The 227981-nt window shown below is 29.2% G+C and overlaps 7 protein-coding genes across 9 annotated transcripts; 5 read left to right on the top strand and 2 right to left on the bottom strand.

Moving 5' to 3' along the window:
- Positions 1-2736: 2736 nt before the first annotated feature.
- On the top strand, positions 2737-93982 carry LOC136975295 (tetratricopeptide repeat protein 28-like). Its single transcript, XM_067270337.1, has 22 exons — positions 2737-3139; positions 34907-35164; positions 37306-37453; positions 38980-39252; positions 46885-47043; positions 50687-51129; positions 53758-54306; positions 56183-56362; positions 57715-57918; positions 58369-58629; positions 66785-66997; positions 67928-68366; positions 71465-71742; positions 74869-75109; positions 75200-75438; positions 77192-78223; positions 82089-82298; positions 83186-83417; positions 84353-84429; positions 84799-84916; positions 89381-89488; positions 91699-93982. Exons 1-22 carry the CDS (start codon positions 3107-3109, stop codon positions 93705-93707), a joined length of 7704 nt encoding a protein of 2567 aa, XP_067126438.1. The 5' UTR covers positions 2737-3106; the 3' UTR covers positions 93708-93982.
- LOC136975297 (lysophospholipase D GDPD1-like) lies at positions 93844-106178 on the bottom strand. 2 transcript variants are annotated; one of them, XM_067270340.1, is made up of 11 exons: positions 106053-106178; positions 104824-104972; positions 104107-104149; positions 102691-102826; positions 102564-102609; positions 102322-102443; positions 99804-99893; positions 96258-96391; positions 96092-96160; positions 94697-94748; positions 93844-94168 (listed from the first exon to the last, which is right to left on the bottom strand). In XM_067270340.1, exons 2-11 carry the CDS (start codon positions 104948-104950, stop codon positions 94037-94039), a joined length of 951 nt encoding a protein of 316 aa, XP_067126441.1. In that variant the 5' UTR covers positions 104951-104972; positions 106053-106178; the 3' UTR covers positions 93844-94036. The 2 variants fall into 2 exon arrangements, with proteins under 2 accessions (XP_067126441.1, XP_067126440.1); XM_067270339.1 differs by lacking the exon at positions 106053-106178 and adding an exon at positions 105209-105311.
- A 2515-nt stretch (positions 106179-108693) lies between these two features.
- LOC136975296 (52 kDa repressor of the inhibitor of the protein kinase-like) lies at positions 108694-129286 on the top strand. Its single transcript, XM_067270338.1, has 7 exons — positions 108694-108995; positions 117414-117521; positions 118090-118349; positions 121958-122065; positions 122834-122954; positions 124578-124816; positions 129133-129286. The coding sequence occupies exons 1-6, from the start codon at positions 108811-108813 to the stop codon at positions 124768-124770; spliced, it is 975 nt and encodes a 324-aa protein (XP_067126439.1). The 5' UTR covers positions 108694-108810; the 3' UTR covers positions 124771-124816; positions 129133-129286.
- Positions 111686-113400, top strand: LOC136975324 (uncharacterized). The gene is made up of 4 exons (XM_067270377.1): positions 111686-111876; positions 112030-112425; positions 112591-112830; positions 112961-113400. Exons 1-4 carry the CDS (start codon positions 111686-111688, stop codon positions 113019-113021), a joined length of 888 nt encoding a protein of 295 aa, XP_067126478.1. The 3' UTR covers positions 113022-113400.
- A 3869-nt stretch (positions 129287-133155) lies between the features above and the next one.
- Positions 133156-141592, bottom strand: LOC136975330 (eukaryotic translation initiation factor 4E-1A-like). Its single transcript, XM_067270385.1, has 7 exons — positions 141455-141592; positions 139424-139569; positions 139051-139114; positions 138868-138981; positions 138281-138420; positions 134136-134187; positions 133156-133373 (listed from the first exon to the last, which is right to left on the bottom strand). Exons 1-7 carry the CDS (start codon positions 141590-141592, stop codon positions 133314-133316), a joined length of 714 nt encoding a protein of 237 aa, XP_067126486.1. The 3' UTR covers positions 133156-133313.
- An 11816-nt stretch (positions 141593-153408) lies between these two features.
- Positions 153409-197421, top strand: LOC136975294 (DENN domain-containing protein 1B-like). Of its 2 annotated transcripts, none has more exons than XM_067270336.1 (21): positions 153409-153618; positions 159395-159459; positions 162402-162445; positions 164821-164870; positions 168603-168710; positions 172634-172703; positions 174854-174949; positions 175020-175073; positions 175237-175298; positions 177294-177392; positions 177668-177718; positions 178865-178910; positions 180263-180364; positions 184721-184948; positions 186991-187131; positions 187612-187650; positions 190692-190760; positions 191680-191772; positions 192826-192890; positions 194845-195055; positions 196347-197421. In XM_067270336.1, exons 1-21 carry the CDS (start codon positions 153602-153604, stop codon positions 197139-197141), a joined length of 2505 nt encoding a protein of 834 aa, XP_067126437.1. In that variant the 5' UTR covers positions 153409-153601; the 3' UTR covers positions 197142-197421. The 2 variants fall into 2 exon arrangements, with proteins under 2 accessions (XP_067126437.1, XP_067126436.1); XM_067270335.1 differs by having other exon boundaries at positions 162399-162445.
- Positions 197422-201326: 3905 nt separating this feature from the next.
- On the top strand, positions 201327-215765 carry LOC136975349 (nose resistant to fluoxetine protein 6-like). The gene is made up of 15 exons (XM_067270406.1): positions 201327-201804; positions 208308-208534; positions 208621-208735; positions 208813-208906; positions 208982-209085; positions 209182-209346; positions 212096-212192; positions 213884-213973; positions 214054-214219; positions 214292-214371; positions 214448-214570; positions 214654-214774; positions 214853-215039; positions 215108-215250; positions 215323-215765. The coding sequence occupies exons 1-15, from the start codon at positions 201420-201422 to the stop codon at positions 215599-215601; spliced, it is 2376 nt and encodes a 791-aa protein (XP_067126507.1). The 5' UTR covers positions 201327-201419; the 3' UTR covers positions 215602-215765.
- The last annotated feature ends 12216 nt before the right edge of the window (positions 215766-227981 follow it).

Genomic DNA, 227981 nt, shown 5'->3' with positions numbered 1-227981 from the left:
CTTTGAGATGCTGTATGTTAATAATAAATAATATATCAAATAAAAAAGAAAAAAAAAGATTTTGATACAAAACGCCAATATTTGTGCATCTTAAATATCAATTTATTCATTTTTAAAATCGTGAAATAATACCTATTGATTTTCAGAACTATTTAATACCGGAAACTGAGGTTGTTATCATTAGTTTCTTCGGTTGCATTCGCATTGTTCTCTTCTTGAAAATTACCAAAATACGTACTATTTGATATTTTATATAGAGTATATAAATAGTAACTCAAATTAGAATAATATATACATACATACATATTTTACTCTAATTTGAGTTATTTACTTCCTGTTTCTTTGATGTCAGTTGGCATCAATTTCTCAATCATATTTACGATATAACATAACGTGAACATACGTTGACTTGTGACAATTATGGTATCGCGACAAAAGTTCTATTTTAAGAATACTTGTGATTATTAAATTTAATTTTCTTTCCTTTTTCTTTATAAATTATCGTTCTTCTCATCTGCTACTAGCTATGCACTACATCACGCAAACATAAGACCAAATAGCTAACCGATTTTCCGTCTGATAATGCATGTTTTTTAAAAGTTTGTTAATAAATTTTAAGCAAAATATACTATTGAATATATTTTTTATTGTGAGTGACCTATTAATACTTTTTATATCGAAAACTGTTGCGAGAAATTAAAATATATGTAGTCTATTGAATTAAATCGGAATTAATTCCAAGTATATAAATTAATTAATTTCAGCATATAAATATATATTTGTTTATTTTTTATTTTTTTAGAATTTATTATATTATAAAGTAATAGTAACGTATCTTACGCCATAAATTCGAAACCAGTTTTAAACTTTTTTTACGGAAGATCTCAATTATTTTATTTTTTCGTGTTCTATTTTATGTTTTTCTTCAGACAAATATTATAAGACCTATTTGCATTCTTTGTACTAGATAATAGTTCAGTTAATAATACACAGTTTTTGTATAAGTTACATTACAATCGTAAATTAATTTTATTAATTTATTTGACACTCATTAAAAAATTTCACATAGAAGCATAGTAGATTTCTTTAACCATTTATATATACATGTGTATAAACTATATCTAATGACAAGTTAATTAATACTCATGTTACATAACTTTCAATTTATATATTGCATATATATACACACAATACGTAAATTCTTTAAATTGAGATCCTAATAGGCGATTCCATTTATACATTTTTTGACTGTAAGAACTCTCTCTAAAGAATTTTTCTGAGATATGAAATATTAGTTATTCTAATTGTATTTTTTAAAATTGAAATTGAATTGAAGTTTAATAATATTTACAAAACACATTATACTGTACATTATAAAAATTAAATAGAACATATATACATTATTATTGCAGTATTTTATTTTTCTTGTAGGCACCTATTAAGAAATTATCAATTCGTACAATATAAGTATAAAGGATATAATTATTTCTTTATTTATATATTAGAATATAAACTTTTTAATTCTTATATTGTAAAGATTGAAAATTTATTAATATAGATAGATAGGAGTTACTAGTCATTTATATTTGAGTTTGGTTTTTAACCAATGTTTTCCAAACCTTCCTCAATGTTCCACTAAAAATTTTTTTAGTTTTTATTGCAGATTTATTTCAATACTCTACAATATATTTGTAGACAATTCCATGTTTTTACTTTATTCAATACATTACAGTTTTATTACTTCAGTGTTTCATGAGAATAGTAAAAATGGAACTGCTTATAAAATTTTCAATATATTGATGCTATTGATATGCGATTGAATATATTGATGCATAAACATTATGCATATACATATACACACCATTCATACACATAAAAAGTATTCCACAGGTTCAGAAAGGGTTGAGAACCACTGGCATGTACAGATAACTGGTTTAAAAGTAAGTTTTACCCTTATTCTTTAATGAAGATATATAGGCTATATATATAGGCCTATATATATTTTCCTCCTCATACATATTCATATACACATTTATATAAATAAGAAGAGGAAAATATGTATATGTAAGATATATATTTGCCATTCTCTTAAAATAAATCAGGGAAATTATTTGAAAATAGAATTATGAGATGAGTTATAATTAGTAAATGGCATCGTAATACTTAAATACATTATTAATTGGAAATTTTATATAAAAGTATGCTTATTATACATTTAAAATGTATTATAATATTAAAAAATTACCTTTATATTTTGTTTGAAAGTCATGTGACTTTTTTGAATAGCATTGAATGATCTATATAACATTTAGGCTTAGATAAAATTTGTAAAAATTCAGCTATTTTTCCATTTCTTAATTAAATAAAAAATAAAATTTATAGAAAGAAAAAAAAGTCTATAAAAAATACTTAATTTTACATTAAAATGATTTCAATTTTTACATATTAAAATAGGTAAAAATAATTAGTTAACTAGTTTACGATCCAGACGAACTGAGCTTATGAAAACTACTGACCCCTACATACATTATATATACACATATATAATTTTTTTTTTTTAAATTGTATTTTAATATTACGCCGGAAAAAATTCTTTATTTCTTCTAAAATTTTTACAAAAAAAATATTTATTTACATATAAAAATAAAATTCTATTGTTTCTGGTAAAAAAAAGAAGCATTTTTCCCATACTTTCTACCTGTTGATTCTTCCACTTTACTTACCTGTCCGCTAGGGTACGCCACATACCGCGAATTCCAATGAAAGTTTGTTGCTATTCTATTTACTTATTACTCCGCCCGTATATTTAATTAAAATAATTTCGATTTTTTACAAAATCCGTCGAATTTTCATTATGATTCGTAATTATATCGATTCAATCTATTTATTGTATAGTTATTTACGATTAGTAAAAGTTAATAAGAAGAGTTTTTGTTAGAATAAACAGCCTATCGTCTGCTCGTTCTCCATTTCCAAAATGGCGGAAGACTAATTTCTGATTTGTTTTTTTTTTTCATTCCCCGTTGACGGGTTACCCGTAGAACAGTTTATTGGATTTAAAAACGAAGAATGAAACGAAAGATAACTTCAAGGAAGAGTTCGGGAAATGGACAAGACAAAACAGAGAGATTCGGATGAGGTAAGAAACTATGGAATGTTGATGAGCAAGTTTGGGAATTTATTGAAATGGAGAAGCTTCGTTTGACTTTAAACTTCTCTTGATATTGCCTTTAAGAATGTAATTAAGTATCTACATATATATCGAGTTAGATACTTTCGTACATAAAGATTCTAAAACATGATCTAGGAATGTTTTCGTATACAAGCTGATATCTGATAGATAAATACAGATCAAAAAATATTTTATTACTTATTACGGCCATTTAAAAAGTTAATTATTATTATTTTTTTAATATACAACTGAATCAAGTATATAATTTATGATTATTTTATGTTTGATTGCATATTTTAATCATAGTTAAGTTTTCCCTTTTTTTTTTAATAATGGAAACTATAAATATAATACATGTTTATAAATTTAATTAATTATTCATTTAACTTGATGTTTAATATGTTTCAAATGGAATGAAAGTAAATTCCTTTATTTATAAATATGTTTTAATTATCAAGTATTTTAATATAATCACTCTTACTGAGTAAAAAATTGTTGGATATACATTCAATATTATATAATATAATATATATATTTTTATAGTGTTGAATATGTATATTAGTGTTCTTTCTTTTTGTATCATTATTATTATTCTTTTATGATTTTTAGTATATATTAAACAGTAAAGCAGTTTTTGCAAGATAAAATTAATGTTTATATTAAATTATTGAATATTTATATAAAGATATACACATAAATAGATGCTTTGTTATTTGGCCTTTAACTTAGTGTGAAACTATAATTAATATGTCAGTATAACAATCTATTATTAATACTTTCAATATTCCAATATATTGGAATGAAATTCAATAAAATAAATATTGAGTAAATTATTGTCATATAAAATATATGTATATTTTATGACAAAAATGCTGTCATCTGCATTACTTAACTAGAATTCTGGTTTCTATAATTTGAATCAATCTTTCTAAAGTCAAAATGCTTTATAAGATTTTATGAATTTTTTAGAAATTTCTATTTTTTTACTATTTGCTTCTTTGGGAATGATTCTGCCATTTTTTCGTGAAAGTTTTTATATTAAAAATAATGTTAAGATACATATGTCAAATAACTGGAAAATTTAAATATTAATCAAGTGATTTGTTTGTTGTTATATATAATTTATTTTTTAAGTTAATAAATTGATTTTGAAAGAAACATATATACTCAATTTCATCTCTAATTATGTTAATGTAGTATATACAGTATATAGACTATAATATTTTTTGGATAATAAAAAATGTAAAATAAATGTTTATTTTTGCATTAAAATATTTTTAATGTACTTCTGTACAGCATGAAATATTTTGACAGCTATTTTAAAACTATATTAAAAATATTCAACAAGTTTTAACATTGATTATATAGAAATGAAATATTGATGTGGATAATTGTATTTGAATGCAATTTTTTAAATTATTACATTTCATTTTTGAATAAATTAGAATAAGTACAAAAACTGAAAAACCTTTGTTTTTTTTTTTTTTTGATATTATTAGAAATTAATTAAGTAAAAAATTTCTTTATATTTATATATTTCTGACTAATTTTCAAGATCAATTTTGTTGCATATCAAAACATTGTAATTTTAAAACAACTTTTAATAATCTAATTATTATTAACCAATAATCAAATGTAATAAATTTCTAATTAGTTATTGGCTCCCTACTATTTATTTGATTGATTATCAAAGCTTTTTATAACTAAACTCGTAATAAATTTAATGGGCTGGAGATAAAAAAATTTTATTTAAAATTACAATAGAATCTTTTCAATAAATTTTTAATATTGAAATTGTCAGTCCCATATTGTTCGAGACAATATTAAATATGTAAAAAGAACTTATTTTGTTGTATCAATTATAAAAAGTTTATTACAACATAAAATAAAACTTATTTATTCAAATACTGTATAATCACATTTACAATTTCATGCTCCAATTTAAAACACTAGTTACCTCAATATTTATTTTACTTTTTGTTATAGACATGAATATAATAATAGAAAATATTCAGATAAAATAAGTATTTTCTGGTGTTAAAAATCAAATGCTAACGATATTATACAATTTTTATTAAATAGTGGAGTTGAGAGAGAGAGTTTAGTTTTACTTTGTAATTTCAAAATTCTAATATAAAAAGTTACTATATTCTTTAATGAAATTAGGTTAATGTAACTTATTATTTTTGGGTATGTTGGAGAAACAACTACACTTCCATCTAGAGTGAAATAAATGCAAAATATTTATATTTGTTATGTAAATAGTACATATTAATTATTTATCAAATTTATTATTCTGGTGAAATAATTTGAATTATTAGCTATATATTTAAAATGAATTTAGAACTTACATTTCATCTGGATTGATTATTTATAAAAAGTATTCTTTAATATTGCAATTGCATAATTATTCTAATTTGTTAGTAATTATAAGTCAATTTAATTTAGGTGCTAGTGTTTTGTGTTTTGTTGACATTTTCTATCTTCAATAATTACTGTATTTAATCTAATAAACAGTGCAGTTGCAAGATGAAAAAAGTTAGAGACAGCACTCTCCAATAGTAAGCACACTGTCTATTGAAGGAAGATAAGACTTCTGTAAACTGAAAAATTTCAGTCCATTTAAAGTTATCACTCTTACTGCATATTGAAATAGTGTGTGAGGGCATTAGCTGTTGTGTTATTGCTCAAATAATAATTAAGTGAAGAAAGTTACTTGGGAGCAATTATTAATGGAATAAATCCAGTAAGTTGTTCTTAATTCCCAAAGAATAGAAATAATATTCACTCTAATAGTAAGCACTCTGTAATAAATAGTATTGTTGAAAGCTGAAAAAAAAAATTATAGCCAACACACTGTTTATTAGAATAAACACAGTATTTCTTGTATAAAAATTTATTCATAATTAATTTGTTTCATGTCTATTTGAGATATTAAAAATATTGATATTAACAACTAAGCTCAAACTTCTATACTAATGAAATCATTTAATGTCAGATTATAGCTAAGAATAATTCAATGTTAAATGATTTATTAGCCAACAGTAATCTGTCCAGCATAAATATATTTAAGCACTTGTTTTTGTTTTACCTAATCAGAATATAGTAGAACCTTGCCAATCCAAACTAATTGTGATTCAAAACTGTTCAGATTAGCAAGTGTTTTAGATAATTAAAAAAAAAATTTTTTTTTTGATGTACTGGGTGATTTTAAATAAAGTATTCCTATTGAATGCTGTCTAGATTAGGAATTGCATTACTGGTAAACTGTTTACCAGTAATCAGTTAAAAAATGCACCAGTAAATATATCAGTAATTTTATAGTTTTTACCAGTAAATTTGGTAAAAATAGGTAGCTATATAATAAGTTTTTGAAGTCAATATTTATTTGTGTACACTTTCATTTATATTATTATTATATTATTTTTTATATTAAAGAGAAAAGTGTCAACTTTATTTAAATTGTAAAGGTAATTTACATCATTTATCTTAAAAATTATTATTTCACAGTCCTTTACAGTTTTTAGTGTCATATTACAGCACTGTTACCTGAACAATTTGGCAATTTATTTCTTAATCTATAATGTCTAGAATTCAGTACAGATTTTAGTTGACAAAAACGAATAATTTATTTGAATGTGAGTTCTCACACTGACTACTTTTTAATCACAGCAACTAAAAAAGTACAGCCTGCTCTATTTTTCAGGCAATGAAACATTTGCATTTTAAAATAGGGAAAATATAGTTCAGGACCGAACACTACACCAACAGATACTAGAAGTGGCCCATCTTATATGTTACAATTCTATTTTTACATTTGACGGTACTGTTTACTGGCAGAAGAGAGGAGTACTGATGGGTAGCCCAGTGTCCGGAGACCTTTGTGAAACGGTCATCAGGCAGCTCGAATGCAAGGTCCTCCCACCTTTCCTCCCTAACATCCTGGTCTATAAAAAATACATCAATGTCATTTTCATCATGTGGAGGGAAGTTGACATGGTGTCTTTCGTGCAAGCCATCAACAACAACCCTTTTGGTTTGATGGTAGGAATGGAGCAGACTAGCACAAAGGAGGTCAATTTTCTTGATGTTGGCATTAGAATAGAAGGATCCAACATCCACACATCAGTATACCATAAACTGTCTGCTACTTCTACGTACATACCAGTTGATTTGTGCAACCCATTCTCATACAAGGCAGCAGCTTTTAACGCTCTAGTCAGAAGGGTGTTTTCACATTCATCAACCAAGCAAGCCCTAACAACTGAGTTAGCAACCAAACACAGGTACCCAACTCTGACGCACCGTTTAGTCGAGCGATACCAATGCTTGAAGCACGCCTCCACCGTGAATGATAATGCCGACTTAGAGCCTGGCAGTTTGACACGTGTTCCCATCACATTTAACCCATATCTTAAAGCGGCTCATACACAGATAGCCAACAAGCATTGGATACGGGTATTATACAGGAGATGTCCCATGATTTTCGATATCCTACGAAATGAAAAAGACCCTCTGGATTGCACCAGACTCCCTGGTATCTATTCTATCCTGATTAGAGACGACAGGTGGGCAAGGACTTATTATACATTGGTTCTACCAAGCGTTTCTTAAATACCTGTATCAGGGAACACCGAGCGGATATCTAGCATGGGCGGCTTACTACTGCCCTTGCTATGTATGCATCCGATCCCGACGTCGAGGCCCAGTTTGATAAAGCTGCAGTCATCGTCAACACACTCCACCAAGACCATCTTAAGTGGCTAGAAACCATAGCCGTCTATAAAGCCGGCCAGGTAGCCACGTGTGTCAACTGAAAGGAGGAGCTGAGTCTGTCGCTGGCCTGGCAGTCTCTATTAGATGCCGACCTGTAGCTACCTCCATCAGCACACGACCGCGCATGTAAGGCAAGACTAGAGGTTTTGATCCCGGGATCAAAACCTCTCGACCACTTTTTAGTTCCGAAATTTTCGGGATTAAGTTTTCCTGATTCCGAGATTTTCAGAATTGACATCATTTCAAAAAAGTTGCAAAATAGACTGCATGAAGCAAAATGTTCAGTGCCAGTGCTCTTAAAATGATAGGCAAGCAATTCTGTTAATATAAAACTTCTTGTATTTTGAACTAAAATGATATGCAAGCAGTTTTCTCTGGGTTACCTGGTAATATAGGCCTACTTCATTTTTGTATTTTTGAATTTTCGCAGGTGCCAATCGATTTTCTGGCACAGTCGAAAGCACTTTTGGTTTGCTATAGAGTTCTAATATAACCCTTCAAAAATTCTAATAAGTCATTCAATGGAGGCATATTATCACCCTTAAGTGAGTGCTTCCACCAGCCTCTGGTTGTTGCAGCATATATGTGCAACAAATTGAGAAGCAGACTTGGTGATGAGACACTGGATGCGTTGTTATTTCTCAGATCATATTTTCACAATTCAAATTAGAATATTCCTATTAGATTAGTTTTTTTTACATTTAAGAAAAATGTGACTGATTAATATTATTTTGAAATACTTTTTGCTAAGAAACTTTACTACCTACTTACTAGGTTGTTACATGAAAGTCATCTATTTAGTTGATGTTAAGAGAGATTTTTGTGAATTTTCAACGTTTATTTGCATAATTTGTTACATAAAGGTTTTTTTCAATTTATGTAAGTTTAAAGAGATCTCACTGATGCTTGAAAAAGAATAACTTTAACATGAAGACAGAGTCAGACTAACCAGACTTAAAATCACTCAAAGTCTGATTAGTTAGAGTTATTACATTAGCTTGGTGTATACCGTAAAATACATTGATTTTAGTCTAAATTTCGATTTGTTGATTAAAGAGCTGATTTCTGTAAGATTTTCTTACTTTTGTATTTATATTCACTACTAGGTGTATTAAGAGATACAAGGCTTTTTTACATCTTTATTTCTGGTTCTTCCATATGCCGATATGCATTTCGGGCTTAGGCCCTTCTTCTGTCGACTGTACAATAAAACACATTATAAGTTTCTTATATTAAAATTTTTTTATCATAACGAGGTATGACATACCATGACATGTGAGATTTCTTCCAGGTGGTATTGATACATGGACACTTCATTTAAAGTTGCGTATTTACAGTTAAAATATCATTACAGTTTAAAATATAAAATCACTATTGTTGTGAGCTTCATGTTTAATATCGTACATCTTCCGGTAAATATAAGAAACTTATATTTACTGGAATATAAGAAACTTATAATGTGTTTTATTGTACAGCCGACAGAAAAGGGGCCTAAGTCCGAAACGCGTATCGGCATATGGAAGAACCAGAAATAAAGATGTAAAAAAGCCTTGTATCTCTTAATACACCTAGTAGTGAATATAAATACAAATAAAGAGAATACACAGTCTCGGAATACAAATTTTCTTATTTTTATTAACCCTCAATACCGAAATAATCCCGGGATCAGAAATAAGGGCCAGGATCGAATTCCCTAGGTGAGACTGACTTCATCGAAATGACATTCGATCCCATTGAATTCCATATGCTCCGTTCAGAAGCATTCCTAAGCTATACAAATAAACAACGATGAAACCCGATAATATAAGTAACAACACACCCAACAGCTGTAAGTGAACAGTTTAAATTTAGTAACGCATCTCTTGCACAAACTACTAATTAGAATAATTTAATTTAGAATAAACTGGAAGAAAAGAGTCGGCCCAAAGCGGGACTCGAACCCGCAACTCCCGCATACCGTGCGGATGCGTTGCCAGTTACGCTACCTAGACCTTCGTTCCGATCTCTTCCAGCATATATGAGCCACAACTGGGGACACATCCGCGCCCACGGCCTGCAACCTCCACACAGGCAACTCAGTCGGCCAACACAGGCCATGACCAGGCAAAGATATACAAATAAACAACAACGAAATCCAATAATATAAGTAACAACACATCCAACAGCCATAAGTGAACGGGTTAAATGGGTTGTTGTTTATTTGTATATCTTTGCCTGGTCGGGGCTTGTGTTGGCCGACTGAGTTGCCTGTGTGCAGGTTGCAGGCCGTGGGTGCGGATGCGTCTCCAGTCGTGGCTCATATATGCTGGAAGAGATCGGAACGAAGGTCCGGGTAGCGTAACTGGCAACGCATCCGCACGGTATGCGGGAGTTGCGGGTTCGAGTCCCGCTTCGGGCCGACTCTTTTCTTCCAGTTTATTCTAAATTAAATTATTCTAATTAGTAGTTTGTGCAAGAGATGGCGCTACTAAATTTAACCCGTTCACTTACGGCTGTTGGGTGTGTTGTTATTCCTAAGCTAGTTGACCTGAGGAAGAACTGTGAGATAGTTCGAAAACGTTTGTCACCTGCTGTATATCTTATACACGTTATGTGCCGGTAACGAGTTTAAGGAAGTGTAGATTTTACTCTGGTGCTGAAGTTGGAGTCAGTTCTGTATTTGACTTTAGTTTTGTTCATCTATGAGTTGTCAACCACACAATCCTTAGTATGCTAAATTTTGGAGTCAAAATTTAAAAATTACTAGTAGTATACAAGTAACATTTTGAAAATTTATCATTTTATTGGTAAGTCTATAAATTTTCTGTCCCTTGATCTTGATTTAGCAATCTAAATGCAATTAAATTTGCATTGGTAACATTTCAGTACATGCAAAAAGAATTCCATAGAAAAAAATTAGTACCAAAACTCACCACACTCTGGCACTGCAAGCAGTGAACATTTTTATTTTTATAAGACTCATGCTGTACAGCAATGCAGAAGATATAGCTTAATATGGTCTCCCATTCTGAAGGCAATAAACTGTGTTAAATGGCTGACATAATTGATGCTTTGATTTACTGTGATATGTTGCAAATTTAGCAGTCTTGAAAAAGTATCCTCAATAAACCAAACTTTTTGTCTCCCCCAACCAAAAATCACAAGCTGGATCTTAATCCAGCTCATTTTTCATTGTTTGCAGTGCCAAAAGTGCTAGCGTTGTGTTTTGGTATTTTTTTTAAATGGAAACATCACCATCCTAAATTTTGTTGCATTTAGTATGTTAAATATCTCTTGATAGTATTGAATAGAGGTACTGTACTTAAAAAATGCCAAGTGATGTTTATAGTATGTTGAAAAACTCTCCATTATCAGGATGACTGACACCAGTCAGTTTTTTGAAAACCAAAACACTTCACATATTCAGGCATTTTCAATCTCTTTCCAAGAGTAAGTGTATGACCATATAAGAAGGAAGAGATAGAAAATAAAGGCCAGTTTCCTATTTCCATAACAAATTTGCTAGGTCCAAAATGTCAGATGATTCTTGCCCCAGAATTTGTAAAATATCAAAACACTTTATAAAGCTATAAATGTCAGTACTGGACTGACTAAAAATATCTGGTTACAAAAGATAAAATATTAAATAATATGCTAACCATTTTTAATCTCTGCACACAAAGCTAGAACTAATTTAAAATCGTAGGCACAAAAAACCTTTCACACTCTGTTTCTAGCAAACAAATTAATGAGCACAAACGTTTTAGGCCGTTTTAAAAGGCCTTCTTCAGGTGCACTGAGGATGGTTGGAAAGTCGGATAGCCAATGTTTACGTGACGTCATTGTTTATGAGGGGTTTCCTCTTACAAGTGACGTCTTAGCAGAGAAGGTTTAAACGAAATTGACCTTGGAAAATATTTTAAGATTAGCCAAGATGCGTGAACTATTGTCGAAGATATGCGAATCGTGAGAGGCGGAAAAAAGGAAATAGAAAGAAAAAGGAAAAAGAAACCTGATAAATTTAGAAACTGCACGAGAGAACGAAACGGACAAGGAGAGGGTGGACCGGCCTATTTAATTAAGGGGGTTATCGAGGAGTGACCGCCAGGCAGGGGAAAGCGAATCTGCATCCCTGCTGTTAATGCAGTTTCCTTTGAGGGATTCAGTAAAGATTTCTATAGCTTCGATTGTTCTAAGTTTGCTAGAGTCAAGAATAGGAACGGTAATCCTAGCATCTTCCCATTCGGCCGTTATACTGGGTTCGCTTGCGTACTGGGCTAGGGTGGAATTAAATTTTTTGTTGCGCGCGTCGTACCTATGCTCAGCTATCCTTTTGGTAAGCGATCTGTTGGTTGAGCCTATGTAGGTTAATTTATTGCTTGGCTTAACTCTATTGTCCACCAGCGGAACAGAGTAGACCCCTGGAATCCTGGCTTCGCTGCATTTATCCTTGTTATTTGTTAGAAGCTTATAAATCGAAGGGCTGCGCTTGTACGTAAGACCAACTTTGGCTTTTTTGGATAAGATTTTATACGCTTGGCTCAACCTAGGGTCGAAATCAACAACAACTTGCTTACTTCGCAGGTTACGAGGACTGGAACTAACGGCTTTGTTAACAACGCGATCATGTATTCTCTGGGCCAGCACATCTATAAATTTACCGTTGTAACCGTGGGCTACGGCGATGCGTTTGATGTGCTGGATTTCACGAAACGCGTCATTAGTGTTAGAGCAATGGGTATAGGCCCTATGGATCAGGGCCCGGTAGGCGGAAATTTTATAGGTAAAGGGGTTGTTCGAGGCTGAGGGGATGAAGAAAGGTAGAAGATTAGGCTTATGGAATACACTAGTGGTTATACAATCGCGGTCTAGGAAAATACTGAGGTCAAGGAAATGGGCCAACCTATCATCCTGCTGATCAAGCTTTAACTTAAGCCCAAACGGATTGTTATTAACAGTCTGCAGCAGCTTACCAACGTCCGGTTTGGATCTCCAGATAATAAGAATATCATCAACATACCACGTGTAGAGTACAATGTCTGCATTGAAGGTTTGTAGGACTTCGCTATCTAATTTTCTAACCACTAACTCACAGAGGTCTCCAGACAGGGGGCTACCCATTGGAACCCCTCTTCTTTGAAGGTAGATTCGCTGGTTGAAGGTGAAAAAGGAGTTGTAGCATACTAGGTGGGCCAGCTCCAAAATCTGCTTGTGGTGCTTAGGTCCGGGCGGAACGGCTTGGAAGAGGAAGTCTCTAAGGGCACAGAAGCACGGCTCCAATTTAATGGACGGATACATAGCTTCATAGTCTAACACTGTGATAAATTCTTGCTCGGTTAAAGCAATGCCTTGTAATTTAGAGACGAGTTCACCCGTGTTTGAAACGGTGTAGCTTAGGATTGTATACACCATGCATTTTGGGCATCATGAGATAAGTATAGTGATACCTCGGTTTTTGTCGATAATCCATCCGAAACCAATGAAAACTAAGGTAATTATTTCCATATGAATCAATGTAAATCCAATTAATTTCTTCTGGACACTCCAAAATACATACTAAAAACACATTTTATAGAGAATAAATATTGTGTTTAATACTAAAAACAATAAGAAATTAATATAAAAGGAATATAAGAAAACTAATTTAAAAAATAAATGAACATTTAACATAGCATTTAACATGGCATTTGAAGGGCCACCAGCTCTAGAAACTTTCTTTGGTCCCAAGATGGAACTAAAAGGAAAGGAAAGATGCATGCATAGATGCACGGGGTTAATGCACACACAACATGAAACAACGCCACACTGAGCAGGAAAACACATAGGTTGCCCTATGTTTTCGCAAAATTAGCAGGTCATACTGACGAAATTCGAGGCAACCAACAAAAACCGAGACAAATTTTTCACAAAAAAAAAAATAATAAAATAAATCAATGAAAACCAAGGTATTACTGTAGTTATAAAAGCCACATTTTGTTCAGGAAGAGAGGGAAAGAAAATCAAAATTATTTTGGGGCATTGTTTGGATTAACTGGAAGTTTGGATTACCATGGTACAAATCATCACCCCCCTACTATATTTGAACATTCTGATAATTTGAACAAAAATAAGTTACTAAATTTAGAAGAAAATAATAGTATACTAATACAGTGGAATCTGGTTAAGTCTAAATCAGTTGGGGGGAAAAAAAACCCAACTGATTAGAGTTCAAAGTTAAAATTCAGAGTTCCAAGTTAAAAAGTTGAGGAATTTGAGTTAACCAGTTTGAATTAACATGTTATGCTAGATGGCTTGGGAAAGAAAATGACTGAGTAAATGTGACTTGAGTTATCCAGGTTCAAGTTAACTAGGTTTCATTGTACTAATAAAAAACATTAATAAAGCTGTTATTATTAAAAATAGTTTTTAATCCAGATTTCTGAGTGCTCTCTAATTCCTGTATGCCATTAAAATATGTATTTTATGCAAATGAGTAATCTAAGTCAAGTCACCATAACATTACAAACCACTTTTAGCATTCACCTAACATTTTCAATATCAAAAGCTACCAAATAAAAATAGTAAATTCTAAAAAGCTAAGTTAAATCTAAAGCTTAGCTGCTATTTGGAATTTTAGTTTCCACAACCTATTGTTTAAATTTTTTGAAAACTAAAAAATATTTAAAAAATCTAAACAGTGTATGAAGTTTTTTTAAAGAGAGGAACTTTTTTGGGAGCTTTAAAACTTCATTTTTTGTTATTTAGAAATACTGAATTTATCATCAATAATTGGTTAGGACATTGCCATTTACAAAATTAGTTATTGTTTAGTTACCAAAATGTTATATTCTAGAAATACTCTTAAGACTTGCTTTTTCTCTATTTCTCTTTCCCCCCCTTCCATCTTTGTCTAGACAATGAATTATCTTCTAAAAACTATTAGCTAAAGTAATTCCAAGCATTCACTTAACATAAATCTACTGAAAAATAAAAAAGTTCTAAAAAGGCACCTTAAATAAATATTTAAAATCTCAAGAGAACCTAGTTCATTAAATGTTTTAATAAAAAACAAAGCTTTGCAAGGTCGTAGGGAGGAGGAAATCTTAACTACTTGTCAATAATGAACTTTCGAAAGTTAGTAATAAAAAATTTAGTCATTTAAAAAAATATAAAGTTTGACAACTATAATCAGATCAGGAGGAAAACTAAAGAAAAACCTTTAATATTCCAATTATATATAATAATTTCAAGAACTCATTCATAGCTAACTGAATATGTCCTTTAGCTTTTATACATGTTAGTGACACCATTCTAATTTACATAAAGTGTTACAAATTCATAAAATTTTAGAATATTAATTTTTTATTCGCAAATAATTTTTAACTATAAATACTCATTTACTTATCAACTATAAATAATAGTTTTAATAAATAGTTTGTGGAATGCAAAATGAAATATTATAACATTGTTATTTTGTAAATAAATAAGCTAGAAGTGTTGATATTTAACAAAAATTTAAAACTTAAGATATCAGAAATAAGGCAAATAACATGAGAAATTAATATATATATTACAATTTTAGAATTAATACAGAATTTAAAAATAACTAAGCTTAGATGAAGAGATTCTCTTAATAAAGTATAATTTTAAATAGTTTATTCATAAATATACTTTATATTAAGCCTGTACACACACACACACACACACACACACACATATATATATATATTAGCCTTATATTATTACATTGATTAGAAAATTTCTATGAGAGAATGAAAATTTGTATTTAATTTATTTTATTTAAAATTATTATATCTAATTACATATAGATTTTATTCTCAATTTTCATTAGTAAGCAAGCATTTATTTATATATGAGAGAAATTCTTATTGGTATTATTTGCAAAATATTCTTTAGTAAGGAATTTAACTACATTTGTTGAAATGTTACAGAACTGTATACAAAAGTATTCAGATTATATATATATATATATATATATGTATAAATGCATTGATAATCTTATTGTGATTTATAAACTAGAAAAAAAAATTGTTTATTACCATGCTTTCAAAGAAGTTTTAAGAATTAAAGCAAAAGGAACAAAGTAGTACAGAATATGTTTTGTTAAATAAATTATTTCAAAATGATTTTTTTCTGTTATAGATATGTTTTTCTTTTAGCATGTTTTAATTGATAAATAAAGAATTTTAGTTTTGTGAGAAACAGAGTTTAATTCTCTGTGCATTCCTTCAAAGATTATGATTTGTTACAAGAGAAGGGACAGATAGACTAAGAGACAATAGTCTAACTTAGATAATAAATGTATATGTAATGTTTTATTTTTTAAACTATTTTCAAAACTGAATATACGATTTTAAAATATAATTTAGTGTTACACATTTTATAGAAGATTTATCAATATTTAAAAAAGTAATATGCTATGAATAATTATTATTGTTTCTAAATTTTATTATTACAATTTCATTTGAATTCAATTTCAAATACAGTAAAACTTCTTTAACTCAAAGCTCCAACGGGCAGAAAAAACTTTGAGTTACAGACAGTTCGAGTTAGAGAACAGTAGAGTAAAAATTGCCAATTCCGAATAGATTTGTATTTTTACCTTTCTTGCATTATATAAAGAAACTTTGATGTTTTTTTGTTTTGTTTTAAACAGCCTGTGTAATACTTTTCAGCAAAGTGTTCATTGTAACTAATGGAATCGAACAATTTTGCTGGTACATTTTGTTGAGATAAAGCGAGAGGACCTGTTGCTTTGGACTAGAACATTGTCTCTAAATGAGTGTTGGACAGTAGATACAACTAATTGTCTGAAAGTATCATGGAAATCCAATAATTGGGATCACTTTAAATAGAATAAATATTAAAATTTGAGTCAGGGAAGTTGAAAGTGACATAAATTAGTGTCAGGGAACCATGAGAAACTTTGACTTGAAGAAAATTTGAGTTAAGGAAATTCAAGTTGGAGACATTAAATCCCTATACTATTCTATTAAGACTATTGAGTGCTTCATTTTCTTTGAGTTAAAGAAATATTCAAGATACAGACATGAATATCTCCAAAATATTAAGAAATATTATTAAAGAATGAATTTAGAAGGACACCAGTAACATTAGTTATTTTTACTATTTTTTCTAAACTTTATAAATAATAATTAAAATAATAAAGCATTTTGAAAGTGTGATTAAATAATATGAATGTTTACTTTAAGATATAATATTAATAGTTAAAAATTGTTGTATGTAATATTAAAATTAATGCCACATGTACAGTACTGTACAATATAGGTAACCTTTATTATCTGTGACTTTCTCATTGTGATTTTTAGCTAATGCAATTTTTTTAATTGAGTTTATAAAATATATTGGGAAAAAACTTTATATTATTATTTAATATTTTAACTACTAATCACTTATATTGTATTTTAAAACAATAAAAACAAAACCAAAAAAATAATGCTCTTTATACAGTTTATATATATATATATATATATATATATATATATAATATAAAATAAAATAAAAAATTATTTGTAATTAAATGCTATGAAAGACAAAAATGAAATCCTTTGGCCAGCATTGAAGTTCAATATATTGTGATGGTTGCTAGGAGTTTAGAGGATGAGATTCTTCAAAATGCAGCCTGAAAAAATTGAAGAACTGCTTCAACAAAATGATGAATACAGATTTTTTTGTTTTCTTGAAATGTTCTTAGTGACTGTAGACAAAGAAAAATTTGAAGAATTTGTAATTGTGAGTTAAAATCAGAAAATATCCTTGTTTTATCCACACCAAATTACATTAGTTTTAGAAAAGCTAAAAACTAAGAATCAAAGATATTGTGATGCACCATAAACAATTTTAAACAGTTTTAGAATTTTTTCATTTCTTATGGTTTAACAAAACTTTTTATTATACTGTTGTATTTTGATGTAAAATTAAATTTTTTATATTATATTATAAAAAATATAATTTTTTATATTCAGTGTCATGGCTATCATTCTTCCAAACTCCTTAATGCCCATAAAATCTGTTTGGCAATCATGATTTTACCAACATGAACAAATTTTATTTTTAGCATAATCCCGCAGTTGGTGATGGATGACCATATATATAACAACTAAACATATATTAAAAATACATTTTTCTTGTAATGTTTAGAATAAAAGAAGATAATTTTACTTTAATTCCTATATCTTTAAGAATATTTAAATATGAAAATTAAATTTATCATATTTATCTATAATTGCTAAATATTTATCATCATAAGAGATGTTTATCAGATTCATAATCTAGTAACTTCTAATACATAATTTAAAAATGAACTTTTCTTTAATATAAGAGAGAATTTATTTTAAGGTGAAGACATATTTTATGTTTGTCTTTGATGATGATGTATTAGGACAAGACTTTGTTGAAAGATCTTAAATATGCTCATTTGGTTCAGCTTTTAGTTGTTTTTACTTGAATTTTTATCAGATTTTAGTCTTTGGATAATTTGAAATTTTTAAAGTCAAACATTAATTAAATACTTATTCAAATAAATTAATGCTTGCTTCTGGAAATATAGTAAGACCCCACTGAACGTGGGGATGTATTTCTAGACGACAAAGCCCTAAGCGAACCAGTGTTAAACGAGGCCATTTTAACAGAGTAAATAGAGAAAGGGGAACACATGACCACAAATAAACAAATTTTATTATAATTTTAAGTTATTTTTATATTAATTTGCATAATAATATATGTTAAATAACATAAACATATGCACACAGAAATGTAAAGTTCATATTTTGTGATGAAGGTCCTGACTTTTCTGAAATTCTTGTTTTTTGCGATAAAGTCGTGTAGTTTCATTTGTTGCTTTTTTCTTTCCTTAAGAAAATGTCGGTAGCGGAAGATTGCATCCAAAACGTCTCATTTCACTTTTGCATTCCTTTCAAAATCTGGATTTGCAACAATTTGATCAATGATTTTGGATATTGTTACCAAACTTTTACTAAGGAAATCTGTAGAGAAATTCTTTGGGTTCTTCATTTTCAGAGTCACAATTTTTCAGCTCTACATGAATTTCTTGTTCTGCCAGTTCTTGAAGGTTGTCCTTGGTAAGGTTCTCACCAGGAACCTGCAGTAACTCCTCAATATCCTGCTCGTCCACATCTCCTAGTCCTGCTGTATCGATTAGGCTCACAATTTGATCAACCTAAGAATACAGTGATAGGCTCTTCTCATTGAGAATTCTTGGATAGTTCCAGCCATAACTTCTTCCACACTTTGTTCATGCCAGTTAATTCTTGCCAAGCAAAGTTGATATTTCCTATGGCATCAATGATTTATATTTTTTCCAAAATTGCACAAAACAAACAGATTTAAGGATAGTCTGGTGCTACAGCAAATTGCCACCTATTGCTGATTGGTTCATGTTTGGGAATAATCATATTATATACGAATCAATGAAATGCTGCATTAATTTGAATCAGCATAAATTTTGAGCGTTTTTTAGGCTTCGAGCAGACTGTGTTATATTGAACCAATGTTAATCAAGGCAGTGTTAAGTGGGGTCTTACTGTATATCAATTATATAATTTATGAATGCACAGTAAAACCTCAACTTAACAGATTAATTTGGGTGAGGGGAATGTTCGTTAAAGCCAAAAGTCTGTTATATAATAAAGTAGGTTTATCGAATGTGTGTTAAAAATTGACAAATTACTTAATTTATCTGTTTTTACTTGTGTAGATAATGTACATTTGTATAATTATGATTAAGTATGTATGAGAAGTTTAATTTCACAGAAAAGTTTTCTATATATACTAGAAATTCCCACATCAAGCATGACAGAATACTTTTTATGAGAAAGTAGAGATTTCAAGAAATTCAAGAAGAGTTACTAATATTGCTACAAATTAAGTAGTTTTTACTATCTTTTGTAAAGAGCAAAAAAGCAAATTTCACCTGGAGTGGACAAAAATAGCAGTTATAGAGAATTCACATATGTGCACACAAACAAATTTAGGCCTTTATATTAAAATAATATCAAAATCTTTATAAAATTTTTTTAGTGTTTACTCAGAATGTAGTGTATATTGTCTTAAAAGGTTTTCTTGCTGTCTGCCTTTAGTAATAGACATCTTAATATTGTTTCAGTATGTAATTAAAATAATATGTTAATTTAATTACATGTAAAATGCATTTTAAAATTAACAGGATGTTAATTTTCATGTATGACATATGGACCAGAAATTTTTTTCTGTTAAATCAAGGTTTTACTGTACTGTCTTCTGTAAAATTGCCCCTTAAGCAAACTTATAATCAAAATTCTGTTTCTGTTAGTTAAAATGATAAAAATTATAATTCATTCCTGAATTCTTCTGTTTATCTAAAAATGTTCAAAAGTCAAAAAAATATCTAAATGACAATGATAAAATGTTGTTACCATTTAATATTTAATATTATCATTAATATAATATAAACCATTTAAAAGAGCTGTTTGGCAATTGTTAAATACCATAAATGAAATATAAAATATATCAAAATAGGCATAATAAAGATGCAAATAAATTTAGATACTATGAATATGCTTATTTGTTTTTGAGTACATGAAAGCAAATTAACTAAACAGAACATGAATAAGAGTTAACTTTCAATTTGTTAACCAGCAAATTGCAATAAAATATTGTAATTTAACATTTCATCAATAGTTATTATTGTTTTTACTGATAATAATCACTTCTTTGAAATATATTTGCATACAGCATACAAAAACAAAAGAAAATGGAAACTTTTCTTCTTGTAAGAAAATAGTGAACTTATCATTGTGTTGTCATAAAACAAAAAAGTACCTGTTGCTCAATAATGCTTGAGTACAAATATTTCCCTATACTTTTGAGAATTTTTTAGCTGATAAAATTTCTTTTGACACAAACAGTGAAAGTTATTTTTCATGATAATTTTATGTTAAAAGTTATTATTATGGATAAGTAAATAACAAATACTTGACTTGTTTGTTTTTTTTTCTTTGCATGAAAAAAGTTTCTGATCTTTGAGTCTTATTCTTCTGAGTGTTAATATTAGACAGATGGTGATATTGAATTGAAATTACAATAAAATATTGTAATTTGTGCATAACAAGTTGAGAAAATCTTCTTATAAGTGAATAACTAACTAACTTGATAGTTGTTGCTTCATTAAGATAACACAGTATTAATAAATAATATCTATTTTAGTTTATAAATAGTTCATGAATAAATTATAGATAGAAATTGTATAAAATAAATTTAATGCATAATGATTTGTATTAAAATGAAAATCCATAAACTATAAAATGAATATATAGGAATAAAAAAACGAACAACCACACATCGGAGTTTACTAAAGAAAACGTACCTCAGAAACCTTTAACCGATGCAAATCAAAATTTAACATTACAGTTTAATTTAAAAATCATTCCAAAGAACTATTTTTTTTGTCTAAAAAATCATTTCTAACGGTTTTTACCTGTGGAAGGGCCCAGGAGGGGTCTGAAAATGTTTGTAATGTTAAATTTTGATTTGCGTCGGTTAAAGGTTTCTGAGGTACGTTTTCTTGAATGTATAGGATCACACAAAGTTGTGAACTCTTGGAATATTGAGAAAATGAATAGGAACATTGAAAATAATTTAAAATTAGTATAATTATTTTTATTTTCAGCTTAAAATTTTTTTATAAAAATGATTGGGTTTTGAGTTCAAAACTTCTTGATTATTTTTACATTGATTTTGTTTTATTGCTTTATTCTTAAGTATAATATATAAAACTAAACATCAATTAATAGAAAAAGTTGTTATAACCAGTTTTGAATCAAGAATTTTCTGTAGGTGAATTACATGGTTATATTTTAATTAAAAACTTTGTTTAGAAATTAATTATATATATTTAAAATTGTATAAATTATTATAATACTATAAAGAATTATCTATTTTCTCTGAGGTCATTCCTTGGCAAGAAAATTATTCCTTTTATATTCTATATTATTTGGATTTAACATTAAGATATGACAGACATCCGAATATTGAAGTTTAAATAGAATATTAGTTTAAAATAATTAAAAATTACTTAAATTTTTAATTAAGAAATTTGAATAAGTACAGATTATAAGATAATGGATAAAAGGAAACTAGAAAAGATCATCATCATGATGTAAAATATTTAAATAATGAGTCTGTATCTTGTTATTAAAGTTAAAATAACAATTCTCTAATGGGAATTTCTTTTGGTTCTCATTAATTCAGCTATTTACAAGAAGAAAATTTAAAGTAATAACAAAAAAATAATTTAAAAATTATAGATTAGTAAGTGCTGATCTAAAAATTATCCTATTTAATTCTTAATGCATTTTTAATATATTGAGAAAATGAATCTTGCAAAATTAAAACAAGTTTACAAGTCTACATAGTTTTGATATGCCAATATATAATTAAATGTAAAAATGAAAATGAAATTTTTTAATGAACAATGCAAAGTTTATAAATATTATTGTATTGTAAGAAATATTGTTGATAAATTTAGAAAAAGTTGGTGTAAGTTCAAACAGATAAAGATGCAATATTGATCACTAGTTTGGATAAGATTGACAATTAGAAAACTGCATCTATAAAATGTTGTGAATTTAGCATTTAATATTTATTTTTAACCATTTTAACTAAAATAAATATATCAAAACAGTCTACTTTATTGGAGAATATAAATGTACAATTTTCTGTCCTGAAGTACTTTTGAGTCATAAAACCCATCATCAGAACAACATGTTTGAAACTTTGGAAATGTTTACAATAAATCTATATATATAAAATTACTTGTCCTTACTGACTGATTCATCATTGCCCAGAGCAAAGCACTGAACCTAAAGTGGTGAAATTTGGTACACAGTTAGGGTATGTCATGAAAATGCACACTAAGAAGGGATTTTTCAAAATTCCCCTGCAGGGGTTGAGAGAGAGCATTAAGGCTTAACCTGCAGAATGGCTTCTACTCTACTATTTTAGATACAATTTTTTGTTTTCAACTACATTTAGTCTTCATTGAATACTTAGGTGTATTAAATTGATAACCTTTCAGACATTGTTATAAATATTTTTATATATTTTGATTTTTTAACGAAGTGTTTGAACCGTTTCAAATTCGAATTTGTTATTGCATATTGGTTCGATTATAGAACGATTGTAAACGTTCCAGAAAATTGATGAAATTGAAAACAGTTTGTTTGATTTTCAGCAATTCTCATCATTCTCAGCAGTAGGTGTTATATAACAATTACTATCGTTGTTGAAATACTGAATATAAATGTTGTTTGCTTGCAAAATCTGCACGGCAAAGTTGTGGGTAATTGCTAGTAGAATATAAAACACCAGTTACATTCACTTTCTGCTGACCTACAAATCACCAAACAAAAATTGAATAAATTCACAATATAAACTTTAAATTCCTCTATTTGAGGTAATATCACCAGTACCAGGTAATAACTACACTACATGTGGCTCTTCTACTTGTAGCATACTGTCTGCTACTGGTAATGACTATACTTGATAGAGGCCTGTACCAAGTCCAGAAAACAATCAAGGAGATTGCTACTGTTGCATGTATTGGACAGAGAACTATCCAACTTATTATTACAATCTGGAGAGAGTGGTGAAATCTCCTGAAGATACAGTATATGTGATTGGAAGATCATCCTCAATGGCCACAACAAGAAAGCACTGAATTGCTTGATGAAGTTCAATTTTACATGATTAACAATGGAATTCACGAATATACTCAATATGGGCAGTATGAGCATTTCTATGCAAACAATATGACAGGAACTCAAAGGTCAGCTGTGTTACTATAAGGAAGCCACTCATGAACAATATGAATCAGCTCCATTTTGTGAAGGAACATAAGACTTGCACTGTGGAGCAACAGAAGAAAGCCATTTATTGGTAGTCTTATGAATTGCATTTTTTTCTCTTACAGAAAGATGGATACAGATATGCATAGAACCAAATAGATATGCAGATAAAGTATTACACCTGTTATGCAACCTTTCCACAATCCAAGCCTCTGAAGATCTGGGGGTTTTTCATGTGGTCTAGCCTAGGTCCTGCAGTATTGTATTGCAACAGGATAACATTCATGAACTCTCTTAAGCTGCTGGATGACCAGTTTTCTCAGGAGTGAACTTCTTTTTCCCAACAGCACAGAATTCTTTCAGGACACCAATACCAGACTATATCAAGCTTGCAACATGCCGGAATAGTTCCAGGAGCATGATAGCTCCTTTACACACAGAATTGCTATCACAAAACATTGACACGAACCTCATCAAATGCCATTAAGATGTTGAATTTCAGAACTGATCACCCCTCTCATCTTCACTGCATGATCTATGTAACTAATTACTGGACCTACTGTGTGATACCCATGTGGATACCTTCCATAAACTCGTAGATTCCATGCCATGACAAATGTGCACTCATTCATGGCAGTGCAATGAACTATTAAGCTGCATAATTTTTTTGGCTACTATGTATATATAATATAAATTATTAAAAATAAATATACAGTTTCATTTAAGAACAGGTCTCCACAATGGTTAATATCAACTTCAGAGATCAATAAGACAATTTTGGAGATTGAAAACTAGTTAGGGATTGATTGAAAATGGTTCACTACAAATTATTAGTCCAGTGAGTTATGCATATGTCAGTTCAGGATTATGTAAATGGTATGTTAATTAACACTGGCTTGCTAGATTTATTTATTATTATTAACTATATTAACAAAAAAGAGGGAAATTGATAAAAGGTTGAGGAAGTCTAGGTTGACAGTCAAAAAAATTTGGGGATTCCTGGTTTCAGAGCTCTAAAATAATAATTAATAAATAATAACTTCTGTTAAATAATTCCTTTTGATTTTGATCTATTAAAGTATTTGATCAAAATGTTAACTCCATATGAAATATAATCTCCATCAACCTCAAGATTAGTCCAGCAGGAAGCTAATATATCACTCTTCTAGCATTTTCTAATATGTTGGTCCTATATGTTAATCCTGACATTGGTGGAGATTAAATTTTATATTACATTCATCCAGTGTAAACTTTGAGAAATTCTTATTGCTAACTCAATGTTTTGAAATGCTATAGAAAAATTCTGTTAGGAGGTTATGAATTGTTTCAGATTAGACTTCTGCACTTTTTTTAATAAGAATTTCTCAAAAATATTTAGTTTTGAAGTTTTTTCAATTGTAAAAAATAGTACAATTGAAAAAAAACAATATAACATTTCAGGAACACTAAAAAACACAATATTAAATCAACCTAGTATTTTGATTTTATAAGTCATTCAATCTTTAGACCCATAAAAAAGCTCATTTGATTTTAATGTAGCTGTTTTGCTCTGTGTTATATACCTGAAGTCTGTTATAAATGGATGAAAACAAGTAAAAATATGTTAATTTCTAATGTGCTTATATAGGTATGTTGTGTGTGTTTATTATATCCTAGTATTAGAAAGTTATTGACATTCAATCTTTTCTATTTTTAATCTAATAAGAAGGAAATACGTTTAAAGGAATATGTTAAGTTTAAATAAGAAGGAAATATGTTAAGTTTAAAAAAATATTCTTAATTCAGATTTGTCAAGATAACATTAGATTAGGTTATATTAATTGACATGATATCAAATTTATTCTGTATCTACTTTAGTATTTTAAAATAATTAGAATAAAGTATTCCCATTATAATTAATTTAATTATATTGATTATAAGATTATTTAAAAATAACGTCTGTATTTTACTGAATTTGAAGTTTTAAAGTTATTTAACCAATGATCATATCGATATTTACAATTTCTTTTACATTTCTTAAATACGTAGTACGATCCAAAAGTTCAGGGACTGCAGTAATTTATGACAACAAAAGCATGTATTTGAAGTTACAGCATATGAAATGGATTCTACCAAACCACCTCTACGTGTTCAGGTTAATTTCACCCATGTCATGTGATTAAACCGCAAGTACTGCTGTTTTCTTCTGGAGATAGTTACCTTTGTTCTGCGATGTAATAAAAGTGGAGTTTCAAGAACAACCTCTAACATTAAATTTTGTCAGCGTTTAGGTAAAACACCTACAAAGACTTTAAAATTGCTAAGAAAGGTGTACGGTGATTCTACCATGGCGAAGTTGAAATGTTGGAGGTTGTTCTTGAAACTCTACTTTTATTATGTCGCAGAACAAAGGTAACTATCTCCGGAAAAAAACAGCAGCACTCGCAGTTTAATCACATGACATGGGTGAAATTAACATGAACATGTAGAGGTGGTTTGGTAAAATCCATTTCATATGCTGTAATTTCAAATACATGCTTTTGTTGTCATAGATTACTGCAGTCCCCGAACTTTTGGATCGTACCACTTAGTATGAAGAAGGAAATGTATTTTTTGGAATCTGTTATAACAGATGGTGACATAAGAATTTGCAAATAGAATGAATTAGGAAATATGAATTTATTTCTTTATTCCTGAAAGGAAACAATCAGAACTGGAGTAAAAACATTGCTTCTTCAAGAAAGAAATCTACAGTAACTCTGAAAAGACCAATTCAATTATGATGATTGTTTTGAAATTGAAAAGAAATAAAAAGAATTGTTCATTTTGAATTGATGCCATGCAGAACAAAAATGAATGCTGCAGCATGTTACAAAATATATCTCTTTGGATAGATTGGGATTTTATTAAGGAAATAATTTTCGTAACACTTTGCAATAAATGCAAAAGCTGTTGTAGTGATTTCACTTGGAGATGCTTTGCACATTTACTTAATGAGGTCTATTCACCTTCCTGCTTCCTGGGTTCAATTATATAATAGAAAATATGGTGCTTAACAACATAGACCTTATGCTTGTCAGTAGTTTCTAACGTATCAAATATGCATTTTATTTTTGACGACTTTAATTGATTTTAACCATTCTAATATAATGGAATATCACATTGTTAGGTATTGAACAAATTTACAGAGAACAGCACTGAACTTTTAGAAGTAAATTCATTTATGCTTGGATAATTAGACTTTTCCTCTGTTAAGTATATCATAACAATTTTCTTGCACTATTTTGGAATTCCAATAATAAATAAATGAATGACATACATAACATCTTAAGTCTAATTATCACTTTATGGCAGCTGTAGTAGAACATTTAATATCACCATACCTTTCTACACTTTCAAGTCTCTTAATGAATTATTTTTGAATTTCTTAATTAATAAAGCTTTCAACTAGAAATTTTATTATTTTAAATAATAAACTGTCTTTTATTGTATTCAATTTCAGTTAAATTTCATGAGATCTAAAATTTTATAATTAATAATTCTGTTTGTAATATTTCATCTAGTTCTAGATTAATAATTTGTACTGAACAAAATATCAAAATTATTACAAAAGTTGCTTCTAGCCCTTGGTATAATTTAATTAATATAATGAACAAAATATGTTAAAACATTGGTAATGGCACTATATGATTTGGTATCTCAATTGATATTTTATATAATTATATTTAATAAAAAAATATATAATTCTAATTAAAAATTACATTTTAAATTATAAAAATATTTCATAATTGACTAATCTCACATTTTCTTTGTCATTTTTTTATAAATTCTTTTAAGGTATATAAATTTGCTTACATTTGCATTTATTGTGATATTCCTCAAACATAAATTTTGTCAATAACTTGGTATAGCATTTGGTTTTAATTGACTTCTATTAGTAAATGGCTGACAAACAAAGCAGTCTTCATTGAAATACACAGAACAAGTTTATGTTCTAGTTTTAGGTTTAAAATTTTAAATTTTTACTAACCATTCTCTCATTAAAGTAGGTTTTTTGTTAGGGAAATTATAGAATGATATCTATATATTCCTTGTTTAAATTATTATTTTTACATCCAAATGTACAACATGACATTTATTCAAAACAAGATGAATAACAGTGGATAACAACCGTTATGTTGACCACTTGCCACTTTATTTACACACTATGACTTGACTATGTTGCATAATAGACGCTGCAAATGTCTCTCAGAATGTAATTCTTTTTGGAATTTTTTAAACATGTTTTAAATGATGACAATGAAATGAAAAATATAGAGAGAGTATAATAATAATAAATTTCCAAACAATTCGACCTTAGAGGGAGGCATTAAGTGCTATCTCCAATTTACTCTAAAATTATTTACCGTATATTTCTGCAGATAAAACGATAGTTGAATCATAAAAAATGGCCCCCAAAATCCAGGATCATCTTATAGGACAGATACAAAAAAATTAGATTGAAATTTATATAAATTAAAACCATTGTAAAAAAACAGACAAACCGTAATTATTTACTAGTAGAGAGTAGGGCACGTCTACAAAATAGAATAACCCATACAACATTTTTGTGAATAGTCAAGGTCATTACCCGAATGCCTGAAACAGTGCGAACGTTTGCAACAATAGCAAGGCAGAAAATAAAATTTGTTCATTCGAAAAATTATGAATAGGACATAATTCCGTATACGCTATACAGTATATTATCCAGATGATGATCGCCGATCTAAACTAAATTCATAGGCCATTGATAGTTTGGGGGTCATCTTATAGGAAAGATATATGCTAAAACTATAAAACTTTGATGAAAATTTATACCTCATCATATCTGAAGGTTGTCTTATCTGTGGAAATATATGGTAATTAAACTTATAATTATTAAATTTATTATGAGATGGTGCCTAATGACTCCCTCTAAGGTCAAATTGTTTGGTAATTTATTATTATCATAGCCATTATATAGCCTGATGGCATACGGCAGTGGTTGGCTTTATTATTATAGAGTATGCAAATAGCTAAGTTAATATCCCAGACATGCAGTATTACAAATTTTACCAAGAGATAATTTTTAAACTAGTGTAAGATTGATAAACTACTAGTATAACTTCTACAAAGGAAGTTATACTAATAGTAAGTGGAATTTTTGTTATGAACAACTACAACAATATTCTTAGAAAATTGTATCTAAAATACAGTAATTGTAATGAATCCAATCACAGTATTATATTTTTGATTTTTTAATTTGTAAGGATTTTTATAGAATAGGAAACTATGATGTTTGAACATGCTTAATACATTTAGTAATTCATTTTACCATTTCTATAGACATGTTTTATTATATATATTTCTGAAAATAAGATTCTGAATTGGATATTAAAATTTTTTTAGAATTATAGCAGGAAAATTCTCTCTTATGTATAGAACTATACACTGATCTCCTATGTTCATGAATAATTGAGACTGAGTAATCCTTCATAGACATCAAATTCTTGAACTTTGAGTTCCATTTTCAAAATTAATTTGTAATTCATTCCAAGACTTTATGTATTACTTCTGTTTTAAAAAATTTTCAGAAAAATGAATGATTTTACTAAATAAATATACTGTGCAATGGTTTATAGCACTGCAAAAGTCATTTTATTTAAGCCAAAAGGAAAAAATAAATAAAAGTAGCAAATACGAATATGGAAATTCAGACATTCATAAAAACCTTTAAAAACATCAAAAACAATTTAATTACAAATTAATTTGCTCATTTTTAAAGACTGTACAGGTATAATATAAATTTCTACTGATATTTTTGCTAAGTTTGAATTTATATTCTACCTGAGGAAGATCTTTAAAAATGACTGAAAATGTTCACAATACAGTTCAGAGGTACTCAGCAGAGATAAAGTACAAATTTTCAACCAGGTATGGTTGAAAATTTATTACTTGAAATATTTCAATTTTGAATAAATGAAAAACAGAAGTCTTATTTTCTTACATTTTTTAATTTAAGTATTTCCATATTTGGAATTGATTGAATCTATTTTCACTTTTTCTTAATGTCAGATTTTGTTTATAAAAATCATTCACATAAAAAAAAATTTGTAAATATTTCTTTAAGTTCCTTTCAGAAAATTTAAAATTCTTCAAGAAGTATTTTTGTGACTAAACATTCCTATTATTTCTGTTGTTTATATTTGTTCGATTTATCTGGATAAATATTAGCAAAATGTTTGAGAGAAATGTTTTGGTTTCAGAATTTGGGTTCAGAATCCATTCTATGTTAATTAGAAACTTTTTAAGAATTTGAAAAAATTGATTTTATTTTATTAAATTTAAATTACAGTTGTTAGTTTATTTTTTTACTAGTAACATGCTAATATATTATGTATGTATATCCATACATCTCATTAATCTCTGCAGTTTGTGTATATGATTTTATATTAAAAATCATATTACTAAAATAAAAAAAAACCAGCAAAACTGCTATATTTGTTAGAAGTAATCATAACTATTAAGTTTATGTAACAAACCATAAGCTTTTCTTCTAATACCATAACTATTAATTATAATATCTAGGAAACTACACTATTTTGATAAACAATTTCAAAATATTGTATATCTATCCAATATAATATAATATAATCTATTCAACATCCAAAATATAAAATTTTACATTTTTCTTAATATAAACATAACAACATCAGTTGATGATGATGATGATGATGCTGATGAAGATGAATGATATAATCTTCTACTGACTCAGATATTATAATTAATAATTATGATTAAAAACTAATTCTTTCAAATCTAGTAGTTTGGCTTACATCTTATCTCATTTTTTATATAAAATCCCATATGTAATTTTCAGAGAAACCAATTAATGAAATACATTAATTGGTTTCTGAGAAATTGTTGGTCAGCAAATCATCATAAAGTGAAAAATTTTATATCTCATAAGTTTGGTATCATTAATTGAGATTTTGTTTCAGGGAATACAATTTTTACTATATTATATGCCACATTAAGATGGCCAACAAAAATATAATACAGTATTTAAATAATAGCATCTCTTACAGTTGTAATAAAAGATTTTCACAATACTAAAAGTGAGGAATTGTAAATGGGCAATCATAAAGTAGAAATCTACTATATTGATTAACACGTGAAATATAGATAGGCCTAGTAGATTTATTATTTTATTCTTATTTTATATTTTATTACTATAAATATTTGAATTTATATGATTCTATTTGACTGTACTTTAAATTTAGTAACACAAACTACTACTTGTGTTTCTAAGTTTAAAAGTTTTCTTTTATTAAAAAAATACTAGATGCATTTTAAAGCATTATTATAAATTGGTATTGTTTTAAAATTTCTATTTTATTTTATTTTTATTATTAAAACATGAAACAGGAACAGATTACTCCATGAGTATACATTAGAAAGAGAAGCTCAAATGTTAAAAGAATCAAAATAGTTAATTTTATTAAGCATTTTTTAGAATTTTCACTCCATCATCAGATCAACTACATTCTAATAATTTGAATCAAACAACTGTATGTGCTTATAAACTTTTGAATCAGACCAATCAACAGTTTAAATTCAAAAGTTTTTTAAGATAGTCTATAATCTAATGGTTGTAGACTGTATATGTGTTAAAAAATTATTATTATTTGAGAAGTACAATAAAATTATAATAAATATGAAATAATAGCAGATGTGGACTAAGCAAATGGTTAGAGAATAAAAAGTAATAAAAAAAAATTCAAATAAAAGTATATTGGATAAGGTAAAACAATAATAATAATGAAAATAAAAATAAACATTTCTTAAAAATAGTATGCATGAATTTTTAAAAAAACAATGCAAAATGCAGTTACTATGCTTTAATTTAGCTTGAAAGATATTCACCTAGTTTGGTGTAAAACTGAAGGAGAGGGTGGTAGTTGTCAAGAAATCTTTCAAATTTCCTGTTTTGAATGAGTGTATAGTTGAATGTGATGGAAGTAGTACTTGTTTGAAAGGAGAAAACACAATTCATGACATATCTTAAAAATGTCACTTTATAAAAGTACTGGCAATTATGGCAGTATGTGCAGTGGTATTACAAAAATGTGTAATACTAAAAGCAGCAAGCAATAGGTTTGTAGTGATATGGCTCTTGAAAAATGAAACCATTTAGGAATGAGAAATAGAATCTCTCGCTTGCGGTACAGACAGTCTCACCCTCACAGATATCTGGTATTTACTTTCATTGTGATTTGATGTTCTCACTTTAAACTTCATTTATGCATTAGCTCGTTGGCTCATTTTTGGTGCGAGTACAATGTATATATACTGCATATACAGTAGAGAGTCGAAAATCAGAATCAGTTGGGGACTGAGGTTGTTCAGATTAGTGATTTGTTCTGATTACCGATTATGTACGAAAAATATATTAACCTGTCCTATGTTCAAATTTTTCTCCGTTGCGTGTCGCTTCGTGTTGAATTTTCGTCGATTTTAAGCCTAACGAAAATTTTTATAATAATAATCGAGGCTATCGTATCGTTAAAAATTATTTCTTCATTTTGTACAAACAAAATAAATATATTGAAGAATATAAAAACATAAAAATTATACTTTAGAAGTAAATCTAGTATCAAAAACGTTTGATTCAGCACGACACAGTCCGACTGAAAATCGTTCGGATTACCGGCGATTCCGATTACTGGGGTTCGATTAACGACTCTTTACTGTATATATATATTAAAAAATATGCTTTCTTCAGCATATATGGACAAGAAGACAATGATCAAAGTTTCCATACAGAGAAATTAATTACACTTGGCAATTAAAACAATTATTGAAATAGAAATAAAAACTTTATCATTGCTCAATTTTCTTTCTATTATTTCAAACAAAAGGGAACATTTCACGTCACTAAATGATAATGCTAGCAACAGTGAAAAAGTGAGAAATGTCATAATCTGAAGTCATCACACTTGCTCTCTTGTTAAGATATTTCACTGGAAATTTCACTTGTTTGCATCTATGTGATGACAAAACATTTTTAAGCTCAGTGCAGACTATACTTTTCCCTTTAGTATGCCATGCCATGTGTTTTACTTGTACCACCATATTTCATTTACTAAATAATTATAACAGTCAAACAATTTGTAAATTTTAAACAATTTCTTTGTAAAATAGCAGGTTCTGTCCACAAAGTTATCATAAAAATTGAGCTGTTTTGTTGTATCACTGCTAAAGAGATTGTGTAATTCAAAGTAAGAGATCAGGTCATTCCAAGTCAAATTGCTTAAGCTTTCCTTTATATCTAGCTGTCGTCTTATCATCCAAAGTAAAACTATAATTATTAATTTTTTTTTATAACTGTTTTGGTTTTTAAAATATTAAGATGATTTCAATGTGTGAAATGAGCAAGGTACAAACTAGAATTTCTCAAATGGGATTTGGGATTTCAGATGTTTTTTTAACCCGGGAAATCCCGCAAATTGCTTAAAAGTTCACTTTTTTTTAATTTTATGTTAAGGTTGTGGAAATTTTGCCAATAGAAAGCATAATTAACTCATAAACTGGCATTTGTATTTATTAATTTTAAACCTACTTATTAGTTTTTTAATTTTTCCTCGTTATGGCATGTCACAAATGGTCAATAATCAATATGTGGCTTATTTGTGGCAAGACTCTGAAAATTCTTTAATTGTCTGAACCTGTAATATCTGGAATAATTGTGCTTATGCTGTCTTAATTTTTAACCATGCCCAGTAGCTTCAATAACTGCATAGCTGTAACACAGTTGTGCAAATTGGGCAAGGATACAAACAAGTATGAAGTCTGCAAGTATGAAGTTTTTCTTCATAAACCTAATTATTAAAGCCAAATGAATTGCCAAATTATCAGGCTATAATCTTGACGCCACTATTAATTAAAGCAGCTGAGGCAGACAAATCAAGAATACTAGAGAGTAAAAAAAGTACTACAATCTCGAAAATGAATTAGAAATCTTCCAGGGTACAGGTGAAAAACACATAACATCTGTCTTCTCTTAAATGCATTAAACACTGTTCCACTCATATCAATTGAATCGGAAAGAACATTTTCGGTAGCAGGACTTTTCATTACTAAAAGAAGAATCAGATTGAGTGATGGGAGTATTGACCATCTTTGCTTTTTAAAATCTTATTATAAAAATTTACAATAATAATTTGTATTGTTTTATTTAAATCACAAAAATTACTTTTAAGTTCATTTTTTTAAATTTTCAACTCAATTCAAAGCATTTTTATAGTTGTTGTTGTTGTTGTATGTAGTTTCCAGCAAACTTTAATAAATTTTTTTTATTTGAAAATTTCTACATAATTCAAAGGTAATTTTTAATATATATCTTGCACAGCATTATTAATATGATTTTGGAGGTTGCAAATGTATTAAATTACTTAAAAAAATGAAAAATAATTATATCATTTGATTTTAAGATATTTTGTATATCTTAAAAATAATTAATTCTATCCCGGGAAATAGTTCACTTTTATCCCGGAATCCTGGGACAAGCAAAAGACTGGGAAATGAGAAACCCTAGTACAAACATAGGTGAGTAAATATCTGAGTCTTGGGGAGAAGTTTGACTAGGGCTTTTTCAAAGATAGGAAACATCTAATATTATTTCACATTTATTATAATTTTATTGTATTTCTCAAATAGTTAAGAGTAACCATTAGTTTATACACTTTGACAGCTTATGTATGAAAATTTTTAATCAGTTTGATTCAAAAGCATATATAATCAGTTAGATTTATCAAAATGTAGCTGCTCTGAAGATCAGAGTGAAAATCCTGTAAAGAGCTTAATCAAATTAAATATTTTGACTCCTTTAATGTTTTTAAGTATTTCTTTCTAATGTAATTTTTTGTTATTGATGAATAGTATAGTTCTGATATATATAGAATATTTACACATTTTATAGAAACTTATAAAATATGGTTTTATTTGACTTATTTTATTAAACTTCCTACTGTTTAATTATTATTTAAGTATATTTAGTCTTAAAATAGTAGTATATTGTTAGTAAACTAAAAAAAGATTTTCATTCTTATTTCTGTAGTTAGAAGTAGACATTGAAACAGAACCTTGTACATCTAATAAAGTTCTGTTCCTGGAGAAAGTTCGTCAATCAAATGCTGCTTGCCAAAATGGAGATTTTTCTTCAGCCATCAAACTTTATACTGAAGCAATTGCATTGGATCCAACTAATCATATATTGTATAGTAATCGTTCTGCAGCATACATTAAACTTGCAAAACATGGCCGTGCTTTACAAGATGCCATTAAAGCTAGAGAACTCAATCCAAAATGGCCAAAGGTATTATATAATTTTAATAAATTTTATTATTTATGCTAGTTTTTAGTTTTAGATTATATAAATATGATTAATAAAATGCAAATACAGTAAAAACTGCTTAGGCGACCAACCTGCATTTGACGGGCACCTGTCAAAACGGCAAAAATTTCTGGCATGGAATAGTTTATACATAGAGTCTTTGTATTAGTTACCCGTATTAAACAACCACCTGTGTAATGCGACTGCGGGCATCGATTTTTGGTTCGAAACAACATACAACAACTGTAATAAGCAACCACTTCTGCAAATATATATATCTGGTCTAAACTATTGTTCGAACCCATCTCAACAACATTTCCCCCTCCTAATATACTAAATTAGTCTAAACTCTTGTTTGAACCCATCTCAGACACTTCTCCCACCCTTGAAATTAGGTGCAGGTGTTAATGAATTAGTCTAGCAACATAGGAAATTCGTTTCAGTTTGTTCAAAATTGTCCGAAAAACGAAAGAAATGCAAAGTGCTGTCGTTAGAAGATAGTGTTAAAGTTAACAGAGAAGGTGAAAAGGCCGTGTTTCTTTATGCAGCGAGAGTGTAATGACATCACAAGCAGCTATCGCTACACCTCGCTGCATCATAGTTTAGAAACGCTTTCCGCTCGAGCGAAACATGGATGCCATAATCTATCCTCTAATTCCAGTTACAGCCAAAAGTAGTGCTTTAGTTAAAGAACTATAATATTTAAATAAAGAGACATAAAGAATTGAGCATTTCTCTTTCCGAAAATGTGAACGAATTTAAGAGATAGGAGATGTATAATTATATTTAAAATATAGTATTTTCTTATTCTTTATATAACTTTTAGAGTCATTTTATAAAATTTAATTCTTCTTAATCTTTACATAATATTTTTATCAAAATATTTTTATAAAAAAGTTACTTAGACTTTTTTATTTTTACAGCATAATATCATATTATACACACAAGCGTCCATTTTGCTTTACACGTGTAGTGGATGTAAAAGCTGCTTTGCTGCTTTATCTTTGCTGCAGCGAACTCTTGCAGCAAACATTTAGAAACAGTTTGCTACATTACAGCACTGCATTTAGAAACGGGTTTCAGAATGTTCGCTGTAAAGCACTTCTCGAATGCTGCATAAAATAACACAACCAAATGGCAATTTAGCTGCAAAGTTTAACTGTGGGAAAATGAAATTTATTTTACTGTAGACCTATAGTATTTTCCTTAGGGTATAAAATATTGTACACGATACACTTAATCAGCTGGTCTCATCATTTGATAAAATTTATTTTATTTATTATTATTTATTTATCTTTTTTTTGACGCTCATACACGTTACATGTGCGATAAATAGTTTCTGTATCAACCTACCTTATTTTCATGGTATTTTTAGAAAAATTATATCCAAGTAATTTTCACATGCAAAGTATTTAAAAAACAATAAACACATTAACACAAAAATCAGTTTTACAGGCAACCTTCCTTTTTCGATTCTGCCATTGTCATTGGACAATCGCAGAATGTAATGAAATCATTTTACGAGAAAAAATAATAAAATAGTTTTATTATTAATTAATAATTTTTTTTATTATACTTAAGAAAGTATTAAATATTAAAAAAATACAGTATTTTTAAAGTTAAAAAAGATTAACAAAAACCAAAACCAAAGTGATGGAGAGATACGACACACTTGTATATCGATGACTTAATACATGTAACTGAGGAGCAAACGAAAAGAACCAAGTTGAATTAATTAAGTCAGAAAAAAGAAAGTGTGCATTATAATTGAGAAAATGCAAGTATTGTAATAATCTTTAAAATATTGGTATTAAATCTATCTTATAAAATCATGACAACTCCTGTAAATCAAGTTATCCGATAAGAATATAATACAATACTAATATAGCTCTATCGTTGAAAAAATTCGCTTATTTTTGTTCACCTCAAGTTTTGCTTAGTAGAAATGGCTAAAAACTGCGCAAAATACATAAGGAAATACAATATTACAGCACCACCTGTCTAAAAGACCACTTTTTGAAGGAACCGTGAGTGGTTGCCATAGACAGGTTTTACTGTAATAATAAATTAAAAGAAATGATTAATTAATTAAATTAATTGTGATTAATATATTAAATTAATAGGCCTATTATCGACAAGGTGTTGCACTTCAATGTCTTGGTAGACATGCTGATGCTTTGGCTGCGTTTGCCTCGGGACTTGCACAAGATTCAAAATCTCTCCAATTACTTGCTGGATTAGTAGAAGCTGCTATGAAATCACCATTACGTGGTATGTATATTTTAAATTAAAGATAACTTAAATTTACATAATTTTAATTTAAAATAATTTTTTAGTTGTATTATATTGTATTTGTAAAGTGTACATTATTTAGGTTTTTATAAAGTTTGCATAAAAACACAAACTGTAGATATTTATTATAAATGAATACTTCCAATATAAATCAATGTTATTTGCATATACAGTAGACCTCCCCTATAACATGGGTTCATATAAGATGGATTCGTATAACATGGCGGAAAAATTGTGATTGTGTTCATATAACACACTATTGTTGTCATGTAGTGCCTTAAGCCTGATTACTAAAGAAAGTTATTTTAAATATAACAAGTAAGTTAATTGCTTTGGGCTGTGAATGGCTCATGTATTTATAAAATCTAGTACTTGTACAACACGGATTCATATAACATGGAACATATCTACCATGTTATAGGAGGGGTCTACTGTAATGTTCTTACTCTTATATATGTCATAATATTATACAAATTTTTGACAAATAACAAAATAGTATTTTTGAAAAAAATATTACAGATATACTTTGCAATTTGAGAATGTGTTCAGATTCAAACTCTGAAACTCTTCATTCCAAAATTGATAGCTAAGAAATTTGAATGTACAGTGGCAAAGATGAGTCTGTTACAAGAGATACAGATTTAAGAGAAAATTGAATGTGCTTTTTAAATTATTTTGTTTTAATTCAAAATTAATCAAAAATAATTTCTTTAAGTATTTTAAAATAATGTTTATACATTTAAAAAAAATTGCTATGCATTTTGTTAAAAAAATTTTCAGACGAACATATTTTTAATTCCTATTTGGATAACATGCATAATTTAGCCATAAGCTTTGAATTGACTGCATAAATTATAAATAATATTAATTTTAATAAGCATAAATAAAAACAATTTACAGTAGAGTTCCATACAATGCGCAAATAAAGCAAGCAACAACCCTCAAATTTTGTCGATCAGAGGTATACATTTTTTTTTCAACTTATAGGCCAAGGTTTAAACTTTCATAAATCGGGTGATAATGCAGGTTTCAATAACACAAATTCCCTGTGTTGTACAGGACTCTACTGTAGTTTTAGGCTTGTTTCATAAAAAAGTATTTATAATATAACACAACTGATATACTATAAAAACATTTTAAAACTTTAGATCATTTTTAATATTGATTTATTTAATGTTATTTGTTTTATTACTTTTTCTATACTTTATAAACTTAAATTATTTATTTTTTCTTTATATATTAATTATTATGAACTTAATTTGTATAATTAGATATCATTGTTTTGTTTTTTTTAGTTATACTGTCATTTTATTTTTTCAAATTTTAATAAAAAATGAAAAGGCATTTTTTATACTAATAAGATGTTATTTTTAACATTTTAGTATGAAATTTAGATAACTTATTTTAAAGTATTTATTAATTTAAAAAAAGTTAAATTTCTTAACTAAAAATGAGTACTTTTATGTATATATTAAGTTATTCATAAAATTGGAATTTTTTTCTAGCTACACTTGAACCAACTTATTGTCAGTTACAAACAATGCGTCTTGACAAATCTCCTTTTGTAATTACATCTGTAATTGGACAAGAATTACTAGCATCTGGCCATCATGCTGCTGCTGTAGTTGTACTTGAATCAGCATTACGTATTGGAACATGCAGCTTAAAATTACGTGGTTCTGTTTTTTCAGCCTTAAGTTCAGCATATTGGGCTTTAAGCAGTTTAGAAAGAGCAATTGCTTATATGCAACAAGATCTTGCAGTGGCAAAATCACTAGGTAACAATATTTTACTTTTCAAATTTAATAATTTAAAATAAGAATAATTAGTTTTGTATTTCAATTCAGTTATTTATTATCAATCTTTAGTTATAACAATTGGAAGTGTCTGATTATAATAGATATTAATAAGGATATTATTCAGAAAGTATATTAAATTTTAAAACTTATAATGAACAATAGTTTGAATAAATTGTTAAGTAATATCTAAGTATTATGTTCTAAAATTTGGATTATTAATTATTATCATATATACAAATGATTAGTTTTTTAAAAATTTAGTTTTTATAATAGATGTTCATTTTGAATTTGAAATTTAAAACTTAGTTAATGTAAAATTTCCATATAATTATAAAATTACTATCATGAATAGATTAGATGTAGAATTTGATATTATAAAAGTTTCATTACTGTAATAATAACAAATTATTTTATATAAACTTTTCCTTTATTTTTAATCATAAGTTTGTTTAATTTATTATTGTAGTTTATTATTTAATTATTAATTTTAGATTATTAGGTTTAATTAATTAAAATTGTGTATTATATTCACATATTACATATATATTTATTTATTTATTACAAAGCATCACAATGGGAGAAAAAGGTGAGAGTTTAAAAATATGTATCTGGTAAAATATAATCATTTATTTAAAATTCAATTATTTTATAATATGAGAGAAAAGCGATTTAGTAAGTAAATAATATATCATATTTCTCTGATACAAACAAGGAAAGACAACCTAATGACTACCTGACTTTTAGATATTTTATGTTAAAATAAGTTCATGTGATCAAAGATTTTTGACTATTACATATAAGTTTAACATAAACCTATATGTAATAGTCAAAAATCCTTGATTCTAAGCAGTTTTGAGAAAAACGAATCAATTTTAAATTATTGGATTTATGTGCTATAGTGTAAATACATTCATAAGACTGGATAATGGTTACATTCCAGCCTTAAAGGTGCATATCCTAAGGCTATTCTGGATTCAAGTCTCAATTTTTTTCAGCATTTTTTTAAAATTCTTAAAAATATTGAGACTTGCATCCAGGGGTTGCATTTTTCTATTACTGAATCCTTTATTTTCATTTTTTTACTGAATCCTACCAAACACTGGGTTGCAATATGTCATTCCAGATGCATTTACTGTATTTCCATTTCAATTTTTTTCCTGCCTGAGCTGTTTCTGATGAACATGGAGAAAGGTTCCATCAGATTCTTTCTCAAATGGAAAAGTGGTATAGCAGAAGGTAGAAAGAGAACATGTTAGTGGATTATTTCTGGACTCTGCAGTGAGACTTCAAAAGAAGATTATAAAAGGAAGAAACATGTCATTAAATGTTCCAGTTTGAAATGTATAGAATTATGAAAAAGGAGTACTTAACATAAATTTATTTGTATTTCATTAGCCAATTAGCAATGTGTGCAGCCAATAAATATGGTATTTTGAACATGTTTGCCTTTAAAAACCTCATTTTTCTCAAAAGTGGTGGGTGTTAAGCCAGTTCTGTTGCCAGATTTGGATTCAGCACAATTGAAATTATAAAAATCATTGAAAATATTTGACAAGAGCAGAAATAAATTTTTTATTGCAGAACAATGTTATTTTGGATTGTGAACATACAATGTAATTGTAAGATGCATCTCTATTTTGAAAAAGTAAAAATAGATAAAAATGCATTCTCGAATTGAGGAAATATAGTATAAATAAAATTTATAAGAAAAAGAAGAAAGCAATACATTGAATTCACTAATATGCTGATTGAATTTAGATTTAACTTTCACCATGTTGACTGACTATAGTCAATCAATATGGTAAAAGTTAAATCAACATTAAGTTAAAAATAAACAAGGCAGAAATTTCATTATTATAAGTAAATACAGTTGAATCTCAGCATGGTAGACTTCTATATTGGAATCTTTTTAATAAAATGAATTTTCAACATCATATGATTAAAAGTGTGCAAATGTTGATAACAATCGTTAAAATTTGTTTATTATAGGCTATACAATATAAAGGAAAATCTATATATGAAGGCTCTCATCGAAAATAGTTGCAACTTTAATGAAAGTACAATCAATCAATATTTAATCAGCATTATCACTTTCATTATCAGACTTTAAAGATTTGTAAAGTCTGTATTTTCTGGACTCAGAAACTTGCACATGGACAGTAGATCCTTCTTGAAACTTTTTATTGAGAGCAGCCTACTACGTATGCACATGGCAGATGGATGTTCTGGAGGCAATTCAGAACTTCATTGTGTGCATGACTTCTCATTGGCAGTAAGAGAAATGCATCTCATGGTTGTAAATCATCATGAGAGAGTCTTATTCTAAAGACAGTATTGTCGTCGGACGTATTATGAACTCATATCATCAAGATAATTTTCAAATCCTTTGGATTCAAAAAATTTTTTATAAAATTCTGAGGTCCTTTATGTCATCCTTTTTTGCTTGCTCTATGCTACAAGACTTGCAGCATTCAATGTTTTTTCCATTTACCTTGCTCCAGGGCTTTACAGCTGGTTTAATTTATTTACTGCATGAGAAATATTCATTTCCTGACTCCCTTTGCATTTTTGATTTCTTATTATTTTAATTTGAGGATTGATGATGCCTTCTCTTTCCTAAATTTTGCATTTGCAGTTCTGAGACGTGAGAGTGAACACCTGCTCATCTGCCATTCTCTATATTTTCCATTCAGTTGATAAGTCAGAAGCATTTTTCATGGTAATCAGTTGGATTTTTTAATAGGAAATATACTATTTGCTGCATTGTTTTGCAGTGCACAGTTTATTATAAAAGTCTCAATTTGGCTATTTTGGCACTTGCAATGATATTTGATGAAAGCCTACATATATAAAAGTCAAAATATGCATGTATGTTTGTTAGGCAAAGGGGTTCTATACCATTCAACACATTCACATCAAATTTGGCAAGAATCTTCTTCACAACCCTAGACAAAATACTGTGGGGTCTCAACTTTATCCCAAGCACTATTTTGTCTTTTGCAATTTCACTATTTACACTCAGGTCAATAACTGTACATTTTATATTTTATTTAATAAGATCATTGTTTTTATCATTCTCTTCCAACCCAACCTTACCAATTCCCATCCCCTCAAATGCCCAAGCAACACTGAGCACAGGTTTTGCGTGTGTATATTTTTCTACATAATACTGTATAAATTTATTCCATAATAAAATTTTCAGATAGTGAAATTTTTCATATAATATTATTACTGTTACCCAGACGTTTGTTTAATACAATAAAAATTTAGTTTCTTAAATTATAAGAATTTTATGAAAAATGATAAAATATGAAGATGTAGTCCTAAGTAATTGACAGATGATAATGAAATTAGATTTTCAAAATTTTTATCACAAAATAGAATCAGAGGATACAATTTGTACTACAGTAGAGAGTCGTAAATCCGAATCAATTGGGGACTGGGGTTGTTTGGATTAGTGATTTGTTTGAATAACCGATTATGTATGAAAAAATATATTAACCTGTCTGATGTTCAAATTTTTCTCCGTTGCGTGTTGCTTCGTGCTGAATTTTCATCGATTTTAAACCTAACGAAAATTTTTATTATAATAATCGAGGCTATTGTATCATTAAAAATTATTTCTTTATTTTGTACAAACAAAATAAATATATTGAAGAATATAAAAACGTGAAAATTATACTTTAGAAGTAAATCTAGTATCAAAAACGTTCGATTCAGCACGACACAATCCAACTGAAAATCGTTCGGATAACCGGCGATTTAGATTACCGGGGTTCGGATTAACGACTCTCTACTGTATTTAGATAACACGATTACTAACAAATGCAAGAAAAAGGCTACAAAAATCAATCTAATCAAAAGACTAATTTTGAAATTTTATGTTTTAAAATTATCATTGTATGTATTAAAATTATTGTGCATATTGCAGAAGTTTCTGGATTATTTTTATAAAAATTAACGATAAAATTAATTTTTTATAAAATTTAAACATATTTTAGAAAAAAACAACTAATTTAGTTTTATAACAAATAATTTGTTAAACATTTCATTTTCTTATTTTCAATGCAAATTTTTGATGACAAAATATTATCAAAAATCTGATTGGTTAAAAATAAGATTTATTTATTTTATTGCTACTTCAATTTATTATAATTTTCAAAACACAGGTAGTTGTTTAATGGAGACAAAAGTATCTGAAATCATGTTTACAACATATATCGTGTTTTCTTTGAGTTGAGCTTAAAAACTTTATTTTAAATGTTATTAATAAAATTTACTAATTATGATAAATTTTTATTGATGGTTGGTATACAAAGTTTGAAATTCTTCAGATATATATATATATGAATGTAATTTATATATAGATATATATCTGAAGAATTTTAAAACTTTTTATCAGATAAGATCATATTAAATATTATTCTAAGCTCTATTTTAATAATTTTTATAATGTAACACCAACCACCAAAAAAAAGTTATCATAATTAGTAAATTTTATTAATAGCATTTAACGTTTTTAAAATGAGTTTATATACAGGGTGTTTTTTTTATCTTGAGACAATGAAATAACTTACGTTTTTCTCAAAATAATGAGATCCAAGTATCTAAAAAAGTTGTAGGGTTTCGTAGGCCCAATTAATTGGTGACCTTGGATTTGACCTTGACCTTCAAGGTCATTTGGTGGTCAAGTCTGTTTTTTTTTTTCAATGGGAACACACATTTTTGATCCCGGCAATGGAAAGAGCGGGAAATTTCACAACCAGATATATCTTTGACCTTATGGTCTAGGTCAAAGGTCACGATTATTTTAAGGTTTAAATTATAAGCTTTTTCTAATGGTAAACCATAGTTTTTATTACTGGAATGGGCAGGGAGGTAAAAGTTACATTTTTTCATGACCTTATTACTTTGACCTTTAAAAGCATTCACTACTTTTAGCACTATCCAGGAGTAACAATGTGGAAGTAATAGTTTTCTGCTCTCTTTGAGGTGCTTATTTTCAGTGAATACCCCTGCCACTATTGTGGTGCTTGTTTTTTGTGAGTCACCTTACTTCTTGCCATTGCTTGAGATGTTGGTTTCGGGAAAAATTTTGTAACAAATGTTTGAAATAATGCCCTTCCACTTCAATGCATTTGTTGAGCCACACTTAAAATTATCACGCTTGAGATGACCTTCAGAGGTCAAATTTGGGGTACTCAAGGTCATGGGTGATTGTGAAATTTCCCACTCTTTCCATATAAATGTAACTTTTACCTCCCTGCCCATTCCAGTAATAAAAAGTATGGTTTTCCATTAGAACAAGCTTACAATTTAAACCTTAAAATAATCATGACCTTTGACCTAGACCAGCGGTTCCCAACCTTTTTTTGACCAGGGACCACTTTGATTTCATTGTTGTTAGCAGGGACCACAAGGTTTAAGAAAAATAAACTGTGTCAATCTAAAAATAAACTTTAATGAAAACTTTTAACATAAGTAATCGTTAAATTCGAGTAACATGCTTTAACAGTACTATTATAATAGAAAACATAACATTTTTAGTAAAAATTAAATTCAGTTTGTATCAATGTGGGAATAATAATTTAAAATGAATAAAAGTTTTAAATCTTTCGCAGACCATATTTTAGCTCTTGCAGACCACTGATTGGGAACCGCTGACCTAGACCATAAGGTCAAAGGTATATTAGGTTGTGAAATTTCCCACTCTTTCCATTGCCAGGGTCAAAACTATGTGTTTCCATTGAAAAAAACAGACTTGGCCCTCAAATGATCTTGAAGGTCACATCAAAGGTCACCAATTGATTGGGCCTTTGAAACCCTACAACTTTTCTAGAAACCTTTTTCTTAAAATAATGAGATCCAAGTAAGTTATTTCATTGTCTCAAGATAAAAAAAAACACCCTGTGTGTATATATGTAATACTTCTGATCACTTATCCAGATCTCACATTTTTGATAGTAATGAACACAAAATCATACATAAAAAGTATATTTGCTAAAATATGTATGAATAATCAAAACTTTAACAAAAACTTTTAATCTACCTAAAAGAATGGGAATCTTATGTATATTATTTTTGGATTTTTTTTGTATTGGATATAATTACTTCTACTTTCCTGGCTGTTATGTATACATAACAAGGGAAAGTGTTGGAATTTTGTCAAATTTGACCCTTCAATTTTTTCCAAATTTCCAAATTTTGAGACTTCTGAACTCAAAACAGTAAAAAAAAAAAAAAAAAAAACAAATTCCATTGATGTGTGTGTGTGTTGGCATGTATTTCATTTAATGTCTCGGGATGGGTTAATGATGAAGAAATAAAATTTGGTGTGGTAGTTTGTGTGTAAGGGACATTGATGCTATTAAACTTTGGTGATTAAAGGTCAAGGGAGTAAGGGTACGTGCTACGTGGCAGTGTCCCACGATCACAAGCAGAAATAATCTTTGTATGCATGTCCACCTTGCGAGTGACTTCTGTCCATAGTGGACGTGTGTTGTTTGCAAAATAGCGGCGAGATGACTTCATCAAATGCTTGCTATGGAAAATATGACAAGCCTTAAAACGGTAAATTTGACAGGTAACTGTTATCACTAACTAGATACAAACAAATGTAAAGAATCTTCATAGAATAATAAGTTAAAAAAAGTTTTATTTTTAAAATGTTACATTTATAAAATCAGAAATTATTAAATTATGTTAAAGATTATTAATTAAAGTACATACAACATATATATATGCAATTTATTTGTCATTCTGTTTAACTCATCTACAAAATCAGCCATTTTCTTCTTTGGAAGCATGAACAGTGGAAACGGCAATCAAACTTACTTGGTAGCTGCTTCCTGCATGTGTGTGTAGAAGCATCATCTGGTGGTCGCTGCATGCTAAATACGGTTACTCCGGACACTCACAGTTGCTTGAACCAGTTTGTACACTTCTGCTTGGAAGCGTGTTCATGCTCACAGTCGCTGGATGCTGCCACATAGGACATACCCTAAGGAGATAAAGAGGTGTCACGTGTCATATTTCAAGATGGGTTGGGACTTAATGAAGGTGTTATTCATTTGCATTTGCAATTTTTTATAAAACTAATCATTACCCTCAAAATTAAGCCTTTTGCCATTTTATAATAATTAAAAATATAAACATTTTTTATAACAAAATCTCATAACAGATGGCACCATACACAATTTTATTTATTATAATTAAAAATATACTGTAAAAGTTATTTTTTAACAGCTGGGAAAGTTACACAACTTCTTGCTGGATTTTTTTATTATTTCGATTTTATCTTCAATACTTTGAAAGAGATAAGATCTAGTTGAATATGTAGAATTACCTTCTACAAAAATTTTCTTTGCATATTTTATAAGTAAATTAGCTTTAAAATTTCTAATTACTGTTGTTATAATTATTATTATTATATTTAATTGTTAATATACATAATATCTTAGTTTTAAAAATGATAATTAAAATTTCTATAAAATGTATAATAATTTTTTCGAATTTCATTGCCACATGTTTATACAGTATAGAAAAGATCTTTTTTATTTAAAACTAACATTTTTTAAAATTTCTTAAAAAATTCTTATATTTTAATTGTAGGAGATCAAGCGGGTGAGTGTAGAGCTCATGGAAATTTAGGATCTGCATATTTTTCTAAAGGTAATTATAAAGAGGCACTTACAAGTCACAGATATCAATTAGTTTTGGCAATGAAATGCAAGGATACGCAAGCTGCTGCTTGTGCTCTTACAAGTTTAGGCAAGTATTTGTTATTTATTACATCTCTCTCTAAATCAGTGCAGTGGTTCTTAACCTTTTAGTGATGAGGGACCATTTATCAAAATTTTTCTCTTGCCATGGACCACGAGCTGTTTGGCAGTAATATAAGTTCTTATAAAGACGACCTATAAATTAAACATGTATAAAATTATTCGAAACCAAGAGTATTATATTATTTGCGAAAATGTTACATTAATTATATTATTTTAGTGCAATTTTTGTAACTGCATAGTGTTTACCAACTGCTGGATTCTTTGTTCAGTGCTACTAAAAGCCAAACGCATGTCAGCACTGGCATCCAACCGATTTCGATGTTAATTTTTAATTAATTATCAAAAGCACTGAGAATCCTTGCTCGCATAAATATGTGGTTGAAAATAAAGTTAGGTACCGTAAAGCAATTTCTCGAATTTTAGAGAAAGCAATAGCTTTATGGCTCCAAAAATCTTCAAGATTAATTCCTGTCTTGAAAGTATTCTTGCAGTTACTATCGTGTTACATTTCAATTAACTCTTTTTGTATTTTATCCGGCACCTCAGAAATGTTGACTATGAAAGGATTGTGGATCAGTTTCTGAATAACACCTTTCAGGAGGTCTTTTAAAGGAAACTGGCCCCTATTTAGGTGTTACAAACGCGGAGAAAACCCAGAGAACTCCACGTGGCCAGCCCGTCCGAACGCAGTGGGAACCCGCAATCAAACTCTCAGTGTTTAGCGACAGAACCGCTCAGCCACTGGTGGGCATCTCAGCACACTGTCAATAATTGGGTTCAATGTATCAAATGCAGAAAAATTCTCTCTTTCAAATTTGCTGATCAATAGGTCAATTTTAGCGATAAACGTACTGATTTTATCTTCAAATGCAAATATATTGCTAGTGCCTTCCAATTTCATATTTCCTGACTGTTGTAGATGAAGGTTCAATTTATTTAGTCTGTGCAAAAGAATCCACTAAATAAGCAAAATGTATTTGAAATTTGAACTGACAAAACTTGTCGTCATTTATTTAATAATTTTAGGATGACTTCATGGACCACTTTGGGTGCTTTCAGGGACCACCAGTGGTCCATGGACCACTGGTTAAGAACCACTGCTCTAAATAAAAATAAATCTTTATATATTTTTCTTATATTCTTAAAAAAATATTCACACCAATTCCACCATTAATTAAAAAATAATACATAATTTGCAACTAAACATCTCATATTTCATACAGCAACGTCTACAATTAAATGTTTGCTAATAATTTTCTGATAACTATCTGTTTCACGTATCTAAATGCCTTTTACCAGTGCGCGTATCATCCACAACAAAGTAATTACAAACGTTTTCGAACCTAATGGTTCTTCATCAGGTAACGATCCCCTAATGGAATACGCTTTGATTCAAAGTTGTGAAAAAATATGATCCGGAATGTTGTCCCAACCTGATGATGTCAATACGGACCTGCGCGCTAAGCATGTTGAGTTCTAACTTATAGTTTTATCTGGTAGGGCCTGCCATGCTGTCGATAGAGCTATTTCGTCCTTGTAGTTAATGCAATTTCCTTCATTAATAGCATTAAGGCATATGTAGATCGCCTCCAGCCATCTGAGGTGGTTAGCGCGGTGGGTGGTGTGAATGACCTTTGCCTGGGCAAAAATAGGTTCTTTTGGATAACTTTCTGAATGAACCCTGATTATTCATCAGTCTTATTATTGTATTTAATTGTAATGAAGATAAGATAAATTATTGCTTTGTGACATGTTGATATAATTGTTCAGTCACTGTTGCTAGTGTTTTTGTCACTAAATGTCACTCCATAAATTATTCCATATGTATGTGTATTCACAGTTTACATCTTTTGTACAACTTTTATGACTCAGCTCTTCTAAAATCAAAAAATTCTACATCACAAATACCCATTTTTTTAAAGCTAACCTTTTTTCATACATAGTCAAGAATTCTTTGACACTTTGGCTTTCATCAAATCTGCCAAGGTCAAGATGTCTTGACAGGTTTTTTAAGGTAGTTTGACTCTGCTTTATGTTCACTTTGTTTTTACTCAATTCTGCAATATTCCAATATTTTCCTGCAATGAGTAAAAAATTTTCTATTCTGATTTCTTCCTATCATATTTAATGGTTCCACTTATCAGATTGAATTTTTCCAAATTACAGGGCTCTGGAGTTGGAGTCATGGAGTTTTGGTGTTTGAGTCAGAGTTGTCAAAAATCAACAGACACCAATTCCTTTTTACTTTCCCAACTTGTTGTGTATATAAAGTGGAAAAGTATTGGAATCATGCCAAATTTGACCTTCAACTTTTTTTTACAAATCTTCATGTTTGGAGACCTCCTGAACTCAAAAAATGTCAATTAAAGGGATATAGTTCATGTATGTGTTGGCATCTAATTTGTTTAATTTCTTTATTCTCTGTTCTGAGATATTAAACAATATCTTGAAATGGATAAAGTTTAAGAAAAGAAATTTGGCACAGTAGCTATTATGCTGTATAAATGCTATTAAACTTTGGTTGTTAATTAAAGGTCGACAGGGTGCAGACATAGAAGGGGTCATGTATCATATCTCCAGTGTGATCGAACTTAATGAATATTTTACTCGTTATTGGTGTTCAAAATTTTTTTTATAAAATTTATCTCTACCCTCAAAATTAAGCTTGAGTTCTAATATGAGCACAGACAGGAAAGGAAATCTTACAAAATTTGATGATTTTTACAATGTACTGGAAAAAGTAAATCAAATTGACAGTTCTTCAAATTTGGATGTTAAAACATCAATACTGCACTATCCAGACATTATCCAAGGTATAACATTGACCTTTGCAGTATTGCCTCCAACCCAAGTTTCAGTAATGTGTTTATTTTCCACTCTTAAAATTATTAAATCTTATTTAAGAGTTTCCATGAATGCTGACTTAATAGAAGCGATTCATTTTAAAAAGTAATTCAGTTTATAACAGAGATGAAAAATAATAAATTAATCAACATGGCAAAATAAACAACCTTTTTCTTTACCAGTCTAAATGTTATATTTCTTATTCTTGACTTGAGATGCAGACTTGCTCTCCACCGCATGGCAATCACTCCTCGATAACCCCTTAAATTAAATAGGCCAATCCACCCTCATCCAGCCCATTGCAATCTTTTGAGCATTTTCTAAATTTATCTCTTTTTTTATTTTCCAATTTTAACAATTATCTTATCATCAATAGTCATTCGCACATCTTGGTTAAACTCAAAAGATAATTAACAATGTCGATATTGTTTAAACTTTATTAGCAATGACATCACCAGTAAGAAGAAACCTTTGTAAACAGTGATGTCATTTAAATATCTGCTAACAGACATTCCAACCAACCTTATTGTATCTGAAGAAGGCCATTAAAAATGACTGAAAACGTTTGTACTTAGTGATTAAACTGTTAGAAAGAAAGCGTGAAAGGTTTTGTCTTATTTATTTAAGGTTATATATTAAATTCCATTATGTACACTTTTAGTATTTTAGTATTATGTAGTAGTAGTTTTTATGTAAATGCTAATTATATATATATACATATATATATATATATATGTAATTTATAATATTAAATATTAATTTTAATTTTATATTAATGTTTCCAGGTCATGTATACACTGCAATTGGAGATTATCCCAATGCTCTTGCAAGTCATAAACAATGTGTACAGTTAGTCAGACAAATGGGAGATAGATTACAAGAAGCTCGTGAAATAGGCAATGTGGGCGCAGTTTATTTAGCAATGGGAGATTTTGGAAAGGCCGTAGATTGTCATTTAGAACATCTTTGTTTAGCTAAACAACTTGGAAATAAAGTTGAAGAAGCTAGAGCTTACAGTAATCTTGGATCCTCTCATCATTATCGACGAAACTTTGAACAAGCAATCACATTTCATAGCCATGTTTTAAGAATTGCTCAAGAACTTGGAGACAAAACTATAGAAGCCAGAGCTTATGCAGGTCTTGGACATGCAGCTAGATGCATGGGTGATTATCAACAAGCAAAAAAATGGCATGAGAAACAATTGGATATGGCATTGAGCACAAAGGTATGTTATTTCTTGTCATTGCTACAAATATATTTTATGATAGTAAATGCAAAGCAAATTAATTATCAACAGTTTTGTAATTAAAACTGAATTTATTAATAATATATTATTTTTAAAGTTGCTTGGAATATATTTTGATTTTGAAATAATATACATGTAACATTAAAATTTAAATGTGGTATTTTATTTCTTCATAGAATGATTCTTCATATTTTTCATTAAATCAGTTTTTTCTTTTATTAGTAATAATGATATACTGTAATAACAAAACTATTTTTTTTTTGCCCTTTGTGCATCAGCTATGATTTTTTTTGTAATAAAGAATGAAAAAGTTATTTGGGTTTTACTCATGCAAGTGTAAACTGTTCATATAAATCATAAAAGATATAAAAATATTTTTTCAGAGATGGGCTGTGGATTTTATTTAAATTACCAAAATGTTAAACTTTCAGACATTTATTAAACTAAATTAATACATTATCTTTTAAATTTAGAGAGAGATTTTTTTAATTCATTAAGAAATATTTTAAAAATTTGATGCGGAGTAGTTATCTAACAAATGATAATACATCAAAATATCATTAAAGTCACATACAAAGCAAATCCTATGGAAATAATGAAGACGAGTCCCTCAACCAGAAACCTATTGTAGTATGAGAAATGTTTTCATAAAATGTCAATTATTCAGTTCAAAGCATCTTATTTTTATAATAATGTACACTCAAACCTGTTTTTGTGCGATTTTTTATATGTGCAATGTGTTTTGTGCAATTATTTTTGTGCAGTACACCAATTTGATTGAAATTCATATACCGCACACAAAAAATCACACAAAACAAATCGCACAAATAAAAAATCGCACAAAAAAAAGACCGCACAAAAACAGGTTTGAGTGTATTTGCTAATTAGAATAAAGAAGTCATTGTTCTAATAAAAAATGAAATTTATGTTTTTTATGACTTTCTGATCATTATTTCTGTATTATTGAAAAACAAAATATTGATTACAACAAGTTTTTCTGTAGGATAACAGAATACATTTGAAAATATTTAAAATATGTGTATATATATATATATATACATAATTTTACACATATCTTTCAAACATAGTGAATAGAGAATGACCCTGTTGCTGCTTAGCAGATCTTTGTGAGTTAAATTTTTTTTTGATTGAAGCCTAGGTTTATAGTGGATTCTCTTATCAAGGTATCATTTTGTTAATTCATTAGTTTTTTCATTCACTTAGTTGTATAAATTTTTCATATTCTGTCTACATTTTGTTCTTACATTGTTTGAAATTTTGATTTAATGCTATATTTCCACTAATTTTTGTCTATCTCTTGTTTCTTAAGAGTTAAAGTTTTGTTGGTAATTCATGGAATCATTGCCTTGGAGACAGTGTTGTTGATTGTCTTCTTGACAGCAGATAAAATTGTCTCTGAATTTTTTTAGCTATTATTTATATCAGCTATAGTTGAAATACTTGTCAGATTTTTCTCAATTGCATGCACATATCTGTCTCTAATATATGTATATCAGAACAACATTTGGGTTAATCAGATATACAATATTCTGCTTTTGTGAAGTTTTCTTTAATGGCAATTTCTTGAATTTAATTAACTGTACAAATTACTGGTTTGTGATTTGATTCATAATCTCCATCAGGTCTTGCCTTACACTTGGTAATTTCTATATGGGAGTTAATGCATTTATATTAAAATGAAGTCAGTTTGTACATTTTATTGGATAAAACCCCTTGTGTGTGCCTTATAATAGCAAGACTCTTGAAGCAGATATTGCTGATGCCAAGCAGATATATGTTATATAATTTTACTAGTTTTTGTCCATTTTCATTTCTTACTTCCAGACCAAAAGAACCAACCTCATTTTCTTATCTTCCCAAGTCACACTTGGCATTGAAGTCAACTATTATAATTAAAATTTCTTGATATCTTAATTTCTTTATAGTTTTTTTTTTAAAGGTCATAGAGCTTAGTTGTCTCTGCTTCATCATGTCCTAGCATTTGAATCACAAAATAGATTTTGGTCATACCTTGTAGGTGCATACCAACCAATAATTTTGTCAGAAATGTGAAAAGTTTTTGTAATATTTTGGCATTTTTGTTAGCCATGAGGCTTACTCTCTTTTGTAAAATTTCTAACTGGTGTTATAGACCTTAAATTAAATGCCTCTTGGCATAGCCACTATGTAACTTAGCTTTGGTCATTCTTCCTGGAGGCTTCTGCTGTACTTATAAGGTCAATATTTATAGAGAAATTGAATTTTAATAATGAAATAAGTACCTCATTTTACAAATTAAGATTTACTTTTATATTCACAGGAATAAGTCATAACATAACATTAACAGTTCTTATAAGAACTGTTAATTTTATGCTATGACTTACAATAATTCATATTTATACATGATCCATAGTAACATATTTATAAATGATAAATATGGACATTAAAATTATTAAAAGATTCATCATTTTCAATCTTTTTGCATTATGTAACTATTTGTGAAGATTTGAATACAGTATCTTTTTGTTAAAATATTTTATTTATTTATTATTTTAGTAAGAATGATACATTCTAAATATCTAAAGTGTACATTTTTTTAATATACAGGATAAAGTTGCAGAAGGTAGAGCCTGTTCAAATTTAGGTATTGTCTATCAACTTCTTGGAGATTTTGATGCAGCAGATAAATTACATCAAGCTCATCTGAACATTGCTAGAACTTTAGGAGATAGAGCAGGAATGGGAAGAGCTTATGGCAATATTGGAAATGCATATAGTGCTATGGGTCGCTATGAACAAGCAATTAAGTTTCATAAACAAGAATTAACAATTTCTAAAGAAGTTAATGATAGAAGTGCAGAAGCATCCACTCATGGAAATCTTGCAGTAGCATATCAAGCCTTAGGAATGCATGAAATGGCTCTCTTACATTATCATAGTCATTTAAATATTGCACAGGAACTTAAAGATACAGCAGGTGAAGCTTGTGCCTTATGCAATCTTGGAAATTGCCATAGCTCAAGAGGAGAATTTGCTCAAGCAGTACCTTATTATGAAAGTTTTTTAAGACTTTCTCAAGAAATATTAGATGTGGAAGGAGAAGCAAAAGCTTGTCACTTTTTGGGTTATGTTCATTATTGCTTAGGAAATTATAAGGTATGTTAATTACTTGTTAAGTGAAATAGTATTAGATCTAAAAGCAGAAATAAGTTGATAGTGATATTAATTTCTTTATATAATAGATTTAAAAGGATTTTAGGAAGATGATGATATTTTTAGTGTTATTTTTAATATATATATATTTTTTAACATTTTTTATAAATAAATTTTTTATATATGTTTAATAATATGTTTTGTTGAAATTAAAATCATACGGCTCAGTAGAGGCAAGCTGTCAAGTAAGTGAGCAAATGAACGAACAAATGGCTTAACAACATTTTCTGTCTATCCCAATTCACATTTTATTAAAAAACTAAAGATATATGTGCCATCCAGACAAAATATGAGTATTGTCATCACTTGCTAATTTTTACCCCTGTATCAAATTAATCAAGTTCAATCCATTCATTCTTGAGATATCAATTTTTATAGATATTTTTCATTTCACTTAAAAACTTTTCTTCGTTTCTTCTTGAGTCGAAAAAGTTGCGTTTTATGAAATGTCCACTAGTGAGGTGCACTCATCATGTTCATCATTTTAATTCTAATTCTTTTTGACAAAATTTAAATTTTTAAATAACACAATGTTGAAATTATTTTTATTTTAAAAATATTTAAAAAATTAAAGAATTATATTAGTCTATATTAATATCTTCAAAAATATACTTGTAAACCTTATAGGCACAGAAACTGCCATCAAGCATGCGTTGATCAATAGTTTTCAAATTAATACCGTTTATTCTTAGATGTACACAAAACACAATACAGTATGACATTTTCCTTCAGTGACTATGTTTTACATTCATAATTATTTCACTATGGAAAGTCATGATATTGGGGTCGTTAAGAAATTGTTCCAACATCAAAAGCTGTAATATTGGTGTCAAGAATTTTTATTATATACAGTTTTTATATCGGTGCCAATGTCATTTTTAATAAAACAATATTTTGGTTTGCAAACTTATGCTTGGCAGTGCATTACAGATTTATTTCATTACTAATTATTCCAAAGTTTATTCTAATATAAACAGTTTGAAGGAATTATTATCACATTATATATACTTTAAAGTAACAGTGAAAGGCATTGTGATCTGTAATGAACGCACTGCCAAGTGTGAGTTTGCAAACCAAAATATTGTTTTATTAACAATAACATTGGCACTGATATAAAAACTGCATATATGAAAATTCTTGACATCACTATTACAGCTTTTGACAGCAGAACAATTACTTGACATCCCTGGTATTATGACTTTCCACAGCAAAATAATTATGAATGTAAAACAGTCATTTAAGGAAAATTTTATATTGTATTGTGTTTTTTGTACATCTAAGAAGAAATGGTATTAATTTGAAAACTATTCATCAGTGCATGCTTGATGGCAGTTTCTGTACCTGTAAGGTTGTCAAGTGTGTTTTGGAGATTTTCTTCACTGAGGCCAGTATATTCTTTATAAAAAAAATCATGGTTTATCATTTTTGATAAAGGTAAATGATGTATTGTACATAATATCAAATTAGCAAATACACTTTGTACAAAAATGACAGCAAAAAATTATTAATCATATACATTTCTATTTAACTAAAATATTTGTAGAAACTTAATTCATTTTTAATGTTATTTATTGTACAATAGATCATGCTTATTAATAAAGAATTTTATGGCTATGTTGGCATTTAATGGATTTGAAATATTTTCATGAGACAGAACTTTTTGGAACATTCTATATTTAAATAATTGTATTTCAGTTATGTTACTATGATATATAAAGTGTTTATGTGGTAATATTTTTTTCTAATAAAAGTCTAAGTTTGATATTGAATTCTGATATCAATGGTATAATAAATTTTAATAGTCTAATTTGTTTATTAGGAAGCAGTTCATTACTATGAAAGAGATTTAGCATTGGCAAAAGATTTACAAGACCGTATGAGTATGGGAAGAGCCTATTGCAATTTAGGATTATCGCATTTGGCTTTGGGAAATTATGAAGAAGCTTTAGAATGTCAAAAATATTTTCTAGCTCTTGCCCAAATGATGAAACATGTTCAGGTAATTTTATAATTTTATTAATTTAATCAATTTAAAAATAGTGTAGATTTTTTAAACAATTGAATTATAATAATCATTTTTATAAATAGTATTTAAATATAGAAAATATAATTGAAATTTTTTGTAATATAATTACAAACAATTTTTCCATATTATAATTTTTTAAGATTTTAAATTAAGAATATTTCTAAGTTAATCATTGTTTACATACTATGTGTCTTCTTAATAAACCGCTTTCATTTCTGTCATGTCTTGGTATTTATATATATCTTTTTGCAATGAAAATCATTGCAAAAAGATATATGTTTTACTTGTTCCAAATATATAAGATCACATTAATTTTAGTTAATATCAAAATATTACTGGCTATTTCTGTAAATAATCCTGGGATTAATTATAAAATACTATGTGGCTTGAGTGTAAAATATTCACAACAAAAATAAGGCCAGGTTTACTGTTGGAAACTTATTTATTAATGAAAATTATACTTTCATTTATCAAAAGAATCACGATTTATCAGTTTCTAAATTGTTGTATTCCAATATTTTGATACTATTCTTATTCACTTCTTCTTTGGCATTATTATTATTATTTTATATTAGGCTTTTCTACATTCTTCAGATTTTCCAAGTCCAACTGCTGTGCAACCACATAAACTTTGTGTTTTTGAAACTGAGAAACAGATATTGTAGTTGAAACAATTACTTTGTTAGTATTGATGGTAGTTACATGCAGTTCAATGGAAACAAAAAATAATCAGCAGTTTGTGACATATGGAAATAATCAGTCAGTAGAATAGAGTAGGAAAATGAAAAACACAACAGCACAATAAAAAATTCAGCGTAACAAATGAGAACTCTCAATAGAATTGCAAGAAGGTTAGCTTTATAAGAGATTGGTCAAGAAAAATATGTGGATGAATTAATTTGCAGATAAATAATAGATTGTTGGAAAAAATATATATTTTTTTCTGTTACTGGTGTCTAAAATTGATATAGCATTGCTCAAGAGAATTATTTATTTTTGATGCAACATTTATTGTGAATGTTGCTGTCTGATAAAAAATAATGTTACCTTATTATCTAATTTTTTAATAATTTCTAAAATTAAAAATATTAATATGGTAATCTGTCAATTAATCAATGTTTAATAACATACGGATTAAATGGTAATAAATTATTATATTAAAATTATCACTAGTCTCGTACTTTTTATTAGTTTATTATCACTCAAAAATTTAAATAATTCAATTAATTTAGACAATATTTTAATGTTTTTATTATCTTATTTTGAATCATTGGAATTAACTTGTTAATGAATTATAATTGCATATTGAAATTTTATTTTTTCAGGGAAAATTTAGAGCTTTAGGAAATTTAGGTGATGTATTAATGAAAATGAAAAATACAACTGAAGCTGTTAAAGTTTACCAAAAACAATTAGTAATATCAAAACAAAGTAGAGATAAAGCATTGGAAGCTGCTGCCTATGGTGCTCTTGGTTTATGTCATCGTCAAATTCAGTGTTATGATAAAGCATTAGGCTATCATACCCAGGTATGTTAAAGGTTTTTGCTTTTGTAGGTAACATAAAAATAGTTTGATTATTAAATTGCATATACAGTAGACACTCTATAACTTGAATGGGAAAGGACAGAAAAAAATATCAAGTTAACAAAATTTTGAGTTATAGAAACTACCATTATATTAATGAGATAAATGTAAATGTCACAATACAAACAATACAGTTAGACTTAAATACATTATAGTTTATAAAAAGAAATATTTATTATAATGAAGAATAGTATTGATAATTTTTAATACAAGTTAGATGATAATTCTTTCATTTTAAAATAATGAATCAATTGAATTGTCATTTGCATATTAAAGTTTTTTTATATTAAACATTAACATAAAATTTAAATCAGTTTATAAATATCTGGAAATAATTATTGTGTGTATATAAATTACAATAACCATTAAATAATTTATAACATTTATTTTTAGGAATTAACTATCAGGCAAGAAATGGGTGATGTGAGAGGTGAATGCAAAGCACTTGGTCATTTAGGAGCTGTTCATGTATCATTAGGAAATTATACTCATGCAATTAAATGTTATGAAGAACAATTGGAAAGGGCAAAAGAATTAAGAGATTGTAATCTTGAAACTCAGTCTTTAGGAAACTTGGGCATTTCACATCTAAATATGGGTCATTTTGAAGATGCCATTGGTTATTTTGAGCAACAACTAGCGCTATTAGAACAGGTAATTTAATTTACAAATGATGTAAAAATATTATTAATTTTAAAAATAAATTTAATTGTAATAATTCCATTTTTGAAAGTTTTTAAACATATATTAATAATGTATTAATTTAAGAAAAACTGATGTTTCATGGAAGGCTTAAAATGACTTTATCGATCTGAAAAGTAGTATAGTTTTTAAGATAAAGTTAAAACATTCATAAAAATAAAACAAGGATATTTTACTCTGAAAAATAAGCATCCTCACAATTAATAACATTTTCCCAATGAGAAACAGGTTTATAAATTTCCTTCTTATAAAATTCTTTGTCTTTAGAAGCAAAAAAACTTGATCAATTCCTTTTCTAATCTCTTCAGTTTTGAAATTATAAATTGTTGGTTAAATGTGTGATTGCCAAGTGATAAGAAAAGATGAAAATGGGATAATCAGAGGTCTGGTGAATTTGGGGTGGGGTAGAATTTCTGAAGAAAGGCTATGAAGCTTTTTATAGTCATTCTTGAAGTGTGCAGTTTTACATTATCTTGAATAAAGATATTTGCTATTAATCAACAATAGTCATTTTTGGAGACACTTTTCATTTATACATTGCAGCTGAGAAAACGTCTTCTATGATTGACCTGAAGATAAGAGTTTGTAATGAACAGTATCTGTTATTTTCCACTAAACACACAACAAAAACTTTTGTTGATGAAGCGCCAGTTTTGATGTGGAAGGAGCATATTCCTCAGAAGATAGCCAATGATAAGGTCATTTAATATTGCAATACTTTCTGGGGCAGATCAAAAATGTCCAGGACAGAATTTATTTTAGAAAAACAAAAGCAGTTACCAGTCACTGAAGTTATCTCTTTCAAATTGTATGCAACAGTTATAGTGATCCTTCAACTTTTCCATAAATGTCTGATAGGCCTGTTTGGGAATGACACCTTTTTTGTGTCACATTCAATTGTATCTCTGTGATATCTGATGTCTTCAGGATGCTTTTGAGCCTTGGAAAGAGGAAGAAGTCACAGGGAAGCAAATTGGTGAGTAAGGTGGGTGGGGGAAAATAGGGATGTTCTGCTTGGCCAAAAATTCTGTTACACTTGGCACAGAACTCTATTGCATAGCACATTGTCATAATCAGAAGACAATTTGTAAAGGAATTTTTAATGATCTGCATCTCTAAGGCACTACAGAACAGTCTGTAGAAATTGTTCATCAACAGTCTCATTGATTCATGCTATTGATCATCCTGTTTGTGGGTCATCATCAGTTGAAGTGTGGTCATTTTTGATAAGTGAATACTACTGAAATGTTTTGGACTGACTGAGTTCTGTTTCCAAATGCTTGTTGAAACATTTTGTACATTTTGGTGACCATCTTACCAAGTTTCTAGCAAAACTTGATGTTAACATATTGTTTGTTCATCTCATCCATTTCACAACATGACAGTAGGAAATATGCCTGCACCCACTGACAATTGAGAAGTGTTGCCACCCACCATTCTGGCACATGGTGTCAAGATGTAATGTCTTATCTATTGATCAAATTAAAAGCCCAGATAGTATTTTAATAGTGTGGGGTTTGAAAGTGCCAGGCCTGGACTTTGCACAGGCAAAAGAATAAAGGTTAATGTGAGCCTAAGTATACAAAATGGCAGCGCTTCCGGTAACCTCGATGGCAAGTGTTTTTAGAAAAGAAATGTAGATGGCACTGATAGTAATGATGCCTTCGTATGCAAATATCCATCAAAAAATTCCGTTCAGGAAACACGAGGAATAATGTGAATTTCGAATTTTGGTTATGATGTAGACGGATTACGCACGTTGTTAATTTTTTTAAAAGTGTCTGTGTTTTTTTAAAGTTTGTACAATTTACTCGAAGTCTAAAGTTATCGAGGAGGAAAGTTTGTCAATGGTAATTAACATGTTAAACGTGTCCTTAATGTGTTTAATGCATGTTAAATGTCATAAAAGCGTATTAAAGGTGTGTTAACATTGCGTAAGTGAGGTAAAAATTTTGTAAAGGGTTTATATGTGGTTCAAATGTGCGTTTAAAGTGTATAATTGTGTTAAATGTGTTTAAAAGTGTGTAAATGTGTGTTAAACGTGTTAAATTTGTCATAACCAAGGATATGTAATAGCGATTTCCGACCTGAAAGACAACGTGAACGACACATGGAAGGCTAGGTGGCCGTGGATTGCAGGTGCCACCCTCTGTGGAGACGCTTCCTATCCTAGATGAAAAGGCGAGAGATGTGAATCGTAAGACTGTAGTTCTTAAGAGGAGTAAAAGTTTATGTACAATACAGGAAAATTTTGTTCGAACCACTGATGTATAGAATTTCGTAATTCACTTCATCCATGCATCGATTGAATTTATAAGTAGTATGATGACTTTTTTATTTTTTGTTTCTGGTCCAAGAGTAGGAAAAGTAACCAAAAGCAGGGGAAAAAGTAAGTAGCAAATGTACGTTTTAAAAAATGCTTTAGTTTTAAAAAAGTTTAAATATAGGCGCGTTTAGGTTATTGTCAAAGGTTGCCATCTTGTTTGCACATTTGCGTGTGCAAACAAGATGGCGACTGGAAGCGCCACCATTTTGTATACCTAGGCTTACATTAACCAAAATAAATTGTTATTAAATGTCAAAACCTGAAATAATTACTATATGTAATGCAAAAATCTATTTATTAGTAAAAGTATGAATAGATACAATTCAAGAAATAATGTTAGAGAATAACTTGCCATTAAAGATAATTTCTCAGCAAAACAAACCAATTACAGTGATGCCTCGTATAACGTACTTAATCCGTTTCAGGTGCACATCCGTTAAGTGAAACGTCCGTTATACGAAATGCATTTTCCCATAGAAATACATGTTAAAACATGTAATTCGTTCCGCAGCATAAAATAACCGTACTGTATCATAAAAAAATTAACATAGGGTGCGTTCTTTTATTCCTCCGTGTAACTCTGCGTGAGCGACATTCATTTAAAAATTTCTGCGGAAAGCGTTCCTAAATTCCGGTGGGAGTGCATGCCGTCAAACAGCAAAAATGGCCACTTGTAGCAGTAGTTTACGGTGGAAAGCAACATGGCATCCTCCATTACTCAGATAGTTTCGTTTCCGGGTCCAATATGTTGTTTTATGAATGAGAATTTAGAAATTGTTAAAGCGCGAGTTAGCGCACGTGGTGATGTAAGTGTCTTTACGAATTTCTTTTTGAGGCTATTTTGAATGCTCTTTCAACAAATAATCGATTTTATGGTTAAATTTTACAATTGGGACCCTTCTTTTACCTTTTAAAGCTCATATTTTAGAACTATAGTTTCCTCCATCATGATACTATCGATAGCACGGGTGCCGCTATCTTTCTTTCTTTCACCGTCGTTCCTAAATGCCTACAAACAGCAGCGCACTCCCATAGTAGTGGAGACACAACGCGACCACTATTAAAGAACGCACCCATGGAGCAGTCACCAATTATGCCGGAAAGTCCATTGCTCGCAGCCAGTCTGTTGCTCGAGTCACGTAACAGCCAAACAGAAAGTCCGTTGTTCGCAGCGTCCGTTATTTGAGATGTACGTTATACGAGGCACCACTGTATATATAAAACTTTCTCGACAATAGGGGACTAACAGATAAAGCTTGAACTATCTTAGAACTATCTCCACTAAAACAAACTAGCAAAATATGAAAAATTATCAGAAAATCACAATGAATCTTACTAAGTTGTCTATCACCAAGAAACTCTGTCACTTGAACTGGAAAGCCTTTTGTCAATCACTCAATCCTTAGCATCACTTTGTTTGATTTTTTACTTTGTCTCCTTCTTATAGTGCAGTTGGATTGATGTTATAATTATATGCCCACTCAACCCTATTTACATACTTACTTGTTAACACTTCATTCATTCTAGTAATTGGTTCTTAATTTACGTGATTTTCCTTACAAGTAATTTTCTAATAGTTTTATTGGTGTTTTCCAATAACAATTTGGGGATGGGCGATCATTCTTTTTACTTCCTGTGTAAATCTCCCCTGATATGTCATTTCTGGGTTGATGACATCATAAGTTGCTGCCAGCAGTCATCATAGGATGAGTTAATTTTTGAATTTTTGCCTGGGTGAAGTGTGATAGTCTATTCTTAATGAAATAAAATGCCCAAAAAATAAATAGAATAACGAACTAAAATAATTCTCAAACAAAATAGAACAGGTTGGAATCGACTCCTTACAAAGTGATATAGTTAAATACCTTCTATGGTTGCCATATCACTAATATTAGTAGCTTTTTTTTTTATAAGAAATTCTGTTTTAGATATTTTTGATCAGTTTTTGTAATTCATTTTTCATTTAACATCAGTAATTTGTCTAAAAGGAGAGATAAACAAATTGAAAATTTTTAGAATTTGTGAGTTTATGTGGAATCCATTTGCTTAATTTACTTTTCCCAGTCAATGCAAGCGCAGATGAATGGTTTCATTGCTCACATCAAATATTTTTGCAAGCTGTCTACATGTTTGACTTGAATCTGACTCAGTAGCATTCTTTAATTTGTTGTCATCAATGACTTGGTCATCCTTCACAAGGTCCATCTTCAGAAGATTCATCTCCTGACATAAATTTTTAATACTATTTTTAGGTCTTGCATTCACTAACTGTCCCTTCTCTAAATGCTGTGTAAATTCATAAGTAAACATGCTCAAATAACTGTATTTGAAGCTAACATTTTGATACCTGTTCATATTTATTGTAAAACTACATAGTTAAAATTTTTTTAAACAAATTGCTGTGAAAATTTAAACTTAGAATGGATATAACAATAACATGCCATTTACAATAAATGCTACATAATTAACATTTAAACTTGTAACTTTATAAAACTACACAATTTGTTTTGGTTACCTGATACTTAATTTCCAATACAGGTAGCCCTTGGTTTACGTCGCAGTTCTGTTCCTACAAAAGCCGGTGCAAATCAAATCGGCATAAAATGAACCCATATTTGCAGTGAGGTATAGGGTTAGGTTATACATAAGTGAAAAATAAGCAAATAATTTTGTTTATTAATACAATACAAAAATACATATATTATAAATTTAATTTTTAAAATGTATTTTATGATAAAAGAAAGTGAAATGTTTTTATTAAAAAATCTTAAGAAAAACAAATGATATTTCAAAGTTTCGGATCTCTTATATTTTTTGGAAAAAGTTAGATTTTTGTTTTCTTTCATTAAGAATTTCAGAATATGGTCGAATGGATGTGATGATGCTCCTTTTTATATTTGCTCTTCACTCCCAATCATGTCTACTCACAAAGTTCATTTGTCAAACTTTCTATACTTGAAAGGATATGCTTTAGATGGGCCATTTTCATAACTTTTGGAGTTTCTTCTTTGTTTTCATACTTCTCTGACTGTTTACGATCTAATTCTTTGTATAATTATTTATACAAAGAATAATATAATTATAATTTTTCTAAGTCTTCATTTGAGCGTGGCTGATCATGGGCTTCTAAAAGTTCTGTCACATCTTCCAATCCCACATCATGTGCAAGTCTGGTAATGTCTTCAATTAAATTCTCCTGATGTGCTGCTTCTTCAGAATCGTGCATGAATGCTGGCAAAAGTTTACACCAAACTCCATTTAAGGATTTTGCTGAAACTTCATCCCAAGCCGACTGGATGTTTCTAATGCCTTTCAAAATATCAAAAGACTGGCAATAGTCTTTAACTGTTTTATTTGAAGTGTCTAAAACTCTCATTGTTTCCATGAATGTATTACTGAGATATTAAGCTTTGAAGGTTGCAATAACCCCCCTGATCTGATTCATTGGTTGTAAAAGAGATGTAGTATTGAGAAGCATGTAAACAACCTTGACATCTAATGGTGTTTTTATTTCATCAAGGTTTTAAGGATGTCCTGGAGCATTGTTCAAGAGAAGTCCCTTGGGTGATAATTTATTTTCTTCACAAAAGCGAAGCACAGTAGAGCAAAAATAACTTGTGTACCAATCTGTGAAAACATCTTGTGTGACCCATGCTTTCTTGTTCCATTTCCAATAAACTGGCAACATGTCTTTATTTAGAGCCTTTAATTAAAGCACATGGTGTCTGTGAATGATACACTAACATCAGTTTAAGTTTCAAAGTTCCTGAAACATTGACTCCCAACAAAAGAATTAATGTATCTTTCACAACTTTAAAACCTGGAGCGGAACATTCTTATGAGAAATAAAGTTCGTGCTGGTAACTTTTTCCAATATAGCCCAGTCTCATCAATGTTAAAGATTAGGTCTAGAGAATAGTTGCCTTGTTCTACATAACCCTGAAATTCCTTAGGAAAAGCAACCGCCGCTGCAAAATCTGCACGTGCTGCTTCATCACATAATTTTACACTACGACCAAGATTTAAATCTGATAAACCAACCCTTGCTTCCCAAAAAGTTTCTTCGCCTCCATCTGTCTCCTTAAGATTATCAAAAATTGATTTTGCTTCTTCAGTTATAGCAGCTTGAGTCAATGGAATGTTGTTTTGATTTGCATCATCCGCCCATAACGATAACAATTTTTCCATTTTTTCAAAAATTTTACCTCTACTGTAACTCGCATGTTTTACGTTTACTGCCGTAGACTTTTGATCAGAGTGTTTAATTTTATCTGCATTTTTCATAATGATAGTAACAGTGGATGGAAGTAAGTTCAAAGATCTACAGACATTGGGGTGTGTTTGTCCATTTTCCATTCAATGAATAACTTCCATTTTTGTTTCTAGGGAGATAGATTGCTGTGCCTTATTAACATGTTTAGATAACTCTGGTGCACTTCTTTTATCTGACATTATAACCCTCCATTATTCTTGTATACATGGGTACCTAAACATTTAGTATTTTAATATTTTTATTTATTTTAATATTAATTTTTAATATAAATGTATACATACCCAACAATATTAAACAGAAAAACTAAATATATTCAATAAAAATCTTTGTTTTAATGAATATACGACATCGCAGCTCAGTAAATACGTCAACACTGAAATGAAAATCAGTCTAGCACAGGGAGAACAAGGGAATTACATGGCAAAACGGCAAATTGCTCAGAGGTGTTATTGTGAATCGGCGTAAATTGAACTGGCGTAAACCGAGGACTACCTGTAATTAGTTCTAATACATTTTTTGGTTAACTTTTAAAATCAAAATAATTTTATTTGGAAATTATTTTGCAATTTAAATACATTTTTGGTAACTTATTCATCTTTTTTTAAAAACTTCTGATGCTAAGTTGGGAAAACATTTAAATTATAAATGAACTTGCCTTCTCTATGCAGTTAAATTTACTTTGCAGTTTGCATTCTTATTTGTATTAGATTTTTAATTTATAGTTATTTTTAAAAAAATGAATAGTTGATATACATTGTGAATATTTTATCTGCAAAATTTTTTATGATTCTAATGAGTTGATATTTTTGAAAAATTTTACATTGAGTTTTATTCAACTTCTGTTTTAATTTAATAAAATATAAATTTTTTAATAAAAAGTTTACTGTCATTTAATACAAAACAGTTATAAAATCTTGTTATTTATTTTTACTGTATAATATTTCAAAATATTGGACAAACATATTTATTGTTTTGTTTTAAATATATGGAATTATATCTTAAGTATTTTTTTAGATAAATATGGTCATAATTTAAAAAAATATTGTTCCAAACTAATTACTCTGCAGTTGAGTTTTTTTAAGAATGAATAGCATTATCATCTGTTGTTACTTTTAAGCTGTACTTATCAATAAATAAAATAATAGTAAATTATCTAAATTAATCTAAATTAATGATAAATTTTCATACTGAATACATCATTTAATTTATACACTCCCTTTCAAGGTAAAAACAAATAATAAATTTGATTCATGTAAAGTTTGAAATTTCTGTTAATAGATAATTAATATTACAGGTATTTTACTTTTTTACATTATCTTCTAGTCTTTTCTGTAAGAACAAAGAAGAATATCATTTTTTTTAATAATCTTTGAGACTTTGTTGATAAATATATGTTTATTTAAATTCTTAGATATTTTCTATGAAATAATTAAACAATTTTATATTTGAATTGTAAAATCTATTTTAGATAACTGTTCTAATAATACACTTTTCTTAAATTTTTACAGTTGGGTAGTAGCACAGCTTTAGTTGACAAAGGAAGAGCATATGGAAATCTTGGTAATTGTTATGATGCTCTTGGAGATTTTGAAGAAGCTGTTAAATGTCATGATCAGTATTTGGCAGTTGCATTAAAAGCCCAATCTTTCCGTGATCAAGAAAGAGCTTATCGAGGATTGGGTAATTCACATAGATACTTAGGCAACCTTCAGCAATCATTGGCAAGTATATTTTCTTATTTTATAAATTAATACTTAAAAAACAATGAAATATTATTTAATTTTATTCACTTAAATAGCAATAAAAGGAATAAGTTTTAAATACTGCAAAAGCATGGATTTTTCAAATTAGAAGTTTTAATTGTCTTTATTCAAAAATCTAATGCATACAAATTTTAATAATTGTATATTGTAATAATTTTTACTTAGAAAGTCTCAAAAATTCTTATATATGTTATTGTGCTGCAATTTGGAAAAATTGTAGATCTATAAATTCCCACTGTCTGTCATTCCTTAATCTCGAGAATGTAGTTGGATAGATGAAAGCCGAGACCAGATATGGAAAGATTAGGGGCAGGAAGCCGTGATTAACTATATATGAACTTCTGATGCAAACTGAAAGTCACATTATTTCAATTCAAAAAAAAATTTCTTTTGAAAGAAGTTAGATAGATGATTGACACGACTGTTGCTAACAGGAAAAATATGATGCACAGGGGCAAGATACTACTCATTTGAGGTGGAGAGCATTATGTATTGTGCGTTAAAAATTGGACCCCAGCACTGTGACAATGTCACAATAAATAATTGTTTGTTTATATTATGAAAATATTCAAATTCGTTTTATGAAAATTAGATGAATTATTTGGCAATACATGTTGTGTATGTTAGTGTAAAAATTAGATTCCAATGTCTTTTATGCCAGTAAAGTTTTCATGAAGATTAAAATTGATAATTTCAATTTTCATAAAAAGCCAAATCTTGAATAATTATTGGAATGTAATTTTAAACAAATGTTTTAAATAATATTTTATTCAATTATAAGTTCATAGTATTTTGTAAACACATTTTATTTTATTTTTTCGTGTTGTTATATTCTGTATGAATTTTTCTTTCTTATAAATAATAATGATGTAATTTATAATTAAATAGGTATGTTTTGAAAAAAGACTAGTTGTAGCCCATGAATTAGGTAGCACTAGTGCTAAAGCTGCAGGTTATGGAGAATTGGGTGGAATTCACAGTCAGCTTGGCAATTATGAACAAGCAATTTCCTGTTTAGAACATCAAATGACATTAGCCAGAGATTTAGATGATAGAACAGCAGAAGCAGATGCTGCCTGTGGTCTTGGATGTGTTTATCAGCAAATGGGAGAACACCAAAGAGCATTGCATTATCATCAGCTTGATTTAGCCATTGCTGAAGAAACACAAAACATGGCTGCTCAAGGTCGAGCATATGGAAATTTAGGAATAGCACATGAATCATTAAGCAATTTTGATCAAGCCATTTTATATCAAGAACAACATTTAAGTATTGCTGCCCAAGTCAATGATAAAGTTGCAAAAATTTTAGCATACAGCAGTCTAGGTAAGTATTATTTTAACAGGTTGCCTTATATATATAACAGACCCTTGATTTAATGGACTGACTGGGGAAAGGATATCACCTATTGCTAAAAGTTCATTAAATTGAATATATTTTAAAAACTTTTATGAATAGCAATAACAATGCCAGTTTAAAATTTTGTTATAATGTACTGTACATTAGTAATTTATACTCATTGATTCCATTTTTTTTAGTGTGCTTTATTTGTGAATAAAAGGGTCTACATTTTTCTTTTTGGGTGGAAATTTTTGTCCATTAAATCCAGGACCTAATGTATACATACAGGTTCTAAGATACCATTTTTAGATTATGTTTGTTATTTAAGTCCTAATTGAAAATAGTATTTCAGAACTATTAAATTTTTTCTCTTCAATATCAATAAAAGTATAAATGATAAACTGAGAAAGACGCATTTATTTGGCTGCACTTTGAGAAAATTGTGGACCTATAAATTTCCAATGTCATCCGTCTATCTGTTCTTTCTTAATCTTAAGAACAGTATCAGATAGATGAATATCGAGACCAGATATGGATAGCTTAGAGCTGGAGGCCTCAATTTACTATATACAAACTTCTGTCTAGACCAGAAGAGATGTGATTTCAATTAAAAAATTTTTTCCTGAATGGAGTTACATTGATGACCGGCATGACTCTGTTGTTATCAAGAAAAGTATGATGTACAGGGTCAAGACCTCCCTAATTTGAGATTGAGAATGTATATTTTAAATAAAATAAATTAAGAATATTATTAAAAATTGCAGCCTGGGCATTGTGACAATGTCACAATAATTTTTGTTCTTTATTATTTTGTTTAACAAAAAATTTAAATATTATAAATTATAATATTTATCCATAAAGTAATTATATAATATGTCATATAATATTATTCATAGGTAGCATTTAAATTTCAATTTTCCTATTATTTTTGTGTTATTAAATTCATATATATATAAATATAGTACATATATAAATATACAGGTGTATCTTGCCTTACGTCGGTAATTGGTTCCAGGAGAGGTGACGTAAGTCGAATTTACTTGTGTAGTTACGACGTAAGTCAAAACTATGGTGAAAAATGCCAATAATGAGCGCTTAAAGACTGCTAAATAAGAAGACAACACAGAAACACAGATGTTTTCATGTTTCGTTCTGTAGGATTTATGATGATTATATTAACATTTACTGTAAATGTACATATTTTAATATGATTTTATGTGCTTTTAACACTTTTATAGTGATATTACGACTTCAATATTTGTGGCGGATGGATGTAAAGTCGAATAAAATGACTTAAACTTGATTTTTATTTTTCCATATACTTTTTTGACAAGCGACGTATAATTGAGAACGACTTAACTTGAAACGACATAACTCGAGGTATACCTGTATAGTATATATAAATATTTGATCCCCTCACTTTCTACAAAGAAATATGTTTAAAGCATATTATTTGTTTATTATTAAAAATGTATCATATTATGAAAATAGTAAAATAAAAGTATATCTTCAAAAACTGACATAATAGAAATTTCCACAAATAGTTTGGAATTTGATTATATGATAAGATAATGCTGCTAGATTTAGGTATCAGTATACAGGTATACCTCGACTTATGTTCTCTCGAGTTACGTCGTTCCCGATTTCACGTCGTTTGTCAAAAAAGTATATGGAAAAATAAAAATCAAGTTTAAGTCAGTTTATTTGACTTTAAATCCGTCCGCCATAAACATTGAAGTCGTAATATCACTAGAAAAGCATTGAAAGCACATAAAATCATATTAAAATATGTACATTTACAGTAAATGTTAATACAATCATCATAAATCCTAGGGAACGAACCATGAAAACATCTGTGTTTCTGTGTTGTCGTCTTATTTAGTGGTCTTTAAGTGCTCATTATTGGCGTTTAGTTACGACGTAAGTCGAAACTACGACTTACGTCGTAACTACACAAGTAAATTCAACTTACGTCGCCTCTCCTGGAACCAATTACCGATGTAAGTCGAGGTATACCTGTAGATTGAATCCAAATCTAAACTCGTGATTTTCAACTATAGTATAATTTGAGTTGTCATGTCTCTCTCATCTCTTTTCTTATTTATACTGGCCTATCAGTGACTTGATGGTGATGAACAAAATTGACTATTGTCAACATCCCTTGATATTACGCACTAGAAAATTGAATCAAATTAAATCAAATTCTTTAATAATTCAGTGTAAGTTTTTATTTGATTTGTGAATAGTTGTTTCTTTAAAATGTACTTTTTTTCTTTCTCTCTCAAAACAGATATTAACACAAACATGTAACCCATTTAGATACACAAATTAAATCAATTAGTTTGTAGTTTTATTAATTTGATATGTTTATTTTTAAACTAATAAGCATCATTATACTTATTCAATTTGCCAATAATGGCAATGAATAACATATCATATCACATTAAACAATTGTATGCATATAAATTAATTTGTTTCAATTTTAAACTGAAGATTTTTATTGAACACTAAAAATTTATTGTATGATCTCAAATAAATAATTTTAAAATGCTTTTATTTATTGATCAACAAATATTTTTCTTTAAAATTGAAATAGAATTGGTAAATTTCAAGTATTAGCAAGTAATGTAAAGAATGTATTACAAGTTAAAGAATATAAATGTATTAAAATAAAAACTAATAATTAATTTTTGATGAATGTTTCATGCAGAGTAGCTTCAATAGTAAAATAATAATAAATAATCTATTAATAAATTCAAGAAGAACACCATACATTATTATCTTATATGTACAGTACCTTATACATTATATGCAACATTAGATGTAATTATAAAATGAGAGAAACAGGACAAAGAGAGAACCTCCTAAACTTTGTGTGTGTGCTGAAAATACAAATATTTATCAAATGACAAAAAAGAAATTTTTAGCCATATTGCTTTATAATTTAGTCATATTAAAATAAATATAAATAGAGAAATTTGAATAACAGTAATAATTTAATAATAAATAATAATTTGATTCATTTTTAAACATATTTTATTAAAATGAAGCCTCACAAATAATTTTAAAACTTTTTATTTTAGGACGTGTGCATCATGCATTAGGCAATACACCTCAAGCTGTAACGTATTTGCAACAAGGTTTGCAGATTGCTGAACAGCTTGGAAGAAGAGAAGATGAAGCAAAAATCAGACATCAGTTGGGACTTGCATTATGGAGAAATGGTGATCTTGAAGGTGCCCAGCAACAGCTTTATCGTGCTGCTGATTTATTTGAAAGTATACGTTATGAAGCTAGAGGAACAAGTGATTACCAGTTGTCATTATTTGATTTACAAATGGCATCATATCAAGCTTTACAGGTAAATTTTAAAAAATATTTTAATTTATTACTCCTATATTTTCTAAAGAATTATTTATTTTTCACTCAAATAAAAATTTTTTTTTACTGAATTGTGTCAGTTTATATTAAAATTGAAGTCTGCCAGGAAAATAGTTACCATTTGTTCACTTTCACTGTTCTGGAATACTGCTTTTGACAACTGACCTTTCTTTATAGGCTACTTTAGCTGCCAAATTTTTTAAAATTTTCTTTGAAAATAATGAAAATATAAACACTTAAAATGAGAGCTGGTAACCATGAAGATGTTTTTTTTTTTTTTTTTTTTTAAATCTGTGCCATTTCCGGACTATAGAATGTTTTATCTACTGAGGTAAGTGCTGGCAAATGTAGATTTTTAGCTGCCCCAGGTGATTAATCTTTGTAGAATATTTTTAATTTTTAAAATTTTTTTCTCTACATGGTAATTAAGTATGAAATGTAAGAAAAAAATTATCACAAGTAAAGTAAACAAAAATTATTTTAGTATGAAATGATATTGAATTTAAAGGATCTATTTGCCATAGAGATGGTAGAAGTTGTAATTGAGTGCTTCCATTCTATACTAGAAAATAAATTGTTGATACAATTGATAAAATTTTGAATTTGTGTGAGTTCTAAATTTGTCTTTATGTTGTTTTATTAAAATAAAATAAAAGCACATAGAGAAATGATTAAATAATTAAAACAAAACATTCACATTTTACACAAATACATATCGTATGTTCTGTAATTTTGTGTTAATAACCCGATCCAGTGTATGACCTGCAGAAAATTGCTAGAACATAAATAAAACCTTTGCATAAACTGCCCCATTGTATATTCTGTGCCACTGGAGCAGCCATTAAAAGTGTGATACTAAACGACAGTGGCGTGCTGAGACATTTGATGATAGGGAAGCTGTGTTTCTGTAAGAAGCCGACTTCCAGGGGAAATCAGTTAATTGTACATCAGTGATGGTCTAGGGTCCATTCGTATTCATTTGTTCAATAAACCAGTGAAAACTGTAGACTTCTCTAAATGTATTTTAGATTATCTGATGTACTTAATAAATAAACAAGTTCAATATAATTACCTCTGTTATTAGATTCAATAGATTCCCTGCCCTCTAAATGCCAATTCTTGCTTTGATAAAAAACATATAACATCTATTAATTTGGATATAATATATCTATTAGCTGTAACTATCTTGTTATAATTTTCAATATTTATTTTATATTATTTACTAATGTTAAATTCTATTCTGCTTTGATTTCCAAATTACTTTAATTTTATGAAAGAATCGATGTATCTTTTGCAAGCTTTACTCAAATCATTTAAATCGTCAAAGTCATTTTTATTCCACACACTAATTTCATTTCAAAATAGTAGACAAGGCCAACAAAACAATTTTTGCATTTTTATGCATCCACAAAGCCATTTTATGTCTTCATAAATTCTATCGTAAAAATGTCAAACAAATGTTTTTGTTGAAGTATTTATAATAAATCATACATGTTGGATGATTTATTATTTAAGGAGCTGAGTAAGATATTTGGTTAGAAGTATTTATATTTAGTTTAGGCTCTCTCTTGTAATGTTTTCTTTTTCATTATATGGTCTTGAGCCAAAACTTTTTTAAAATAAATTTTCAATATTACAATTACATTCTGAATCACTAGCTATGATATAAGGGCTAAAATTAAAAATAAAATTATAAAAACTTACTTGGTGAAATAAAATATGCAGTGGATATACATACTTGGTACAAAATATTCTTCAATTGTATGAATATACTTTTAAAGAAAATTATAATTAAATATAGCTTTGTACATAAACGTACATTAAAATAACATAAAATCTTCTTTACGTTTTAAACCTTAAAACAATCCACTTAGTCAAATATCTCCCTATGAGTGAAATCAGAGACAGTCTTTGTAGGTGTTCAGTGCGTGCAAGCCAAATCCTGAGGATGCGGATGCTGGTCAATGTCAAAAGCATCTTTTGTCGTATCACTAGTATACCTCAAAGGATGTGACAGGGTTGTTGTAAATTTTAAACATTTCTCACCATAGCTGTAAAAATCTAAATATGTTAAACTTAATAGATTGTCTGTCATTTGTTTTCTAACTAATTCATTTTAAGACCAGGTGTCCACAGAAATTTCCAAAATTTACAACTTTTCAGTCACTCTCATTGAACTGGAAAAATTTCTGTCTTTATTACATCTAATATTATGAAGAAATAAATCCCTACTGTACTCGGCTAGAGATTGGTTCAGTTAAGTTTTTGTTTAAGTAAAATTTCAGCTATTTCAGTAGGGTTTTATTTATGTCCTTAATTCCCTAATCTCTTAATTATTTAACTACTTCTTAACTAGAAATAAGTTGAAACCAGTTACTTTGTACCTGAATATTTGTAGTCTTGGGAATGAAGTGGAAAGACAAATTTTTATGACAATGGATACGTAAATCATAAATTTAAGGAAATAAATTCTAGAGCGTTTTTGTACTGTGTGCATCTCATTCTTTAAATTTAGTTGTAAATAATGCTGCCAAAGTAACAGTTAATTTTTTAACATTGTACAAGAATTGTACTGTTTTTTTCCTGCATTCTCTTATAGATGGGACATACTAAATTGTAATATCATTAGTTTAACAATGAAATCCAAGTAATAAAAGATGGGAGAGCAGAATAAAAGCAGAATAAATGTATCAAACATTTTAATGGATTTTTTTAAAACTCCTGTCAACTATACAGAACTATCATAAAAACATACCAGTAAACTCCTATTGGTTGGGTTAAGTTATAAATCTACTTGCGATTCCCATAATGCGGCGAGGGCAGTGTGATGTTTCATACTGACCAATGATGACAAAGAAAGAAACAACAAAATAATTAAAGCATTTCATTAAAATAAAAGGTGTAGTTAATTAATAATAATAAATTTATAAGATTGAAAATGCGTAGGAAGTTTTCATACTATTTTAATTTGATAATTTGTCATATAACTAATGACAGTTTAGAATTGAAGAAGTACAGCGTATGAAAAAAGAATTCAGATTTTATTTTTATTTATCATTAAATTTCCTTCATGTTAAGCATTTCTAAGCAATTTTAATTTTTTCAGCGAGTTCTTGTATCTCTTGATCGTCAACAAGAAGCATTGGTTATTGCAGAAAGAGGAAGAACAAGAGCATTTGCTGATTTATTATTGGAAAGACAAACTACTAACAATAATCATGCTCTTGCATACTCTTCTATAACAGTTGAACAGATTTTTGAAACTGTGGATAGACAAAAAGCTACTGTTTTGTATTACAGTATAGCAGGAGGTTATTTATATATTTGGTTGATTGCACCTAACAAAGGTAATTACCTGAAAATAACTTTTATTTTATATATTTTTTTAAAGTTGTTATATTTAATTAAATGACATACTGCCTATTTAAATGTTTTAGGAATTGTTAAATTTCATGAAAGCAATATTAGTGATCTGGAATCAGAAAATAATACAAATCAACCAGGTTCTTTACCACCATCAAGTTCCTTAATAGATCAGTATGTAAATTCTGTTCGAGAAGCACTTGGTGTAGAAATGCCTACTTGTCAAAGTGGTGGAATAATAAGTGAAACAGAAAGTGAAGCAGGAGATTTTTGGAATCATCATATGGATGATTTAGGAGAAAGAATGAATCAGGTGAATTTAATTGAATTTTGTAATTAACTAGTTAATGAAACATGTTAATATTTATATATTAAGTATAATTTAAATTTCAATGATCCATTTATCATAATAATTTCCTTTTTGTCAAAAAATAAAAGATGATGTCCATAAAACTGCTACAGTTACCATAGAGATGAGTCAAATAATCTATTTTAAAACTATGGTGTCATATCAGAAATGAAAATGTTAATAATTTTAAAAAGTTGTTGTTAATTAACAAGAGATAGAATATACTAATAATGATTATAAATTGTAAGTTCCTACCTTTTACTAAGAGAAATTTTACAAATTACTGTTTTAATGAAATAATTTTCTGAAAATTTATTTGTAAAATTTTTATCCAAAAAGCTGTATGTTTTAAAGCCAGATATTAAATATAAAAATTAACAATTACAGTGGGTGATTGGTTAACGAACACAATCCGTTCCAAGACTTTGTTCACTATCCGAATTGTTTGTTAACTGATTATCAATTTACCATAGGTTTTTGTGGGAATTTGATTAATTCATTCTGGAGACCCCCAAAAATAAAAAACATATACTTTCTTACTACATTTATTATATGTAATAATAAAAATACATATATACACAGTCTTGCATTTTTATTAGTCATGTTTTTTCCATTTGTGGGGGTTAAAGAATCTGTCTAATGTCGATTGCTTTTCTCTCTTCTTCAGGATTTTTCAGAAGTAATTAATAGCATTGTAATTGTAGAGATTGTCAAGCCTGTTAATCTCACCTTGGTTTGGATGCCATTCTAAGACCATTGACTGTTGTTCTGATATCCTTCCACTTCTTCAAAAGATCTTTAATAGCAGATATCGACATTAATCCTTTTTTCAGAAGAAAAGATATCTTGCCGAGTTTCTTGGTGTTCTTCATTCAAGAGTTCTTGGCATTCTTCTGTCGTCAGATCCGTTTCAGGTTTCATTATGAGCTCTTTAATGTTCTTTATTTCTCAGATGTGATTTTTGTTACTCCTTAAGCTACTTGAGTCTTCTTGATTATACAGTATCTTTTTTTAGATAAGATTGAACTGTGGCCTACTGTAGACCTGTTCAAGCCATACTGCCCAGCAACATCAGACATCTTCTGCTCACTCTCTATCTTTGCTATTATACTCTCACCTTTCGAAAATAAAAACCCACTCTCGTGAATACTATAAAAGACTTGTTTCTGTCAGAAAAATAAAGAGCTGGAACTACAAGGGAGAGTTTCAAAGTTCGGATGAATACTATCCAATCAGAATATACCAGGTTGAGCGTTGATGTCGACGTCTCCTGCACTCTGAAAAGTTTCGAATTGTTGCCTGAAGACAAGGGAAGACCAATCAGTGTCACTTCTTGTGTTTGTTCTGTGAGGTGTTCGTTGTCTAAACATAAAAATCTTTCGTGAAAGTGTTTGTTATCCGATTTGTTCATTAACTGATCACCCACTGTATTATTAAATCAAGAAATAAGGATAAGTCCATTATAATTATAATTTCTTATATTTTATTATTATACATTGTAATTTTTTAAAGCATAATATCAAAACTACTGATTTTGTCTATCATCAATTTTAAATGTTATTAATTAATAAATTTATTTTTTCTTCCTTTATTAAAGTAATCAAAGAAATTTTAAATTCTATCATATATTTAATTTTTTTCTGGATATTATTATTATTATTATTATTATTTTGCTACTGTTATTGATAATTTATGGTATTTAATTTTTATTTTTCAGGAGTCAGATAAAACAGATTTCTTAAGAATGGTAAATAGAAACCATTTATTTAATAGCAGCAATTATAGTCTTAGTAGTCTTTTTAGCATTGGAAGTGTTAGCTGTAGTGTAGCAAGTGGATTAACAAGTAGAGCAGGAAGTATTCGTTCAAGACATCATGTATGGCAAGGCCCAGCACCGCTTCATGCACTTTATGATTTATTGATTGCACCTATGGAAGACCATCTTCCTCGAGATTCAGATCCATTAGAGCTTTTATTAGTCCTTGATGGTGATCTTTATTTGGTGCCATTTTCAATGCTGAAAAGTAATGGTTGTGATGAATACATGTGTGAAAGGTTTAGTTTGACTGTGCTACCATCCATAACTGCTCTCAAAACAAGTCAAAAATCTAAACTAACACGTCATCAAAATAATAGAGATCACATTACTTCATTAGTTGTTGGTAACCCAAAATTGCCTATGGCTGTTTCTGATGAATGGGGATGGACTGATATACCTTCTGCTGAACAAGAAGCAAATCTTGTAGCAGAAATGTTGAATTGCAAAGCAATTAATGGAAATCAAGCTACAAAAGAGACAGTGCTTAGTCAGTTATCTCAAGCAGAATGCATTCATTTTGCAACTCATGTTTCTTGGAAATTATCAGCTATTGTATTATCACCTGGAGAATTTGTTGAATCATCATCTCAAAGAATGTCACATGGTTCTCAGTCAGAAAGTGCTCATGATAGTTTAGAATGTTGTGAAGAGCCTGCTTCTGAATTGGCTTCTGCTACTGATTTACCACCTTTATCTGAATTTTTGTTGACTGCAGCTGATATTTTAAATCTTCGTTTATCTGCTCGACTTGTAGTAGTTAGTTCTTGTCATTCTCGGAATCATCATGGCAGAATAAATTCTGATGGGATTATTGGCCTTACAAGAGCACTTTTAGCAGCTGGAGCTCAATCTGTGGTAATTTCTCTTTGGCCTGTTCCAGATACAGCTGTAAAAATATTTTTAAGGACATTTTATTCATCCCTTTTGCAGGTAAATTTTTTCTTTTATTTTAATTTAATGAATTTAGTTAGATAAGGAATTTTTAAATAGATTTAAATTTTGTTCTTTCTGACTATACAATTTTAATGTATGAGGGCCATTTTAAAAGAAAAGAATGTTTTGATCTGACAAGCCATGCAGTTCTCCCACCACCCCCCACCACCCCCACCACCCCCACCACTGTGTCATGGACCTTCCCATTTTTTTGCACCAGTCTGACACTAACAGCAAGCCACAACAATCATTTACTGTTTATAGTGTGGCTTTGAAATCTGTGACAAAATTAAATCAAATCCTGCCAAGTGTGAGATTCATAGTGAAACACACTTTTTGAATGCGAAAAAAAGTCCTCCCTATCTAAATTTACAGACAGATAACCGAGGTTTATGATAATGTGATGAATGAAGCTTCAGTTCGAAAATGGTGCATCATGCTTAATGGTGGGTGAATGAATATTCATGATGATGAACACTCTGGCCAACTTTCAGTTGTGACTGATGAACTCAAATCAAGAATTGAGAAAAAAATTCAACAAGATAGATGTTTTACTATAGATGGACTCAGTTCATTCTTTCCTGAAATTTCAAGAACAGTTCTTTATGGCTTAGTATGTAAAATGTCCACAAGGACTTATTTTATTAACAGGACATATTATACTGGTGACCTGGTTCAGCAAAATTTAAGAAAAACTAATCAGAAAAAACAGTCTTTATTTTTCACCTGAACACCTTTTACATGATATTTTTGTGTTTCGGACCTGTTTGTCCCTCATCAGCAGGTTTACATCCAAAAATTACTACAATTTTATAAACATTTTTACCATAAAAACCGACATAAATAAAACGAAATAAAATAACTTACAGTATTTTGTAACTTACAGTATCTTTATTAAAAAGGTGTTGAATCTTTTTAATAAAATGACATATATATTGTTATTGAATACAAGAATATTGGAAATATGCTTGGATTTATCCTGTTAATAATTTTTAATTTCGGTGTAATTAATAAACAAGATACTGTAAGTCATTTTATTTTGTTTTAATGTTGGTTTTTATGGTGAAAAATTTTATAAAATTGTAGTAAATTTTGGATGTAAACCTGCTGATGAGGGACAAACAGGTCCGAAACACAAAAATATCATGTAAAAGGTGTTCAGGTGAAAAATAAAGACTGTTTTTTCTGATTAGTTTTTCTTAAATTTTGCTGAACCAGGTCACTAGTATAATATGTCCTGTTAATAAAATAAATCCTTGTGGACATTTTACATACTAATCTATACAATAAGGTCACAGAGGTATATGAATTAGTTTTTTTATGGTATTGTTAGTGGTGATTTGGGCTACAGTAAAGTGTATGCCAGGTGGGTTCCTCGTCTTTTGACAAATGAACACAAACAAAATCAGATGGGAGCTGCACTTAGTCGGTACAACAAGGATGGCAAGGAGTTTTTGAACCACATTGTTACTGGTGATGAGATCTGGATTTCACATAAAACTCCAGAATCAAAGAGAATTCTGGAAACAGTCTTTATTTTGCAGTCTTTACTCTAACAAAATTGTCATCAATCATTTGTTTTGATTATTAAGATTTAATGAAAAATTAATTGTAGATCTTTGTCCGATGGCAATAATTTAATTATTTGAAGACAGTCTTTCCCAAAAAAAAAAGAACCACCCTTTATTAGCTCTGTGTTCCAGATAATACATGCTTGGCGACTGACCTTTCTTTTTAGGCTACTAGCTGCCAAAAAGTCCTTTAAAAACACAAGAATACATCCAGTTAAAAGTACAAACATTTTTAAAACAGGAACTGATGATATACGGACGTCTTCTGTTCTCCATCATACCTTCTTGGGGTTGTTTCAGTTTTTATCTACAACAAAATAAGCACTGGTAAAATGTAGATTGGAAAAGCTACTATGTCTTCAAATAATTAAGAAAAATTAAGTACCTATTTGTTTGAATCTAATGCAAATACATATATATATCAACATCAATTCTTCACCATAAGCATGTTACACTGCAAAAATTAATTTTAGTTTCTCAAACAAGACTTGAGTTTTACTTAGGGTACGTTCGTTAAGTCAAATGAGTTAAATGAGAATGACGTCATCGTTATTCTTGTTTCGTTAGACTTTTCGAACGATTCGTTATAACTAAATGGCTGTTTCTAAAATCAAAGATATGAATGTTGCTAGTGCAGCCTTATCCAAAATATTTTTCTTGGGTTGCTTCGGATGGACAGTTATTTCAATCATTTCACTTTTTAATTCACAATTTAAACACTCGAGTAGATCTAGAAACATCGATATTGTCGGGTGCCATTTTCTTAACGAAGTAAACTAACTCTTTCCTTCGTGAGCTTCGTTAGGGTTTCGTTCGTTACGTCATCACCGCGGAGCATGCGCACTGAGTGAGACTACTACTTTTTGAACAATTCGTTACTAACACGTTTAACTCGTTCGACTTAACGAATGTACCCTTAATACGCTTCTCCATAAAATCACACGATAATTTATATTGTAATTACTTTTTATCAACAACTGAAAGTGTGCAAAATGTTTAATTTGTCATTAAATTTACTGGTGTATATTATTATTATGAATTATAAACTATAATATTTTAATAAAAGAAAGCTTTGTTCATTTTTTCTTGATTTTAAAGTATCGAGAAATATTGAATAATTGAACTAAGGGAATTTGCACGACATTGCTTGATATAATATATTGTAGTTGATTTAGACAGTTGCTAAACAAATATTTGTTTATAAGAAAGTAAAGTTTGAGTTTTGTTATTCAATTTGGAATAGAATAAAATAAAATTAATGCTTAAGTAATTTAGAATAAATATTATTTATAATTTACTGTAACAAAAAGAAAACAAATAGTGTACAATTAGTTTATATTGACAGATTATGATTATGATTTATAACAAAAATGAAAAAAAATCACTGATTTTTATATAAAGAAAATAATAATGATGATGATAATAATAATATCATTTTTCAAATATATCTATTCAAAATTTAGTTTATACATATTTACATAAATGAAAAAATATCTTCTATTATCTAAATAACTCCAAATTTTACCATCAGTTTCTTCGTATACTACTACTTTGATATTTGGATGTAGTTCTAGAATAATTAGCTTGAAACCGATTTCTGTCCTTTGTATCAGATGACAAATTTTCCCTATAAATCCATGTTAACAAGCATAATTCATGCTTGACAAAAGATTGTCATCTAAAAGGATAGTTTTAACACTAACAACAACTTTGATAGCTAAGATTTTTAAAATTTAATGATTACATTGAATTTATAAAGAACGAAAGTGTTCATTTGCATTTGTATTTTTTCTTTTTGAATAAAAATTTTGACTGGCTAACATTTAAATTTAGAAATTACAATAGACTGAATCAAATGTAGCCAAATAACATTGTACCAGCTTTGAGCATTTATGAATGTGACAATCCTTTAGTGTTTAAATTTCAAAAAACTGTTCTAGTATCTTTCATTATACAAGTTACAGTTTGGATTTTTATACCGTGCTTTTATATTTTTTTAGTTCTTGTTTTTCTTATTGTTAAAACATAGGGATTATTTAATTTAAATATTAGTTTTGTAAAATAAATAAAATTAAATATGATATTTATAACTTTCATTAATTTAGCATTTCAGTTTCATTTGACTTAAAGAAAATAAATTGAAATTAGTGAAAAAAGGAAAGCTTAAAACTAGCCTTTGTTATTGAAGATTTTTAGTTGTATATAAATTATAAACTTAGTTTATTTTTCTTTTTAAACATAATTTAATGGACTTGTAATAAAATTCTATTATTAACTTTTTTCAATATTAGGGTTCATGGGTAAGCGTAGCATTAGCTGATGCAATGCGCACTATCCAGACTACCAAACATTTTGCTCATCCAGCCAATTGGGCAAGTTTCTTATTAATTGGTTGTGATACAAGACTAAGCAGTCAAGTTGCTCTAATGGGTCAAGCTTTGGCTATATTATTAAAATCTCCAGAAAAATGTCGAGATGCATTACGAGTCATCTTACATTTGGTAAGTTTAATTTTTATACATGTATTTTAAAAAATGACAGAGAATCATAAATGAAATTTTTCTGAATTTCCTTTGTCCTGAGGGCACTAAGATGGTGGATTTTTTTAGTCATATCCATTATGAGTTCAGACAGACCCTGACATTTCCAGGACACACCCTGAAAAATTTGAGTCCAATCAGCAATTATTAATAACAGCATTATTTCCTAAAGCAGTTTGTCCTAAAGTAACGAATTAACTGTAATTAATTCATTCCAGCAGGAACTGAAGAACTTATATATAAATGTATACCATGAATTTTGAAAAAACACAACATTTATTTCTAAACACATGCACATTAAAAATGTGTCATATTTAAAAATAAAAAGCAAAATTTGTTAAAATTTTTGCCAATCTACTTATAGTAACACTTAAGTAATGCTGATGGTGTCAAAATATCTCAACCACATAACTATGAATCTGCATACTTAGATCCATGTAAATTGAAGATTTAATATATAATGACAAAACTAAATTTAAAATTATTAACGCAGTTGATAATAAACATTGTTGCCAACCTTTTACAATGTTTTTAAGCTAAATACTGTATATAAAATTCTTTACAATAATAAAAGTATTTAAAAATTACTTTTCTAAAATAATATAAAAATCAGTTAGGTAAATAAAAATTTTAAACATGTTTCTCAGTATTTTGTTTAAAACACAGAACTTGTTTATAGATTATATTTGAAAATTTTTGGCATTTTCTTCAAAATTGAAAAAAGATATTAAATACATTAATGATTCATATTGTTTGTATAGAGAAGGAAATGGTAAATTAATTTATTATTATATGAAATAAAATATATTTAAATCTTTAGTTTTGATTATATTTTAAAAATTTTCCAGGTGGAAAAGTCTCTTCAAAGAATACATCGTGGTCATAAAAATGCCATGTACACTACACAAAAAAGCATAGAAAATAAAGTAGGATCTGTTAATGGTTGGAAAGAATTACTTGTTTCAGTAGGATTTCGTTTTGAACCTACATCAAATGGACTTCCTGCTTCAGTGTTTTTTCCACAATCTGATCCTGGCGAAAGATTAACTCAGTGCAGTGCAAGTTTACAAGCTTTACTTGGTAATAAATTTAAATTTGACAATTAACTAACTGTCTTTAATTTTTAGTTATTAATTTCAAAAAATACAAAATTAAACTTGGTTAATGTTTTGGTGAGTTTTTAAGCATTTAATATTAGCATATACAATACAGTCAAACCTGTTTTTATGCGGTCTTTTTTTGTGCGATGTTTTTATTTGTGCGGTATAGTTGGCGACTAGTCTCTTGCGTTTTGTCATGTCTCACGTTGACTTATTATAGCTAAATAAACTTATTATAGTAATATTATTGCATGAATATGCGAAAAATGAAATAATTTATTTTTTAAGTCAACAAAACACCACCTGGACAAAAATATGTAAAACAAACAATAGACAAGACGATGCAGTCAAGTGCTGACATCTGTTGTCAATAAATTCTACATCTGTTTTAATTACGTTAATTAAACTTTCAAAGTGCTTTCTCATTCCTGGACCATTAAGAGAAGATTCATTTCATGTAAATGTACTGTATTATTTTTTCTATTTAGATATAAAATTTTAGGATTTTTATTTTATGTTTAGACATAATCTCTGAAAATGAATAAGGGCAAAAACAAAGCGAAGAGGAAGGTAATTTTATTAGAGACTAAGACTACGATTTTAAAACAAGTTATTTTCTATGTGAGACTTTTTTATGCGGTCCCTATTCACCGCATAAAAAAATATTTTTTTAATTGTGTTGCGAAAAGTATTTTTTATAGCCACTCGTAAAGTTTCATGCATTTTTTTTTTATGCGGTCCCTATCCACCACATAAAAACAGGTTTGACTGTATATAATTGTACATAATTTGACAAAAACTTTTGTAAAGAACATTATTTTTGCTTATTATTTTAATAAAGAAATTTCTTAAATATTTTATTAAACTAATTTAAATAAAATATTTACTTATAGTTAACATGATATTTTATGCTAGGTTTATCAAGTGTATCATTAAGTGCTATATCAAAATTGTTATCTAGTCCAGAATATGCTGAAGATATTATTCAATTGGTAAGTTTTCATGTATTTGAATAATTAATATTATCAATTAAAGTGTATTTAAAAAATATATATATATATTTTAAGAAATTCATTTATTTATTTGTAGGAAAATAAAGAAATCATTTAAAATGCAAAATATTGAAAATTATTGTTTTGATGTACACTTACACTTAAATTTTTTGTTTTCAAATCAGTGGAATATTTTTAGAAAATGAACAATTAAATGAATGATTTTCAATAAATTTATTGATGTATGTAATCTCCATATAAAAATTGTTTTATTGTAATTTTATCTACTTTATAAGTAATTGTTTTTAAATATGTTATAGAAATTTCCAATTATTTATCCTAATTTATTGATACATTTAATTATTCTAGATGAAGCAAGTTATGTTACAGTTTCCAAAGAAAGACCAGGAAGCTGATAGTATTGAATGTCCTGTTAGTGTAAAATTATGGAGTATTCCTGGATGCCATGAACTTCTTGCTTCCTTGGGTAATTTTGTTTTTATTTATTACATACTTTACGTGTATTTAATGGCATAAAATAATCTTGATTTAAATTACTTGGTCAGTTCAATTATTCATTTATGTACACTATGATAAGCATGTTTTTGATTTGGTTAATGTGGTAAGCCTAGTTACAAGGAGGTATTACAATAACATTTATTTATCAAAGTATTTTTAAATACAATCAAACTTTTAAATTTAATAAGAGATTTGTGATGTATTCAACATTTTCTAAATATGTAAGAATGTCATATGTAGTTAGTCATACGATTTTAAAATAAAAATAGAACTTGCTTGGAAAATTGATATCCTTTCTCAAAAACTGACACAAAAGAAGGATTATAAGTCACTATCCTTTCTAATGAACTAAAGTACTTTGTGAATGCAATCGGATTTTAGAACAATCTCTACACTTGTCATTTGTGATCTTGAAAAGATTTGAATCAATTATCATATAAAAATTGTTTAGTCTTGAAAGGTATTTTTGAATAAATATAGCAGTTTGGTTTTCAAACTTTTCTGCCTTCAACGTTTCATAGCCGTTATTCAAGTAATCTGACCAAATTTCCAATCAACTAAATGTCTAATACATAATCTATTTTAATCTTATTCAAAACCATTAAACAGAGCATAGGAAATCCTATAGTTGGCTAGCATGTGACTAAATTTAACATACCAATTATTTGTATATGAACTTTTATGGTTGGTAGTCAGTTAATATTGTATAAGGTTAAATTATTTATTTTCATTATTTCTCTTGAAAAATTTCAAAAATGGTATCAGCTGTAATTGATTTACATCATGAAGTATAGCATAATCTGAAACTGATATATTCATGTAGGTTTCTTGACAAATATCTTTTATGAAAGTCAGAATGTTTAAGAAACTCCAGTATGCTTAGAAAAAATATCAAAATTTTGCTTCAATATATATTCATTAATATTAGCTGACAAGTGAGTTATAATGCTGGTTCTTCAAAGTACTACTATACTTTAAAACAAAATTTTCACTAATAGATGCAACATTTTTGAAAAATAGATTATTCACTTTTATGTGATTGACAATATATTTGCTAATTTCTGTGAAGTTGAGTTATTTGAAAGATTATTATGAATTTAGAAAAGGTAATATTGCAGTAGCAGATAATTGTAGTGTATACAGTAGTGAAGCTGTGAATGTCAGAAAATGTCAATGCACGTTCAAGAAATTTAAGGATGAAAATTTTAACCTCAAGAAATTGTATTAGCTGTATAATATATAACAACAACAATTTTTAAATTACATTTAAACCTCTTTTATACCTTAGTGAATTTAAAGTGATACCAAATCTTGTATTTTTAATCTGAAATGGTTGTGGCCATCAGCCCATATTAACTTGGAGAATTGGAGTTCTGTAATTTTAATAAATGTGAAGAATGGAAAATGTTTAGCTTTTTCTGAACTACCAAATACAATAAAACCTGAATAAAATGGAAAACTGTCTAAACAGAAAAAAATTCATTGGAACAGTGATTTTCTATATATGAAATTTACCTAAAGAATTAAAGTGAAAATAAATGTAAATTAAATAGTAATCTGAAATTTTATATGCCCATCTGAGTCTAGCTCTAGCTCTATGTCAAAATTATAGTTGTGATTTAATTGTCTGCTAGGTAATGCAACCAGAGTGTTTTAGAATTTGTAGGATAGTGGGGTAGTTAAAAAAAACTGAAAACTTTGAACACATTGAGTCTCAATGTACCTGCCGTTTAGAAGTTTTTGACTGCATTTCACGGTTATACTGGCTGAATTTGAGACTGAATTTGGACTGAGGGAAGCAGGATGGCTGTTTTGCTGAATTATTTTCCATCTGGGTGATGCTGGTGTACACATATGACAGTCTGTATGGATCATGCCTATCAGGAAAGATGATCATGAGAAGCAAAATCAGCTGCAGCAGCATTTTTTGCCTTCTATCCAGAGACAGATAGAAAGAACCTTGCTAAACAATCTTGTCTTTTCATTTACTATTGGTGTATGAGACTAGTAGAGAGCAACCCACTATGCATCCTGCCATTAGCATCTTAGTATTTGTTAGCTTCATTTGATGCCATAACAAAAGCAGCATGGGCTGCTACAGATTGGCAGCAATAGCCACTGAAGCACTGTCAAACATAACTGAGGTTAGTTTGGTGACCACCAATGATTGTTTTAATTCTGCCTTTACTATTGAGTGGCCAGCTGGTCTGGGGAGCCATCTTCTATAACAGTTATTCATGTCCTTTATAAATGTAACTGACACATCAGTAATAAGAATGCAGAATTTTTCTTAATGCTCAAAAGACAACACAGTAGTGCATTATCTTATAGCAGGGTTGCAAACAGCCAATGTTCATTGTACACAGCTAGGGTTTCCTAAGAATGTCTTTGCCATGTTGCCACATTCCTTGGTTTAATGGGTGATAAATCTGGAGATCAGATGGGATGCCAGCTTTGGCCATCTGTGAGTTGCTGAACGTGCTATAACCGAGTGTGCAGTATAGTGAGCAGGGCTATAACGAGGGTCCACTGTACTTCAAATGTTTCTTGTTTGTTGCTTGAAAAATGAATCTAAAAGCAAAGCCCTATCAGTTCTGGAATTTACTTTTCACAAGATAAAAATATTAAAGTGCTGAATAGTTAAGTGTCAGACAAAGGTGTTTGACACTACAACTGCTTTATAATTTTTGTTACAAATCAATGTAATGTACAGTAATTTGGAACTGCAAAACATTCTCTACTTTATCATCAAGAGCATCAAGCAGCCTTCAAAGTCTGAAACCTTTCCTCCCTTTCTGACAAAGCAGCTGCCTTATGTTGACATGAGAGGTCAGAAAAGTCCAAATGTTTGAAAGGTTGACACTCCTTCTGACAAATCCTGTCCTTTTATACATATATTTCTAGTTTCCAGAAAGTTCCCTTACCTAGAATAAAAAAGCAAGTTTACCACAATGTGAAATTTCCTATCCCAGTCATGTGAAATTACTTCTGACCCATTGTTTAGGTATCACTGAGTCTACCCTTTTATAACCTGTTGTATCTTCCCTCACCACTACCCAAATAAGTAAAACATTAAAGGCATGACTTTCACATTTATATACTATCATTATATAGAAAAAGGCTGAAAATATGGAAAAATCTGTTTATGGGTAAAAGATTTTGTTAAAAGAGCATTTTTATTTACTTGCTATCTTAACTATTGCTTGATAATTTATATAGGTTCTTATTGATTAAGCATGTATGTTAAAATAAAATGTACATTGAGTGTTGAGTATTTCATTTACCTATCAATGATTTCAAATATGTTATTTGGTTCCTATCATGCTGAAATGGAATAAAAATTTTGTAAAGCCAAACAATTACCCAATTACATGTAATCCGGTAATTGTTTTGATTTAAACAAACCTTTATTATGTATAAAATGAAATCTTGTAATCAAAACAGCTTATGTAAGGTTTTACAAGCATATTATTTCTGAAATCTTAACCATAAAGTGAAAAAAAGATACATCCACTTTAAGGTGATAGTGTAACCTAGCACTTACTTAATATTGCAAATTTTTTACTTGATCCAGGGGCAAATTTGCTCCTCCAGATCATGTAAAAAATTCCACAAATTATAATTGTGAAAGTGATTATGAGTTATGCAACTTTACATCCTCAATCATAATATGCTTTGCAATGCTTTATTCTAATAAAAATTGATGTAATTACTTGTGGGGAAAAAAATAATTTGTTTTGAAGCTTTGTCCACCTCCTGGAGAATTTTCTGCAGATGCTCATGAATGATCCTAATTAGAGAAAAATATTATCTAAAAATATTTTAAGTGATACAATTTAATACATTTATTACTTTTTCTTTCTATGATCTCATCTCCAAATTCTAAACCATATTTTCATTTTATATAACAACTGAAGATAATATTTTTTTAGGATTCTGAACTGCACTAAGGAGTCTATTCAGACTGGGAATTTTAAAATTAGTTGGACAGTTAAAATACAAACAATAATCTCCCAAAAAGTATAATAGAAAAAGAAAATACAAAAACATTTCACTTATATCAATACTCATTAAATTCCCCCTGGTAATTAACCTTTAGCAATTGAATAACTGAAGATGTAATTAGGAAATTGGTGTTATAAATTGTATGAATAAAGGATTTATTGTGATTAGAAAATTGGTACTACTAAGATTATTTATTCCTGAATAGGGAATATGTAGGTAATTTAGGCTCTCATCTATAGACAGGAATACTAATTTACTGTGGTCTAATGTTTTATTATTGCTATTAATTGACTGACAAACAAACAAAGTTTGTGATCTTTAACATTTGTTCACGTCATAAAAATGTTTACAAGGACTGAAAAGTCACAATGCAAATCAATTGCATCACTTGGATTCATTAATTTATGTGAAATATTTTTTAAAATAGGTTTTGACTTAATGGAAGTTGGAAAAGATGAAGTAACTCTAAGAATGGGAAAACAGGCTAATCGTCGCACAATTCAGTTCTCACTTCAAGCTTTACTGGCTGTTTTTGGTAAGATGAAACTCTTAATTTTTATTTGAATTAAAACATAATAACTGACTAACATTGTAACATTTAATTATTTTTGCTGTTTGTTCTATGTGGTATAGAATTATACGCCAGTGTAATTTTTAAAAATTTTAACATTGCATAATAATCTACTCTAAATAAAATTTTGTCAGATTATTATGCAAAATTATACGTCACCTATTTATTCACCAAATCGCAAATGAAAAATATACACGATTTTCTCTGTTTGGAAATAATTACAAATATATATTTTTTGGCATTGAAATAATTAAATTTTGCAGTCCTCTAACAGTGATTTCTGCCATACTTATGATGGCTAATTTCAACTCTCCAAAATGGAAGATAAGAACGGTCTTCCATTTTCATGTCCCATAGATTTTTTTGTGGGGTTTGGATCAGTAGAGTGCACTGTTAGTCTAAATAATAAATTATAGTGGTTTGCATCAATCATCACTAGAGCAGTATATGAGCACATTATCATGTCATTGGAAGAGCAAAATGGAAATTATATATTTTGCCAATAGAAAGGATATGCGCTGTTACATTCATCCACTGATTATTTTCCAAGCTTCCCAGATCTTGGATATACTGAGCAGCAAGATTATTTTGTGGCAATAGTGTCGATACTCATCAGGGCCATCCAAGTTGAATGATTTCTCGTCATTCAGCTGTCCAACTCATCTTTGCTCATTCTACTCTTGCTATTTTATGGTGATCTTTCAGACAGGATGGGGCATCTTTTTTGATGAATGAAGATAAACTAAGCACTCTTCCAATGGTCCATTTCAAAGCAGAATTTGGTCTGCAGTAATATTTCCTATTACTAGCAGTTCGTCAAATCTTTTCTTCTGTAAAGGCTTGAAGGTGAAGATGAACTTCCACTTCATTTCTTACTGAAATAATTGTCTGGATTATTATTGTATTTTGTAATGACATCTACCATCACTCGATGCTCCAGAGATATTTCATTTAAGTGTAAACCATCAATTTGATCTTTTTCAAACTCAGTTAGCACCTTTTTAACATGCTTCAAAGTGTAACTTGCAGCTGAAACTTTGCATTTTTCTTTACTTAAAAAGCAGTATCCACTTACCTTCTGCATTATTATAGTAAGAATATACAAATTTTTAATGCATAATCTATTTGTAAATATCTGGCATATAATTTTGCACCACTGAATTGATCATGACGATATTTGGTGTGTGTCGTTAGATGATAAAAAATTACACTGGCATATAAATATATATGGTGTGGAGCAGAATTGTGTGTTCAATGTTGAAAATTTCTAAAAATTACTTTTTCTTTTCATTAAAAAATTCAATTTAAACAGATAAATTTCTTGTGAGAAGCAGGACTAACTTACACATGTTAGTCCTGCTTCTCACAAAACTGCAGTTCATTTAATTTTAAAGAATTATATGTCTAACAATATAACAGTGAATATAAAGTGAAAGATCAGAGAATCATTATTGTTAATTTCATACACTCTTAGCTAAAAAACTATACAATGTTAGCTATCTTACTGCACTACAACTACTTCATTTGAACAAATTTTTCAAAAATGTAAAGATAATAATTTGGTATATGGTTTTGCTATATAAAATGTTTGGATAAATCTCAGGAAAGAGGAAAATAAAGGCTGGCAAGGGCTCTTGCTCAACTTTGCCTTCATTTGAACAAGAGATTATAAGCATACCTTATACTACAAAAAGAAAAATTTGATAATTTTCAGTTATTGGTTAAGAGTAGTAATTTTGTGAATTATGAGAAAATTTATTTAAAAACACATAATAGTGAGATTTATTTTTTAATAAAATGGAAATCTTGAGGATATAGATTGTCATTTACAATTTGTGGTATTGTGACTTCCAGTTATCAAAATTTAATGGCAGTATCAATGCCCTTTGAACTTTGTTAATCAATCCTATATAAAATTTTTGGTTCATCCAGTCCTAAGATGCAAAATAGACACAAAATTTTATAATATAAAAGAATTTGTTTTTACATTTTTGGACCAAGTGTCCAAAAAACCAAGAGGGACAAAATTTGACTATATTACCATACTTTTCCTCTTATATTCTATAACAGATGGAAGTTTAACAATGCCAGAAAGTCACACTATAAAAAAATTTAAATGATAAATTAAAATAATTGGCCTATTTAATTGCTATATTACTTTTTATATTTTTTAGATACACAAGAAGCTCCTAAAACACTAAGTTTTGAAGATTCCAGTTCACTAGAAAGCTTGGACAGCGATTCCAGAGCTACTTCACCACCTCCACCGACACCTACTCTTGCATATCCGCTTAGACGGAGACCTGTTCTTGGAAGTCTGGCAATTGGTAGAGGAACAGGAGCCTTTACTACTTATGCTCGAACACGCGGAGAACCGGACGGCAGAACAGCCACAATGGGAAGTGACCAGAAAGGACGTGACAGTGACACATTTACTCCAAGTCCCGTAGATCCAATATCAAAACCTTACCTTGCACAAAATCAGAAGACATCTCCTCAGCCAAGTCCAAGATTAGCTCTTGCCCTATCTCATCAAAATAAAATAAGGTCCATGTACAGTAGTGACAGTCCAACTAGTGACAACAACACAAAGCGTCCTGGCAGCTCATCATCTGCCAGTTCGACAACAGATTGGGACAGCGGACAGTGCACGGTACGTCGACAGAATGCAAATCGCGATTGCGATTCCAATGCATCTATTGAAAATTCAAACATGAAATGTTTTCCTGGAAAGAAAATATGTAGTATTTTATCTACAGAGAGAGATTTACAAGTAATGCCTGAACACATTTGTGGAGTGTTAGGAAATAATTCTAGAATAAAAAATAATTTATCTCAACCAAGTTCTGGATTTGAATCTCAAAGTAGTGACAGTTCGGATCGTAACGATTTCATGTCTCTCAATTCAAAATACGGTTCATCTATTGCATCATTAAAAAATGTTTTTGCTTCAAGACAGTCCCAATCAAAATTTTCTTTATGCACCGAGGAAATAGTTAACTGTATGGAAAGACTTGGTTACAAAAGTGAATCTGGAAAATTTCAGAATCAGAAAGGAAATAAATATTGTAAAAATGATAATTTCAATAATATTACAGAAACAAGAGTACAGATTCATAATGTAGAAACTAACAAGTGCTTAAAACCATCAGACCCACAATCAGTTGCAATTGATAGTTCGTTACCATGTTTATCAAGTGACAATTTCACTTCGAGTGATATTCGCATTCCTCCTCCAGCAACGAATCTACAAGATAACATGTATACAATTCATACAATAAATGATACTTTAAATACACACAATGATCAAATGGGAAACTGCAGTATATTAAATACTCAGCTAAGACACCTTAGCCAAGAGCCACCCATATCAGATTTTTATCACGACCGAAATTTGGGGCTTGGTTTGGCTCCATCTCTTTCTAAAATTCTTTCATCCGATGGATCTCAGGGTATTGATCATCAGGAAAGAGAATACCACCATGCAGATATTCACTTAGCTTCTATGCCAAAAATTAAATCTACTATTCCTCCAAAACATTCAAGACATCATTCCAGGATACACAACATTTTAATTCCATGTACTAATGACAATACTTTCCATCACTATTTGGAACAAAAAGATAATTTAGAAAATCCAGATTGCCCTTTAGCATCGTGCAGCGTCAGAGACGACGGAGACGGGGGATCTTTTACTGAAATCTCGTGTTCGAGCCAGACAGATTCTGCCACCAGAGACTTATTTGCAACATTTTTCAACAGCGTTGCAAACGAACAAAAGGAATCATTTCGTGTCGAACAACTAAGTAATTTAAGTAAAGAATTTCTACTAGAAGAAAATATTCTTAACAGCAAAGACGAAACCATCAAATCTAGAGAAATTGGATCTTTAGAAACTTCAAATTTTTCTAGTTATTCTTCATACAATCCTGCCTATCAGCATAAATTAAATTCGGGCGACCACACGCAAAAAGACGACGAAGCGGATTCCATCTTGGGAAGTTCAAATGCAGACTTTCCTCCCGATCTGATCGTGTCAGACTTAGAAGGTAGCGACACAGAACAGATGGAAAATATTTCCACCGTCAAACGAAATCTAAAGCATTTAAATTTAAATAATGCCAGAGGAAAAATCGAGAAGTCAATAAGTATGAAACCTCCAATGCAGTCGTCGACGTGTTAAATTTTCCCGCATAACTAGAAATGCAATTTTAACATGCCAAAACGAGTTCGATTGCTTGATTTTAGCATTTAGAAATGTAAAAATATTTTGTACAGACTACTCTCGTTATTGTATAAAATTATTTTTGTACAATATGTATTTAAAAAATGTATTTTATTGAATCTCGACATTAAGCATGCCTCTCGATTTTAATACAGAATATTTTTGATATTTTTATTTACATTAATACTGTACAGTATTTGAAAAATAAATTAATTAATCCTTTATAAAAACAACGTGATAGAATTTTTACAAACAAACCAAAGTACATATGTTAGTATTTGTATATCTTAACTATTGCCGCTCTGCGTTTTTTGCAAGTATTCCTTTAAACGAGTTGGATAGTCTGTCATGACGCCCGTTACTCCTAGATTGAAAGCATTTTGGAAATCCTCATCTTCATTGATAACCCACAGATAAGTCTGTAAAGACAATAAATTTACACATTATTAATAGCTCCAAAATGCTAAAAAAAACTTTCGCTACTTTGATTTAATTTCTTATAAAATTTGTACTAAAAGCAGAAAAATTTCTTGATATGTTAGTTAACAAATTTTTTTGAATCACGACCGACCATTTGAGAATTAAAGAATTCGGAAACTAATTATTGCAAATACGAGTAATGCGCGCACACAACCCTACCCATTAAATGAGTTCTCTCTAATTGTGTAGATCTTGAATTTTCAGGAATTACTCACATACAAGATCAAACTGTTAATAAAACAAACATAGGTTTACATAGATACATTTTGTTAATTTGTTTTTGACGTATCGAGATTTAAAATAAAACAAAATATCTTTTTGGTTTAAACTTTGTAAAGCCACCAAGCTTTAGAGTTAGAACTTTTTTAATACGGTAATTATTAATTTTCAAAAAATTGTGTCAAATGTCTATATTACTTTGGAGTTTCATATAATTATATAGTAGTAGTAAATTAAAAAAAACTTACTTGTATTCCTCTCTTTTCGAGATGTTCAAATAGTTCTTTTCTCATCAATAATCTGCAATAAAAAAGTTAAATTGATTAATATTAGTGTTTAATAGAAAAAAAATGCATCTGAAATTTTAAAGTAATTCACGAAAAATCAGCAGTGCACAATTAAAGAAATTTAACTGTAAACAAAAACAATAAGCTTTATGCAAAATCAGTTAAATGTTTTCTTGTTACTTCTGCATAAAAAAGCCTGCAGTGTTTACATAAATAATCATATTATAGAATTTAAATTTTAAAAACTGCCAATAAATTTAACAAAAGCAAAATCCATTAACAGTAGATAAAATGTGGTATAACAATATGCAATACACAGAAGACAGCTATTTGTAACACTAAATTTTATGCAAAATAAAAAAATGCATATAAAGTTTTGTTAAAATTATGAAAAAACAACAACAACGGGTATTCTATCGATAGTTTATGTAGTTCATTCTTACTTTAAAACATTTCAATTGGCAGTGTTATAAAGGAATTTAAAAAGTAGTAATCCAGAAACACTTCCAATATACGGGATTGGACAAAATTGAATGCTCGCATAAAAGTAGCCACACATTGTTGGCATTTGCCGAGACCTGTTATGATTTTTTTCCTTTGAGTGTCGCAACACATTACGTTGAACTTTTCCTTAATCAACTCCATCCCGTGGCGAAAGTTTTGTTTCCAACCGGAGAGGTAGTGTCCAAGACAATGTGCCAATCCACACTACTGAATATCCTAATGTTAACAAACCACAACAACTGGACACAAAGTTGATCATCATCTTTGCCCTCCACGATCACCGGATCTCAATCATCAAACTATTATGAATCTTGGAGGTCAAAGTGCACAGCGGGAACTCGAGTCCATTTTTCACGAAGAAAAGAAATTTCTCCAGACATAATCCGTAACGTATGTTTTACGTCGGATAAACACAAGCGAAAGTACGGTCCGACCTCTTTAGCGACGTCGAGCCGAACATTTTGATCGTTCGCATTATTTTGGTCGACCTCGTAGTAGTATCAATTTCCAGAAAAAGAAGTAAATTCATTATTAGCAAGGTTGGGCACGTGTCCACCCTAAAATGTCTCCCATTCCGAAATAATTTATTCGAGTCTACTTTGATAAATCAATTTGTAATTAAAGAAATCTTTCGAGTAAATTGCAATTCTTACTAAACTTTTTCCATTTATGACAATGTTTTGCCCTACCTCTTCTCTCAAATGAAAATCCTAGTGCCGTTACTGTACCCGAGTTCTCTGTTGTGTCATCCTTCATTCGGTACCACAAAAACACGGTACCGCCGTATAAAGTATATTCTTAAAATATTTTTACCCGTTGCCTCGAAATTGGCTTAGTAAAATAAAAACTTACTTGTCCATTAACCATAGAAACCAATCTAATTTCTGTCGACTCTTAAAAGAGGATACGAGATTTGGATTTCTGTAATGAAAACAAAATGAAAAAAAACAATTTATTGCTAATTAATGCAGTTAAAATTTATTAAATTGTAAATATTAGTTGTTTAAAGTTAATTTACCTGTAAACGACTCTAGGCAGCAATATTTCTAAACACGATTCTTTCAGCGGAACGAACGGCAAAAGTCCGACATAGGTTAAAAAGAGAAGATAGATGACACGTTTCGCAGAAAACAACAATGGAATATTTGGATTCTGTATGAAAATTTAAGATTATAAAAATATATTTAGTTGTTTTAAATTACTTGTAGAATATAACAATAAAAAATGCTATACTAAATTTAGAAATTAAAAAACAATTTTTTAAAAAATACTCCAATAAAATCAAATGCTCAGTAATAACAGAAGCTCCATTTCATGTATCTATGATTTTGTGTTTGTTGTTTCATAATTACTGGAGTAATTATCCACGGGTGCACTTTTAGCAAGTGCAGATGATAAACTGTTTCTTATATTGAGGTGAATTCTGAACGCAAGAATTATATTTTTGAAGCAGCTTTATAGTTATTTTTCTTTTATTCTTAAAGATAATCAATCATCCTTACTTAGACACCAATGGCAAAAATATCAAAAAGGGCAAAGAAAGCAGACAATGTCCCTCAAAGATAGAATTAAAGTACTCTATTGTTTGCAGACAGAAGACTAGCAACTATAATTACTTCATAAAATGGGGGAAAAACCAACCATATACGGTCGACTCCGCATTAAGTCGACACCCGGATAACTCGTCACTCACGTAGTCAATTTTCTGTGGTCCCGGCCGACTTACGTAGGCAATATTATTAATGTTAAAAATCTCTGTTTACTCGACATTGTTTAACTCGTCACCACTGGATAAATCAACACACTTTTCTGTTTCACGCTTTTTAGAATTCAGATAAGTCGACTCCCCCGAAAAATGAGTTCACACCACACGGCTTATTGTACGGTGCGAACTCATTTTTTCAGGAGGGGAGTCGACTTATCAGACGTATATTTTGACAATACTTAATAAATGAGGCATTAAAATTAGACCTAGGGATCGAAGAATCTTGCGAGTCGATATAGAGGCCGCAGGAAATTCTTGACGATCACATTTGAGAATCTCCGCTCCATAGATTAGTTTGGTAAATGAACTTAAATAGATCAGTGCACTTATCATTTAGTAAAAGAATTGGTTTCATATGCAACATTCAGTTAATATAAAAAGTTGCTTCCTGTGCCAGCACTTTACACACACACAGTCTTTATACTGTTTTCCATCAGTGCAACAAAACATTATTATTCCATGATCAATTTCGTTATGAAGAAGAGCACAAATCATCTTTATTTTGGTTAAAGAATTATCTGACAAATTATTGAAAATTTGACACAAACGTTACAAATATAATGTATAATAATCTTTTATTAGAGTAGCTGCTTAGAAAGCAGAAAGTAATTGTTCAGTAATTATTTGCTATATCCTATCATTTCCTGGGAATTAAAAAAACTGTACAAAAAGTACTTTTAATATTCTGTTACATATTCATAATATACAAAGCCAAAGATAATCTTACCAAATATCTGAAGCTGGATTACTTATGGGTTATACATAAGTAATCCAAGTTTATATATACAGTAAGACCCCGCTTAACGCCGATTCGATATAACACGGTCTGCTCGAAGCCTAGAAAAAGCACAGATTTAAATTATTGTGGCATTTCGTCGATTCATGTATAATACGATTATTTGCGAACACAAACTGATCGGCAAAAGGCGGCAAAAAGGCGTACTTTCTTTAAATCTATGTTTGTCTGGTGCAATTTTGGAAAAAACATAACATCGTGGATGCCGTAGGCAATATCGACTTTGCTCGGCAAGAATTGACCGATAAACGCACGAACGCAGCGTGGAAGAAGTTACGGCCGAATACATTCAAGAATTCTCAACGAGAACAGCCTATTGCCGGATCGTTAGGTCGACCATTCTCAACCTAATCAACATAGCAGGACTAGGAGATGTAGAGAAGTAGGATATTGAGGAGTTACTGCAGGTTCCTGGTGAGAACCTTACCAACAACAACAACCTTCGAGCACTGGCAGAACAAGAAATTCGTGTAGAACTGGAAAATAGAGATTCTGAAAACGAAGAACCCAAAAGATTTCTCTACAGATTTCCTTAGTAAAAGTTTGGTAAGATAACCAAAATCATTGATCAAATTATAGCAAAATGATCCAGATTTCGAAAGGAGTGCAAAAGCAAAACGAGGCGTTTTGGATGCAACCTTCCGCTACCAACATTTGCTTAAGGAAAGAAAAAAGCGACAGATGAAACTTTACGGTTTTATCGCAAAAGAACCAGAATTTCAGAAAAGCTAGGACAGTCATCACAAAAAAAATGAACTTTACATTTCTGTGTGCATGTTTGTGTTATTTTTATATGTATAATAATATATGTTAAATAACTTAAAATTAAAGTAAAACTTGTTTATTTTTGATCGCGCATTCCCCTATCCCTATTTACTCTATGTTAAAATGACCCGGTTTAACACTGTTTCGCTTAGCGCTTTCTCGTCTAGGAATGCATCCCCCGCGTTAAGCGGAGTCTTACCGTATTTAGTAGTACCAGGAAAAAAAAAAAATCTCCAAAAGCAATATACATTTTGTACCAGATTTAAAGTTATTTTTAATTACATTTCCTTAATTTACTATATGAAAACAATATAATGCAAAAGAAATCAAATTTTCTTATTTTTTTGTTTATTAAAATATAAAATTTTAGAATATTAAAAGAACAAAACATTACAACGATTACATATTTTTAGCATTTACAAATAGAATTTGAAAAAATAATATTTTCTGAACAAAATTAGTATTTGTTCAATGTTAATCTGCAATTTTTAATGAAAATTTAGATAAAATTGTTATTTGAGTTACTAAACAGTTTTACCTAAACAGATACAATTACTATCTGTAGTTTAATTAGTGTAGTTTTGGTCTATAAGCAGAAAAATACAAAAAACATTCTTATGTACGAACAAGTAATTATTTATTTTGATTGTCACAATGCTGGGCTGAAATTTTTGCTCTCTGCCTCAAATTAGTCACATCTTGTCCCTGTATATCATACTTTTCCTTTAACGATAGTTGTGCGCGTCATCTATCTAACACCTTTCGGGGGAAGTTTTGAATTGAAATGCGACTTCCAGTTTGCATTGGAAGTTCCTATATAGTTAATCGGGACCTCCCGCCCCAAGGTTTTTATATCCGGTTTCGTCTATCATCTAATTCCGTTCGAGATTAAGCAAGGACAAATGGGACAGTGGAAATTTATGTCTACAAATTTTTTCAAATTGCAGCCCGACGAAATGATTATAAATGTAGTCAACTTAAAAATCATTCCCGAAATTCTGATTAATTACTTATTATTGGAACAATAAGCATATATATGCACTTAGTGTTCCAGTAATAAGTAATATATATCTTGTTTTAATTTTTTAAAAATGTGAAAGGACACAAAAAATTGTATAACAGATTGTGCTGGAGTTCATTTTTTTATTTTTGAGCCAAATGTTTAGCATATTTGAAATTAATTAAGATTAAATGCATATCAAAATGCATAAAAAACATTACAATAAACTTGTACTTACCTCTTCATAACATTTTTTTGTAATCTCATTACTGAAATTTCCCCAAACAGTGATATTTTCCCTGTTGTACTGTTTAATCAATTGATTTACCTATATAAAATAATTAAATTTTAAACCATTTTAATTAATTATTCCCAGTTTTTAAAACAAACTTCAAATATTAATTTTTAATAAAAATTATTACAATTCTAAGAGGCGAGCTGCGAGTAATTTTCAAAATACCACATTAACTAAAAAGGTTTAAAAATTAAAGTAGAAGTATTTAATGACAATTAAAGTTAATATTAAGTAAAAACTGTTTAAAAACCAAAAGTCACATACACAAAGTGATTCAATAAAGAACTTCTTCAAAATTCTACGCGCTTTCAAAGTTGTAATCAGAAGACATAGAATCAGTGGCGTAGCGAGGGGGCGCAAGGGCGTCTATCGTGCACCGGGCGCCACTCGCAGAGGGGCGCCCAAATGGTCTCCAAGACAAACTGTGTTTCTGGAGAGGGGAAGGGGCGCCGATAAAGTGTTGTGCCCCGGGCGCCAGTTATGATCGCCACGCCACTGCATAGAAAATCAGCTATAACTTCAGTCTTATGATTAAAATTCTATATTTTTAAGGTCTATTTTTGATTCATCTTATAGTTTAGGGATTGTTTTGTATATTATTTTAAATATTTGATTTCAGTAGTTGAAATAAAAACTTATTTGATTTCAACTATTGAAGAAGGTTCTGAGAAAACAAAAATCTCTCTAAACGTACTGTATTATCTCTTCTGAATAGATGGATATTTATCAAATACAAGAATAAATACGAATAATGTCTACAAAAATAGACGATACTCGACACGATTTAACAAAACTGGAGAAGTAATCAAACGATAGTAGTAGTACATAGTACACTTTGCGTAACTCCAGCAATTCATTTAATCAATGAAAAAAGTTTTTGATCTATTTCTATAGGCTTGTATTTTTGTTTTTAAGTTTTGATTATAATAATATATGTATTTATTTTTATATTCCTTGTATTTGAATTGTACAAATATTCTATTGATTTAGAATGTTCTTTCAATTCTTTTTAATTTAAATTATTTCCATTGCATTTATGTTTTTTGAATATTCTTATTGTTCTTTTTTCATTTAAGCTTGATGGTCCAACTGAAGAAGATGGCCCACGAAAGTAGGTCAAAAACACTTTTTGTCGATTAAATATATTACTGAAGTTATACAAGGTGTACCGCTTCTTTCATTTGATGATACTCAACCTTAATCAAATATGATAAATAGATTTATTAATGGAAAAAAAAACATAAAACAATGTTTTGAGTAGGTTTTAGTTATATAATCTGGCCAAAAGTATCCAGAAACTCCTACAAAAGATTCGGTCAGGTATAAAAGGGAGTCAATGGGTAAATACATTGTGTACGTTCAAAGTACTAGCCAAATGAGTCATACTAAAGAACTTAGCGAGTTTACACGAGGCACCATTAACCTGCAGCAAAAATGGAAGCTTACAAAACAACTGTAGCAAAGTAATTTTAGACTTGCTACAGTTTACTATATCAATGACAGCTGAGTAAGACATGGTCTTTCATATTCCTACTTCAACAGAAACTAAACTGAACAGGAAAAAATTACAGACTAGACCACTGAGTTTACAGCAAGTGGTGCACCAAAATCAGACAACAGTAAAAATTAAAAATGCTTCCATGTTCTGAATGGCTTCTGAAAGTGATGCTAGTACAAGAAGGTAAGAAGCTGACATGGTAAAAAAAGAGAATAAATTGAATATTGGAGCACTGGAAATGAAAGCTCTGGAGCAGTGCTGTCCAAATTATGGCCTCTACACCAAATCCAGCCACTGGAACACATTAATCTGGTCTGCAGGCATACAAGTATCTGACATACATGTGGTCCACCTACCTACAATTTACAATTTGATCCACCAATCAAAAAGTTGTGAGCAATCACAGTTCACTAATTGTGTGTAGCAAGTGTCCAGAGAACACCACCATTTAAGAACGTGTTGTTCCAACAGTATCATTTAATAATGGTAGCACAATAGTATAGGAAATTCTCAGGATTTACATTAGATTTCCTGGCTACATTGAAAGGAAACTCAAAACAAAGACACATGAAAACATTTTGGATAATTCTGTACTTCCAACTTTGTCATGCTGGAAGAAACAGTCTTTGCTCCTCGTCCACAAAAGCACACTACAGAAACGGTTTAGAAACAGACATTGAAGAAATTGCAGGATATGCTTAAAGTCCTCATCTTAATCCAATGGAGTATCTTTTATTATGAATTGGAATGCCATATAAAAGCAAGATCAAATCAGCCAAATTTGATTGCCGAACTCATTGCTGTTCTTCGGAAGTGACAGCACATTCTACCACCTACTTACCAGAACCTGATGGAAAGTGAAGAGATCAACAAAGTACTTACACACTTCATACTAGCACAAGTTTGCAGGAATGTATACTTTTGGCCAGATATAGTTGATTTATTATCTGAACTTATGCTTACCTTTTTAATCAACAATTCATTATTATTTTTTATATCTATATTAATTGGAACATTTTGAAATTTCTGAAAGACATCTTTGAGTAGTGGTATTTTTCTATCTTCGTTGCCTCTGCACACATTACCTGTTAAAAAATATTTAAAAAATTGTTGTTCGACATCTTCGGATATAATGCTTAATGTATTAAAAATTTAACAATACAACATTCAAAAAAGCTATTTAAAATTATCTTAATTTCACTAACCTCCAGCAAAGTCCACTGGTAGAACAGGTTTTAACAACGGGAGTTCCTACATTCAAAAATATTAAATAAAAGTATTTGAAATAAAAAAGACGCTTCTAAGAAAATAATTTCGCTATCGTCGTCTCACCTCGTAGTTCACATCGGATATATTTACATCCTTTCCTGTACTTCTTAATAAATTGTTATCGTGAGAAACAACTACTTGTCCATCTTTAGTAAGCTGTAAATCTATTTCCAACATATCGCTGTTTTGCATTACGGCACTATTAGAAAAAAGAAATATATATATATATATATATATATATATATATATATATTAATTCTTGTATCGATACGTTTAGAAGAATATAAAAAGTTGCTCGTAAATAAATGTTAATTGTAATACTAGACATTATATGCCGACTTAAAACCTCTGGAGAAAATTACAAAGTGCTAAATGAACATTTGGTATTTCAAGACGAAGGGCAAATCAAACCTCGAAATACATTTATACAAATAAAAAAAGAAAAATTTTGACCAATAAAATCTCACATAAAGTTCATAAACTAGGTTAATACAAAACCAACATTGATAAATTGAAAAAATACTGGAATAGTTTATAAAATTAATTGTAACAGTCAAAATCCAAGAGAATACATAGGAGAAACAGGTCGGACTTTAAAATTATGCATTAAAGAGCGCAAAACCACCATAAGATTAAAACATAATAATTCCCCTTGGTTTAACCACATCAAAAATAGTAACTGTCGAATAGACAGAAATAATATTAAAATCCTACACTATGAGAAAAGTATGTATAAACGAAAATTCAAAGAACATATAGAGATAATAAAATATAATGGTAATAATTTAATAAATATGTCAAATGGCGTGCAAACTGACCAGTAATGGTACAAGACGATAGAGGGTGCATGAACAAATTAAAAAAATTGTATCGTAAGAATTATACGTAGTCACGTACGTCATTTTGTACGAAGGGCCATTCAAAGATTATACAACATACACCGATATTTTTTAAAATGGCATACTTTTAACTGAAAAGGAAATCTGTATGTATATTTATATTTTTTGACAAAATCTTTTTTTAAAAAATGTTTTTAAATAATATTGTAAAACGTTACTAAGTTACAATTACTTGTGTACGTTAATGTAATACGATATACGCCCTTAAAGTAATTTTTAAGATTGTGAAAATATTGTAAAATGGAAACCAGAAGAAGTACCGTATAGGTGTGAAAAATAAGCAGGTGAAACCTGTGGAGATCCTTAGGGTATTGTGAAATGTTTTTATTGTTTTGTAAACATTATCTACTAGCATGTTTTTGTCAATTCAATAATTGAATTTTATTTTGTAGCACCGAAGAGAAGCTGGAAAATTAAACTAGCTCAAAATGCATCTGTATAAAAACAATAAAGGAGTTTTATAACCCGAATAGCTGCGAGGCAGTCTACCGAAGGATTTTTTCGGATAAAAGAGACATTTACTTACTTAATACAGCTACCGTTAGAAAATTCGGCAAAAAAAACATTACAAAATACTTACTGTTCGAATGCAGTAATCGTATTCTCCAAGTTTTCTCCCGCACCTTAAAATTGTCGGTTAAAGAAATTTATTATTAAAAAAAAAGAAAAAAAATTAGATTAAATTTACTTTTAAAATAATAATAATAATAATATTTTACATTAAATGTATTAGAAATCAGAAAAACAATTTAAAACTGTGCGTGCGCGCATGCAAATTTTTAAATGATTTTTGCGTTTAAAAATAAAAAAAGATTAATGTATTATATTATATAAAATAAAATTTAAAAAAATTTTAAATTTTATATACATAAAAAAAAAAATCAGATCAGCTGTTAAATGTAAAAGGTTAAAAATTTATTAAAATTTGCTTCTAGAAAAATAAGAATTATTTGATTAATTGGCTTAAAACTACACACGCGCTTGCATGCAAAAAAGTAATAATAATATGCAAAGAATGCAATAAAAAGCAATAAATTGTGTTGACTCATGCAAGAAGCACCGAATTAACTCATTGACAATTACCATTAATTTATAAAAAATTAAATTAAATAAATGAAAATATCCTAATTATTCTGTGTACTTCACATAGTAAAATGTCACATTCAGAAGAACATTACACAAGCATACATTTAATATAAGTATGAATGTATTTGCTTGTGGTAATTATGAATGATGTTTATGTAATTAAACGTATTTACACATTAAAATTTAATGCGTAAATATATATAAAAATTACCTCCTCTATGGCTGATGTGACGACATCGGAATTTTAAAGATTTTTTTCTATGGACCAATTGAGGGAATTTAAATAATAATAACGAAGATATAACGTAACCTCCTATGAGAATTAACAATACAGCCATGATTTTATTAAATTAAACCAATCTGTAAAAAGAAAAAAACATAAAGGTTTTTTTTTCTTTAAAAGATAAAAAATCCGCGCTTAATTTAGTTGTAGTTACTTTTAGTTAAATTGCTCGTAGATAAACCTATGAGGTATTTATCTAAAGGTAACATCCACTGTATTTATATTTAAATGACATCTTTATTTTTATTTATAATTAATTTAGGATAAAATTATAAATGTTATTTAAATTATAATTAATTAAAAATAACCTTACCTTTATTCTTTTTGTTATATCTATCCTAAAGTCTTCCAAAAATGTGAGAATTTAATGATAATTTGCTTATAAAGGCGCGATAACGACGAATCACTCGCACATCGATTTGACATGCGAGTTTCATAATTTTTTTTTTTTTTATGTATACTAATTTTTTTTATGTATACTAAATTAACGATATTTCATTAATTATATTTATATTATTATATTATTTTCGTATTTAAATATTTCGGTAATAAAATATATTATAGAAGTGATTGATTTTAAAAATATATTATAAAATTATTATTATTTTCAATTAAGAGTGGTGGCGTCGTAATCGCTACAAACAATATGCAAATTAGTTTTTCCCGTTTAGGAATTGAAAATTCCTCGTCTAAATTGGGGAATTGAATAAAAATAAACACAATTAACACTTTTCTCAATTTATCTGACATCTATTTTTCCATATACTACATTTTCCCCCTATTTTGCGCCCTGTGGACATTTAAGAGGGCCATTTAATCAAGCCCATGTTCGGTTCGGCATTGCCGACAATGGGCGATCCTGATGAGGAGCAGCACAGTTGCTTTAAATGCTTTATTAAAAGCGTGTTACTCCTCAATCGTGCTTTTCTATTTGTACTGTAATAAATAAAGCCAAACACTAGTATTAACAACGAGATACCTCGAACAGCAGGCCGACAATTGTTATACTAGAATCGGCGCTTTATTATACACAAGATCTTACAGTGGAATACTACTGGCATTAGAAAAAATTAAGCGAGTAAAGTCTGCAAATGGCAAGATGGCTCTCAATCAAATAATTGTTATATTTACAGAGCTTTAATATTTTTCAAACTCACCAGCTCCTAGGCTCTTGTAACGATGTCTTTAATTCAAATATTTTGTTCTGGCGCTTCCAAATTATTAATACTTTACTCCTGCCTCTTGTTGATTATTTTCTTTTTATCAAGTCTCTATGAAATTCTATTGTCGAGAACCTATATGCTCATTATATACTGTGAGATAACTCACAAAACAATTCCCGAGATAGAACAATAGGTAATAATTCTGACAATTTTTCAACTTTGCCATCATAAATCAAGGTGAAGCACTAATTTCTATAGACTTCATTGACTTTTCTGAATGAATTTCTCGGTATAATTAACTATAAATCAAAACCCTTCGCAGAATTTTTTCAAAATATATATTCTTTATAAGATAATTTATTAATTTTTACAATGTAGGTACTGTACAACGAGTAGCACAATATAGTAGACTAAGAAGGAACTGAACGGAAATCAATTTTTTAATTCTTTCCAAATAGAAGGGCTAAACATCGAAACTAAGCTATGTACTGTACTACATGGCCTCACTCTAAATCTATCATTGATAATGATGTCAAGAGATCGGATAATCTAAAGTAACATATCCATTGAGAGCGATTGTTTTACAGTCGCTCTCAATGGTCTTGAAAACCATAAATAAATAACCATTTTTTAAACAATTAGATATGTAACACTGCTGGACCATATTTCAACTTCTGTTCATGAGTAGATACTGCTGAAAACTGGAAGTTAATCGAGGATTCGCTTCACATCAACGGCTGGTGACATTGATTTTTCGGATTTTTTTCATAAATAAGGGCTAGTTTCCCATGGAAAGTCCTCCCGGAAGGCGATCCCCATTGGCAGATCACCTGTGTTGCGTTGTCTTAATACATCCATTTAATTTATATTTCAATTTGTCACAAAAACCGATAAACTGAATTTGGGCATATCATTCTTAGCAAATTCTACTTGTAGTAGAGTTTTAGTCAAGAAACATCAAGCCAAAAAAAGTAAGAATCAAAGAATAGCCTATAAAGAAAATCATCTGCAAAGAAAAGTACAACGATGCTACTAAAATTCGTTACGCTGTGCAGTATCTTTCTGCTCTGAGGCACTAAGAGAGCCTCTTTTAACAAGCCCATCGTGGTTCGGCCAGGCCCAAAAAGGAGAAACCGGATGTTGAGGGACGGGACCAGACATATCCAGACGGACTGCCGCCGACAAATTCCTGGGATTTTTCGACCCGTCCGGATTCGATCCCGGATCCCCTAGAGCGATAGTTACCTTGATCGCTCGTCTATCCGGCCGCTTATTAGTCCCATTCTTGGAGGGTTCGCTGCTGCAGATCGCTTTCTTCCACCTCACTCTGTCCTCTGCCAAGTTCCTATCAATTCCAAGAGCCACCATATCGTCAAACACGCTGTCAAACCATCGTTTTCTCGATCCACCTCTTCTCTTTCTTCCGGCTAGATCCATTTCTATCACAGTTTTCTGACATAATCCAAAGGACTTCGTTCCACATGCCCGAAAACACCGCAATTTTGCTAATTAGATACTTTCTCAACTCCCAGAGTCCCTCTCATCATGCTATTTTTAGTCTTGTCCCTTCTTGTCGCTTCACACGAAGGAAAGACCTGGCAAGAAGGATTTTGCAGTTATCTGAATTAATTTAAGAGGCTCGTTTAGAACCCACAGAGCATAAATTCTGGCAAAAATATAAAATATATTTATAAATATTAATTATTATTATATTATCATATGTTTTCCCACCTTTATCTAGTTTTATCTTTATTAAATTCAAAAAATAACAACAACATTTCCACGAAAACATTATTTCATTAAATTCCGATTTGTAGGGATAATTGTTTTTACATTTTCTTTTTGTATGTATTTTATAAAATTACTTTCTTGTGATTTCATAAGGACAGTTTGTAATATGGCCTCCGGGATAGATTCAAGGCCGAAAACACGTTGCAGTAGGCCTGTATTATAACCATACCAAGGTCGAAACGTTACGATGTGTCATTTCTATCTATGACGGACAGAAACGATATATTACAGAGTTTTTTTAAGAAAAGAAATAATAATAATAAAAAAATCCACAGATAGAAATGATATATTTATTCATTGTGATCAGTAGGTAGAAATGATATATTGTGACGCTTTTAATTGTCAATTCAGACAGCCAAAAGCTAATGGTGTTTTATTTCATAACTTTTCAATATATAGTAAGACTTAAAAAAAAGTCTAACAATATCTCAAGAAAACGAGAAGGTAGAATATATCTTCTATAGAATGCCTTATCGGATATCTCATCTGTTTTACCTTGACGATTCAAGGTTTTAGTATGGTTAGGATTATTGTGTCATCAATATACGTTAATTACTGACACCGAGTACAAGTGTATTGTTGCTTAAAAGTAAAGGTAACGGATTGCGCGTCGCTAAAGACGAATGAATATTCTCAAAAGATTCCAATATGGCGGAGAGACGCCGATAGATCAAATGTAAAAAGTTTGTTTATTCAAACCAATTATGTAAACGAGAAAAAAAGAAATAAATAAAAATAATAATAATAAAGAAACAGACAAAAATTTTAAGCGAAAAAAAATTGATAAATTAATTGAAAAAATTAATAGGGAAAGAGTTGACGCTAGAGGTCGATGTGTTTTTAAGATGGTGGTTGACATTGCACGTGTATTGTAAGATAGTTTCGTACGCTGATTACTTTTTTTTTTGTCCGTTCGTTAGTTTTTCATTAAGGCTTCAAGCTGTCTGGAAACGAAGAAAAAATGGTTTCTAAAATACGTAAAAAACGAGAACAAAATAGACAGTACGCATTAAAGCTTAAAGAGAAGAGAAGATTGTACAATAGTATGTACTATGAAGAACATAAACAAGAAATTAAAGAGCGTGTGCAGGCCAGATACAGATTAAACAAACTTAAAGAACTCGCTAAAAGAAATGATCGTAAGCGGTAAGTTTGGTTAAAGTGTACCTAGGTAACCCCAATGGCGGCGCTTCTGTTAGGTTAGGTTAGATTAGATTAACTATATTTTTAGTAGACGTTTCCTTTTTTTTTTTTCTTTTGTTCAATAACTACCGTGAATCAATAACTAGTGACGTTTAGCACACGCGGCCTGCCGGCGGATCCCCTCCGGGAGGTCAGTCGGGAGCACGAACAGTTGGAAGCGCCACCATTGGGGTTACCTAGGTATACTTTGACCGAAAATTCAATAGATGTAGAGAAATTTACTTATAAAACTACTCTCAGATTTTTGTCAATTACAAGAAAAAGTTGGTACAGATGTAGCTATGAATGAGATGGTTGGGACCTTAACACAGCTGTAGACCATGCCCTTAGGAGTAAAAAAAAAGTCAAAGGAAGTCATGACTCTCGTGTTTGAAATGTAGTCTTTGTAATCAGTCTATCTGGAATTTCGAAACCCTCGAAAATGGGGTAAAATTTAAAAGTGAAAAATTCAGAACAATGCTAAAAATCAATTGTTTTCCACTTTACTATAGATGGCTAAAAGTTCATAAAACACAAGAAATGCCATTGTGCTGACTATTTCCGGGGTGTGATGGAGGCATGTTGTGTATTCCATTAAGCCTGTTGTGTGTTTAACAAGCAGCCCGGTCAGATACTCTGTTTATTGTAAAGGGTCGTGTGTGGACTATTTATTCCTTTGACTTTTTTTTACTTCTGTGGATATGATCTTCGGCTCTGGTAAGTTTGACGACCTCATTCAAAGTTGCGTATGTAGCAAATAGTCCAGTTATGCAGTAGTAGCTCTTTCAATGGACAAGATCGAAAATGAAGAAAGTCTCTCTTGACACATTGTTGATCTGAGATGGTTCTTGATTAATTTTAATTTTGAAAATGATCATTCTATAGATGCAACAGATACTAGTACAATTATATTTTCGATAATCACCAGTTTGGTGATTTAAATACTAAAATATACTACAAATTTTCAAGGCCCTAGACATTACCCCCCCTTTTTTTTTGTCTTGCTTTTTGTAAGGCCACCTCTGTATATAATATGTATTTAATATATTTTTCTATTTAAATTCCGTTAAATTTATCAAGTTATTTTGATTTGTTTACTCAAATCATAATAATTGATGATATTTGACCAATAAATAAGTAAAATTAACACTTTAGATGTGAAAATTAAAAATACCCGAATCCAAAAACATCAAAAAAGGAAAAAAATTCCATATATGTATGTGTTGGCACCTATTTTGTTTAATTTCTCATGATGGGGTAATGACTAAGCAACAAAATTTGACATGATAAGGGGCACTGATACTATTAAATTTTCAAGATGAGAATAAATGTGAAGAAACCAAAATCCTGAAGTGATAATATGAAGCAAGTTTTAGCAAAACTGGCATTTTTTTTTTTTAATCAAACATATTGATTCGGGATTCGTTTAAATATTTAAATGTGATATTTCTTAAATTCTTCTTTGTGTGGCTTATCACCTTTTGCACCCAAAGCCATTCAGTTATGAACTTCTCTTTTGGAGATTTATCATTAGAATGACAAATAAAAAAAGATTAAGGATAACGGAAATATTAGTAAAAATGAATTATAATAAAAAAATGTACATTATATTAAAATATAGTTAATAAAATATGCTTTTAACAATACATCATATTTTAAATGTATATTACAGGCATGGGCAAATGCGGCTCTTGCCGAAAGTGTTAATTTCTGTTTTTTATTATTATTTTTACAATTTTATTTTTATATTTTTGTGAAAATATGTTTATTAAAAAATTCAATATTTGTTTTATATTATATAATAAAATCGCGCGCCTTACCATACTATCCGCCAGTACAGTACAGAACTGCAGCTCCCATGCATTTTGCAAAACCTATATTTCGGCTCCCACTGAACTCTTGCTTGCCCGCCCCTGGTATATTAGAATTGAATGCATAAAAGTTGTTATTTTATTTTTAAGTTTATTTTTGCAAATTTTCTATAAATATTAGGACAGTACAGTTACCATGTATCAGAAAGGGGGACATTTCCTCCAAAATGAGGATGTGTCCACTTTTTAGAGCCACCGCAAACTACAGGAAGCAAGAGCTAGCGTATGCTCGGTCGCGCTCCCAAGCCCCGCCTTTTTCTCATGATGCTATGGGCCATTTTTGCTAGGTAAGCTACTCAGGCATGAAGCAGCCGCAAACTACACAATGTTTGCTCACGTAAAAATGCTGCATCATGGGAGATTAGCGACTAGTGTTGCCACCATGCCGGTTTTAAATTCAAGGTCTGGATTAATTATTAATTTGTCTTGTTTTCATAGAAATTGTGAAATTATACAAAATAAATTTATAAAAATATTTGCGAGTATTTTATTTTAATAGTTAAAGACTACCTTCACACCCCCACTCAAACTAATTGCCAAAAAAGGCCCTCTCAATCCAGACAGGGTGGAAAGAGTTAAAAAAAAAAAATAATAAACCCCAAACTTATCCCATTTACAATGCCTCGGTATAATATCCTAATTTTAAAATGTTCGGGTCAGCAATTTTGAAAAGGTGGCAACTTAGCGATCTATGTGAAGACGTGTTACCATGCTTTTTCCTTTGAGCTAGGTGTGCTGGCAGATCGTTAATTGTATCGTGTAGTTAGTTGTTCGACAAAAAGTATGGGCGATTGTGAAGATAAAATAGATTATTCAATGTGCGCCATCATAGTGGCATTGCTGGAAAAACAAAACGAAAACAAATGGTGTAGAAAGCAGAGGCCTGCCAGAACATGGATTAAAAGACAAACAGATAAAGGGGCCTTTCTGAATTTGAATCTAGAGTTGAGAGGCGAGGATCCCACTTTGTACAGGTATGTTGGCTAACATGGCAATTAACAGGATGTAGGGAGTTTGATGCCCTTTAAAGCACAAATCTAATTAACAAATTGCATGTTTATTTCCAGGAGGTGGCTGCGGCTAACAGAAAGCTAGTTTGAGCATCTTTTGCATAAAATTTCCCTCAGAATTCAGAAGCAAAAGACAAAGTTTGTGGAGCCAATATCTCCTGCTGGGAGACTCACCGTTATGCTTCGGTTTCTAGCCACAGGAATTACATTTAGAGATTTATCGTGGGAATTCAGAATTGGTGAAAGAACAATATCCTACATAGTCATGGAAAAATGTACGGCTTTGTACGAGACCTTAAAATATACATTTCAAGTGCCAACATCAAAGGAACATTGGATGGCTATTTCCGAGCACTTTCAAGACTGCTGGAATGTGCCCCATTGTTTGGGAGCCATTGATGGAAAGCACATTGTGATAGGGAAGCCCATCAACAGTGGTTCTCATTACCATAATTACAAAGGAACAGAATCCATTGTTCTTTTAGCAGTTGTGGATGCAAATTACACATTTCGGTAAGTTGATATGCAGAAGGTAAGAAAGTCTATTCTGGACTTCCAATGCATTGTTAACAATAATGTGTATATCAAAATAGAAAACAAGTGATAATAATTAGTAGATTTTAAATTAATTTAATTATACCAAGGACTAAATGAATTTTCTTTATTTTGATTTTCTAGATATGTTGACGTTGGCACACAAGGTAGGATCAGCGATGGAGGTGTGTGGAACAAATGCAACTTGAAGGAGCTTATAGATGTAAATGCTCTTGACATACCTCCAGCTCATCCACTTCCAGGTCAAGACATATGCACTTCATATGTCTTCTTAGCTGACGATGCTTTTGGCTTGAAACCATATATCTTCAAACCTTATGGTAGAAATGACTTGACTCTGGAAGAACGGATATGCAATTACAGGTAAGCATTCAGTGGCTAATGCATGTATTATACCAGTAGGAAAAGGGTTGATGGTATAAAAAAAAACCTGTGATCTTGGAAAATTGATAGAGCAATAGTTGGATTAAATGTATCTTTTAATTGTTTTTAGAATTTCACGTGGCCGCCAAGTAGTGGAGACAGCTTTTGGAATTTTTGCAAACAGACTATGAGTGTTTCTAAATCCCATACTGTTGCAGCCAGACAAAGTTCACACATTAGTACTTGCTGGTTGTGCGCTTCACAACTTTTTAAGGAGCCATGAAAGCACGGTATCATGGCCAGTCAATTATGTGGACAGAGAAGATGTGGAAACAGGTATCACTGTGTCTGGTGCATGGAGGAGTGAGATTCCTGTACAGCCTGGGACAGATATACATCTTCCACAAGTGGCCACCACCTACTCCAACTTTTACAGCTCAGAGGCAAAAGCTGTGAGAAACAACTTCAAAGAATTTTTCATGTCTGATGTTGGTGCAGTTTACTGGCAACATTGTTTTGTGTAGATATTATGTACAATTGATAGAATTAAAAATAATATAATAAAACAAACATTTATTGCTTTAACAATTGGTCCTTGATTGTTTGTAATATTTGAACAAAATGCCCTGTATTTCATATTTTGCTTCTTCCCGCAAGTTTCCTCTAATTTTCATTAAGCTGAGGGCGACGTGGTTACCGAAATTTGTTCTACACATGCTGGGAGGTTGCTGGGCTTGTTTGCCAGGTAGTCTACAGCCCTTTTATACAACTCGGAATTAAGAGAGGATGACACAAGCGATGTCTTCTGTCGCTTGTTATTCTCTTGCCTACCAATTGTAACTTCATCGTTCGTCGGATGGGGACTAGACTGCTGGCTGTTTGATGTCGATGGTGCTACTGAATGACTTCCTGAGTTCGTGGCTACTTGCTGGTGTATTTGGCTCCATGCATTGATTTATGGTGAAAGATAGCTCTTGGAACTCATTTGCTTCAGTGCACATCAAGTCTTCTCTTTCTTCTGTAACTATGGGTTGACTACACTTGTTCTGAAATCAAAACTAGCACCGCATTAAGGCATGTGCACTACATGTTGTAGTGTATATGTCTAATGACCATGTTAGAATGTGATATTCATACATCAAATCATCCATAACTGGTACAAGGCAACAATCAGTGTTCTAGGTAAGCAACTATACTATTGCCACCATCATATCACATATTTATGTAGCCTACATTATGTTCGCACTTACACTTTCAAGGGAGGTGCTGAGGCTGATGGTATCCTCATTTTTTTCTGCCTGCAAGGAGTCCCTCAGGTAATCCATCTGGTTGAAGTGCAGAAATCTGATTTTGTGCACATTATTGATGCCCACTCCAGATGACTTTGATTTTTGCTGCTTTGACAGTTCCCTCTCGTATGCATCCTTCATATTTTTGAATTTTTGGCTAAGGAAGATATCTTGTTTGCTGCAAATTATAATGGAAATGTTAAAGTTGTTATTTTCACTTTGCTAGACAATCAGTTTGTTAATTGGGATATGACTGAATTGATTAAAGCCTATTACATCATGCATGCATATTGGCTATTGTATCATACATTTATGTAAGCATGTAATTTGGAAATGCTGCTATCACTGTGACAAACATGCCTTATGTATGCAAGATACTATATAGGCTGTAATTTATTTCTGACATCTAAACATAATTGCAGTAATTTTAAATTACAGTCTGTTACAAAAGTATAGGAACATCATAAATTTTGTGTTTTCTCAAAATTTATTTTGAAATTATTACTGGAAATATTATTAGTTATTTTTTTTAATCATTATTTTAATTATTTTATCAGGTTTTTTACATTTCGTAAAGCAGCATACAATTTTTTCCACAAATATTCATTTTTTGATGTGTTACAAAAGTATAGATACACCACTTAAAAGTCTCTTAAAAAATTAATTTATCATAATAATAATTAAAATTATCACAACTAAGGCGAGATGTCATCATTTTTAACTGTCATGGTAACTTTTTTGAATGTTTCATTGAATATTATAAACATTTTCCTCATAGAATTGTACTTCAGAAGCATGAAATACATCAAATTTATTATTTGAGTAGTTCAGGCAAGTCTCTGAGGCAAATTCCTGCAGCTGTAAATAGATCTACGAATGCTATTGAAATGTTTTCTAACAAGGTAAAAATTATGGGCAGAAATGTTTAGCATTTAGGAGATGAGAGCCAAGTTTTGAAGCTTATAACTAATAAATACATGTCAACAAGGCAAGCTGCTGCTGAATTATCAGTAGATGTATCTCCTGCAACTGTCTGGAGAACTTTAAAAAACAATGACAACGTAAAATATTTAAAAATGAAGTTGAAACCATCTTTAACTGCCAAACACAAATCGATGCATTTAAACTGGGCTAAAGACGAGATGGAATGGACTGAATGGCAAGAAATAATGTTTAGTGATGAGAAGATGGCTCTGATGGGTTTTCATATTGTTGGCATGATTTAAGAAGAGAAAGCAGAGTTAAAATAAGCCGGCAACAAGGGGGTGTCTGTAATGATTTTGAGTGGTTTTGGATGGGGAGGTAAAACTGATTTAATATTTGTTGACAAAAATATGAACTCAGAAAAGTATCAAGATAATAATATGATTATATTTGGTGCATTAATTGCAGATCATAAATGGAAGTTTCAACAAGCTAACGCTCCCATTCATGCCTCAATGTAAACAAAATATTCATTTAAAAAAGAAAATATTGATGTAATTGAGTGGCCTTCAAGTAGTCCAGATTTAAATCACATTGAAAATTTATGGGGGATTTTAGCAGATATTGTTTATCGAAAAGGGAAACAATGTGAATGTGTAAATCAATCGACGATTGCAATGATAGATGCGTGGGATGAAAATAAGGATGAATAATTAAAAAAAATTAATAAACTCCATGCCTAACAGAATTTTTCAAGTAATTGTAGCCAAAGGAGGTGAAACCAAATATTCAAAGTGTTAAAAATATATTTAAAAATTAATTTTATGAGATTTTAGAAAGTGTACCTGTACTTTTGTAGCAAGTAAAAAGTGAAAAACTGAAATAACTTCTATTATATTACTGTTAAAAAATAAAAAGCTTTAAAAATGATATTTTTGTGTTTTTTTAAAACTTATAAAACAGTTTTCTATTAAAAAAATTTAAATAAGTTTTAAAAAAACACAAAATTTGTGGTGTTCCTATACTTTTGTAATAGACTGTATTGTATTACTAATTGAGCAAATTAGACTAAATATACTAGCCCATAACAAATAAAACAGTCTACTTACAAGTGATGTTGATTCCATGTTCAGAAGCTAAAAGCTCTCTTAATTGTGTCAGTGTGGAATCCCTCTTGTTTTTTTGTAATAATCCTCATGACGTGGATTCCATAGATGTATATTGGCTATAGAACAAAGATATTATTATAACCTATATTTGTAATCGGTCAGTTTTCGTTCCGAACTTTGAAACGGCATGAGAAAAACATGCCTACTTGTTAAGCCTAACTAGGCTTAACTAGCCGAAAACTATTTATATACAAAGTTTATACTATTTTCTTTTCAATACTGAATGTATTAATCATGTAGTTTACTTACATCAATAAAATTCTATAATTTCTTTTTCGACGTGTGGCATGTTTATATAGTCATCCATTTTCCCCTGCTCTCTCTTGCTAGCGTAATGCTCTCGTTGTTGAATTCTGTGAACAGCGAGAGTACTCTTGTATCGCTGCTCTAGCAAAGGAAAAATCACGTGAGCAAGAAGAGAAGGACGGAGCCTTTGGCGTCATCGGTTGTGCTAGGGCACGTTTGCGGCGGCTCTTACATTGACTTTTAAAAAGGCTCATCTATTCTAAACTTCTCCTTTTCAGAACAATTTGTCTTTCATAATTTTTATCTGGCAAGTCTAGACTGAAAACCCAATTTAGCGGTGTGGCTAAAATCCGTCGGCGTGTTTCGGTAGAATTGGTTCGAGTTTGGCCCTACCTTGGATGATGATCGCTTCGATCTTCGCCGCTTGTCCCGCATCTTTTGTTCGTCTGTGAAGATTAACGGAGACACTGATCCTGGCGAAATATTTTACTTTATTTGTCACGTTTGTTAGATATATACAGTGGTATTATTCACTATTAAGAGGTTGGCATGGAACACAAAGAAAAACGTCTCTCCTTGACAGTGTCTGAGAGCAAAGTCAGGTCAGCGCGCCAAAATTGTGGTGGCGCCCTCTGCCAAGATGATCTAAAGTACAGTAGACCCCCCCTATAACACAGAACAATCTACTGTGTTATAAGGGGGGTCTACTGTATTGATGCAATAAATGTATTAAATCTTTCACTGAAAAGTTTTATTTTTTCTAATTAATATTCATCTAGAATAGTTTTCAAAATTAATTTTTTTTAAAAACTTTGAATAATAATCTCATGTTTATTTAATATTTAAAAGTATGAAGTCATTATTACATGAAAATCGAATTTATAATTTTATAAATTACGTTCTTCACTTTACATTTTTAATTCTTTCTAACTGAATTACTATGTATTAATTTCAGGTATTCAAAATATACTGGAAATGAAACTTGTTCTGCTTTCAGCTGCAACAACAGTCGCAAGACTTTTCCAAAAAAATCATTTTTTAGATTTCCAAGAGATAAAATCAGGTAAATGTGATAAAAATTAGTAAGAAATGACCTATTTTTTACATTAATATTCTCGTAATAAATAAATATTCCAATGAAAATGCTTATGAACGCTTACTGTTATAACTTTTTAAGGTTTCTGTTCAACTAACAGAAACCTTAAAATCCAGCAATCATAAACTATTTACTGACACTAACGTTTTTCAATCTTATCGGAAGACCTACTTTAGGGGCTCATTACAAGCTATAAAAGAGAAATCGTATCGTGTATCTATCGACCCATTTCACATAAAGGTATTGGCTTTTGCAACATTAGTCAAACGAGCTTGTACGCATTAAGAGAATTAGTTTATATCGAGGAAATATGTTCTTTTATAATTTATCTTGAGCACCCGAAGAAGGTCTTTCGGTAAGATTGAAAACATTAGCGTCAGTAAATGGTTTGCGATTGCTAGATTTTAAGGTTTCTGTTATTTGTTTACTGTTGTTTCAATTTGTAATACTATTGACTTATTTTTGTGTCTCGTTAATTAGATATTTTACTTTTTTAGCTTTATTGTCCTTATAATTTGCGTATATATTTTTTAAGATGTAGAATGTGGTTAAAAAATTGTAAGAGAAAAGATTTGTTGAAAGTGAAGAGAAAATACCTGTACACTGTGCATAGAGTCTGTGAAGATCATTTTGAAGAGCGTATGTTCTTAAACAGTTTAAGAAATAGACTTCATCACAATGCTATTCCAACTCTTTTCGAAATTACTACCATAGAGAACATGGTTGATGATAAAGATGGAATACCCGAAATTAATTCTGAAATAAATCAACTTTCAAATGAAAATTTTTTTTCAAGTAAGTTTAGTAATTATTGTTAATTTGAATGATGTACAGAGTGATTAGAAGTCTGCATACTATTTTAAAATTTAATAAATTTGGATGTACTGTACATATGATAGACAGGTTGCTGCAAATGGTATTTAAAAGAATTAATTCTTAAAATTTTGCGAGATGTGCTCCGGAGATTAAAATTTATTACTTGCAAGTTTTATTTCTACGTGAGATTAAAACGGAATCTCCGTTGTCAGAAATTAAAATGGAACAAAAATATGGAGTCACCATGTTATTTGGATTTATACTTTTCTTTAAATATTGTGATAAATTAGTTGATGTTAGTAACAAGGGCTTCTCACTTGTTGTTTACAAAAAAAGGAAACATTAATTATTTTTCTGACAAAAAGGGAAGTTGAATTTCCTTTCCCATACCCCTTATCTCCAAATTCAGGCGTCCATCTAGATGTTCACCCCACTTTAAACATCCCCTACATCCTGTTGACGTGTAGAAAATCCATCCTTTTGATTGGATGGGTTCTTCTGAATACGGTGAACCACATCCTGTAATCGAGGAGTTTGACACAGACCTCCAAAGGGAGAATTTGGTATTCTATACAATGCAAGAGGAGTTCGATGTTACTAAGGAGACAAGACCGATTTCCACCGATGTGTTCCCGAGAGTCAACCTCCGAATTCAAATCCCTTCTCACAGAAGAGTTGCCGCACTACTCTCGAGCCTAAGCGATCCGCCGTCCACCGTTAAAGGAGAATTTGAGTCGCCATTCTTGATCTACCAGTATCCATTACGTCATTAAGAAGACACACATCTATAACAGTAAAGGACGAGGTAGTATATAACGATTGGTCTAATTGTAAACTCTCTCTCTTTGCGAGATAGGTTTTGCATAGATTATTCTGTAATTTGCTTTAATTTTGTTTTATTAAATTCATGTTATTTTTTAAAATGTGGTCTCCTTCTTGTCTTACATCCGAGCCTACATCCTATCCACTTACTTGCGACCCTCCCACTCGAGATTCCTCTCATAAGGTTACGAGCGTGCCTAACACCATAACTAGGCTGGTGTCAGGAAAAACAAACTTGCAGGGGTTCTTACGAATTTCTGCTCTTTCGTCAACATCTTAGGAAGCCATCCTACGACTCTGCGGGCCAGTCCTACCGACTGCATTGCCAATTAAGTGATAGAGAGTTTAATCCGGACTCTACCCACGGCTAGCTTCTCGCAATCTTTAATTCTATTTTAATCTTCAGCATAACTGCCATTTTGTGACACATTCTGCAGTTATTGCTTAGTGATTTCCTGAGTTACATTTGTGGTTCTGTTCTGAAGTTACATAAATTATGTAACTTGTATAACTACAAGTATAATTATTCCATGTAATACGTATTATTTTCATAAAATGTGTGATTACTTTATTTGTGAAATATCCATTTTTTTTAAACTCTTCTCTTATGCCGATTATAAGTGTGCATTAATTGAGACTAAAAAAGTAAACGAAAATGTAAATTTATATTTACACATCGAATCTTTTAGTTTATTTGGTAAATTTTAAGTGTTGTAAAAAGTAAAACACGTGATTGCTTGTGGGAAAAATTTTCACATGTTTCCCAAAAGGATAACAACGTTGTAACGATGTTACTTTTTATTCATCTGCAGAAAAAAGTTCCTTGTTATTTATGAAATCATCAATAACACATTATTTTACCTATACTATTTGAAATCTGATTATTTCAGATTTATTAATTTATTTTGAAATCAATATTTACATGTCTCGAAGTATTAAAAAAATACAGTTTCTAATCATGGTAGATGTCCTAGTGTAGCCAAATTAGTGATTGCCACGAGAGAGGGTCAATGCTGATGTCGAATGGGGATTTTCAATTTCGTGCCAGGCACTTCCTCCTGATAGAGCATCGATGTCGGAAAGAGTGCTTAAACCAAAGAAAGTGAAATACATGCAACAGGCCAAGTTTTGCTAAAAGCAGTGAACAAAAAAACTAGGCCATTTACTGCAAGAACATAAAAGTACAGGCAGAACATGTAATGCTTGTTAGTGTTAAAAGTGTTCAAAAGCAAGAGGAATTAAAAAAGAAGGAAGCTAAAAACATCAAGAATAATCAGAATGAAAGAACAACATTTTTCATTACTGATTATTTACAGATTCCAAAGACTTTTTAAGTATTCATGGTTTACTGGAAATACAGTAGCTCCTTGTTATATGGCGCTTGTCAGGAGACAAAGGAAAAGTGCAATGTAATCGAATTCTGGGCTTAACAAATATACTAAACAGATTATACATGCTATGCAATCTCTATCCGCTATTCTTTCATCAGCGAGTGTTTTTGATATAAAATAAGCTTAGTTTTTCAATACTGAACTTTATTCTTGGTTATCTCGTATTAATTGACGTTTACGTAAACATCGATACCACTAACGCCCATTTAGCATCGTTTCTTTAACAATGACATTTAAAGACAAATACTGTCGATATAAAAACAAAATATCAGTTACGATTTTATTATACGTTACTATATTTTACAATAAATTGCTTATTAAAAAGTCACGTAATTTATGTTTTTCAATAAAAATTATAAAATGCTGTAATTGAATATTTTAAAAAATAAATATGGAACATAAAATAGAACCATCCAAACTTATAAAATTACAAAGTGCAAAAATTCTCTAAAAAGCAAAATAAAGCGAATTCACAGAAACTTGTAAACGAGATGGTACTTAAAACTAATAAAAAAACAATATTTAACATAAAAAGGAAACAAATGACAATTGATATGTCTACCTGTTTTGCATATTTTGCACATCTTGACAAATTTATTGTTTCACCTTCAGTGGTAGTTTCAAGGACAATGGTAGAAATAAGATACTGTATTTCATTGCAAATAGAAATTCAATGGCAATTGGTAATTTAAAATTTATTGATGCGAGTGCTTTTAAAATTTGGAGGACCAAAAGAGCGCAATATATCCGAATCCGCAATAAAACGAGTTGCTACCGTATTACAGTATATACAGAAATTTTTATAATATATTTAATCATAATAGAATTAAAAAAAAAAAAACAACTTTTACTGCAATTTTGCTGAGTTTTCCTTCCATGTTTTCACTTTGTTTTGTCACTATTGCACTCACTTCTTTTTACTCACTGTTTCTGTATTTCAACTCACTTTTCTCACTTTTTCGGAGGGAAAATGGCACTCTCGGGCCTGCGTAATTTGAACGAGTCTAATGGGATCAGAACGAACGATGTGACTAAGCAGCTCTACTGATATATTTTTCTGGGAAGATGTCATTCAAAGTCATTGGATATTCAAAACATAGTGGCAAATGCACTATCTAGCTGAAAGATAATGCTATCTAAGAGATTTAAACATTACATTTCAAGGATGATGATGATTTTTTAACATTGCAAGGTAGCATTTGCTATTTGACAGTTGCTTCTTCAAAAAAAAATAAAAATAAAAAGCTTTCTAGCATAAACATCTAAAATTGCCCATGGACTTTAATCACTCTTTATATTATATTTCATAAAAAAATATTTGTATATATTAAATGATTCTAACATTATTTTACAATAATATATTTTTGTTATTAGCTAGTGAAGATGAGAAACCAAGTATTCTTCTTGATTCAGAAATTATAAAAAGTACTGTGAAAAATAATAAATTTGAATACGACGAAGATAAATTTATTTTTGTAGAAGGTATAAATAATTTTATATATAAAAAAAATATACTTTAAAGTTATGCATAAGTTGTTATATATTTATAAAAATACTTATAGTTATTTCAAGTTTTTACAGCTACAGTAGAGCGTCGTTAATCCAAGAGCCGGTCAACCGAAAGCTTTCCGGTCGGACTGTGTCGTGCCGAATCGAACGTTTTTGATACTAGATTAACTTCTAAAGTATAATTTTTTGTTTTTATATTTTTCAATGTATTTATTTTGTTTTTACAAAATAAAGAAATAAATTTTAACGCTACAGTAGCCTCGATTATTATTATAAAAATTTTCGTTAGGCTTAAAATCGACGAAAATTCGACACGAAGCGACGCGCGACAGAGAAAAATTTCAACATCGGATAGGTTAATATATTTTTTCGTACATAATCGGTTATCCAAACAACCCCAGTCCCCAATTGATTCGGATAAACGATGCTCTACTGTATTTAAATCTATTGATTTTATTCATGTAGAATAAACTGGTCAGCATTTACTGCAGTTTCTGTATATTGCTAAATAATAAGATCTTATATTTCAATTCTTCTGTCAATTTTTATTGAATCAAATAATTTTTCTTTTTGGAAATTTTTAAAAGAAATTTGATCTCTATAAAGATGTCTGCCTCTTCTAATCTAATCTAATATTTCGTAAATAATAAATATAAATGTTTAAATATTTGTCAGTTGTATTTATTACATAATTCCAAATTTTCTAAGTTATGTATCATAATTTTTTTTTTCTTTTTATAGATAATGAAGATACAGAAGGATTTGTAGAGAAAAAATGGTGTGCCGCAGTCAATTGTGAACATGAAGTCACAGCACAACCAGAAGGAATATATTTTTTTGAATTTCCAAATAATTTTGAATTGTAAGTTCTTAGAAAGTAGAAAAAGTGTGTAATTTATTCATTTTTATTAGTAAATAATCAGATGTTAATAAAAATGATCATTTCAACTTCTAAGGGGGAAGTGAAATAATAGTGTTAAGTAGATGGCACTTGTAGGAAATGTCTCATAATGTGTGAAACTATACAACACATCATAATGCATTGCTAGCTTTTAACACAAATTACTTACAAGAACATGACCAAATAGCAAATCTAATATGCCAAAAGCTTCCACACAAACTACTACACAACTTATGAATCATACTACAAATACGTACTGTACTTCAGATAGTCGTAGAAAACAACACATATATTATATAGTGGCCAAACTATAATTGCACAGAAGATATTATAATCATTGACAAACACAGTTACATACATTGTAGACATAGCTGTATCAAATACCCACAACATACAAAATACATAAAGTGAAAAAATTAGTAAATACTCAGAACTTTGGGCAAGTTTGGAGAATGGATAAGGTACTAATTGTGCCTGTAGTCCTTTCTTGCACAGGTTTCATATCACATACACTACAAGAAAATTTGTAAACATTAGGCCTTAACAACAGCACAAATACATTACAAAAAGCTGTAATACTAAATCTATCATGTGTTTCCACATGTTATATAGTCTGAAACTCAAACACGGATACATAGATGAAAACACATAATTACAGTAACAGTTTTTCTGTAATTATATCTTGATTTTGATTCGGCGTGGTACTAGCTTACTTGACACTTATGTGGTATTAACCAAATCAGATATAATTCACACACAATTTTATTATTGATGATCCTGTTGTTTTTGTTGTCATACTTACAAAATTCACTCCTAATCGTATATTAATGTTGAAATATGCTATTTGTATTAAAAAATATATATGTCTTGGGATATTCTAATTCTGATAATATTAAATGACTGATTACAATAGAATCCACTTATTATAACTGTGATATTGTTTTTAGTAAAATTATGTTTAAAGCTAAACTATAATTAATGTCTTGTTCTGAAAATTCAGAATGAAATATGAATACTTATACAGTATAATATTACATTTATATACTGTAATACAGTAGAGCATCGTTTATCAGAAAGCTGGTCAACCGAAAGCTTTCCAGTCGGACTGTGTCGTGCCGAATCAAACGTTTTTGATACTAGATTAACTTCTAAAGTATAATTTTTTTGTTTTTATATTTTTCAATGTATTTATTTTGTTTGTACAAAATAAAGAAATAATTTTTAACGCTACAGTAGCCTCGATTATTATTATAAAAATTTTCGTTAGGCTTAAAATCGACGAAAATTCGACACGAAGCGACGCACGACGGAGAAAAATTTCAACATCGGATAGGTTAATATATTTTTTCGTACATAATCAGTTATCCAAACAATCCCAGTCCCCAATTGATTCGGATAAATGATGCTCTACTGTATATATTATAATACTGTAGTAAATATTGAATAATTATTATAGCATACGATTTCTTCCTTTTAGTTAAAATATACAAGCTTTTTATTTAGAAAGTTTAAAAATATATAATATATGTTTTTCTTCTATTTTATAGCTAATGTAAAGAATACGTTACAAAAATTTGTTTGCAGGTGTAAAAAGTGGGCAATGCATTGCCGTCGAACAGATCTGATGAACATAAATCCCGAATACCTACATAACAACTTTGTTTTGTGTTCGAGCCATTTTGATTCTACCGAATTCATTAATGACGATGGAAAAGTTCTAAAAACTGATGCTGTACCTAAAGTTGAAAGTTTAGTACCATTATTTAGTCAGTCATAACATAGCTTCTGTGAAAAAAAAGAAAAAAAATTTTTTAATTTTCAAGGTAACAAATATTTTGATCTTTCGGAAATGAATTTAATTAATATTAATTATAAATGATTTGTATTAATTAATTAATACTTCTTACTTAAATTACATATAACAAGTTGCTGAAAAAAATTTTTCTTTATGCATTAAAACATATTACTTAAATTAATTCTAGTTATGCTTTAAAGTAAGGGTTCTATACCTTTTATAATTGCTGTGCCAAAATAAAGCGATACAGTAGCTTGATATCAGCTTTACTTTGCAAAAAGACCTATGCTGAATTTCCTGATATTCAAGAAGAAATTCTGTATTTGGATTAGACTAATATAATTAACAATTTTTGAAACTATGGAAATAAATTAATAAAATAAAATCATAAAATGAATCTATTAACATTATTCAAATTAATAATAATTTTGAAAAAATACACATTGCTTATGATTAAATGATAAAGATGTGCAAACTTGATATGAAATAACAACCATTTTTCACAATTCTTTAGTTAATACAGGTATACCTCGAGTTACGTTGTTCTCGATTACACGTCGTTTGTCAAAAAAGTATGCGGGAAAATAAAAATCAAGTTTAAGTCATTTTATTCGACTTTACATTCGTCCGCCACAAATGTTGAAGTCGTAATATCACTAGAAAAGCGTTAAAAGCATATAAAATCATATTAAAACATGTACATTTACAGTAAATGTTAATATAATAATCATAAATCCTAGAGAACAAACATGAAAACATCTGTGTTTCTGTGTTGTCGTTTTATTTAGCGGTCTTTAAGTGCTGATTATTGGCGTTTTCCACGGTAGTTCCAATATCTACCATTTGGCGTCATTGTCAGTGCCACTCAATACTGGTAAATTTAACATAAATTTAACATTCACAAATAAAGAGTCTGCGACATACTGTAAACATCACCAAATTGTAAACATGTACATTTACGAGTATGTACTGTACAGTACATACATGTATTCGTAAATTTAGATTACTTTTTTCTGTACTATATTAAAAACTAAAATTTATTTGTTTGTAAACTTAAAATAGATTCTTATTAACCATATATTATTAAAAATGCATTTATAAATAAAATACAGAACTGGGAATGGTAATTTGTGGTTTAGCCTAGTGACAAGTAAGTTCGACTTAAGTCACCTCTCCTGGAACCAATTACTGACGTAAGGCGAGGTATACCCGTAATTGTCATTGATAGTAAACAAGCTTAAAGAAGTAATGAATTGATCTTGGAAGATGTTCTTATAAATTACTTTTCTGTTTACCTATCACGAATGTATGAATTTTATAAAGATTTGAAGCTTCATCTGAGGACATATTGAACACATTTCTAATGAATCCAAACATAATAATTGAAATTTTGAGTGTTTTCAGTGGATAAGATAGACAGATAATAGTAACAATGATAATAGGTGGAAGTTTGATGGAACTGTCGGAAAATTAATTAAGAATAAAATAATTAAGTTTTCATTTTTCATTTCTGTTTTTCTTTTTCCTGTGTCGTGGCCCTAGAATCTGCTGTGTGCTATTAAAAATAGCTTCGTACGTCACATTTTGCATGCATGCCAACTCTTGCTTTAAAGACATAAAGTCAATTTAAAAAGGTATTCAATTTTAGGACATTACATGTATAAACATCTCAATCTAATGCTATTAATCAATACCAAATGATTGCTGTAATAAATTGGGTTATTTTTCCACTACATAGCCTGATTCATTACAACAGTCATTTAGCTTTGATTTAGAGAAACAGCTTGGAAATTGCTTAGAGCTTGAAAGTTTATTTACATTGAGTGAAAACATCTTCAGGAAGATCGTATGATTAATCAGAAATGCATATGCATCTTGTTTGTCAACTTATTTATAATTTCGATTTACTTAAAGAAAGAAATAGAATAAAAATTGGTTTATTGATAAAACTAATTTAAAACCAGACATTTATTATAACTGTAACTTAAATTTTTGAACATTTTGACACTTATTTTTAAATTAACTAGAAATTTTTTTTAGACTCCTCTTTAATTTATGATGATGAAATGATTATTCTTCTTTGTACAAACCAGTTACTCTCAATTGTTTACCCATTTTCTGCACTGTAAACAAATATGGCAAACTATACTAAAAGAACAGAAATTAATAATCACATTCGAATGCTTGTTAGATCAATATATAAATGACAAACAGCAAAGTCCTCCTGGTTCAATTCTGTCACGTATTGCGTGATTTCTGTATAATTTCGAGTTGAATAATGAAAATTGCATAGTGTAAATCTAGCTTCAGTCTCTATCAAAATCACTTTAGTTTTTTAAAATGAAAGATTTCTTTGGTCATAGAAATATAACTTTATTCCGGAACTTCTGGAACTGGAACTAACACAATCATAAGATTATTCATTCTTTTAAAATTCCTAGCATGATATTCACACGTTCAAATCTTCAACTGTGCTTCCTAGGCAAAAATAGAATATAATAAACTCCATTTTTATTTTATTAAAAGGTTCTTTATTTTTTTAAAGAGTAGAAAATGATAGTGTCATGTTTTGATGATACCTTTCTTAAAGATGAGAGCAAACTTACAAATTTTATTAGAACAATTTAGGTCTGTTATTCTTATCTTGTTTCTGTTCTAAGTTAAAAAAATTCATTAATCACAAAAGTTTAATCTATTTTTGATTGAAAATTTTTTAAAATAAAAACTAAGAAAACTGCATTTCCGAAAATATTTTTATGTTGTCGTGTTTATTTACTTGATCAAAGACAGTACAATACTTAAATGGAGAAAGTATTGTCATAAAATAAGTTTTTTTCTATATTTAAACATTTTATTAAAAAAGATCGAAATCAGAAAATTTAACTTAACATAAAAAATGGCATAAAATTTTGTTTTGGCTTTCCACCATTTTTGGACTGGTCTGTGTTTATTGTTAAGTGGTATTAATATTTATAATAGCTGTAAAGCATAACTAAAACAACTTTTTATTGATGAATTTTTAAACTATGTAAATTTAACAATGACATCATAATATTGTGTTTCCTCAATTTTTCTGTTTCTACTTTTGACAAGCAAAAACAAGTGATATGTTTCAGAATTGGCAGTCCAAAACAAAAATTAGAAATCGTTGCAAGATCACGTGATGCATTATAAACCAATTATAATTATTTTTGGTTATTCTATTTATGATCACATCAATACAAATGAATTTTGCTGGTAATGAGCATTTATATTAAATTTTTTTATTGTTTAAAATGTGCGTTTCGATGATTATGATGCAGCATTAAAACAAATGTTAATCTAATCACAGAATAGCATGGAAGTAGAGCTGCTGGATATGTTAGAAAAGCCACAGAACTAGTTACGTAACAAAACTTAATAAATTGATTTATTTAAAATTTTTCCTCCATAAAAAAAAAATTCTTGAAATTTGATTACAAGCTCGTAGTGAATCTTAGTCAATGGCATCTTAAAATTGAGAAAATAACATATATAGTAATACAGGATATCCTTGTTGGTTTGAAATTCAAGAAACAAAATAATCACGACTTTGAAATATCGAGTTTTGAATTATCCAAGATTTGCATATTTCTGTACAATATGCCGAATGCCATATAACTGATGTAATTTATTAAGCAAACAGAATAGTTATGTATACAGAACACTTTCCATTAATTTATAATAATAATATAAATAAACTGCGGGTGCATGGCACGTGTTTGGCGAGGACCTAGCGGGTCGCTAGATAAGTTTATAAAAAGTAAAGCAGAATTCCTCAAAATGTAGCCCAAAAAAGTAGTAGCTTAGAGTCCTACAAATATCTCAGTCTGCAACTTATAGCCCAATCTTGCAGTCTCAAAAACCAGCCTTATTTTTTAAGAGAAAAAAAGGGTCCTTGTGTAAGATGACACTCAAAAATGTGTTACTGTAAAAGCAGAGCCATATTGACCAGATTAGAGTTCTTGGTCTGTTGTTCTCATATAGCATGGAGGCACTTTGATCTAAATGAATGAGTTAACATACGCGTATCACAGCTCAGACAGAATTTTAACTTCGAATTTTGAAGTAGCCTTAATATGCAAATCTCAATATCCCCGACTGGGACAGAAGTGCGGTTATGAACTAACAGGATTTCAAATTATCAGAGTTTGAATTAATAAGAATTTCCTCTATTACTTAAAATTTAATATAAAAATCATACATTTTTATTGCAGAAAATACCAGTAATTGAAATTATTGACTTTTAAATTAAGCATTAATATTAAATATAAAAACTTTTAAATTGACTATTATATTATTAAAATGTTAAAAATTATTTTCCAGGAAATGAGGAACATGCATTATCAGAAAGTGGCTGCATAAATCAAGATTAAGAATCATGTTTATAATTTACAAACAAAAATAGTCAGAAAATTTGTGAAGAAAATTTAATAAAATACGTGAATACAAGATAATTTTCTTATTTCAACTATTGTTTAAATTAAAACGTCTCTTCTACTGTTATTTTATTTTTTACATTTGATTGTTAAAATGTTTTCATAGGTATATCAAAATTTTATTGGTTTTGTCATAGCAATACCGTATGAATTTGTTCAGTAGATGTAACATGTAGTTACTACAATTAATTTAATCAATTCTATTTAAACTAGAGTCTGTAGCAAATTCCATAAAGATGGTTTGAATGTAGATGTATAAACATAACTCTGAACAGTTGAGTGTAACAGTTTTGTTACTACTACTGTATTCTTCCGTTCCAATTAATCTCCTCATACTTATCCACAAATCCTTTTGTGCCATATCATCTGATTCCAGTGGCGTAGCGTAGTGGGGGCGGCAGGGGCGGCCCGCCCCGGGCGGCACTTTTAGGGGACGGCAAAATTTCACAATAAATAATTATATCATCTTGTAAAAATTTGAACCTGTACAATACACAATAATGATGATTGTTCTTGCTGAAAAGTTCTTTAGAATTACTGTATATTTTAGTCTTTTAAATTGAGATACCTAAATAAGGGGGCGGCGAAATTTTCTTCCGCCCCGGGCAGCTGACACCCAGGCTACGCAACTGTCTGATTCACATAGACCATGTACCGATATATATGATATTGTGGCTATCTTGGCCATTTGCTAATATATATTAATTTAATGGTAAATTTGGTTTATAGTGTAAGAAATCTGTAAGTGTTTTTACATAATTTATGTAAAGTCTAGAAAAGTAGTGTTATTTTCCATTGAACCTGACATATCAGAATAAACATTGCACTAAATATCAAAAAGTCGCTTTTACTTTCCTGGCGATCAGTCAAATTTTGACCCCCCTTTTTTGCATTTCTTGGCATTTTGGCACTCCACCAGCCCAAAAATGTAAACAAATTCTGTTTGTTTTGCATTATATATTAGGATGAACAAAAATGTTGTAACTTGGCAGGGTTATTTCTAGCTTATATATAGGGAGATAGATGATATTAAATTTTGATGATTAAAGGCCAAGAGAGAGATCAGATGTAATGCAACAACAAATAAAATTTTCATTTTACAAGTTTTTAAAAATCTCACTTCTGCTCCCAAAATAAGGCTTTTTTGCCTTTAATAATTAATATTACAAGATTTTTGTAAAAAAAATTTATAACAGACGACACACAATTTTTTAAACTTAAATACACTTTCTTGAAAAATAGAGAAATTTATCATATTTGAACAAAATTGCACCTTTTATTATTAGGTAAGTTTTATATCATAGTATAATTGAAAATTATCGACTCCTTCCTTGTCTCCTGTTTGAGTGTAATTGGTAGGACTCTTGCATGACTTTACTGAGTTGAATGTTTTACTTTCACCAAAGTTTCTCGGCGATGTAATTTTCGTCATGTATATCCGAGTCTGTAAAAACAAATCAATAGTATTTTGCAAATTATGCCTGGTGGTATTCGGCTCAATGTGGCATTTTCTATGCTTCGAAAGTTCAGCTGCTTCGTACTCTCCGATAGCATTAATGGCCCGAGCTGGTTGTTGGTTTTTATAGCCCAAAATTGGGCACCATATAACCCGATGCATATGCAAACCTTTACCAGCCCTGCAATTTGCATGTGGCTACACACATTCGTTCGTGGTGTTGCAATTTTACTTTTGAGGAGTTACGTACAATAATTTATACATACAGTATATTGAACACTATGCCTAGCATAATTTATAAAACGTTACTGCTTTTTTGTTCTTACAGACTTAATGGCCCTAAAATAAAATTATGCAACATCTGAATCTTTATATTACATCATCTTTCTCATTAATATTACTGTAATATAGGAAATTTCTTTCTATTTATCTTGGAAAGACGTCAAACTGCAAAATAAATTTTTAAGCCAATCACTGTCAATTAACTTTACATTTTCATATTTCATATATCATGTAAGTATCTTCATAGAGTAATTTGAAAATATATTTTACGACACTTCAAGATATATATTGTTTTATGTACTGTATATACTGTTTATATTTTCCATAAATTTCAGTAGAAAGGTAACTTTTTTTGTTTATTATAATTAATTGAAAAGTAATTAGAATAATAATTTTTGTATAAGTAGGGGACTGTCCATAAATTATGTAACACAGATACGAGTGGCTCTGCAGGTAATCGTTACAAGAGTGGGGTGTTTACAATAACTTTACGTAATGCTAGGGTCTCAATTTTTATGAAATTTTAAATGCAGTAAATATTTATGTAAACTTTTGTTTCTGTAGTGTTTCATAGCAAACCGTACTGTTTGTAACTGCTTGTACGTTATAAGATATTGTAACGTTCTGTATTCGTTCCGTGTATTCCTTAGTAGTACAATTAAGGGGGTCGATCGAAGATATGCCAGGTTGAGTAATTTTGTAAGTGGATGTGTGACAACGTTATGGAACGTTCATGGGAGTGAGGTAGAATGGTATTGAAAAGTATCAAAATAGTGTTAGGTAATTTATGGACGATCCCTAGGATTTAATTTTCAAAAATTTGAGATCTTATATAATGTTTCAGTTGTACTCGTATTTATATTAAATAATTTTATTAAGACCGTAATGTGTGTGTGTGTGTGTATGTGTGATTTCCGAAAAAAAATTACAGAGAAATATTAAAATTCGTTTTCGTTGAAAGATATTTACACAAAAAATTCGTTAAGGTAAAAGTTTTAAAAATAGTACATCAGTCAAACTTTGATATAGCAGCTCCTAATTCGTGTCGTTATCGTAAATCACCAGAAAATACTTGATCTTCCCTATGTGTACAGTAGTGTTACCACCCATCCGGTTTTCACCCGGACAGTCCGGGTGAACTATTAATTTTGTCCGGGAATTTCGTAGAAATTGTGAAATCACGATGAAACAAAGTTCTTGCAAATATTGTTATAAATTTACACCATTTGAACAACGAAAGACCTCACACTCACTGAAACTCATCTGCCATTCTGCCATGTTACTCTGTTTATGCTGACGTGTGAGCGCAACCTGCCTCTCGACCTTTTTTTTTTTTTTTTTGCTTGTATGTTACTACGCAAGTCCCTAGTCCCTAACTGTTACTGATTTAGAACCAGCATGCACGTTATTCGCATTGTAAATGACATTGCATATGCGTCAGGAACTTCTGTTTGAACAAACCTGACCTCCCGTCCGGGTCAGTGATTTTGTAAAGGTGGCAACACTAGTGTACAGGTATATACTTATGACCTTAATTACATAGAGAATAGTCGCATTCAATTGGCCGGTGGTCGAGTTTAAATTTAAATTAAGCCGATATTCTTGGGAGCATTCCATTTAAATTATGTACCAGAAATTTCATTCTAGAAGTTTAAATCCGAGGAAGATCATGGAAGGTTTTTTGACCTATGATCTTTCTCGAAGTGAAGTGAAATATACAACGTTCTGCTGGATATTCATTATAGGTTTGAAGGTGTTATATTTGTTCATATTCTCTAAATAACCGGACTATAATTTTATATTCTTGACTACAACGCTACGAATGGAAAAGTCTCGATACACTGGATCACGTTATTGGACCATATACATGCAAGCGGAAAACTAATCATTGGCCAATCATTAGTTTCTACTCGACACTAGTGCTAACAACGATTCCGTACTATGAACAATAATATTTTATATGGAAAAAGGATATATTTAGAAGAACTGGGCAAGTCTTTGCTAATTCCATCTGTCGAATCTAGAAAAATCTTACCACGGAATGAACAAGCAAATCACTATTGTAAAAAAATATTCAAGATGAAGATACGCACATTCCTGGTACATCCTCAAAGCCGGTAAACTTGCAAAATGAAAATTTTGTTCACACAAACATGACAATCCGACTGCTATGATTTATGCAAATTGCAATAAATATTTATGTAAACTTTATATTTCTTATATAGTTATTACATTCCTTAAAATATATTTTATTTGTCGTAAAATTAGAAAGAACAAATTAAAAATAACTTAAATAAATATATTTTTTCTTGAAACATTTCACACTAATATTAAACTTCATAGCGGTATTTTGCCATAGATCCTTTCTTGGTCCAAGTATCAACATGAGCCTGTAATTGTAGTATAATTAGTTATTTTGTCTTTTAGACGTATTTATATTATTCACTAAAATAGTTTTGCGGCACTACATCAAACAGAATATTGTTAGAATTGTAATGTGCATTGTAGTTATACTGCCAATAAAATCAATTGGAAAAAATAACTTAATTAGTATTAAGAATAAAATACTAATAACGGGTGGCCCCTTGCTACGATAAGAACCATATATCACCTATCAGAAATATGTGTCCTCTATCGAAACGGTATTTTATGTTATGTATTCAGTAGAAACTTGATTATCTGAAATGGTTTTTATGAAATTTTAAATGTCAGTGTTTTGTGTTTTGAGTACATCAAACGAATTTCAGGATTATCCACAGCTTCGTTTATAGTAAAGACACTTGATTCTATCAAGTCGGATAATCGACTTTCTATTGTAGTTATCACTGTTCCATACCGGATATTACTGTTACTTTACAACCGGCTAGGTTCGTTTAAACAAACTGGATATAATTATTTCGACTTTTGGAATCAAAGTGAACCAGTAAAAGTTTTCATAATGAACGATCTGCGATTGTGTAGTCGGATGACGACGATCGAGTTATGGGAAATAAGATTAATTCTTTTGCTTTCTGAATTTATCCAGAAGCAAAAGAATATTCTGTTTTACAATTTTTTTTTTTGATGAATAAAAATACAGTAATGTTACATGAATTGTTATTCTTCGAATATCCCGTTATAACCAATGAAATTCTGTTTTATATCGAACTTACCTCATATCCTATAATACTTCGACGATTGTACAACGTTTCTTTCAGCTTCCTTCTGAAAAAAACATAATAAACTTATGACGATTGGATTCAAATAAAATGATAATAATTCATGATGAAGTTTACATATTGTATTTAGAAAAATGAAAGAAATATATACAAAGCGCTATAAATGAAATAAAATCAATAACAAAATTAAAGAAGAGCTCTTATTTCTTTTATTAAGGCTTGTTCAGTTACAATAAATTTAAATTTTTAAAATATTCTGTTAGATTCAGTTAAAGTTTATTGAATTAGTTTTTTAAATGGTCACCATTAGAAAATTGAGAATATCGTTAAGAAATATCTTTTAAGAACTAAATATTTCAAATACTAATTCAGCCTTATCTGCTAGATTCTATCAAAAGTGCAAACAACAAAATGTTTTCTCTGTAAATATCTTTTAGAATAACTAGATACTGTAAAGAAACATTAAGAATCATGTTTACCATGAGATTTTTTAAGAACTTTTCTCGGCCACTAAGAAGATCTTTTACCAAACCAATCGTGGATTCTATGAAGTTCACAACGGAGGAGGCCGAGTGATGAAAGACTGGGCCCAACATAACCCGATTAGGTCGCCCATGAAAAATATCTGATATTTCTGACCCTAACCCGAATGCGGATCCTTCGTACAGTGACAAACTTATGGTAGTGACTATAAGCGGTAAAGGCGTAGGTTATTCTAAAAAATTGGAGAATGAAAAAATAAACAGTTTGCCGTATTAAAATTTTTCATGTAAGATTATATCTATACATTGGTTAAATGCAATGCAACAGTGGCGTGCCGTGACATTTGATGATAGGGAAGCTGTGTTTCTGTAAGAAGCCGACTTACAGGGGCAATCAATTAATTGCGCGTCAGGACCAGTTCGTATTGTTTGTTCGATAAGCCAGTAAAACCCGTATACTTCTTTAAATGTATTTTTAATAGATTATCTGACGTACTTAATAAATATGAAAGTTCAATATAATTACTTCCGTTATTAGATTCAATAAATTCCCTACGCCCTCTAAATGCCAATTCTTGCTTTGAGAAAAAACATATCTATTAGTTTAGATATATCTATTAATCGTAATTATCTTGTTATAATTTTCGATATTTATATTGTCTACCAATGTTAAATTCTATTCCGCTTTGATTTCCAAATTGCTTCAATTTTACGAAAGAATCGTCATTCGTCATAAATTTTATCGTCAAAATATCGAAATTGTTTTGTTGACGTATTTATATTTAATTTAGGCATTGGTCTTTCTCTTTTAATGATGTTTTCTTTTTCATTATATGGTCTCGAGCCAAAACTTTTTTAAAATAAATTTTTGAATCACTAGCCACGATATAAGGGCTAAAATTAAAATTATCAGAAAAAACTTACTTGGTAAAACAAAATGTGTGATGAATATACATACCTAGTACAAAAAATTCTTCAATTGTATGAATATACTTTTAAAGAAACTTATAATTAAATATAACTTTGTGAAGAAACGTATATAAAAATAACAAAATATTCTTTACCTTTAAATCTTAAAACAATCCACTTAGTGAAATAGCTCCCTACGAGTGGCTAATGAATGGAATCAGAGACAGTCCAGGTAGGTGTGTGCATGCCAAATCCCGAGGGTGCCGATACCGGTCAATGTCAAATGCCTCTTTTGTCGCATCACTAGTATATATGAAAGGACGCGACAGGGCTGTCGTAGATTTTAAACGTTTCTCACCATAGCTGTAAAAATCTAAATATGTTAAACTTAACAGATTGTCCCTCATTCGTTTTCTAACTAATTCGTTTTAGGACCAAGTGTTCACGGAAATTTCCAAAATTTACAACTTTTCGGTCACTCTCATTGAACTGGAAAAATTTCTGTCTCTATTACATCTAATATTATGAAGAGTTCAGACCCCACTGTACTCGGCAAGAGATTGGTTCCGTTAAGCTTCTGTTTAAGTAAAATTTCGGCTCTTTCATCGGAGTTTTATATATGTTTCTAATTCCCTAATCGCTTAATTATTTAACTACTTCTTAAGTAGAAATAGGTTGAAACCGGTTACTTTGTATTTGAATATCTGTAGTCTTGGGAAAGAAGTGGAAAGAAATTTCTATGACAACTGATACATAAATCGTAAATTTAAGGAAAATAAATTCTAGAACTTTTTCTGTACCATTGTACGTCTCATTCATTAAATTTGGTTGTAAATGATGCTGCCAACGTAATAGTTAATTTTTTAACACTGTACTAGAATTGTACACGTTTTTTCTCCATCCCCTTACAGATGGGACATACTAAATCGTAATATCACCGGTTTAACATTGAAATCCGTAAGTAATATAAGATGGGAGAGCGGAATAAACGCAGAATAAATATATCAAATATTTTAATGGATTTTTTTTAAAACTCCTGTCAACTATACAGAACTATCATAAAAACATGCCAGTAAACTCCTATCGGTTGGGTTAAGTTATAAATCTAGTCTACGGTGGGCAACCTTTCTTATAACATGGGCCAGAATAAATTTTACGTTTTTTCCTCGGGCCGTAGTAGTTAATTGACGCCTTCTTGTGACTCGTAATTTTTTTAGTCTGCAAATATGAAATAAATAAATAAAAAGTTAATTACTACATTTATTTCTCTTATCGTTTTCGAAAATTACAAAGAATTGGAAAAATAACTTAGTTATTTTTCCAATTTAATAATTTATTAAAGATCTCGCGGGCCGGATAGAAACTTTTCGCGAGCCGTAGCTGGCCCGCGGGCCGAGGGTTTCCCGCCGTTGATTTAGTCTACTCATGATTCACATAACAGGCGAGGGCGGCCGAATATCTAGCAGGCAGGCGGCTAACAGCCAACAACCGGTCCGGGATATAATATTAGAAGCTTTATGTGTGAAGCATCCACCAGCTACACCGGGTGACGTTGGTGCTCTGAAACCGCATGTGCCAATGCCTATATAATCTGGCTGATTGGAAACTGACCCGGTTTCGACACTCCTTCCGCCACCGAATTATTCGAATATACAATAGCAATCTTATCGTTTTTTTCACATGTAGTGTAGAAATGTGTAAAAGATACATAATGCAGTTATAATAAAATATTAATTTTAATTAATGCAAAGTACGTACGTTAAAATATGAAAATTTATATTTATAAAATACAAGGGAAGGTCATTGGAAGGTGGAATCGGCGCTTCCATCGCTTCCAATGACGGCACGCCACTGCAATGCAACACACTGTAAAAGGAAAAAAAAGGGCAGCTCGGAAGGACTTTTATGGAAAATTGGCCCCTCTTAAAGTGTCAGACACGTAAAGAAGGACTGAGAAAACTCCACTTGGAGAATTTCAAAGAATTGAGGAAGTGGCACAACTTGAGCCATGTCGAGCCCGTGGATGTCGCCTCGTCTTGGCCTGGTGTAATACGGGTGCTTCCGAAAGATGTGGAGGGAGGAATGGCATACACCCGACGTCAAACGAGTGGTCGTGGTAACTCAGGACGGCAGCGCCTCGTCTCTCGTCCAATATCTGGAGCGGCAATATCCCGAAGTTCCGGAATGGACGGTGGAGACAGGACTGGACAGAAAGGAGTCCGAAAGTGATGGAAGAATCCGGCAAACGTAAAAGGCACAAATCTCGCACTCGCGTCTGTTTGTAGAAACAGTCTCAGCAGCATTTCGTATTTTCTTTTGACCCGGTTCTCGATTCCGACTACCTGCAAGTATGGTTTATTTTATGTGCGCATGATTCGGACACCAAATACTCTGTGCCAAATTGCAACTCATGACACGTACTCCTTCATACCTCTAAGGTGTGCACGATTTTATAGCCGAGACATAGTCTCGTCAATAAGTGTTAATAAGTAATTTTTATAAAAAATAATTTATAAATAAATTACAGATATTACTCATCAAGAATGATATTTAGATTAAAAACTAAACTATACCTATCTGTGAGTAAAATCTGAAAATTCATATGAAAATTATGTAAAAATAGAATTTCATTATATAGGAAATTTTTGATATTTTATTAATTAATGTTCGACGTTATAGTCAAATAAAAGAGTGAAACGTGTAATCGGAATTTTAAGAAAGTTATTGAAAACACTTAAGATCACTTACCCAATCCTGATAATTTTTTCCTTATTTTCGACGTTGGAAGTCCATAATCCAATTCTATCCACTCTTGCTCTAATCTGTACAACTACTCCACATATTTCATCATTGTAATCACCAAACATTTCTCCAATCATACACAATAACTGGAAAACAATTTTTATATTAACATTTAGAATTTCTGGTTTTACTGTGATGAGTTGAATAAAAGAAGAGATTTCAAAAGGCCTTTTTATAAAACAGAGATAATTAAATGGATAAATATTTTAGTTTATACAAAATTCTAGATTTTTGAATCAAAACAATACAATTAGCCTACATTAAGGATTTAGGTTTTTTAACTCTTTCCGCCCTGTTTGCACTAAGAGGGCCTCTTTTTGCAAGCTTATTATGGATTCGGCCAGGCCCACATTAGGGCGGCCGGGTGGTGAGGAACAGGGCCCGACATATACGGAGACGGACCACTCCGAAAAATTCGTGTGGATAAGGGTTTAGGGTGTCTTTAACTTCCTCTGATCGTCATCTGGCCAAGTTGATCCTCCTAATCTATTAACTATAGTAGTATTGTAGTAGTTAAGATATAAATTACTTACAGTTTCTAACCAATAATTATCTAAATCGGTAGTCCTCAAATGTTTCGCCATGTTAACGACCCATCTTCCTCCTGCTTGATTTTTTTCGTCCTCCCACATTGGCTTAATTCCTTCCTAAGATAATAATCGACATAAAACACTTGCATCGTCACTTACAAATATTTTTTTTACCACTTTACTTACTTTAAAAACAGCATAGTCGCATCCCGTTAATAATTTACTGGGTCGTTCGATATGATTATAAAGACTGAAAAAAATCCCATTTAATGTTATTTATTTAGTTATTTTATATTATTAACTTTAATAACATTTCAATTTTTTAAAATAGATATATATATACATATATTTTTTTTTTGATTGAAATAAATTATATATATATATATAGGTTATATATAATTTATTTCAATCAAAAAAGATATTTTATTTCATTCATTGTTTTTTGAGTTTAGTAAAATGACTCTCTTGAGATTAATGCACGACTAATTATCCGATATAATACTGTCATTTCTTTTAATTTGTTTAAATTGACGTATTGTCAAAAGAACAAAATACTTACGCCCAAAAGTCTTCCACGGTATCGAACGAAGCTATTTTTATCAGATTTTCTTCCCAAAGTTTAAATTTATCGTGTTTATAATACCAAAAACACCATTTATATTCCAAGGGATGTTTGATCACTATTTTAGATCTCTCTCTTTCTTCCTGTAAAAGTATATCCAACAGAATTAATTCGAACGAAATTTTTAAAATTTGATTATAAAAAAATAAATAAATCTCATTTAGTTAGACTACAAATGTAACGTTAAATTCCATCGTTGCGAATATGTTAAAATTCAAAATTATGATGGCTTACACCAGTTAAGAAACTCTGTTTCGGGGGATTTTCTGTGTGTGCATGTGTGATTTTATTCACCTACTTTGAAGCTTAATTAAGAAGTTGCAGGAGTTATTAAGGGCTAATTACTTTTGTCGAAAATTTCTGAAATTTTAAAGGGCGGTTTATGTATTAGAGGCATTAATACTATTAAAATTTTGGTAGTTAACGGTCCAGCGGTGGGGAAATAGAGGAAGTTGAATGTCGAATTTCGAGTGGGGATGGACTTAGATTTTACTCGTATTAGTATTTAATTTTTTTTTTTTTTTTTTTTTTTTATAAAACTCATCTCTACTCTGAAAATTAATCGTTTTGCCATTTTTATAAAAATTAGTAATATAAAAAGTTTTAAAAATAAGTCTCATAACAGATGGCGTCACACAATTTTAACGTTTCGCCGGAAAATTACGCAACTCGTTGCTGAATTCTTTTACAACATTTTCGAGTTTGAATTATGCATTTTATTAAATAATTTAAATTTTAAAGTTTAGAACAAATAACTGAAAATATTAGTTTATTTTAAACTTTAATTACTTGTTCTAAACTTGATTTTTTCAATGAAAGATGACAATAAAATATTGAAAATATAAAACAATTAAATTTCTAATTTAATAAGAATAAAGCACATTGTCTATCGGCGTTAAAGTTGTTTATTTTCATATTATTTAATTAAAAAACGAGTGCTTTCGACATTTTGAAATGTCGAAAGCATTCGTTTTTAATACGGAAACTGTACTTAAATTTAATTATTTTAAAAATGAAATAGAAGAAAAAACAGACCTGTGATTTTTCAGTAAACATTTTAATGAATCAATCTTTCAGCTGCTCCCTTTTTATTTTTAAATAAGAAATCAAATTCTTTCGATGTCGTTCGAATTGGACAAATTCTAATTGAATAATTTCGTACGTTTTCAAATTTAAATACAAAACGTCATTCGAATGATTGCATAAATGATGATAAAATTCGAAATTTTCGCACGGAAAATAAAGGAATAAACTCCTTATTTTTCAGTTTAAAATTCATTATTTAAAATATATATATATAATATAATTTACGGTTAATGTTACCCTAGGATCCAAAATGGCGGCGGGGGAAATTTTTCCCTACGTTGGAGACTGCGACGGGGAAAAAAATTTTCCCTCGATTCAAGATGGCTGCGTTTCCGGCCGCCATCTTGAATTTCTCTGCACACTCCGCGGATATTAACCGAAATAAACAATAAAAAAAAGAATTTTTTTACTCACTTTTCGATGGTGGTTGCCTGCTTCTTCCTATCTTTTTTTCCTTTCCGAACGTATTTTTAAATATACGCCCTTTCTTGTACTTTCTTTTACATATTACGGTCTCGTCGATTTCCACCGTTTTATTCGGCACTCCTTTTTTTTAAACGATGTCAAATTACTCAAAGCTATAAGCAATACCAACCGAATGTGATTGGACCAATCGACTCCCGTTTTTCTGGATTTGCCCGCCGCAATCGCCGAGGTCGTCGCCGTACATTCCAGACATAGTTAGTGCCATATAAACGACAGAATGCAACTCCAAGAAATGTGGCCAAATTTACTTTTAAATGTTCCATCAAAGGCAGAGGTCTTCGTTCCGCACTTACTACATCGCAAGAAACAGCTTTCTCTATTACTCCGATAGTATAATTTGCATAAAGAATCGCAATGAATGCAAACGGACTCGGTCGGCTGTATGCCTAATTTTACAGCAAATTTCAATGCGTTATCGATACTGGGAGGCAAACCTGGTTCCAAAAAGTCGTCTTCAATTAACATGGAGAAATCACGGGTGGTGCATTTCGACCAAAATTCGTCGTTGCAACTCAAATCTGCAAAACTACTCATTATCGAACAATTGCAAATAAACTATACGTTTACCGATAATAAATTGTGCGAGAATGAAATATCGTAACGAAAAAAAAACAGCAATTATTCCAATACGCAATTCGTCGCAACACTACAGCAAACGATTCCAACTGGAAACTAGTCGATTTGCATAAAATTGCCCGGAAAGGAACAGAATTACGTCGTAGATCATGCATTTGCATATTCGTTCGTAACACCCCTACGTATTTCCCGCCGATTTTACTCTCGCACGACGCTACGAAAAAGCTCCCTCTACCGTCGCAAATACACACTACCGTCCGTTTCGAGGTTACAGGAAACTCGGCCACGTCGAACGCAGGGTCGAAACCGAACGGGGAAAAATTCTCAACGGCGTCGACGTCACGACTCTAGGGAAAATTTTTTTCCCCGTAGTAGTCTCCGAAGTAGGGAAAAATCCCACTGCCGCCATTTTGGATCCTAAGGTAACATTAACCTAATTTACTTATACACTTTTATTTTATCGGTAATTTTTAACTTGAATTTTTATTTGCGGAATTTCAATAAATTCAGCATCCCTATTTACTTTGACAGCAATTTCCTATCAAAACTTGAAAAGATAAGAGTGACAATCATGAAGACCTAAAATAACAATTTGAATTTGAGCATAATACTCGTTTCTTTGTAAGACAACATTAACGGTAATTAACAAATTTTATTACATAGGATTAGTTATACACGAATTCTTTATAATTCATGCTAGTAAAGATATTTAACAGTTAAATAGATACCTTTTATTTTTGGAGATTTGAAGAGCTGGTTAAGATTAAGTAAATACCTACTTAATCTTTAATAAATCAAGCAAGTAGGTAGGTACCTAAGTAGCAAACCAAGCCTTTAGATTAATAAGAGACCACAAATGAAAATTGATAACTATTTATGACAGTTTCATTCCCAGAACAGATAAAAAGTAAAAATTGTTATATCCATTTGCGACCAATTATCTAAGCGATCAAATGTTAAATGCCTTAATGCTCTCCCTCTCTCTCCACGGGAAATTTCGAAAAATCTCTTCTTAGTGTGCATTCTCATGGCGTACCCTACTAAAACGCAGTTAAAAACAAAAAAATCGCATCTAAAATAGTACAGTAGAAGCCGTTCTCCAGTTAGCCTTAAGTGTGCGTTTTCATGACTACCCTAACTGTGTACCAAATTTCACCTCTTTAGGTTCAGCGGTTTGCTCTGGGCGATTTTGAATCAATCAGTGATTCAGTCAGTCAGTCATGACAAGTAATTTTATATTCTTAGATTACGGTAGAATATTCAAAATGTACAGAAACATTTTAAAATTATAATTTTAAAAACTTACATTTTTTACAATTCATAATCAAAAACTTTACTAATTTGATATTTTTAATGCTTTGAAAAATAAATTAGATCCTGTCAGGTCTTTATAATTTCTAATTTGTCTTCCATTCTTCATAAGGAAGATAAACAAAAATAAAAAAATAAAAAATCCAGCAACGAGTTGCGTGCCTAACTTTCCCGGCTGTTATGAAATTTCATTTAAAAAATAACCTTTATATTATTAATCTTAAAAAATAAAATTGCGTGGCGCCATCTGTTGAGATTTTGTTATAAAAAATTTTATATTATTAATTATTACAAAATGGCAGTTTAATTTTAAGGGTAGTGACGCGTTTTATAAAAGAAATTTAAATGATAATAACGAGTAAAATCTTAAGTCCGACCCCGTCGAGATACGATACGTGACTCTCTATCTCCTCAGGGAGATTTGTGTATTAGGGGAATTGATCCCATTAAATTTTGCTGGTTAAATGTCAAGGGGGTAGGGAGATAGAGAGGTGCATGTATGGTATCTCGAGTAGTTTTTTTTTAACTCTTTCCGCCCCGTGGGCATTAAGAGGGCCTCTTTTAGAAGGCCCATTATGGGTTCGGTCAGGCCCACATCTCGAGTGGGGTCGGACTTGACTTGTTATTAGTATTTACAATTTTTTATAAACTCATTTCTACCCTCAAAATTAAAATTTTTATCATTTTATAATAACTAATAATATAAAAAGTTGTTTAAAAAAAATATATCATAATAGATGGCGCCACACACAATTAAAATTTTGTTACCGGGAAAGTTACGCAACTCGTTGTTAGATTATTTTAATTAGGAGACGTTTACAACTACCTTAATTTTAAAGATTAAAAAAAGAGTCATCGTACAAAGTTACGAGTATAAATACAATTAGCGATTAGTTTATGAATTCGTTAATAAGCTACTATCCAAAACAGAAATTATTTACAATTAATTCATTTAGAACATGATTCTATATTAAGTAATTAACTATATCTGCTTAATAAGTACGTCATAATTCTGTAAATTATATTTAATTACAATAATAGAGATAATTCTTTTGTTGTTCCGATAAGGAAAAGAAAGTTAATTACATAAAGATTCAAGATAAAAAAATAAAAATTTAATTGGAGTGAGTGAGATTAATTATAGTTAACTTCTTTTATTTTCATTTTACTAATTTATTATTATTTTTTAAATTATCATCTTTGTTAAGATTAAACCTTTTAATAATGATTTAGAAAGAAGCCAACAGGATCTTGTAAAATTGTCAACATCCCAGTCAGACTGAAAAATTAATAGAAACATGTGCGATCCATGTGCAGTTTTTATTTGTTTTATAGTCATCTTATTCATCATAGGAATCATGTGGTCATACAATTAAAAATGAAGATGAATATTCAAAATTAGGCCATCGACATTGTTATGAAATTAATTAATATTTAGATAAATCTAACAAGTTTATATTAATTAAAATTTTAATAAAGTTCTATTTTCTAAATTCGAAATTAGCATATATGTTTTTTCTAATTGTAATTTATAAATGCCTTGATTATAATTGATAAAATTGCGAACAGAAAATGAATGTCATTGTATATAATGATCAGTTTGTTCTGATAGTGAATTGCTGCTTGTCTTTAGATGTAATAAATTAGTATCCTGTATGTATTAATAGCTTATCAACTACTTGAATAAATCAAGCATCATCTATTTATATCAAAATCGACGTGGTTGAAATTAGCATAAACTATCTTCAAATAACCTTGAATAGTGATTGCCAACGCGTCGAGTGAATGTCACTTTTCTTGTATTCTAAGCACGTAAAAACAATAATAAATAAAAATGAACTCAGATCGGTCATATCTTAACACACTGAAGACAGGATTTAAAAAACAGAATGAGAAACCATGCCTAAATTTTGGCTTATATTTATGTTTTCGAAGACTGTTCTGGAATTACATACATTGCCAGTACTGGTACTGCATCCTACGCTTCCTATTTAGAAAATCAAATTTCATTTTGACCATAAAGCTGTCCTATTATATCGCGAATTTAACAGAGGAATTTTCCAATGCAAAATACTATATAAGAATTAGTTATTTATATGGTTAATCTATTAAAGACGTAGCCTATTTTATTCAGAAAAATGAAATAGAACAAATGTGGTAATCATAATATTGTAATTTAAAAAATTCAATTAATAATAATAATCTCTCAGAAATAGGAACGATAGAAAAGAAACATATCAATTTTATCTCCAGGTAACCTATATTTGAGATTACATACAATAGAAAATTAAGAAGCCATTTTTTTTTTATTCATATAATTACAGATAATGTTACATAGTTCAGAAATCTGAGTGATCTATTATAATAAACTTTTTCATGAGTGCAAATGGAAGATTAAAAAATGAATTCTAGAGTTTAGCAGTTTAACATTAAATCGATATATGGAATCAATATTTAAGCTCAATTGAAAAAGAGACTGTAATTAAAAATGTTTAGCAAGTTGATGATCAGAACAATATGAGAGTTTCCAATAATACTTAAGGAAGTGCCCTCCAAGACTATTAATTTTTATATTAATTGTAATTATAGCCAGAATATCAACATTTTATCATCATTATTCATGAGAGTTTACATAAGTTTCAGACCTAAGATTTCTATCATTTTTAAATTCTGTACACCAATCTTTTGGAAATCCCATATCAAACATCATATATACTGTATATATGATGTTTGATATATATATAGCCTAAATACAGACAGTAGGGTCCGTAACGTTCATTGAATTAAATAAACTACCGTACAGATCTTTACAATTTATACTTTTCCACGAAGCATATGATTTATTATTCCGACCTTGACCCTTACTTTTTATTAATTTGTTCTAAAAAAAAAACGATAAAGTTCACTTCTCTTGCTCTCCGTTAGAAGCAACACCGTTAACTTCAATTATCTTGTGTTTCTTCACAATAATATATTCTTAGAAACTTTACAATTTATTCTTAATGCATGTAGAAAGTGTGTTCTTCAACGTAAAATTATTCACATTTTTTTTTTTTTTTAAATCAAACAACAAAAATTATTGAGCATTTTTATATTAAATATTAATTCCATACGACAACAATGTTTGGGAAGCGATCGTTAATTATTGACTCGGAACGAAAAAAAAAAAAAAAAAAGCTAATGGACAAAACCATTGAAGTCTGGAGTTGTTCGTGAGTTCGTACTTGACCAACGGGTTGGTTACGTTAACTTCACGTGATTAACATTAACATCTAAACCTTTAGAGATCACTCCGGGAGGCACCCCCTTGGCAGATTGCCCATGTGTTGCGTTGTCTTCTTCCATCGTCCAATTCAAAAACAAGGGAATACAAATATAAAACCATAAAAACAGTTTATATTTGCAACTAATCAGGTAGTAAAGACTTCGTCTACATAATTCCTATTTCTATTTCCAATCTCAATAATTTCCCAAATAACTTATTTTTTTAAAATTCAGTCTGTTGTTTTACATATGTTCACGGGCATAACTATTCAAAAATGTAAAAAATTTCGAAATCAAACACTTTTTAAAGAACTATAAGTTACAAGAAACGTAAAGTTCATAAAATATTTTCCAGAAATGCACTAAAGAAACATAGAATGGATTTTTCAAAATAGAGTGGAGATGTGTAGTAATCGTTACAATGGGAATTGTTTACAAAGGGGTGGGATGTTTACAAAACATTACGTAATGCTTGGGTATGAACTTTGATAACAGAATAATTCATTTTGTTTCTAAAGTGTTGCGTAGTGAACCGTCTTTGACATCATACATGTAATTAATAAAATATCACTTTCAGTACCCCGTTCTGTGTATTATTCTTTAGTACAATTAAGGGGATCATTCGAGGATTTACGTTACGTAATTTTGGGGGTGGATATGTGCAACAGCGTTACGGTGTGTTATGGGGAATGAGATGAAAGTTGAAAAGTATAAAAGTAGCATTACGTAATTTATGGACGTTCCTTTAATTACTTACAATAAAATGAAGCTAAATGCTTCAATTAAAATTATCATTATCTTAAATTCTACGAACGGCAACTAATAACCACATGAATATTTGAAAAGGAATCCATGATTCGTTTTCAAATGTCCTTCGTGTGCGTCACTCAACTCTACTACGAAGATAAGACAAGTGGGACACTTAAGGACATAGTATTAAGGACTCTAAACACAAAATTTTTAAGGATAAAATAGATATCATAATCAGAAATCGATATTTTCATTTTACTGGTGTTATTGACAATTTTGCGATATGAAAACAAAAAATAATTTTACAAAATGAAATAAAATTTTAACTAACAAAAAATAGTCTAAATACTATTTATTTTTGGACGTACGATAATAAGTATTAATGCGCATAAAACAGTTACAGCAATAGTTATATAATATTGACATTATTACATAACCATTGTTAAAATAAACACTGCAAAACCCAAAAGACTTGTTTATATGTTAGAAAAATATCGAGTAAAATAATTTATAAATACTTTATACAGTAAAATAGTTTTTTAAAATTTTATAAAGATACTTTAATTTAAAAATAATAATAAGTTTCTTTGAACTATGAATGTTCAAAGAAACTTATTATTGTTTTTTAAAATTTAATTTGTTTGATTTTGACTTTGACTTTTGTTCATAAAAAGTCAAAGTCAAAACCAAACAATAGAAATAAAAATTTCTATTAATACCAGTACTGGTATTATACGACATCACATAAAAATTAATTAAAAGAAACAGTCTTAAGCTATAAAGAATGAAGACACTTCAATGGGAAATTAATGACGTTTGTAATCATCTAATTCTAAACAGTAACATGTGGAAGCATTTCATCTAATCTTTATTTAATTAACATTTAAGCTTTTTAATAAAATTTTAGGATTTGTTAATTCTTTCATAGAAAATTTTACAGAATAAACAAATTAAAAAAACTACATTCATGTACTCTTTAAACTTCATATTAAATAAATCAAAAATTATAATAACAAATATTGAACTAAAATTAAAAATAGAAACAAGAAAAGATAAAATACAGATTCAACTAACAAGTAAGAAGATAACATTTGAAGCGAGACATTACCGTAAAGCTGTTTTAACTTCCTTAACTGTAAAAAGAAAACAATAAAGAAATACATATAGATTGATTTTAATTTTATAATCTTAAAAATATTCAAATATTTTAAGCATCTATTTTAATCAAATTACAGTTTATAATGTTGTTTTGAAGTATATATAAATTTCACACACAGTTGTAAAGTCTACTTTCGCCTAGAGGAAAGTGGGACAAGATAACGAACTAGTCATTTTCATAAAAATAGTGCCGTCAATCACCTAAGGTCAATCACGTTGTTAAGGTATGATTAGTCATAGTATTTTCATAGAAATGTACAGAATGAGTAAACAGGAAGATGACTTTTAACCAAGTTTTTAATTTGTGTAGACTGAATAAAAAAATACATTAAGATAAAAGAATAAAATGTTACTAACAACTACATGTTGTTGTAATGTAAATTTTTTCCTATTAATTGCTTTCATCATAATGATTTTCTTTACATAATTCTGTTGGAAAAGCATAAAATATATTGAATTAAAGAATTTAAAAAATTATGAAAAATTATGAAAAACATATTAGGTAATTTAAGAATTCGTGTTTCTTCCTTATTTCAGAGAATGAAACATTCGAATAGAGAACCATTCAATGATCATCCTTAATATGTTTACACAGTATATAATGTATGGAAAAATAAATTTTTGCCCACATTTCCATTTTAAATTTAGTTCAATTAATAATAAACTTAATCAAAATAAATATATATTGTTTATTATTTATCTTGTTTTTTTTTCAATTATAGTTAAACATAACTCTTCCGAAGCTTTCATTACATTACTTTTTGATGATAATTATACATTAATTTGTATAATATTTCGAAAATTAGGTACGAATTATTTTTTATTTTATATAACTATCCAATACAAACTATGAAACAATTCAACTTTGATAAATTTATAAAGTACAGAATGCAACAAAGGTTGTACAAAACTACCAAGTCAAGAAGAATATGAAAACTTATTATGCAATTATGCAATTATTATTTCAATTATATAAATTGTTATTGAAATGATTAAAATTTAAGTAGTGTTAAGTAATTAATTTAATTAATTAAGTCCGCATTTAATTATTTAGTTAACGATGAACGTCTTAATAAGCCCAAGCTCTCTCACGCAGGTAGATGTTTGTGTTTGTCAGTTTTTAATGAGTTGTTCTTTGGAGATCGAGCGCTATATTCACAGGATTTGGTTTGTATATTAGATAAGGTTTGTAATTACTCAACTTGCATTTAAATTCGCTGAACAGTTGTAATATGTATACATTTATAAATAAAATTTCTATGATTCATAATTCTAAACTGGAGTGAAAACTATGAAACAATCAATATTACAAAACATTTTAATTTGAAAATTGCACTTGAAATTTTACCAAGAATAAGTGTTAAAAATGAACATAAATAGAAAATTATACAAATTTAATTATTTTAAATTCGATTTATTCTTTGTGTAACAGAAAAACGTTTTAAAATATTTTGCAGCAATTAGCACCTTATAAGTTTATATGCTATACTTTAAAGTATTAAATAAATAAAGTTAAATTATTAATGTTAATAAACAACGAGCAGAGACATACAAGAAAGCTTGAATAACATTACGCACCATAGAAACATAATGGCTGATGGTTCGGTGTTTTATTAAAGATTACGTACTGTTCCAAATGTAGTGTATAAAATTTAGGAAGAAAATACTCATGAAATAAAATAAATTCGAAATAAAAATAAATAAATCTATTAAATAATTCATAATTGATTAAAAATATTCTTTAGTATTCATATACATCTTTTCACAATATTAATTGTTATGATGAATAATTCTTGATTAATTATTAATCACAATAATCAAATCCATAGATACATTGATTTTTTAAAACTAAATTAATAATTATAGAATAAGAAAATAAGTGTTATATGAGAGCATGAAAACAGTTATACCCAGAAAATAATAAATTATACACTTCGGTTGTGTTACGTGACACATACAATGAAAGAAATTTTATATTAATAAAAAATAAAATATGTTATTCAAGTATTACAGTATATGTGTTCGAATTTCAGCAATAAGTTATTGTTATATTGTTTTAAAATATTTTAAAATATATAACAACATATGAAAATTATTATATTAAATTTCTAATAATAAATATAATTCTTTTAAATAACTTTTGAATTACTCGTCATTGTTTTAAAAATAATCATTAATGACATGGATCGTTCCAGTTAGTAATTTTTAAACAGATTAGAGTATTTTTAGCAAAAATTATGAAGGATTTGCAATCATTTCGTAAATTTTCTATTGAAATTTGTGTTTTCTATAGTTTTAATCGTTACTTTTATAAAATATTGCATTAAATAAAGCGCGTTGAAAAGGACGTTTGTAACTTGTTTTTAATCTATACAAATCAAGATAAACTCTGGTTATTTAAAACGAAACTGAAAGTTAATCTATAATTACGAGACAGAACTTATCGATACGTATCGATAAAGTTCTATTTTATGTTTTTAAATTTAATCACAATTAATAATTTTTACAATCTAGAGACATTTTTAGAATTTATAATATCCTTGTTTTACAGGAAACATCGAATTATTACAAGGACTCAGAGGAAACCAAAGTGAATCATTTATCAATGAGTCAACCAAGTGTTATTTTTATTGTAAACAGTTTTACCTTTTCACAATGCGTGTAGTATAGTACACACACACACATATATATATATATATATATACACACACATATATATATATATATATATATATTCAAATCATCAATTTTTCATGGAAAATTAATTCGAGTTGTTTTCCTATTTTTTAATTAATTTTTATAATATAAATACTACGCTATTTTAATTGAACTGTTAGTGTTAATAAACGCCACAAGAGACAGGAAGTTCTCAATTTATACTGCCTAGCAAACAATAGAATTTAATTGATGATTTTAATTGTCAAATGAGACATTTTAAAGAATTAACTGCAGAAAAAAAGTCAAGATTCTTTTTTAAGAATCCAACATGTAGTTCTACTACTTGAACTTCGTTTAGATTGATTTATTGAAGCAATAAAATTGTCTATCTGTACAATTAAACAATATCCAAAGGTCATTTCACAGCTAGCACCATACAAATGTTCTCTCGTAACACTTGTTTCTATGGCCCATCTGCAAATTTTTTGATGTAATTGATGTTGTTAACATTTCATGAGAATAATTTAAAAAGAGAAATATAATCTCCGTAGCTTCGTAATTGTAAATGTATATTATTCTAACAACTAAAATGTAATATTTATAATTTATTAGTCATTATTTTAATGTTAACATGTCTAAAATTTTATTAATTATAGGTGACAGCTGTTTTTAATTAAGGTCATAAAATTTTAATGATGTCAAGGCTTTAAAAAAACATTTAAAAAATCTTCCTTACAGTAAAAACAGTTCAAAACACGATAAAAAAATTTCACGTCTTAGATAAACAAATGCAATAATTGAATAAGATATGGCAAATTTTAAACTAATCAACATAATCTAAATTTTAATATGATAATGACGCTCCTAACGCGCTTTTTAACGATCTCAAAAATGTAGTAAGTTTATTACCATATTAATTTGTTTCTTTTATAACGTCTATAGAAATTGTTATTATACAAAAACGTACAAAGTTTATTAAATATAAATCTTTATATTTGAACTGACTTAAGACAACAGGGAAGAAAGAAGAAAAAAATATTATTTATCTAACAATAATTAAATATAAAATCCTTTTAATAAGAGGAAATTTATTACCTAAATTTCTTTTCACATTTTATTTAATTATACTGTATCATTAATTAATTCTGACATAATACTTTTTAATTCAATTTTTTACAGAACTAAAGATACTTTTTAGTTATCAAAATTACTCAAATAATTTCTTTTTAAGCTTACAGAAGGCTCAAAATTGTGTTTTGGATATTTTAAAACAACTAAAATATTTTGTTTTACAGTCAGAACTGTTCAAATAATACAGTTTTTATAATCTTTTTTTTTTTCTTTTTAATTTAGAAACTTTTCCCTCTAACAACAATATTCGGATACAGATTTTGAAGCTATTCTTGTTTATCAAATTAACCAACTATCTAAAACATCAACAAAATCACCCTAAACAATGAAATCATCCTATTATTGCATAATGAAGGTTCATACAATATTTGAGAGATAACATTGTTTAAAAGTCGTGTGTTTTATTTATTACAAAATGTAACTAATTATTTAAATCATATATTCTGCTAAAACTTCATTGAGAAAAATTGAATAAGTTTAACTTTCAATACATAAAATTTTATTTTTAAGATGTCCATATTGTGGAAACTGGTTTTAAATGAAATGAAATTTTATATTTGTGTAATTATAAAATGGATATTTGATTACAATAAAGGAGTTATATAAATTTATTCATAAATAAGTGAGATATTATAATATATTAAAAAATGTTAAAACATCATTCTAATATTTTAATTAATAAATAAACTTAATATAAAGACAAATAATTCAATAAGTTTGTGATTGTTTTGTGAATTGAAAATCACAAAAAAATCACAAAATCACAAAGAATCACAAAAAAACTTACTTCTAAATTGATATGAAGAACAAATCTATAAAATTTTAATAATATATATATTAAATTCATTCATTTTATTGAAATTATATTTGTTTTATAGAAAATTTATTGAATAAAATGATTTTTAGTATGCTTAATCATAAAAGATAGCTATTATTACTTGTATAAAATGGCCGTTATCATCCATCATCATCGTCGTTCTCATTATTATTTTCCATCTTTTCATAGGTGGAAGAGTAAGGAGCAAGGTTATTAATGATGATGATGATGTTATTTTCTTAAAAATAACAAAAATATTAATTACGAATAGGGCTTAAATAAACTTCATCACTTTCGGTTCTTAAACTTCTATCCCGATTCATTTATAAGACAAGAAATTTAATAAAAAACCGATAATACTTTATATAAATGTTAAAAAATAACCATAAAACGGATACATTAAATAATAAATACTTATTTCTGAACATTTTTTGTTTGTGTTTTTTTTTTTTTTTTACTTAAATGCCTAAACGCACGGACTAATAATGTCGTTTCGATAGTAAAATAAAAAAGAAAATAATAATACAATTTCCACATAAAACAAACATAAATTATTACACCATTTTAATTTCGTAAAAATAAATTGTGTTTATTCTTTTCTAAAATAAATTTTATAAAATATTCTTGAGAACCAAACGATGTTTAGTATGTACGCTGCCATCTTGGATCGCTCTGGATACATCATCAATCGCTCTGATAACGAGGTTAAGTTCGCTTTCAAGATGGCCGCTATTAGTTTGATATGAGTTTTATACAAATTTGAATTTTAAATAAACTCATTTTTTTTCACAATTTTCGCCGCATCCAGTAAATAAGAAATGAATTTACTAACATAATGAATCAAATAATGAAACATTATCTATTTTATATAAGGAGAAATGGGATCTAGAATTCGGTGAGTTTGTTTATTTGATTGTGTTTAGAACTTGTTTGGTTTTTACGATCATTTTTTAAAGTTAATTGTAATTACGACTACATTAAAAGCTGTTTAGACTAATTATAATCAGGAGAAATGTCTTGAATTAAGATGACATTTATTAATTAATTGAATGTTTGATGATTATTTTCATATGATAAAATCTGATAACAGATGACAAGTTTTTGTGTTTATTGATGTTTTATTATTTCAAAAAATGTGTTGTAATTCTATAAATATGTTATAATTTTTAAAATTGATTGCTTTACTTACATTTTGAATAGGGAATAATAAAAATTAAAGGAAAAATTAATTGAATTTTTCCTTTAATAGATTATCAATGATATAAATATAGTGAATATATTAATATATATATACCGGTATACAGTGGAGTCCCTTACAACCTGGGTGATGTCTTCCACGTTATAGGAAATTGTGTTATTGAGACCTGCATTATTAGACAATTATGTGCAAGTTTAAACTTAGAAGTAGAAGAAAAAGATGAATTTTGTATGAGTACTAATTGCAAATTTATTGTGGAGTTATACAAATTTACTTTATATGGGAGTTCTCTGTATGCAATAAACATTTGAAGTATTATGAAGTAATGAGAAAGCTCACATGCACGCACATATATATATATTAAGGTTACTGTAAGTTTGTATTTAGTATGGATGGTCCATACTTTAAAGGCTGTGTCCATACTTTTTGACTGATTGCGCAGTTAATAGTTGGGTCATAACCACAGATTTAAATCTGACAAAAAGAGTTAAATTTTCGATAATTATTATTGTATTTGTTGGCTAGGTGGCAATGTTGTATAAGCAAATGTGATGGCTCCGATGCTTAGAGAACATGCGTGCATTCATTATAATGGTTTTTTTGATTAGATAGTAATTGTTGTCTAATGAGTAAATGATAAAATAGTTTTTTATATTTAAAATTGTATTCTGTGCCCCAAAGGAAAGTGTAAATTGACTTTATATTATATGCCTACATTTACTAGATTGAAAAATGTGAATAAATTTCCTTAATTTTACCTCACTGTCTGTTTTAATGCTAATCTCTGTATATTTTGCCTTTAACTATTGTGGTAACCCTATATATATATATATATATATACATATATACAGGTGATGCAGTCTAATCTATAAAATGTACCGGTACCTTAAGTCAGAAAACTCAGTTTTCATTTTTGAGTGAATCTTATTCTACAAACTAATGAATGAATAAGAGGAATATATAAGAGGGTGTTTATAATCAAATGTTGTTAGAAACATTTGGCAATGAAACCTAAGTCAGCAATTTTGACTGTGTTTAGAAAGTTTTTTTGTTGCTCTACAATGAAATTTACTTTTCTGATATAAGATATAGTATCTTTTCATAGATTGCATTACCTATATATATATATATATAAGTAATTTGTTAATAGAGAAAATTGTGCTTTAATTAATGGTGCTCTAATGACACAAGTAAACAAGAACTGCTTCTTTCAAAGCTAAATGAATATTTGGTTAATGTTACCGTAGGTATCAAAGATGGCGGCTCGTCTCCAATCCCAGCAATCAGAAGACAGAACAGTGGGGATGCACGTTCTAACCTAACCTAACCTATTCTAATAAATTACCATAATTATTAGAATAGCTTAGGTTAGGTTAGAATGTGCGTCTCCACTGTTTTCTTCCGATTGCTGGGATCGGAGACGAGCCACCATCTCAATACCTAGGGTAACATTAACCGAATATTTCTTAACAAATCTTTATGTAAATATTGCAATAGTCAAATATTTTTTTAGATGGTGTTTCCTTGTATATGAATTTATAAGCCTAAAAATGTTTCAGTCTATTATAATTTGCTGTAATAAAGCAATCTGTGTATGTATATCGTTTCCTGATATTAGATTCTGTTATTCATAGAGAAACTGCTAAAATTTTTTAAGAATCAAGAATTTCTTGTAATGATATCATGTTTTCTTTGGGAATAGGATTATTTTTAATTGTATTGAGTGATGAAGTTGAAAAAATTCAAAAACATTAGTATCTACAATAAGTCATAATTAGATTTTTGTTTATTATGAATATTGATATGAGTTCTCAGAATATTTTGCTAAATTATTACAAATTTCTTAAAATTTTTTAGATTTACTAGAGAATATCAATTAATATTTTTAGAATACTATATGAATTAAAGATAGAAATAAATCCCAGTATTTATTAATAAAAGAATTAATCAAACTTTATAGAAAGGGAGATAGATTTTAACAGCTGTTTATATTTCTATTATCTCTTTGGGAAGATAAAAGTATTTTTTATAAAAGTTTTTATTAAATATTAATGTAATTATGAGTCTTTAAGAGTAATGCTCTAAAGAGGAAAAAATATCAAAATACACTGAAAAACACTTTGAAGAGTGCAATATAGAGACATAAGTTCAAAATAAATTCAAATATAAAAAATTTTGTTATATGTCTTGTACTATTTCTGGAAGTCCAAAAATAATTTGACGATTATACGGTTTCTTAAATTTCTACTTTAAATCTGTTTAGTATTAGTGATGTATTAAGTTTTTCAGACATAATCTTAGAATGTTACACTGATAATTACATATTAAACTACAAGCATTTATGTGTACATAAATATATTAATAATTAATTAAAATTTAAATATTAAAAATATTAAATTTTATATCACATTGTTATATATATATTTTTTTTTATTGGCAATCATATTGAGGATATACTGTCCAATAAAATATAGTATAAGTTAAGAATATTGGATTTTACGTTTTTAAGTATATATAGAGAAATTAATTATGTATATTCAAAATTGAAATGAATAAATGAAAATGCATACATCTGAGTTTTCCACATACATAAGCTTTCTTTTTATTTATCTGAACTTTGAGATTGCTTTGCTGTTATTGAAAGAAAACTCAAAGTAATGATTATGATAGATTTGTTTACTTTTATACTATCAAATAAAATGTATTTTGTGTTATTCTAATTTTGTCAATTAATAAAAAATGATTCATTGGATAAACTTTTATCATTCAGTTTATTGTAATAATGGCTTTCAATATTAAAAGTTTGATTTTTTTTAATTTTATTTTTTTATTAACGTTTTGTATGAACTGTGCATTGATAATTGGCTATAGCTTAACACTTCAAGTATTTTTTTTTGTGCTAAATGGATTCTTTGTTATATGCTTCCATGCTATATAAATACAAAATTTAACAGCAAAGCAATTGCTGATGTCTCATAAAATTCAATATTTATATGATTTTATTTAGAATACTTATTATATTTTTAATTCAATATTTTGTTGTTATAATTTACTTGAATTATTACATAAATTAAATTTATACAGACTGATTATTTCTTTTTCTTAAGAATTAGTTTGTCTTAATTATTCTTATTTTTATGTTTGATGATATATATTTGGATTAGTTTTTTTTAATTATTTTGAGTATTGGATATAATTTGGAGTGTTGTAGTTTGGATTAGTTTTTTTATTATTATTTTGAGTATTGGATATAATTTTCTAACAAAATCAAAATTTTTACATCATCATTTGAAAAATCCTTTTCAGAACAATAGTGGAAAATATAACATCAATCAAAATATTGTTTATGACTTACCTGATTAGGCAATATTGATATGTTAAGGTAGCTTTTTAAATTAAGATTGAATGTATGTAGATGTCTATAGTTGATTTAGTGTCTGTTTTATAAGTAAGAATATTTACAAATAAACCCTCACTAAACCCAATAACATTAAGCCAATACATCACCAACTGCTGTAAATAATCAGGCTAACTTTTGGATTATTTAATTGTGAGTGTTTATTTGTATATATGTTACAGTCAAAACCCATTTTTAATTAGAAAACGTGTTTCAACTAGTTAAAACGCATTCTGACTAAAAACGGGTTTTGACTGTAACATATATATACCTTGCCGGGGTTGGGGTTGTGATGGCCAACTGAGTGCCGTAAGAATATTTACTTGACCTTCAAGTGTTTTCACAAAACAGGGACTTCATTAACACTATTGAAAATTTTTTACAGATATATTTGCATTGCAATTATATTTGCATGCAGAGGTCTAGATATGTATTAGTCTAGATACAAAGTATTTTGTGGCTATGTCGAATCTATTGTCCGCCACTGTATTTGATAAATCCCAATTTTTTTTTTTCCTTTAATACATTCTTTCCTATCCTTTCTTAGTAAGTTGTAAATAGTCAGTTTCCTTCAGTAGACTAGTCAAATCTTTCTTTCTTGGAAATTTATTGATATATGCTGCATATTTTTAACATAATTCAAGCAATAAACCTTATTAGCCACCTATTTATTTCATTGCCACCTATTCATCACTACAGGATAAGCTTTCTACAGCTAGTAGAGGACTTATGTTCTAGAAATGTTTACTGATTATAGTGTTTGCCATTTTGTTCAAATAACTATACTTCTTAGCTAGAGATTTAATATATTTATCTCATTTCATCTGTTGTAAACAGTCGAGCAGTAGGAGTACATATGTTTAATTAGTGTTCCGAACACTGATATCTTATATCTGATGGGGTCTTGTGAGTTGGTAGAGATATAAAGAGTTGAATGTCAGTCTTATAAATATTTATGTGGATTTGACCTCCAGCTAATGTGATGTTGATGTCTATAAAATGGACATTTTGACTACTGTTTTGGTCAGGTTTTTAGTTTCAAACCATAGAAATTGTTTGCCTTCTTGAGGACTTTGCTAATGTCTGGCTCCTGTACTACATAATTATAATGTTATTGATGTATCTTTTATATAATAAGATGTGATTACTAAATAGAAGAATGACTGTAATTTTCATATTATAGATAACCAGTTCAGAGAGTAGTATAGCCATTCTAAAATATTCTTCAGGTCCAAAGTATTTTAAAATACTTTAGAATCTGAAGAAGGTTATGAAATAACTGAAAAAAATTAGTTTAGCGAAATTAGTTTAGTTTTATTGTTGGAATAAAGGTGATTGTGTTTTCTCATTTTGTGTAAAAAATCTAGCCAGATTTCTTGACCTTTTTACAGCGTAATTATGATATGCTAATATTCTAATGAAAATTTGCATGCACAGTAATAACAAAAGTATATTTTATGCTGGAATCCGAACTTAGATTTTTCCTATAAAAGAAATCATTGTAATAATTTTAATATTTTTAAATTAGTTTTAAAAATTAAAAATTTTATGCTTTAGAAATATATCTGTGCTTTTCTTCACTTTATATTTTACTAACATTGGATAGCATAATTTCTTTTAACAAGAGAAATAGAAAGCTGAATTTTTCATTGAAACTATATGGTGTTTGTTTAAAACTACAGTATATATAAGTTTATGCTTATCAATGAATTGATGAGATAAGAAAAAAATAAATACTTTCATATGTTTTCCTTATTTTCATTAATTCATTAATCATTTTTCAAATTTCTTAAAATATTTACTGTCATTAATAATAAATATGTTACCACCAACCAAAGCCGAAATTATCGGGCTGGAAACGGCTATATTAATCATAAATTACAGGTTGGCTGTTGTTGATTATTTGAATAAATATGTTAGTATAAATTCTTCGTGAACTGTAATAATATTTTTTATTTGATATCTTATTATCTATTTTTGTTTCATAAAGTATAATTATTAATTTAGGACATTTACAGTACCAAAATAAATTTTATTGTAACAGTTATTTACTTTTAATATTAATATTGTATTTAGGGATAATCCAACACATGTCTTTGAATGTTTTTGTGAGATTACCATACCGTCTTCATGCAATGAATGTGAGTATTATATTTTTCTTTTTGTATTAAAGTGTAAATTTTATAAAATAATTATTTTGTAGTTTTTTTTTTTAATTCTTATTCAAAATCTTATGTTTGATAAATAGAAAATCATTACATTGAAATAAACTGTTAAATGGAGTATTTTTAAATTATTGAAATGTAATTTAAATATATTTAATAAATGATATTAGCTGAATTTGGTAGTGTTCAAATTAACTTGAAATATTTAAAGCATTTAGGAGGGGGACAGCAATTAATTTTAAAGAAATGGACTCATTAACAGCTGCATGGAGGGTGTGCTTTGACATGCCATAGAACTTGGTCAGGTTTCATTTTTATTTTTCATATAAAGTTAGTATTTTTTAAAAACTGGAAGCCACTTTAAAATCTAATTTAATTTTGTTTACTGTGACATTGAGTATGAAGATATGCAACTTTTTAAAAATGTTTGGAACATGCATTCTTTAGATAAATGTTCCATTACTTCAAAACCTGCAGATGACCATTGAAAACAGAAGAAAACATTTGTTTAATGAATAGTTTAATCGAATTTTTGCTGGTTTATTGGTAATTTACATAGTTTGTTTGTCTTGTATACCAATAATATTGTGGTGGTTGTATAAGCATAATCAATTTCAGATTTTATGTGAACTATAGTTTGTAAAGGTAATGTAATGAAAAGTATAGAGTGCAAAGTTGCAGACCATAACTCTGGAAAAGACAGACATTTTACAGTATAACGTTGACCATCTAAAAAGCTCTTTCTTCTTCCCCATGTAATAAATATCTGAACTATAGTAAACAGTGTCTGGACCCCAATGTTCTGTTCTAGGAATATATATGTTGCTTTCTGCAGGTGGTTTCCACCCAACCACTTCTTGAACACACCCACGGACCCACTACAGACAACATTATTTGAGGGTAAAGTAACATTACAAAACTATATTTATACAATACTTCAAGTTTGAACAATGCATTTAAAACAACAGTAGTCAGAGTTGTAATTTATTAATTTAATCAACATTTTTTTCAGAAACTGTTACTGACTCCAATTCTCAAATAGCATACATGCCAATGTTTTATTTGGAGAGCCATTTTTCTATTCAGATTTTCTTTTTTGAACTTTTTCAAAAAAGGATTTTTTTAAAAAGTTTAGAAAAGAGAATTCAGATTCCAGATCTTTAAATGTTATAAATACTTAGTTCAGAAACATTAACATAACTTTTCATAGTAAAATAGTAATAATTTTATAGATATTATATGCAAATTTACTATGTGGAAAATTTACTACTATCTACAAACAAACTTAAAGTTAGGTTGGAGTGAAATGATTAATTTTTAAGCATTTCAGAGAATTAAGTTTTGTTTTTAGTAATAAGTGTAGATTGGAATTTATAAAATGAATTTTTTTAGATTTTTATTTTTTCAAATGATAAAATGAACAGTTAAAAGTAACTATGTTTTGAATTATAGTATATGAGTAGTTTGCTCTTAGATTAAGTTTTGCTATACAAACTTTTACAAATATTATCTAGAACAAAACTTTTATTATGCTTTACATGGTTCTTTTTCACGGTACAGATTTTATACAATACTAAAGTGTTTGAGAAAGATTTTTATCATTATACAAATTTATAACACAAAAAATTGGTTTATTGAAATGCGGTTTATGATAAAAAGAAAGAATAACTCAAAAAGTGTTTTATTAGTGTAAATTCAATAAACCTCTGAGTTCTTCAGACTCTTATAGAATGCTTCTCCTGAACAAAATTAGATGAACCTGTCGTGCATTCATTCAGTGTCAATCGGTGATTGCAATCTTTTGAGTGCTGAAGACTTATTTCTAAATTTCTTCATCCAATAATAAATTGAATGGACATTTAGTGGTGTCTTTGTGTATTTTCTGCAATACTTTTTTTTTGTAATTATAATGATTTTGTTTCAGTTAATTGCAATATACAATGCACTTTTTCCTATATTATTATCATTTTTAATTTTGCAAGCTGCTAGCACTGTTATGAACATTTGCATTAAAAAAACTTTGAGTTATTTTTTTCTTTTATCACTAACTGAATTTCAATAGACTGCTTTGTTTTTGTGTAGTGAATTGGTATAATAATAAAGATCTTTTTCAGCTACTATTTTGAAGTAGAGCATTTATATATTTAATAATTGTTATTTTAGATATCAAATATTACTAGTATTTTTATGAATGAAACAATAGATTTTATTTTAAATGTTGAAATTATACTAATTTTATATTTTTCTGAAATACAGTAGAGCGTCGATAAGTGGAACCAATTGGGGACTGGGGTCCTTCCAGTTAATGATTTGTTCCAGTTTCCGACTTTGTACGAAAAAATACATTAACCTGTCCGATGTTCAAATTTTTCTCCGTTGCGTATCGCTTCCTGTTGAATTTTTCTCCGTTGCGTGTCGCTTCGTGTTGAATTTTCGTCGATTTTAAGCCAAACGAAAATTTTTATAATAATCATCGAGGCTATCGTATCGTTAAAAATTATTTCTGCATTTTGTACAAACAAAATAAATATATTAAAGAATATAAAAAACATGAAAATTATACTTTAGAAGTAAATTTGGTATCAAAAACATTCGATTCAGCACAACACAGTCCGACTGAAAATCGTTCCACTTTCCGGCCATTCCACTTGCCGACGTTCCACTTATCGACGCTCTACTGTAATTTGATTTTGTTTTATATATTAATAAGTTATATTTTAATTTTTTCATTTTTAACTATTTATATAAATTATGTAATACTATAGATTAAAATTGAAGTGTGAGTTTAAAATAAAATAAAAACAAAACATAATAATAACAATTTTGTTTAATGTAGAAATATGAATAAACACAATAATTATCCTTAAATATTTATCTCAATGTCAAAAACTTTATTTTATTTCTTTTATTTTTAGCAGCTGCATGGATTACAAAGAAGTTTCCTGAAAGTTACAAAGATGAGGTTTGTAATACTTTATTATATTTAAAATATCAATATATAATAAACTATTAAAGATTCCAATGCTAAAGCAGAGTTTAATATAAATTCATATTTTTTAAATATTTAATAAAGAATAAAAGAATACATGAATAGTCACAGATAATTTATTATCACCACTTCTTTGGCATGCTAGAAAACTTGCCATCATTTATCTAGTATAATCAACAATATTTGCTTCTTTAGTTGGGAGAGCCAATATACTTTCATTACTTTGACTGCTGCTTTGATTCAGGGATCTATCACTCCATCCCAGATTAACATTTGATACTTTATCTTATATATAAGTTTTTCTAGGCATTAATGATGTACAACACATCCAATAGTTTATGACCAAAAATATTTAGAAAATGAATAATTAGATTACAATTTTGTATTATTCATGCACATTATTTACTTGAAAATTTAAAATATACAATCAATCTTCATTATATGCAGTCCTTCCTGTTACCTGTAAAACCCTGCAGTTAGTGAAACATTAATTCTATGGAAAAAATGGAGTTAGGGTCTTGCTAACCTTTTTCAATATAAACAGTATTTTTGGTATCTATAGTAATAAACATATAGTTTCAGAGCACAACATTCTTGCAAAGAACACTTCCCATAATATCATACATGTTTTATAAAGATATTTTATGCTTGTTTAACAAAAATTCATGATGTCCAAGTTATTTATGATTTGTGATTCAACCACAGAGTTAATTTAAATAATTTTTTAATGTTAAAGTTGTGATACTTTGCTTAAAATTCATGCTAAAATCAAACTGTCTTTTTTTTTTTTTTAATTATTATTAATCAAAAACCTATTACTGTACATTTAGCAATGATTATGTTTTTTTATATTATTTTTATTTTTAAATAGGCAATTACCCAAAATTTAGATTTTTTTAAAACACATCTTAACATCAAAATGTAATAATAGAATAAATACAATAGTTTAACAAACATGCATGCACAAATGAAGTAGAACATAAAACATATTGATACACATTTTAACTTCTAAATGTAATAAAACTGTACAAAACTATAAATTTAACTTTATGATTCTGAATCTAATCTTGAATGTGATTGATGGTACTAAGAGTACGACTATGCAGACGCGAGCGAGCAAATTTTCCGGGCAAGAGAGAATGTGTGGCAAGAAGAGGCAAGATGTGATTAATATCAAACCCTGTCAGATATGTGTGAGAATCAGAAATTCGCTCACACCAGCGATATTTCTTGTTTCTCGCTTGTACGTGGTTTCCTTTGCGAGAACTATATCGTTCGCAACCTCTTGCTCGCTCTAAATTCACGTCTGCATAGTCACACACTAAGAGTGTGTTTGTAATAAGGTGAACTTGTCCAACTTAAATACCCTTCAAAACACTAAAAGAGAGATATTCTTGCTTTCTGTGGGCAAGATGATGGCAAAAGCGAAGACAGCTCGACATCTTCAGTATGACTTTTTTCTCTTCTCATCTTGTTGAAGGTTGTGGTGATTGATTTATTCTTTCCAATCTGGCTTAAAGAACTGATTCAGTGTTGTTTATGATGATTTCTATCATTTTTTTAATAGCTTGATGTATGCAAAAAGTAATAGTTTACATTTAAACTTAAGGTGGCATATCACTGATGGATTGGACTGTTAGCTATCCTTGGAAACTTGATCAAACAATGTATCTCACTTTTCAAGTTTTGCTATGGTGAGTGGGGGGATTTTTGGAGAAGCCTATTTGTCATCATCATCATCATTGGCATTGCTGTCTTTATGATCCTCCTTAGCCATGGAATCCAACTCTTTGTTGGTAAGCTCAATAATGGCATGTTGAGTTAAAATTTCAGCAACATCCTTCCCCTGCATGTCATCACAGCTGTCACCATAAATCCTTCATGCTAAACTGATGATAGCTTATACATTGTTTTTAATTTTGTGCATTGACACCCTTAAAGCCTTCAAAATTGGTGACAAACTGTACCCATGCTTTCCTCCAACAGTTGTTTAATATAGCCTGAGAAACGTCATCTTATGCTACTTTCACGTACTCTATCACATTATGGATGGTGACAGACTTCCAAAAGTCCATCACTGTAATAGATTTAAACTCGATTAAGACTCCCACAATTTATGGGTTGAGGTATTGCTCTCCGTTTCTCACCCATGTTAGTCAACACCAAATCTGATCTGCTCATAATGGATGTAACTGTGGTTGGCCCTACAGGTTATATGTTGATGCCTTGTGTTAATTAACTAAAGTAAATATTTCAATTAAATTAAACCTAGTAATAGATTAGTTTGAAAAATAAATGGAAAAACCTTTAAAATAATTTTAAAACAATAACAGACTTTTTTATTTCAGGAAATTTTAAAATCTGTTCCAGAGTTTGCTTATCCATGTGAATTTAATAAGTGAGTAATTTACAGAATTTGTAGTTTATTTGGCAAATGTGACATTTACAATGAATAATAACAATAATAATGAGTTCATTTTGAATAATTATTCAGATCCTAACTTATTAATCCATTCATTTTTGACATTTAATTAATTGTATACAAAAATAATTTTAGAATTTTTCAATATTTCTTTACCAAAACCAAATTCCATGAATTGAACTGTTTTAAATTTAATTGTTGTATTAAATATTTTTTCTTATATACCTGGAAGAACAGTAATTATGAAATTACATAAAACACACTTTTTTAAGATTATAGCAAATTAGATTTAAAATTTTGAAGATTATTTTATTTTTGAATTATTTTTTTACTATTGTTAGTTTTTAGTACAGTGGATTTGTGATTATGTGGATAATGTAACAGACATCCGAACCAGATAATACAGAAATTGAAGATAAAGCATTCCTATATAGTCAAGCATGTCAATACATTCCATACATGGTTTCTATTTTCAGCTGTAATTTTTATGGTACATATGATAATCTTTTAATACAAAATTTTTAACAAAACTAAACTGTAAGACATCTGCAGAATAATTACATTTTTATGAAAATGTTTTTGATTGCATTTTCACACAAAATTATTATTTAATAATAATGTACTGTAATAAAAAGTACAAAATAATTATATTTTTATATGTTTACATAAAAAATTTTGACATGGCTGATTGGACTGGTGGGTCACATGAAATTATCATTATAACAACGGTCTGCTGTAAAGGATTAATATTTGTATACTTTAACAAGGAAATTAGAAATCTTATTTAATGCAATTTATTTGCTACATGATTTTCTATTAATCATGTAGCAAATAAATTGCATTAAATAAGATTTCTAATTTCCTTGTTAAAGTATACAAATATTAATCCTTTACAGCAGACCGTTGTTATAATGATAATTTCATGTTGATCATTTAGTGATACATAGTTTAGTTAGTCCCAAATATGACTAAAGTATAAAATATTCAATTAAAGATAATTGTATTTTTTATAATCAATATTAAAAAGGAAAATTTATTCTTATAGATATAGTTAATTTATTATTATTAAATAGATATGATAAATGTTTTTTTATAAGAAAAAGTTTTTCCTGGTGTTAAAAACAATTTATTTAATCTTTTAAAATATTTCTCAGAATGTTAAGTGTATTTTCATAAATTTCATATTTATTTTACTTCAAATTAGGTAGTATTTACTAAGAATAGTTTATCACATTGATCTTATGGAGATTAAATGACTGAATGTAGAAAATTAAGAAACAGTTTATATGTTTTTACTGCTTATTTGAATTATGTAACAAGATGACATGAACAACTATAATATTGATATTTTATTGTTTTTACTAAGTGAATTTTTTTTTAAACTAGTGTATGATATATTTTATAATAGATTTTTACAAATTGAGCTTAGATTAAAGTTAATTAGTATATTCATTCAAAACCAAAAGAGATTATTTGTTCTTAATTATGAAATATTATTACAATTATGACTATATTAATATTTTTACTTAAATACCAGTTTTTGTTAAGAGAACTAAGATAAATGTCTTAAAAATGCATATATTTAATCTCGGTTCTGATTCACTTATCAGTAGCCATGTTATTTTACATATCTGGCTTCTGATAAAAGACTGTACTCAAATAACAGTTGACCTTTTTGTGAACTGATAAATAAAAATGATACTTAATCTTAAAAATAATTTATTTGAATGGAGAACAAAATCAAACATTAACTTTTACCTTAAACATTTAAATTGCATCATTAGTTCAAAAGTATTTTAAAGATAAGATAGATAAGAAATGTAATGATGGATGCATTTATTTTATATTTTTTATATACTTTGGAAGTTATGATATAATTTAAATGTTTAAAGCTCCATTTACCAAAAATGATATTTCAGCTTGTCATAAATTATACAAAAATTTTTGATGTACAAAAAAGAAATAACAAAGATTAAAAGCCATTCATTTTGAATATATTTTTTGAAAAAATGATATTTTTGAAGGTTTCTGAACATATATTATTTTAATTAATTGAAGTATTATTAATATGATATAAGGTAGTTTTAGCAGTTATGACTTTTTGTTATAATTTTTTGAATTCTATTAAGGAAAATTTGTGTAACTGAAATATCAAATGTGATATATTTGTGACTGTTACATCCATATTTATAAGTTCATGCGATCAGTTGCTTATGAAGGAACGAACTAGTTCAGGATGGAGGAGGAAGTCAAGAAACAGCGTGCCAGAAATAACACACTCCGCTGTGCATTTAACCATTAAACACATCAAATATTTATTTTTCAAGTTTATAAAAATTTTACAAAGGGAATAGAATTAGTGGGAGAGGGTAATCCTAAAAGCACACGGAACTGAGAGAGAGAGCATTTACAATTTTGTATGCAAGTTGATAAATACCTGGATGGTTAGTGTTGACAATTGCTGATGTCTCAAGGAGGGAAGGCTTGGTCCTGGTGAGTCTTGATTCAAGGGTAAAGTTCAGGTACTTGTTCATCAAGGGGAGAGGTTAAAGTCCGGTGGAAAAAACTGATGGAAATTCGGAAAGAGTGGCAGTCGAGGACAGCAAGGAGGTTAACACACAAAAAAACAGGCCAGCGGACTCTTGACTCCATCATCCATCCTCTTGCTTTTTATTCAGGGTCTTCTCCCTGCCACTCTAATGCCCATATTTGGTAAAGTTAGCTGTTGCTCCAATCTGTGATTTTTTTTTCATTTTCCTCAATGAGTAGTTTTTTTATCAGAAACTGTGTCACCCACAGAGGAAGTGTTATCAGTGGAAAAATCTTATGAAGTTCCTTTACTGCATTTGTGAAAGGAAATAATTTGAACAAAAAATAAAGAAGATTAAAATTGTTGAATTTACACCAGCCTGGGTTCTCACATATTGTTTATAGTGTAAGAGAAAAATTTTCAAATTTAATTGCATTTTTTACTATACTTTGCGTCAATTGAAATTATTCCATAAACAATATACTTCGTACTGATTAAAAGCACGTTTTAATCTGCGGAATAAATACCTCCGTAATAAAAACAGAAATAATACCTGAATTTACTGAAGTACTATCATATTTAGTGATTGCTATTATCATATATATTTTCTACATAGGATTTGAAAAAAATGTTTGTCAAAAATTATAAAACACAAAAATGATTTTTGTATTTTAACATATTGCTTATATTATAAAGTAAATAGTTTTATAATTTTGAAACAAATTTTTTATGCTGAACTTTTTTGTAGTTAGATAATATATTTTAAATTAAACGTTTTTTAGAGAAAAATTAAAATAGCAATAAATAAAAGAAAATTTGATATCAGGCAATACACAGTATTTCTCACAAATGATTCTAATTTTAAGGTTTTGTATTTTTGAAATTTTTTATTCTAAATTAATTTATCCATTCTTTTGTAAGAAATTAATGCAATATTTTATAATGATTGTTAAAATAATATAGAATTCGTTCTTTTAGATGCATTCCTAAAAAACTTGAGAAATTATGTTAAAACAATGTTGTGAAATAAATTTATTTTGAATGAAAAATGTTTTAATATTTAATATTTTTTACTGATAAAAATGATTTATGATAATATGTATTATCATAAATCATTAATAAATATTGTTTTGTTGTTATATATTTCTTTGTTTTAAATATGATGTTGTTTGTTCTAGTAATGCCGTTCAACATTTTTCATTTGTATTAACAAGCATTGATAGCAAATGGACTTTTGGATTTTGCAGACATGCAGCAAATTCACCAACCTGTTTTGTAATTCTCAGGTACATATTAAGTAATATTTGTTTGATTTTTTTATTTATTGATTATTAAGAAAGGATGAGAATTTTTTAGATTTTTATTTATTATAAAACACTGAAAACTGATTCAAAGATAATTAGTAATGTACTACACTGGTGGAAATTGTAGGTGTTACACCCAGATGGAATTGGTGAAAATTCACGAAACTTGGTAAACATGTAAGGGGCATACCCAGAAGAAATGAACACAAAATGAAATGAATTATCCAAAGTTTTATTGCTGTTTGGTACATGTTTCAGTAAGAAGTATGCCCACCTTGAACATGGATACACTCTTGTATCCTTGAGGCATTGAATGAATAAGTGCTTGAATGTCTTGTTGGAGTATATCTCTCCATGTCTGCACAACTTGTGCAGTCAGTTGTTGTACAGTGTGCACTGGATGGCTATGAGATGTAATCTGTCTACCCATGGCATCCCAGACATGCTCTATGGGGATAAATCTGGAGACCGGGCAGGCCATCCATGATTGCGACACTTTGCAAGGCCTCTCTTATGATGGTAACAGCATGAGGATGAGCATTATCTTGTTGGAAAATACTGTTTTGGATAGTGTTCATGAAAGGTATGACTACTGGATGGATCACCCTGTCCACATACTGGCAGGCAGTCATTATGCCTTCAACAACCACCAACTCCGTCCTGCTGTCATAACTTATGACTCTCAAATCATGATACCATGAGTTGGACCTGAGTAGCACTCTGAAATCACGGCATGGTGGGCTCTTTCTCCAACACGCTGGTGGACATGTTGCCAATTATCACATTGGCCTAGACAGAATCGGGATTCATCACCAAATACAACTCTACGCCATTTATGTGTCCAATTACATCTAGCAGCATATCACATTACTGTTGTTGGCGATGAAATCTGGTTAAGGGAACACATTGCATGGGGGTCCGATATCTCAGCCCAGCATCAAGCAATCAGTTTACAATTGTCCGTGGGATAACTCCGGCAGTAACTACTGCTCAGATCTGTGCTGCTGTTGCCCATCTGTCAGCATCTGCCATCTGAACAATATGGCAGTCTTCATGTGGCATTGTCCTTCTGCGTGGACCTGTGCCAGGTCTACGAGTACTAAACCTTTTCTGCATCCACCATGTGAACACTCTTTTTACTGACATTGCACTACGACCAGCCCTTCAGGCGATTTCACAATATGATGCTCCCATTTCTGACATGCTAATTATCTGACCTCTTTCAAAGTCAGACATTTGGGTATGGAGTTCTCACTCGTCGATATAGCATAGCTGGTCACCAACAACCTGTGGACCAAAAAAAGTCATGTTCCATAACACAGTTCACAACTTATAAACTAAACACTATAGCAATTTTGCATAACAAATGTCTCCATAATTTTCATACCACTGTATGTACTTCATTTAATTTTTGATTATTCAATACAATATCCTTCAAAAAGAGATTCTTTTGTCCCAATTTCATATGTTTTCAACAATACTGGGTGGGTGTAACACTTCAATTTCTGCCAGTGTATAATTTATCTGAAAGACAGACAAATTAAAAAATTTGTTTTTGTTATTTAGTTTTCAGAATACATTTTGAATTTTACAGGTTTACATTTGAGACATTTTTGCATGTTATTTTGACATAATTGAGGCAATCGTTTAATTGGGCCATAAGGCTAGTTTCAATTCGTCCTAACAGTTAACCAGAATCCATTGTGTTTTGATTAATTTCAAAGCTAATATTGTAATTTTTTTTTTATTGTATGCTATCATATAAGTTATATTTGTAAATATTAAAACTACAGTACCAAATGGTGTATCATATTTTTTATTATCCTATATTAAGGCTAATTAATAATCAGATACAAAGAAATAAGGCCAAAGGTAGGCAGTTAAACTGCTGCATACTAATTAATTAATTAATAGCTCTACAAGTAAAGATTGGACAGAGATCCAAGTAGTGAGTCCCACTCTTTGCCAATATTTTTTTCTAGAATAATCTAAATTAAAAATGAATGTATTTTAATTGTTAAATTTATAATGAGATGACAGTTTAAGTCCTACCTCTGTAAGGAACTGAGTCCGAACGTTATTTTTATTTTATTATTATTTCTGTTTTATTATCTTTTGTTTGGGGTTTATGTTTATTTAGGACGAAGGTTCCCCACCACTCTCTTGTTAGTAAAGAAAAACGAAGATAAAACAACTCGCGGAGAAATAAGCGCCGTAGGAAAAAATCTTGCGCACTTGCGCTGCCCGGCGGAAGTAACAGTCCGCAGAAAAAAAAATGGAGGGGGGAGTCTCCACAATCACTAGTAGAGAAATACTTGATAAACTGTCTTAAACATCCCAGAAAATTATGATAAATATTTTGTAAACGGTTTATAAGCTTTGTCGGAAACTTAAAGCTGCCAGAAAAGAAAATTAATGTTAGCAACTAAGTATGTAAATAAGGGGAGTAACCCAGCTCAAGTGTGACGTCACCTCACAGTATAAAACCCGTACGTTAACCGAAGAAGAAGAGGTGATTTCCAAACAGAAGTGATTTCCAAACCGAGGTGAATTCCAAATCGAGGCGACGTTGAGAGCGAGGTAGATTCGAAAGCGAAGTATTTTCTGATAGAAGTCCAGATTGATAATTGGATGATCCAAGGTGTTAAAGAGGAGTTTGATTGACGATATCGAAAGGATTGAGGAAATAGTTTTCTTCGTATAGTGAGGTGACGGATAGACGTTTAATTAGTAAGAGATTTTGTTCATAGTTTCTAAGAATTTGATTGTCGAATTTCAAAGGGGAAATTATTATTAAGTTAAGCTAAGTAGCTAAGTTTATTGTCGGGTTGACTTGTTGAATTTCGTTAATAAATTTTGTTTGGATTATTGACATTTGTACGTAGTACGTTCTAGTTGCTAATTAAATATATTTGAACTTTTGATCTGACTTGATATTTATCGTTATTACTACTAATTTTTCGGTGCACGCTTAAAAGCCCAGGCCTGGCAAACTAATCTCGAATCCGCGTAAAGTACCTGTTAGGTTAACGGAAGTTTTACCGACCGTAATTATAGTCGGTTTCCTAAGATACTAAAATTAAGTACTTTACACCTCTAGCCAACTTACTTTGTATCTGTTTATTAATTAGCCTTAATATAGCCTGATAAAAAAACTCATAAAATCATTTGACACTACAAGTGTTATTGGGTTGTTGTATATGCTGTTGTTAAAACTATAATAAATCTATAGGAAAGGTGAATAACTTTTATTCAAATCATGTAGAACATTATTTAATTTCATTAACATTATCACTTTAAATATGCTATGCAATGTGTCATTTAATACATATTTTTATATGAAATTGTTTATATGTTATATATATTTTAATGATTTTAATTGAAAACAGGTGATTTATTTATTAACATGTTTATATTAAAAACATATTTATATATTTGTCAGTAAATTAATATCCTAAAATTCTTGTTTTAAATAATTCACATGGGATAATAGAGTTTACAAAATCTTAAATGAATTTTTTATTCATTACATCTGTACATATCGTGCCTCAAAATAATTATTACAGATAAAATTTGTATTTGATACATAAAAAGTATATCATTTTAAAGTTATTGTAAAATTAGAAGAATGGTACAATTTATTTGTTGCATAATTTACTTATCAGCAAAAACAGTCTTTGTAAAATGTATGATTTTAATAGATAATATAATATATTTTTTACTACTGTAAAACTTACGCATGACAAAATCTTTATTTTAAAACAATTTTTTTTATCTGACAGATTTCTGTTTTTGGTATATAGTTTATTTATTTTTAAGTTAAACAGTTATCTTAGAGAATAAAATTATAATAAATATTTAAAAATGTATGCCTTTTAAATTATAATATATATTTTATTTTTTAGTTATCTTCCATGGCATGAGACATTTTACAAATTACTAAATCATGCTGCTGAAATTGCATTTGGTCAAGATGTAAGTGTTTATGTAATAACGTTGATTTTGTAGATCTTATTATAATTCGTAGTATTAATATAATACTTATGATATATTTTCAGATTTAAATAATTTCATTTTAATTAAAATTAGACATACTTTATATTATCAAATAAATAAATGTTTTATTATTAAATATTTAGGAAAAATTTTAACATCCTATTGTCCATTTAAGAATGCTTGAGATTATAGTTATTTTATAAAAACAAGTATAATTAACAGATTATTTATGATAAATTGAGAATGAGTTGACTAAAATTGAGTGATCTTTATTTGTATAAATATTTTTAAAATAAAAAATTTATTGCTATACAAACATCAACTCAATAAATCCAATGTTTGATTAAAGCCAGATGATTTGCCAAATTATTGGACTATGATTAGGCTAGGTTAATAATAGCTAGACTAATCATAGCCTAATAATTCAGCAGATCACCATTCTTCAAATGGTACTATCCAAATTTTATTATCTAGATTTAATTTATTGTTATTACAGCATTATATTAAAAAATATATTTGTGATATAGACTAGAATTTAGTTGAAATTTATAGTAAAGTAATTCAGCTTGAAGATGTTTGATTCTTATTTTGTGTAATTTAGTGTAAAAATAAAATAAGAAAATGAACATCTAGTATTTTCAAAAATTAAATAACGTAATGTTAGATAATAAAAATAGACATATTAATTGAAAATATGTAAAAATCATTTATCAGAAACTATTAAAGAAGAAACAATTAATATATATCCTAAAGTTTTGAAATATAAATGAATTTTGTTCAAATGTGAATTGCATTTATTCATTTTTTTGTGTTGAACTTTAAAGAAAGGCAATTTGACAGTTTTCTATGTATCTCTATTTATTATATTAATCAGTTTTATACCATTTTGTTCATTTTGTTAGGTGACATAGTTAAATGTATATACTCTTACTTCATCCATCATTTAGTTTATTGCTATTTTATGTGCAATAATATCTGCAGAGAAAGAATGAATGACATTCCATACATTATAAATATATATATTTCAAAATGTTTTTGGGTGTACTATAGATTACCACCTATGGAATTTCAGGACTTTGATTATATATTTGAACTCGGGACCAAGACGAGTTTAACGGTACCCTATTTTTGGACCGGAGACGAAAAATAAAAAAGTTATCATACTTTTTAAGTTACCATACTTTTTTAATGCTCTCATGAAGATGGCACCATAGTTGCTAGTACTACTATCTTGCGGTAATGTCTGCAAACCATGACGCTCGACTACAGTCATCTTCAGTAGGGTTAAACACGCGATACAAGAGCGGAGAGAGCGGTGTGACTTCCAATCATCGCGCGATTGTCATTTCGGTTAATGTTACTTACGGCAGCGAACATGGCGGCCTTTCCCATTCTTTGTGCTCCCGACTGACCTCCCGGAGGGGAGCCGTCGGCAGGCCGCATGTGCTAAACGTCACTAGTTATTGATTTACGGTAGTTCTTGAACAAAGTAAAAAATAAAGGGGGAAATGTCTACTAAAGGCAATTTTAATGGCAAGCGATGCGACTCCCGATCGCGATAGCAAGGCTGACTTAGCGGAGAGAGTGACGCGACTCCCTATCATCGTGCGATTGCTGGAATAAAGTATGATAACTTTTATTATTTTTCATCTCCGGTCCAAAAGTAGGATATCGTTGAACTTGTCTCGGTCTCCTGAATTCAGGTATATACTCAAAGACCCGAAATTCCATAGGTGGTAATCTATAGTATCCCCATGTTTTTTTTATCTTATTTTATATTCTTTTAGAAAAAAATTATTAATAAAGAACACTTTAAAAAATATATTCAATACTAAGTTATTAGGGACTAATTTAAAGAATGAAATTTCATTTTTTTTAATAATAATTTCTTGAAATTCAAAAAGTTTTTGAAATAAATATAAGGTAATATGTAAATGGATTTATCTGATATTTTCAAATGTTTTTTTAATTCTTGTTTTCATAGGCATTATTTTTTTTATCTGTATTTCTTTTTCCTTTTGTTTTGTTTTTCTATAAATGGTTATATTTCTTTTTGTTATTTCATCTGTAATATTTATTATTATTATTATTAAAAATACTTGAAACTATTTACATATATATTTATTTAGCCAGAAGAATTATGGAAATTTTTAGAAGTTTTGTACAAAACTAAAGTTCCTGGGCCTGGATTGCAACTTCATGTTACTCATAAGAATGGAAAACTTGTAATTTTCTTATTTACTTATAAACAAATAAAAAATTAACATAATATAATTAAGTGAATTTTTATTAAAGGAATTTATTAGTAACTGTCCTGATCATCATAAGTTACCAAGTATTCCAGAAAATGTGAGTATTAAGAAATTTCAATTTTAAGATAAATATCGACATAATTATATGGATCAATCAGTTTATGAAAATTTCATAAAGAATTTAAATAAGAAATTTTTAAGTGAAGAAATATATATTTTAAAATATAATATATTACTGACTTTAAAAAATTTAATTTCAGAGAAATTTGACAGAATATTACAATGCCGTCGAGGTCCAAAATATGATGATAATATTTGCTAGGTAAATATAAACTTTTTGATAAATAATTATAAAATTTGAAATTAAATAAACAATTTTTATCAAAAAAATAAATTATTTTTATTTGATTTAAATGTTTTTAGTAACAGAAGCTAAGATAACAGAAGCTATCTTAGCTTCTGTTGCTGTAAGACTTAGCATATAACAGAATTTGAAAAACAAGAATTTAAAATTATTATAAAAATGAAATATATGAATAATAATAATAATGAATGCAATGATAATGATATAATTAATTTGATAAAAAAAATTAATATAGACATATTATATAATCACTTTGGATTAAAAGATTGCAAAATGCTGAATAATTTTTTTTTATTTGAAAATTAGTTAAGTCAACTTTTTTTATTCCTACCCTGAAATATATATATTCTCAAAACATAATTGTATGTTTCAATATTTTTGAAAAATGCATTAAATATAACAAAAGCTAATAATAATAATAATAAAATATAAGTCAAATATATCTGATAAAACTCAAAAATCCTTCTTGAGTATTTAACTAAGCCTGTGTATGTGATATAGGCAAAAAGTCTTAAAAAATTGCTAAACTAAACATTGTAACAAATATAAAAAATTAGTTGGAATATTCTTTTACTTTAAATTGGAAGTCTGATAACTTTTTATATACAAGTTCTCATGAAATGTCATCAATAGATTCTTGGAAACTGCAATGTTAAGAGAAACAGCATATAGTGTAACTAATTTACCATAACATAAATGATGTAAACAAGATATACTTCAGTTTACATTATTCTAATTGGATTGTATTTGCAACCTCCAGCATTTATTTTCCACCTCATAGAATCAATTTCACTCTTTATAAAGAAAATTCAACAATAATAATTGTAAATGATTACAAATATACTTGTATCCTTCCTCAACATTGTTATGATGAAACAATGTTAAGTGAGGACTTGCTGTATTTTTTCTTCTCTAACAATACTAGTTTAATTCCTTTTGTAGCTCATATGCCAGTAGATCAATCTCTATAAAGTTTTCTTTTTGTTTTTAATTTTTTCAGCTCTTTCACAAATTAATGTTGTTCAATTTTATAATGACACATTAAAAATATATTTATAACAATTAAAATAAGATTATTCTTTCAATTATACTACAGTAGAGAGTCGTTAATCGGAACCCCGGTAATCGGAATCGCCGGTAATCAGAACGATTTTCAGTCGGACTGTGTCGTGCTGAATTGAACATTTTTGATACTAGATTTACTTCTAAAGTATAATTTTCATGTTTTTATATTCTTCAATATATTTATTTTGTTTGTACAAAATGAAGAAATAATTTTTAATGATACGATAGCCTCGATTATTATTATAAAAATTTTTGTTAGGCTTAAAATCGATGAAAATTCAACACGAAGCGACACGCAGAGGAGAAAAATTCAACACGAAGCGACACGCAACGGAGAAAAATTTGAACATCGGACAGGTTAATAGTTTTTTTCGTACATAATCGGTAATCGGAACAAATCACTAATCTGAACAACCCCAGTCCCCAATTGATTCCGATTAACGACTCTCTACTGTATATTGTTTTAATGTTAAATTGATTGAATTAAATTACTTGATAAATAAATTTTCTGTAATCAAAAGTTGATTATAGAAAACAGTAAATAAATCTGAATTTATATCTGATTCAAATTTAATTGGCAATATTTGAATGACGTTAAAAATTTTTTTTATTTTGTGATTTTTATGTATGGTTTTTAAATGTATTCATTTTCAAATTATATATATTATCTCTTCTAATTTTTTTTTAATGTATTAAATAAAATTTGTTAAATATTATTTGTTTTAAGTATTAACTGTTGTCTTTTGTCAAATTAATATATTTTGAATTTAATGTGATTAATCAAATTTAATTCTTTATCTTATGATTTTATAAAATAATAATAATATAGTAATATATTTATGGTATTATTTTAATTATGATTATTGAAATAAAGGAATTGTTTTACAGTATGCTTCATGAAAGAAGAATTTTAATTACTTCAAAAAAACTCAGTCGGCTAAGTGCTTGTGTTCAAGCAGCTAATGCTTTGATTTATCCAATGCATTGGTGAGTGACATTTAATCTACATTTTCATTCTAAATTAAAATTTTATTTGATGTCCTGTTTTCAGATGAATTTGGTATATGTCAATGCGTGAATAATATATTTAAACTGAGATAAATTAACAAGCAGTTTTTGAATTTTTTTTTTAACTTTTAAACAAAATCATTTGAATTTATTTTTAAATTGAAATTTATAGTATTTGAGTATTTTTATAATTCATAGTTTTATTTTGAAGATTTAAACTGTGTATGATTTTACATTTTAAATTTATTTTTCAGGCAGCATATTTTCATTCCTGTGCTTCCAAATCATCTGTTAGATTATTTAAGGTATAAAAAGTACATTTATTGAAATTATATTAATATATGATGATTATTTTTAATAACAAATGATTTTCATGTTAAATAATAATATATTTTTTATTAAAAATTAAATTTCACATGTGAAATATTCATTAATATCTTGTTTACTGTTAATTAATAATTTCGTAATTGCAATGGAATTTAAATGCTTCTCAAAGTTTTTTTAAATAACAATATAGCCTCTGTTTAATTGCTGATTTTTGATTATTATAGATAATATCAGTTTTATTTCACAATGGGGTGGTGATATAAGTTCTCTTGATACATCACTTTATTCAATGCTGTATGTTTTATATATTTGTTTGCCAATATGAGTTTCAGGTTTCCACCCTTCTTCTGTTGGCTAAAATAAAATTATTACTACATTTATATACAGTATTATCTAATTTCATAAAATTTCTTTACATATCATGATGTGCAGCTTACACAACCATTTACTTTTTGTTTTCTACATTAAAAGTGATCTTCAATTTACCAATATTCTATTAACTATATTTCTCACACATTAGACATCCATTATTATTTATTTATTATTCATTAAAAATTTTTTTACACATCTTTATAACAGGTTTTTATTTTAATAACTTATATTTCATAAGAACTTTATTTTCCATTGATTTTTTATCTCACATTCATCGAACACATTCACCATTCAAGATCTTAACTTGCAAACATTCCTTATACTATTTCGTGATTTGTATAGCATGCTATTTAGCCTGTTCATTCAAGATTTTTCAATAAATTTAGTATTCTTCTATATTTATTTTATTTGTTTTAGTATTTCTTATCGATCATAATTTAAAATTTTAAAAACGTTTAAAAATTTTACTAACTAATTTATTGGTTTAATTTATATAATTTATTATTATTTATATTATAAATTTATTTGTGCATTTAATTGTAATTAATTATAAATTTAATTTACACCCATATGCACAAAATTAGTATGTCTGCATATCAAAAATAATAGATGTAAATAATTTTGGATGAGTAAAATTTAAATATACATCTCAATAATGATTTTTTATATTTAACAATTATATAAAATATATTAGTTGCTTTCAATTCTGATTATCATTAATTGATTTAAAAATTGATAAATATGTTTTTTAGTGCTCCAATGCCGTTTCTTATTGGTGTCCCATTGTCTACACTAATGGTATGTATACTGAATTTTTCATATTAATAAATATTTTTGAATAATAATCATAATTTCCGTTTATCAAAAATGAAAATAAAAACTAAATTTTAAAAATAGAACTTTTTCTTTAAGTTTTTTAATATATGATTTAGGTTTTACATTAGAAATTATTTTAGTATTAAATATTTATCATTAGATAATCTGTGAATTTCCGATGCTTCGGTTGACCCCATCACACATTTTTTATGGTTTTTTTTTTTTTTAAAAGATTGAATGAATCTTTCAATCAGGATTCCTGACACCACTTAGTCAATTACACAGACTAAGATGCAAATGGGTTTTTGTAGCTAATTTCTGGATTTTGTAGGAGGAACTATTTTGATTGTGGGTAAGACAACGGAGTTAGACCATAATACAAGACTGTCATTATTAGACCACAACAATGACTTTGTTAATAAAAGACAATTGATAACAAAAATATAAATGAAAGTTACACATATTTCTTAAATTCTATTATTAGACTAAATTCTATTTCTGCAACTATTGAACCAGTTAATTAATTATTTGACTGCTTTAGCACCTAACAAATGAGAGAGAGAATTTACAATTTTAAGGCAACATTACCTCATTTTTACAGATATTCTTTGTAAGTTTTGGCAGGAGCTGGCTGCAGTTTTCTGCATTTTTGGTGGAAAACTATTTTGTTCTGGATGCAAACTTTCTTGTTTCTTTCAATTTCGGTTTTCCAGCTCCGAGTGGTTTGTGTTTGGCCCCATTTATTTCATTTTAATTGTCCAGTCATCAGGGATAATTTGGGTTACCTGAAGAGAGAAGCAACAAGGGTCTTCCTTGTTGAGTTGATATCAAAGACAACATTTTTTCTCAGGAACTTGCTTCAAAAATGAAAGAAAATCTCAACGACTCATGACTGAAAACACTGGTCTTTTGTTAAATTATTAAATTTTACATCAATTTAGACAAAAAGTATCGGCCTTAGATTCTCACATAATCCTTACTAACTTCTATTTCTTCATATTTTTTATTATTAATTTTTAGTATATATAAAAAATTATAACAGTAATAATTTGTTGTTATATATTTTATTACTTGTATGATATCAATAATTTACCAGAATCTTGTTTAAAATTGTTGGATCTTAAAATGATCCAACAATTTTAAACACATGCTTTTATGAGAAGCTCAAAATTATGAAATAAAACTTTTGAATTATAAAGAATTATGAATTGAATATTTTAAGTTAATTAAAATTAATAATGTTTTAAATTCCACTATAGTTTCTATATTATTAATTTTAACATATTTAGATTATTATATACTTATAAATTTTTATATGGTTGAATTTTTTACAGCGAGTTAAACGCATTGAATTGGGAGAAATAGTGTTATTTGATGTTGATACCAATAAAATAGAAACACCTTTTCATGACTTGGATTCTTTGCCATCAGAAGTTGTAAGTTTTAACAAGTGCATTTTAAATGATGAAATGATAAGCCATAGATAGAAAGATATTTCAGTATTGTTAATAAATTTAAGTTGTAATGAGATATGAATATTGAAAGTTTTTTCATATATTATTTGGCAATTAGCAAATGGAAAATTTCAAAATAGCAATAATTTACAATTTAATTTTTATTCAGAAAAAAATGAAAACAACAGCTAAATGCCATTTAGGAATTTTAAAAGTTTTGATATTCATTTTAACATTTTTTATTTGGATTAACTACGCACATTAATGTAGCCTATTTATTTCTTATTAGAGGAGATCAATACATGAATATATATTTTATATTCGTTTCAATTCTTAATTATTTTGCTTTGGCTAATTTAGAAAGCTATACAAAAATATTAAGAATATATGTATTCTTGCTATTAATATATACGGAATAAATATTTCAATGTAATTAATTAATAGACTAACAATATGTGTATGTATGTATGTATAACTGTAAATAATGATTAGTAATTTCCATTGAATAATGAATATTAAGATGACTGTTTACTATTATATCCCTTCTGATTAAACTTTCACTGCAAATTTCTAATTAAAATTTATCAATACAATTTATATGTTTTTTGAAAATCAAAATTAAATTTCAGTAGACTTAAATTACATCTTTCTTTTTGTTAAATATAAATAATTATTCAATATTACTATTATTTTGATCAAAGATAGTAAACATGTAAAAGATGTTTTGCAAATAAAATTCTTATTACAGTTGTAAAACTAATTTTCCTTACTAAATTAATTAAGTATTAATGGCTTAATAATTAATTTAATTTTTAATGATTATTTATTTAAATGAAAGAAAATTTATATTTTATTTCCAGAAGGAGATAAGACCATTTTTATATGTTTAACAGTCAAAATAATAAATTTATGCATATTATTAAATGGTTATTTTGTAACTTTGTAAAAAAAATGTAAATGGATTCAAAGCAGACTAGCAGTGATTTCAATAAACATATATTCATGCCTGGTAAATGCTCAAAATTGTTATTATTTTTTGACAACTCATTAAAGACTTTCCTGTCATATAAAATGGTAGTTTCATATGTTAGTTGGTTTAGCATTGTTTTAATTCATTGTATAATGAAATTATTATAATATGTTTAAAACTAATAAAATTAATATGGAATTGATGACTTTTGGTCTCAGAGGCAGATTATATTGACTGTGGTTTTATTAGATATTGAATAAGTTTCATTATTATTTATCTTTTTTCATAAATACTGTTAGTCATATATTCTTAAATTTGAGAAAAAATTAAAGTTGAATTTTCCAAAGTGAAATTATAGTCTGAGGATTAAGCAAAAAATTTGCTAATTCAAAGTACCTAAACAGTGTGTAACATGATAATTTGATACAGTGGAACCCCATTTATTGGATTTCATTAATCTGGATTATAAAGTAAAATCCCTGTGTCAGAAGTATAAAAGATAGACACATGGAATATCTGTACATGCAAAAAAATCTAAGAATTTCTAGGTACATTCTTGCCTGAGTGTATCATTGCAGCTTGTTTTTTGTGAATCTGTATATGATGTTTATTGTTATGCAATCCATGAAAGTTCTTTGAGTTTACTTGTTGAATCTTTTGTAACCTTTTAAAATTTTCAATTAAAAGAAATTGCTACTTTTCTGTTGAATAAAAATTAGTGATGTAACGAATAGTACATTCGGCCTCAGCCGAATACCGAATATTCGGCCAGGAGCGTGGCCGAATGGCCGAATATTCAGCCAAACTATTCGGCTTGATTAATGCACGTACGAAAATTGGCGCGCAAACTGCATTATCGCGCACCCTGCTCTCTATTGGCCCGCTGTCACTACGATTTTTTCTTCCAGTAGCTCTAAATTATTTAATTTAATTAATTAAATTATAATTATTAAAGTTAATATGAGATGGAGCCTAACATCTACCTCTAGTCCCAAATTGGTTTATAATTTATGTAATAGCTGTAAATAGCCCGATACGATTTGGCAGTTGTTGGTATTTAAATGTAAGTTATAACTTTTAAGTTATTTTATTTGCAATCAATCTTTTTAACTTTTTAATTAAGCACTAAAATTTTGTTTTTACTACGTATTTGTATATTGAATAGTACCCTAAGGATATACTTTAGTGAGGACATATGATCTAGTTTCTCCCCAGTTGTGGAACAATTCAAATATATTATTGGGGTTTCTATTTGTGAAGTTTTGTGATATTTTGTTGCTATTGTTTTTGTCAATATTTTTAAAATTTAACATGATTTCAAATGTTATCTTTTGTATATAATTAGAAATGCTCATTCTTTGCTTTATGTATAAAATAAATTATATATTAGTTACTCATCTTCTAGAAATAGATAAATAATTCTTTCTTTAAATACGATAAGTTTCAATAAAACGTTTCGTAAATCATTTTAAAATATCGTAAAAAATATAAAAATATACGCGAATACGAACATAACATTAATGCCCGATACATTCTAACCTACACGCCATCAATTCCATAAGATATCAGGCTAGATAAAGGCTATAATATTATTTAATTACGAAATAATTTAATACTATAGTTAGATGCTATTTCTTATTAACTTTAATAATTATAATTTAATGTTCAGCGTTAATAAAAGTTACCAAAATGATTAATTTACTGTGTTTTTGTAATTTCTTACTCCTGTTTTTAAGTATTCGGTTTTCGGCCGAATAGTGATTAAATATTTGGTATTCGGCCGAATAGTGATTTAAATATTCGGTATTCGGCCGAATACTGGATAGTAACCGAATATTCGTTACATCACTAATAAAAATGTTACATATCTAATGGCAGTCAATGTGTAAGTAACTTTATCATTTGCAGCCTTGAGATTTATTATTCACTCAATGCTCACAGCTACTATTGTTTATTTGAGTTTCAGTCACCTTCAATCTTGCATAAAGTAAATACTGTGAAAATGACATTTAAAAGAAAGAAAATGGTTGTTACAGTGAAGAAGAAATTAGAAATAATAAAATAAAATGCATATAAACTGAGTTATTTATGTTGTTAACAGATTTTCCAGATATCTGGATTTTTCACTGTCTGGGTTGTGCCCGGTCCCATTTGAGCTGGATAAATGGGATTCTACTATAGACAAAAGCTTGAACATTTTGTCAATATACTTACTCTTTATGGTGTTTGTAAGAACTGATTAAATATTTTAAAAAATTGAATAATTATTTTACAAAATAAAACATTTAACATATTTGATGTTATATTCATATACTCATAACAATGCACACAGCCTAAGGAGTAAAACCTTCCAATAGATGGTACCACTAATATATTTCAATGAGTCAACATAATGGTCAATAGAAATTCAGAACATACAATAAGAATTTTTCAACTAATGAACAGGTTAGAGTTTAACAAAATGGCACTTGTCAAGAAAGGTGGTTCTGTAGTTAATAACTGAATATAATAACAGCATTGCAGATAGCAAGTTCAAGGTCTTACTTCAACTCTTTACTTAATGATTTGTTGCAGAGTAATGCTAAGTAAAAATACTGTACTGACAGTGGTTTAGTTAATGGTGTCTTGGAACTGTAATTGACATTATATATGATAAAGACAGAAGATCACCTTTATTAACTATTTGTAGTATAGTAAAATTTGATATACTGGTCTCTGTCTATATGAGGATGCTTTTCCCATTTTGCCAATCATATCCTGATGAAAAGATGGTGAATGTGAATGCCCATGTTGACAGTTTTCACTGACAGTTGTGCATGCTTTAACAATTCACAGGCTCAGGTTAACACTTGATAAAGCTGTAGTTGGTATAAGGAAGAAAAAAAACTGCTCCCGGATTAGCATATGTTGCTTTAAGAAAACTGTGAGACATAATAATTGCACTACCTTTTAACGTGGTGAAAAGAATTAGTGCAATCAAAAAATTGGAACAGTTTAAAGAACGAGAAAATTTCCTAAAATTTGTATTGAATTCTGATCTTTTTTATTAAATTTTGAATTATTGCATATTATTCTAGTTATATGTAATGCTCAGACCCAAACAGCCAACATTCATCTAATTAGTTTTATATATTTATCTATGGCATTATTATTATTATGATTTTTATTTTTTCATGAATATAACAATGTTATCTCATTTTTTTAATCTAAAGATATATGAAATTAAACTGGCAATTTTTAATAAAATAAAAATAACTGCTTAATGTAATAAAGTTTTCTTTCCATTATTAATATTTTATTTTATTTTTTTTATAGTTATGAATGTATAAATAAAAATGATATTGAAATAATTTAATCAATACTTATAGGTAACACCCTTAAAAAGGACATTGAAAAATCCAAACACAATTTTGGGAGATGGTATTCCAAGAGCATTTCTTCGAGCTCTAGTACAATTGATAGGTGGCTATTGGAGTGCATTAAGACTACGTCAGGGTGAAAAAATTAGTTTTAATCCAACTGCATTTGTTCAGTCACGGCCTGCACCAATTCAGCCATTTCTTCAAAAAATGTTGGAATTACAGATATTTCAACAAGTAAGTATTACTTATTTGGAAGTAAATCTAACTGTTCTTGTAATTAGATTTATACAATAGAATAAAATATAGTTATATCAGCAATGCAAGTGCTTTGTCAGTTGTGCCAAAGTTTTCCAAAAGTCATTTCTTCTACACTGCTGGAAAACATCTATTTTCTTTAAAACTATACCATTTCTGCACTAATTTCCACTCTTCTGTAACTGCACTTGAATAAAACTCGTACCTCAAAACAAAAAAAACTTTTAAAATGCAGCCTTTTTATTCACTTTTCCAAACATTTTTAGCCATTTCGAATGGCCTTCTCTCAGGAACAGAAAAATCGAATGATTCTGATTTCTGTAATGAACTTTGTTTTGGAACGTTTAATATAGCAAATAAAAAGGCTGCATTTTAAAGGTTTTTTTTTTGTTTCACTAATTTCCTACTACAGTATAATTTTTAGAATTATTCTACAATTTAATAGTTTATGCCTTTTTTTATTTTTCCTTTTCTGGTAATAATAAAACAATGCTTATTTATTTAAATAGATGTGTAAAAAGTGGGCTTGACCTTTGATCTCATTTCATTAGCTTTAATGTTTGATTAATCGTGATGGTTTACAGTTTGTAGCATTCCAAAAGGCTGAGAATAATACTGTACATAAATTTTTAAATGTGTTGGAAATTTTCAAATTTTAAGTTTCTGAGCAAACTGAGAGAAACTTGTTACACGGCATGTAAAACATATAACATTCAATGTTGAAATTTAGTCAAATAAATAAATCTAAATTCAACATTCTTTCTTCTATTTAAATATTCAATATTCAGTTGCTGTTTTTCATTTGTTAGCTAAGTTAAATAAAATTGAACAGAGCTTTTTATAATATCTGATGTATCTTTTAAAATGTATTAAATTACAGTTTGGGAATAAATATGATGAAATTTTTAAAATGAAATGTTTTCATATTATTTTACTGTTTGTATATCTGTCAATGAGTAGTTGTTTAGATTCACTTTAAAAAAATTAATGACTTAAAAATGAAAATTATTTTAGTGACAAAGATTCATCACATTTGTATGATAAGACCCATTAATTTTCAAAATGATCCAATATCAGAGTTTTTTTATTTTTATTTTTTTACTCTTTCTGCCTGTGGGCGCTAAGGAAGTTTTTTCCATGTCCATTGTGGGTTCAGCCATGCCCAAAGTATGGGTGGCTAGGTGATGAAGGCTGGGGTTTGACATATCTAGGACTGATTGCCACTGGAAAATTCTTGGAGAGTTGCTTGCCCAGATTCAATTTTAGGTTCCCAGAATGGCAGGCTGATGTCTTAACTGCCTTGATTATTTGATCCTCAATATCAGAGGTTATAATTATAAAAAATTTTTCTCGTTTGTATTGCATCTGAGTGTTTTAAGTTTTACCAAGTTTGTAATACATATCTTTAATTACTTTTTCATTGTTGTATCTTATTTTCTTATAAATTTTAAAAATATTTTCAATAATTTTAACAAATTTTTATCATTGTTTATTTTCTGCCGTTTGTAGTATTATATCACTGGTTTTACATTTACAAGAAATCATATTAAAATGCATTTATATTCTGAATAAAGTTATATAGTTAATGTGTCAAAGGTTTGAGACATAACAAACAAATAGTGAACAACATTAATAAAATTATAATTTAAACTCCCTTAAAAATTTCTTACATATTCATTTAAAGCATAAAATTAAGTAATCTCTTAAATAATTGTCATTAGTTTATGTCATACTTTATTCAGTTTATGAAGTTAAATTTTTGTATTGTAATTAATTAAAGTAAATTGAATGCTTTAAAGGTTTATGTAATGTTAAATTTTATTGTTCAGAAAATTTTTATTGATTTAATCATTTATAAAATAATAATTAACTAAAATGAATTGATCTAACTGTAATAAGAATTGCAAAGAAAAATTTTTGTCTTTGTTAATTTGTAAGGAATTAATATATGTATTGTTTTATTATTATATTACAAAAAATATTATTATAATATTTAAACATTTTTATATTTCTTTTGCTAGTTTATAGAGAGCAGATTGCATATGTTAAATACTGGTAAAGGTTGCTTTACTGATGAATTTGAATTTGAACTTACAGCATATGAAGGAAAAGCTAGTAGTAGATTAAAAACACAATATAAAGAATGGCTAACAAGTATGAAAGTAAGTTACGTAGATTTGATATTGTTTGGAAATTTGATGATTATTTTATGAATCTATATTATGTAATTAGTATTTTAAAAAAATAAGAAACAAAACATAACATTTAATTAATAATTATCTGAAATTAGATTAAATACAAAAATTCATAAAATTATTAAACTTTATTATGCCATTACTGTCATTATATATGGTATTATGCCATTGTTGTCAAATTATTATACGTTTTAATCTAGAATTATCAATGTGGTTATTTATAAGCTTATAATTTATAAACTTTAGTTCATGTCACATTTTCTTTTGAGGAAAGAGAAAATTAGTAATAGTTTACTTTACTGATTTTCTTTAAATGAAGTTTTTTTAAAGCTTTTATTAATGATAATTTTTTTTAAATAATAATTTTTATTTTAAGTGTTAAAAAAAATTGATAATATTTTCATATGATATGTTTTTATGATTAATGTGTTCTAATTATTGTTATAGAAAGAAGGTGGTGCTTTTCTGAAATCTGTGAAAGTTAAGGTTAGTAGTGATGGTTTTATATTAAAAAATTTCTTGTGTTTAATTTTTATAGTGTTTTCTCTCAATTATGACCATCAGTTAAAACTTTTTGTAGTATATATGATTTGATTTTTTCAGATATATTTCTATTAAAAATACTTTTTCTCCTCTATTAATTATTATTAATATAGTGATTTTTTTTTTTTACTATAAATATCATGCTTTAAAAAATTATTTATAAAATTTACGACATTCATTCAGTAACTGATTTCCAAAATTTAAAAACTAACTCGAGAAATATATCTTATTTAAAATATATGAAAAATATATCTTCACAAATCTTCTGTTTGTTTGATCACCTGATAAGAGAGGATTTATGAAGAGTTTTGCTATGCTATAAATTGATAGCATCTGAATGACTTTCAAAAGTAGTACTAGCTCATTATTGTTGTTTAAATTAAGTGTTGTACTTAATGGAAATGTCTTACAGTACAAAACAAAGAATTTTCATAGTAGAAAGTTACATTAAAAAAAGTTTCAGATATTATCTCTTGAGCTTATAGTAAATAAATGTTGAAGATTTAGGTGTATTTTGCAATATGTAGCAGGAGAGTAACAAGCACAAACAATATCTTGCAAATCATCTTTTTTATTTTAATTACTAGGTATTTAATAAATGGTAAATAGTTAAAATAGTTAAAATGAAAGAGAAATGAAATAATAATAATAAGCTCGTCTATCATGGTACATGGGTTAAATAAGATGAATCCAACAAGCACAACTAAATTACCCAATAGAAGTTACACACACTTATTCCGCTGACATTCAAATGGAGTTTGGCCTAGAAAAATGCAAAACACTTACATTGAAAAAGGAATTTTGAAGTGGGAGGACCTTGCACTTGAAAATGAAGACATTATTGAATCCATGGATGAGAGTGATGTGTACAGATATTTAGGATTCAACAGTCTCAACTCACAGAACAGGCAAAAATCTAGAGACTAATAAAATATTATAACATTTATTATCAATTATCTACCTGGACATAACTTATTAATAGGACTTTATACTGGTGTTTTAGGTATTGACACAAAGATGAGATCAGAATCAGAAAAATAAAATTTCTTTATTTTATCACCTGTAGTAGTTTTTTCTGTACACATATTCGGGCTAACATGTCCCTCTTCAGCAGTATTACTATGACATTCTAAAATATAATAAACAAATAAATAAGATACAAAAAAATTTAAGATAACACTAAATTCCCCGACAATAAAACGTTAAAAACTTACAGAAAATTCTCATCCGAATACAATGTGTGACCAAATTATATTTTGAAGAAGTATTTGCATAATTTCATTTTTCTGTATTAAATACAAAATAAAAACTAAAAAATTATAAAAAAAAATTACAAATTTAACATTTTTTATTTAAAAACTTACATTGAACTTTGTTTGAATTAAACTAATAAGCTAATCGTCTCTTACTTCTATCTTCTATTTATACCTTTTGCGTTTTGATTACGTCATTGATTATGGTGTTCCAGGATTGGCGGATTATACATCCTAAATTATTATTAATTCTGTTGCTTTCTCTCTTTATATAGATGTGTTCAAATAATTGTCTTCTATAATTATTAGATTTTTTTCCTTAATTTTAATTGTGTTTAAATTTAATTCACAGCCATTATTATTGCAGTGTTCTGCTACTGCAGAATTTGCATAATTTCCTTGTATTGCACGTATATGTTCCTTTATTCTTATTCCCAGTTTTCTCTTTGTTTCTCCTATATATGTTTTGGCTGGATCGCAATTACAATTAAATGAATAAACAATTCCTTTTTCTTCCATTATATTAGTTTTTTTAATCAGATTATAAATATCTTTTAATTAAATAATTTTTTTCGGGTATTAAAGTTACTTTTCCTTTTAAAAAAGTTTTAACTCTTTCAAACATCTTTGGTATATAGACTAAATTTACACATTTTTTATCTTTATCAAAGGTTCTATTTCTGTTGACATCACTATTAATCCAGTATACTATTTTTCAAGTATTTTTTTCAGACAAGTAGACAATTGATAATAAAGTATAATTAAGGACTGTTAGGCAACTGAATTTACTTAAAGATTATAACAGTTTAAACTCAGTACCAACCACACAGTTGAATGCAAAAAACACATTTAAAGCAATCAGTATATATGTTGTCCTAGTAGTCACATTTGGAGTTATACATTGGATACAGACAGAATTAAAATTATTCCAAAAAAAAAAAAAACAAACAGCATTAACAAAAAATACAAACACCATCTTAAATCATCCATAGAAATGTTGACTGTTCCTCTCAAAGAGGGAAGATAAGGCCTCACATACCTTCACTTTGTTAATTTTTTAAATCTTATTTTTATATAAACTAATTTCTGATTAAATTTGATTTGTTCAGGGGGCTACTATTTCAGACTCTTTATTAAGAAGTAGTTAAAACGTATGAAATAAAAAATTTTAATATATATCATAATCGATTTAGTTTGTTATTTCTTTGTAGGATTCACACTAAGATTGAACAGTTGTTTAGTTTTTCTCATAATTTTATATTTTATGTAAATTATGAAATTAGCAGCATTTATTATTTATAAATAAATAACAGAGTAAATTATTATTATTAAAAATGCTGAAAGTGTTTTTAAAGTTATATTATTTCAAATTATATTTTACTTTTAAATTCTTTCTTGATAATTTCATATTAAAAATATTGTAAAATAGAATAATTTTTAATCTAAGAAGATTCTTTCATTTCATCTAATGATTGATAGTATTATCATAAAATTTTTTCAGTCCTTGTTAACAATCAGAATATATATAACAAAATATGACTGAATGTGCACTGAGGGAATTTAGGTAAACAGTAATTTAATAGGAATGTTGTGTGTCAGTGGTGGTTATTTTTTTTTTCCTTTGAGAAATTATTTGCATGGTTGTTTCTACTGTAAATAATTTATTATTAGAAAATAAACTATAACTTTTTTTCTTATTTTAATGTTAAAAAAATGTTTTCTGTATTATAGGTGAGAGACACAAGTAAAAGAGCATATAAGGATATCAGGTCCAGGTTTCAAGATATTCAGCATCAAAAGGTTAAAATATACTATTATATTATTATTATTATTATAAATTCTCAACAAATATTTATTAAAATATTTAAAGCTGTGTAACTTTTTTCAAACTACACTTGAATGCATGAAGTTTACAGTTTAAAAAACAGTAATCCAAAAATAAGTTTTTGTCGCATTTTCTTTTTCTGTTGAAAATACCAAAATACTATAGTGTTTATTATTTATTAACTATAGTGATTAATAATGTCATAAATTATTTAGATTGAGAAACAGATTTGAAATTCTGTAGTATAATTTGCTTCTTGTTCAGTTTTAATAACCTTGATATACATCCAGCTGTTAGAGTGCATTTTTCCAAACTTATTATAATGGCCACAAATGACTTTAAGTGACTGTTTTTTCATTTTATTTTATTCCTATGTATTAATTCTATCATGCATTTTGCATATATTACTCATTCCTCCTCAATTGGATTCAATATTATTAAGAATGAGATTATTAACTTAAAAGTTTAATAAAAGTTTTTCATCATTTTAAATATCATGAAAAAAGTCATAAATCATGAGAAAACAGTCATTTTAATTCATTTGTGATTGTTATGATAAGTTAGGAAGAAATGCACTCCAATAGCCAGAAGTACTGTACATCAAATTTGAAATTAATTAATTAATGTTATGAATTCCTATATGTATTAATTGATACAAAATCAATATATATTTTTAATAAAAGATGGGAAATTACACTGTGATTAATATGCAATTTAATCATTTAAAAAATATTTATTAAGTTTATTTATAATAATTACTGTTCTACAGTAGATATTTTTTACTTATTGTATTGAATTTCTTTAAGAAATTTGTTCAATATAATAATTAATGTTAAATTGTGTATTTTGTTGATTTCTGGATAAAAAATATAATTATATTTATTTTTAAAATAGTTAACACATACTGATATGCCAAATTTGTATCATCACTCACAACCAAGAAGTGCCCCCTCAAGTCCTTCATTTTCTCATAAATCAAGTCAAAAGGTAAGTTTTTCACAGTTAATTTTAGTACAGTGGAGAGTCGTTAATCCGAATCGCCAGTTATCCGAACGATTTTCAGTCGGACTGTGTCGTGCTGGATCGAACGTTTTGGATACTAGATTTACTTTTAAAGTATAATTTTCATGTTTTTATATTCTTCAATATATTTATTTTGTTTGTACAAAATAAAGAAATAATTTTTAACGATACAATAGCCACGATTATCATCATAAAATTTTTGTTAGGCTTAAAATCGACGAAAATTCAACACAAAGTGACACGCAACGGAGAAAAATTTGAACATCGGACAGGTTAATATATTTTTTTGTACATAATCGGTTATCCAAACAACTCACTAATCCGAACAATCCCAGTCCCCAATTGATTCAGATTACGACTCTCTACTGTATTTGATATTGAATGTTTTCATTTACAAATGTCTCTGATGCTGCTGATGTGGTTTTACAACCATTCTCCCTCCATTCCACCTTTGAAAAAAAAAAAAAAAAAATGCTTTGTTGAAGCATATTTCTGAATGCTTTTTCTTCTGTAATTTTAATGAAACTAAATTATTTTTTCTTTTTAGATTATAAGATTAATCCCCTCAGTGATTGACGGATGTATCCGTCAAGGGCGATCATGTGGCAGTGGTGAGGGACGTATATATCTGTTAAATTCTTTTGGAGTATTGCCAAAAACTACCACAAAAAAAAAATCACATAAAAAATGAATTATGTAACAACAAAAAAAGACTTTTCTTTACTAGACATAACTGTTTACAAAATCTTTTTACGAAACGGTAATGAGAAAAAATGCATGAAAAAATACTTTAAAAATTTCCCACGTTTATTCTCCACTACTTTGGGATAGCACCATACCTGACTATCCCACTGTTGAAAGGTTAATGTAATATCAAAAATTTTAATTCTATAGAAATTCATTCAGTTTACAATCAGAGAATTATTAAAATAAAAACATTTATGTAATGATATTTATATAACTATATTTCTAATTAAAATTTTTTTAAATGTATTTAATTATAATTTGGTGTTTTAGGTAACTACATATGTTAGAGAGAGAAGAGGAACTGCAGCAGTTGTTGAAGATATCATATCTTCAAGGTATATTTATTCTAGTTTAATATGCTTAAGTTAAATAAATTTATAATTGTCATCGTTAAAATTTATTATAAAATTTTACAGATATATAATTAGCAAAATTTAGTTTTGGAAATATCTTAAGTTTTCAACAAATTAATTAAAATTATGAAAGGTAAATTAGATGAACAACTCTACTAATACATAAGAAAAATTTTACATATTTTTCTCTAAAATTACACAAATAATGAAATAATTTCACACTTTAATAATTATAAATATTTAATATTATATGCTTTTGTAAATTCACTTGTTTAAAATAATCCATCATATTTACTTAATGAATTAAAATCTACAAAACAGTAAAAACGGCAATAGGACTATGGATGATATATTGCTGAGCATTACAGTGGAAAATATTTAAATTTAATTCATATCAAATTCGAAAATAAATAAATAAATATTGGCAAACATTTAAATTTCTGTGAATAGAACTTGTGCCAATAAAAGATCGAGTAAATATGAACTTTCAATTTCAAATTATGTACTATTTTTCTACAGTTTATATCACTTACAAATTAATGCTGAATTGGATCATATAAAAGAGGACACATATAGAAGCCTTGATGCTTTAAACCATCTGATGATTTGATATTTGTAAAAATATCTTATTCATAGGACTACACTGAATTAGTAAATTTATATAATTTTTGTATCAAAACTTCAGTTATTGTAAAGAATTTCAGTTCTCCTTGGTGATAACATGTTAATGTTTGAGAAACAGAAATAAAAAATAATAGCTAAGTTTTTGCACACTTGCCATTTAATCAAGCTAATAGTCTTTGTTAACATTCAAAATCAACCACTTCTGTTCTGTCAATAATTCTTTATTTAAATGCTTTTATTTGAAAAATAATGTACTGTTTTTGAAATAAAAGCATTTCTGTTGGTTTTTATCTCTCATATTCAAGTGCAGTTCTGAACTATTTATACTGTAGTATGCACATTTCTTAATTAATATGTAGAAATGCATTCTTTTTAATTTGAACTAATTGTTGTGTTTCAGATTAGTGAGAAGTTTAGATTAGTTGGATTAACTTATATTTGTTTTTGGCTGAAACATTTAGTGAAAAAAATGACAAAATTGGTATGGATTAAGTGAAGTTTGGATTATTACAGGTTCAGATTAGTAAAAGTGTATGGTATTAATTCCTGAGTATTAATTAAACATTTTCCAAAATTGAAATTAATTTAATATTTAACTACTAATATCTTTTAGCAAATAATAGAAAATATCTTTTTTAACATCTGTGAAATGTAAGTTATAACACCCAGTATGTAGTATGAATCATATCCAGAGAGTAATTCAGCATTAGTTTCTAGGGTAAATTTAATTTTTAAAAATAACCATTTGCATGCCAAAACTTTCAAGTCTTTCATGTTCATATGCATAATTGCATTATTAAATAACACTGAAGTAGTGATCTTTCAAACTGTATGTATAAATGACACACTCTCTAAACAGAGAGCAATAAAAGAAGCCGAAGAAAACCTTCCAAGTGTATTTGTTCTCACAAAAATGTGACAAAAAATGCATTTATATTGTCTCACAACTTGAAGTCATACATATTGTCTGAATGTTTCCTGCAATTTCTTCAAAGATGCAATTTGTAGCCAGAAATTTGAGGTTGAGAACGAGGTCTTTTCTGAAGTGAAAAAATGGATATGACCAAGAACTGCAGAGTGATACCATAGAGGCATACAAGCTTTCACATCTTGATAATGTAGATGGGTTTTTATGTATAGATTTGAAAGGAGATTATGCTATGAATGATAATAAAATTTGTTGCATAACTTTTGGATAACTTTCATAATTTAATAAAATTTCTATAGTATGATATGCAATATAACATATTTAAATATTAAATAAGGGATTCATTTCTTTCAAGTATTATTACAATAATTTGCATAATTTCAGGCAATATGAAATACTTCAAAGAGAAAGTCTTATGAGAAATAGTTCGGATGGATCATTATCTGATGTAGATGGACCCACTTTTCCTTCTCCTATAGTTGATACTGATCTCATGAGTGATTTACATGATGTGATATTTAATTATTCTGGTTCTTTGTTAAAAACTTCACCAGGCAAAACTCTTCCTGCAAATAAATCTCTTAATGATGAGTTGGTAAGAAAAGTTTCTTAATAATTATTTATATCAGTTTTAATAATTTAAAATAATTGTTAAATTTAATATAGCAAATAGGTACGTTTGTAGAATATGATCTTTTAATATAAAGCCCGTTTAAAAATTAATGTAATGGCATAAAGATTTTATGCTTATATAGTAAGTTATAGTATTGATAGATCTGTAGGATGCAGAGAAATACTTTTTTTAATAGTATTTTTCAGAGAAGAGCAATGTAACAAGAAACATTATCATAATTGTACAGAAATATTATAAAACTAAGTTTTATAAAGATTTCTGCATTCTAAAACTGAAGTGATACCTTCTATTGATGTCAACAATTTAAAATTGATAATTATTTGGAGAATTTTATGTATTTGTGTTTCAAATTAGAAAACTTACAGAATTGGATTATTTGTTTGTTCTCGAATCAACATTATTATAAACTCAAAAGTATTCTGTTTCAATAAAAGTATCAGCTAACTCAAATACTGTACAGGTTGGAGATTCTTTTTTCAATTTGATAATTTCTTATTACAAGATTTAAATTAGATTCAGATCAACATGATTTTATCATAGCTGGCTCGTCATCTGTTTTCTATTTTGACTAAGCTCATTTATCTGTGTATTTTTTATACAAGTTACTTGTGCATTGGCACAAGTATGCTTTTAGATTTGTTTATTAAAAAATAAACAAATCTGAAAACATATACTTATGCATTGATAACTTGTATAAAAAAATCTTCATTCTGCTTCAGTAAAAACGTTATATATAATCACAAGGTATGTTGAAGTCAAATTTATCAGGACATATCATTATGACATATTACCTACTACTATTTAAAGCAAATGCCCCCAAAGCAATCAATATTGACCCTTAGGAGTTGAAAATTAGTAGGGTCAAATGAAAAATGGTTTATTTAAAATTATTTTTCGATGAGTTTTGTATACGACAGAGAAAGATGTCGTAAATTTGAATACTTTAAGTAGATTTTTTCTATGAAAATGGTTTGTGGAAAAATATTGACTCACACCAGATTTATTTATTTATTATTATTAAGTGTATTAGCAAATAAAGAAGAGGAGGTAGATAAAAGATTGTGGAATTCTTGAAGGGGGTTGACAGTCAAATAAGTTTGGAGACCCCTGATGAAGAGCATATTTTCTCTGCTCTTGTCTAATATAGCTATTATATTATATTTTTTTTAATCATATCTTTATATAGAGATTTATTATTTAGAATATATAACTATACAATGATTTTGTATTTATAATCAAAATATCTTTACAGGTAAATCAAAAGAAGGCTTCAACATTGAATATCTCTTCAATGAATAGCAAGAGAATTTCTAGTCTCCCTCCACCTGCACCAAGACCTCCTCCTAGAAACAAACGCAGAACTGCTTCGGATGGTGCTTCACAAATGTCTAATCAAAATAGTTCTCAGTCTCCATTGATAAAATTGGATTCTGTTGAAGAAGATAGTGTTTTTCCAAATGAGAATCACAAAACTATAAACGATACCTTAATTGAATTACAGGATGCATTCAACAATATTTCTAGTCAAGATTCAAATAAAGAAAAATTACAGCAGACAAATCCAATTTACTATGCACCATGTGTACCTCCCAGGAAATCATCTGACTTAGGCAATAACATTGCACCAAAAACTAATTCTTCATTAAAATCAAATCCATTTATAACATCTGATAAATGGTTAAAGGACAACAAAATAAATGCAACTCATTTTCAAAAAACTGAAAATTTGAGTACTTCTCCAACAAAGTCCACTTCTCCAATATATACATTCCATGAAAATGCCAGGGAATCAAATTCTCATATTTACAGTAAAACTTCATTTCCTCCGAAAAACCTTCCATTGTCAAGAAAAGCTTCGTCACCTGCGGCTTTGTCAACAGCTTCTTCATTTTCATCTCCTCCTCCATTACAGTATTCACAATTAAGTAAATCGTCAAGCGTAGACGGGAAACAAGATCTGTTCGACTCATTAGTTAATTGGAAAGATAATAGTTTTTCAGAAAATAGTAAACGTTTGCAAATGAAATCATGGGAAACCTTTCAATAATCATAAAAATTAGAATATTTTAATGAAAGAAATATGCTGAAAATTTGCCTTATGTAATCCAGTTTTTTGGAAAGTGGCTCAAAAATTTAGGAGTTTGCTTTATTGCCCAGCAAGTTATTTTTGCAGAAAGAACTTAAGGATATTTGTGTATTATAGGAACCATAGAAAATCATTTTACGTATTGTTAAAATTATTCATCGAAGACGAAAGTCGACATTACAATCGTATAATTGTCGATTTATTTTATTAAGATATCGCCATTAAAAGAAATCAAATTTAAGGATTATTGTAAATGTTAGATTTTTTTATGGTAATAGCTTAGATATTTGAATACAGTTTATTGAAATTAATTGCGGTTACGGAATTTTCAAAAAGTTAAAAATATTTTGAAATGCCAAAATTTAATTCATATAGTGCCTTATAAATATTGATTGAAAAATTTGCTATTTTTGGAATGCTTTTTAAAGGCTTGTAAATAACGTCACAAATGAGACTCTAGTACAATTTTGTTTATACAAGGAAGTACTTTCACAATTTCTTTTTTCCCCTTTAGTATGACATGCAATTTTGTAATCTGTCTTGTGTAGAATTCGTACGATAATTGTGAAAATACTTGAAGTACTTGTACAACACATTTTTATAAGTATTTATACTCTCAATATTTATGAATTAATATTTTGCTGGTTGCTTGTAGGATGTAATATTTCAAGAATGTATTTTTAATATTGGAAGTTTAATGCTTGAACTATTTTTTTTTTTTTTACACAGTGCAACCGCAAAGCAGCTTTTATTCTATTATTAATATGAATCTTAAATTACGGGTGCAGTTTAAAAATTTGCTACCTTGGTATAACTATTAGCTACCTATTTGAAGACCTGTCAAGGTTTATGTAAAGTAGCATTATGAAAAGAACTGTGAGTATGTAATTTTCATACAAGTGTATATATATAAAGTTACAATGTTTTGGTTTTTTTTTTTTTTTTTAAATAGCCACACACTGGAAACATCAAGTATCATATTGGAATGTTTACATTTTTGTATAGTTGCATTTAAAATATGTTATGTCTTTTGTAGTTAATAAGATTCGAATGTTCAAAATAAAATGATGATAATTTGTATATTGAAATTCCATTTTTATTTCTGTAATATATAGTAAACAATTATGCCAATATTCATTTCATTAAATTGGAAATTATATTAAAAATGGACACTAATACATCACTTATTTGTTTTTTCTTGAAATGTGTATTAATCTAGGGGAGAGAATTTATATTTTTGGCCTTAACATGAACATGTTTCAACATTTATTTTGAGAATAAGTTTTTAATTTTTGATATATTTGTAAAATGTTTAATTGTTTTATAATCATTCAATGTGTTAAGCTGGTGATTTTCTAGTTGAAAAGTAATTATTTAGAAAGGCTGACATTTCCTCTAAAGACGACCTATTTCCAAAATTAACCATAAATTTTTATTAGAAAGTTAAATAAACCCAAAAAATTTATCAGAAATGTGATATTTCACTAGAACAATGCAATATTCATCCCCTAAATATTGTTTTAATGATTCATTTCCGTACAATTTCTTTAAAAAAATCCTCTTTAAGATGTTTATCAAAATAATAATTCTTACCATTTAAAAAAAAATATATTTTAGAACCTTATCAAAATCAAAATTTATTATTTAAAAAAACGAAAACTCTGCTATTCGTTCTGGTTCCTAATTTTAAATATAGTTTAACGTTCTGACCACATAACCCATTTCCTCTCTCTCCTATAATTACGAGGAAATATTTACTGTATAAGGAAAATGATACAAACTCGATTGAATGTCACTTTATTTGATGTCATTACATCTTTTGGCTTTCATACCTGTATTTAGAATACAATCGGTTGAGAGTTTGTTATACTACACAACACCTGGTTTTAAAATACCCCTTAACCTTTTACGGATCATTGAATTTTTGTACCCTACTATGCTTTCTCTTATTGAATTTTGAATTTACATACCCACTAAATGAGGTATAATTTGTTTATTTTATATGAAATTAATTAAAATATTACATTTCAATTATACAATTTAGAGAGAAATACCTTCAAAATATTAAATGAATTATTTTTTAGAATATTTTATAAAAACTTTCCATATACTGCACAACAGTGTCTTTATTCCTGTGATCTCACGAGAAACGACCTAGCTTCAATACATAACAATGGAAGACAGGGTTTAACGATGACGTCGTCTTTAGGTAGTGTTATATGGGCGAAAATTATATATTTTCACGAGTTACGTATAGCCACTTCCAGTTAAGGTAAAAGGCGAACATGCCTAACTCCAATGCATTTTAATAATGTTTTAGGGGGTGGCCCCACTATCTTCTACTTCAAATTCGATCGACATAACCAAACGTAGAATTTAATCCTCTGTGTGTAAATGCATTGTAGTGTCGTATAATGTGGGAGTAGAATCCCGAAAAACGACCAATAAGAGAGGTTTTCTTTTAATTTTTAACGAATAAAAATTTATATGATACAATTAAAAAAGAAATTTATAAGACGCATTCCAAATATACCTCTTCAATTCATAAGAATTTAGGCAAAATGCAACATGTTTTTAATTTCGAATAGAAATTCTTATTCGTTTCTTGATTTTTTTTAACTGTTTAAACTAAAAAAGATTCTATTCTAGTTAATGAACAAAGGTAATATAAATGAATTAATGTTGTAAAGAATTAAAAGTCATGATGATAATTAAGAAAAAAATGATTATTTTTCTACATTTGTTTGTAAGAATTTACCTCCGCATTAATCTCTGTTATTTGATAGAAATCAATATGGAAGTAAATCATTCCCGAAGAATCTACATCCTTTTATATATAATTTAATTTACTACTAGAATCATCACTGATAACATATTTTACTCTAAAGTCTTGCAGATGCCATCGAGTTCGAATCCTGGTCAACTATACAAGTGTAGAGCTCTCAGAAATTACGTCAATCACCCTGGAATTGAGATGTAATTTTTACTACATTTCTCTTTTATATGTATATATACAATTGACTACATAAAAGTTGACTGAAGGTAAGCTTTAAGACATTTTTCAATTTCTTATTTCTTCCTATGTATATATATATAAATGAATAATTTATTTAACTGGCAGAATAGATTATTGTTTTCTTGAATAAAAGCGGCTCAACAACTGTATTTTATAAACAATATATGCTGACCCGTATCCTTGTTGGTTTGCATGGTATAAACATACTTTTCCGTTCAGTACAATATTTTACACTTTCATATAGACATACAACACTTAAAAACAAGCGAAAATTCCTATTACTACATAAAACATGGAGTCTTCTAATGTATGGCGCTTGCATATGACTTTAAAAAGTCATCTTATCTCACGCAGATTATAATTAGTTCAACGTAACCGCTATTAAAATAAATTTATTATGACAAAAATACTACTGTTTCATAAAAAAAATCAAGAGGCACGTTTGCCCCTCATCGTGGGGCGCCTTGTGATATTTTATCGTTTTTATATGGGCTCCGAATCCTTTGTACTTAAGTAATTTATATCCATTGCTTCCTCGTCGATGGTAATACATATAAATTATGGAAGAACGAGGTCAATAAGATGGAGTGTGATACGAGTCATTAAGTAGTTCGTGGGGTACCTTTAGTAACTGAATAACTAGAATTAGCAGCAGCATTCATTCTACTTTTGCCTTGACAGTGAATTAATCAATGTTTATATTCGTAAATATTTTATAAAATATATCTAATTTATGAATAATATTTTCTAAAAATGTTATTTATGATTTAAAGAATGGGAAGTAAATTTTAATTTATGTCATATTTATTATTTAGAGGTATAAACTTTGAATTTTTCGAACAGATTCGAGATTTTACGTGTTAAATTTCATTTTAAACTTTTTTTTTTTTAACGAAAGAGAATAAATTTTTCGTATAAAAATCCTCAAAATTTCAATAAAATTGAGTAAAATATCATTTAAATTTATAATTTTTATATTTAGAAAATAAAAAAAAGGTTAATGTAATGTTAAATATATATAAAAACTGCAATTAATTATATTAATATAAAAATTAATTTCTGTTTACGTCATATAAATAATATTAAAACACTTTTTTTTTATTAATCATTACTAATTTTATAACGGGAAAAAAATTAAAAGTTGCTAACCTGTTTACAGAAAGGAAAAATGTACCTTTAAAACTTTCATCGAAAAATAAGAAACCGGGTCACGTGATAGCGGAATGTTACAAAAGGAACCGGACACCAACTCCATGCTCCACTTCTCCATCGTTCCTCATAGAACAAATGTACAGAGCATGAGAATTCTTACGCTTTTCACCATATTTTCTATATCTCTAGCCATAGACGAAGTGCCCGAAGCTAATTATACAAAAAATGAAGACGATAACACTACCGAAAATCCCGAAGAATCGACCACCGTTGACGTACTTAAAGCCTGGTTAAATACGGAAAGGAAGGCGCAAGAAAATATCGAAGAATTGGTACGAAAGATGCTACCAATGTTGATACGTGGGAGTGCAGAGGTCAATATCTCCACACCGTGTCAGGCCAGCATTTTGAAACTTGTATTTGCCTTGCGTCAAAACAAACCTTGGGCATATAGAAGTAAGTCGACTTCAATATTAATACAGTAGTGGTAAAATAAAATAAAAACAGTAGGTAAAATCTTATTTATATACTGTAGTAGTTAGTAAAACCGTTTGTTATACAGTAGCACTAAGTAAATACTATTTATTGTACAGCAGTAGTAAGTAAACCCTGCTTATTGTATAGTAAGCCTGTACATAAAGCCCGCTTACTGTGTATTAGTAGTTAGTAAACATATTTTTTATACAGTAGCAATAAATAGCAATCTAATAGCTAATGTGTCAATAAGCTGTTCAAAGTAAATTTTACCTGTTTGATACTTCATTACACAAAATATACAGTAAAAGCATTACTGATTTCAGTTAAATACTTCTTCAAAAACAAACAATACGTGATATATTCCTTAGTAATTAATAAAATAATAACGTAAGAATATTACAAGCAGCCAAATTCAACAGTAAATCCTTTAAGGAAACCGTTGTTTATATATAACAGAAATTTTACCTGTATGAAAAAATAATACAGGTATATTTTTAAACTTCCTTTAATGAAATTTGCATATTATTTTCACTTTTATTTCAAATTAAATTTAAAATGTAATGAAGTTCAGTCGACTTTTATTGTACTCAGAATAACATTAAACAGTGATTTTTAAGTTAGAATTATTCCGTAAATTTACCGAAAAGTTAATAATAATTAATAATAATCAAAGTTATTTTCTATCATTCATAAAACTACAAAAAAAAAAAAGAAAGAAATTTATATATAAAAACATTTATATCTTCCTTTCGCATTGGTTAAATACTTTTTAGTCAGGAAATAGGAAAAATTTCTTGTTTCTTGATTGAAGGTAGCTGACCGAGAACGTAATTCTTATCATTTTACAGTTCACTTTATATGAATATAAATAGATAAGATTATGCTCAATTATCACATCCAATATAATGTAATGAAATGATAATCTCATCTGTCTCGTATTCAAGATGTCTTCTTCCTAAATCAAGGTTTTCAGGATCAATTTCCTGACAAGATAATACACAAAACCGTTAACCATTATGAGGGGGGAGGACAAGAAAACGATAGTAGTAATTCGTGGGGATCAAAGCGATTAATTACACGTTATTATCCTGCTATAGTTTATTTTATATTAAATTTTAACAAGTTGACAGCTGCTGTATGATATTTGTGTCAGTCAGTGAACTGACGATTACACTAAATTTAAAGAAAAGATCATCCACAGTGTAAAACAAATTTCCTTTTAATCTTTCCTATATATATATTATAATAAAAACATGCCCCTTTCTATAGTGAAAGTGAATGCGTGATTAAAATATAATACAAGTAAATCTTGTTTATTGTACAGCACTAGTAAATAGGGCCTTCGAAAGTTTGGTATGGGAGGTTTAGGAGTAGAGAAAGCCTCTTTTGAAATACGTAGAATGTTCTTTAGCAGTCTTAAAGATTGTATTTTTCTTAGTAAAAATAACTTAAGTTTATCGGTTAGATACTACTACTACTACTCCCAAGTTTTCTTCGGATCCGGGAAAAATTCCCAGCTCTACCTTGGAAATAAGTGAACCTTGTTAATTGTACATCAGCAGTAAGTGGATCCTGTTTGTTATAGATTAAACCAAATACACTCTATTGTATAGTGCAGCAGTGGGTAAACTCTGTATTATATATATCAATATACAACAAAGTTTAAATGAAAGAATCGCTTTTTTTTACTATATTATATACAGTAGTAAAAGCCCATTTTTATGTATACTGTATAATACATACCTTGTATCAGTGGCGTAGCGAGGGGGTGCAGAAGCTATCATGCACCGGGCGCCATTCGCAGAGGGGCGCCCAAATGGTCTCCAAGACTATGTGTTTCTGGAGGGTGAGGGGGGCGCCAATAAAGTGTGCCCCGGCGCCAGTTACGTTCGCTACGCCACTGCTTGCATATACCTTCAGTACATGTATATAGTCTATACGTAAAAAAGTAATTAGTAAACCCTATGTACTGTATATTAGTAGTTAGTAAAAATCCGCGCATTAATTTGAAGGTGGAGAGGTGGGTGAAACGAGCATTTTTTGTCAGAAAACAGGGTCGGAGCGTTTCGTTACTCCGGTGTGAAGCGCTGAATGTGGGTTGGTTACCGTTAGGGTGCTCCTTCATACCGGCACACTCATCTGTTATGTTGGGCATATGAGAACAATATTTTCGGTGTAGCTGACACACTATTATTTCGGGTCTTTGAGACATATCGACAATCAGTGTTCTGTATACGGATCAACGGTGTCCACTTCGAGACCCATAACTGCACACAGGGTGGATAGACAACAGCTGTATTCGTGGGTGGTAGGGTGATGTGTTTGTTGCGTGTGACGCAGCGCTCCCGACACTGACACGACAAATGTTCATTTGGCCCATCTTTACCAGCTCTTCAAATTAATACGCGAGCTTTTGAATCACTTGTATTTACTGTTAATCATATACTGTACTGCTGATAGGTGTAGTATAGGGCCTATATTTTATATTTTTAAAGAATATAAAGGTTCTAAGATGTTATAAATGTTAATTATGATAAATATTAATTGCTAATTTATCAATTTTGCAGTTTTTAATTTTATTATAGAATTTATATAATTATGTTGTTATAAATTTAAATTTACATTTTCGGATTTTCAATATTTTAAAATCATTTGAAGATAATTTGTTATAATTTTATATTCGGTCAAGTACGGATTTACACACGTAGTTCTAATCCATAACCTATAATATGTAGGGCCATGTTAACATATAGATATATCCGGATATAGTTGGGGCCTTGCCTTCTTAAGGCACTGCTTATTACTGTATCTATTCTATATCTGTATCCGTATTGTGTTTCTAAATAAATTAGACTGGGAGTGCTTAAAAGTGCCTAACATGGTCCCATTAAGATGCCCTTCTTCCTTCATCAAATAAATTTAAAAGAGTGATGCCTAAACTGTGTTCTAGCAGCTTGAAATCTTAAACTGTACTGTACATTGTTCAGCTTACGTGTAATTCCGATCCTGTGTTCTATTGTAGTTAGATTTAACCTGTGCATTGGAAAGCAATGCAATCGAAGACAAAGAATAAACATTTCCGTTTGTTCTCTGTGTTTGATTATAAGTAGAGTTGCCAAATTCTTTCGTATTCGCCGGGAAACTTCAGGAATTTGGTAAAAATTTGAAACATTATCGAATTGAGGCTATTATTCCCGTTTTTACTCAAGATGATAGCCAGACTTTTAGGCAATAGGCTATATATTTATATAATAAAGAGATTAAAGAACAGGAAATGATGAGAGTTGAAAAATTTCTGGAACATTTTTATTCCTGGAATGTAGAACTCCCAGAATAAATCCTTCAGAAGTTGATTGTAACTGTATTATAATTCTTATAAATAAATTTTGATTTATGAATTTAGCACTTATATTTATAATATAGTGACAAATTACATATATTTTTTTACGAAAAAGTTTAAAAACTTCACTTTAAATTCGAATCTGTGTCATGAAAATGTATGAAACTCAGTATTAAATTGAATTTTTATAATTGTAAGCATAAGAAATTCACTTATTTAAGTATTGTTTACTGTATATTTATTTTTAGACAAAAATCTGTCATGCAACTATTTAAATAAATTTATACAAGCTGTAACAATTATGTATGCAAGGAAAATTTTGACAAAATATATATTTTTTAATGATTAAAAAATTAAATTGTATTCACCAGAACGGAGAGAATGAGATCAATGCCTTTTCTACTTTTTTTAAATATTCTTTTCAAAGATAAAATTTTAGGGCAATTTCTTTTTATTAAGTAACCGAAGAATAGCAATTACGTAGTATTTAAAATTTTTAAATAGCTTTAGAGTGTGTATATATGTAGGAAGTGAAACGTTTAAGTTAACATCAGATGTATCAAAAAGATTAGAATTTAAAAACCTTATCTTCATACTAACCCAAGTTTGAAGTTTGCTTATGGATGAATAAGCAAAGAGGGCGACGTAGAAAGTTAAGAAAATGGAAATTAAATATCTCATAAATCTAATTTAAAAATACGTGTTTTGATTTCTGCGAGATATAAAAGAATATGAGCTTAGCTACTGTGCTCTTAGCATTCATTCTGTGTGTTAACAGACACGTGTCTGTAAACATGTAAAAGTACATTAGACACACGTATAAGAATAAGAAATATACTGGGTAAATAGAAGCAAAAATGGCCAAACTAACAATATTAATTACTGTTATGGAGGAAAGTTAGAGGTGTAACTGCCCCATTGTAAGTTCTCTATTATTAAAAATATGTTAATACTCTGTAGTTGTTTTTAAAATATTTTAAATACAAAGCAAGATACGTTATCTTGAATTACGATTAATGAATTTTTCTTTTCACGAGGATGACACATTTTTTTTTTCTATGTCAACGTCATTGTATAATTTTAACGTATCTGGTAAACGATACTTTTACAGGAAAATGTCTGTTTTCTTCTTAATGGAAGAATTAATTCTTTTTATAGATATGGGTCAGCGTTCAACGTGATGGCAAATAAGTCTCTTACTCGCTATCGTATGACCGGTCAACAAACTCGTAAATAGAATATTTTGACAAGTGATACTTAATAAATACCAGATTTCTATATTTTAATTGCATCTAATAATCACATAAGTGTAAAATTATAAAAATGTCTGTCACGGTGTGATAAATATGTCAATATATTTTCTTTTCATTTTGACATTCTCCCGGGGAATGAATTTTTTTTTTGGATTTATTCCAGATGTGCACAATACTTTGGGATTTTTTTAAATTATCCTCTTTAAAAGGTTATTCAAATGCCTTTCCATTTTTAGCACTTAAGACTTGATATACCCACTGGTATGCTTTATATATGTATATATTAAAGCACACTAAACACGCATATGTGCGTGCTTAATGTGCTATAAGTTATATATTTTAATATTCCTAGCATGCTTTAATATAATCTATCAATTTACTTAATGAAGGTTTCAAAAATCTCATAAATGAAAGACTTGAATATGTTGCTTGTGTATATCCTTTAATAATTACTTTAAAATAATAATAATAATTATAATTAGGTGTGTAATTTAAGAAACAAAAGAAATATTGATATATTATTAATTCGCATCACAAAAGTTATTGTGTTAACATCCTTGACATTGTTAACAGTTATTTTTATCTTCCTATCAATTGATAAATAATTTTCTCCGAAATTATTCTCGATAGATACACTTTTCCTGAATAAAAATTCGAAATTTAAAAGGATAAATGTATTATTATATAATAATCAATTTTTATAAAACTTTCATTATATATTTATTTTATTTTTAGCGAGTGGAAAACTAACTAAAATTATTTAACATCATTTTTCGGTTAATGTAATCCTTGGTGCCAAGATGGCGGCTCGTCTCTGATTCCAGCAAGGAAACAGTGGGAATGCAGGTTCTAACCTAACCTAACCTAACCTATTCTAATAATTTGGTTGCTAATAATTATGGTAATTTATTAGAATAGGTTAGGTTAGAACGTGCATCCCACTGTTTCCTTGCTGGAATCAGAGACGAGCGGCCATCTTGGCACCAAGGGTTACATTAACCCATTTTTCTTACGACCGAAAAGAAAATATATTATAAAAATATATTTTAAAATGTTTTTATGGAATTTATGTATGATATAATTTCAATTACTTATACGAAATACAATGGGATAATCAAAATCATCGTCATCATCTATTCTTAATAAGGATGACGATGGTAATTTTCTTCTATTTTAACGTATCTATTCTTCAATAATCTAATCTTCATCATCATCATCATCATCGCCTATTCATGATGATGAATAGAATGTTTTTCTTTCATATTATAATTTTATTATACGTTAATTTATAATTTAGAATAGGAAAAACACGTCATAATCGTCTATCATTATCATCTATTCCTGTTAATGAACAGAGCGTAAATCTTAAGTGTTTTTTCAAACGAGAAAATTTTGCGTGACGGAGAATAAACTTGAATGCCATTTAAAAAAATATATTCAGTTTATCTCACGGAATGTTCTATCACAATAAATTGTTATTATTATTATCTAGAAACCATCTTTAAACACCGTACTTGATAATTCTATTAAGTCACAACAAGTTAGAAACTAAAAGTAAATTAATAATAAAATTTATAGCATCATTAAAAGTTTAACTTTAGAAAAAAATTAAAGCAATTTTATTATTAATTTATTACTGTTAAACGAATTTACAGTTATTTTATTATCCAATTTAAGGGTCAGTAATCCGTTCAAGTATTATAAAATTACTTTTTAACAGTAATTTATGCTTCAGTAAATACGTTATCTCTATCCTGAACTGTTGTATTTTAATGTAAAAGTTTTTAATTATATTTAAATTATATAAAAATGTTTCTTTTAGAATAAAAAAAAATGTACATTTTATACGTATTTTGAGTGTACATATTTGATTGAATATGCATTTATAGTGGGAGATGCTTGGGGCAAACCACCAGGAGGAATGTTAACAGGAAGCATTGCAGCCTTTGGATCTTACAAAGAATGTTTAGATATAGAAGCAATAGAAAATGGAAAGTTAAGATTTAGAGGAAAATATTGTTTATACGATTTTCGCCCTTTAGTGCCACCAAAACCTAAATTTTACACTCATAAATCTATTGTACCCGAATTAAAAAATCTCAGTTTATCAGGAACTGTAAGTTATATTTTCTTTACTTTTTAGATATTTTTATATAATTTCTTCTATAAAAATAAAATTTACTGTTTTTTTTTTTCCTATAGGTTCAAGGTGAAAATGCAAAACTGGCTCATTATTTTTACTTTCTTAGCATGAGATTTGGAGTATGTTTTCCTTCTACATGCACCAATAATGATATATTAAACATATGTTCACAACGTAAGATATTTAAAAATATATTAAAATATTCAATTTATTTTCTATAAATAAATAAATATGTATATGTATATTTTTAGTTCCAAAACATTTCGAAATAGCTGGATACTCGAATGTTCCTCATTGTGAAATTAAAGAACCAAAGAAAATTTCCCCATTTCAAGTGACTTATATGTTAGTTTATTTTAATAAATTTATAATAAAATTTACGAAATAATAAACTAAATTTAAATTTAAATTTTAATTTAGAGCCTTTGTATCATTCCTTGGACTAATAACACTTATCAGTACTTTACTAGACGTAATTTTGACAAGGAAAGCAATGCAGAAATCATCATTTTACACTTGCACAAGTAAAGAAAATTTTAATTAATTAATAATAATAATAATAATATGATGATGATGATAAATATTTTAATTTTGTTTTTTCTCTAATATTCACTAATTAGCTATGAGAGTGTTTCTTTGTTTCTCATTGAAGAAGAATTTTCCGAGATTGATGAGCACGGAAATTGCACCAGATGCTCTTCCATGTCTTCATGGCTTTCGATTTTTCACCGTATGTTGGGTCGTTGTTTGTCATTCTTACTTGTACGTCAATTATGGCACGCTAAGTGAGTATTTTATAGAAAATTATTTAAATATTTACTAAAACAAATATAGTGTCTTACCTTTTTGAAGACGCTAGTATATGAAATTAACATTAAAAAATTGTGTTATTTGAAAAATAAATAAGATTTTTCTACCCCAATACACAGAAATGCGCGTATTTGAATGAATAACTTGTAACAAATGTTCTTCAGGCTACTTAAATATGAGATCTAAATCAAAGGATTCCCTATGAGAAGACACATACGTGTAATCTATATACAGTATAATCAACTGGTAGTATTGGATTGATAGAATAAGGCAACGCAACACGAGAAATGAAGCTTGAATTATTCCTGTTAATCCAACTATGAAAATTTTTGAGCTGACCTGGACTCGAACCCAGGATTGGATTGGATTGGATAGTACCATGCAACACAACGCAGGAGGGATCTGATAAGGGAAATTCTCATCCCAGGGGTCTTCTATGGGAAACTGGCCCGTATTTAGGTGTTAGATACGCGAAGAAAACCCAGAAAACTCCACACATCCAGCAATCCACTTTTTTATTCACTCGACCATTGGCGGCTCCCGAACCCAGGATTTACAGGATGATGCATTTATCCACTCTTTAGGGGCTTACAATTTTTGATATCATTTTAGGTTCCATTGTATGGATTCGCGTAGATTCACAAGAGCAGATAAGTAAACTTTCGGCTTTTATAATGTTTGAAAATAAATATAAATTTCAGTATCCACTTTTATTAATCCTTCGCAAACATTAATTTTAAGATTTTTTCAAATAATTCCAACAAAAATAAATCGTATTATGCATTACTGATGTGGTTTATTACGTAAATATGAGAGAGATAGCTTAATCAGATAATGTAATTGACCTTGCTAGTCGCATTTTATTGTATGCCTTATTTTTTGAGTAATGGAATTTTCCTTAAATGCTAATCACCATTATCCCTAGTTCTCCTGTATCATTTTACAACGATTTCGCTCTGTTTTAATAAACTCGTAAATAGTTTTAAATTAAAAATTTTACGGTGTTTTAACGTTGAATTTTAACGACTCAATAAATATAATGTATTTGTCTGTTTCTTATTTGTAAAAATTTCCGTTACTAAACTTTTACTACTGCTTACTTCGTTAAACACGATTATTGGAATTTTTCCGCGTTTTTTTCAAATTAGAATTAAGCACATTTTTAAAGTTATTTCAAATGCTAAATTCATTTTGCACATTTGACTATATATCGATCATAGCCTGAAAACTTCGTGTGAAGAGACCGGATCATTCTTTTATTTATTCCATATTATAATCAAACATTGAAGCGCAATGACCCATAAAATTGAGTCTACCAGTGGGTAAAACTACTGAACATTGGTAATTAATTAGTTGTGGATTAGCGTGGAGTTTTTCGGTTTTTCTTTACGTGTTTAAAACACCTAAACGTGTTTCCTGTAGAAGTCCTCGCGGACAGAATCTCCCATGGCAGAAGCCCAAGCCTTGCTTGGCCCTATCCCATTATTCCAATCCTACAGAATTGGACTTTAAACTTAAAGTTACTAACCTTATACTTACTGCAAAATAAATTAATATGAGGTAAAAGATAATTAATATTCAATGTATCTAATTTATTTGCATTGTGTTATTATTTATGATAAAAGAAAAAGTAATAAGAAACAAAACTCGTAATTGTAGAACATTATTGTTGGCAGGTTTTAAGTACTGAGTATGTATGGAACTTTCTTCACTCAGCAATGTATAACAAATAAGACAGCACAATTTCAACTTTTTTACATTTTATTGAAAATAAATAAATTACTTATTGACCTTTAAATCTACAAAGCTTTGTTTATTGATTTTTTAAAATTTCATTTACTAAATACCAAAGTTTAATATATTATTACTCTTGAATGATTTATTATTATAAACTAAACACATTTAGACTACATTGTACAGTACACTTACCTGTGTACTGTACAATTTACAGTATAATTTCTTCTTATTTCCTTTGTTATTGGTACAACCGAGCACTAAGCAACGTGCCATTATACTCGTGGAGGGTGTAAACTCAATAAACTTTAAATATTTTGAAATAAGCTAATAAAAATACGGTAAGAATTAACTGCACTGAAGAAATTCCAACTGCTTTTCAAAAATTTTGCTCCATGGTCCTGACATATAAAGCAAAATAGAGGCCTGCAGAAACACGTAGAAATACGTAGAAGAAAATTCTATATGTATGGATGTATCTATTATTCGAGAACGTAACATTGATTGATGCTGCTAATTAATACACTTTTAATGGGTAAATCGCGCGACATTAGACTTAAATTAGAGCATAACTACAATTCGTAACGGAATTAATGTTACGAATCGTAATAATGCTCTTTAATAATCTGCTAGATTGTGTTGAGGATGGATAATGACTGATGACAGCGTAGAATAACGAAAACAAGAGTTACAGATAAGTGCTACATAGAAGACGGTTACTGTTATATCTTTCAAGCGCTACATAAAAGATAGTTGGAGGATGAGGTAGCTAATGTTTGAATTGCGTTATATGTAAAAATATGCATACCACTACCGAAAATTTGCTTATTAAAAGTGAATAGATCTTAATAATTTTTATTCATGATTATAAGTTATAATTTTAAATTAAATTAGATTTTATTTTAATTATATTATTATTATTATTATCACATTTGAACATGAAAATTCAATTATTAGTGTTTTAAATGACTTTTTTTTAATATACTTTAGAACACGCCAGCATGGTTGGAGAAGTTTTTTCTGAAAGTATTCCATTCCAAGTAGTACTAAATTCGGCTCCTGCCGTCGATTCTTTCTTTTTCTTGAGGTAAAATATTAATTTTAAGAAAAATAATCTTTAAATTTATCGAAAAACAGCAGTAGCGTAACTCCAGGGTTCCCTCACCTTTGTAAATAAATAAATGAGAAAAAATCAGTAAAAGATTTGAATGTAAAATACAGTTATGTACTGGTACATGTAGCCTATATACAATAGACTATACAGTAAGTGTACTCTTCATCCATATCGTAGTGACTACATTCACAGTGGTACAGGGGGTGAATGTAGGCTTGCACGTTTAATTTGGATCCTTCTAATATTGATTCTAGTTACGATACTGAAATAGATATTAGTGTTTCTAAATTTTTTTAAGTGTTTTTTTTTTTATTTCATTATAATAACGTGTTTGATGTAGAATTATTCCAGGAAGTGTTAAGATCTATAAATCCTTTCATGCATTCAAGTATAAACTATTCCTAGCGTCAATAATACTGATTGATACGAAGCATTAAACAGATTTTCTATTGATAAAGTAGAATTCTAAAGACAATTTTAAAATAATATTCAAAGAAAAAAAAAGATGTCAACTGTATAATAGAGAGGTTGCGGCCGTCGTATTTAGCGCAAAACGTGAACGGCGCCATCTGGCAATTCTAGAAGGTTGATAATGGCGTTCGCTACGTCTAGCATGGCGAGTAGAAGATCGGTTTAAACTTCTTCATTTTTTTTGTGTTTGGGGTTAAAATATTGACGTATTTTATTAAAATAATGATTATTTAAGCATTTACGAATAATACTGTAAAGAAATAAAAGATTTTAATCCAGAAATTATTTAATTATTCAATTTTTTAGAAAGCGATGCAAAGTGCCTATAGAATTTACGGTTAATGTTACCTATGATTCCAAGATGGCGGCTCGTCTCTGATTCCAGCAAATAGAAAAAGGGAAACAGCGGGGACGCACGTTCTAACTTAACCTAACCTATTTTAATAAATTATCATAATTATTACCAACAAAATTATTAGAATAAGTTAGGTTAGAACGTGCGTCCCCGCTGTTTCTATTTTTCTATTTGCTGGAATCAGAGACGAGCCGCCATCTTGGAACCATAGGTAACATTAACCGAATTTACATATATTTATCTTTGTAATAGCTTATCTTATGGTAGGTTTGTTCTTCCACGGCATCTTCTACCATCAACAGCGTAATAAGTTTGTAAATTTTCTAAAAATTAATTTTCCGAGCTGCTTTCGAATTTACATAAGCCACTACTTCCCTCGACAAAAGTATGAGGTAGTCCTATCGTACGGTAGGAGACACGACGCTAATTAAAAATAATTATTTAGTGTTTTTAAACATCCTATAAATACTTTTAAACAGTTTAATTTGTTTATTTACTTTCGCTGGTAACCCGCGACGTTCAATGTATCCGCCATTTTTTCAACAAATTTCCCGTGAGTCGATGCGTTACGTGCACCAAGTCATGTAATGTTGTGAACGTGCGCCGCTAGGTCTTTTTCTTGGACTTAAAACGTCAAACGTGTACTTCTGCTTGCCGTACAAGTTTAACGTTTGTACTTGCGTCTCTATTAATATAAATGAACACTTTTATTTTCAATTTCGAGCAAGATATATAACAAAACCTTGTCATTTCTTAGCGAAAATAAAATTTTAAATGACTATAATTGAAAATTAATTTAATTACTGTTTAATTTTTGCAATTTTTTCTATATTTTTAGCGGTTTTCTTTCTGTTTATGGTATACTGAAAGCAAAGGAGAAGGGGATACATTTAGATATTAAACTATACATATTTCATCGTTTATGGAGGTAAAATATAAATTTATTTTTTAAAAAATTTTATAAATTTTTAAATTCATTCTATGTATTAATATTTTTCACTAATATAGAGTAAGTCCTGCATATTTTATGAGTGTGGCATCCATGTTCTTTTTACCGTTATTGGGAAGTGGACCAATTTGGCATGTAACTTTGGATTTTTTTCTCGACAAATGTAGAAAAAATTGGTGGACCAATTTAATTTTCTTAAATAACTTCATTAATTCTGATGAAATGGTAATTATTGTTTTAATTTCGTATTTTTAAATAAGAAAATCACTTTTAAATTTATAAATTAATTTCGTTTAGTGTATTGAATCATCTTGGTACATGGCTGTAGATTTCCAGCTTCATCTATTGGGTCTAGCTGTGTTAATACCTTTAATAAAGTAAGTATGCCGTTAAATATGTTAAACAAAAAACGATAAATATGTTATAATTCTTTCTTATTTATCAAATAAACAGATGGCCCGTCGTCGCTGTTATTACTGGATCTTTTATCACTGCAGCTGCAACCATTACTGCTGGACTCATTAACTACTTTAACGATTTGCCACCCACGCCACTAGCTGGAACTCCAGATCCAGAGTAAATTTTAAATATAATTTCTCATAATTGTTAAGAATTATAATTAATTCTATTGTTGAATTAAGAAAAATATTTTAATACAGTGACAGGGCTTACGCATTGTCTATGCAATACTTCAAACCTTATATTCATATCGGGCCTTACATGGTCGGAATGGCTCTTGGATATATATTTTTGAGGAAACCAAAGATACAAATTAAACCAGTAAGAATATCTTAAAGTCTATTATTTTTTTTTAAAGAAAATTTAATATTTTAAATAAGCGAAACTAATTAATTTTAGATTATTCAAATTGCTCTATGGCTGTCTTCTATTGCCATTGCCATGTCAATAGTTTATTCCACTGCACCATGGAATGGCGGATATGGTTACTCTGTGGAAGTTGCTACGATTTATTCAGCATTTTCCAAAACTGCGTGGTCACTTTCCGTTGCATGGTTAATATATGCTTGTATCACAGGCCATGCAGGTAAATCCGAATTACATTACTTTTAAACAATATTCGAACAACAAATAATTACATATTTATGATTTTAGGATTTATAAATACCATACTCAGCTGGAAAGCATGGATTCCTTTCAGTAGGCTAAGCTTTACAGTATATTTAATTCATCCATTAGTCCAATGGGTATACATGGCTTACCAACACGAAAGAATGTATCCATCGCATCACACTGGTGTAAGTATATTTACATCTTATAAATAAATAAATTTTCAATTTATTTAAACCTGAACGTAAATTTCATTACAGATATACCTGATATTTGGTCATTTTATGATATCTTTGGGAATTGCGCTTGCCGTTTCTTTAATGTTGGAATCACCTTTCATGAATTTGGAAAAAGTTATACTTTCTAGGAAAAGAAATGAATCTTTTGACGTAAGTGCTAATGGAAAATTAGATTCTTTAGCTAAAAACAGCGAAACTGAAATGAAACCAAGATTCATATCTCAAAATTCGAATGGAATTACACATGGGATAACGAGTAATGGAGGAATCGAAAATAAAGGATTTTCCAGTCATCTGTAAAGCTGTAACACATCATCAGCACACGTTTAAACCATTTTAAGTTTAGCACCAATGTTGTATGTTATATAACCAATTTAATTTCATACATTTATAGTTTATTTACACATGTTTGTCAACATTGTTATAAATAATTGTTTACAATACATAATTTCACATATTTTCTAGTAAAATGTTTATCAGCGTTGTAAAAATATGTTTTTATTTTTAATTTTAAAAAATGTTTTAAAATCAAATGTGTTTATATTATTTTAGAAGACTTAAAATAGACATTCATTGTATAATATTGAGAGCAATTATCGAACAAATTGTTATTATGTACAATTTTATAATTAAATATTTTAAAATAGCTTTTCATATATTTTTATTTTTGAAGTAGAGATTAAATAGGATATAAAATATATTTATTATATTAATTGCGTTAAAAATACTTTTAGATACAAGAGTTAAACACAAGATTAAGTTTCGATGAAGTTATTTAAATATTAAAGGTTAATTCTTAGTTTTCTTCTAGTGTTTAGCTTGTTAGTAGCCTTTAATACGTAATCTCGTTGTATATCAGGGTTATCTATAACTTGAAATTTGAGATTAATTATTAAATCATAACAATGATTAGGATTAAGGCTATAATTTATATCAATGAAAAATATATATACATTTACATTGAAGTTACTAGAAATTTTCAGTTTAAACTTACTTGTTAGATGAAAGTTTTACTAACTGCAGTGGCATAGCGAACATAACTAGCGCCCGACACTTTATTGGCGCCCTCTCCCCCCAGAAACACATGTAGTTTGTCTTGGAGACCATTTGGGCGCCCCTCGGCGAGTGGCGCCCAATGCATGATACACTTCCTTGTACCCCCTTCGCTACGCCACTGACTAACTGTCCCATTTGTGTTCATGTTTCTACCATACTTTTGCATGGATTAAATTTAAAACCATGTCGAATTCCGTATTTTCGGTTATTGGCCGAATGAAACGTGGTTAAACATCATTTTGCCATTTCGAAAGATTCGAATGTCTTAGTTTATAATGGAAACTTCAAGACGTGGCATAATTTCGTCTCAATTGCGGATTATTTCCCAATAGGATTGGTCAATATTTCACATTATAGCGGACAAATAACGTGAAATGTCATGAGTTAAGTCTAAACCAGCATTTTATAAATTACAATAAGTTAATGTCTCGTATTAAATAAGATAAACTTATTTATAAAAGGTATCGATTCTCCGAAATCTCAATTAAAAAAAAACTGATTCCATTAACCAATAAATTTCCGGTGAGAAGACTGAATTCGCCATTACAGTGCCACAAACCAGAATCTTTCTGCAGAAGAATGCTTTGCTTCAACTTCCTTGTGAAAGATGACCTGCAGTAAAGGCACCAGTCTGCCCTTTGAGGAACCAGGGTTTGAAAACTTCGGGAATTATAAAAAATTATGAACCTCAAGAATTATCAACATTATATGAAGTCTGCCCTTGATATGTCGTGCTCCTTCATTCAATTCTCAGCTATTACAGATGGGCCTGATCCGAATCCAGGATGGATTTGATTAAAAAGGTTCTCTTAGTGGTTCTCAGAGCGGAAAGAAAGTAGTGGAACTTTTCTTTAAAGCGTCATTTATGTACTTTTATTGTAAAAAATAAACAACTGGAGCATATAATATATAAATTACTAAAGAATATGAAGTACAAATAGTCAACTTTTTATTCAGTAATAATTATCTATCAAAATAATTTTATTATCGCGATACGTATAGGGCTATATATTGAATTCTTAAGGATTTACTAATATAATTTATTTCATTCTCTTCGAATAATTTACTTCAACCAGGAACTGTTAGTAGCATAGTTCTTTGTTAAAGTACTCCACCCCTATCGACCGGCTGGCCGAAGAGGTTAAGGTGTCCTGAGGACCCGGGTTTGAGTTTGGGCAGTCGAAAAAGTCGAGAAATTTTTCGGAGAGTGGTTTGTTTCAGAAATGTCGGCTCCTGTCCCTTATCAGATGGCCACCCCATTGTGGACCTGGCCAAATAGAAGATGGATTCGAAAAAAGAGGCCTTTTTAGTGCAAATAGAGCAGAGAAATTTTATGAAATCTGCAGTTGATGTGCCAATTTCAGTAATTTAACAACGTTCCTCCAAATTAACGAAATTGGCAACTGCGCTGAATGTTGTCAGATTTCTGTGGAAATGTTAATCCATAATAAGTGTTATATTATGCTATCTCAGTAGAGCCAAATGACTGCTGAAGTGCCACACCACATCCAATTTTCAAACGAAAATAAATAAAAATAAAAAGAAAACATCAATTGTATCAAACACATCAAAGTAACAAACGCACTCCATCCCTTTTCAAGACAATTTGAAGCCGGGAGGAGTACATGTGCATTAATAAACAATTCTATCACCCCTTAAAGACGCAAAAATGAACCAAACCGAAGAGGGCCAACTCTAGTTGCGCCGACTGTAATTACATTACTCATATGTACTGTACATACTGTACCACATAAAAACTGGCTTGTGTATTTATTGTGATCTCAAATCTACGTATCGCTGGGCCATTTTTATTCGGACTTTGTATAAATCAATCACATGTTTCTTCTAGAGGGAAAAAAGAGGCAGCGACGTCAAAATCACGTGATTGTTGCAGCCAATTACTTCTAAGCGCACGCATTGGAGTGGATCGCGGAAGTCCTTCCACCTCGACTTTAACACCCTCTATCGAAGAATATTTAAGTTACTACACGATAAGTGAGCTGTGGTTGTGTATTATAGTTTGAATGATAATATTGATGTTGCATAAAAATATATATTGTATATAAATGGTAAATCCTACCAACAATCCTTCCATAGATCTTTTTTCGTGGGCCAAATAATATATATAATAATAGATACCAGATAATAGATTCGTGGGCCAAATAATATCTAATAATAGATACAGGAAACATTTTTAATAATAAGATAACATCACACTTCCTATAAGTCTCATTAGACTACGTGTATTGTAGATATGTAAATTAAGCCACATACCAACACATACAATAATTAATGTGTTGGTATTATAATTAAATACTATCGAAAGTCACGGCAGTGACTCCCAGCCAAGTAAAAACGTTACTGACTGACTATATATACAGGAATCTGAGTTACCGATTTTCGGTCTGATTTTTCCGCCCATAGTAATTCTGAATATCTCGTTGAATGGTGATAGCTTATCGCTAATAATTAAAATAATGGATAATAGACGAGGCCTTCCCGGTTAGTTTTGATGGAAAATTGTAAGCGGCCCTCATGGACACCTGTACTGTACATATCATGTATTTCTGAAAATGTACAGTATACGTTGTTTGTCCATCATAGAAATTAAGGGAAAACTATCTAGAAAGCTCTAAAAAGCAATGTTTTACGAGAAATCGAATGGTGTGTTTTAAAGTTGCTTGGATTAGGATCGTCCATTATGGGTACAGTTTAATCAAGAGGAAGAGGGTTGCTTATTGTACACGATGGGAGTGAGAAGTCGTGGTATTGTGTATTGATACGCGAACTTTTTAGTGATATTAGGTTGCATACTAAGCCTAATAACTAGTCATGTTAGTAAATTGTCAGTTAGAAAGAATTTGAAGAACTTTTTAAATTTATTTTTTTATGCCCAGAGGGTCCACGAACTATTGTACTGTATACGTAATTAAAGGAAACGGGGTTTATCAAAATTACATCACTTTAGAAACAGGAAAAGAGATTAAAATAAAGACCAAGTCTGCCCAAAATGGGATCACCTTTTTATTTTGTGTTCCTTTTTTTTTTTTTTTTTTTTTTTTTTTTTTAAGTCACCTGTTCCTTTTTAAGAAATTTTGTAATTTTAATTGGACATTTATGTGTTTTAAAAGGACTTTTTAACAACCTTCCGGCGACAAGTAACCTAAAAAGGAAGGTCAGTCGCCGAAAAGTGTTTGTCTTGGAACACAAAATAAAAAGGTGATCCCATTTTGGGCAGACTTGGTCTTTATTTTAATTTTTAAAAAAATTTTTTCTCCATCGGACGAAATTCAAAGACGAAAACTCTACAAATATCGTCGCCAGGGGTCAGCTGTCTCATCTACATTTTCCAGCGCTTGTTCCTAGTGGATAAAAGCAGCCAAGACACCCAGAAAAAAGGCAAGATGGATGTAAGCAAGACGTCTGTTTTTTAAGTCACCTGTTCCTTTTTAAGAAATTTTTTGTAATTTTAATTGGACATTTATGTGTTTTAAAAGGACTTTTTAATAACCTTCCGGCGACAAGTAACCTAAAAAGGAAGGTCAGTCGCCGAAAAGTGTTTGTCTTGGAACACAAAATAAAAAGGTGATCCCATTTTGGGCAGACTTGGTCTTTATTTTAATTTTTAAAAAAATTTTTTCTCCATCGGACGAAATTCAAAGACGAAAACTCTACAAATATCGTCGCCAGGGGTCAGCTGTCTCATCTACATTTTCCAGCGCTTGTTCCTAGTGGATAAAAGCAGCCAAGACACCCAGAAAAAAGGCAAGATGGATGTAAGCAAGACGTCTGTTTTTTAAGTCACCTGTTCCTTTTTAAGAAATTTTTGTAATTTTAATTGGACATTTATGTGTTTTAAAAGGACTTTTTAATAACCTTCCGGCGACAAGTAACCTAAAAAGGAAGGTCAGTCGCCGAAAAGTGTTTGTCTTGGAACACAAAATAAAAAGGTGATCCCATTTTGGGCAGACTTGGTCTTTATTTTAATTTTTAAAAAAAATTTTTTCTCCATCGGACGAAATTCAAAGAGGAAAAGAGATGTCAAAAGTGGCTCGAAAAAACTGTATACGTACTGTAATTAATGGACTTTCCTTTAAAAATTTTCAAGGACGAGCATTAATCAATGACAACTGGAGGATTTTTGTTTTCCCATGCTCAACTCTATGTATATGTGGAATGTATAAGAGTTGGAAGTAGACAATCTTTTTGTTCGTGTTTGTGATCGAAAGATGTGAAAATATACTATTTAGACTGTGAATAGGGATTGCAATTGCTAGATCCCTCCTGCAGCAATCCAGCTGGATCCAGCGCATTCTTCGGCCTGCTGGATCCAGCGCTGCGGATCCGCAAATTTAGAAAGTTAATTAAATAATGGCGCAAAAGTCTACGTTGTCGCCGTTGCCGCTTTGCACCTATCACTCGGCGGCCAGAGCGACGTTGCCGTTCAGTGCGGCACGCGCTACACCCCCTCTGTACATCGCATCGCCCGCCCTTTTGCCTCTGCTGATCCAATTGCCAGTTGACTTTCCGCTCTCGCTAAATAAAGTGTCTTCGCGGTAAATAAAATAAGTAACTTTCTCCTAATCCTGGTGCATAATTCTAATTTACGGTCGGTTGTGACGTCAATGAATTACGTGACGAAACGATTTATGATTATTTGATGACCCTGAAATCAACTAACGTAGAGGCAGAAAGGGCCTTCTCCGCTGCGGGATATATATGCAGTTCATTAAGAAGTAGGTTGGGAGACAACACCATCAATACCAGTTGTTTCTTGAGATCCTACTTAGATTATAATTATAATTATAGATTATAATCTAATTAACTACATTTAAAGTTAATTATCTCTATCTCAATTGTTAAACCAAACCAAAGTTAAGTTCACTACTTAAATGTGTAAGAAGTTTTACTGATTTATAGTGACCAGTCTAAATAATAAAACATTTATTTTAAATACTTAAGAGACTTTTATTTCTTTAAAAAAAAAACATAAATTGCTGGATAGATAGATAGATAACACTTTATTGCACCAAAAATACATCCGCGCTGGATCCAGCTGGAATGATGTTGGTCCAGCAAAAATCCAGCTGGATTGCAATCCCTAACTGTGAAGTGGCGCACTCAGAATTTAATCTTGGGGAGCAGAGTTCAACGGATAAAATTTTAATTTCCACCTTATGTGACTGCTAATTAAGTAGTATAGAAATAGACACGATATAATATACAAAAAAATTAGTTTTAATTAGGAAAAGATTTTTTGAAAACTTCCTAGTATTATTCCCCTTTTTTCTATGAAGGCTACCAGGGACTTTTGGACCCCTCTAGGTGCGCCATTGGTACAGTGTGTACTGAAAATCTCTATGTATTGATATAGAACACAGAACATAAAAGCATAAGAAATGTGAGATTGTTTTTGAATTCTTTTGTATTAAAACATTACTGTGTTTTATTGATTGTTATGTATTTATCCTTATTTTGATGGACTAATTTTATTTTTACTGTTGTTTAATTGTCAAACAGAGCAGACATAATTGAAAGATCAAGGTTACTTTAAATACAAGGTTATTTGTACATTATAATTTCATAATTAACAATAAGACAGCAAAAAATTTCAAAGGAAAGTTTTATATAAATAAATGGAAACCATTTATAAATATATTTTTATTTTTATTATGTATTGTTTTTTAATAACAAATCTTTCATTTCACAGATCAAATAAAATTTTACTTATAAAAATATATAATTAATTAGTTACAAAAAATTTCAATTCTAAAATTACTTTTAAATATTTTTATTTATTTATTTACTTCTTAACGGTTCCTATTTTTGATGATTTTCATAATAAGCAATCGTGATAATTACTATATTAATTCTTAATCAACTTAAGTTGAAGTTTTAAGTTTAAATTTTATTCCTGAAGCCTTTGGGAAAAGTACAGGATGAAATACGGAATTGCTTCAACACAACAACATTGTAGCCTCTGGGCACTCCCTAGAAGAATCACACCTCTACGCTTATTCCATTCTATATTTTCAACAAATAATACTGATTGATGTATCGAAAGATGCCATGGTGTTACTTTATATTAGATATAACGAGAGATGGTTAATGTTACTCTAGGTATACAAAATGGCGGCTCGTCTAATTCCAGCAAACAGAAGGGAAACAGTGGGAACGCACGTTCTAACCAAACCTAACCTATTCTAATAATTTGGTTGCTAATAATTATGGTAATTTATTAGAATAGGTTAGGTTAGGTTAGAACGTGCGTCCCCACTGTTTCCTTGCTGGAATTAGAGACGAGCCGCCATTTTGTATACCTAGGGTAACATTAACCCGAGAGGTATATCAGGGATGGGCATATTTTTATGGCTTTTAGTACCAAAAGAAATGGAAAGAAACCAAACACAACGATACCAGTACATAATTTTAAAGAAGAAGCAAGCACTGCATATTTTTTTTTTTACTCATTTAACTACAAACAACTTCAATACAAAACAACATTAACATTCATGTTGATCTGGTACAATTTTTAGGTAATTCTTGTGAATAATAAACCAGTACGAAAAAATAATAAATTGGTCTTAGTGGTGTTTATAAATTATGATTATTGTGTACTCAAGGTCACGTTACCTATGAATTTTAAAAGGTTTGAAGTTTAGGTGATGTGTCGAACGAATTTCCAATGAATCTAAGCGTAGTAAGTGGAAATTCGAAGTAGTGAGAAGGGAAAATGGACGGAAGTTTGTTATAACCTGTCAGTAAATTAACTGTTAAATGTACAGTACTAGTTTACATCAGTCAATTATTCATTATTTTACTGTGGAATCGAAACCTGTTGTGTTCCATTAAAAATTCTTCCACGTGTTACAGTTACCGACCTCTGACTTGTATTGTAAAAAAATAAAAGGACGTATATAAATTACACTTCCAAGTAAGGTCAAGCGACAACTGATAACGAGAATGTGCTGCAGTCATGTTTCGTCCAATGAGAGTGAGTAATAGGTCTTTCCGATAGGGGACATGTTACACATGTATATATGTAACGTGTGCTACGACGTGTGATAAGTTTATATTTGAATTATTTAATTAAATAATAAAACGACATAATGTATAATGTAATTTTTACTACATTTTGTGCTAGAGGTTATTTATTACTGTATATATAACGATATAATACAGTAGACGTAAAGAATAACTTTCCATTCGTAATGTAGAAAATACCTGTTTATACGAATAATAACCTCCCTGAAATAGTAATCGACCTTGAATAGTAGCCGCTTCTATTATTTGAAGCATACACTGAGGAGCGGGATGGACTCTTCTAATAATAAGCAACCCTCTACCAGTGATTTTTTCGTGACTTTCGTGACGAAAACACGCCCCATTTGAATGTTTTTACTCTGCTCTTGCATTAAATTCTGTTCGATCCACCGTTTAAATTTGACCACCCTTTGGGAAACAATGTAAAGTTAATAAAATATCATAAATATTATTATTATTTATAAACTAATTTATAAAAATAAGGTATTTAAAGGACGAATATCTGAATATTTTTTTACCAATTATCCAATTAATGTATAAATTATATTTGAATGGAACTATTCAGTTTTGCACTAATTAATCGTATTAGATGTTACGCTGTGATAATTATACCCCTTGACCTTCATAATTTAAAAAACCCCGATATAATGAATTTCTAAAATAAAAGATCAAATTCACTTTTGTTTCAACAGAACAGAATTAACACTAGCTGGAAATACCAAACGTTGAGCTTTAATGTGTAATTACTATAAATTATTACTAGCTACTGTTTGCAGGCAATTGGGAATTTATTTCTCGCGTATTTTTCATAATAAGTTATAGGTCATTTGTGCTATATTTATTTCCCGTAAAGTACGTTTAGCGGTTGACCATGACATCTTCAATCTATTACTTCGAACATCTTTCCCCCCCTTTTAGTGTTTATATTAATAAACAAGTATTACATCTTTTTATGTAAACGTTGTGAATTTTTGTATGACGTTATATTTTATTATACAATACAGTATAATTGCCCAAAAGCAAAGTAATACATTTGAAATAGGCCTATCTTTTCTCGCCTGAATCGGCTTAGAAATACAATATGGCGAGTTTCAAACTCTTTTTAAAATAGAAAAAAATTTTTCCCCGTCGCAGTCTCCAACGTAGGGAAAAATTTCCCCCGTCGCCATCTTGGATCCTAAGGTAACATTAACCCAATTTTTAAATAAATTATTTATAAAATTCCACATTAAATAGTAAGTATTTTTATGTTAATTTGGAATCATTATTGCTTACACGAAAGGTCATATTTTTCCAATTTTTATTATCTTGTTTATATAAAAAAAAAATAAAATAAATATTCACTTCACGAATATCGTTAAACGTGGAGATTTTTAAATCACGAGTGTCATTGAAAGAAAGAAATTTTATGATAAATACTGTAAACATTTACAAATAGAAAAATAACAAGGTGTGTACTAATGGATGAATTCTTAATAGCTAATTATATTTTCGTCAAAGAGAAATGAATAAAATTGAATACTCGTGTATTTTATACTAGAGAAACCGAGCATTGCCCTGCAAACGTCGCAAAGTTTTACTATTATTTACACCACTTTTATTGGCGAGATTTAGAATACACTACAAACGTACTTTTCTCGACAATCAAATCTGTTAAATTTACCTATGGTATACAAAATGGCGGCTCGTCTCTAATTCCAGCAAACAGAAGAAGGGAAACAGTGGGGACGCACGTTCTAACCTAACCTATTCTAATAATTTTGTTGGTAATAATTATGGCAATTTATTAGAATAGGTTAGGTTAGGTTAGAACGTGCGTCCCCACTGTTTTCCTTCTTCTGTTTGATGGAATTAGAAACGAGCCGCCATTTTGGCTACCTAAGGTAAATTTAACCATAAAATCAAAGGAGGATTACCAACGATATAAAATTTTTGTACATCTGGTTTAGAAACAGGTAATTAGTATATAATTACGCCAACCATATACAAACATATCGAAAGATATATTATCTGAGAAGCAAGTTCTAAATTACAATATCCAACCCTGAATCTTGTCTTCACTTAGACACGACACATTTTACATTTTCTTAAAAGAGCACGAACAAGTAGACTTTAATCGAGTTCTACTGTACAAATTACACTTCAATTCCATACAGAAATAACATTTTCCGGTTTTTTATTAGATAATTTATTTGGTTACAGTTTTATTTACCACAATGCTGTTCAACACAAATTTGCACACTTTTACGACATATAGTAGCCGTTTTTACAACTATTTCCAATAACTCGAACATAGCCCAACATTTATATGTTTGTTTATATTAGTAGCTTTACCGCCTCTTGTTTTAATTTTTATATATTCCGTATTAAAAACGTTCTATTTAATGCATAAAGGAATATTAGAGTTACATTTAATTGTTGTATTTATAGATCATGGCTTTTTAAATGGTTCAAATTCTATACTATCCTTGTTCCTTTTTATTGTAATATCTAGTTGACTGATGAGGGGCATTGTGGGCCCGAAACGTAGTAATACTGGTATCAACTGAATAAAGATGAGAAAACTCCAAGTGTTTAAGTAGTAGCACAAATTTTTTTCTGTTTGAGCGCCAAAAAAATTTTTTTAAAGTAGAAAATTCTCTGCCTTAAAAAACAAAAAAAAATTTTAGCAACGAGTTGCATAACTTTCCCGGCAAAAGCTAAAGTTATGTGTAGCGCCATCTGTAATCAGAATTTATTTTAAAACATTTATATTATTAATTATTATCAAATGGCAAAAAGCTAAATTTTGAGAATAGAGATGAGTTTTATAAAAACTTGTAGATTCTTAAATCTTCAGTTAAGTTTTACCTATTATGACACGTGACACCCCTCTTTATCTAGGGGCCGGATGGCCGAGCGGTCAAGGTCTGGGGGACCCGGGATCGAATCCGAACGGGTCGAAAAATCCCCAGGAATTTTTCGGGGGATGGTCCGTTCGGATATGTCGGGCCCCGTCCCTCACCACCTGGTCGCCCCATTGTGGGCCTGGCCGCACCCATAATTGGCCTACTAAAAGAGGCCCTCTTAGTGCCCACAGGGCGGAAAGAGTTTAAAAAAAACCCCTCTTTGTTTCTTCACCACCTCGACCTTTAATTGTCATAATTAATAACCCGTAATACACAAACCTCCCTGCAAAATTTCAGGAATTTTTGACGAAAGGCTCGGGAATTAAGGTTCAAAATGGGTGCTTCCCACAGAGCCATACATACAGAAAAACTCCCCAATTTTTTGCATTTTTCTACGTTTCAAAGATTCCCTCTCTAAAAATATAAAAATCTTGGATTGTTTTCTGATCGCCATACTTTCCTTCTATTATACATGGTATAATAGTGGAAAAAGTATCACAGTGGTGTAGCGAGGGGGTGCAAGGGCACCCCCTCACTACACCACCGGGCGCCACTCGCCACTATCACCACTATCATGCACCTATACCACTATCATGCACCGGGCGCCACTCGCAGAGGGGCGCCCAGATGGTCTCTAAGACAAACTATATGTGTTTCTGGAGGGGAGAGGGGCGCCAATAGTGTCGGGCGCCAGTTATGCCCCGGGCACCAGTTATGTTCGCTACGCCACTGTAATATCAATAATAACGCAACCTGTCTATAATCAATTAAGCATAACCAGGGTCACATGACTTTCGAACTAAAATATGTTTTATGTATTTCTACGAATTGCTCTCTCCATAACTAATTTTAATAGTTTTTCTATGATGGCGATATTTATAAGGACATACTTAACTATCACGAAACTCGAACACCCCGCTCCTCTCCCGATTTCATCTCCCCTTATGAATTCATAAACCCATTTCCCTAGATTTCCTTCCCTGATACTGCTTGAAGACGTTCTGCTGTTCAACCAAATTAAGTGCACTTTATTCACATGTTAAGTCTTACTGTCAAATTTGCTTCCACTATTCTTATGCCACAACTTTCAAATTTCCTTTACTTCGGTGTTTTGGCTGACCTTTACCTTTTCAAGCTGGTTTTACTAGTTTATTATTTATGGAATCACATAACAGCAATTATTCTGGAATTTTTACAAGATGTTTTTTTACTTAATCCGTTATTGCTTACCAGTGGTCCTCTACTTTCTAACACGATAATCGTTTGTTCTCAAAAAGAACTGTGATTCGTTACTAAAGACAATATACTGCCAGTCCGTAGCAGTCCACGCTTTTCCGTCACTCACTACAATGTTGGAGGACACGTATCAGTCTTCATGCAAGCAAATTTGCATGTACTAATTGCCTACCAATGGTGCTTGAAAAGATAAACTTATGTAACCAGGCTTCTACCTGTCTCTAGATGGACAAAGATGCCATTGCAGCTGTTTGTGCTTGTGTCACAATCAGACAGTAGCCTCTCTGGTAGAGTATCTAATAATCTGCCTGCCTTGTAGTGTACAACACGTGTATCTTGACGTATCCACTGCTCTACCTCCTCACACTCATATCAGAACTGCTTACATTTTAGAGATTCTGAAAAACGTCAATTCTGACTCCCTCAACTCAGCCTTTCGCAAACTCCATCAGCTGT

This window comes from Centruroides vittatus, unplaced genomic scaffold (genome assembly GCF_030686945.1).
Source record: "Centruroides vittatus isolate TY-2023 unplaced genomic scaffold, ASM3068694v2 contig_370, whole genome shotgun sequence".
NCBI classification, from domain to species: domain Eukaryota; kingdom Metazoa; phylum Arthropoda; class Arachnida; order Scorpiones; family Buthidae; genus Centruroides; species Centruroides vittatus.
Note: the sequence above shows the minus strand (reverse complement) of the source record. Positions and strands in the feature narration are given on the sequence as shown.

Bases quoted from the DNA above. Each gene is read 5' to 3' on its own strand.
- LOC136975295 (XM_067270337.1), top strand. From the start codon at position 3,107: ATGGACAAGACAAAACAGAGAGATTCGGATGAG. The intron at 57,919-58,368 runs GTATGTTAAAGG...ATTTATTTTTAG, and splicing joins CATTAGGCTATCATACCCAG to GAATTAACTATCAGGCAAGA. The intron at 66,998-67,927 runs GCAAGTATATTT...ATAATTAAATAG, and splicing joins GCAACCTTCAGCAATCATTG to GTATGTTTTGAAAAAAGACT.
- LOC136975297 (XM_067270340.1), bottom strand. From the start codon at position 104,950: ATGGCTGTATTGTTAATTCTCATAGGAGGTTACGTTATATCTTCGTTA. The intron at 96,392-99,803 runs GTAAGTACAAGT...ATTTTCATACAG, and splicing joins CAAAAAAATGTTATGAAGAG to AATCCAAATATTCCATTGTT. The intron at 94,749-96,091 runs GTAAGTTTTTAT...TTTTTATTGCAG, and splicing joins TTTCTATGGTTAATGGACAA to ATTATTGATGAGAAAAGAAC.
- LOC136975296 (XM_067270338.1), top strand. From the start codon at position 108,811: ATGGTTTCTAAAATACGTAAAAAACGAGAACAAAATAGACAGTACGCA. The intron at 117,522-118,089 runs GTAAATGTGATA...ATATTTTTTAAG, and splicing joins TTTCCAAGAGATAAAATCAG to ATGTAGAATGTGGTTAAAAA. The intron at 122,955-124,577 runs GTAAGTTCTTAG...ATTTGTTTGCAG, and splicing joins TTTCCAAATAATTTTGAATT to GTGTAAAAAGTGGGCAATGC.
- LOC136975324 (XM_067270377.1), top strand. From the start codon at position 111,686: ATGGGCGATTGTGAAGATAAAATAGATTATTCAATGTGCGCCATCATA. The intron at 111,877-112,029 runs GTATGTTGGCTA...AATTTCCCTCAG, and splicing joins GAGGATCCCACTTTGTACAG to AATTCAGAAGCAAAAGACAA. The intron at 112,426-112,590 runs GTAAGTTGATAT...TTGATTTTCTAG, and splicing joins GATGCAAATTACACATTTCG to ATATGTTGACGTTGGCACAC.
- LOC136975330 (XM_067270385.1), bottom strand. From the start codon at position 141,592: ATGAGTAGTTTTGCAGATTTGAGTTGCAACGACGAATTTTGGTCGAAA. The intron at 138,982-139,050 runs GTAAGTAAAGTG...TTATTATCTTAG, and splicing joins GCGACTATGCTGTTTTTAAA to GAAGGAATTAAGCCAATGTG. The intron at 133,374-134,135 runs GTAAGTTCGATA...CTACAATTACAG, and splicing joins GAAGTATTATAGGATATGAG to GCTCATGTTGATACTTGGAC.
- LOC136975294 (XM_067270335.1), top strand. The intron at 162,446-164,820 runs GTTTGTAATACT...TTTTTATTTCAG, and splicing joins CTGAAAGTTACAAAGATGAG to GAAATTTTAAAATCTGTTCC. The intron at 187,651-190,691 runs GTTAGTAGTGAT...TCTGTATTATAG, and splicing joins TGAAATCTGTGAAAGTTAAG to GTGAGAGACACAAGTAAAAG.
- LOC136975349 (XM_067270406.1), top strand. From the start codon at position 201,420: ATGTTACAAAAGGAACCGGACACCAACTCCATGCTCCACTTCTCCATC. The intron at 208,736-208,812 runs GTAAGATATTTA...GTATATTTTTAG, and splicing joins ATTAAACATATGTTCACAAC to TTCCAAAACATTTCGAAATA. The intron at 208,907-208,981 runs GTTAGTTTATTT...ATTTTAATTTAG, and splicing joins CCATTTCAAGTGACTTATAT to AGCCTTTGTATCATTCCTTG.